The 229084-nt window shown below is 45.2% G+C and overlaps 5 protein-coding genes and 1 non-coding gene across 10 annotated transcripts; 1 reads left to right on the forward strand and 5 right to left on the reverse strand.

Moving 5' to 3' along the window:
• Positions 1-3079: 3079 nt before the first annotated feature.
• On the reverse strand, positions 3080-147625 carry PEX14 (peroxisomal biogenesis factor 14). 5 transcript variants are annotated; one of them, XM_059875304.1, is made up of 10 exons: positions 147568-147625; positions 142015-142161; positions 133341-133388; positions 96624-96708; positions 34376-34504; positions 15934-16019; positions 12743-12845; positions 11482-11579; positions 8065-8156; positions 3080-6418 (listed from the first exon to the last, which is right to left on the reverse strand). In XM_059875304.1, exons 1-10 carry the CDS (start codon positions 147601-147603, stop codon positions 5971-5973), a joined length of 1272 nt encoding a protein of 423 aa, XP_059731287.1. In that variant the 5' UTR covers positions 147604-147625; the 3' UTR covers positions 3080-5970. The 5 variants fall into 5 exon arrangements, with proteins under 5 accessions (XP_059731287.1, XP_005217008.1, XP_059731288.1 ...); NM_001080237.1 differs by lacking the exon at positions 142015-142161 and having other exon boundaries at positions 5241-5336; positions 6273-6418; positions 147568-147608; XM_005216951.5 differs by lacking the exon at positions 142015-142161.
• Positions 147626-149699: 2074 nt separating this feature from the next.
• DFFA (DNA fragmentation factor subunit alpha) lies at positions 149700-160100 on the forward strand. The gene is given in 6 exon segments (NM_001075342.1): positions 149700-149890; positions 151724-151882; positions 153833-153975; positions 157542-157731; positions 157942-158090; positions 158999-160100. Coding segments are annotated over 6 exon segments (990 nt in total). The 5' UTR covers positions 149700-149754; the 3' UTR covers positions 159212-160100.
• A 6608-nt stretch (positions 160101-166708) lies between these two features.
• On the reverse strand, positions 166709-168308 carry CORT (cortistatin). Its single transcript, NM_001204896.2, has 2 exons — positions 168069-168308; positions 166709-166995 (listed from the first exon to the last, which is right to left on the reverse strand). Exons 1-2 carry the CDS (start codon positions 168210-168212, stop codon positions 166777-166779), a joined length of 363 nt encoding a protein of 120 aa, NP_001191825.2. The 5' UTR covers positions 168213-168308; the 3' UTR covers positions 166709-166776.
• Positions 168309-173326: 5018 nt separating this feature from the next.
• On the reverse strand, positions 173327-187978 carry CENPS (centromere protein S). The gene is made up of 5 exons (NM_001038576.2): positions 187885-187978; positions 181494-181617; positions 180339-180372; positions 175436-175502; positions 173327-173754 (listed from the first exon to the last, which is right to left on the reverse strand). The coding sequence occupies exons 1-5, from the start codon at positions 187933-187935 to the stop codon at positions 173614-173616; spliced, it is 417 nt and encodes a 138-aa protein (NP_001033665.1). The 5' UTR covers positions 187936-187978; the 3' UTR covers positions 173327-173613.
• Positions 187979-197747: 9769 nt separating this feature from the next.
• PGD (phosphogluconate dehydrogenase) lies at positions 197748-212471 on the reverse strand. The gene is given in 13 exon segments (NM_001143738.1): positions 197748-198275; positions 198370-198492; positions 198637-198736; positions 199104-199237; positions 199494-199624; positions 202024-202213; positions 204021-204155; positions 206230-206299; positions 208293-208411; positions 209261-209326; positions 210852-211031; positions 211709-211784; positions 212376-212471. Coding segments are annotated over 13 exon segments (1452 nt in total). The 5' UTR covers positions 212384-212471; the 3' UTR covers positions 197748-198155.
• Positions 212472-217377: 4906 nt separating this feature from the next.
• On the reverse strand, positions 217378-217450 carry TRNAR-CCG (transfer RNA arginine (anticodon CCG)). The gene has a single exon. It is a non-coding gene; the product is annotated as a tRNA-Arg (tRNA).
• Between the last annotated feature and the right edge of the window lie 11634 nt (positions 217451-229084).

The following is a 229084-nucleotide window of genomic DNA, read 5'->3' on the forward strand; positions in this document are numbered from 1 at the left end:
GGGACCTGCCCGGGCTGGGAACAACGCGTACCCGGATCTGATCCGGATGCTGGCTCGGCTCCTGCCAGGAGCACAGGGGGGCAGAGCCGGAGGGGGCTGATGCCTGAGTCTGTAGCCACCAGCCCCAGGCCCGAGTTGCCAGCTCCGGTGGCACCATGGCTGGGGCTCCCTCAGAAGCATGGGTGGCACGAGCACTCCAGTCAGGCCCCGCCCAGAGCAGGCCTCCTCCTTAGCCCTGACACTTGTAGGTGGTGGCCTGCGTCTCAGTAAACCTCCTCTGTACCATCTTGCCAGCCCTGCCCCGAGTTCACCTCCTTCCAGGTGGCCAGGCGTTCAGGGCCTGGGGGAGGAGACGTGACGTGTGCTGGGCCTCCGGGCTCCTCAGCCTTCAAAGGTGGAGCCTCTCCCTCGATGTCACATCCTTGCAAGGAGGTCGCCCCTTTCCTGGGGAGCCTCAGCCAGGTGTCACCTCCCCACCCAGGACTGCAGGGGCTGCGGGCAAGGGGGACCGCAGGGGGCACAGGCGAGGGGGCTGCACCGCTCCCAGGGCCCCCCTTAACATGGTCACTTTTTCACTGTGAAAGCCTCTTCTCTAACCCAGCCCCAGCACAGAGGGCTCTTCCCTTTCTTCTCTCCTCCTGGAACCCAGCCCACAGGCTATTTACATAAATATGTTTGTAATAGACACGAAAATATATACTTTTTTCTGTCTTATTAAAATGTTCAAGTTGGAACTCGCCTATTGTTTGTGGATATCTCAATTCTGTTAAATAAAACAGTGACTAATTTATGGGCTAAAACACAAGTTCAACAAATTAAAACCATTACTGGAGCTTCACAGGCCCTGGTGGGCCGAGCAGCCCTCCCGTGGGGCCTGAGGGGAGGCAGGGAGCCAGGTTCCAACCTCAGGCCTCAGCTGGGTGGGTGGGTGCTGCGACCACAGGGCTCCATTTGGGCACTGCTGGGGGGGCAGGGCCCACAGAGGCTCCAACTCTGAGGGTGGGGGGAAGGTTAGGACTCGGGATAGACCCCAAAAACTGCCCCCTCTGCAGCTGCCCCCAGATCTCCTGGGGCCGGATGGACCTTGGGAGACCCAAACACGGGTAAAGAGGAGGCTCAGCCTAGCTGAAGGCAAGACTAGCTTTTAAGCTCCACTCAGGACAAGACAGGGCCCAGGGAAGGGTGGGCTGGGCCTCAGGGCACCCCTCAGAAGAGTCTCAGGGAGACAGGGACCTGGGACACAGGAGGAACCTGCACCCAGGTCAGCCCACAGCCCTGAGCCCCAGGCACCGCCCCTTGAGACCAGGTGACCCGCCCCCAGGAGGGAGGGGCCTGCAGTGGGGAGGCGTGGTTGGGGGGGCGGGGAGCCGTCGCCCCGCCCCAGGGTGCAGGGTGGGCCTGGGTCCCGCAGTACTCCCTATGGCTTGTTGGACTCAGTAGGAATTGCAGTAAAACATGTTTTCATTCTGGGGTTTAATTAGCTGTGGTGGTGTGATGCTCCTACACCCAAACGGGCAAATTCAAGAGTTTTGTAACCTCTTGGAAAGGGCCAGAACCAGCTGCACAGGCTCATGCTGAGCTCAGTGGCCTGCCCACCTCCCACAGACCTGGCCCTGGTTGGGTGCTACCAACGGCTGAGTCACCCATGGTGTCAGGCCTCGGCATTCACGGGCAACTGGGCCTCAGACCATCTGGACCCTGGGCCAAGACAGCCTGTTATCCCGTTCACCTTCATGAGAGGTGGCTTTGGCCCCTTGGGGAGCCTTGGTCCCGGCTAGGACACAGGGGTAATGAAGTGCTGTCGCCCCCAAGAAGGCCTCCAGGAAGCAGGTCCCCTCGGACCAGCTGGCTTCCTGGGGAATGAACAGTGGCTGGGCCTGTGCCACCCTAGCAGGAGGAGCCGCCCCACCTTAGGGGGTGGACAGGACGTGCCTCCCAGGGGTGCACTTCCCAGGGGCACACAGCCAGCACAGGCCCAGACCCAGCGGCTTCTCCTGTGAGCCCCTCACCCATGCCACTTGGGAGAAACACCGGGGCCTTAGAAAGTCCAAGGCTTTTTCCCCCTCAGAAGATCCCCGGCCCCTCAGCCCTGCCCAGAGAGCCTCCCTGACGCCTGGCTGCTGCACAGTGTCTACAGGGCACCCTGGAACTAATGACCTGGAAACAGCCTCCCGGACCTACTGGGCTAGGATGGGAGCACTGGGCACCTGAGTTTCCAAGATGAGTTTTAAACATGGCCTCATCATTATGAAGAAGGTCCTCCCAGACGTGTCAGGCCAGGGAAGGCTTCAGGCAGCCTCCTTATGAAATGATAAAATCTCACCTCCTCTGCTAGGACAGCAAGAGCTTTAAAATGCTTGACGAAAGTAAACTGGTCAGGTTTGTTCACCACTCAGGGAAAAAGCACCACATGGCTGGAGATTTAAACTCCACTTCTGGATTAGAGCGGAACCAGAGGGAGGGCGTGGCTTGGAGAGGGGCTGGGCCAGCTCTCGGGGAAGAAGGTGGTGGTCACACACCATCACCTCAAGCACCCTGGAGATGTCTGACCTTAGCAGGGGGTAACCAATCCTGAGATGGGACACACCTGTGCAGGATGAAGAAGCAGGGACCAGAGAGGTGTCTGGGGCAGGGAGGGGTCAGTCAGGACTGGGTCTACGCCCAGGTGAGCGCTTCACCTGAGGCTGGAGCCACCACCACCTTCAGGGTCTCCCTGGTGCCTTCCTGCCTGCTATCTGGAGACGCTGACCCTCTTCTTTGGGTGCCTTGGCAAAAACAATTGTAAACAGACAGGTGAAGAAACACTAAGGGTTAAGTACACTCCTGAGGATCAGGTGTCAGGCCAGTCTGCTGCCCTGGGTCTTGGTCTGCGGCAGGGGTGGGGTGGGGCAGGGCTGGGTCTGAGGCAGGGCTCACCAGAGGAGAGGCAGGTTCTAGGCCAAAGCCCGAGAAGCAGCACCTAAGTCCTGGCTGGGTCCTCAGGGAGACGCCTTCCAGAGAAGCCCTCCCCTCCCAACTGATGTGTGCCCCGTGGGCACACACGCTTTACTTTCAGGGAGACAAGCAAGCCACACAACACTGAAGAGCAACTTCCCGTTTTTATTAAAAAAGACAGACAAAGACAGATGGACTACAACCACACACCTGTGAAACGGAGTGGAGAGACCAAGAGGGATTTTGTCCCCTCCAGTCCTTCAATACGGGCTGGACTGTTTGAACAGCTGACATGAACCTCCACAGTACGAAAAAGAGAACATTTTACAAGCTCGGCATCCCTCTCCCCTCGCTCAGAACGCTTCCCTTCCCCACCAGGGTGTCCCAGGACACCGACGGCTCAGCCCTCGCAGGAGGAAGCCGACTGGCCAGGGCAGACAGGGCAGAAGCGGCTGCCTCGCCTGTTCTGGGGGCATCGCAAGGAGCAGGGGAGCAGGGGCTGCCCAAGGAAGGACCCTGCCCAAGGCAGAGCCCACAAACACCTGGGGCAGCTGTCGAGACCTCAGGGGCCAGAGGGCCGTCCTGCAGCCTCTGAGCACCAGGGTGAGTTCTCTCTTAAAAGACACTTTACAAAAATACTTTGTAATTGAGTTTAATAATCTTCTCCCTTCCAGAAAGGGCCTGACAGGCGCTGCCTGCTGCTCACTTCTGCCCCATTCCAAATATTTTTACCTTATTTGGATGAAATGCATTATTTTTCTAATGAAAGGCTTTTTTTTTCAAAGGGCTGTTTTCCCTCCGTCCAGCAGCTGCCTTTATTAGGCAGCACTCACGCCGTTTTGGGGAGGGGTTTTTTTTCTCCCTGAAATCACGCCAGATTCTCTGTCCTCAAAAGCTGAAATCGTCGCTCGAGACCCACAGGGCAAAGGTCCCCCAGGCCCAGGTTTCCGTCCCTCTCTCCCACAGTGAGTCTGGGGACCCGAGAGACCCCTGACCCCCCAGGTTGGGGAAGATGTGCTCCGTGATGCCCTGCGGCCCCCACGCCAGCAGCTCTGGCTGTGTCTCTGTCCCAGGCTGTCTGCCCTCTGACCCCCTGCCTGGTCCCACTGCAGGAGAGACCTCTGCGAAGTGATAGGCCATTAGAAATGTCACCAAGCAGAGGGGGAGCCCTCGAGATGGCTCACGCAGGACCCAGGCTTCCATTCTCCGAGGAGGTCATGGGGGAACCCTGTCTCTAGCCCCCGAGGCCGAGGGGTGCTTCCGACCCAGCGGGCAGCTCCTTCTGTGCTTGCCATCTCAGGTCTGCCTGCATGACTCCCAAAAACTGGGTCCTGTATCCAGATGAGGCAGGGAGCCCTGGGGATGGAGAACCCTGGCTTCTGTGGGGGTGGCAAGAGACAGAGGTAACTCAGAAGAGGGTCCCTGGGGAACATAAGCTGGAACACCATGTGAGGTGATAAGCATCAAAAACCAAACCTGGGAAACCAGGGAGTGGGCTGGATACTCAAGAGGGGCAGGGTGAGGGCCCCCCTGGAGAGTTAGGAAGGAGCTCGCTGCAGGAGCCGAAAAAGGGGCCTGGGTGAGAGTGGAAATGTTTTCTGAGACAAAACACCCGCCTGCCAAGTGTCTCACCCTCAGCCTGTGGCTTCCTCCCTCCCCAGAGCTGGGTGGGTGGGAGGTCGGCAGTGGGTCAGGAGGCCTCGGCCCCCTCCACTCCCCAGAGGGTACATACCCGCTGCAGCTCCACCTCCATGGTCCCTGCACTCTGTCTCCAAAGCCTGTGTCTACACGAGGCCCAGGGTGGGACCAGGCCTTCTGACCCCTGCACCAACGGCCACAGCCCCGGGCACTCCCCGGAAGGAGCATCTAGTGCTGTTTTCCTGGGTTTAGCTAAAGGCTGTGTGAAGGTTAAAGGGAGACAGGGAGGGTGAGAGGGAGTGGAGACGGGGGAGGAAGAGGGAACGAGACACTCTCTCCTGGGAGCACACGCATCCATTTAAGGAAGGCGAGCTCATCACACTCCACACCAGGTCTATATACAGTAACGTGAGGTCCCTTCTCCTCCTGGGGCGGAATGTCGCCCTGCAGCAGCCACTCCGGACCCAGGACGACACCCTCCAACTGTGGGTGAGCAGTGGCGACACCTGCCTGGTGGGGGAGACTCGATGAGGGAGGCAGGCCCACCACAGGGCTACCTGGGCCTGACCCCACGTCCCCTCCCTGGGACCCACCTGGTGCGGCCTTGACCGAGATCCACCCCCAGGCCTGGGGTGCCGTGAGCAGACAGGGAGCCACAGGCAGGAATTAAATAGTGGCAGCTCGTATTTATTACAATTATATACAGTCGGATCTTATATTCTGATACCAATACCTGATCACACAAAAGAACACGTTTGGGGGCGGGGCGGGGGACAGACAGGAGGGCCCCGGGCCTGGCTCCTGGTGGGGTAGGACACCTCCCCAGAGCGGTAGCGGAGCCACCATGCGGCAAGCCAGCGGTCAGGAGCAGTGCGCTGTCACGTGTGGCGGGCGACCGGGCTGGGGCTGCGACAAGTACACATGGGCAGCATTGTCCGGGCAGGGCCTGGATGGGGGACCGGGGGACCCTTGCTCGGAGGGGAGAGCAGGGCCATCGCTTTTGGAATCACGACAGTGTGGCCCCCGTGGCCACTGGTGAGAAGCAGTGAGGGGGCCGGGGCAGAGGGAGGGGCCGGCAGACGCCGGGTCCCCAGGCTCCCCCTCTGTGAGGGTCAGGAGTCAGGTAATAAAACTACCTCTTGTCATGCACGGTGTTAGGTTGGCTAAGACACTCAGCTGACGCCCCTGGACCGGACCTCTGTCTGGGAGGGGGCTGAGGGGCTTGAGCCCAGAGAGTTCGGAGCCCTCGACCTGAATGAGATCAAGGTCAGAGGCCTGTCTGTCCGGGGCGGGGTGGGTGGCCAGGCTCCGCCCTCAGTCGCCCGGGCCCCGCCTGCCTCAAGGCCCCACCCCACCCGCTGGGCCCCGCCCCACTCCGGGCCCCGCCCCCCAGGCCACCTAGTCCCGCTCGCTCTCGTTGCTGGCACCCTCCGGCCGCCGCAGCTTCTCCACCTGCTCGTTGATCTGCCCGTCCCCACCCCGGCGGTCCTCCCTCTGCACCCCCAGGCAGTCCTCCTCGTCCACGCGGCTCACATCCTCGTCCTCCTCATCTTCCTCGTCCTCCCTCTTCTCCTCCTCGCCCTGCACCTCCATCCTCACCTGGCCCTTGACGTCTACCACCCCCTCGCCCTCCTCCTGGGGGCCCAGCAGGTGGTACGTGGCTGTGGAGCCCTCGGGGCTGTGGCCTTCCTTCACGGGCGAGGACGATGTGGACTCGTTGCTGACGGGCGAGATGTCGCTGCTGCTATGGTGGTTCACCGCCGCGGGGCTGGAGGGCGAGGGCGACTTGACCGGGATCTGCCAGGAGGGGATCTTCGGGGCCGATGGGGAGGGTGGGAACTGCCTCCTGGTAGAGGAGGGAGAAGACGGCCGGGTTTGCCCTCAGCAGAGCCGCCCCTCCAGAACCCCAACGCTAGCGGATGGTGAGCAGGGCCAGGGCCAGCCCACAGGGGATAGGACGGGGCTCCGCCACACAGGCCTGGTGCCCTCCCTTCCCTTCCTCTGGAAACAGGCCTCTTGGTCCCTTGGAGGTTAGAGAAGCTGAGACAGAACCCAGAGGCACCAGAGCTGCCTGGAGAGTACCATTCCCACTCAGGGTGCCATCTGCGGTCCCTCTGCCCGGGGCCAGGCCCACCCTCCCTGGCAGCTGCAGGACAGTCAGCCCTGGGGAGCTTGCCACACCCCAGAGCCCATTCCCTCCGGTCCTCGCAGCAGTGTCCAGTGACCTCCACTCTCATTTGGTCTGAGCAAAGATGGGTGGAGCAGAGCCTGGCCTGGGCCACGGGGTCAGAGACATCAGACCTGGACTTTTCTAGAAAACTTCCAAGCTCAACACTTGACAGAAGAGCCAGCTCTCCCCTCCCACTCCCGTATCCCTGCCCTGAGCCATGGGCTGGCAGCCAACCTAGCCCAGACCTGGGAAGTCAGGTCCGCTTGGCAATGGTGAAATCAAGCTCAAGGACAGCTGGGACCAGACCACCCCGGCCTGAGCCCAGAGGACAAAGGCCTGCTGCCTCCTGGGCTGCATACCAGCTTTGGTCCTAGACAGTCCTTCCCCTCAGACCCTGCCACATGAAGCCCACCACCAGGGCCTCAGTGTTCACCACATCCCCAAGGGGCAGCCCACTAGCACCCCAAGCTCAGCCACACCTCTCCTAAGGCCATAATTTTGTCCCCACAGAGAGCCTGAATGTGGGTGACTTGGAGAACTGGGTCCTCTGGTTGTGATCACAAGACCCTACAGGCCCCCTATCCTGGACCTGGAGTGAAGTGTAGCCTTGTTCAGTCACCCACTAAGCCCTGGGACACTCTGCAGGTGGGGCGGCCAACTGTCCCGGGGGCCCAAGACACAGGACTTTCAACTTTAAAACCAGGTGGGCCTGGGCAAGCCTGGACAAGTTGGTCACCCTCCTCTTGGGGCTGCACTGGTACTGTCCCTGCAGAGGGACACAGCGAGACCACAGGAGCTGGGGGTGGGGGATGGGCACTGCGCAGCCCTCTGCCTTGAAATCAATCACTTCTGCCCTTCAAACTGAGCGGGAACAGAGAACCCTGGCCTGGCCCTCGGGGGATCCTTCTCTGGGACCCAGCTGTCACTGAGAGCTCCAGCCAGGCCTCAGGACAGAGAGAGTGGCCCTGCTCGGAAGGTGGGCATTCTCTCCTTTGCTCAAGGTCCTGCTCTGGCTCCAGCTGTCCCTAACCAGGTATGGACAGGGCTGAGAACTGTTTGTATCTCAAAACTCTTGTGGGCCCTTCAGGCGGTCACTCCTAAAGTAGGGAGGGAGGGACTTGCCAGGGAGGGTAGGTAGAATCGCCAGAGATTCCCAAACTCCATGATGCAGTTCAATCCAGGGTGGGAAACATGGGGCACCCCTGCCCCAGGAGATGCCCCACTACCACCCACGACGGCAATAGCTGGATGGGCCCCAAGAGCTCCCTCCCCCAGTCCCAGGTGGACAGCAGAACAGAAGCCCACGCCTTTGCAGCTCCTACCGATTCAAAAGAAGCCCCTTCAAGGAGTTAATTTCCGACTTGAGTTCATTGATGTTCTGGGACTCCAGGATCCAGTTGGTAGACGTGGTGGCCTGAAAGTCACAGCAAAGGGGATTGAGGATCAGTGTGGCACCTCCCTCCCACCCCTCCAAACTCAGACGCTGAGATGGCAGGAGGACCCAACCCCCTCGGGAAGGTTTGCTGCGTCCCATTCTGGGGTCTGCTTGCCTGGATCTCTGCTGAAATGACAACTCCCTTAAAACAAACATCCTTGCAACTCTATTTGGATAGCTGACGATCTTAAGGAAACATGACATGTATTCAGGTGTAACTGGTATCCTGGTTATGAAAAAATAAAACAACAAGAGAGCCCTCATCTTTTACAGATACAAACTGAAGTGTCTGCAATGTGAAATGATATGCTGTCTGGAATGTGCTTCAGAATAACCTCGGGCAGGACAGGCCCGAGGCAGCGGCTGCACCGTGTGGCCAGAGCATGTGGGTTCACTGAGTGGCCCGCTACTCCATGAGTGTCTAAAACGTTCCATTAAAACCAAACTAAGAAAATAAATTCCATCTCTACACCAACTACTCCTTCCACCTAAGTCCTCCCTATAGAGATCACACCTCCCACCCCGCCCACGCCCTCCACACCCACGGGAGCCGTGGGGTTGAGACAGGCAGCCACTTCCAACCACAGGCCTGGAACCTGGAGCTGCTGTGGAGCGTCAAGGGGACACCTGAGCACCTGCCTGGCCCATCCCCCGGCCCCCCACTCTTAATCAACCCTGAAGGCAGGCTTCACCTGCCTGCCCCGCCCCACGCGCTGTGACATCAGGCCCCACCGCCTGCAAAGCCAGGAACCCCGAGTCAGGCGGCTCACTGACATGCGTTCTTTGGGATGACCCCGAGACTCTGCAGAGAGAAAGACAGTGATCTGGAGGAGGGCCCACAGGGGAAATAGCCACAATGACCCTGGACAGATGCCAGCCTCCTCTGCACAACTTCTCCTTTGAATTTTGACACCACTTTCCATGTAAACTTCAGAGAACCACCACACCTTTCTTCAGCAAATTTTGTTGGGATAAATGGAGGAGAGGGAAGCCAAAACAGTGATCCCCCAAATGGGAGCTGCCTGTGGCCCAGCTGCCTGTGAGGTACTTACGGGCCAATTCCAGGTATGTGGGACTCCGGCCTCCAGGTCAGAGGCCACTTCCAGGTGCAAGACTCCTGCCCCTTGACACCACTGTTCCCACCTGACACAAAACCCCCGGGCCATAAGTTCAGGAGAAAGTAGGGAACCCCAGGCTGGCAGAACAGAGGGGTTCCACACATTCCTGTCAGCCTGCGGGGGCTCTGAGGTAGAGTGGGGGCTGCTGTGGGCACCACCCAGGCAAGCAGCCTAATGGTGGTTTAGTTGCCAAGTCATGTTCAACTCTTGAGACCCCACGGACTATAGCCTGCCAGGCTCCTCTGTCCATGGGATTCTCCAGGCAAGAATACTGGAGTGGGTTGCCATTTCCTTTTCCAGGGAATCTTCCCAATCCAGGGATCGAACCCGGGGCTCCTGCATTGCAGGTGGATTCTTTACCAACTGAGCCAACAGGGAAGCCCCAGCAAGCTGTCTGGCTGGGCACACCGGCAGGAAGAAGCCCCTGCAAGGGGGCAGCCTAGAGCGAGCACACACAGATGCCTGCTGCCCTCACACACATCCCCTCGGGGCCGTGCTCCAGACCACCAGACAGCACAGATCCAGAAGCCACTGTGCTGGCTTCTCAGAGGCCCTGAAAGCTATCACAGCCCATTAACAAGGGAGCAATTTCCACTCACCGGCCGACAAAGGACTCAAATTTCCAAACGCATCTGGTGCCAGATGCCAGGATTTAGAAATAAAATCTGACATCTGGGGCTTTTTAGCCAGTCTCTTTAAAAAAAAAAACAGTTGTAGAAAACTCCCAGCCTTCAGTTTTATGTAGGTTTTTTAATTACTTAACGCTCTTCTTTTTAATTTTTTACAGTGCTGCAGTAGGAGTTTGGAAGCCAGATATAAAAACTTACATTACAGCTGAGAAAACACAGGTCTGAGTCTCTGGTTTATGGGGTAACTGAAGTCACACACATATGGGTTTAGACCAGTGAGCCTGGCTTCAGTGGAGAGAATGAGAGGGGCTGGGGTGGGGGGGACATCAAGGAAACAAGCCCAAGAAACTCCCAGGGGCAGCTCTCAACCACCAACGCCATCCTGGGGCCCCCTCCCCTCTAAAAAGCAACATGTGGTCTTAATCTTAATGCTTAGCATCTGAAAACAGTTTTCCAATTTCCGGAATGGCTTCTGGCCACTGGCAGGCCGCCGCTCCCAAAGATAATGGAGGGGAGCAGGGCACGGGCTGGCAGCCCCTCCCGGGCTGCTTTATGGACTGCTGCCCATGGGGAGGGTGCGTGGTGGCTGGCAGTGGCCACTGGTAACCATGCCCATGTGCAGAGGCAGCACCTCCGTGGGTGAGGCACCCCACGAGGGGATTCCCAGGCACCCTCTTCGCAAGAGCACAGGGACCTCGAGCGGTATGCTCAGGTGGGGCTCTCCTGGAGGAAGCCACTTCTCTCTCCTTGGGGTGAGAATTGCATGGAAGCAGCCAGAAAGCTACATGGGAGGTGGGGATGGAGGAAGGGAGGGCAGCTGACGCCGTGGACCACTGTCTCCTGGACCAGGCTGAGTCAGGAAGACCGTGACACACACACACAGAGCCCAGACCAAAAGCTGCGATCCTGGGAGCTGACAGGAGTCAGGCACTGTTCCCAGCAGGTGTACACGATGAGGGAGGTAGGGTTACAGACTCATTCTACAGACAAGGGAACTGAGAATCAGAGATGGCAAGTGACTTGTCTGTGGTCACACAGCCAGCACGTGGCACAGAGCTTTAACCTGGGCAGTGTGATCCCAGGATCTGATATTGCCATGGGGGTTCCAGATATGGGAAGTTGAGGCAATGAACCCGCCTCGGTCATCCTAGGTGGGTCTGCATCTTTCAGGAGTTACTGGACCCCAAGACCAGGGTTTAGAGAACTTGGCAACAGCCACATTTTAGCCCAGGGCCTGGGCACCCTCTCCCACCCTGTTCCCTGAACTGTTCTTGGCAACGCTGGGGCCTGTGACCTAACTTGTAGGTGGAGACCATCCCGTGTCTACACCAGCTACCACCAGAACTGTAGTGTGTGCTGCCACGGTCAGGGGGGTGGGCCTCAGAGACAGAAAGGACAGCCCTCGTCACTGAATGCCGCATCGCCTGCCTGGTGACCGCCTCCTTTCTCCACAAGAGCAGTGTAACCAGAATCAGAAAAGAGCATCAGACATGCAATGAACTGGCACAAGGATGAGCAAGAAGAGCCTGGAGGGGCCGGAGGGTCAGGGACAAGTACCTTGGCTGTAGCCAGCTCATGGGCCAGCTCCTGGACTTTCTGCTGCTGCTGAATCAGCAGCTCCTGGACTGAGGCGAGGGTCATCTGTAACTGAGTCACTGGGAGGAGAGAGCAGGCGCATCTCTGTTAATGATACATGAAGATTCCCCCTTCTGTCCACACACCTATGAGCCGCTGCCTCTAATTTATCTGCAGACATCCCCCCGCCCTCCAGCAATCCATATAATTCATCTGCACTCTGGGTAATCTACCTGCACTGTATCTAACCTCTAGTATTTCTACTTTATCTTTCTATTGTGCAGTTGTCCATGGTCAACAGTATATCCATCCAAAACCTCTCCCCTCTAATTATATCTGCTTATGATTTGCTTGGCTCTTCCAACCTCAGGACTGCCTGCCTGCCTCATCTCCTGGGCCTCACTGTGTCCTTGTAAAACTCAAAGCAGAGTCTCCAATCCTGGGAGGCACACAGCTCAGGTCCACAGCATCCAGAAGTGGTGAAAAACTACCAATCTCGTTTCCATATGGCTCCTTCCTGCCCTCCCCACCCAACCTCAAGGCTGCTGGAGCTCCCTGTCCACTGTCAGCCTCGGGGAGACTTGCCAGCAGGGTCTAGGCCCAGGAAGGTTTCCGGGGGCTACACAGACACACCCCTTAGGGGCAGACTCTGGTCTGGGACAGGCAGCTCTCTCTGTGCCCAAGTTTTTAGATTCTGAGCCTCCATCTAGTAAACAAGCTTATATGGGAGGAAAAACCACTCCTGGAGCGACAGGTCCCAGCTAATCTGGGCCACCAGTGGGGCACTGGGTAATGAACGTGGGCCCCGTGGAGTCGATGACAGAGGAGGTGGCCGGGGTCCCCGGAGCCACAGTAATTACAGCCTCTCTTGACCCTGTGTGGGATTCTTAGAGAGAAGGGGGAAAATTGCTGAAAACCCCCCTGAAAACCTCATGGAAGCAGAAATTAAAAATGAACTTTACAGCCCTTAGAAAGGCTGTCATTTTATTCCCCTTATTAATATTCTGAGGTTGGGAGCCTTTCCGTAAAAACATAATTAATTGAGGCCGCGCCGACAGTAAACAAGCAATTTCAAATTAAACCGAAATGACGGCGGCTTCATTTGCAAATGTGAACAGATTCTCAGAGCAGATAAATGAAGTCACCACATAAAGTGGAGACGGAGGGGAGAGGGGAGGGGGCAGAGAAGGGGCTGCTCGGAGAAGGCTTTGAGGGGTGACTTGATGGAGTCATTAATCTTTACCTGTCTGGGCCACGCTGCCACTCAGCTCCGACAGACTTGCCTCCATCCGCTCCAGCTGCTTCCGGTCCTCCCGGCCGCCCATGATGAGGGGGAGCAGGTACTTCTGCAGGGAGTGGGGGTGCGTGAGGGATGGGTACATACCTGGGGTGACTCCCCAACCAGCTCTCCAATTCTACCCGCCAACCTCCTCTCCCTCACCCCTGGGCCTTGGAAACCCTAGGCCGACGCCATAAGTGAACAAGACATCCGAAAGTCAGAAAGGCTGCGAGTAGAACCAAGTGAAAACTCCTGAGTCAGGACCAAAAGGAGGGAATGGGGACACAAAAAAATCAATCTGACCGACTGCGATGGGGCACTTTTGCGTTCTTTCAGTTTTTTAAATGGTGCTATATATAGAGTTTCTGTGGCCAAGAATACTCAGAATTCTACTTTAGAAGTTGTATGATAAAACTGTAGAAGGTTATACAGGAAAGTGGTACCACTGGTGGCTTCCAGGGAGGAGCAGGAGGGAAGTTTGCGGTACATTTTTCTGAACCTTTCACATCCTGCACCAAGGGAACAAATTATCCATTCAGAAAGAAGGGAGTAAAACTTAGAAATTATTGAAGAAACAAGATCAAAACCCACAGTAGATCTGCAGGGTGGTCACATCCAGTCTTTTCTAAAAGTCTTGTATCCTGTGAACAGGTTTCCTTCAGGTAAGAGTTAAATGGAGCTGGATTCTCCCAAAATGGAGACCCTGGGCAGAGGGGGAGGAAGGGGCAGAAGTGGGAGAAACTGACCACGAGGGGAAAAGGAAGGGGGTGCTGCGGAGCAAACCAAACAAGGGGCCCAGGACGCAGGGGGCCCAGACGAGGTGAGGATGAGAGTCCTGGAACATTCAGGAAGAAGGCAGGTGGGGTGCAGCCGCTGACCGGTGGCCAGTTCGGAGGTGTGCAGGGTGGAGGTGGACGGCAAGCTGCCCACTGGGATTGCTGGATGAAAGAATCCAGGCTCCAAACTCCGCAATCTCAGGACTCAGTGCCTGCCCATCTCAGAGGCCTGAGACCAGTCGCCAGGCTTACTGGGTGGTACCAGGGGTGCCCGGTGTGGGTCTGGCAGAGGTGGTAACTGGCAAGTATGACCAAAGGAGACTGGTTCTCATTCCATTTGAGGCGCAGACAGGAAAAGACAGCAACTGCTCCATTAAGGCTTCTGTATGGGGGAGGGATAGGGGGTCTCTCACAGGGATTTGTGGGAGAGCTCATTTCAAGAGCAACTCCTGAGTGAAGACCACCATTTAGGACACGTAGGGAAGCACTTCCTATTTTGCAAAGTGTTTTCCGACCACTGTGTTAGTTTATTACCCACAACTTAGCTGAAACTCATCAAATGTAGCCTTATGTTCCAGGTTGGAAATTTCCTAAGTATAACGTCAAGAAATTCTATACATGTAACGGACTAAAACTCCATTTCGAAGATCAAAAATTCCAAGGAAAGGAACACATTCCCAGCCTGAATCTTCAGGTATTTATAAAATGAGAGCTTACGTTTCTTTTTTGCTTTTTAATTTAGCAGGTATTTTTAAAATTCTCTTGTCATGATCGTGACTGATCTTTTCTGTCTCTTCTTTCTTAGAGCAGAGACTAAAGATCAGAGCTTGGTGGAAACAACTGATGCTATCTCTGCTCAGCTCCAAGGGGAGCTACGCCTTCTCTTTCCACCAGATCACAGGCTGCCCGAGGGCAGCCACGTGACTAAGCGGGTCCTGCTCAGCAGAGCCAGGACAGGAATGGAGAGTTCTGTCTCAGCTGTTTCTCCTTCCTAGTGACTGTACGCACTTAAGGACTGAGTTGACAGGCTTTGAGCACACAGGGAGAGTAGATGCACCATGTCAGAGCAAGCAGTCCTGGGACCCACCACATCCTGCTTCCCGATTTCTAAGGTGGAAACTTCCAACTTCAAGAATAACTGTTACACTGAAAAGATCAACTTCACTTCAGTCAAAAATTAAGAGTCCCAGGAAGCAATGCGAAAACATGTTCCATGTGCTAAAAGTTACAACCTGAGGGAATCCCCTGGGGGTCCACTGATTAGGACTTTAAGCTTCCATAGAGGGGGCACAGGTTTGATCCCTGGGATACTAAGACCTCACAAGATGCGTGGAACAGCGAAACAAACAAAGGTATGGCATGAGTCTGGATATTCATTCAGAGTCTTTTTCTTTTTTTTTTTCAGACTTTTTATTTTATATTGGGAGTATAGCCAATAGTTCAGATTCTTTTCTTTTTAAATCTCCAAACGAGGGATGGAGTTGCAGGTGGCCTCAGAAAGAAAGAAATCTCTCTCTGCAGGACCGGCAGAGGTTAAGTCCTCCAGCCACCAGTTTACCTTCTGTCTCTATTTTACCTACCCCGGCTCTGCATCTTCTAAAAAACACTCGCTTGCTTCAAATCAAAGTCAGTACGTGGTCACTAGTGTCTGATCAGGATCTGGTGTCAAAGAAGTAAATGTTACTTCACGCCTGCAGCTCTGCTGGAAGCAGTGAACTCTGGAGTCCTGGGGGCTGACTATGAAGACCGTGAAAAACCCTAGATTTACATGGAAGCCAACAAAATATACAGGAGGAAAAAGTAGTAAATATGATCACACTGAGTTTCTCAAAGCTGGTGTTAAATACTCAGGTGAAATGAGAGGGTACAGAGCACCTGTGATGTGCTGGGAACACAGTCCTTTCCAGAGGAGCCCAGCTGCTGTGAGCATCACCACACCCTCTTGAGGCAGATCCTACTGTCCCGTTTTACAGGTGAGCCCGCCAAGCCTGCGGTCACACAGCTGCTAAGTGGCAGGGCCCAGATGTGACACTGGCAGCCAGGCTCCAGCCTCCGTGGTCTTAACTGCACATTGTTCTGTCTCTTGCGAGGGTCCAGCCTGCTCAGAGCATGCTGGGAAATGTCCTCAGTACTTGACACGGCTCCGCATCATGGGCCCCGTCACCCTGTGCAGCAGGCAGGGACTTGGAGGAGAGATTCTGTAGGTGAGGCTGGTCTGAAGGCCCTGAGCGCACCCACCTGGGTGGGGGCAGGACCAGGACTTGACCCGGACGCCCCTCCAGAAAGCACGTTCATCTGGGCACTCAGCCTCCATGTGCAGGCCCACTGCTGTCCCCATGCTCAGGGCAGCACCAAAGGGGTGCGGGGAGGGCGGCTTACCTTGTAGAGCTGGTGAAAGCCGAACGTGATCCCTGCCATGATGATGGCCAAGGCGCTGTAGTCTCTCCACCGGGAGCCCGCAGGGCCTGGGGTCAGGAGAAAAGCTGAGGTCAGGAGGAAAGGCCCTGGCGTCCCCTAGGGGCAGAGAGCACGTGGACTCAGCCTCCTTGTCTCAGTCAGGGTGTGTCTTGTGCTCACATCGGGGGTGAGCATCAGAACGGGGCTCGGCTGTCTCCCTCCTCCTCCTGGGCCTCTAGACTGTACTGTGCCTGCCGTGGGGTGCTGTCTCAAGGGACTGAGGTGGGGGTAGGGGGAGAACAGCAGAGGCAATCTAAAGACCTGGGCACAGGCTCCACGCTCGAGGAATAAAGGATCCAGTGAGGGTGCTGTAGCACCCGGGTTGTTCGCACGCACACGCCTCCTACATGAGCTGGGAGCCACCTGAGAGTCGGGGCCAGAGGCTGTGTCCCTGCCTGTTCAGCTTTATGAAGTTCCGACAGTGCACACGACGTGTGCTGAGGGCACGGTGGGCAGTGGTGGCGAGACCGCTGTCCTGTTCTGTTCTGGTCTCACTCAAGTGAGGCTGGGGAGAGGAGCAGCCCACACATGGCTGAATGAGCTGATGCCAGAGAGGGATCGAGAACACAGACAGGACAAGGTGAGGGGGGTGGCGGGGCCTCGGTGGAGGACAATGCTGAGACCTGTGGGGTCTTGGGGCACAGTGGTCCAGGCGGGGGACAAGGAAGTGCAAAGGCTGGGGTTGACCTGTGCTCAAGCAGATGGGGGAGCCCCTGGGCCTTCCCAAGGAGGGGGCACTGCTGGCCAAGAGAGACCAGAGAGGAGATGGGAGGAGTAGTGATGGGAAAGGTGGGAAAGGCCGGGCCCAGCAGAGAACGCATCCAAGGAACCCGGCCATCGCTTCATAAGCAGCGGGGTCGCTGATGGCTCTGAATCAGGGAGTAACGTGGTTGGCTCTGTGCTTTGGGACAAAGACATGGGGAGCACCATGGACAGCTATGGGGGGTGGGGGCTGTGGAGGTGAGAAAGCAGGAAGAGACCACCACCAGGGCCACCAAAGGCAAGCGGGACTGGCCCAAGATGGAAGGTCTTGGGGATCCGGACATGGGCAGCTGGTCTACACACAGGAGTGGTCCCTTCAGCACAAAGCCCCTCCAACCCCTGAGTATATCCTAGCTCCAAAGTGGGGAGGAGAGTTTTCTACTCCACAACCTCCCCATGAACTGCTTATGATGTGTTTTCAGGTCCATAATCTGATCTGACACCTGGGGACTCTGGGAGGCGCACAGGAAAGCATGAGCTCCATCTGGAGTGTCCATTGGAGCAGGCATGTCCAGGCTGCCCAGCGGCCGTCTCTCAAGGGACCAGTCACGGGGTGTTGGGGGGTGGCCAAGGGCCACTGTCTCCAGAACCGTTGGTGGTGCAGGACACCCCCAGTCTGTGGACTCAACCTCAGCACCAGGGAACGTGACTCAAGGTATGCACCCAAGGCACATGTGCATGACAAGGACCTGGGACTGGGAGGGGAGCCTGGGGGAGACAGGGGAGGAAGAGCCACCGCACTCCCGGGAACCCACATGTGGCCAGGCCCAGCTGAAGGCTTTGTCTGCTCCAGCCATCCCCTGCCTCCCTGGACCTGCAAGTACTGGCCACGTTCTGGCCCTTCACAACTGAAGGAGAGCAGGAGGCAGTGGTTCTGAAAGGCCCTGCTGGATGTGGACACGTGGGGAGGAGGGGCTGCTGGCACCCGGTCTGACTGGGGAACCCAGAAGCAAAGACCTCCATGGGGATGAGGGAGAAGCTCCCCGCTCCCTGAGCTGCTGAGAGGGGCTCCCAGGAGATGGAGACAGAGACAACAGTGATGGAGGAGGCTGGAAGAGGCTCTTCTTGCTCTACCCCCATCCCCCACCCGCCTGTGGATTCCACTTGAGTGGAATCAATGTGGCCCAACCCCAAAGTCTCCTGCACAGACTGTAATCAACTCCCCTCTCTGGTTTACAGTTTCTGAATAGGAAACACACGCACATGGTCTGGGCTTCCCAGGTGGCTCAGTGGTAAAGAGTCCGCCTGCCAATGCCGGAGAAGCAAGAGACTCAGGTTCGATCCCTGGCTCAGGAAGAACCCCTTTTGGAGGAAATGGCAACCCATTCCAGTATTCTTGCTGGAGAATTCCATGGACAGAGAAGCTTGGTGAACTATAGTCCATGGGGTCGCAAAGAGTCGGATATGGCTAAGCACTCACACACATACACACGCACGTGGTCTAACATCATGCAGCACACGTCAGTCTACTGCAAACAGGCTTCCTCCACCACCACAAACCTCTGTGCTCATAGTGTCATCTTTATCCAGCCAAGAATTCTTATACAAACATGAGGCAACACATACAGGCATTATTTTCTTTCCCCTTTCCCCGTCTCTCATTCTTCTTTTTGGCTAAAGCTGCATAATATTCCATTAAACAAACTCCCTACAGATGGACATTTAGATGATTTCTAGTCTCTTACTGTTTCACTCAAAGCTGCCATCAGTAAGCGTGTACACACAGCCTCTCACATCCATGTAAAAGGCCATCTGTAAATGTGAACTCCTGGCAGGCTGGGTCAGAGGTACATGTACCAGCAGTTGTGAGACAGCCTGCCAAACTGTGCTCGCTGGGGTTTGAACCAGTTCATTCACAGCCACCCCAACGTTTTGGGTTAATCACACACATAGATTTCTGCTAATACTAGAGCAAAAAAAAAAAACACTACTTCACTCTAGCTTTAATTTGCATTTATCTTATTACAAGTGAGGAGTGAGCATCTTCTCATCTGCATCTCCATTTTGGTAACTGTATGCTCCCTACTTTTCTACTCCATTTCTTTATTAATTTCCTTCATCAATTCATGGAACCTTCTTATACAACAAGGAAATGAGCCCTCTTTCTGTGACAGAAGTTGTCAAAATTTTTCCTAGTATATTTTTCTTTTGACTCTGCTTCTGGTCTGCTTTTGTGGCATGCAGTGTTTTCCTGTTTACATACACTACCCATCTACTCTTTTATGGACTGAGGGGTTTGGGTCACGGCGAGCCAGGACTCCCCCCTCCCCTCCAGGGTTGAGTAGTGACACTCAGGATCATGTCTACACACTGTCTCCAGAAGGGCGCCCTCCTGCTCTGACCAGCACAGAACATCCTCCTCTGATGTGGAGCGACTCAGATAAGCCACAACTGCTCGTGAAATGGAAAACTCTTGAGATCATCGAGGCAGACCTTTCACCGTGACCTTGAGAAGCTCCGAGTTCCATGCAGGCACCTATCTCTTCCCAGCCTGCTCTGTTCTGAGTGTCTTGGTTCCAAAATCCAGTGCAAGCTCGTTTTTAGGAGGAAATAGTGAAGATAAAGTAACTACGCCACTTTTCAAAAGAGTCACTGTTCCATGGGGCTTCAATCCACCCCCAGAACACCTATCAGTGCTGCCCAAACCCCAGAGAATGTATTCCAAGTGGGCACATGTCCAGAACGTTCTATCCCAAGTGATTTCTCAAATGCCCACTAACATCTTATAAGAACACAGCTGCACTGGGCTGAGCACTGGACCAGAACCCCAAGTCTGCAGCACCCTTCTTCTTTCCTGCAAACACCCAGGGCATGCCTCTCATTCTGGGTACTGGAGCCCAGGCTGAGCAGATGCTGGCGGGTCAGGGGTCTGAGAATGAGGACCCCTCTGACAGCTGCTCCCCATTCTGGAGAGTGCGACCTCCTGGAGCACAGGAGACACCTGTGGCTCCCTGTCGGCCGCACCTTCACCCCCGCGCTGCTCCTTGTTTCTGCCGTGCTCGCGTTAAGAACATTTTATTGCCCCCTGGTTTTCATTATTAATGAAAAGGGACCAGAATGATCTTTCCTAAAGTTCAGAGAGTCTATAAAGACAAGAAGCTGAAATGCCATTTTACTCGTTTTGGAGATGTGTGATACAATCCTGTCTTGTGGCAAAATGAAAAAAGAGGAAAACTAAGAAGGAGATAACTCTTCTTCCGCTGCCCATCTTTCAAAGGGTACAGACCAGGATAGGGAGAAGGCACGTAACGTGATGCCACACTGGCCCGCACCCCAAGCCACGACCACCGGCAGCCCTCGCGCTGCCTACCCTGGGGCCAATCGTTCCCAAGCCCAGTGTGAACCCCAGTGAGGGAGCCCAGGGCACCTGGGAGCTACATACAGCTTCTTGTCACTATGTTCCCAAATGTCCAGAAAATACAGTCAAGGGCAGAACACAGGGCCAGTTGCTTGTCTGCTCCAGCTCAGAAGTAAGGGAAGTGGAATGAACGAGCTCTTCCAACAGCTTTAGTGCCTCCAGGCTGACACGATGTCCAACTACACACAAGGCAGACCCCGGCCAAGCAGGCAAGAAGCTTCCACACCATCCACGAGATGGGTCTCCCAAAGGACCGCTTTCTCTTCTTTCCAAGTGCCGGCCATTTGACTGAAGGTGGAGAGCTTTGCCGCATTTAAAGAACCCAGGGACAATGGTATTTTTACTAGCATTCAGATTCTAACTGTATCCAGCATTCGCCCAATAGGCGAGACCTGCCAGCTTGCCCAGGAGGCCCAGGGCTTTACCAACACCTCACAGGCTGGCCTCCGCCAGGGATGAAGACAGTCGATGGTGGCAGCATTTTTCATCCTGCACAACTGAGCATTTCCGGGACCACCTTCATGTCTGAGGCTGCAACAAGGTCAGAGGTTGAGCTCTTTGAAACTCAATGCCTTCCGAATCTCTCGAGGACTCCATCAACTGGCCTGAACTCAGACAGTGTCCCTGGGGCCCACCTGCCCAGAGGCTCGGGTTGTGGGTGAATCCATAGCGTATGGCAGCTGGGTCAGGGGCAGGAGGGCTGCACCCTAAGGCTCCCTAACCCTTCACTGAATACCACCTAAGCCAACATTACTCAGCTCCTTTGGCTGTATCTCAATCTACCAAGAGATTGTCACCTGCAGGCGAGAACAGACATCATCAAATAAGAACACGTGTAGGGCAGGAATCACGCGCACAACACAGCAATGTTGAACTTGAAACCACTGAGCCAGAGACCCACGGACACCACAGAAATCCCACGATCCAGTAAAGAGGCATCAACAAAAGAGAGCTGAAAACTGTCATGAAACTATCTTGCTGAGACGATCTGTATCCAGGGTTGTGCTGGCTGACAACATAGAGATGCTATCTATCAAGTCCCTGGGGAGACTGGTGGCCTGAGCACAGGGCTGGGCAGTGGCAGGCACTGGGCAAGTCTAGCTGAGGTCCCCACCCCCAACCCGTGGCTCACCAAGGCTGGAGCCAGGACTACACAGTGGTGGATCTAGCTTCTTAAATCATCCCATCAGTTCTGCTCGCAAGGCACCCTGAAAATTAAATGATGAGACAGGCTCATCCACAGCGAGGTCCTGGAATAAAGCCAGTCCGCCAAATCAGTGCTTGTTACAGCAAAGGACTGGCAGGCTAAAGGCACAGGGAGACTGATGACCAGCTGAACGGCACCACAGGCTGAGCTGAGGATGGCTGGCAGTGGCCAGAAAGACAAACTGACCCAGAGCACAGCGACTAGAAACAGAGCAGCTCGGCTCCGACAGAAGCACCTGGACAGCCTGAAAGGCTGAGGGCACTACAGCAGCTCAACAGCAGTCACACCTGGACATCCAAGGCCTGTCTTCGCATGAATGTCCTGTGAAAGACGATCTTTCCCACTTCTCATGGGCTGCAACGCTATCAGCAGTGTCATCTTCAGGCAGGAAGGACACTGAGAGGCACATCCGCGACCTCACCCACAGATTTAAAAATACGAGCTCTAATTAAATGGTAAGAATTTAGTAGAGTCCAGAAACAGACTCACACTTGAACGGTAAACTGATTTTTGACAAAGAAGCCAAGGTAGTTCTATGGGAAAAGAATAATCTTCACAACAATTGTGCTGGGACAACTGGATATCCATAGGAGGGGTAAAAATGAACACTGACCCTTTCCTTACACCATACATAAAAGTTAACTCAAAACAGATCATGTACCTAAACCCAAAAGCAAAAACTATAGTGCTTCAGTAAGAAAACAGAAAAAAACAGAAGAAAATCTTCGCAACCTTGGGGTAGACAAACATATCTTAAATATAAAAAGCATGAACCATAAAGAAAAAGAAAAAGATAAAATGGATATCATAAAAATGATATTCCAAAAACTTTTGGGGACTTCCTTGGCATCAAGTGGTTCATACTCTGCATTTCTGCTGCAGGGGGCAGGGGTTCGATCCCTGGTCTGAGAACTAAGATCCAATATGCCACAAGGTGTGGCCAAAAATTAAAAAAAAAAAAAAGAAAGGAAAAGAAAAATTAACTTTTGCTTTTCAAAAGGCCCTGTCAAGAATATATCTCTGTAGTCTGGAAGAAAACATCTGCAAAACATATATCTGATCAAGGACCTGTAACTAAAATATACAAAGTGCTTTTACAACTCAATAATAAAAAAGACAAGGTGATTTTTTTTTTAAAAAGACTGGGCAGTAGATTGGAATAGACACTTCACAAAAGAGACATGAATGGCCATTAAGCACATGACAATATGCCTGACATCATCAGTCATTACAGAAACACAAAATTATAATGAGATTCTATTACCTAAATGTTAGAATGGCTAAACTTAAAAAACTGAGAATACCAAGTGTTGTCAAGGATGTGGAACTACTGAAATTCTCACACCTTGCTGATGGGAATGGAGAATGGCACAAACACTTTGGAAAATAGTTTTAACAATATCGTACAAAGTTAAGCATACACCCAGCATGTGACTAAGGCATTCCACCCCTAGGTATTTACTTAAAAGAAAGGAAATATCTGTGTACACACAGACTTCTTGCATGTGAATGTCATGGACGCATTATTCATATAGCCCTAAACAGGCAACAATCCAAACAGGCATCAACAGTCAATGGATAAACAAGTTGTGAAACAACCACACAGTGAAGTCAGGAGTCGGCAAACCCTGGCACGCTCGCCAAGTCCCACATCATCGTGCTTTTGTTCAGCTGTGAGTTCAGAACAGTTTTCATATTTTTAAAGGATGAGGGGGGAATGGTATACGTGACAGAAAGGTATAGCTCACAAAGCCTAAAATATTCATTACCTGGATCAAGCTCAAAAGTGTTATGTTACGACACAAAAGACTGTGCTGTACGAGCCCATTTACATGAAATTTTAGTGTTTAGTTACAGTTTCGCATGAAACTTAGTGTCAGTTACATGAGTTAATTGAGTTACGGTATGTACAACTCATCAAACTGTACACTTGAAACGGATTAATTATATTGTGTATAATTATACTTCAAAGAAGCTGATTGGAAAAAAAAATTAAGAATCCAGAAACATAAGACTGCCGTATGACCAAGCAATCATACTCCTAGATGGTCACCCAGGGGGAATGAGAATGGACGTCCACACACATCCTCAGCATCATGAGTCCTGTAGCCGAAACTGCAAACAGCCTAAAGGCCCACCAACTGGTGAGCTGATGGACAAAATGTGGTCCAGCTGTACAATGGAATACTGTTTATAAATGGGAAGGATGGAACCAGTGCTACACACTATCACATGAAGAATCTCAAAAACACGCCAGCTGAAAGAAGGCACATACAAGGGATCACGCTCTGTTTGACTCTGTTTACCTGGCATGTTCAGCAAAGGTAAACTGACGGCGGTGCAAAGCAGGTGAGCGGTCACCTGGGGCTGAAGTGACAGTAACAGTAAACGGGCACAAAGGAGCTTATCTGGGGGGTGAAAGTGCTCTGAAACTGATATATATCGCTTCGTAAAGTTCCTAAAAATCACTGAATTGGACACTTGAGATGGGAGTTTAGTAATATCTAACATATACCTCAACAGCTTAGAAAATTTTAAGTAAGGCTATAAACGGACCAATGAATACATAAACAACTGCATTTTGATAAAGGGACACATAACAGGGACAGGACAATGTTTTTAACCTCTGGTGGTGACACAACAGGATAACCATCAGGAAAACATGAACCTTGACCTTCACATTACACACACACAAAAATTAACTGAGAGTGAATCACAATCTCAACAGAAAAGCGAAAACAATGAAACTTCAAGAAGAATACACAGGAGAAAATCTTTCTAACCTTGGGGTAAGCAAAGGCTTCATAGCTAGGACACAAAAACCATGAATTGTTGGGGGGAAAAAAGATGTATGTCATCACATTTTACATTTCTTGTTTTTCAAAAGGCAATGTAAAGCAAAAGCAAAAGAAAAAGCTAGCCACAGACTGGGAGGAAATACTAACCATGCATATATCTGACAAAGAACTTGAATGCAGAATATACAGGAACTCTTCCAACCCAATAATAAGATAATTTAAAATGGATAAAGATTGGAACAGTCACTTGACAAAAAAAGATATGTAAATGGACAAGCATATAAAAAGATGCTCAATGCTGTTCGTCTTCACAGAAGTGTAAACTCAAACCACTATGAGTTTCCACTATACACACACGAGAGTTGCTAAAATTAAAAAGAGGGAAAATATCAGCTGTTAGTGAGGATATGCAATAACTACAGGCTCTTGTACACTGCAGATGGGAATGAAAAACAGTATAACCACTTTGAAACAGTTTGGCAATTTCTTATAAAGTGAAACTTACACTTAACCTGTGACCTAGTAATTCCACTCTCAGACATTTACACAAGAGAAACAAAAACATATGAAGACTTGTACACAAATGTTTAAAAGAGCTTTACTCCTAACAGCTCAACACTGAAAACAGTCCAAAGCCTGAAATCCATCAACGGTAAATGGACACACAAACCACAGAGCGTCCTTAACGCGGGACATGGCTCTGTGATAAAGGAGGGAATTTCTGATCTGTTCAACAATCTAGATGGATCTCAAATACATGATGCTGAGCGAAAGAAATCAGACATGAGAGAGGACATAAGATATGATTTTCTTCATACAAAACTAGGAAAGAGGAGTCTAATGGGCAGCAACAGAGAGCAGACCAGGGGTTCCCCCGGAGTCAGGACAGGATGGGCTGCCTGGGAACAGGTCACGGGGAATCGCCTGGGGTACCAGAAATGCTCCACAAAGTGGTCATGACAGCCACAGAAAAGTGAACACTTGTCAAAACTCAAACTGTACAACGAAAATGGGTGCATTATTTTACATAAAACATACCTCACTATGTGTGCTAAGTTGCTTCAGTTGTTACTGCATGGACCATAGCGTGTTAGGCTCCTCTGTCCATGGGATTCTCCCGGTAAAAATACTGGAGTTGCCATGCCCTCCTCTAGGGGATCTTCCTGATCCAGGGGTCAAACCCATCTCTTACGTCCTCTGCATTACTAGCACCACCTGGGAAGCCCCATATCTCAATTAAGTTGTCTTTTAAAGTCTGTTAAGAAATTAAAAAAAAAAAGAGCTGTTGTTCAGTCACTCAGTTGTGTCCAACTCTTTGCAACCCCACGGAATGCAGCATGCCAGACTTCCCTGTCCTTCACCATCTCCCAGAGCTTGCTCAAACTCATGTCCATTGAGTCAGTGATACCATCTGACCATCTAGTCCTCTATTGTCCCCTTCTCCTCCTGCCGTCAATCGTTCCCAGCATCATGGTCTTTTCCAATGAGTCAGTCCTTCGCATCAGGTGGACAAAGTATTGGAGCTTCAGCATCAGTCCTTCCAATGAATATTCACGGTTGATTTCCTTACAGATTGATCTCCTTGTAGACCAAGGGACTCTCAAGAGTCTCCTCCAACACCACAGCTCAAAAGCAACAATTCTTCGGTGATCAGCCTTCTTTATGGTCCAACTCTCACACTAATATAAGACTACTGGAAAAACCACAGCTTTGACTATACAGACCTTTTTCGGCAAAGTAATGTATCTGCTTTTTAATATATTGTCTAGGTTTGTCTTTGCTTTTCTTCCAAGGAGCAAGCATCTTCTAATTTCATGGCTGCATTTATTATCTGCAGTGATTTTGGAGTCCCCAAAAATAAAGACTCTCACTGCTTCCATTGTTTGCTCAACTATTTGCCAGGCAGTGACAGGACTGGATGACATGACCTTAGTTCTTTGAATGCTGAGTTTTAAGCCAGTTTTTTCACTCTCCTCTTTCACCTTTATCAAGAGGTTCTTTAGTTCCTCTTTGCCTTCTGCCATGAGGATGGTGTTATTTGCCTATCTGAAGTTACTGATATTTCTCCCAGCAATCTTGATTCCAGTTTGTGCTTCATCCAGCCCAGCATTTTGTATTATGTACTCTGCATATAAGTTAAATAAGCAGGGTGACAATATACAGCCTTGACATACTCCTTTCCCAATTTGGAACCAGTCCATTGTTCCATGTTTGGTTCTAACTGTTGCTTCTTGACCTGCATACACGTTTCTCAAGAGGCAGGTAAGGTGGTCTGGTATTCCCATCTCTTTCAGAATTTTCCACAGTTTGTTGTGATCCACACAGCCAAAGGCTTTAGTGTAGTCAATAAAGCAGAAGTAGATGTTTTTCTGGAATTCTCTTGCTTTTTCTATGATCCAGTGGATGTTGGCAATTTGATCTCTGGTTCCTCTGTCTTTTCCAAATTCAGCTTGTACATCTGGAAGTTCTCAGTTCATGTACTGTTGAAGCCAAGTTTGGGGGATTTTGAGCATTACTCTGGTAGCATGTGAGATGAGTGCAATTGTGCAGTAGTTTGAACATTCTTTGGCATTGCCCTTCTTTGGGACTGGAATGAAAACTGACCTTTTCCAGGCCTATGGCCACTGCTGAGTTTTCCAAATTTGCTGGCATATCGAGTGCAGCACTTTAACAGCATCATCTTTTAGGATTTGAAATAGCTCAGCTGGAATTTCATCACCTCCACTAGCTTTGTTTGTAGTAAAGCTTCCTAAGGCCCATGTGTTTTCACACTCCAGGATGTCTGACTCTAGGTGGGTAGCCACACCATCGTGGTTATACAAGTCAATAAGATTTTTTTTGTATAGTTCTGTGTATTCTTGCTAACTCTTCTTAATACCTTCTGCTTTTGTTAGGTCCACACTGCTTCAGTCCTTTATTGTGCCCATCTTTGCATGAAATGTTCCCTTGGTATCTCTAATTTTCTTGAAGAGATCTCTAGTCTTTCTCATTCGATTGTTTTCCTCTATTTCTTTGCATTGATCACTTAGGAAGGCTTTCTTATCTCTCCTTGCTATTCTTTGGAACTCTGCATTCAGATGGATATATCTTTCCTTTCCTCCCTTGTCTTTAGCTTCTCTTCTTTTCTCCGCTATTTGTAAGGCCTCCTCAGAGAACCATTTTGCCTTTCTTTTTCTTGGGGATGGTTTTGATCACTGCCTTCTGTACAATATTACAAACCTCTGTCCATAGTTTTTCAGGCACTCTATCAGATCTAATCCCTTGAATCTGTTTGTCACTTCCACTGTATAACGTAAGGGATTTGATTTAGGTCACACCTGAATGGCCTAATGGTTTTCCCTGCTGCTGCTAAGTTACTTCAGTCGTGTCCGACTCTGTGCGACCCCATAGACGGCAGCCCACCAGGCTCCCCCGTCCCTGGGATTCTCCAGACAAGAACACTGGAATGGGTTGCCATTTCCTTCTCCAATGCATGAAAGTGAATAGTGAAAGTGAAGTCACTTAGTCGTGTCTGACTCTTCGCAGCCCCATGGACTGCAGCCTACCAGGCTCCTCCGTCCATGGGATTTTCCAGGCAAGAGTACTGGAGTGGGTTGCCATTGCCTTCTCTGAATGGTTTTCCCTACTTTCTTCAATTTAAGTCTGAATTTTGCAATAAGGAGTTCATGATCTGAGCCACAGTCAGCTCCTGGTCTCTTTTTTCCTGATTGTATACAGTTTCTCCATCTTCAGCTGCAAAGAATATAATCAACCTGATTTCATATTGACTATCTGGTGATGTCCATGAGTAGAGCTGTCTCATGCTGTTGGAAGAGGGTGTTTGCTTTTTAAAAGAGAGAGCTAAAGGAAGTCAGCAGTGACTGAAACAATATCCAGCAGGGTGGGCTCTAAGTTCTCTCTCTGCTCAGTGAAGCAACTGACATCAAAGGAAGAAGCAAGAGGTGAGAGTTCTAAATCAACTTTTTAAATGTACCCTGTATTATTTGACACATATAAAAGAATAATACAACATTTAGATAAGTTATGAAACATGATACTAAGATTAACAATCCTAAACCCACCTACTTAACCAGTTAAAACTTTCCAAACACCACAGAAACTAGCCACGTCTTCCTCTCCACTCAGAAGTAACCATTATCCTGAACTTAGTATTGATTCCAACTCAACCTTTCTATGGGATATGAACACTGAGAACATGCCCATCAGGACAAGGACTGCATTTCTCAGCCTTCATGAAGAAAGGCATGGCTGCAAGGTTGACTTCCAGCCAATGGGGACCAGAGGGAAGGTATGTGGGTGACTTCCAGGAAGTGTCCTTAGAAGGTGACTTGCCTTCTTCCTTCCGTCTCCCCATTCTTGCTTGTTGGAGAGCAGAGGGGACAGCTGGCGCTGCAGCAGTCACAATGGAGTATAAGCTACATGACCGCCAGGTGTGAGCAGTGCTGGGGTCCCTGAGGACCACAAAGCCAGTGCAGCAGCCTCGACTGCCTATGTTTACTTAGAGAAAGAGGCTTTTGTTTTGTTTAAACCACTCTTATTCGTTGCAGAATCTTATACAACTAACACAGCCTGCACTGTTAGCACAGCCATGATCCTAGCTACTTCCAGCACCAAACACTCTGTCAGTGGTCTAAGAAATCTAAGGAGAGGACTTCTCCACTCCATAGTTTAAGGTAATGCTTATGGTTTTCAATAACCACACATAGTGTTTACTCAGCACCCACAAGGCACCACACCAAGCATAACACAAAGCAAAGAAAACAGACAGGTGCTGGCCCTTGAAGAGCTGCTATTCTCAACCAGTCACAGGGACAAAGGAAGAAAAACAGTTTCCTCAAAATTAGAGAAATGCTTCCTCTATCAGCAAATCAGTAACTTTTATGTAGTATAGAAGGTGAAATCTGTGTGCTAAACTTGACAGAGAAATGGAAGAGAGAGAAACAGATTCCTCCCCTTTTATTTCTTGGTGGGAACAGGGAGGCTGTCCATAGCGCTTCCATTTACAGTCTGTTCTAGATCCACTTCCACCGCCTCCCATCCCCACTTCTAGGTGCCTCCCAGGACCTGTCTCCTCCATAACGCCTGGCCTGAGACCAGCACCTGGGGGTTTCCTTTGTTCTTAAATCCCAAAAGCTCTTACCACTCACACCATACAAGATGGCGTGGGTTAGCAATGCCTGTCCTCTACTTCCACAGCTGTTGGGCCCGGAGGACGCAGGAGGCCTCAATGACTGGCTACCTGGGCAGCACACCTGATCCCCCACTTTAAGTTGAGGGTATCACCCGGCACTTTTCAATTTTCAAGCACATGTCCACCACCATTTATTCACTTAACAAGTGTTTCTAGAACACTTGCTAAATCAGAGCCTCGGGCCATAGATTAAAAACAAAAACAAAACCCTCTGAATGCAAGGAACTCACAGCTTAATCTGCAGTGAGGAAACGTTTCAGGGCCGTGTGGTGGCAAGCAGGAGACTGACGGAGGCCAGGGATGCCCCAGGCCCCGTCAGGATGGAGGCATTTGAAAGGGAGTTACACCTGCCCCATTCAGCACAACCCCAGGGTGTCTTCTCTAATTCCCCATGCAGCACCTGCTTGGATGGTACAAATAATTTTAATATCAGTCTAAGAATTATACGGTCAAAAGGTTAATATGGCCTCATGAATAATTAGACGATGGATTTCCAAGTACGAAGTCCATGTGATTTTGACTGTCCTCCGTCAGGGTGATGACCTGGCTGTCACCTTCTTCTCAAGTCGTCTCTTCTGATACTCCCATCCCATGGTGCAGCCACTCTGACCATCACACGGGTTCACGTCCATGTGGCTTCACTTTAGCTTGGACGCTCAGGTCCGTCCTGTCTAGTCAGGGCAGCCATCCATGCCCCAGGTCCAGTTAGGCCCCTCCCACTCTCTGAGTGCCCTTCACCTTGTCCGTCCCACCAGCCTCACCTGGGCCGACCTCACAGTACTGCTGTGTTCCCCTAACTGCCTTTCCTACTGGACACGAGGGCTGGAGGGAGTGACCAGCCAGGCCTCAATCATTCCATCCCTGGGGTCCCACACAACACCTGGCACACAGCAGGCATTTGGCAGTAAATGCTCGCTCAGGGACCCAGGACAATCAAGGCTAAGTTTCTGTTACTAAACAGGCCAGAGGGAAAACAGCCTGAGGAAGAACACACTTTCTCTCTCAGGAGTCCTAATGAAATGTCAAAGCCTTTCACCAACCTCAGACATTTACATCCTATTTTAAGAAGAGACAACTGAAGCTGTAGGGCAGTCTTTAAAAAAGCCTAAACTGTTTATCAAAGAGAGTAGGCGGGGCGGGGGGTGGGGTGGAGGATATTTAAGCCTAAGAAAAATTATTATCGTATAAAATTTACACTGATCCTGCCTGTATCTCAAAGCTATCTTGATTCTTGTCTCTTTGGGAGGAAAGAAGAAAAGTCTGCTTAGAATGAATGAATTAATCAAGCGTTTATCAGGACTTAACCTTTGGGACTCTGTTAGGCTCTGCACAGACACATACACTGACTCCTGCTTTGAAGTTGAACAAAAAGAAACCAAACCAAGAAGAGAGAATGTCAGAGTTCCCTTCGCATCCTGATCTGACTTCTGAGCTTATCCCGACTTCCTTTCAAGCCCTGACAACACCGGTTTATTCTCACACCAGGTGACACCAAGCTTCCCCTTAGTGTCAACCTCCCACCACTTCCACAAAGCCTTCTCCGACTTCTCGAGCCCACATTAATTTTTCTCTTTTCTGCATTCCTGTGGAGTTTCTTGTCTGTATAATTAATTTTGGCATTAAATCACAATGTCTTATATTATTATCTTTTTCTTAAGAGTTTATCTTATCTCTCTCAGAGAGCTTGTAAGAATCTTAAAGATCATGTTTTAAATCTCTCGTGACACTGTACTGAGCTTACAGTTGTTGCTGCTGTTTAGTCCCTCAGTCATGTCCGACTCTCTGCGACCCCAGATGCCTCTGTCCATGGGATTTCCCAGGCAAGAATACTGGAGTGAATTGCCATTTCCTTCTCCAGGGGATCTTCCCCACCTGGGATCGAACCTGTGTCTTCTGCACTGCAGGCAGATTCTTTACCGTTGAGCCAATGGGGAAGCGCTTCTTGTCTGTGATCTACTGTAAATCTTTCTACTTGTGCTCAGAACCAACTCCATATTCTTTTCCAACTTTCCCAGGAAACATATATTATTATTTCATTTTCCTTGTATATTCAAATTACCTCCCTCTCAAATAGTCTCCCAATGCCTTTTAAATACGCTCAAGAGTCTCACCATAGGTGCTTCATAAACACTGGCGACCTGAACTGGTCCCAGTCTGGTGGGTCTCCATGCTCTTTGCTGACACTGGCATTTGCTGTCACCTCAAAGTCAACCACAGATATCAAAAGAGGAACCGAGTGGGACACCTGCCACCAAGCGGGAGGGCGGGCAAGAGGTGATGATCTGTGAGCACTGGTCTCCCAGGGGTGGTCTTGGAAAAAACCACCCTCCCCCAGACGTGAGTGTTTTGGGGCTGAGCCCAGAAAATCCCATTTTCTAGGCTTGGGCTCAGAGATGGAATGTCCTTAAAAAGCCAAGAAATGGGAAGGAAAGGCTGCCCAAGTTCTAGATGTAAAATCGGCAGGAACACATGTGAATGGAGGCCGTAAATCCCTCCCAGGACTCAGACAATGCCTTGGTGATAAGCATGCAGATTGCACACCTAGTTCAGCAACTCCCCTGAGTTTGCTTGTAATTAAGGGGGTTAGAAAGGTAAAAAAAATATATAAACCCAATTAATCATTTAAATATTTAAAGTCAGATTTTTTTCCTCACTCCAGGATTAGTATATTTCATAATGCCAACAGCAGACAGCCCGGGTTTTTACTGGGGTTCATTTTAGAGCATGTTTAAACTAGTCAGATTGAGTGATGCTTCCAGCAACTAATCGCATGTCAAATAAAAGATATTTTATGTAATAAATTACCGCTACAAGTAATTCAAATGTCATTTATCAGTTTTATTATCAGTCAGGCAAAGTCTTGTTTCTCTATATTAATCAAAATCAAGGGTTTTTTTTTTTTTTTTGGAGTAGTTTTGACACCTCTTGGCAAAAGTACAGAAGTGGAGAGGGAGAGTCACCCCCCGAGCTGAGAGGAGCAGGGTAACGGTACAAGAAGAGTGAAGCTCGACACTGACAACTAAAAACTCCAGGTATTTAAAATTACCATTACCATTGTTTTTATACTAGTGTCAAAGCAGGAAGGAGTCTGTCTCTAAGAAGATGTATTTTATTTTTAGGGCTGGGAGACTCTTAAAAATATTCCTACCTAAATACCTAAACGGAGCAATGCTTTTTCTCAGAGAGATCTGGGCAGGAGAGTGATTGAAATGACTGAATGCCCTCGCCACCCCCATTCTTCTGCCCCTCTCAGAGAGGCGAGCGTTTTAATCCTTTGTGCCCACTGAAAGTAGGCAAATGTATGATGTTTTAGGCCAATGCTGTGACTCACAGAATAATCTGTTCTGAGCAAGAAGTTGCCAAGTAGCCAGGAGACCCGCTCGGCATTAAGTCATGAAGGGAACAGCTGGAACAGGACAGATGTGCATCTTAGAGAATTCTGCACCCCAGCTGCCACTACCCGTCCTCAACGAATCCCACCAAACCCTGGGCCCAGGGACACAACTGGAGAAAAAGTGCAGAGATTCAGCCTTTGATTTAAAAGAAACACGGAGTGTGTGTAGTGACCCAAGGCAAAACAATGGATCGACAAGAACGTTAGCCAGGAAGAATGGAGTCCCAGGCTGGCGAATGCACCCCACTGGCTCGGAGGCCCCGGGACAAGGCTCGGCACCTGCACTGGCTCTCTGGTCTGAGCAGGACCAGGCGACCAAGGATGAGACCAACTGGAGTTCCTGGCACCTCCTCACTGCCCAGCCTTATCCAGGGGTCAAAGGAAAGGCAACGTCTAAATGAGACTTGTAACACACAAAGTGGATTCTAACCCACTGCCTGGTCCCTGTGCTGTCTATACGGATGACTGCACCTCCCTGTCTATGGGAAAGACAGCAAAGTGGGGGCCAGAAGGTGGTTCCAGGTCATGTGGTGGGGGTCAAAATGAGTCTGGCATTTGAAATTGTGCATTTTTAAATTGGATATCTAACACTTTAAAAGCATGTGTTGAAAAAATTAAAACTTCTGAGATAGACAATTATTGAAGAGGCATTTTGAAAGACAGCAAATCCAAGGCTGAGGTCTTCACACAAAACTGAGCAATTTTCCATTGATTTGGAATCAATTTTAACCTTTTTAGATTTTTCATAAGTGACTTAAAGATGGGGTTCTGCCTCTGTTTTGGAAGCGTACATTTATTACTGGCTTAAAGAATCTTTATTCCTAAAAACATTTTTCATTTAACAACAACAAAAACCTCTTATGGGTCATGTTCTCATGTAACAATTAAAAGTTGCATTCAAAAAGGATGTTCACATTTAATTTGAAATTCTCTCACAGACTGCCATTATATAAATACATGTGGTATAGCCAGGACAAGGAAGGAAGGAAGGAAGAAGAGGGGTGGGGTAGGGAGGGCTAGCTTAAACCTATTAATATTAACTTTAAAAGATAAAACTAGGAGACATATTATTTCAGTGACCAAACAAGAATGTATCCATAAATTAGATGTTTATGTTCTTATTAGCAAAACAGTAACATGGGCTTCCCTAGTGGCTGAGATGGTAAAGAATCTGCCTGCAATAAAGGACACCTGGGTTCGATCCCTGTGTCCAAAAGACTCCCTGGAGAAGGGAATGGCAACCAATTCCAGTGTTTTTGCCTGGAAAATCCCATAGACAGAGGAGCCTGGTGAGCTATAGCCCATGGGGTCAAAAATGAGTCAGACACTATTGAGCAACTAACACTTCAACAAGCAAAATGCACTAATATAAGAAAATGAAAACAGAACCAATAAATACTTTTACAGATTCTTGCTCAAAACCAAAATACTTGAAACAAAAAAAGAAACTCATTTATTCTTGTCTCTCATGTCTTAAACCTTTGTCACATACTTAAAAGTTTGTCTAGAAGAGGACTTTAGAAAAACCCAAGAGCCATCTCCTACGCCCAGTCTCCCCTGGTTTGCTGAGTCTGAGAGACGTGAAGCACTACCCTTTGGCCAGAGTTCTGAATCCCAGTCAAGGTTAAAGCAGGAGCTTGAGCAGGTGACTTACTGTATGGCTGCGAAATGAGGTGAGGGGGCTGGACAGGAACCACCTGTGTGGCTGGGCCCAAGGACATAGGCTCATCGGCAGCCGTGCCTGACTGCTGGAAAGCCAAATCGATCTCTTCATCTGTCAGCCCTGGGGGAGAAGAGGACATAATTGCAGGTGAGTGCCTTTTGCCACTGTCCATGGCTGCAACAAAATCTTCATTTGAGAAAAGACCTTGGAGTCACAGGACGCCTAGCATCCTGTTAAGTTGCTTCCCCGATTTCGGATTCTCCGGAACCTCTTTCGGCTGCAATTTAACCTTAAGCGACAGAATATTAGCCTCAACACTGCTTCCAAATGTGGCTCATTCAATTTCCTTAATTTATCCTTGAGTTTATTGCTGCTTTTGAAGTCGCTCTGTACTGCAATTCTCCATTCTTCCCCCGAAAACAGATACCATCAACTGCAAATGTGGCTCATTTTAATCTGTAATGGTGTTAAAAAAAAGAGGGGAAAAAACTAACAATAATGCATGAAAACAGACAGGGAAACAAAAAACTAATTATTGGGTGAGACGACTAATTAGTCTAGATCGTTTCTGAAGACGGGAATAATTTGCTTTATTTTATGACAAATGCAGAAATAAAAAGAAAAATCAGGACTGACTGTGATTAGTATGAATGGGATATAGAATGTAAAGAAGAAAATAAAACAAGAAAACAGATCAAAACAAGGCCAGGCCCAAACTTTCAGATGATTATTACTCTAGCCTATCGCAGGCTGCCTATATTGCCTTTGGCTAGTTTTTCTTTTTCCTTAAAAAAAAAAAAAAATCCTCTCATACTCTAAACCACAGTGCACTTGGGACATGAGGAAATAGCAGGGCGCCATCTGCAGTGGCTATGACACGTGGAGAGGATTTGCCCATGGAAGGATAAAAGGCAACTGAAAAACCCATGAAGACCACCCGTCCAGTGGGCGCACAGCTGGGATATTTCAACAGGTCAGAGGCAGACGGGGGATGCTGGCTCTCAGGGAAGAGACGAAGGCCGCAACCAATTGATTGAGAGCTTCAGGATGGTCAAGAGTGGCACACAGGTGTGAGATTGTTCCACAGGGCAGTCGGGGAAGCGATCCTGCACAGAGAAGTACTCCAGGCGCTAACAGTGGGAGAAGCAGGTGGGAGGCCTCTGCTAGTCTGCAAAGCACTCTGGCTGTTCTGGGAATGCCGGCATCCAGCCCAGCCGCCACACAGAGCTTTTAAACTCGAGCTGAGAGTGTGGCCACATCTGCTCAGCAGCTCCCCATTAGAGGCCCTCAGCATGGTCTATCTGCCCCTGGGGGTAGATGAAGTACAAGGAGGTTCTAAGGATCAGCATCTTCCAAAGTGTGAGGCCCTGCACTCTGTGCCAAGGGGCTAATAGCCGGAGCATATTAATGCTCAAGCGCTGCCCAAGCTCAGCGCTGCCCTGCACCATGCTGGCAAGCGAGCTGGCTGCAGCTGCCCCTCAAACTCCTCACGCCCCCCACAAGTGGTCAAAGGAGAATACCTGGACGACTCTAAATGGCCCTGGGCCATCTCTCCTCTCTGCACTGAGCACTTGAGGTTCCTCCCCATTTAACACTGTGCCTCCTGTCCTCTTCACCCTGGCACACCAGCCAGTATGGGCAAGGCCACTCCTCCATGGCGTCTCAGTTCTGCTGGGTCCCCCAAGTAAGTGCAGCATCCTCTCAATAGGCTGACGTCAGGGGCAGAAGAGAGGCTGGCAGGGGGCAAAGGAACCATTCACTGGTGCTTACTGTTGTTCAGTCACTCAGTTGTGTCTGACTCTTCGCAACCTCATGGACTGTATGTAGCCTGCCAGGCTCCACAGGCTCCTCTGCCCATGGAATTTTCCAGGCAAGAATGCTGGAGTGGGTTGCCATTACCTTCTCCAAGGGCTCTTACAGACCTAGGGATCAAACCCGGGTCTCCTGTATTAAGGACAGATTCTTTACTGTTTGAGCCACCAGGGAAGGCCATGGCACCCTCAAATACAAGAGTTGAATTTGAGTACGTGGGGCCAGGCAGGGGATGTTCCTCCTCCCTAAGGCCCCAGCTTGTTGCAAAAGGTCTGTTTTTCTGTGCAGTGGCCTCCCAAGGACAGGGGCAGGAGAGACAGACAAGCTGGGCAAACATAAAGAACACGCTTCCCCAAACGAGCGCCTCCCGGGCTCCAGCCCGGGTGCTGACTGCCTGTCTGTCCTTCCAGCTAGGAGGGGAGCCCTATTCCAGGTTCCAGTAGGAAGGACATGGTTTCACCCCCATCATCAATGGTTTCACCCCCATTATCAGCCACGAGAGAGACAGGGCGCCTGCGGCATCAGCACAAGCGGCTGGTCACTGGCTCACGACGGGACTTTATAAACCTGGTGGTTCGCGAGCCCTGTCAGTCGCTGGCTGCAAATGAGGGTAATTCTCCCAAAAGGAGCATTTGGTTGCATTCTCATTTTCCCTTTCGGCTCTTTCAAATATAAACAAGTATGATAATGTTTAGCACTGGGGAAATATACGGCAAGTTACAGGCTGTGCTGTGCTGCTGGGAGCTGGGGCCGGTTAAAGGGACAGGACTCCCTGCCCGTGGTCCTGCCCTCAGGCCTGGAGCTCTGACGAAGCCTATTTTCCTAATAAAACGTGTTCCCTGCATTATTGCAGCCAAGCCCACAAGAGCGGCCACGGCTTAAAGGGCATCGGCACTTCCTTCCAAGCTCTGGTTTCACAGAGACCTTAACATGTGATGCGTCACATTTACATTGGCTGGAGTTCTGATATCCCCAGTTCTCCGGAGAAGCAGGATTTTGATTTAGTTACAGAAAATGAATTATTTTTATTCTTTTTTTTTTTAAAAAGAGAAGCATTTTGACAGTCTCAATGAACAATATAATTTCAGAGCTGGGCCATCACCCGAACCATCGACCTTATTTGACAGACTCAAAAAACAAAAACAAAAGAACTGAGGCTGAAGGAGGGTGAAAACTATGCCTCAAATCCTAGTAGTAAAAGCCTGGTGATGGCAGATGAAACCCCAGGCTCTCCGTCTCCAGCCTGGTGACTTCCCATGACGGCACAGAGTTACAGCACATCAAAAGGCAGACTCCAAAATGATGCCTGAAGCCTTCAGTTTTGTTAAAATATGAGGACTGATCTATCTTCCCCCACTCCCCTCACAGTACTCCGTCTATGTTGTTCAGTCACTAAGTTGTGCCCAACTCTTTGAGACCCCAGGGACTGCAGCATGCCAGGTTCCTCTGTCCTCCACTATCTCCCAGAGTTCACTCAAATTCATGTCCATTGAGTCGGTCATGCCATTCAACCATCTCATCCTCTGCCGCCCGCTTCTCCTCCTATTCTCAATCTTTCCCAGCATCAGGGTCAGGTAATAGCCAATGAATGCGGCTATACCAAAATGACACGGGAACTTAACGCCTGGATCTAACTTGCAAATGTCACCCGGACAATTTTTTGAACACCACCAAGTGACAAGGGTAGAGCGACCTCATCTCCTCATATTCTAATCAAATAAATCCAAGGTCTCTCACAGGCTGGTGCCTACGCTTCCCTTAGTGCCTTTCCTCTGGAGTGTCTCCCAGCTTAGGGAAGACTGACTCCACAGAACTCAAGTGATTCATCAGGGACTCACAGAGCTGGAGGTGAGGTGGAGTGTTACTCCTCTCCGAACACAGCACTTACCTACCCTGTCACCAGCTCCTGGTGCTGAAAGGACCCTGCCCTTACAAATGGATGGGGCATTGCCCAGGGGCCACACGGAAGACATCCAGGTTTCCACCCACCCTCACTGAGACAAACAGTGGAGAGATTCGATAGAGACCTTGCAGAATCCAAAAGGTTAAAAGGAATAATAAAGGAAACTGCCAATTGTAAATGAATTATATTTGGCTCTGAAAGCTGAGACACAGGCTATATTATAAAAGACATCTCTTTGCGTTGTTTACCATCACCCTGACTAATGCAGACCTTTTTTTTTTTTGTTTTAAATAATCTTATGCAAATTAGACAAACACACTTCCTTCCAGTTGATTGCTATCTGCAAGGAGTAATCTAACTGCAGAGGGACTGAGCAAGGGCTGAGCAGAGCAGACAGGAGAAAAGGGTGTCGTCGTCCTGTGGCAGGCAGACCTCCTCCCCCGCCACCCCACCTCAAGTCATCCTTTAGCTGCTGCCTTTGGAAGAATTCACCAATTTTAGGAAAGCCTAACATTTCCTTTCAGCTGGGGTGTCAATGACATGACCTAATATCGTTAGCACTTTGCATTTTGATGCTCTCTCAGGGTCTTCACCTCTGCTACCTAGCGATTTGAGGAGCTACCAGCTCCTCCCCCAGTCTGTGACACGACAATTAAGCTCTGTTATTGACGGAGAGCAAAACTAAGAAAGTCCTGCTCAGTTATCCCATCCCCTCGCTAGCTTTACTTAAGAGGAGGAGAAAGGAACATGAGGGGACTTGTCCAAGGTGAGCAGGCAGAGCGGGATGCCCGCCTCTTGTCATTTCACCTTTAAGACCCCAGCTGTCTGATCTGCAAAACTGCACTGAATTCAGAGGGAGCCTCTCCCCAGCTGCCTGATTTGCAAAACTGCACTGAATTCAGAGGGAGCCTCTCCCCAGCTTCTGATCTGCAAAACTGCGCTGAATTCAGAGGGAGCCTCTCTCAGATGTAGAGGAGGAGTGAAGAGGACTTCTAGTCCTCTCGGGTTCGGTTCTCTGGAATCTACCTCCCCGAACGGTTTCCTTTCCCTGGAGAAGCCCCGTGTAGACACTGCGCAGGGACTTCTCTTCCAACACTTTCTGCAGGGTGGGATTCTTTTAAAAGGACAGAACAAGCAAGCTACATTCTGCTGATTAATAAAGCTGCAGCAAGTGAAGTCAATGGCCTCAGGGCTGCCACACCTGCTTATTTTTATCCCTTAGAGGATAAACAAAATTGTTTAAAGGTTTCTATTAAAATGCAAACAAAACCAAACCAGACTTTGTCAGAATAAGGATCTGCTGGGCACTGCCTGGCTCCATACAGGGGAAGCAGAGAGACAAGAGGACAGCAGGCAGCACTGTTCTCTGTATCCTCAGGTCAAACAACCACCGGGACAGCAGGGGTAGGGAATAGCTGGGAAATAAGCAAGGTGATGAATGCCCGACAGCACTGTTCGGCCCAGCTCGAGTTTTATAATAAAAATGTGGAGTCTGACGGGGATCAGGGAACAGGGCCAGGGGTCCAATGGCCACGGGCAGCAGTTATGGGCTGGCCACTCGGCTGTCTTCTGCCCTCATCTCAGTCTATTTACAGGACTTAGGAGATTCATCTGGGATGCGGGGAAACTGAACAGGGTCACCTCTCTCAGAACACAACTAGTTATCTACCCAGGCACACTCTGGGAGGAGATGAGGCAGAGAAGACAGCTGGCTAAAAATACTCCCCAAATTAAAAGAAAAATCAACTCTCTCAGAAAAGGTTAGGGGAGGAGACAGGGGGGAAAAGTATTTTTTTTTTTTTAATTTTATTAACATTTTGTTGGAATGGTGGAGTACAATAAGGACTCTCAGAGCCTCTAAAAGTCGTTGGATGACCTGTAGACCCCTATTTCCCAGTGCCTTGTATAAAATTGAATTTTTTAAACATAAATTACACGTAATGACGACACTGTAAAAACTAACAGTAATGGAAAGCTGTGCTGTATTTCATTAGCCTGTATTATTCCGTGCCACCTGATCCAGCCGGGCCTTGTTTATGAGTTAGTGTGTTAGCAGATGCCGATGGAAGCATTTGCTTCGACCTTGCTCTTCTCATTGGGGCATGAAATTACGACGGCAGCACCTTGATATTACAGCCATAAATACAGTAAACTGCAAATTTAAGCCAACGGCTCCTATTGTCTCTGAACATAAAGCTGATCGGTATTTATTTAAAAGGAGAACAAAAAAAATATTATATATCACCTTGTTTATGGGGCCTCCCCCACCCACTTTCTTATTCCCTCCCCCCAGCCCCCCAACCTGTCTAATTCACTTGGTTAAAATATTAAGCAAATAAGCCAAATGCTTTCTCCTCCGCTGATTAAGTCTTTCCAAGCAGCAAAAAAACAGTTTTTAAGAAAACTAGTTTCAAACAGCATTACTCTGAATGGAAAGAGTTTTTATAAAAATTGATCTGATGGTGGGGCCAGTCTCCACTCTTTTCGTATTGATATGTAAATTCAAGAACAAGACACAACAGTGTCACCTCTCCTTAAATAAGCAAAGTTTCAACAACAGGAGGAAAAGTTGCTGAGGATGCCTTGAAATTCAATGTCCTCAGTATCCTTCTAAAAATCGTTAGGCAGAAATGCTATTTCCAAAAGCAGCAAAACAGTGCCTCCTGCCACCTATGGAAAGAAAGATATCTAACCAAGAATATAATTCTCATCTCAACACAGAGAGCCAGGGACCTCTCATTAAAACTTGCACCAATCCCCTCCTTTATCCCAGTGAACCATAAAGACAATATATCCTTTAAATACATTAAATGTGCAAGAAAAATAAACACAAAGACAAAAGGACACTGGATATCACCCAGCCACGTCTCCAAGTATAAATCACTGAGTAAAAAGCCAGTGCAAAAGCTACTGCGCCACTAGATCAGACTGAGGAGCCCGCCAGGCTTGGTCTACCATCAGTCTAAGCAGAGAAGACAGCTCTGCTTTCTTAATGTCCCTCAGAGAGGCTCTTTGTGCCGCTCAGAGAGGCAAAAGGGAAACATAAAAACTCAGCCAAGTTCAGAGGCTTCAAAGGACTAGTGGTGGAAACGGCAGAACCCCAGAAGGCAAGCTCCACAACCACTGCGAGTGAATCAGGCAAAGGGTCATTTTAGCAGTGGAACTAAACGCAAGTTCTGGGGAGCAGTTTTACTCCAGATCAGACAGGCTGGGGTCATAGGAGCCAGAGCCCAGCACCACTGATGACATGGCCAAATCAACCAAGATCAAAAGTTTCTGCACATTTACTTTTGTTACATTACTCTACAAGGTGGACGGATTCCCTTGGAGCCCTAAATTATTTCAGCCACACCAGTCGCTGAGCTTAAGCTCCTTCCGCATGAGGAGGAAACTTCCCTGTAAAATTTATTGAGCTTCTCTGGGGAGTAGTATAACTGGTGAACAAGACAGACGTGAGCTGCCCCTCTGTGTAACACAAATTGAGATCTCTCGTATGAAAGACTGGGAGGGTTTCCAATCAGCATCTATGATGTCTATTTTTAGATCCAGCCTCTAAAGGCTTTGCCTTTTTTTCCTCTTAATCCCTCTCTGCTAAATTAAAAACAAAAACAGGGGTTGCTTCTCATATATGATCATCAATTCCAAAGCCCGACAAACATTGCTGCTGGCTGTGCTGGACAGCAGCAGCTAACCCTGCAGGTTCCTGGCAACAGGCTGGGAAGCCAGCCCTTCCCACTGGGCAGTGAACAAGTCCTGGGGAGGAAGTACGTCTTAAGGACTGAGGAGTAGGAATATCAGGGATCACTGTTACTTGAACACCGAAGGCCAAGGAAGCTAGATGTATGTTTGTGCATAGATAGGAAGGCCAAGTTAATAAACACCTTTAACCATCCTTGACTCTTCCACTCCTTTTAAAAGAGGAAGTGAAGTTTGTTTAAAGAAAAAGAAAACTTCACCTTTGACGACCAAAGTAATTTAGATCTGGAAGAAAAGTTGAAGTTCATCTAACCTGTTCTTTTTCTTTTCCTTTCCTTCTGTTTTACAGGTGGAGAGAATAGAGCAGGGAGAGGGGGCACTGATTGCCAGCGATGGTGAGACCCAGGGCAGAACCAGAAGCCCAACACAGCACTCTTCTTACCGCCCTGGAGGGATGGAGCAAGTGCAGCCTGACCTGCCTGCTCCCCACTCTGCTACCTGACACAGTGCATTTTAAACAAGCAAACTCTTAGAACCAACCGTCTCAAAGACGAGGAAAAACAAAAAGGATAAATGGAACGTGGGGAAAACTAGATGAAGGGTGAATGGAACCTCTATGTTTTTAAAAAAAAAGAATAGAAGTATGCACACACACAAACACATCTGTTTAGTCATGTGTATAAGCATAAAATAAAGACTGATGAGAAACAGGTAACGTTGGTCCCCGGTGGAGAGGAGACTAGCTGGGCACATAGACTGAAGGCGGCCTTTTCACTGTGTATTGTTGTTCCATGTGAACATATTTCTGACTCAAAAGAATAAATTAATTTTTAAGAACAAAGAAAATATTTGGAGGGAAAAAGGAAACTTAATTGTGAACAAAATCACTTGGAATGATTATCCCCATTTTCTGGAAGAGAAAAGCCAAGGAAGAAGAAGGTGCAGAGATGTGCCGAGAAGATCAGATTAGAATGACATTTACAGCATCTAATTTCTTGCATAACCCATTGTGGCTGTAACATCAGCAGTCAAGTACAAGGTGGCTTTTTTTTTTTTTTAATTGTATTTTTTGAAAGGCAGGCATCTGTTCTATTTTGACACATCCTGGCTGCCCAAATGTTTCTTTCAGCTCTAAATATTTGCTTCACCAATGGAAATGTTTCCATTGCTGCAACAAAACAAACATTTGCTTTGGGATGGGAGGGATAGCCATACGCTGTTTCATATGTTACTCGAAACAGCCTGATTTGGGAAACAATTGTACTGTGGGGCGCAAACCAAGATGGAGATTTTTGTTCCTTAAAGAAAACCCTGTCACAAGAGTTCCATGCACCGAGGGTACACTCTGTCACTCAGCTGAATGCTACAAAAGTTCAATGTTCACCTGGGGTTTTCTTTTACATCTTGAATCATAAACATATGATCAGAAAGGTTTATTATTTGCCATTCAACTTGTTTCCTAGAGTTTTAAATTACCATGCAGCTATCAGATTTTTTTAAGTCCTCATATTAATCTGATATGAACACAAAACATGTTATGTTCTAATGGGTCAATACATTACTTTGTCACCACCTATGTGTAGCTCAAATGAATCTGGTATTGGTTACTACTGTTAACGTTATTCGTGTAGTTCTACACTACGTTATTAGTGTAGTTCATTATTAGAGAAAAATATTAAGTACTCAACCATAAGCACCTTAGCACACACACACACTCAACCATATCCATAAATATTTGAGTGCTTACTTTGCTAGGCAATGTGTGAGAGTGGTGACCTCACCTATCCTACCTGTGAAATGGCAGCTTTCCTCTTCCCCCCAATTTCTTATATTGGATGAGTATTTTGGCTGTCTCCTATCTATAATATACTACCTGTAATATTATAATATATAGACAGATGACATTTAATATACAGTTACATCTACCTATTGATAAAGATAACAGTTCAACTACAGAAAACATGGAAAATAAAGAAAAGCGTATCAGTCAATGTACCGCTAAAATTATTAAGACTGAGTTTTTTCAAATTAAAAATGACCTTTTTGCATGAGAATACCCAAAGCTGGCAAGCGTGCTATGGAACAGCAAACCGAGCAGTTCTTGGAAGACGACTCAGCATTCTATCTCAAGAGTATTTAAAAATATTCACAACCTTTGACAACTATTTTACTCCTAAGAAATAATAAAATAATGTAGTATTAGACTAATATACAAAGGTGGCTTGTTGCCATTTTTGAATAATAACCAAAAATTTAAACAACATAAATGCCCAAAGAGGAATGATTAGGCAAATTATCACACATTTGAGTAATGTAATACTATTCAAACGTTCACAGTCATATGAACAATTTGTGATGGCATGAGAAAATGCTTTCAATACATTAAGACATAAAAAAGCAGATGTTATATTCACAGCATCAGATGATTACATTTTTTAAAAGTATGAAAGGAAGCAGTGTTGCATCACTTTTAACTTAATCTGAATTCGACTTATCCTTGTTCTGAAGGAAGGAGGGAAGGAAAAATTACATTATCAATAGTATAGAGAGGCCCATCCTTTCTTTCAACGAGCGTTGAGTTGTCAAGTGAACACAAGACAGGAGGTCTGAATTTACTACCCATTCATCAGTTCATCCCATACCCGGGCGGCCTGAGCACCGTGCTGCAAGGTGTTCTCCCCATAAAACTGGGGGCCCCTATGCGAAGCCAATCATATCATCTGCAGTTAAACCCAAGATCTGTTTCACTGTGAAGAAAAATGAGGCTGTACTGGACCTATTGAAAGGTAAGACACTGGTCTCCTGCATCACATCTTTCTAAGGGATTTTGAACAATTATTTTGAAAATTAATATTTAATAGATATATTCTCATGTGTCTGTATGTATGTCTTCAGTTGCGCAGTCCTATCCGACTCTGCAACCCTATGCCCTGTAGCCTAGCAGGCTCCTCTGTCCATGAGATTTCCCAGGCAACAATACTGGAGTGGGTTGCTATTTCCTTCTCCAGGGGATCATCCTGATCCAGGGATCAAACCCATGTCCCCTTGTCTCCTGACACTGGCAGGCGGATTCTTTACCACTGCACCACCTGGGAAGCCCCAGCTATATCCCCATAGTCCAATTCTGTATTCTAAAGATGCAAAAGGCTATATGGGAAGTTAAGTCTCCTTCCCACTCCTGCCACCAGGCCAACTAGTTATCTCTCCCAGAGGCCACCACTACTGCTAGTTTCCTATACCCCTTTTATAGGTAGTCCATGAATATGAAATTGCTTTCATATATTCATATATTTTATACATAGGGAAATTCCCTGGTGGCTCAGATGGTAAAGAATCCGACGCAGGAGACGTGGGTTCAATCCCTGAATCGGGAAGATCCCCTGGAGAAGGGAATAGCAACCCACTCTAGTATTCTTGCCTAGAGAATTTCATGAACAGAGGAGCCTCGCAGGCTGCAGTCCATGGGGCTGCAAAGAGTTGTGGACATGACTGAGCGACTATCACTTTTCACTTTTTCTTATATTTCATATATTACACATGTATATGTTCTTGTTGTTCAGTCACTCAGTTGTGTCCAACTCTTTGCAACCTCACGGACTACAGCACATCAGGCTTCCTTGTCCTTCACCATCTCCTGGAGCTTGCTCAAACTCGTGTCCATTGAGTTGGTGATGCCATCCAACCATCTCTTCCTCTGTTGTCCCCTTCTCCTTCTGCCCTCAATCTTTCCCAGCATCAGGGTCTTTTCTAATGAGCCAGTTTTTCACATCAGGTGGCCAAAATATTGGAGTTTCAGCTTCAGCATCAGTCCTTCCAATGAATATTCAAGACTGATTTCCTTTAGGATTGACAGGTTTGATCTCCTTGTTGTCCAAGGGACTCTCAAGAGTCTTCTCCAACACCACAGTTCAAAAGCATCAACCTAAAGGGCTCAGCCTTCTTCTTCTTTTTTTTTTTTAGGGCTCAGCCTTCTTTATGGTCCAACTCTCACATCCATACATGACTACATGCATATGTATATATTAATATTTATATTCACACATAATTATTTCTAATACAAATAATAGAATGTTACAAATACTGCTTTATACCTTGCTATATTTCAGAGCACATTCCATACTGTCAGTATTTGTAGAGCCCTCCCACTCTATTTTAACAGCTATGAGGTATTTTGTCACACGGATGTACCATAACTTAACTTGGCCCTTAGTGAACTTTTACTGTTATGAAGTCCCAATATAAGGCCTTGTACATTTGCAAGTATGTCCCTGGAAGTAGCCATTCCGTTCTCCAGGGGATCTTCAGATACGTGCAGTTTTAATTTTGATAAACACTGACAAACTGCCCTTCGCAGAGGTTATTTCCACTTACATTCCCAGCAGTGTGCACGTGTCTGTTTCCCACAATTTTGCCTATATGATCTTACCAAGGCCTTTTATCTTTGTCATTCTGAAAGGAAAAAAGATGGTCTCACTGTAGCTTTAAGTAAACATTTCTTTGGGTTCTATAAACATACAGAAAAGCATGCAAATGTTAAGTGTACAGCTTAATGAATTTTCACCCAGTGAGACGTCCAGGTAACTACCACTCAGATCAGAGCCAGAACAGCTTCAGGGGTGTCCCCCCTGCTCCCCCGACAGCTGCCGCTTAACTTCTAATACCACTGGTCAAGATCACTTAGTTTTGAACTTTATATAAATGGAGTAACACAGAAAGCATCCTTTTACAAGGGATTTCTTCCACTCAATATTATGCTTGAGAGATTCATCCTCGCCATTGCCCTCAGCCCTGGTTCATTCTAACTGCTATGTACTACTCTTATATAGGGTAAGAATGAACCACAATTTATCTGTTTCCAGTTTTGAACAACAACAATCTAATTAGTACTGCTATTAAGATCCTTATGCATATATTTCAGAGGGGAACGGCTGGACCATATGGGGTATGCATATTATCAGCTTTAACAGATGCTGTCAACAGTTTCCTAAGTGACTTGCAACTGACACTTAGGCCAAAAGTACATCCCACACTGAAGTTCTTAGTTTTTATCTCATTCTGATTTTAATTTCCATTTCTCTATTGACAACCTCAATGAGGTTGAACATCTTTCTGTATATTTACTGTCTTTATTGGGAACAGTCTTTATATCTATGTATGTATAATTTTTATATAAAACTATATAAATATGGTATATTTATTTTTTTATTTATTAATTGGTTTGGGCTGCGCTGGGTCTTCATTGCTACGCATGGGCTTTCTCTAGCTGCTACCACTCGTTGTGGTATGCGGGCATCTCATTGTAGTGGCTTCTCTTGTGGAGCAGTGGCTCTAGAGCACAGAACCATTTAGTTGTGGTACACGGGTTTAGTTGCTCCGCAGCATGTGGGATCTTCCTGGACCGGAGATTAGACCTGAGTCCCCTGTACTGGCAGGCATATTCCTATCCACTGTACCACAGGGAAGTCTGTAAATATGGTATATTTACATATATGCAATATGAAAATTCTGTTCATTGTGTTGCTACAATCCTGACTGTTTTGTCTGTTTGTTCCATCAAGTATTGAGGGTAATCTTTTAAAACTTTCCACTATGATAAGATTTGTCTAGTTCTCCTTTTAATCTGTCCATTTTTGCTTTGTGCATATTGAGACTATGTTATTAGGGACAGATATACTTAGAATTGTTAAATCTTCCTGGTGGTGGACCATTCTGAAATTTCTTTCTCACATGACTTTTAAGTCTATCGTGTCTGATATTTTCTGAATGTTAAGCCTTAAGCCAACTTTTTTACTCTCCTCTTTCACTTTCATCAGGAGGCTCTTTAGTTCTTCTTCACTTTCTGCCATGAGGGTGGTGTCATCTGCATATCTGAGGTTATTGCTATTTCTCCTGGCAATCTTGATTCCAGCTTGTGCTTCTTCCAGCCCAGCATTTCTCATGATGCACTCTGCACATAAGTTAAATAAGCAGGGTGACAATATACAGCCTTGACGTACTCCTTTCCCAATTTGGAACCAGTCAGTTGTTCCATGTCCAGTTCTAACTGTTGCTTCCTGACCTGCATACAGGTTTGTCAAGAGGCAGGTCAGGTGGTCTGGTATTCCCATCGCTTTCAGAATTTTCCACAGTTTATTGTGATCCACACAAAGGCTTTGGCATATTCAATAAAGCAGAAATAGATGTTATCCTGAAACTCTCTTGCTTTTTTGATGATCCAGCGGATGTTGGCAATGTGATCTCTGGTTCCTCTGCCTTTTCTAAAACAAGCTTAAACATCTGGAAGTTCATGGTTCACGTATTGCTGAAGCCTGGCTTGGAGAATTTTGAGCATTACTTTACCAGAGTATGAGATGAGTACAACTGTGCGGTAGTTTAAGCATTCTTTGGCATTGCTTTTCTTTGGGATTGGAATGAAAACTGACCTTTTCCAGTCCTGTGGCCACTGCTGAGTTTTCCAAATCTGCTGACATATTGAGTGCAGCGCTTTCACAGCATCATCTTTTAGGATTTGAAATATTCAACTGGAATTCATCACCTCCACTAGCTTTGTTCGTAGTGATGCTTTCTAAGGCCCACGTGACTTCACATTCCAGGATATCTGGCTCTAGGTGAGTGTGAGTGATCACACCATCGTGATTATCTGGGTCGTGAAGATCTTTTTTGTACAGTTCTTCTGTGTATTCTTGCCACCTCTTCTTAATATCTTCTGCTTCTGTTAGGTCCATACCATTTCTGTCCTTTATTGAGCCCATCTTTGCATGAAATGTTCCCTTGGTATCTCTAATTTTCTTCAAGAAATCTCTAATCTTTCCCATTCTATTGTTTTCCTCTATTTCTTTGCACTGATCGCTGAGGAAGGCTTTCTTACCTTTCCTTGCTATTTTTTGGAACTCTGTATTCAAAGGGGTATATCTTTCCTTTTCTCCTTTGCTTTTCACTTCTCTTCTTTTCACAGCTATTTGTAAGGCCTCCTCAGACAGACATTTTACTTTTTTGCATTTTTTTCTTGGGGATGGTCTTCATTCCTGTCTCCTGTACAATGTCACAAACCTCTGTCCATAGTTCATCAGGCACTCTATCAGATCTAGTACCTTAAATCTATTTTTCACTTCCACTGTACAGTCATAAGGGATTTGATTTAGGTCATACCTGAATGGTCTAGTGGTTTTCCCCACTTTCTTTAATTTTAGTCTGAATTTGGCAAGGAGTTCAATCAGCCACTGTCAGCTCCCGGTCTTGTTTTTGCTGACTGTATAGAGCTTCTCCATCTTTGACTGCAAAGAATATAATCAATCTGATTTCAATGTTGACCATCTAGTGATGTCCATGTATAGAGTCTTCTCTTGTGTTGTTGGAATAGAGTGTTTGCTATGACCAGTGCATTCTCTTGGCAGAACTCTATTAGCCTTTGCCCTGCTTCATTCTGTACTCCAAGGCCAAATTTGCCTATTACACCAGGTGTTTCTTAACTTCCTACTTTTGCATTCCAGGCTCAACATTCAGAAAACTAAGATAATGGCATCCGGTCCCATCACCTCATGGCAAATAGATGGAGAAACAGTTGCTAAGTCGCTTCAGTCGTGTCTGACTCTGTTTGACCCCATAGATGGCAGAAACAGTGGCTGACTTTATTTTCTTGGGTTCCAAAATCACTGCAGATGGTGACTGCAGCCATGAAATTAAAAGACGCTTACTCCTTGGAAGGAAAGTTATGACCAACCTAGATGGCATATTCAAAAGCAGAGACATTACTTTGTCCACAAAGGTCTGTCTAGTCAAGGCTATGGTTTTTCCAATGGTCATGTATGGATGTGAGAGTGCCGAAGAATCGATGCTTTTGAACTGTGGTGTTGGAGAAGACTCTTGAGAGTCCTTTGGACTGCAAGGAGATCCAACCAGTCCATCCTAAAGGAGATCAGTCCTGGGTGTTCATTGGAAGGACTGATGTTGAAGCTGAAACTCCTTATTTTGGCCAACTGATGCGAAGAGCTGACTCATTTGAAAAGAACCTGATGCTGGGAGAGTGAGAGCAGGAGAAGGGAATGACAGAGGATGAGATAGTTGGATGGACATGGGTTTGGGTAGACTCCAGCAGTTGGTGATAGACAGGGAGGCCTGGTGTGCTGTGGTCCATGGGGTCGCAAAGAGTTGGACACGACTGAGCGACTGAACTGAACTGTATAATATTTTAATATCAAGTTTCCTGTGGCTAACATTTGAATGGTATCCTTCTCCATCATTTTATTTTTAATTCTTTCTTTTCATTAAAGGGGTGTTTGTTGGACGTAGCACCGAAGGGGGCTTAGCTTTTTTAAAATTCAATCTTGATCAACTTTGCTTTTAAGGCAGTATTAGTCTAATTACATTTAATGTAAGTACTGAAATTTTACGGTTTATATCTTTCATCTTACAATTTACTTCCCTTTTGACCCATTTAACAACCTCTTTTCTCTCTTCAAGCCAACTTTTAAAAATTTTGTTTTTCCCTCTATTAACTTTAGTTGAAGTAGGTTTTGATGGATTTCTCTAAAGTTACGCTCTTCCTTTTGTAGTTATTAAATAGCTTGGAAGTGGTGGGGCGGGGAGGGGGGTGCGCAGGAGATAACTTGGCTACTTTGCTTCAAACATTCACTCTCTAATTTTAGCACATATCGGTGGATGATGTTGTCTACAGTGGTAATTACTGTGGTGTTTGGTGGAGGACCCTCAGGTTTTAAGATGTTTGAGAACTAGTGCCCTAGACATCATGATACAACCTTGACTTGATAAAATTTTATGTAAATGAGAAATTGCCACTTCACCAAGAATCCTAACACTCAGAACATTTTTACTCCACCCTTTAACTTTTTGTGTTACTGTCATACACTTCAATTATACATGTATTTTATTTTTTATTTTTAACTATTTATTTTATTTATTTGGCTGCTCCAGAGGAAAAATGGCATGCAGGATCTATAGTTGCAGCATGTGGGATCTAGTTCCCTGACTGGGGGATTGACCCCAGGCCCCCTGCATTGGGAGTGCAGAGTCTTAGCCACTGCACCACCAGAGAAGTCCCTATACATGTATTTTAAACATTATTTCACACAGCCAATACTGATCTCTGTTTGCCCTTTTCTTTGCTCTTCCTTTCTTCCTGTGTCTGTGTCTTCGTGCAGGATCATTTTCTTTCTGCCTGAAAACTCCAGGAGTGTCTTTCAGTGCAGGTGTGCTGGCAATGAATTCTCTCAGTTTTGTTTATCTAGAAATGTATCCTTTGCTTTTAAAAAGTGTTCTATTGTCAAATAATTTCAGACTTAGAGAAAAGGTACAAGAATAGTAGTAGAAAGAACCCTCATATCTTTCACCCAGATTCTCCAAATGTTAAATTTATAACTCTGTGCTCTTATTCTCTATCTATCAACTTGTCTATATAATTATTTTCCCTGAACTGTTTGGGAGACTAAATTACACACATGATACCCTCCTTCCCCTAAATATTTCAGTATTCATTTCCTGGTTTGGGTAGGGACGAACTCATGCTCGTGCATAATTGTAGTATAACTATCAAAATCAAGAAGTTAGCACTGTCAAATTTATACCTGTAGCTCAGACCTCTCCTCATACTAATCCATGTGTCCACATGAATGTCTAAGAGCAATCTCAAGGTACGGATGTCTAACCCTGAGCTCCAAATCTTGCTTCACCAAACTGCTCCATTCCCAGTTAATGGTAACTCCATCCTTCTAGTCACAAGGCCAAAAACCTTGGTTGTTGTTGCTCAGTCACTAAGTCAGGTCCAACTCTTTGTGACCCCATGGACTGACTGCAGACGTTAGGCTTCTCTGTCCTTCATAATTTCCTGGAGTTTACTCAAATTCAAGTCCATTGAGTGGATAATGCTATCCAATCATCTCATCCTCTGCTGCCCCATTCTCCTGCCCGCAATGTTTCCCAGCTTCAGGGTCTTTTCCAATGATTCAGCTCTTCGCTTTAGGTGGCCAAAGTATTGGAGCTTCAGCATCAGTCCTTCTAAGGAATATTCAGAGTTGATTTCCTTTAGGATTGACTGGTTTGATCTCCTTGCTGTCCAATGGGCTCTGAAGAGTCTTCTCTAGAACTACAATCGAAAGCATCAGCTCCTCAGCGATCAGTCTTCTTTACGGTCCAACTTTCACATCCATAAAAGCCTTGGAGTTAACATTAATTTCTATTTCTCTTTCAGATTCCAGAGCTAACAAATCAGGATATTCTGCTGATTTACTTCCAAAAAACATCTAGAGATCTAAGGAATTCTCCTGGCTCAACCCAGGCTCTCCAACCCTCCATTCTTAACATGGGCAGCCAGGGCAATCCTGTTACAGCTTATGTCAGATTATATCACTCTTCTGCTTAAAATCCTCTGATGATTTTCCATTTTACTAAAAGTAGAACTGAAGTTCTCACATAGGTCAAGACTTCACTGTACAACCTCGCTTCCTGTTAGCACTGTGAGCTTACCTCTCACCATGACCCACTCACCTTGCCTACCCACTGGCCTCCTTTCCATTCCTAGAATTTCCCAGACATGCTCCTTCTTCAGGCTTCTACACAAGAGGTTCCCTTTTCCCAGAACTCTTTCTCCCCAGAACTCTGTATGGCTTGCTTCCTCATTTTCTTCAAGGTCACTCACATGTCATTTTAGTAGGGCCTTCCCAAGGCATTCCATTTAAAACTGCAACCTTCCACTTGTTGCTCTTACTCTACTCACATTTGATTTACCTTTTATTCTACTCACTGCTGTCTCCCTTCTTCCCCAACATTAGAACATAAGCTCAATGCAAATAAGAGATATGGGGTGATTTTATGAACTGCTATATTCCCAGTACCTAGAACAGTGCTCAGGGTCTACTGGTACCTGGCAGATGCAGAAAGGATAAACAAACAGAAGATATGCAATACACATGAAAGTAATGCTGTTCAGGTTTGGGGAGGGCCAGTTCAAACATGGAAAGAAAACAGAACCCCACCTTCTTGATCTCCTCTTTGCCCCTGAAGAATCTCTTTAGAACTTCCAAGGAGCCCCTTGACATGAATACACCCTGCACTAAGGCACACTATTTTTGTTTTTCAGCCCACCAGTTCCTGCACTCCCCAGTCTTCTGCCCCTGGGGCTCCAGCGATCGCAGTAGCTTTCTCCCAGGGCTTCTCAGATCTGGTCAGCTGTTCTGGATTCTGTCTTCCACTGCCAGAGCTTTCTCTGATCACCCTGGCCAGAAGCACTTTTCTATACCGATTCACAGGGAGGCCTGGCATGCTGCGATTCATGGGGTCGCAAAGAGTCGGACATGACTGAGTGACTGAACTGAACTGATACTCGCTCAGTCGTGTCTGACTTATTGTGACCCCATGGACTGCGGCACTCCAGGCTTCCCTGTCCATCACCCAACTCCCAGAGGTTGCTCAAACTCATGTCCATCAAGTCAGTGATGCCATCCAACCATCTCATCCTCTGTCATCTCCTTCTTCTCCTGGCTTCAACCTTGCCCAGAATCAGGGTCTTTTCCAATGAGTTAGTTCTTGGCATCAGTTGGCCAAAGTATTGGAGTTTCAGCTTCAGCATCAGTCCTTCCAATGAATATTCAGAGCTGATTTCCTTTAGGATTGACTGGTTTGATCTTCTTGTAGTCCAAGGGACTCTCAAGAGTCTTCTCCAACACCACAGTTCAAAAGCATCGATTCTTCAGCACTCACTTTCTTTATAGTCCAACTCTAACATCCATATGTGACTACTGAAAAAACCATAGCTTTGACCAGATGGATCTTTGTTGGCAAAGTAATGTCTCTGCTTTTTAATATGTTGTCTAAGTCTGTCATAGTTTTTCTTCCAAGGAGCAAGTGTCTTTTAATTTCATGGCTGCAGTCATCATATGCAGTGATTTTGGAGCCCCCCCAAAATAAAGTCTCTCACTGTTTCCATTGTTTCCTCATCTATTTGCCATGAAGTGATGGGACCAGATGCCATGATCTCAGCTTTCTAAATGTTGAGCTTTAAGCCAACTTTTCCACTCTCCTCTTTCACTTTCATCAGGAGGCTCTTTAGTTCTTCTTCACTTTCTGCTGTAAGGGTGATGTCATCTGCATTATCTGAGGTTATTGCTATTTCTCACAGCAATCTTGATTCCAGCTTGTGCTTCTTCCAGCCCAGCGTTTCTCATGATGTACTCTGCACATAAGTTAAATAAGCAGGGTGACAATATATAGCCTTGACGTATTCCTTTCCCAATTTGGAACCAGTCAGTTGTTCCATGTCCAGTTCTAATTGGTGCTTCTTAACCTGCATACAGATTTATCAGGAGGCAGGTAAGATGGTCTGGTATTCCCATCTCTTGAAGAATTTTGCACAATTTTTTGTGATCCACACAGTCAAAGGCTTTGGCATAGTCAATAAAGCAGAAGCAGATGTTTTTCTGTAACTCTCTTGATTTTTCAATGATCCAGCAGATGTTGGCAACTTGATCTCTGGTTCCTCTGCCTTTTCTAAATCCAGCTTGAACATCTGGAAGTTCATGGTTCACGTACAGTTGAAGCCTAGCTTGGAGAATTTTAAGCATTACTTTGCTAGTGTGTGAGATGAGTGCAATTGTGCAGTAGTTTGAACATTCTTTGGCATTGCTCTTTTTTGGGACTGGAATGCAAACTGACCTTTTCCAGTCCTGTGGCCACTGCTGAGTTTTCCAAATTTGCTGGCATACTGAGTGCAGCACTTTCACAGCATCATCTTTTAGGATATCAAATAGCTCAACTCGAAATCCATCACCTCCACTAGCATTGTTTGTAGTGATGGTTCCTAAGGGCCATTTGATTTCGCATTCCAGGATGTCTGGCTCTAGGTGAGTGATCATATCATCACGGTTATCTGGGTCATGAAGATCTTTTTTGTACAGTTCTCCTGTGTATTCTTGCCACCTCTTCTTAATATCTTCTGCTTCTGTTAGATCCATACCATTTCTGTCCTTTATTGAGCTCATCTTTGCATGAAATGTTCCCCTGGCATCTCTAATTTTCTTCAAGAGATCTCTAGTCTTTCCCATTCTATTGTTTTCCTCTATTTCTTTGCACTGATCACTGAGGAAGGTTTTCTTATCTCTCCTTGCTATTCTTTGGAACTCTGCATTCAGATGCTTATATCTTTCCTTTTCTCCTTTGCTTTTCGCTTCTCTTCTTTTCTCAGCTATTTTGTAAGGCCTCCTCAGACAGCCATTTTGCCTTTTTGCACTTCTTTTTTGGGGGGATGGTCTTGATCACTGCCTCCTGTACAGTATCACGAACCTTCAGCCACAGTTCTTCAGGCATTCTATCAGATCTAATCCCTTGAATCTATTTGTCATTTCCACTGTATAGTCGTAAGGGATTTGATTTAGGTCATACCTGAATGGTCTAGTGGTTTTCCCTACTTTCTTCAACTTAAGCCTGAATTTTGCAATAAGGAGTTCATGATCTGAGCCACAGTCAGCTCCTGGTCTTGTTTTTGCCGACTGTATAGAGCTTCTCCATCTTTGACTACAAAGAATATAATCAATCTGATTTCGGTGTTGACCATCTGGTGATGTCCATGTGTAGAGTCTTCTCTTGTATTGCTGGAAGAAAGTGTTTGCTATGACCAGTGCATTCTCTTGGCAGAACTCTATTAGCCTTTGCCCTGCTTCATTCTGTACTCCAAGGCCATATTCGGCTGTTACTCCAGGTATCTCTTGACTTCCTACTTTGCATTACAGTCTCTATGATGAAAAGGACACCTCTTTGGGGTGTTAGTTCTAGAAGGTTTTCATAGAACTGTTCAGCTTCAGCTTCTTCAGCATTACTGGTTGGGGCATAGATTTGGATTACTGTGATACTGAATGGTTTGCCTTGGAAATGAACAGAGATCATTCTGTCATTTTTGAGATTGCATCCAAGTACTGCATTTCAGACCATTTTGTTGACTATGAGGGATACTACATTTCTTCTAAGGGATTCTTGCCCACAGTAGTAGAAATAATGGTCATCTGAGTTAAATTCACCCCTTCCTATCCATTTTAGTTCACTGATTCCTAAAACGTCAATGTTCACTCTTGCCATCTTCTGTCTGACTATTTCCAATTTACCTTGAATCATGGTCCTAACATTCCAGGTTCCTATGCAATATTGTTCTTTACAGCATTGGACTTTACTTCCTTCACCAGTCACATCCACAACTGGGTGTTGTTTTTGCTTTAGCCCCATCTCTTCATTCTTTCTGGAGTTATTTCTCCACTCTTCTCCAGTAGGATATTGGGCACCTGCCAACCTGGGGAGTTCATATTTCAGTGTTCTATCTTTGCCTTTTCATATTGTTCATGGGGTTCTCAAGGCAAGAATACTTAGATTTATTAGTAATATTTAGATTACTAAATATTATATAGATAGTAATTTTTATCCATATAATATCTATTTTATCTATAATAGTGATTACCATCTATATATTTTTCTGGTTGTCAAAACATAGATAGCTTTGTCTTGTATGGCTTTCTAATGTTGTTGAACTTTATTGTCTCTGTCTTATTCATTGACGTTTCCCCAGAAACCTAAAACACTGATTGACTTGAAATGGGCATCACTGAATATCTGTTCTGTGTGTGAGTAAATGTGAATAAAGCTTATTAGTGTTTAACTGACTGCAGATTTTTAATAACTTTAAAGAGGTACTAGTAACAACTGGTGACAATCCATCTTCTCCTTTCTTTTAAAAGAGTTATTTATCATAAAACTCATTACCACTTTTACCATTAACATTTAACATTATTTTTGAAGTTCTATCCCATGCAATAAGGCAGGACATTAAAATGTCTAAGAACTAGAAAGAAGGTCACAAAATAATCAATTGTAGACAACATGATTATATATCTAGAAAAATCAATTTAACCATAAGAAAGTTTAATGGGATGGCTATGTATATATATATTTTTTATTCAGTAGCACTTCTATGCAGTAGTAATATATAATTAAAAAGTAAAATGAAAAGACATTGTTTCACAGTAGCAACAAGAAACATAAAATTACTATGAATAAATAATCTTAAGGCGAGTTAGATGTATATAAAAACCTTGCAAAGGGAAATAAAAGGGCATCAAAATAAATCAGAAAAGTTTGACACAATTCTAATAAAAATCCCAATTATTTTAAATTTTCTCAAAAGCTTTAAAAGCTTATTTTGTTTAAGCACAAAAGAATGCACAAATAATAATAAGGAATGTTTGGTAGTTCATTCTGTCTCCTCTAATAGATATTTAGACATATTTCTTTGTATTTTTTTAAACTGGTTCTTCTGGGAATTATAAGATGCATCTTTAACTCATCAGAGTACTCTGAATTAATACTACACCTGTTTACATATTAAGACCCTTGCATGCATGCACAGTCACTCAGTTGTGTCCAATTCTTTGCAAACCCATGGAATGTAGCCCACCAGGCTCTTCTGTCTATCGGATTTTCCAGGCAAGAATACTGGATTGGGTTGCCATTTCCTCCTCCAGGATTAAGAACCTTAACATTATGTGCCAAATTGTATGCATTAATACATTTTATTAAGAAACAACAATTTCATTCACATCCTTTTCTGTCTTAGTGCTATGGTTATGTGTGTGTATATAAGTCCAGCAATATCTTAGTTTTACATAATTTAAGAATAAAAATTAAAATAGCATTTTATATCTACCACAGTGCTTCATATTCCTCAAGCTGTTTATTCTTCAGGATCTAAATTTCTATCTCACATTATTTTCTCTTCAGTGTGAAGATCTTCTACTGATATTTATTACAATGCATGTCTGTTGGCAACAACTGTTCTCAACTTTAATCTAAAAACATATTTCTTCATGCTTGATTGATACTTTCACTGTGTATAGAATTCTAGGTTGACAGTTTTTTCTTTCAGCATTTTGAAGACGGCATTCCATTGTTTACTGGATACATGGCTTTGGACTGTAAGTCAGTCATCATTCTAATCACTATTCCCTTTTTCTTTTTTAGTATCTAGCAGATTCACTATGATATACCTTAAATGTAATTTTCTTTGTATTTATTCTCCTTGGGGTTGGCCATACTTTCCAGGTTGCTCTGAGTGTGGATATGCTTTAATGAAAATTGGAAAATTTTCAGTCAACATCCAATTTTTTTCCCTACCTCATTCTTTGCAACTTATGGGGCTGCAATTATCCATATGTTAAGCAAGTGGATGCTCTGTCACAGGTCACTGAGAAATGTCTTGTTTTCCAACCTTTTGTCCTCTATGTACTTTAGTTTGGATGATTTTCACCAGCCTGTCCTCAAGATCACTGATCCTTTCTTCTCCTGTGCCCAATCTGCTGTTAACCTCATTCAGTGACAGTTCAGTGACCGGCTTGATGTTCTTCAGGTCTAAGATTTCTGCTTCATTATATTTACAACTTCCATATTTCTACAGAAACTGCCCACCTTTTCATTTGTTCATCCATTTTTTTCATGTATGTTCTTTTAACATAATTTTTCATTGTTAAAAAGTTTTGTTTTTTTAAATTTTGGTCTGTGAGTCTACTTCTGCTGACTTTTTGCTCTGAAATAGTCACAGTTCCTGTTTCTTCATTGTTACATGTCTAGTAAGTTTTTATTTTACCCTGGACCTTGTGGATGACAGGCTGGAGAGGCTCTGAATTCTGTTTTCTCTTAAAGCACTGAGGTTTTTAGTTGGTAGTTAAATTAATAGCAGATCACCTTGATCTGCAGCAACTTCAGTTTTGTGCCTTCTTTTTTTTTGTGCTTAGCCTTAGGGGAAATGCCATAGTCCTACAGGGCAGTGTATGATTCTAAGAGGTGGTCCTTTTGGGATTTCAAAGGAAAGCCCAATGTGTTTACCAATACCCCACTAACTTGCTGAGACTCAAATTCTAAGCTGCTGGTGGTTTCCTGTGCCTTCAAACAATGTTTTAAAATATTCTGCCCAGAATTGACATTTGTTATTGGTGAGAATATTAGTCTGATACAAGCTATTCAATCAATACTAAAAATCTAAATCAGACTAATTTTGACAGAGAATGGTAAAATGAGCCTTGTTCTTGTACATATTAAAACTGATGATAAAGATACAGCAATTAAAACAATATGGCAGGGCTTCCCTGGTGGCTTGGTGGTAAAGGATCCACCTGCCAGTGCAGGAGACACAGGTTCCATCTCTGATCCAATAAGATCCCACATGCTGCAGAGCAACTAAGCCTGTGGACCACAACTATAGAGCCTGCATTCTAGAGCCCAAAAGCCGCATGCCCTAGAGCCTGTGCTCTGCAACAAGAGAAGCCTGCACACAGCAACTACAGAGTAGCCCCTGCACTACAGAAATAGCCCACACAGCAATGAAGACCCAGTATAGCCAAAAAGAAAATAAATAAAAATTTAAAAACAACATCATGACATATAATGTAAGAACATATAGGTCAAAAAAAAAAAAAGAAACACAGATATCTCCAAAAGGGACCTTGTTATATACTGTTAAATAAAAGAAGTGTAACAAAGAAAGGGGGAAAGGATTTATTTATTTTAGGAATAGTTTCAGTGAAAGTGATATTTGAAACAAGTTTCACTACATATCACTTTTTTAACTTCAAGATTAAAGAGTTAAATATAAAAACATAAATCATAAAAACTAAAATAAAATGTGGGTGAATATTTAACTTATTGCTGGTTTTGTTTCTGTGAGTAAAGTATTAAATACCTCTGGAAAGAGAACCTAGTTTCTTTCTCAAATGCATGAAGATAATAAAAAATACCTACCTCATAAGGTTCTGTGATTAAATAAGGCCACTTAGCTCATTGCTTGACACATAATCAGCCCCCAACAAATGTTACCTGTTGCTGTTGTTGTTATTGTAATTATTATTATTTCATAATTATAGGGAAGGAATCTCTTTCATAAAAATAATAGAGGAAATATCAGAAGATTGATAGATTTGATTATATGAAAATAATCACTTTTATATATTAAAAAACATAAAAGGCAAGGAACAATGGGGGAAATGTTTACAAACATGACAAGGAATTAATATTCTTAATATATAAAGGGCATTTAAAAATCAATAAGTAGAGCACTAATCGCCCAGTAGAAAATAAAGGATTGGATAAATATTTCTAAGGAGAAATATACTTATTTTAAAGGCTCAATTGTGTTATTAATCAAATAAATGCAAATTAAAACAATCTGAGAAAGTGGTCTTGTTGCTATTTTGTTGCTTTTTAGAGACTAAACACATTTTGTATGTTGAGACATGTACTCGCAGACCCTGATAAAGGAATTAGTACAACTATTTGGAAAACTTTGCTATGTACTCACAGTCTTAAAAAAAAGATCATACTCTCTGATTTAATACTTCATTTTAGGAATCTATTTTGAGGGAATATCAGACAGTACTATTTGCCATTTCTCCCTAATTCCTATATAAATAAAAAGGAAGAAAGAAAATAAATTAAGTACTCATCTCAAGAAGCTAGAAGAAGGTCATCAGGAAAATTGAAACAGAGTAGAGGAAAGGAATTCTGTAGTAGAGTGTTTTAAATTTTCCAAGTGGACAAATTTTTCTTGCAGGGCTTATCACTGTAAATTTTTGTTTTATTGCCCTATGATCACAGAAAGGGAGTTACATGATTTCTGCCTTTTGGACCTCAATGAAATTCTTCTTTGTGGCCGATTTACATAACTTTTTATAAGTGGATCATGAGTACTGAAAAACTGAATATTCAATTTTATTTACGATTTTATGTATTTATACATCAAATGTTTATTAATGGTGTCATCTAATTATTTCATATTCTTATTTTTTGCCTCCTGTTCAATTCTGAAATGTGCTACTATTTTCAATTACATGATTTTAAATCTTATCTTTCTAATAGCTTTTGCTTTTACTTAAAATATTTTAAGTGCATAAAGTTTCAAGATTATGTCTTCTAGGTGGAATGAACTTTGTAATGGTATAAATTAACCTTCATTCTTAATATTTTCTAACCTGGAATTTCTAACCTGTCTAATATGAATACTGCCAATTCTGATTCCTTTGGGGATGCCTTTGGGTCTATTATCTAGTAATGGAATTGCTAGGGCCCAGAACAAGCATATATTTAACTTTAATGGAAAATGTTTACATCTGCCCATCTCTTGTTTTCAACTTTCCTATGTTGTTTTGGTTTAGGTAAATCTCTTGTAAACAGTGTAAAACTGGCCTTTGTTTTTTCCTCCAGTTTTACTAAGTCTGGGATCTGTCTCTTAATAAGGGATTTAAAAAAAATCCTCTAAGTATTTATTGTGCTCACCACCTCTAGTTTTATAGTATTTTTTCCCCCTTTCTGACCTTTGCTGATCTGATCATTTTTACTTCCCTCTGAATGTGGCTTAGAAGTTCTAAATCCTATTTTTCCTCTAGTCAAATACTGATGAGCCCTAAACTAAGAGATAATATAGTTAACTTTAAAAAGCAGAGACATTACTTTGCCAACAAAGGTCTGTCTAGTCAAAGCTATGGTTTCTTCAGTAGTCATGTATGGATGTGAGAGTTGGACCATAAAGAAGGCTGAGCATTGAAGAATTGAGGCTTTTGAACTGTGGTGTTGGAGAAGACTCTTGAGAGCCCCTTGGACAACACAGAGAACAAACCAGTCAATTCTAAAGGAAATCAATCCTGAATATTCGTTGGAAGGACTGATGCTGATGCTGATGCTGAAGCTCCAATACTTTGTCCACCTGATGCGAAGAGCCGACTCATTAGAAAAGACCCTGATGCTGGGAAAGATCGAAGGCAGGAGGAGAAGGGGACGACAGAGGATGAGATAGCTGGATGGCATCACTGACTCGACAGACATGAGTTTGAGCAAGCTCCGGGAGATGGTGAAGGACAGGGAAATCTGGCATGCTGCAGTCAATGGGGATGCAAAGAGTTAGACACAAATGAGCAACTGAACAATAAATAGTTAACTTTAAGTGGACAGGTTGAAGCATTTGTACATATGAATACACTGTGTAACCACCACTCAGACTGAGATCCAGAACATTTCCCAGCACCCTGCAGAGCAGCCCTTTCCATCTATGCCTTCAACCATTATGACTTTATCATCAATATTAATTTGACCTGTTCTTGAACATCATATAAATATATGGATTCTTTTATACCTGGCTTCCTTAACAGAATTCTTTAAGATTCATCCAGGTAACTGTATTGAATGGTAATTCATCTTTTTCTTTCTATGTAATAGTCCACTGAGTGTCTATACCATGAATTATCTATTCTGCTGATGGACATTTCTGCCCTGGTTTTGGTTATTTTCAATGAAACTGTAATATACAGTCTTACATGTGTTTTTTTCATGGATATATGTAGTCATTGCCTTTGGGTCTATATCTAGTAATGGAATTGCGGACATGACTGAGCGACTTCACTTTCACTTTTCACTTTCATGCATTGGAGAAGGAAATGGCAACCCCAGTATTCTTGCCTGGAGAATCCCAGGGACAGGGGAGCCTGGTGAGGTGCTGTCTATGGGGTCGCACAGAGTCGGACACGACTGAAGCGACTTACCAGCAGCAGCAGCAGCAGCAGAACAAGCATATATTCAACTTTAATGGAAAGGTCCAAACTGGTTTTTCAAAGTGGCTGCACTCCCACCAGCAAAGTATGAGGGTCACTCTTGCTCCATATGCAACATGCCAACACTTGGTATTCTCAGTCTCTTTAATTTCAGCCATGTTGGTGGGTACATAATGGTGACTTGCAGTGGTTTTAAATTACATTACTCTGATGAGTAATGAGGTTGCTGCTGCTGCTAAGTCGCTTCAGTCGTGTCCAACTCTGTGTGACCCCATAGACAGCAGCCCATCAGGCGCCACCATCCCTGGGATTCTCCAGGCAAGAACACTGGAGTGGGTTGCCGTTTCCTTCTCCAATGCATGAAAGTGAAAAGTGAAAATGAAGTCGCTCAGTTGTGTCCGACTCTTAGCGACCTCATGGACTGCAGCCTACCAGGCTCCTCCGTCCATGGGATTTTCCAGGCAAGGGTACTGGAGTGGGGTGCCATTGCCTTCTCTGGAGTAATGAGGTTAGGCACCTTTTCGTATACTCATTAACCATTTAGAAATGTTGTTTATTAAAATACCACTTCAAGTCTTCTGTACGCTTAAAAAAATTATATCACTTAGCTTTTTCTTCCTGATTTGATTCTTTATATATTTTAGATATAAGACTTTCAGATACATATATTATGAATAGCTTCTTCCAGTATAAGGCTTGTTCTTTCACATTCTGTTACCTTTTCACGAACAGAAGATTTTAATTTTGATGTAGCCCGTTTTTCTTCCTTTTATGGTAGGGAGATTTATCATCTAGTTAAGAGAGCTTCACGTACTTCACGGTCATGAAGCTACTCTGCTGTGTTTTTACACAGAAGATTTATAGATTTACCTTTCTTGTTCATATATGTTGTGAGGTAAGGGTCAAAGGCGATTTTTTTTCCCCCTTAAGTATCTGATTATTCCAGTAACATTTTTCAGACTATGTCACATTCTGTTTATTTATTTATTCATCAACATATACTTATAGAGAGCCTACTAAGTCAGACTTGTGTTGGAGTATTAGTGAACAAGAAAGTATCATTCTTGTCCTCATGGAATTTATTGAGCAATTTAACAAGCTCAGTCTGTCAACTCTTAATTTCAGAAAATTTCTGATCTAAGGAAATAGCTGAGTAAAATCTCTTTATCTTATGTCCAGTATCGAGCCACCTGACTACACTAAATTAACTGAAAACACCATGTTCTGTTTCAACTTCTTCAAAGATTAATGGTGGTTTAGAGAAGGAGTACAGATAAAACTCACTCCCTTTGATATTTTTCTGATCATGAAGGAAATATTCAGAAATTGAAAGCAACTGTTTAACAGAGAAAAGCTGAAATCAGATGAGAAAAATTACATACGTTCTCACCATCCAGAAGCAATTATCTTGAACATAAAATGGAATCACACCTTAGCTGGAGACTCTAAATTTATACATACAGTGCAATTTTTTATAGTCAAAATAGCTCTGGAAATTTCCTTTTAAGGAGACTTCCAGTTGGACACAGCAGCTTGAACACAGTTCTGCTCCTGATTTTCACTCATCCTATATTAACATGCTAAAAAGGATTCATGCCCAGACACCTTCCAATCAGTTCTTAGCCTCTCTCTTAAGTAACAGACCAGCAAAGGAACACCTGGCATTTGAGGCAAACCTTGAAGTGACAGAGCTCCAAGAACATAATAAAAAAGAACTCAGAGGAAACAGAAATTCCTTAGGAAATAGAAAAAAAAATTCTCAGAGGGAAAAAAATGTCACATCCAAAAAACAAGAACAGAATACTAGGGGAAAAAAAGGAGCAATGTGAGAAAAAAACAAAAAAACACAAAAAAAATCCCTGTTTACTGTAAACTAATGATCTGAGCAGAAAACAACTTTCAAGAAAACTACTGGAAGATAAAAATTTTTAGAGGACCCACTATTGGAAAGGACTGTCCATGAAGTAGAGCAAAAAGAGACAAAACAATGAAAAACAGGAAAGATAAAGGTTTTTAAAAAATGTTTGCAGGTCAACCCAGGACAGCAACATCCAACTACCAAGAGTTTTACAAAAACAGAACACAACACAAAAGAGAGGAAATTCTTTTTAAAAAGTAATACAAAGCTGAAGGATATGAATTTTCTATTGAAAAGGCCCACCAAGTGCCCAACATTAAACAGAAAAAAAAAAAAAAAATTCCCTGACACACATCACTGTAAAATTTCACAATATGTAGAATAAAGATGAGAAGTTAAATTTTCAGAGGGAAATAAGAGTTCACATAGAAAGGCTCAGAAATCTGAATGGCATCTGATTTCTGAGCAGCAGCACTGAAAGATTAGAAGACAATAGGATGTACCCTCAAGATTCTGAAGAAACATTATTTCCAATCTAGAATTCTAAATCCAGCCACCTTAAAAATAAAACATATAGGCAAATTAATGACATTTTCAGAGATGCTAGATCTAAAAAAAGTTTACCCCACAATCACACCTTCTTAGGAAGCTTCTGAAGGATTTGTTCTACCAAACCAAAGAAGCAATCCAAGAAAGAACAACAAAAAGAAGCCAGGCAACAGGAAATCATTCACCCAGGGAAGAAAAAGGGACTACCCAGGACAGTGGTAGAAGGATGACAGCTACAAGGCACAGCTAGAAGCAAAGAGTTCAGACTGGAGCAGAAGGGCAAATGGCAGAAAGAAAAAAAAAAAAAAAAGCTCTTTGACATCTTTGATTGTGCTGAGGGGAATCTCACAGCTCTAGCAGAAAGTTTGAGGATTAATTAGCACATGATAAGGACATAGAACACTAAGCAATTGCCCCACCCGTTAAACAGTAAAAAAAAAAAAACAAAACACAACTCTTAATATTTCTTTAAGAAGACTGGGAAGAGGGGAATGGAAAGGAAGGAAGAGAAGGGGTGGGAGAGAAAGAAAGCGAGACAGAGAGGAAGGGAATACCTGTATATGTGTGGGCTAACATCACCCTCCAAAGCTGACATCATGTTTAAATTAACGGGGAGACATAAAAGCATTTCACTGAGAGCCAGGAACAGGAGAAGGATGTTCACAAAAGCATTACATTTATCACTTTTCTGGAGGTATATTAGCTGATGCCATTGGACAAGAAAAGAAGAGATAGAAATATTGGCAAAGAAGAGGTAACAATATTATTTCCAAATAGGACCTGGAAAACTAATATGAATTAACTGAAAAAAGAAAATAAAAAACCTATTATAGCAATGTAAGTATTCTTTTAAGTGTCTACCTTTAAATTAATACATAAAAATCACCTTCAAATTTAAAAACTTGATGAAAGACATAATGAAAGAAGAGACATTATCAAAGTAGCAACAAAAGACAAAATATCAAGACATAGATTTCAAAATAAATGGGCAAGATCTGTATGAAGATACCGAGGGATACTAAAGAAAACCTGAATAATTGGAAAAGATTATCTTATTCTTACGTAGGAGGTATCAGATTAATATAAAGATGTCATCTATCCTGAATTGATCTATAAACTTAATGTGATTCTAATTTTTAAAACACCAACATTCTTTTTCTTTTTTAACTGGGTAAGCTAATTTTGAAAATTATATAGAAAGTAATGAACAAGAATAGCCAGGAAAATTCTGAATACCTGAAAAGACGAGGAAAGATTAACAGATAATAAAACATAAGATAGCTCGACACTGGTACTCAAAGAGACAAACCAAACATCAACCTGGAGAGAGCAGAAAAAGAGGATTAATAACTAGAATACAGTTTAGTAAACAGAAAGAAGAAAGATGAACAATACAGATATATGGAACATGGATTAATACTCTAATGCAATTAAAACTGGAGTCCAAGAAAGAGAAGGGAAAAAGAACCAGACAGAAACAATATTTAAAGGCATAATGGTCAATAACTTTACAAAACAAACAGAAATCAAGCCACATATTCAAAGGCTCTATGAAACTCAAGCAAGATAACTGCAAAGAAAACCAACTAGGGGAAAATCATAGTTAAACTGCTTAAAAAAAATTAGAGAGGAAAAAATTTTAAAGCAGCCGAAGAAGAAAAAAGACATATTAACTTCAAAGGAACAACAGTAAGATGGATAAATGACAACATAAGTCTGAAAATAATGAAATAATATCTTTAAAGTGCTGGAAGAAAATAACTGCCAATCTAGAATTCTATGCCAGCAAGAATATATTTCAAAAGTGAAAAAATTAGAAAATCACCATTCAGCAAGCTTCATCATAATTGATACAAGGCAAGTGATATGAGGATTCAGCAACCTTCATAATAATTAAGAATCATTAATGGATCCTAAAAATAGTGAAAGTTGATGAAAAACAGGATATTTACATAGTTTCAAAGTATCTCTTCAAAAGACATTTATTAATTACAAAGGGAAGAATATAACTTTACAGTGCAGAAACCAAGATACCACCTCAACCCACAGATCAAAGTGAAGGCACCAACGGAGCAACAAACCAATGCCATGTGCCTCCTGAGAAAGATAACATCATTTCTACAGTATTCCTACAAAAAATGCATGAACTAAACCTAGTCAAGAGGAAACAGCAGACAAATCTAAATTGAGGTAAGTGTACAAAACTAGCCTATAGCCTACAAAAATGTCAAGGTCATAAAAGACAAAGAAAGCTGGTGGAGCACTGCTCCGAGTTAAAAGAGTCTAAAAAATGAAATTCACAATGATGGGCTAGATTGTGGACTAGGGGAAAAAAATTTTTTTTTTTTTTTTTTTTGCTATAAAGGACATTATGAGGACAATTGACTAAATCTGAATAAGGTCTATAGATTACATAATAGACTTTGATTAACTTATTTTCCTGACTTTGATGCAAGCACACGTGTAAAGACCATATATGGAGGGAGGAAGGGGGAAAGGGGGTGAGAGAAAGGAGGGAGGGAAAAGTGGGGAGAGAGAGTAAATGATGAAGCAAATGGTAACATTTCAGGAATATGGGGGAAAGGTATACGGGAGTTTTTTGTACTACTCTTACAAATTATTTTAAAATACTATTAAATATTAAAGGGATCATTTCAAAATATAAAAGCCCTAAAAGTGAAATGAAGTCATTTTCAAATAAACAAAATCAGAGAATTCATCAATAGCAGACCTGGACTAAAGGAAATGCTAAAGGAGTTTTTCAGACAGAAGGAAAATGCTCCTTGCTGGAAGTGTAGAAAATGCAGTTAGGCACAAGGAGCAAAGGAAAAAACAAATATAGAGAATATAAAACAATAATAATGTCTATACCATTTGAAATCTATTTGGTACTAAACTGTGTAAAATCCCACAGTTAACACAAAAGACAGGAAGAAGGTATAGGGAACTGAAAGATAGGAGGATGTTAGCATTGTTGGAAAGTGGTAAAGATCTTCACTTACATAAGACTTAGTTAAGTCCAAAAATGCCTCTTGTATGTTCAGCAGCGCTAACTGTAAGAGAAATGCAAATCAAGTACCACCTCACACTAGTCAGAATGGTCATCATTAAAAAGTCTACAGATAAATGCTGGAGAGGGTGCAGAGAAAAGGGAACCCTCCTAACACTGCTGGTGGGAATGTAAATGGGTGCACCCACGATGGAAAACAGTACGGAGGTTCCTCAAAAAACTAAAAACAGAGTTGCCATATGATCCAACAATCCCACTCCTGGGCATACATCTGAAGAAAACCATAATTTAAAAAGATACATGCACCCAAATGTCCACAGCAGCACTATTTACAGTAGCCAAGACATGGAAGCAACCTAAATGTCCACTGACAGATGAATGGACAAAGAAGATGTGGTATATATGCACGATGGAATATTACTCTGCCATTAAAAAGAATGAAATAATGCCATTTGCAGCAGCATAGATGGACCTAGGGACTGTCATACTGAATGAAATAAGTCAGAGAGAGGAGACATATTGTATAACATCCCTTATAAGTGGAATCTAAAGAGAAATGATACAAATGAACTTATTTACAAAACAGAAACAGACTCAAAGACTAGAGAACCAACTTATGGTTGCCAGGGAGAAAGATGGGGGAAGGGATACTTTGGGAGTTTGGGACCGACATAAACACACTGGTATACTTAAAATGGATAACCAACAAGGTCCTACTGTACTGCACATGGAACAGTGCTCCATGTTATGTGGCAGCCTGGATGGGAGGGGAGTTTGGGAGAGACTGGATACGTGGATATGTATGGCTGAGCCCCGTCACTGTTCACCTGAAAATATCACACTGTTAATCGGTTATACCCCAATACAAAATAAACATTTTTTTTTAATCATACAGGTGCTTATCCAGGTGCACAGGTCTATCGCTGTACTTATGGACGCAGCAGAAGTACTTTATTCTGTCACACAGAATATTACAAGATTCGTACTCAAGTGGCAAAACTTAACACAATTAACTCTTACATCAAAGGCAATCAAGTAAAACGGGCTTTTTGAAAACTGCAACTGCACAGCAACAGAAAACACAGTGAGAGGCCAGTCCTTCTCCCTCCCACTGCTTCTGCACTATCACTGCAAATGGCAACACAGTGAAAAAGGCAAATGATGTCTCGTTGCTGCTGTGAAAACTGCCTGATCTCACAGTCCGCTGAGACGGATTCGAGGAGCCACGAGGGCACCACAGACCACACTCTGAGAACTGCTAATCCAACCGAAGGACACAAATCGCTGCAAAGAAATCTTAAACTTCACTTAGTTACAGAACAATGTTGATCAGATCAGATCAGATCAGTCGCTCAGTCGTATCCGACTCTTTGTGACCCCATGAATCGCAGCACGCCAGGCCTCCCTGTCCATCACCAACTCCTGGAGTTCACTCAGACTCACATCTATCGAGTCAGTGATGCCATCCAGCTATCTCATCCTCTGTTGTCCCCTTCTCCTCTTGCCCCCAGTCCCTCCCAGCATCAGAGTCTTTTCCAATGAGTCAACTCTTTGCATGAGGTGGCCAAAGACAGCTTTAGCATCATTCCTTCCAAAGAAATCCCAGGGCTGATCTCCTTCAGAATGGACTAGTTGGCTCTCCTTGCAGTTCAAGGGACTCTCAAGAGTCTTCTCCAACACCACAGTTCAAAAGCATCAATTCTTCGGCGCTCAGCTTTCTTCACAGTCCAACTCTCACACCCATACATGACCACAGGAAAAACCATAGCCTTGACTAGATGAATCTTTGTTGGCAAAGTAATGTCTCTGCTTTTGAATATGCTATCTAGGTTGGTCATAACTTTCCTTCCAAGGAGTAAGCGTCTTTTAATTTCATGGCTGCAGTCACCATCTGCAGTGATTTTGGAGCCCAGAAAAATAAAGTCTGACACTGTTTCCACTGTTTCCCCATGAAGTGATGGGACCAGATGCCATGATCTTCGTTTTCTGAATGTTGAGCTTTAAGCCAACTTTTTCACTCTCCACTTTCACTTTCATCAAGAGGCTTTTGAGTTCCTCTTCACTTTCTGCCATAAGGGTGGTGTCATCTGTATATCTGAGGTTATTGATATTTCTCCCAGCAATCTTGATTCCAGTTTGTGTTTCTTCCAGTCCAGCGTTTCTCATGATGTACTCTGCATATAAGTTAAATAAACAGGGTGACAATATACAGCCTTGACGAACTCCTTTTCCTATTTGGAACCAGTCTGTTGTTCCATGTCCAGTTCTAACTGTCGCTTCCTGACCTGCATACAAATTTCTCAACAGGCAGATCATCTCTTTCAGAATTTTCCACAGTTTATTGTGATCCACACAGTCAAAGGCTTTGGCATAGTCAATAAAGCAGAAATAGATGTTTTTCTGGAACTCTCTTGTTTTTTCTATGATCCAGCAGATGTTGGCAATTTGATCTCTGGTTCCTCTGCCTTTTCTAAAACCAGCTTGAACATCAGAAAGTTCACGGTTCACGTATTGCTGAAGCCTGGCTTGGAGAATTTTGAGCATTACTTTACTAGCGTGTGAGATGAGTGCAATTGTGCGGTAGTTTGAGCATTCTTTGGCATTGCCTTTCTTTGGGATTGGAATGAAAACTGACCTTTTCCAGTCCTGTGGCCACTGCTGAGTTTTCCAAATTTGCTGGCATATTGAGTGCAGCACTTTCACAGCATCATCTTGTAGGATTTGGAATAGCTCAACTGGAATTCCATCACCTCCACTAGCTTTGTTCATAGCGATGCTTTCTAAGGCCTACTTGACTTCACATTCCAGGATGTCTGGCTCTAGGTGAGTGATCACACCATCGTGATTATCTGGGTCGTGAAGATCTTTTTTGTACAGTTCTTCTGTGTATTCTTGCCACCTCTTCTTAATATCTTCTGCTTCTGTTAGGTCCATACCATTTCTGTCCTTTATCGAGCTCATCTTTGCATGAAATGTTCCTCTGGTATCTCTGATTTTCTTGAAGAGATCCCTAGTCTTTCCCATTCTGTTGTTTTCCTCTATTTCTTTGCATTGATTGCTGAAGAAGGCTTTCTTATCTCCTCTTGCTATTCTTTGGAACTCTGCATTCAGATGTTTATATCTTTCCTTTTCTCCTTTGCTTTTCACTTCTCTTCTTTTCACAGCTATTTGTAGGGCCTCCCCAGACAGCCTTTTTGCTTTTTTGCATTTCTTTTCTATGGGAATGGTCTTGATCCCTGTCTCCTGTACAATGTCATGAACCTCATTCCATAGTTCATCAGGCACTCTATCTATCAGATCTAGGCCCTTAAATCTATTTCTCACTTCCACTGTATAATCACAAGGGATTTGATTTAGGTCATACCTGAATGGTCTAGTGGTTTTCCCTACTTTCTTCAATTTAAGTCTGAATTTGGCAATAAGGAGTTCATGGTCTGAGCCACAGTCAGCTCCTGGTCTTGTTTTTGCTGACTGTATAGAGCTTCTCCATCTTTGGCTGCAAAGATAGTCATATTCATTTGTCATTTTAAAACCATTTTATTCATATTATGTGACAAAAACGATAGGCACATCAAACTTATTAAGAACCCAGTGTCTCACTATAAGAAAAAAAAAATGGAAACATAAAATAAGGAATCTAAGTAAAATCCTGTAATGTTAAGTTTGAAGATCCCCTGGACGAGGAAATAGCAACCCACTCCAGTATTCTTGCCTGGAAAATTCCATGGAAGAGGAAGAGCCTGGCATGCTACAATCCATGGGGTCACAAAAGAGTTGCACACGACTAAGCACACACACATACACTGTGAATAAACAAAACCACATGTGTGTGCGTGCACATGTGTGTAGAGTTCTGTGCATGCTCTGAAGAAGACAAAGCAGCAGCAACTGCTCAGGAACAGGGGTAACTAGGGTCCAGATCTAGGCTTCTAAGTATCATTCCCACTAAAAGAAACCTTTGGGAAATGTCTGATTCTGGGCTTGGGGCACAGACAAAATAAGGTACACCTGATACCTTTGTGTCAAAAAGCAAGAGTCCCAAAAGCCACTGCATATTGGTGCCCACTGACCAAACTTGTAACAATGTAAGCATTAAAAAAAAGTATGGGGCTTCCCTGGTGGCTCAGTGAATAAGAATCCACCTGCCAAGGCAGGAGACATGGGTCTGATCCCTGATCCAGGAAGACTCCACGTGCCACAGAGCAACTAAGCCCGTGTGCCGCAACTACTGAGCCCATGTGCCACAACCACTGAAGCCTGCGCACCCTAGAGCCCGTGCTCCACAGCAAGGGAAGCCACCACAATGAGCAGCCCACGCACTGCAACTAGAGAGTAGTCCCCACTCCCTGCAACCAGAGAAAAGCCTGCACAGCAATGAAGACCCAGCACAGCCAAAATAAAAAATAATGTTTTTTTAAGTATGACATTGAGGGTCTTTTCGTGTGCCTACTGGCCATCTGCACTTCCTCAGGGAGATATAAATCAAAATCGCAATGAAATATCACCTCACACCTCTCAGAATGACCATCATCAAAAAGAACAACAAACGGTGGCGGGGATGTGCGGAAAACTCTCATGCACTGTTGGTGGGAATGTTCACTGGTGCAGCCACTATGGAAAACAGCATGGAAGTTTCTCAAAAACTAAAAATAGAACTACCACATGATCCAGCAATTCCACTTTTGGGTGTATATCTGAAAAAAACAAAAATACGAATTTGAAAAGAAACATGGACTCCAAAGTTCCAAGCAGCAATTTCCAACACATGAAGCAACCTGTGTGTCCATCAATGATGACTGGATAAAGATGATGTGGTGTGTATATACATGTAATACTACACAGTCATAAAAAAGGAGGATATTTTGTAATGATGTGGATGAACTTGGAGGGCATTATGCTAAGTGAAATAAGTCAGACAGATAAAGTCAAATGTGTAATATCACTTATATGTAGAATCTAGAAAAAAAAAGTACAACAAACCAGTGAGTGTAACACTGGAGCAGACTTACAGATAACAAACCTGGAGAAGGAACCAGTGGTTACTGGGGTGTGGGGAGGGGCAAGGAATGATAAAGGGGTCGGGGAGTGGGAAGTACAAACTGCTGGGTGGTAAGACAGGCTACAAGGATATACTGTACCACAGGGGAATAAAGCCAATAGTTTGTAATAGCTGTAAATGGACTGTAACTCTTAAAAAACAGATGTATGATAATAACAGATTATAATCCCCTGAAATAACGAGTATATAGTGACACTCAAAAGTAAGGAAGAGCAAGGCAGAAGCGAGGTGAGAAAGCTCTCCTTTAAAGATACTAGATAATAAATGCCTAAGCAATCATAAAAATAGAAAAATCACAATTTTAAAAAAATACCAGAGAAGTAGCTAATTCAAGCAAGGCTCACCAGCAGATGTTAAAACCACTGAACAAAAGGGTGCTGAGTAACAAGACAACAGGATCTCAAAGAAGCACTTCTCAGACTCCTTACTCATTCCAAAGGTGCAGAGTGCACCTCACCTTTACAGTGGAGAGACCTGGTAGTCACCTCAGCAACAATTAAGAAGAACCTGACTTTTCTAACCTTCTCATGTGATGCAATAGTACAGACATTACTTATCAAGTTTTCTCATCAAAAAAGTTTACTCTTCATCTTATCAGTGAAACAATTCCAATACAGCATTCTACAAAAGAACAACTGATCTGAACTCTGCAAAAAAGTCAGTGATAGTAAGACAAGAAGAATTAAGAGGACAGTTCTAGATAAAGAGACATAGCAATGAGATGCTCTGCAGGAGCCCAGATTGTCCCCTGATGACAGAGTACTACAAAAATTTGGGGACTGGGGAAATTTAAATATAGAATATATTTATCAGACAACTTATGGACCTAGTGTTAATTTTCTCAGGTGGGATAGTGTGGTGTGATTACATGGGAGAACATCCTATCTAAGAGACATGCTGAAGTAACTACAGTTGAAGTGTCATGATATCTGCAACAGTCCAAAAAAGTGTGTGTTTGTCTGTGTGTGTGTGTGTAAGATAGGAAGAGACAGAGAAAGCCAACGTGGCAAAATGTTAACAACTGAGAAACTGGGTAACAGGTATCTGGCTGCTTGTTGCACCATTCAATTATTGGGGTGAATTTTAAACTATTCAAGATAAAAAGATGGAGGGGAAAAAAAGACCAGGATGGTAGACTATAAACAGAACAGACTTTATCCTGTAAGAAAGAAAGGAAGAACTAACCAAAGTTCCCATGCAGGGAAGAGATGGGCTAAACGGAGGGCTCGGGCTTCTGACCTGGTGGCAACGCACAGAGGGGACCAGACGGGTGAAACTGGGAACACGTGAGCCCTGCCCGCAGCACACCACTGCTCCGTTATCATAGAACCTGTGTGCTGAGGTCACAGAGCCGGGCGTCAGTACACTCGTCCTTGAGATGCAGAGGTCTCCACTTCTGTAGAATAGTTTCTTTGATGTCCTAGAGTGTTCAGGTTTTATGTGCACTTTCAGGCAAAACTGAGCCCTTTTCTACCCACACTTCACACTGTTTGTAGGAAGGGCTGCAACAGTGCAAGCAATTACAGCAGCTCCAGTGATAAACCAGCGCCTACCCCCCACCCCACCCCCAACCACGGGGCTTTGTTTCACTAGAGAAGCAATGACTCCCATGATCTACTCATTAAGCTAAACTGGCCAGGTGACTTTGGAAGCCAAGCCCACTGTCTTTCAGATTTTCTCCCTGAAAAAAAATAAATAATGTTGAGTTTCTCCTCTGATACCAAGCCTCTATGAGCATGTCAAACAATTTTGAGCAAAGAATAAACTAAGGCCAAAACAGGTGAAAAAAAATGAAGTCCCTTGGAGAATATGAGCTTTGAAAAATCTAGGGACCATTATGATTATTTCTCTTATACTCCTATGCCCTTCATTTCTAAATTAATGCTCTGAAGAAAAGGAGGTAATGAGATCATATCCATTTTACTTCTTGAACACTCATAATCAATTAAAACTGTTCTGGAAGGCCCAGCCAAAATAAAGTCATGTAACACTGGAAATGAGAAATATTACTATTTTCACATGATCCACTACTGAGAAGACTTAAGAGATCTGATAAGAACAAGTAAGGCTATTAAAAGGAACACAGTAAAATGATTTTTAAAAACACAGATACCAATAGTTCTCCCAAATATTAGCAAAGATCTGTTAGAAAATATAATGATAAAGGTCCTATATCAACAATAATAAAAATACTCAGAATTAAAGGAAATGCACAGGAACCGTGCAACAACTTCGTAAAACGTCATTTGTGAAAAACATGCTTTAAAGATACATCACATGAACGTGGAGGGAAAGACTAACACATTGCAAAGATGCCAGTTTCTTTCCAAAGTCACTGCTGAATTATAATCAAAACTGCAAAAGGATTTTATTTTTAATTGGCCATCGGTACAGGCAGAGTGGGATCAAGAAGAGGAGGAGATGTGATAAAGTGATTCTAAAATGAGTTTAAAAGTATACCAGGGCCAGAAGAGCCAAGAATATTCTAAAAAAGAACAACAAAGAAACAGTACAACTTATACCAATAGATAAAATGTGTCACAAGTCTCTAGTAACAAAGACACTGCAGTATTAGCAAAACAAACAGAAAGTATATCAAAGAAGGAGAACAGGATGTCCTTGATCACACATCAGTGTATTTAAGAATTTAATACATAACAAAGGTGACAGGTGTGATGGGTGTGGGAAGAAATCAACTGTTCAACAAACGCTGCAACAATCAGATTGGTCACTAGGGAAAAAATACCACAAAAGAAAACTAAAACTATAAAAGGAAAAAATTGGTGAGTATTTCTATGCTCTTGAGGTCAGGGAGTTTCACTGCTTAACTGAAAGAAGAAATCCTAAAAGCCAGCTGGCTGGACACCATGGAGCTGAAACTTGTGCTCAGAGCACTGACTGCAGATGCTGAGGCTGAAGCTGAGGTAGCCTCTTTAGAGGGCAGTCAGCAAAGCAAGGGAAAATGAAGACAAGCCCATTTTCTGAACCCACGGTTCCAACTCAAAGGGTTTTACCCTAAAGAAGTAATCCCTGAAAGCAGGAAAATACCCACCTCTCAAGGATATTAGAGAAGAGCTGCTATAATGGTGAAAATGAAAATAACTCAGGCATCCATCAAGGGGACATATATGATTATGCTCAGTTGTGTCTGACTCTTTGTGACCCCATGGACTATAGCCCGCCAGGCTCCTCTGTCCATGGGATTCTCTGGGCAAGAATACTGGGTTGCCATGCCCTTTTCCAAGGGATCTTCCCAACCCAGGGATCAAACCCATGTCTCTTATGTCTCCTGCATTGGCAAACAGGTTCTTTACCACTAGCGCCACCTGGGAAGCACTATCCATCAAGGGGATGGGTATAAATCATGGTATATGATCTAAGCAGAACACGGGACAGTGGTCAAAACTGATGACAGAGATCTATATTTATGGACATGAAGTTATGTCTAACACACAGCAGCAAGTAGAAAAAACAAAACCCAGGGTGTTTTCCTAAATGACTTAACAGTTCCAAGAGAAGCCAAAAGGCAGGGAGCTCAAAACATCAGCTTCCAAAGCCTTCCCTCTGGCTCAGGTCACAGTCTCCCTTGAGGTGCCTCAGTCTCTCAGTCTATAAAATGGGGATAAAAAAACACCAGGGCTACTATCATCCCCTCTACTGTCCCCAGGGTACTCTGGGGAGTAATTAGCTGGTATTTGTGATGTGTGTTGCTGCACTTGAGTTATTACAGAAAATTTTCCATCAGGCTCACCCAAGTTCTTAAGCGAAACTAAAGAAGATTTGATGAAATGCCCCAAAGACAAGTAAGCCTGGTAATAATAAGGCAGGAGAAACTGCCCATTGGGAAGTGAGGCAGAGTCAGGGTTTCATCAGCGCTCCCCGGGGATGAGGTCAGCACACACCGATGCCTCTGGGCCTCCAAGGGAACGATTATCACACTGTAACCAGCGTCCCTGGGGCTCCTTATTAGTATAATAGAAACCCTGTCTGCTCTCATAGAGACCACAGAGACTGGGAGCCTAAAAAGACCACATGAGTCTCAGCACACCACCCCTCACCCCAGTCACCAAAGAGCACATGGCCTAATGAGGGGTGCGGGGACAGATGGGCAGGGACCCCTCTGCCGCGCATCAGCCTGTCCTGTGGAATTCCGATCGCAGCTGCCGAGCTATGGGAATATCTACGGAGAGACGGAGCAGCCTGCAGAGGGGCAGGGCATGCATAATGCCCCAAACTCTGCCAGGGCACAGAAAGACAGAGGTTATGCCACTCTGGGGGGGCAGACAGGACACACTGTCCCTCTCTGTCATTCTGAATCCTAACACTGCCTCCTGGCACAGAAAGGACCCCGCCAATGGCAGTGAACACTGGCAGGGGAGCCCTGTCTGGAGAAGGCTGCCCCTGGCCATTGCTTGTGCCCAGCGTTCTGTGGAACGTCCACCCTTCGTGAGCACCAGACGGAGGAGCTGGAATGCTTTGTCCTGCAGAGTCTGTGCTGTACGCATTCTTCAAAATTCCCCTTTCTTCCTTCCCCTAATTCCTGTCTCTCTCTTTCTCCATCTGTCTCATCCTGTCTCTCAGATCTATTCCGGTGAGTCCCAGAGGGCCAGAGTGAAGCAAGTTCTAAAGTTCTGATGCAACGCCCGGCCACAGGTGAGGCCCCGGCTCTTCTGAAAACGTAATGAACGGGCAACAGCAGCTTGTGTGCTTCTTGACAGCACACAGGTGCTGATAAATATCGATCTCCAGGGCATTCCTGGTAAACACGGCCTGAGCGTTGCACCAGCATGGGCACCAGTGAGCACATGCATGCACATGCACGCAGACACACACACACACACACACAAACACTTGTGCACACACACACTCACACCTTCTCAGCTCTGCTCTCACACATCAAAAACAAATTATTTAACTATTCTCTTCCCTGAGGATTAGAGCTCTAATTTCAAACACACAGCTCCCTGGCTTGTCTCACACATGCAGCATTCTGATAGGTTAAATGCTGCCATTTAATTACCATAATGAGAGGTGCTTTTTTTGGGTTTCCTTAAAGGTTGATTTTTTCCCTCTCTTGTTTTACCCTGAAAATCATTTTTAACATGTTTTCATCCATAATTTTCCACATCCTTCTCCCCACTATGTACACAGGGAAGAAGGAAGGAGAAAGACTCTTTAGGTCCATGGCTTAAAGAGTTTCTCAGAGGTGAATGGATAACAATACCAAAGGTTCAAACCATTTATTTAAATTTTTTTTAATTTAACATTTATTTAAAGTTTTTAATGACAAAAAGAAAAGGCAGAAGGAAGAGGTAAAAGCCAGCAAAGTGAACTAATAAAGTGAGAGTCTCAGACAGAAATGGTCAGTGAGAGATGAGGTGTGGCTGGTGTAAGTTACTGGGGGAGGGAGGGTCAGTCCTGCAGGTGGTTTTAGTGGGAGGCAGGAGGGGTGAGATCCAGAGATGTCCGGATATGCTTCAAGGCAGCCTCAAATCAAGCCCTATGCTGGGAAGATCCCCTGGAGAAGGGAATGGCTACCCACTCCAGTCCTCTTGCCTGGAGAATCCCAGTGGACAGAGGAGCCTGGCGGGCTACAGTCCATGGGGTCGCAAGAGTCAGAAGTGATTGAGCACACACGCAGATCAAGCAAGGAGGCTGTTTTCCATGGAAAGGCTAGACAAGTGAACAAGATGCCTACAGAAAAGAAATCTGCTTTCAGATATACTGAGAAGTTTACAACTATATGATCTTCCAAACTGCAGATCAGAATTCAGGCCAACACGAGTTGACTTCACAGCCTGACACACAGGACTGGATGGAGCTGCGTGGCTGGTGCCTGAGGAAGGCAGACACCCTGGGAAGGCAGACACCTCCAGCCACAGTGGCCGAGAGTCCTTCAGAGGAGAGGGGCCAGCACCAGGGGAGGGGCCAGAGGAAGGGAAACACTCTTCTCCAGCCCTCTTACAAGTGACCGGAAACTAGCATATCTCCCAGGAAGACAACTGGGCTAACCGGTTACCACGTGCTACCCGGGTCTTTTTCACCCTCACTCCTGTTGGAACCTCTGACCGTTAGGCTCTCTGCCTTAGCCCCACACCTTTTACCCCTCTGACTCATTGATTTGCAGGAGTTGCAGGAGTCAAGGTACCGAGAAGGTCATCTGCTACCAGAGAACCAAGGTACCTGCAGGGTCAGGTCATTGTAACCGCCATGTCTTATAGTGTGTGGGGAGGCCCTGAGGCCACATTAACCAAAGCCACCTATCACAAACAAAAAGATCAGTGGGAATACACACAAACATGACCTAAACGGACAAACTCAGAGAGGAACAGTTAAGGAGCAGGTGCCGGGGGGAGAGAGGAGCTTTCTGGAGAATGAGTTTTCAGTGACAGGTGGGAGCGCGGCCCGCAATGACCATGGTCCGATTCAGTGGGACCCGGTTCTTGGCAGGAGAGGCAGGTTTTACCAGGAACACAGACAGGCCTCTCACTGAGAAGCCATTTCCAGATAAAACAACACTTGCTTCACAAATGCCAACTTCTTTTTCTTTAGAGAGCCTCAGATTTCAGCAACACCACTTCACAATGTCTATGTGGAGAAAGTTGAGGCTATCAGTCACCCAGTGGAAGCAACTTCGAAAGCCAGGGGCTTAACACTGGACAGCCTGACGAGGGCAGTGACACAGCCTGACTGGGGTCTCCAACTGCAAAACCCCTGACCACATCACAGGGGTCTGTCGGTTTCCTTCCTCTTTCCTTCCCACTATCTCCAACTCTGGATCCGGAACTCTTCTCACTCCATCTGCTCTTCGCCAGGCCAGTTCACAGGCCAAAAACTCTGGACAGTGAGCACAGATGCCTCCCTCTCCTTCACTCCTTGAATCCTGCCCACTCTACTTCCTTACCCTCCCTAATCCAGCACCTTCTCTACTCTCGTGACTGCCCTTCTCCCCTGAATTCTTGCAGTGAGCTCCTAAGTGCCCACCGAACCCGAAGAGCGAGCTTCGGAAACACAAATAGGATCCATTACTATGCCACATAAAAGTCTTCAACGGCTTCCCCATCGTCTACAGACTAAAATCCAAACCCTTGTGTTCACACACAGAAGTTCTGACCCTGGCTACCTCCCTAACTTACCAGCCTACTTCCTGATTCTCTGAATCATTTCTTACTTTGGAGACTGTGTTCCCATCCCATCCTGGCATGTATTAAAGTCACCACCACTCCCCAAACCCTAAAGACAACTAATCCTCTAGAAGGACTCCTGTAAGGGTAACCTCCTCATTTTTTAACCCATCCGCACTAGTCCTCCTCGCCCACCACGGAACCAATGACTCCCTCCTCTGGGCCTCTATACGTATACCTATTATAGCACCTGTAACACTTTATCATCCATCCTGCACTTGTTCGCATACTGTGGAATCACACTAGGCTAACGTTAAACCTTATTTTTCTAATTTCAGTGCTTAGCACAAAAGAAAGACACAAAGAAAATGTACATTTAATAAATGGTCAGTGGATGCATGATTTTTCCACTGTGTCATATTGCATTTGTATGTAACACTGTCTGGGAACCAACAATTTTTTGTTTACCTATGTAGATATATATATAATATATATAATAATAATAATATATATAATAGATATATGAAAAGGAGAGATAAAACTTGAAGCAAACGATTCTAAAAAGCAGATTAAAAACTGTTTCATTTAAAAATGCATTATAACTTCCTGATTGTGCTTCTGTTAGACTAACAATGAAACTGTTTCACATCCCCAATCCCACACTGGTTGGAGAGGGAGTACAGCTACAGGGAATTAAAGGAAAACTGGTTTAAACTTTCATGATAAATATTTACAAGTAAACAGCTGAAAACTAACTGTACCTGTGTACTCTTGGTTCACCATGAGATCCTTTTAAACAAATACCTACCATTCCCTCAAAACAGAATAATTACGATAAGGCCGTGTAAGCGCTCAGCCTACAAGATATATATTAACTGTCCTGGTACAAGCTGTAATAATCTCAAGGCCAAACCTGTGCAAGGCTTCCTATGGTGCCAGACTCCAGCGTTCTGCACACTGACATTAGAGCTGAGGGAGGCACATGCTGCTCCGCAAAGGTTCGACTCCTCAGAGTGGATCTTAAAGGTGAGGCAGGCGGCTCAGGAGAAAGCCGATTTAATTTGTTTAACATCGTAAAAAGGGACATTTCCACATGGGCAGCAAGGACATGAATATCATGTGTGTATGGCAGAATTATAAACGCATTTTTGGCGAAATTCAATAAAGCTGATTCTACTGCATAAGGTCAGCAATTTACTATAAAAAATGATATGATTGCAATTTTTAATATAACCCATGTATTTGCGGCAAGATGCTCTGGAAGATTGTGCAATGTAACCATTCGACCTCTCCGCCGGTGCAGAGACAGCCCTGTTTACCCTTTCTTGTCCTGATAAAAGCCTCAGTACAGAACAACAAAGTCAACGGCACTCACTAGCAGAGCCGTCCTCCCCAGGTCTGAGCCTTCCTCTTCTCGAACACTACCACAGACTCTCTGGGTTGAACCCTTGTGGAAGACAGCAAGACAATCTCCAGAACTAAAGAGGACGAAAATTAAATTCATCTTCTATTCCTGATAATAGAAATGTATATGAAATGGCATGGATAAAATAAATAATCTCATTTCTAATAATACGATTCTTCAGGGAGAGCTCCCTGGTCCACGTGAGCGGACGATGCACTGAAACTCAATGATTCAGTGAAGACAGAGGCACGTTTCTCAAATGTGGTGGACTCCTGTTAGTCTCCATGCTCACATGCACATTTTTTGGAAGAAATAACCCAGGTTACCATGAAGATGAAATGAGCAAATGCATGTGAGAATGCTCTTAAATTATAAAGTAGAACACACAGGCTGGGGATGATCGCATGGTCTGTATCTGTCGTCTCAGGCTTGCTCATAAATCACAGTTTCTGCGTTTCTAGGCAGTTGCCGCAGTCTCATCACCAAGTTCTCTGAGGGCATGGACCACTTGTGCCCCAACTACACTTAGCATGGCGCTCAGCAGACACGAGACTAGGAATGCATGGTGAGCAGAGCTGAGCTTGGTGACTGGTGATATGAAAGATTCCAGATTAGGGGATATGGAACTCCAAAAGAACCTTTTCCGCCCCCCACCCCCACCCCCAACAGCATCTCCAGATGGAAGCTGGAAAGAGCTCACTCTTCTCACTCACAGCTACAGTCTGACCATAGTTTCCAGGTCAAGTCAATCTCCTTTCCTACCTCGGAGTCTCTGAGCTGGCTGTCCTTCTGCTCTCGCTCTTCACATTCTAGTTCCAGTGATCCTCCCAAAGCAAGCCTTCCCCTACTCTGTCAAAACTCTTTTACTCTTAGTCACAGCACCTTGCTTACTTCTAAGAGGTTTTGCACATTTCAGATTTCTGGAGAAGTCTGTCTCTATCCCAGATTGCTGTTTTATTTACCAGTATATATTCAGTCCCCAGGACCAGCACAGTAAGAGAAATATGCACTCAATAAATACTTGGATGAATGAACAAATGAATGATGAAAATCTTTCAAAGTCAGGTATTAAGGGCTTCCAGAGAATAATTTTCTGTTATTTCTATTTTGGTACTTAGTCTCCTCTTTGTAGGACTGCATAAAGGACAGCCTTTTGATTGAAAAAAAAAAAAAGTAAGTAAATACCAGAAATGGACTCAAAAGAGAGGTCATCATGAAGCTCCGTATTTATTCTCTTCCAATTACATTCTGTACAAATTAGCTCCGTTTGTAAAGTTAAACTGATTTTTTAAACTGCCTCTTCTTCAAACTCAACCTGTGTTCTTTTGGCCAAGACCCCAAATTTTGCAATTAGAATAATTTAATTGACAATTCTGTTTGTGACTCAGAAAGCAGGAGAGGGTATGGCTTTGTTCTTCAGCTTCACAGGTTCACCACTGTCGGTGGTAAAATATTTTTCTTGTTGGTTAACAGTATAGATCTAGCTTGAAGCCAAAAATGGAGTGGAAGAGAGCCCCATTCCTATGCACTGTAGGTTTCATTGAAAAGATGACATTTCTGTGGTTGTGATATTTAATTTATCACAGAGGGGCATGATTTTTTTCCCCTGAAATGCCATGATAAGGTAAACTTCAACTTTATGAATGAAAGCTTTTGCAATCATGTAACAAACTGAAAATCTACACAAGACTTAAAGACCACCCTATCACTAAAGACAATCTACTCAACAATCTAATTACAGAAAGATTACTTTAAAGGGCTGTAAAACTAAAAAGAATAATTAACAGTAAGAGACTAGTGCATTCCCAAGTCGTCTTCTGTCTGATGAAAGGGGTGAGATCTGGGAAGAATAGCTCCTATCAGAATGTTTTAGAAACCAAACATAGGTCTGTTTAAAGTGGAAGGGAAAAATCAGTACAGTCATTCAGTTCTTAGCACAAGTTAAATATAAGCTGGCGTGTGTGTATGTGTGTGAGTATGTGCATATGCACGTATGTGAGAGAGTACACCCCATCATTCTGTTCATTGAGGACCTTTAGTGAGTTCCTCTACCCCAAAGATGGAGAAAACATAAAGCTGCTGACTAACCAACTCAGCAAACCTACAATGAAAAGTACATTTAAAACCATGCTAACTTATGTTCCACAAACCAGACACACACACACACACACACACACACACACAAACACACACATATACACACAGAGCAGCAGCAGATAAATTTATTTTTAGAAGGCAGAGACTCAAAAATGTTAATTTAACAATGGATTAGTTAATGAATGAATACTATCCAAAGTTAATTAAGAATCTTCCTAATTATAGTCTAATCAACATAAAATATTTTTCAGGAGACAGCCTTAAGTTCTACCTTATGTTAAATTTCAGAAGTCTCCACTTCCAACATTTTCCAACAGACCCACAGATCCCACAGTTCCTCTGGTGAAAATTCCCTCACCTACCCTTAGTAGACAAACCTCCTTTAAAATCATCTCAGAAAAGCTAGCAATGTGATACAGAACACATCAGCATTTATCTCTGGGACAAACTGGAGGTATATCACTACTGCTTTTCTTAACAACTAAAGGCCCAGGTTTTCTCAAAAACAGTTAACTAAAAACGTATCCTGCCCTCAAACATACACCCAGTCTGCTCTGTGTTGAATGAAATACTTTAGATTTACAAATAAACCACTGCCACCTGCTTCCAGACTGGAAAGGCAAACTCTCTTTTGCCTGACTCTTTTTTATTAACATGGTTTGAAACAAACTGAATGTTTCCCTCATTTTGTAGGCTGTTATGGAAATGGCTTGAAAAATAGTTATTAAACCAAGTTATTAAACGAAGTTATTAAACCTTCAGTAAGAAAGAGGCAAACCACTTTCTTACCCGAGAAGGGAATGGCAAACCACTTCAGCATTCTTGCCTTGAGAACCCCATGAACTGTATGAAAAAGCAAAAAGATATGGTCACAAAGAGTCGGACATGACTGAGTGACTGAATAACAAAAAAGAGAGAGGCTTGTGACGTCAGTGTGTTTGTACCCTGATTGGGGGCAACTATGTTGCTGCATTTGTGAATCTCCTTTCTTTTATAGATTCCTCGAATAGCACTCAGCATCCAGCCCTTCTTTCTAGTGGGCCTTCTGGTGTCAGAGAGGCTGGCACACCCACAGCAACACTTACCTCAGCGGCTAGAGCTGTGGCTGGGGATTAGGTGCACTCACAGGTGATTCAGAAAGCGGAAATGAGGCCAAAGACCTGTATCCGCTACTTCTGAGTGCTGCAAAAATCAGCAGATCATCAAGTGAACACTGGAAACACCATAGTTTCCTACTACATTCCAATCTCTAGCCTCCAGCTTCATTTGTGAGGGTCAAGTTCCTATTCCAATGTCCTGTTTTTGTGGATGTAGGGACATCCTGCGGTGGCGGCAGCCCCGATGTCCTGATCTCTGAACACAGCTAAAAGGGTGTGCTCCTTTAAAAAAAAAAAAAAGTATCTATTTGGCTGCATCGAGTCTTAGTTTTGGCATGTGGGATCTTTCGTTGCATTGCTCAGGCTTCTTCAGTTTCGGCTTGCAGGCTTAGTGTCCCAGCGGCATATGGGATCTTAGTTCCCTAACCAGGGATCAAACTCCCCTGCACTGGAAGGTGGATTCTTAACCACTGGAACAGCAGGTATGACTCAAAAGTTCCAGTGGTAGCCTCCTGGGCCCTTACTTGCCTGGCTGAGCAGAGGGAGCAGCCTTCCCAGAGAGTCCTTCAATGTCCTGGAAGTCATTCCTGGAGGCCTGGCTTTGTGTCCACTCCTTTGGCCCTTTCAACAAATGAGGAAATGCCCAACTTTTTACATTCAATCACTCTCTGACCAGAATTCCGAAAGGTTCCTGTTGCCTGAATTTTTCTGATACCAACAAGTTTATCTTTTTAACATAGAAAGTGAAAGTTGCTCAGTCATGTCAGACTCTTGGCGACCCCATGGACTATTCAGTCCGTGGAATTCTCTAGGCCAGAATACTGGAGTGGGTAGCCTTTCCCTTCTGCAAGGGATCTTCCCAACTCAGAGATCGAACCCAGGTCTCCCACATGCCAGTGTAGCCCTTTATTTATTCATAAAATGTTATGTTTTTAATATAACAGTACAGCAAAATGATTATAGCCTATTAAGAATATACCTTCTAAGAGGACGTGTACTGCTGATCGCTGTCATCATTAATTAAGCCATGATTTTAGTGCCAGGCACTCTGCTAAGCACTTCTCACACTATTTTCATCTCATTCCTACAAGAACCTTTTGCAGTAAACGCTATCATTAACCCCATTTTACAGATAAGGAAACCACAGCAGAGCGAGGTTAAGAATTTTACCCAGGGCTACACAGTCAGAAAGTGGTGAAGCTGGGATTGGAACCCAAGCAGTCTAGGCCCTATTGACTCCCCAGCTGAAGCATCTCAAACCTGACAGATTATTTAGTCACTCCAAAAGAATGCTTCCAAAGTCATGTGGTATTGCTACTGGAGACAAGCTACAAATAAAACACCTGCAGGTTCCTTCCCTCCAGGCTCAAAACCCTAATACACTCACCCACCACTGGTGACAACAGAAGATGGTAGAAGCACTTTTGAAAACAGTTTGGAAGTTTCCTAGAGAGTTAAACATGTAACCATCATATGATACATACAGTCTATCCCTCAGTTCTGCCTGAGAGAAAAGGAATTACACGTCTCTACAAAGATTTATACAGAAATGTTAAGAGCAGCTTTAATAGCTAAAAACTGGAAACAATTCCAATGTCCATCAACAGGTGAATGGATAAACAAACTGGTATAACCAAAGCAAGGGAATACTATTCAGCAAGAAAAAGGGATGAATCACTCATACATGTAACAACATGGGTGAATCTCTATCATGCTGAGTAAAAACAGCCAGGCCCAAAACGGGATGCATACTACATGACTCCATTTATATAAAACTGTAGAAAACGCGGACTTCCCTGGTCATACACTGGATAAGAATTCTCCTGTCAGCACAGGGGACACGAGTGCAACCCCTGGTCCAGGAAGATACCACCTGCTGCGGAGCAACTAAGCCCGTGTGCCACAACTACTGAGCCAGGGTGCCTAGAGCCCGTGCTCTGCAACAAGAGAAGCCACTGCAATGAAAAGCCCTCACATCGCAATGAAGGGTAGCCCCCGCTTGTTGCAACTAGAGAAAGCCCTCGCATAACAATGAAGACCCAGTGCAGTGCAGCCAAAAATTTTCGTAAAATTCCAGAAAATGCACTAATCTGTAGAGAAAGAAAGCAGATCAGTGCTTACTGGGGAATCAGCACATGCTGGGGCAGGGAGGAAGGAATTATGAAGGAGGACGAGGAAATATCTGGGGGGTGATCGGTATGTTATCTTTTTTTGGCTGCATGGGGTCTTAGTTGTGGCACACAGGATCTCTGATGTTTGCTGCAGCACATGGGTCCTTGTAGTTGCAGCATGTGGGATCTAGTTCCCTAACCAGGGATTCAACCTGGGCCCAGAGTCTTAGCCAATGGACTGCCAGGGCAGTCCCAATGTGTTCATTATTTGATTGCAGCAATGGTTTCACAGGTATACACACATAGGCCAAATTTTATAGTTGTACAAATTAAGTATGTATATCGTTTCCTGTATGTCAGTCATATCTCAGTAAAGCTGCTTAACATAATACAGCAACCCTGAGGGTCAACTTTGGTCCTGTCTCCTTCACCTCACACATCTCATCTACTACTGAGCCTGGCTTACTCCCTTTTTCTACATTGTCTGTAGTTCTGTCCTTCCTTTCCAGAAAATAGATGGTATGGTTCAAAGAACTCTAGGCATAAGACTTGGTTCTAGTTCTATTTCTGCCATTAATCTGCACTACTTAATCTTTCTGAGCCTCAGTTTCCTCTCCTGTGAAATGGGAGATTAATTGCATTCATTCATTCAACAAATATCTATTAACCTGCTTATAACCACATGTAAGATTATAGTGAAGAAAAGAACCCATCTATGTGCTTTGTAAACCACAAAGTTCTGCACATAAATATGTCATTTCTTTTTCCATTTCTACTGCTATTCCTTCCAAGTCCAGATTCTCTGCACCTAACAAAGGACTTGGCAGGACCTTCTCCACAGCTGGTCTATCGACAGGCCAATTCAGTCTACACACCGAGCCTAGAGTAATATCCTCAAGTACAGTCTCATAGAGTATTTCAGCTGGTTCAAAAGTGCTCTCAACTGTTAAATTTATCACATTGAGCCCTAACACTGGCTCCTCACTCACTGTCCACCTCACCAACCTCATTTCTCTTCTTTTTGAGGACCCAATGGGCCAATCCAGCTAACTGCACATGGGTCTCCGTGTGAGCCTCCCTCACCAACAATGCCCTTCCCTGTTCTCTGACCATCTACACCCACTGCCTCCCTCAGTGCCTAGGTCAAAACTTAGTTCTGCTGACCTAAGTAACTTTGAAAAGAATGCTTTCGCTGGATTCTGTAAGACTTAAAGACAAAAAGAACTGCATATAAATACTCTTTATATGAACACTAGAGTATTGGTAAAACATTTAGGAGAAGGTGATGGCACCCCACTCCAGTACTCTTGCCTGGAAAATCCCATGGATGGAGGAGCCTGGTAGGCTACAATCCATGGGGCCGCTAAGAGTTGGACACGACTGAGCGACTTCACTTTAACTTTTCACTTTCATGCAGTGGAGAAGGCAATGGCAACCCACTCCAGTGTTCTTGCCTGGAGAATCTCAGGGACAGAGGAGCCTGGTGAACTTCTCTCTATGGGGTCGCACAGAGTCGGACATAACTGACGAGACTTAGCAGCAGCAGCAGCAGCAATTCTGAAGCCATTTTCCAGGTATGCTGCTGCTCCTAAGTCACTTCAGTTGTGTCCAACTCTGTGCGACCCCACGGACAGCAGCCCACCAGGCTCCCCCATCCCTGGGATGAACCCCCAGGCAAGAACACTGGAATGGGTTGCCATTTCCTTCTCCAATTTCCACGTACGCAGGGCTGAACAAATAAATAAACTGAGGACTTATGAAGAACAGACCTCCTTTTGAAACTTTCCCAGGTAAATGTCTTCTAACTATCACCCAATCACTTAACCTATTGTTCACTGGCCTGTGACCGAGGCTACTATGTAGCTGCTGAGAATGTCAGGAGGAGAAGACGCGGTCACCATCCTTGAGGTGCTTACAGCCCTACTGAGCCTTCTACTCCATGTCTCCCTCGTCAGGGTCTGCTCACTTCTGCGGTACTGCTATGTTTCACGGATAGACGTTGGTACAGTTGATAAGCACTCGGCAGCCATTCCCACCTCCTAATGAGCTTCTCGTCCATAAAACAAGTATTTCATTTTTCTTTCATGAAACCCTAATGTAATAATACTCTGCATACACCAGGCCCTGAATACAGGCTGATTACCTAAGCTACAGCCCAGGACCCACATCACATCCCACAATAACAACAAAAAAAAGCTAAGCCATACAGTGGACTCTTGAACAACACAGGTCTGAAGTGTGCAAGTCTACTTACATGTTTATTTTTCTCAATAAATACTACAGTACTACATGACCCGAGGTGGGCTGGATCCATGGATGCCGAACCCTGATACAGAGGGTAGACTATGGGACTTGAGCCTCCATGGATGTTGTTAGTCCCTGTTGTTGACTGGGCCCTGGAACCAATCCCTGCTTGGATACTGAGGGATGACAGGCAGCCCCCCATATCCACACTTTCCACATCCACAGGTTCAACCAACCACGGATCAAAAGCATTTGAGGAAAAAAACTCCAGAAAACTCCAAAGTGCCAAACTTGAATTTGCCGAACACAGGCAACTATTTACACATCATTTACATTGTACTGGGTATTATAAGTAAATTGAGAGATGATTTAAATGGGAGGATACGTAGGATATATGCAAATATGATATCCTTTGGTGGAGGTTCTGGAATCAATCCCCGGGAAATACTGACAGACTGTACTTGATTTGAAAATAGATACTCACTTTCAAGTTTCTGAAGCTTTCCGTTTATTTGAATGTTTATTTTGAATCAAAAATTCAATTTATGAGCCCACATCCCTTCAAAAAATGAGATTAAAAAAAAAGATTCTTTTAGAAAGAAAAGTATTTTTCATGTAACCATTGACCAGAATGTCCCCTCAGAATACAAATCTGTGCCCAGTGTTCATAATAATTTGTTTGTGTTTTTTCTCTTATTAATTTCTTTCTACCTATGGTCTGCTGCTGCTGCTGCTGCTAAGTCACTTCAGTCATGTCCAACTCTGTACGACCCCATAGACGGCAGCCTACCAGGCCCCGCCGTCCCTGGGATTCTCCAGGCAAGAACACTGGAGTGGGTTGCCATTTCCTCCTCCAATGCATGAAAGTGAAAAGTGAAAGTGAAGTCGCTCAGTCATGTCCGACTCTTAGCCACCCCATGGACTGCAGCCTACCAGGCTCCTCCGTCCATGGGATTTTCCAGGCAAGAGTACTGGAGTGGGGTGCCATTGCCTTCTCCCTACCTATGGTCATGTTTATATTAAAAAACAGTTCTCTTTTCTTTGGGGGTGGGGTGACATGGTCTCCTGAAATCTTAAGAAAAATATACCATAGCCTAGGTACCATATAGAAAATGTTTAGCAGTGTCCAACAATATACAGGCAGGAATATTCCCTGATGCATTGTTTGAAACAAGAGACAGGAATCAGCCTAAATGTCCCCTAATTTGGGACTGACTCAAAAAAATGATGATAAGAGGAATACAATGGAGTACTATGCAGCCACTGACAAGAATGAGGCAAACCTGTGTGTTAAAGTGGAATGCAAGCCAAGATACAATGGCAAGCATAAGGTAAAGTGTGAAACATGCTACCACTGTATTTAAAAGGTGTTTATGTTATTAAATATTCATGTGCTTTTGTATGGATAGAACTTTGGAATGATACAGGAAGTTCCCTACATACAAACCTTTGTGAACTTTCAAAGACACGAACCTGTGTGCCAGCCCCTGGATGCCAGCTGCTGCTCTGTAAGACTGTACTTTTCAGTGTGCTGCACTGTAAAGATTAAAAATGCTTGCTTTTTCTTGTGCTTGTTTTTTATGTACATATTATTTGTGTGAAAAGTATTATAAACCTATTAAAGTATGATACAATACAGCTGATTGTGTTAGTTGGGCATCTAGGCTAACTTTGTTGGACTTAAGAACAACCTGGACTCAGGAAAGTACCCTCGGAACGGAACTCACTCACATGTAGGGGACCGACAGCACACAGAAACCGTGAATAGCAGCACTCTCTCGGAAAGAGGATGGGTGCGGGGTCAGGAGCAAGAGATGGCAGGACGACCTATTCTTCGCTAGCTATCCTTCACTGTTTGAATTCTTAAAACCATGCACATATCTTGCTTTAAAAATTTTTCTTTTATCTTTAAAACAGTACTGTATGTACATGGCGGTGTCACATTGTTTCTCCTCACAGTGTTGCTGCAGGCACACAAGTCAAGAAAGAAGGAGTCATTCTTCATTTTCAGAGAATTCTTAAAACCACTCACTAAATCTAAAAGAGCTGTCTCCCCTCCCCTTCAAGCTCCCCTGTGCAGCCGTCCTCTGACTGCAGGGAGAGGAGTAGAAACACACTTGACTCAGCTGTCCGGGGAGAACAAGTGCTACTGGCTCCCCCTCTGAACGGGGAGGCCACAGTGACCAGCCAGCCGAGCTGCTGCAGCTCTCATCCTGAATGCTGAAAAAAATCTGCGGAGTTCCAGACAAGTGTGGATAACAAGGGGAGCAGGAAAATGGATGGGGGGAACACCAGTCAGGATGATGGATAAGCTGGTCCCGAACAGCGGGTGATGGGCATGCAGATGCAGGACTGGCAGGGAAGGAAGACTTCCGCTCACAACAGATGGATGGCGATGCTCAATCATCCCCGGGACACAGGCGGCCGCCACACGCAGCCCGGCCTACTCTGGCTCTGGCAGTACCTCGCTCGCCCGCAGGGCAGCACGGGCTCCCCCAGAGGCTCTCTGTACTGAACCCCCATCGGGGCAAGGCAGGGCAGGGCCGGGCCGGGGCAATGAGAGCAGGCAGTGCTTGAATAAGATGCCGCTCGAGGGCAAGCTGAACCAACTCGCGGGGACTGACTACTAATGGACTTCTTCCCTTGGCTTCCCCAAAACACCCTTTTTGGTCTCTCTCAGTAGCCCTCACTCCAGAGTAAGGCTTGCTCAGCAAGGGTGACCTGTTTGCCCAGGCTTTGAGGGGCAGGCTAGGATGTGGGATTCCAGTGTTAAAACTGGGACAGTCCTGGGCAAACCAGAACCCGTGGTCATCCTACTTACGGGCCACTGTCCTCCCTTTTTTCTCTCCCCCTTCACTGTCAGTAAGAATCTAGATGGACCCAAGCTCTAAGCTCCCAACTGAGCAGAACCCCATGCAGAGGTCCCTGTGTCCTCCAGTCACCCATGACTAGCAGAGAGCTCGGACTCAGTAAGAAAACTCATCCAACCCCAGTCTTCTCTCAGAACGGGACCATCTGTGATAGGCAAGGTTCAATTATTCCAGCAAATGCAGAAATGAGTCTACATCTTGATGCTGCAATCCGTCTGTTTAGCAAAGAATCAGAAGGGCTGGACAGCCCCTCACAGAGCTGATACTGTTCTTTCCAGCTCAGCCGCAGGAGTTTCTGAGGACGAGGAGATAGGCCCTGATCAAGCATGGGGTGGAAGCTGGCAAGCTCTTCATCCCTACCCCTTCCACGCTATCCGCTGGACCCAAGCTCTAGAAAAAAAAAACTGTGTTATAAAAATACTCTGGCTTTACTAAGACACATTAAAGAATTAATTATAAAGTAAAGCCGAAGGAGAAAATTAATTTTAGAAACACATGAGGTTACAATTTTTTTTTTTCCTGGAGATGGGGGAGGAAACAGTTATTTTCGTTTTCATCCTGGGGGCACAAGCTGGGAGCTGTCCAGTCGATAACCTGGCCATCAGAACAAGGTTTGTAATTAAAAGGTCAGTGACCTGGAAAGCCAGGGCCCCACTCCCAGAGCTACTCAGTAATGACGGAGCTATTAAATTAAGACTGTTATGAAATCAATGCTAAAAAAGCTTTCATGGTAACGAGATTCCATTCAAGGACATGCAAACTACCTCATGAAATGGACGTAAATGATAAAAAAGAAAAGTCATAAAACAGAGTTAAATTGAAATCTGTGTAAGAATTCACTCCCCCTTAAAATATTCCAGTGAGAGAAGCCCTTCACCTCTACTCCACTACCAAGGTTGAGACCAGCAGGGTTCTTCCTCAAGTTCATTTCCAGCAAGGAGGCAGTTTTGCTACTGGGGGTTCCGCTTCCAGGAACAGAAGAGAGATAAGATCTTGTTTCACCTTTTAGAATGAGGAAGCACGGTAGTAGTGTGTTTTATTTGATTCGTTCTCCTTCACCCTCCCCCCAGCCCTCTTACTAGATGAAGGAGAATATAGTCCTTAATTTATACACTTGAGAAGGACAATGGTAAGCCAAAGGGTCAGTCAGCGCCACCCAGGTCCCACCATGCAAAATCACATTGGAAAGCAGACGACGCTCATCTCTTTTCTAGAACTCTGTCTTGCAACAGATATATGAGAGAAAGCTAACAGAGAAGTCTACCTCCCCCTATCTCATCTACCCCTTTACCCGCCACGAACAGGCTCCTCTCTCTTACCCAACTTATACTCAGCATGCCAAACGTGTTTGGAAGCAGACCCTCCTACATTTTGTAGTTGGACAGGGTGTCAGATCAACATAAGCTTATTGACGACAGCATCCAAGCCCCTAACTTTCTGGACTGATCCAACTGCTGTTTTTAAGTTACTCTAACCTCCTGGACTGTAGCCTGCTTCAAGCCCCAGATACGATGCCTGCCTGGCAAGAACTGCTTCTATATATAGACCCGTTCCTTCTATGAGGGCTTAAACCCCGCACACAGTCCAATTATCTTCATGTGTGGCTGACTCCGCAATTGATGTCATCTGCAGAATCAAGTGGTTGGACGGAAAACAAAAACATTTATTCTAATACTCTGAAGGTGAACAGCTGCTTTTCTCTTGCATCCAAAGAAATTCCCGATAAAAGAAAGAAATGTTGTAAATTACACAAACTGGCAGCACAAGCTTCAAAGAAAATGATAAATGATTCTAATAACTTCATGTTTCTCATTAATGACTCCATGTTCAGACTCTGAAGCATCCAAAAGAGATCTCAAAGAAACAAAAAACAAACAAACAAAACCACAAAAGACCCTTGCAAACCCTATGCCATCAGCTCCCCCGGCCTCCCCAGCCCTGAAATCAGAGGGCACAGGTTAACCTGTCAGTTACAGAGGTGGGACCAGGGCCCTACTCAGGGCTGCAGCTTCACAATAAAACAAACTCAGCTGATGTTTTTAGAGTAACCCTCATTTTCCACTGAAGTGACATGCACTACAGGGACCTCGATTTCTATATTAAATATTAAATAATATTAAAAGAAAAACAAAATTGGATTTGCCTTTTCGGGAAAGAGATGTTTATTAAAAAAAGAGAAAGTCAAGATTATAATTCAAGACAGGGCTCCACTGCAATTCCCTGAAGTGACATTTGCTAGGAAAGCCAAGACTACAGTAGCTGTGAGCTCCCCAAACCCAGCGCTCCAACCCTGCACTGCAGCGAGTCCTGTGGGAGACAGGACTGGAGGAAGCCAGGACCTTGGTCCCTCCCCTCCAGACGCACTCCCGGCCCCCAAGACCAGAGAGCCAACCCCCTTTCCTTCTCAACTACTGTTAGGGACAGGGCACACGCTCACTCCTTTATAAGATCCCCTCCTCCCTCACCCCATCAGAGATGGTACCAAGCTCTGTGAACGTGATCTGTGTACACCTGACCCTGAGAACGGGAAATGTGAAAAGTGAAGTTTAAATCCACAGAGGGCTCTTCTTCCCCAGATGCCCATCAAACCTTGGAATTCTCTGCCCAGAAAAGGTCCTGCCAGAACTTACTCTATTGGGATTCAACTTGGAAATAGATAATTACTGACTGAAGCAGCATTTTAGACGATAATGGAGGTGGGTGATTAAGTCCTCGGACTCCAGTTTAAGTGCGGGGTAAACTCTCTTTGGAAGAAAGGTAGGATGCCTCTCTGGTTTCCTGCGGCCTAACATTCTAAAAACTCTAAACCACAGTCAGGATCGAGAAGGAATTCCGCCCACAACAAATACTCATCTCCTCCAGGTCTTCTTTCACATGTCAACCTCCCTGAGGGACACCTGCTAATCACCCCGGTGAGAAGCACAATCCATTCCCACACGGCACCAGCTCCTTCCAGCCCACCACCCAGGCACTCCTCTCCATGGAACTTGCCATCTGATAAACCACGTTTTGTCTCTTCTTTTGCTGTCTGCCTTCCCCTGGTAGAACTCAAGCTCTGAGAGGGCAGGGGTTTTGTCTGTTCTATTCTCAGCACAGGGCAAACACTCTGAGCTAAATTAATTAAATGATGGTCGTTGGTTTTTAAAGGAGCAACAAATGATAGTTGTACAGGACAGTTTTCTACAGTAATTATTAGCCGACCAAGTCAAAAGAAGTATTATTTGGCCCAGACTTTCTCTCTCTCTCTCTTTTCTCTCCCTCTCCCAGTCAGGGATTTATTAAAATTAAACAGATTAGATGGAGCTCCTGATACTCAAACTGCTCAGCAAAGCCTGCAGTGGGGAAGTGCCGAGCAAACACCAGAGACATTTGTCTCTAAATTGCTCTAAATACCTTCTGCAAATGAAATTCTAGCCCAGCTGCGTTTGAGAGAAAATGAGGAATAACTGGTCATTGTCAGTGGAGGAGAAGATCAGGCAGTTATAATATTGCACAATATACTGGGCAAAGGATCTCTTGGCAACTATGGATTTTGTCTCAGGTTACCCCGGGTAATCAGCACAGCTTTTAGGCTCAGCTTTCCCCAGCTTCAATGCTTTGATGAGAGAGCTGAAACCCCTGAGCTTTTATGATTAATTACTCCCCATAGGTACACATATTTCAAGGAAAAACTCTTTTACAGCATGATGGCTGTGGAGTGGAAGGGCCAACCAGTGCACTTCAAATTTTAATAATCTCCTACTGTTGGGGGTGGGGGGAACCAGGATGCCACCAGGAAGTGCCCCTCATCAGCTCAATCACAGACAGGGATCGGCCCTGAGGCTGCCTCTAAACAGCTGCCTGTGAATGAAACACTTGGGCTGATCACGCCCTAACCCTGCGAGCGCAGCCCTGGGCGCCGGTTTTACATGGTCCGAAGCATCACTTCAGTGGGATACCATGGAGCAGACCTAGGAAACACCACCAAGTCATGCCCTCTTCCGTTTCAGCCACTAATGATTTAAGCTAAAAACCCAGAATTTTGAGACCAACATTCCAGTTCCTTAAAGAGTCTTGTTTGGGCTGAGAAGGGGCAGGGAGAGCAGAGATAACTCACTTCCCCTCACATAGTGTTTAAGGGCCTTTAAACAACTTCCTAGCTTTCCAAAAAATTAGACATGCAAAGAATGAAAAGAATGCAAAGTATCTAATTTCTTTGATAGGGTTTTTTTAAAATATATATTTCACAAAAAAAGAAACATATCTTAAATTTCAATAAAACCAAAAGAGATTCTGCTTCAGACAATATTGAATTTGTCAAGATCCATTTAATCCCTGCTTACTGAAATACCATAAAACTAGTAATTTACCACTTCAATCTGTAAATCAGACTGACCCCAGGCTTGACCTTAACCTGACCTTGTTTAGTCATCTCATTTCCTTCGTCCTTCATTCATCTCTTTCTTCCTCATTCTTTACTGAGGCAGCTGACTTCATAACCTAAGGCCAGTCTTTCTGCAGCCACGGCCATGATCAGAAGAACAGAACACAGGGCAGGAGTCCTCCCCAGTCTTCTCCCTGGGCCTCTTCTGCTGCTGAACACAGCTGATGCCAGGCTGCCCTGGGCCAACTTGTTGGCCTTACATCTAGAGCTCAATTACCTGAATCTTCACATCTCTGCTCTACTGTAAGAAAAGAAGCATGCATTCCCACTGGGGGCCTCCCTCACCCCCACTCCCACACCAGTGTGGCAGTTGCAGGAGATCTTCATCAGTACAGCAGCTGCTGTCCGCCCGTCCCAGCCCCTCTCTGTAGGCCACTGGGCATGGCCACGGGGAACCTGTACCTTTCTTCTTAAGGAACGCTCTCCTGGTTGCAAGTGGGCTCTGGCGGACCCGAGAATTCTGTAGAAACTTCACTGCTGTGGCAATCTGGTAGGGGAGATAAAACAAAGAAGAGGAGGAAACGTCAACAGTCTACATTTCAAAATTAAGAATCCTACACGTTTACCCCAGGCGCATAGAAATAAGCGCAATACTGGGGTCAAACTAACCGGTTATTTCTCACATGTAAAATCTGCTTAAATAAAAGACTCGGTTGGTTCCCTACCATGACTGGGTTCCTATATCTGGTTCTATCAAATCTAATCCCCTCAGCCCAGCTTTTAAGACCCCCAATAATCATTTCCTGTTCTCCCTGTTCGAGCTGATTCTTCACACTCCTCAGCAGGGAGCCCTCTCTGGCCACACTTACCCATGTCGCTCCATTTGTGTCCATGCTACGCCCTTTTTTCTAGAAGGCCTTCCCTTCCAGCCTCTACCAGTGTAAACACTGCACACGCAGCAGCAGCCCAGGCTTGCTATAGGCTGTTCTAACTCTTCGAAGTCTTCCCTGAATAAGCAAGCCATCTCTGATCTCCTCATTCTCTTCAAATCTTTGGTGCAGCTGGTGAGTGCCATATAGCTGAAGACACGAGTCTACTGTCTTCTAATGTTCAGGCTGCCTCCCCAGCCACACTGTTAGCATCTGAAGGGAAGAGACCAGGCTGCCTCTACAGAACCAGCCAAAGCAGTGAGCATCCACTGGCTGGGAAGACTTAGGTAAGTCACAGCCACTCACACTTGTCTCTCTTATGCAATGGAGCCAAATTCTAAAGAGCCTTCAAAGCACAAAGTTTAGGGTTTCATGGCTAAAAGCTGACAGACTAAAACATTATCTACCTACCTCTGGAAATAATATTATTTAAAGAAATCTACGCATCTACAAATGAGCCAAGCAGGGGGTGGAAGGAAAACTATGGATGGTATTAACCTTCAAATTACTTAATGCACACAAAGCGTGTGCCTGCACACCACCTGTCTGCTCTCCACCCCTGACACTAGTCTGATGGGTGGGAAATGCCAACCTGCCCCCATAGGAAAGGGGCCACTGTAAATGACTGGCATTATTGATCTCATCAGAACCAAAAGAATCACTTAGTTTCCAGGTACAGGTAAAGTCAACAGACCCTGAAGTTTGCTCATAAGTTGTTAAAAGAAAAAATTTCTAAGGGGCCAAATGTAAGGAAGTTTTCTAAGATTTTTCAAACTAAGGCAGCAATTGAACAGAGATTCAAACAGAAAGTACTGTGACTACAAATGGAATACAAGCTACAAATATCTTCTTCATATTTTATATGAACTTCATCATGGGACCAGATACACCTCTTTGGTAACAAAAGATACGAGGATAAATCAGAAAGGAAAAAAAAAATTCAGGGCAAACCCCTGATGTATTTCCCCTGTGATCCCTCCACAGGAGGCTTGCATCAGACACTCTCCCCCAAGGACGAAGTCAGGTATCCCCAACTCCCAAATTTGGACCTGTCAGCGATAAGACACAGGAGCATTCCTTAAGGATAGTTAGAATCTGTCCAACACTGTGAACACTTTAACTACCATCATGAACTGCAGTGATAACCAATCGGTCCTGGATGAAAGAGAAATCGATGCTTAGGATTCTAGAACCCCAAAACTACATACTCACTCCCAAGCCCCTCAGGTTGCATCCAAATAGAGAAAAATCTGACAAACATCATTAAAATGGCTGCATTCTTATGAAGAGATGGGACAGGGGAAGAAAGAAGAGAGAAAAGGGAAACAGAATGGAGTGAAGGAGGGAGACGAGGAGAAGGAGGGGGTGATGGATGAGCAGAGGAGATGGACAGAAAAGAAGGCAAAAAGCAAAGGAAAGCAGCTAAGAGCCAGGAGGAAGTGGCGAAGGAGAAAAACAGGAAGAGAGGCTGGCCTTGGACTAGGTGGACAGTTGCACCATCCCAGGCCCCATGGGCTCAAGGCCCATCTGCCCAGATCAGGTGTCTTAGGGTTAATTGCTCTTCACCTGGAGAAAAAAAACACACCTTCAACATACAAGACAAGAACACCATTTGTATATGTTGTAGGCTCCACACACCCTGGGATGGATCCCAGGTATCAGAGGAACTGTGGGCAGGCAGGTCTTAAGCCAGAGATGCCAATGGCACAGCTCCTGATGTTCACCGGTAGAAGCATAAACCTTTCCTTCATCCTTCCAAAATTTTCCATGACAGAGAAAGATAACAGAATCCCACCACTAAAACGCACAGGTTTCACCTTGCTTTTTTAATACAGTCCTTGGTATATGCATTTCTGGTCAGAGAGCAAAGTTCTGATGGGTTTAATGGTGCACTCAATGCAGTGCTTGGCGCATTCCATCAATTTTTTTTTTAAAAATTGCATCTCTTATTTCTTTAAATACATTAATCAGCCTGGTGTAGGCAAAACGGATCCATCGGACAATGCAATAAACATGAATTATCATCTATCCAACACGCATAATGGCTTAAAAATACATAATAGCAGGTGTAGTTTAAATGATTAGTTATTACACCTGTGGTGGGTCTGATTCAATTGGGGAAAATCATCTTTAATAGGTTAAAAGGTTTAGATCACCATGCTTTCCTTAAAGTGGCTGCAGAGAGGGAATGATGGAGTGCTCTGTCATTAGTAATTCATTTAAGAAAAACGTGGGGGATACAGCAAAGAACAGCATAAACGGGAGAATCCAATTTAAACATCAGGTAAAGTAGAAAACACCTTTTAAAAAAGCAAGATAAATGAATTTGGAAGGGAGGTGAAATTGACATATTTATTTTAACGGGAATTTGACAAAGTCCCGGCACACTTCAAACTTGCAAAAAATATGAACAATTTCTTTTAAAGTTCCCATTCACTAATTTCGAGCCATATAAAATAATACTGCCAAACACCTACATAAAGTATATCTGGGGCTTGTTTATGTCCCTCTTGATCTTTGTAGGAAAATGCAGGCGACAGGCAAATCACATATTTAACAGCACCGGTATCACTACACCAGATGCAAAATATAAAGCATCCGAACTAACAGCTTCAACATAATGGGCTTTAGAAGAAAGATACCCAGATAAGCAGCTCCATCCATGTAAGCTGGACATACAGGAATGCCTCTCCTTTCACTAGCTATTTCTCCAGCTACTCTTCACTCTTCTCCTCTCTCCTCATAAGGACCTGGCACTTCAACAAGGTGGGGAAGAGCCCGTCCAACACAGAATTTTACAAGCCCTATGATTCACATATAGATGGTAGAAGATTTCTCCAAACCTTCCCCCATAATGCAAAGGTTTGAACACGCCTAGATAACGGACGCTGTCCTCAGTTTGCATCTTTCATTCGACTATTGGTGGACACTTTTCATTAACTTCACAGAGCAGTTCAAGGGCTCTTCCCTTGGCGGAGGTCGGACAGACACAACACCCTTTTGTCGGATGAAATGACGGGGTGCCTGCAGCCTGTCCTGTATTATCGTCTGATTTTCTAATTAGGAGATGAATGTGACTATTCATGGGTTATATTTGTGCCCAACTAAATTACATAAATTCAGGCCAAACCTTCCGCCTCAATGTCACAGATGTAAAACGGAGGCGGGAACGTTACTGCGCCCGGTGTAGGAGTGCAGCAAGCCAGGGAGAATCCCGGTGAAAAGCTCCGATGGCGTCATGGAAATCACTTGCTGCTGAGTCCCTCAGAGACACGGAACTGGCCCTCCTTTCCCCTTCTCTTGCACCCCGAGCATTCTTAATGAGCGCAAGGCAAATTACCAGTAGCTGGTCTCATAAAAATAAAGATGACAAACTCAGAAGGAAACAGAAGCAAAGTTTCTCATCACCCCATTCCTGTGACCCAATGCTCTGTGTCCCACCCTCCCTCTCTCAAAAAGCAAAACAAAACCATCCTGTCACCATCGACTCTGCAATTTTAGGAAAGTTTGATGATTTTACTCTGTTCATCACATAAAGCTAGAGATAAAACCCAGGTGCAAAGAGGAGGAGCAAATTCTTGCCTTGGCAGTGGGTCCACTGGAGTGACTGCCAGCAGCCCAGGGAAAAAGAGGGAACTTCAGATTGAAAAACACCTTTGGATCCAAGATGATTGGCCAATTGAGAGAGATTTGTGTGTGAGAGACCAGGATTTGTAACTGTATAAATCAATGGAATACAGTATACTCAGGGGCTATCTACAATGAACTATGTGCTGTTAAATGCGCTGTGTAGGGTAAGTAATCCCTGGTGAGAAGCAGCGAGGTTCCTGACAGTCCTCACTGAAGCGATGCTTCCTAGATGCTTTCCACTCTCCTACAAAAGATCTGCACACTATCATCTTCAGAAAGCACGCAGTATTTTCTGCACATGGAGGAAGGGAGAACAGAGCTTGCCTAACAATGAACCTGGGGTTGGAGGGAGCCTGAGCACTCTGCACCTGACATGTGAACCTGATGCGCTGTCTCCAGTGACACTTACTTGGAATGTCACCAACTTCTGCACTCCTGTGTGCAACACGCACATCTATCTCCTAAAAATGTGAGCATTCATTAGCCATTTTAAAATATTAAAAATAGTCTAAAATTAATGACAGTAACAACCAAAGCCAAGTCCTTTTTCACCCAGAGAGATCACAACTAGAGGGCAAGAGAAAATGATCGACAGGCGGACTTAAAACCCCATTCCAACACTGCAGCGCTACACATGCACGGCTCAGAAGATTAAATTGCCTGCGAAAGGTTCCTATGCGCGTACTCTAAAGTAGATAGATACCCCGAATCCTGTTAACAAGCGTTAGACCAAAGCCAACTCAAGGTTTTACAAGAAGTGACTGGGAAAGCCGGGCAGTGCCTAGAATGAGAGAACCCTCTTCAAATGGAAACACTGCATTTTAGTAAGAAATCAGTACTCTGTCAGGAGTTCCTTGACAAATATGGTCATCGGTGGCACAAGGAAATAGTTGCAAAGCAGCTGTTAATCAGAGGAACACATCGTAGAACGCTGATGCTAGCACTTGTGAAAAAATGCAACGGGCTAATTATGAAGCCATATATCTCACTAAAGAGGCCGTGTTCCTTGAGATTCCAGGCAGAGCGCTCTCAAATCCAGGGTCCTAGGACAACATAATTCTGGTTTTCTGCATCCAGAAGCCTCTCTGACCTACAGCTAAGGGTCCTGAGCAGGCTCACTGCTCTCACTTCTCCGCACTCTCTTTTCCAGCAGGGAACAGGCTGGGGAGTTGGGGAGGCAACCAGCCCGGAAACAGGGGTATCCCCCAACCACATTCCAAGATGCTACACAAATACAGCTCCTAAACCAGAGTAAGAGAAAAATCTAGGAGCATGCAAAAAAGACACGTTGGAATCACCCTTCTAATGTGGCAGGAGAGCACGTGTGTGAGAGCAGCAGTCAAAAAGAGCCGCCCCCATCCTCCAAAACTAGAGGAGGAAAAAGGAGCAACAGCAGCAATAAAACGGAATATAAAGACTGCCGCGTTTGAAATCGCCAAGGGAGAGAGGGAGCCTGGCGAAGAGCTGCTCTTAGGGTGTGAAATGCAACTCAGGGAGGCCGAGGGTCTAGCGGGCAGGTAAGAGAGGAAAGTTAATATGCAGAGGAAGGCTCGGTCAGCCAAAATTCAATACGATCCTATGATCCTCCGCAAGGACAAGGAGGCACGAGGCTCCCCGAAACCAGAAGAGTGTGAGTGGGGGGAGGGGCGCCACGACCGCGCGGAGCGGAGCCGCTGGAATGGCAAGAGGGGAATAACCTTGAGCTGGTCGTGGCCGAGGCCACCGCAGCGCGGAGCCAAAGTGCCCCCTAGCCGGGGCCGGCGGGCACGCAGGCCGAAGGAGGCGGCCGCCCCGCTGCCTCGTGCGAGCCCCGACCAAGTGTTTTCACTCCGGGAAAATGAAATGTTTTGCAAGATGAAACAGAATGAAAATTGAGGTTTTAGGTAATTACTAGTTGGCATTTACATATCACGGGCTGGTTCAACACCTATTCATTTTCCTCTTTTATTTTCAATTTTTTAAAATTGCTCATTAAAAAATGAACAGATGACAGTGACAGGGAAATTTCCCCCCTCTTTCTCCTTCTCTGAGGGTTACAAAATCGAGAGGTACTTTTCCCCCGTTTATCTACAATTAACACACACATGCAAAGGTACCTTTCGTTTACATGGGGGGTGGGGGGGAGAGGAGAGGGGAAAGTCAACAAAAAGCCAGGAAGTTCAAAAATAAAGACACCGAGCTGTACTTGAGCCAGCCTCCAGCACCTGGGTGAGCAGTGCGCCTGCAAGCGCCCCGGCTCTCAAGGAGTTAAAGGAAAGAGCCTCTCTTTCAACTTGGAATTTCCTGCTTTTTGTCATTGTGTCCTTCCCATTGTTGACTTGGGTTACAACCCTATACTAATTAAGTCGTGGGCCCTAATTTCCTTTGTTTTACTTTACTCTGTTCTTTTGTTTTTCACATTAAAGAAATAAAAGATCTCTAGTAGGAGTGCACGTGAGTTGACATGATAGAACACAATATGTGTGGAGGCCTATTGTGTAAATCTGCATTTAGGGAATTCCACAGCACGCATTACTGACCTTAGTCTGACTTTAAAAACACTGATATATGCAGCCTTTATGAAAGGTGGCAACGTCATATGCACAATAACTACCCTTCGAATGAAATATCTGTGTTTAAATTTTTTTTCTTGGCCCTAGTTAAAAATATTGCATGAACTGCTTGTCAGAATGTTGGTGGTTTTGTTATTTTATTAAATTAGTTCTTTCACAAATGTATGTGGAAGGCAACAGGCACTATTTAGTATCAGGTGGAATTGGTGCTAGACAGGGAGGCCTGGCGTGCTGCAATTCATGGGGTCGCAAAGAGTCGGACACGACTGAGCAACTGAACTGAATTGAACTGAGAGTGATTTTAGGCAAGGGTGACTTGGAAAGTACTCTGGGTGCCAACTTGCAGCGCAAAGGGAGCTGGGGCTCCAGCAGCAGAGCCGACACACAGAGCTGCCAGTGTGGAGGGTGACTGGAACCACGCCACAGAAAGCGAGGTAGTACACACGCTCGCTGTGAGGAAAATAAAAACCCCTGTTTTCTGGGATGACGAGATCAAAGTTCCTTCTTAGGAAAGGCTGAGAAGGAAAAGGGTTCTCTCCTTGGGGAGAAAGAAAAGCAAATTTAAATGCCTGTCCCCACGCATCCCCACCTGAATTTAGAGAGCAGCCCCTCTAATTTTTGATGCAACCAACAAAGCAGTTACCCAAAGAGGAGAGAAAAAAAGGATGACATTTGCCTTTTCCTTGGCTTTGAAATCCAACTGGCAGCAAATTGTTTGAAGTCTTGTTTAGAGAGGAAACCGTAATAGTCTCCATACTGAAAAGAGGAGGAAAATGCCATTATACACGGATCACGGTAGCAGTGACCTCAGCAGAGAAGGCAAAACGAGCTGGCTCCGAGTCGGAGCGTTGGCCGGCGTGCCAGAACAGTGAAAAAGGCTTGTGTGTGCCAGCGACGGGTGGCAAGCTTTGGGTGCTCAGTCCCAGGAGATACTGAGAAAAGGCAAAGAGTTCAATTTCCTCACATGTTGTCTTTCAGCAGCTCTTGACTGCTCCTTCTTCCGGTTTCCCTTGCTGTTTTTTCCATATTCTTCTAATTCCCCTGTACTGTTAAAGAGGAAGCAGAGAGCACCCAGCCTTCATGTTGTAAAATTAATGAAGGTGTCAAGCTGTTGAGTTGAATCACTCCAAAGGAATGTAATGACTCAGTGTCCAAGATGCTCCTGAAGAGGACTGTGAGCTCACTCGGTGGCAGTGGCTGGTGACTCCAACACTAAAAATATGTGGCTCCCAGTGCTTTGGCACCTTCCTAACGACACTGCTGCCTCTATTTTCTAGTACCTTTCTCCCCACCACAAGTTGTATCTGATGCTTTCCAAAGGTTACTTCTAAACGCCAGCACCTTCGTGTGCTCAGCAGATAGAACCTCAGTTCCCACTTCTTTTGAAGTCGGGCCAGATGGACCCTGGTGTGAAGCTCTCTCTAGTCATGCGCTACTGAGAAGTGGGATGATCAGGAAGGGGGCAAAGAGAGGTTGCATCATGGACAGTGACACCTTTGGGCATCGAGCCATCACTGGGGGTGAGACGCTGACTAGGTGACCACCAGGTGGTGCAGGGCAAGGTCCCTGCATGATCGCTAAGCACCTTCTGCTCTGAGAGCAACAAGATGGGCCCCTGGATTCCAAGAAAGATGAGCTCTGGATCAGGAAATGCTGTCGCGCATCACCCTCCACACAGCACAAAACTGAAACTTTGAGGAGTCGCTAAATGGCACTCCTACCAGACATCCTACAAGGAAACTGAAGAAAGACAATTTTTCATTTTTTAACATGTTAAAAATGTTAAACATGTTTAAATGTTAAAAAATAGATTTGAGGACTTCCCTGGTGGTCCAGTGGTTAAGAATTCTGCCTGCTGATGCAGGGGATATAGGTTTGATCTCTGGTCCAGGAAGATCCCACATGCCAAAGGACAACTAAGCCCATGAGCCACAAGTACTGACACCAAATGCCACAACTCCTGAAGCCTGCAGGCTCTGGAGCCTGTGCGCCACAACAAGAGATGCTACCACAATGAGAAGCCCACACACCTCAACGAGGACTCAGCTCAACCAAAAACAAATAAAGATCTGAAAATCAAAAAAGAAGCAGTCACAGCTTAGAAGCAGTTCGAATCCGAAAAGACAGCAAGACCTGGAAATGACACGTGGGTAGCCTTAAAATTGTCTTTAGATACCCTGATAAGCAGAAAAAAGTGAACAATTAAGGCTCAGTGGTAAAGAATCAGCTCACCAATGCAAGAGACAGGGGTTTAATCCCTAGGTCAGGAAGAACCTCTGAAGAAGGAAATGGCCACCCACTCCAGTATCCTTGCGTGGAGAATTCCAAGAACAGAGGAGCCTGGTGGGCTACAGTCCATGAGATTGCAAAGAGTTGGATATGACTAAGTGACTGAACAACAACAATCCCAAACTCCCAGTCCATCCTTCCCCACATCTTGGCAATCACAAGTCTGTAAGAACAGTTTTACATTTCTAAATGGCTAAGGAAAACAAAAATCAAAAGAAGTCACGTGAAAATCACATGAACTTCGAATTTCAGTGTCGATGAATAAAATGGTACTGGAACACAGCCATGCTCATTCAGGGGCTTCTCAGGTGGTGCATCGATAACAAATCCACCTGCCAATGCAGGAGACGTGGGTTCGAAGCCTGGGTCAAGAAGATCCTCTGAAGAAAGAAATGGCAACATACTCCAGTACTTTGCCTGGGAAATCCTATGGATAGAGAAGATTGTGGAGGGCTACAGTCCATGGAGTCAGACATGACTGAGCATGCACACACACTAAGACCACCAAATCTTGATTCTTCCTGCTATTACTTTAGATTCTTTTGTGATCTAAGAGAAAAACTAGAAGAGTTCCAAAAGTATGATGCATAAGAGAGAAAGCTGGCACTCAAAAATCTTCAAATTTACAGTAAGATGACAAAAACGGTCAAGTGGAATTAGCTCCTCTCAGGGGAAAGCTGCCCTCTTCACAAGCACAGCGGCCCCTGGAAGGCCCAGGGACAGCCACCCTCCAAGATGGTACAGTCTGGGAACCAGCTCCGGCAGCAAGGGGGGGTGACGGGAGACGTGCCTCACAGCCGTGTGAAATAAGTTGACAGCCAGTTCAACTGTCTAAGAAGGGGTATCTAACATAGGCCACGTGGCTCCAGATGACTTCAGGAGTAACTTGTCCACACAATGAGGGTAGCACAGAGAGCAAGACAAGCCACGCCCCTGACGTGGATGAGTGAGTCACCGTATTTCACATAGCTTTCAGAGGCACTGAGATAAAGACCACAGGACTGATTCTTGTACCCATGGTCAGATTTGTACCCTCAGACTGTCTTTAGCACCAAGATGCAAATCTGGAAGAGAATCTGAATCAAGAGACTTCCCTGGTTGCCCAGTGATTAAGACTCCACCTTCCAATGCAGGGGTTAGGGATTCCATCCCTGGTTAGGGAACTAAGATCCCATGTACTGAATGGTGTGGTCAAAAATGGAAAGTAAATAAATACTTTTTAAAAAGAGAGAGAGACAGAGAGGTACCAGTCTAGTTGCCTCCTCTGACAAAACCAATTTAGAAATTTTTAGCTCAGCAAAGAAATCCGTAGCACACAGAAGGAATTAAATGGTAATCACTGTGGCTCTGAACTGTTCAGTAACCTTTCACTAAACACCATAAACAACCACAGCTTGCAACAAACAAACACACCTTCAAAAAAATCAACGATTCTGCAGAGGCCTATTATTAATAGACAGACACCAGAGCCATCTCGGCCATGAGGGTCTCCTACCTCTAATGGGAAGATAAAAAGGAAAGTCTTCCTGTCCTACCTCTGATGCTCTTAGCAATCTCAGTCATCTAAAATGCCATGTATTTTACTTACAATTAATGCAAGATTTAACCAGTTCTCACCATCAAGAGATCAGTTCTCTTGAGCACCCTCCTTCTCCTCTAGATCAATGGCAACTCATTTCTAAGTCCTTCCCACTCTGTCTGGGGAACAGAGAGGAAGGATTAAGAATCACCATCTTGCTGTGCAATCTTCTTGATTCTCCGCACCTAACTCGTGCTAGGGTGAGAGACTAAAATCACAAAAATCCCTACATCTCCTCAATTTGGCCAGAGTCCTGAGACGTCGCTCATCGTTTTCTGTTCACTGTCCTTTCTCTCTCTTCTTGCCTGTTTAAACACATGGACACAGAGTTATTAACTTTTACAGGAAAACCAAATAAAATAATGTCAAAGCAAAAACGCGGTGATGTCAGGCTGCAGCTAGCACCATTCATTTGTGGGAATCTGATTAGCGCTCGAGTGGCAGCGCTACCTGGAAAAGTGCTCACAATCAAATAAAAAAATGATACCAAAACATTAACCTGATGGCTAAAAACTCCACATTTAAACAGTTAAAGTAATAAAGGAGCTTTTATTGAGTATTTTTTATATTTCATTATGCCCCAAATTGACGAGGACTCCCGGATACATTTTCTAGAGTTTTGGTTCCTTAAATCAAATGCTCTCTTGGACTTTTTTTTTTTTTTAAACTGAAAGGAAACAGCATTTCTTGTAAATCTGAATGAAAGGATTAAAGCTTCTCCTACAGTATCAATATCAGCGGTGAGTGCAAACACAGCCAAACACTGCAACAAACAGAAGCCTTTTTTGATTTATGTACTTTAATTCTCAACCTGCCCACAGCCAGCAAAGTATTTTCCTATACAAACCCTCTATTTCCCCATTCATACCCATTCTGCTCAAAGATGGCTGGGAACAGAAGGTGGCAGAGAGGCAGGCCAGAAAGTGGGCTGGAAACCTGCGCCCGGAGTCCAGTCCTGATGTGCACGCGTCCTCGAACCAGGCCCCTCACACCCTGCTCTGTGCCTCGGATTCCTTCATTTCTATAAAAGGGCTTGAATAGATGGCCTTCTGGACCCTCTAAGCCACATCATTTTATAATTTCCAAGTTGATCCCATCAGGCAGCCTACCTAGGCCAGGGACATGGGTGAGGGTCAGGGACCAGACCCAGAGCTATTCTGGAGCTATTCCGGAGCTCAGCTCTCCAATCTCATCCAGCCAGAAATAGGAGAAAGCCAACAAAGATGGGGAAGGGAGAAGACATTGTTGCTGCCAAAAAAAGAAATAAATTCCATATACATTACACATAGCAAAGCTCTATTCACACTACTTACTGTCTATTTCATACAGAAGCTTAGTTACCTGGTGTCCAAATCACAGAAGATTAAAAACTGCAAATGAGAAAGGAGAATCAAGCCAGACAGCCAAGAAATACTCGCAGAACAAAGACAAGATAGTGAAAAAAGCCTAGCAACAAATGTCAGGAGAGACTTGTCTATAAAAAGCAAACAGAAAACTCAAAAAGTTATCAGTCCGGGGTCATTTGGCATAGGCGGAGTCATTCAGAGGAGGAGCGAATACACAACAGATCTGTATTTCAACAGGTTTGGAAAACAGCTACACTTAAAATACAATATAAACATTTACATCTAAAATGATGATACTGAGTCATCAGGATTAAATTATAGTCTTAGATACTCTACCTTATAAAGCGAGAGAAAGCGTATAACCCATTTTAATTCCAGTTAAAAGTTTTACATGTTTTGTTTTCATATGGCTCTCAATGGGCATCTAAACAGTGTGGCTGCCCAGAATGACTTATTCCAAGAGGGTGGCAGAGAGGGTAGTTTTCCTGAACTGAACAAAAACAGTTTTTATTCAAGTAAGAGTAAGAAATAGGAAGCCAAAGATTAAATAAGCTGAAGCTCCAACACTCTGGCAACCTGATGCAAAGATCTGACTCATTGGAAAAGACCCCGATGCTGGGAAAGATAGAGGCAGGAGGAGAAGGGGACGACAGAGGATGAGATGGCTGGATGGCACCATCGACTCAATGGACATGAGCTCGAGCAAGCTCTAGGAGATGGTGAAGGACAGGGCAGCCTGGAGCGCTGCAGTCCGTGGGGTTGCAAAGAGTCAGACACAACTCAGCAACTGAACAAGTTACTAACCTTCACTGAGTCTACACAGAACAACAGGCACTTAAAAAACCAAGAACAACAAGCAAAGATGTTGTTTTTGCAGTTACAATCTTGGACAAGGACAGCCATCTGGTCCCATACATGACCTAGGACTTCCGTCTTCAACAACCTTGACACATGACTAGCAAGCCTCCATTAGAATGCTTATAACGAACAGAGAACTCACTCTCTTAAAAGACTGTCAATTCCTTTTCAGGAGTCCTTCTTGAAACGGAGCTGAAATCTACTTTCCTGAACCTTCTATCCACTGACCCTAGTTTTCTGCTGGAGAATAATACTAACTGATCTACTTTTTGAGACAATGCTGGATGAGGAAGGAGGAGAGGCCTATGTCTCTTGGCTATCTTTTATATAAAAGCATTTCCCTTACTCTGCTTATTAACTAAATGTGAACACCCGTTTCACTACATAACAGGTTCACGAATTCTGCTCTTAAGCCCGGTAAGAGCAGCCTTGCCCTTTCTGGGAGAGCCAAGGCTACACCTGTAATGTCAGAATGCATTAACAGTAATAAAGGCCACAGTAATGCAAGAGACGACTTCATACAGACGTCATTCCAGGATGGCTAAATTCAATCAAATATGGCAGTGCTTCCTACAATGCTATGCTCGCCAGGGCCAGTGTGTATGACGTGGGCCCACTTACTGGAAGCTGCTGGAAACAGAAAGTGAGCACTCTGCTTCGAGACTGTAATGGACGGAGTTTTTTACTAGCCCATAAGTGGTTTGGCATCCTTCTTTCCCAGGAATTACCTAGGAATTCATTTAACATCTACAGACTTCAAATGAAACTTCAGAAGGCTAAACGTACATGAAGCAAAGGGGGCAAGGGCACCGTGTTCTCTCACCCTCATCTTAAAGATACATGATCCTCATGGGGGGGAAACGGAAACTCCGAGGAGGTGGTAATCAAGAATTAAAGCCAAAGGCGACCTGGCCTTACTTCTAACTTGGTCACGAACTTCTTCAGTAACTTTCAGAGAGTTACATACCTTTCCTGTTTCTCCTTCCTCATCTGTAAAATGGAACTGTAACTGCTTAGGGACTCACCAAAAGTGTTAGAAGGAATAATTAGTTAGCATTTATGTAAGACTTTTGATCTTCAAAGTAAGATTATTAGACTATTAAGTGGAGTAGATGTGGTTTGAAAAAAATCTTTTAAAAACATAAAGTATGCAAGCAAATTCAGAGAGGCAAAACAGGCTAACATCATCTCCCAAAGGCCAGATGCCTCCACCTCCATAGGCAGCCGCTTTCTGCCTTAATCTGTATTTGCATGTAGAGACAAAGGTATAAGAACCTTTTACTGGCAAAACTGGAGAAGGTAGAATGAAGAGAGAAAGGAAAAAGGAGAAGGTCAGAGGACAGGCAGTGAGGAAAATGTAAAAGGAAGGAGAGATAAGAAGAGAGAAAAATAAGGGGCAAGAAGGGAACAGAAAGCAGCAAGAAATAAAGAAAGGCAAATCCTTAAAAAGGAGCAAAAACAGGAAGAGAGGAAGAAACAGAGAGTGAAACAGAAAAGAAAACTTCATTAGCGAACAAATAAAAAGTGTTTCCTGTTTTCAAAGAAAAAAACGTTAAATTTTTTTGACTAAAAAAAAAATCAGAGGACAAAGAGCAGAGGATAGAAAAACAGAACATAAAGCTTTAAGGAGTATGTCTGGAAACCAGAAAGCTGGAAGGGAAATCATTAGCAAGTCCACAGTGCGTCTACAGTGATACTGCGTGGATCAATTCATTTAACGCTGCCCTGTACATTTACAGAAAAGTACCTCTGATATAATAAAGGCTCATAAACACACAGAAATTGGGTTATACCCGTTTCGAATTCCTGCCAAACAATGGTTCAGAAAAATGAAGCTCTATTTTAATTAGCTGGACTCACGAGTGATTTGATAACAGCAGATGCTGTCTGCATGCTTTCAGCTTGATGGGCTCCACATACATGAACTTAAGAGTGGTTCTGATGCAATTAGGTATTTCTTTCTGTTCCAATGTGCCAGGCCCTAGGACGCAAGCCTATGTGTAGCCCCTCCATGTTGCTATATTTATCTACACATTACTATTACAAATCATGAAGACTACATACGACAAGCAGAAAAGCAGTTTTCAAAGTCACTGGTAGGTAGACAAGAATATTCTCATGATGAATTTTTTCTTTCCACTGGAGAAAGAAAAGTTGGATAGTTGAGAAAAAGCCACACAGGGCAGCATCAGTATAGAAATATTTAAAGCCAGAGCTGAAACACAACAGGCTTCGTAGCTCAAATTTTGCGATTCCAGTCCAGTGCTACGACAAAGGATTAGCGCACTTAATGCACAGGCTGACCTGGGACTAAGTGGCCTTCAAAATGTTCTTTGTAATCAAGCATCCTATTATAACCCAGCTTGCTGCTCGCTGAGACCGGCAGTGGTGTGCAGAACCGCAACCCTGCAAGCCCAGGTATTTTTACCAGGTGCTTTCAAGCTGGGCACCTGTCTGCCCCTCACTCCCTTTTAAGCACTCTCTCTCCCAAAGAGCATTCTGTTTGCTTTTCCCACAGCACTCACTGCCCTCTCTGCCAGGACTGCTCAGAGAACCACCACCCACAGACACAGGGCTGCTGAAGGACCTGCGTATAAAACAAGAGCTGCTTCCAGCCCCGGACTCGCCTGATAGGAGGACCCAATCTGTTAATTATCTGTCAGTTTGTCACGGCTGGACTGAGAAGGCGAGGACCGTGAGAGGGGGTGTTGGGGGGGGGGGGGGCGTGGCGGGGAGGCGCTCTGCTGGGTGGTGCAGTACTCATCCTGAAATTCTGAATCAGGTGTCCAATATCCCCTGTTGAATGATGGGCAGTACAGAGGGTGAAAAAGACAAGAGGCCAGGGTTTTGAATCACTCAATTCGGACAGAAGAGGGGGCCATGAAGCCCACCACCACCACCCCAAGCGCACGGGGAGAAACACACCCCCTCACTCTCTCTCTGAAAGGACAGAACGGACACAATGACCTTCACACCAGCTCCCGTCCGCTGGCGCTAACAAGCTGCACACTGTAAATCAAGGATGGAATCCCAGTGCCAGGAAAGCGAAGGAGAGACTCTTCTTCTGGGAGGGCCCACGGATGCTGCCTGCCTCTGAATCAGCGTTTCAGGCCGATGTGTGGAAGGCAGGAAGCTCCGTGCCGGCAACTGAAGGGAAAAATATGTATTTATTATATATAGTAGGCCTTCTTCAAAAGTTATTTATTTCACAAAACCACTCTGCTAAATAGAGGTTTCAATCTAATTGGAACTGCAATTTGCATATTGTAAATGCACCAAGTGACAGTCTTTGAGACTTCTGTTCTACTCCACAGTTTATGGGTTCACAAGCAGTAGATTTCCCAACATACACACATGCAAGAATGGAAGAAAAGACTATAGAGGAGTATCTTTTAAATATATGTATCGTACGAAGTGGTTTTTTTCAGCCCCTTGCAAACCCCTGAGGAGGGGCAGAGGGCTCAAGCTGTGAAATGGGGAGGATGCTTGCAATACCCTCCAAGGAGACAAAGCCAATAGGGCGAAAGGAGGCTGGTGGCAGCTGCAGGTTTGCTTCCGACCAAGTGTTTGGGCACACAGGTCTATAGCGAGCCCCCACTCACCACGAGTCCCTTCTTTCCTTCCTAGGGGAGGCAAAGAGGGGACCCCCTACTCAGCTTAACTCTCTCCACTCCCACCTACATCCCAAGTGCATGTCTGTCTGTGTCCTCAGTCACGTCCATCACGACCGACTCTTTGCAACCACCATGGACTGTAGCCCACCAGGCTCCTCTGTCCGTGGGATTCTCCAGGCAAGAATACTGTAGTGGGTTGCCATTTCTTCCTCCAAGGGATCTTCCCGACCCAGGGAGTGAGCCTGCGTCCTGTATTGCACGCACATTCTTTACCACTGAGTCACCTGGAAAGCTTCCGTTCACATCCCAAATGAGCCATGGTTAATTAACAGAGATGCAAATAGTCACAGACTGAAATAAAGGTTTTCGACAACAAGTAAAAAAAGACCTTATAAATCAAATAGGAAAAGAAAAAAGAAAAGGCAGAGACAGAAAGCACCCAAAGCAAATGATCAAAATACCTACAACTGAGGAAATGAGAAACAGAAGGGACCGGTCAGGACTGCCCATAAAGGTCTACCATTTTCTGTTTGCACCTCTGGGTTCATTATCAAAAGCTGATTTATGACAGGAGGAGATACCGTTCTGGGGAAGAGAAATGGGTGCAAAGATTCTGGAGTCCTATACACGCCCAAGACTTATCTCCCTAGACTGCATCCAAATTAACCTTCTGCTCCTTGTTCCCCTCACTCACTTCAAGAAGAAATAACTTTTTCAAAGACGGCATCCCTACAGCCCAAAGATATCCCCTGCTTCCTTCAAAACAAAGCACCTTCTAGTTTATGGCAACTCCTTTCTGCCTTCCATGCTCTGATAATACCAGCCTCTCTGTCACAGGGTGTAACCTTCATTTAAAAAAAAAAAAAAAATCAGAGCTCCAGCTTCCCATTTAAAAAAAAAAAAGATAGGAAGAATAAATACGAATTTGAAGGGGAATTCTGCCAAAACCCGAACCTCCCAAATCTGGTTCAGCCACATTCTTGCCCACAGCCTGTACTTCTCGGTGCCTCCCTACATTTTTCAAAATGCAGCTGCACAGACCTCTTAAAATTCAGATTTCTAGCACCTATAATTACAGGGCGCTCGAGCCAGGCTCCTTTAATTAATGAACCTGACTCCTCTCTCTTCAAAAGGAAATCTGCATCAGGGATATATCACAGGGGTGACCTGACCTCTGATCGGCACTCTCTGCTCTCTCTGCGTGATGGCCACCAGCACCCTGCACCCCAATGGGAGCGTGAAGTTGCCCCCACCAACCCCTGCATCCCGCCTCCCTGGACGATCCCAGTCTGGCACAAGCCTATTCTGCAGTTAAGGCCATAAAACATCTCATTGAATGTAAGGGAAGAGAAGGAAGCTTTCCTGGGTGTGACCAACAAAATCCAAAGAGAATGAGATTTTCCTAGCTAGAGTGCACCCCTGGTTTCACCCTCTTCCCTCTGCTGGGATGAAGAGCCTGGGGTGCAGGCAGCTGCCATTGTTCAAGGCTGGACAAGCAACAGAGGGAACAGCCTGGGCTTGGAAAACTCCAGAAAAGAACACAACACAACAGGCCTGGAACTGACATGCATCCCAAAGCTGAAATAAGACTGGGTAAGAAAAGCCACGCCTCTTTAAAGCTAAACAGGTGGAAAAGGGGTGTGATGTTGAGGATACTGTGCACAAGGTCTGTAGAAGAATCTGAACACATTCCAAGGACAATGTACCGACCTCAAGTTCCCAGGCGGTCCTCACGGACCCTTGACACTACTCCTCTCTAAGTCAATACCTGACGAGTAGTGTTTAAAGAACTGGCTCTCCTTCTGGCTGCTCTGGGCTGCACAGCCCCACACTGTTTGTACCTGCTGCATGTGCCAGGACAGTCTAGAGCCGCTCTCCTGATAGTGGCTAAAAGCTGGCTCATAACCATGTTTGCTGGAAAGCAGGCTGCCCTTGGCTGCAACAAAGACAGGAAATGGTAGCAAACAAAGCCACAGATACCAGAACAGACCAGGCCTCAGTCAAATCAAGGCAACCCCACGTAAAGCTGCAGCTAGGAGATTTGCGATCCAGATTTGAGAAGATGCCAATGCATTTGGCAATAATAAAAACAGGTTTGGTTCAGTCTCCACCATCTGATAATCGTTTCTCAGGGGTCCCTTGAGCCCCCAACAAACCCAGTGGGGCAACATTTGCTTTACTGACCAAACAAACATCTCTCTCCTAAAAGTGGTGCCAGTGGTGCAGTGGTAAAGATCGGCCTGCCAAGGCAGGAGAAGCAAGAGACTTGGGTTCGATCCCTGGGTCAGGAAAATCCCCTGAAGGAGGAAATGGCAACCTACTCCAGTATTCTTGCATGGAAAATTCCATGGACAGAGAAGCCTGGCAGGCTACAGTCCATGGGGTCACAAAAAGTTGGACACAACTGAGTGTGCACACACTTAACGCAACTCCTACTGGTAGAGTAAAAGTTCTTGGACTACGTACCTGCTGGATCATCGAAAAAGCAAGAGAATTCCAGAAAAACATCTATTTCTGCTTTATTGACTATACCAAAGCCTTTGACTGTGTGGATCACAATAAACTGTGGAAAATTCTGAAAGAGATGGGAATAGCAGACCACCTGACCTGCCTCTTGAGAAACCTGTATATAGGTCAGGAAGCAACAGTTAGAATTGGACATGGAACAACAGACTGGTTCCAAATAGGAAAAGGAGTACGTCAAGGCTGTACATTGTCACCCTGCTTATTTAACTTCTATGCAGAGTACATCATGAGAAACGCTGGGCTGAAGGAAGCACAAGCTGGAATCAAGATTGCCGGGAGAAATATCAATAACCTCAGATATGCAGATGACACCACCCTTATGGCAGAAAGTGAAGAGGAACTAAAGAGCTTCTTGATGAAAGTGAAAGAGGAGAGTGAAAAAGTTGGCTTAAAGCTCAACATTCAGAAAACGAAGATCATGGCATCTGGTCCCATCACTTCATGGGAAATAGATGGGGAAACAGTGGAAACAGTGTCAGACTTTATTTTTTTGGGCTCCAAAATCACTGCAGATGGTGATTGCAGCCATGAAATTAAAAGACGCTTCCTCCTTGGAAGGAAAGTTATGACCAACCTAGATGGCATATTCAAAAGCAGAAACATTACTTTGCCAACAAAGGTCCGTCTAGTCAAGGCTATGGTTCCAGTGGTCATGTGTGGATGTGAGAGTTGGACTGTGAAGAAGGCTGAGCGCCGAAGAATTCATGCTTTTGAATTGTGATGTTGGAGAAGACTCTTGAGAGTCCCTTGGACTGCTAGGAGATCCAACCAGTCCATTCTAAAAGAGATCAGTCCTGGGTGTTCTTTGGAAGGAATGATGCTGAAGCTGAAACTCCAGTACTTTGGCCACCTCATGCAAAGAGTTGACTCATTGGAAAAGACTCTGATGCTGAGAGCGATTGGGGGCAGGAGAAGGGGATGACAGAGGATGAGATGGCTGGATGGCATCACCGACTCGATGGACGTGAGTTTGAGTGAACTCCAGGAGTTGGTGATGGACAGGGAGGCCTGGCGTGCTGCGATTCACGGGGTTGCAAAGAGTTGGACACGACTGAGCGACTGAACTGAACTGAACATAGGGTCTGAGGTTTTCCCAGTTTCTTACACATGATCTGGGCTATAAAATGAAGCTAAGAAACCACTGGAGAACAGCACTGGGGCTGATCAATGAAGCCTAGTCACACTGTCCTAGCTGCTTCATTCTTGCCAGAGCACGTTACAGTGTAGGTGTCAAAAATGAAATTCAACCATTTCTGCATTCTGCCAGAAAAGGGGGCTCTAATGTTCCAGTGACTTTCTGCCATTGCAAATACGATTTTGTAAGCAAGGGGGGAAAAACAGTTAACATCAGTCCATCCCATGGTTAAACCCTCAGATTAAAGCGAGGCATGACCCCTGCCCAAGGAGTCTGACTCCATGGCACCTGTCTTGCTTCCTGGCATGGCAACCTGCCACCGTGATGCCCGGCACCCACAGGCTAACACACTCCATCATCTCTGCTTTCCCACTAGGTCTGTCTCCAATCACTTCGCAGCCTGGATCCAGGGCCCTCAGTGCTGGAGAGGAGCTCCAGGCTGAGAGCATGTCTGGCTGTGAGGAGCCAACCACTTCCGTGTATCCGAATCACAAGCAGCCAGAGCCTGCTGGTGAAGGATTTTTTTAATTTAGTTTGGTTTTCCAACCAAGACCTTCTCAAAGTTCACTATTCTTTGAAGTGGAAGCATTTAATTTTCTAATAAACAATTAGAAGTACAGGACTAGAGAGAACGCCGAATCGAGGACGAAGGTCAGAATATACAAGAATAAGGGGCTGGCAGGTAGCAGAGTTCAGGAATGTCCAGGGATTCTTGGCACGGGGGCTCACACCAGGCAGCCAGGCACTCTCTTTCCAGGGTGTCTCAAGGGGAAATCACCCATCGATCCTAGGACACACTCGCTCCAGGACCAATCCCTTACCTCAGAACAGCCTCTGCCTCAAATTCCTGCTTGCGCTTTAATGTTTAAATTATTAAATGCATTAATGTATTTACATTATTCAAGTCTTATGTGCATTTTTCTAAGATAATTTATGTATAAGAGTTTGAATGTCCATGACTGTTAATGTCTACAACCCTTCCTGTTCATTATTGATTCTGGAAGAAAAAAAAAAGTCAGAGTTTTAATGCCTTATTTTTAATGTATTAAGAGTCTGAATAAGTGCATTCTCTTTTTTCTTTTGTAATTTCATAATTTAAGTAGTGCATTTATTAAACTGACACAGTATGAATTGTGGTGAAGCCTGGCACAGCTCCACGCTACGGGAGCAGCCGGCTGGAAGACGCGCCTGCGCCTCACCACCGCCTCACTCACCATCATCTTCCCACCTCCACCCAGCCAGCACGGGCAGCCGGGAAGCTGCAGGTGCAGGGCACATTTAGGATGGGCAAGGAGACTTGCCGTCCTCCTTCTTGCCCAGGGCCTCACTCCTCGTTAAGTGGGTTTCCAGAATGCTGTGGAGCTGCCTCTTAGTTTCTTTTAAACGTGGAACTTTTCTGCTCATGGAAGTCCTCCTCTGGGGTACTCCAGGTGGTATTCAAACACAGCACACAATTTTCAAAAACAAAATCAAAATGCCCAGCTTACCATGGTGGAAACAGCCAACAAAACAGCTACTTTTAAAGAGGCAAGAGAGGGGAGGCGTGGGTTTCAAAATGCAAAACATCTCAAACAAACAAACAACCCTCCACTTGGGCAGAAAAACACCTTTCTTTTGAAATCCAGTCTCCCCAGCGTAACAGCCCTCTTTCGACAACAGACAATAGAGCGACAGTGACACCCAATGGCCTATGAGTTCAATCCCAACTGAGTGCTCCCCAGGGTATGGGTCTCGAGCCTGGAGCTCCTGAGCCGACAAAGAAGCTCAAGGAAACATCAGCTACTCATCAGGAAGCTGAGGCGCTAACGGAGAAATTTCTTGCTGCTGCACGGAACACACGTAGATGGTATGAGCACATGTCAATACAGTCTCTTTCTGGTGGGTGACATGAGCACGTGTGCACACGTGTATGGACACACAGATGCACAATACGTGGATGCAGCAACACTGTACAAATCAACCTGGAATGGGAGAAAGGACGGCAGACGTACCTCACTGCTGTCTTAGAATCTGACTCTGCCATTTCGAATGTCATTCGAACACAAACACACACATACATGCATACAACAAAAATTACATGTACACATTATACAGGTTTTTACTATATTTTCTTTTTTCTTTTTTTTTTTTCTGTTTCTTTTCTTTTTTCTTCTTCTCTTTTTTGGCTACTCATTACCATTCTTTAACTGTTACAATTTATATCAGCATATAATGTTAAATAATTACAGGGAGCGAAGCTCACTCTAGTGAGGATATAAATGCGCTGTGGGAATCTACAGATTTAAACAAATAACATTCACAGCAGGGGGTGAGCGGATGAATTAGCATTAATATCCTGCCTGGGAGATCCCAGTGCACTGGTACTGCTTAAATACAGATCTTTTCTGTAACAGTCAATATGACAGCTCCCGGCAATACGGCCCCTTTCCTTTTCCCAGTCAATATAGCAGCCAGTGAAAATAGAAACGTCCCTATAGCAATCAATATAGCAGCCAGCTAAAATAAACCCTTCCCTTTTAAGGGCTATATAATAGTCAGCTAAATGGAAGAATTGGCACCCCTGCTGGATAGCTCAGCAGAGAAGCCAAGGAATGAGCAGGCCACGAGCACTAAATGATCCTTCTGCTCCTCTCAAAAGGGCTCTGCCCGGGAAGGGAGAAGACATCCATAGGTAGGGAATCCAGAGGGAGCCTGCAAGAGACACTTGGCAGGCTGCTCCCGGTCCAAGGAGTAAATGCCCAGGTCATAAGCGGGCCACAGGGCACCCCTCACTGATGTTTAATTCAAGTGGCCAGGAACTCTAGAATCCTTGTCAAAACTGTCAGCTGGAAGGAGGGCATGTGTCTCTCCAGTGGGGAGTAACTTGATTTGAACCCCCTTGTGCCCCCGCCCTAGCCCCAGAAGGGAAGAGTATTGAGTTAACAGCCTGTGGTTTTCTGTTTTCCAGCAGCATGAAAAGCGGTTGTGTCAGAAACAGACATTGAGCCAAGTGGGTTAAAACACAGCATTCTATGTTGAGTGCTGCCCAGCAGACAGACAGAACTCATGCTTGAAGCTCACAGCCGTCAATCCATTAAATACTGTAACAATACCGTATCTTCCCCCATTCACAGCATGGAAAATACTCTCCTTCCTTGGAGATATGTAGGAAAGGAGTTTTCTCACAACAGAATTCAGAGGATGGCTCACTTTGAAGGCCAAAACAGACCAAAGGCATTAAAAAAAAAAGAAGAAGAAAAAAGAAAAACAAGGAACATTTAAGAGAGATTCCTATGCATTTGAAGTTGTTGTTCTTTTTCATTATAATTAGCTACTTTTAAAATTGGGCTTCCCTGATAGCTCAGTTGGTAAAGAATCCACTCACAATGAGAATTAAACTTTTAAAATTAGTTCGGCAGGACTTATGAGTTTGATAAATGTGGAATATAACCACTGACACCAGTGCAGGATCCCCACAAACATTCCTGAAGTAAATGCTGGGATTCAGTTATGCTCCAAAGCAGATGAACATCAGGGACCCATCCCTCTTCATTAAAATTCTACAATCTGTCTGCCCTCCTTTGGGTAGATCCATGGAGGGTCCCTGTTTCCCTGGCCAGGTGTTGAACACCCAGTGATGCTCCTGCCATCCATCAGGTGACTCAATTGAGTGCCACAATGTCAGAAACTGCCAGGAGAAAGAGCCAACAAGTCCTGGTTGGAGAGTGCAAGTCCTTAAAAATTTAAATCCTGACACCCCACCTCAGCTGTGAGAATGAGCAGGTGCTCTCTACTTCAGGAATTCCAGGTAAATACCATATCCGGAGAGAAACGGTTAATAAGATCAAGGCCCCTCTCCCTGCAATCAACATCCTGATGTAGGAACCCTATCGGCTGTCCTAGGAAAGCCTGGAGATCTCAGTCACACTGTGAGCCTGGTACCCATTCAAGGGAGGAAATGGCTCTGTGGGGGAGACCCACAAGTTTGCAAAAGGCAGTATCACAAAAAGTGAGCTACTGTTATGATCTGACGTGGCACTTAGCTTCTAGAGCTGAAGCCAGTGAGTGCTTTATAAACTTCAATGTATGTTTCCATTTCTAAACCACACACATAAACTGGGGGGGTGGAGACTCTAAATCCAACAGCAGTAAACCTGAAGAGAAGTCATGATGTTAACAGAGACCACTTCAACTACAAAGGCGGTGGAGCCGGGGGCGGGGGGATGGTTCCAGAGAGAAAGAGGGAGAGAGAGAGAGAAATGAAAGGGAAAATAATCATGAAAGGGAAGCAGAAAAGAGAGACATGAAAGAAAAGATCAGAGATAACAGGAGAAGTAACAAAATAGAAAAGGAAGACAAAAACCTGACTTTGGCATTTAAAGGTTTCAGGGCATTTTATGAAATGACAGTTGCAATAAAACAAATAGAATGGTGAGTCATCTGGTTTCCAACTTCTGAGTCAAAAGGAGCTGTTTCTAGACAAACTACAAAGCAGCCCTGCTGCCTGCACACTTAACGATGCCTATCACTGCTTCAGAGCAGGATGTGGGGAGTGCACACGGGGAGGTGGGCGGTGGGAGTGAGCACTGTCTCTGCTGGTCCCGGTGTCACTGCGAATAAAGACTGTCAAGATTTAAACCATAATAATGGAAAGGCTATAAAGGTCTCAGCTATAATGTTTCCTCTGATGATCCCTTTCATAAAATGCCCGCTTTATGTCGCCTGCGTGGTGGTGGTACACTAAACATCTGTGTATGTGCACTGGTGGCCACGATGCACGCCTCGAGTCCCGGTAGGCAGCAACAGTGCACCCCAGCCCCATGGCTCATCACCACCACCTACGTAAGTGAGGACACACCCACACACACTCCACAAACGTGTGTACAGTGCCTACTTCTGCTGGGAGCTGAGGGGTACGGATATATGCCCACCCCAGATAGGCAGGGTTCAGCAAGGGGGCTAGGTGCCAAACCTCCAGGAAACAAACAAACAAAAACTGTCTTCTGCTTGGAAATACAGCCATGCATCACAGGAGTTCCTCTGCTACTTCAGCACCAAGCAGCCTGACACAAGAGCTTGGCAGCCTAACAGTAAGACGCAACTTTCCCTGTCCTGTCCCAGAGCCAAGTGGATAAGCTGGAATACAAACCAGATAAATGCTCAAAGAGGGCTAAACTGGGTACCCACAAAGACGTGCCTTCACTTGGACTCAGCAGACGAAACTGTACAGAAAACCACTGGTTTCGAGATAATCTTTTATCTGCAGCTTACCACCTAACCATCCTAGACATCAGGGAAACACACAGAAAACAGAAATGGAGTCTCTCCACAGTGATACTTTATAGATGTGACAAAGGGGCAGGAACTAAGAAAGAACAACATGGATGTGAAAACCACACACAGGGATGAGATGAGGTTGAAATGTGTAAACTGGGGAGACTGTGCGATGAAATTAGGGAAGCCAAGGTAAGAAATCAGGAGAGGACCCATCCAAGTCGAGCCTGACTTGGGACAGATGCAGAACGAGAACTCAAGAGTGCTAGGTGGGCAGCCAGTGCCAACCACAAACCATCCCTGGGCTGCTCTCCCTGTTGATCTATAATTGGTGAGTCTGTGATGGAGCTACCAATTATCGTTAGGCCCCCTGTATTTAGTTCACAGACAAAGGGAAGCAGGAGAGACCAGTTAGTAATGAGTAAGTAATGGCCACTAAAATACATTGTATTTTACTGAGCTGCTTCGGCAGGAAAAGCCATTCAGAAAATAAAAAGTGAAAGAATAAAATAAGCTGGAGAAACTCAATTTTCTTCTCCCTTCCTCCCAAAGCCACACTTAGGATAAAATGAGGTTTGTGCAGGTTAATCCTTATGAGGTAAGAAAAAAATGATTAAATACATTAAAAAAATCAATTGTACATTAAACCAAATCCAGGAACTGCGAAAACAAACACTGCAGCGTGCCTCCAGCCGGTATTAGCTCTGCCAGTCTGGCCAGCCGGGGATACCCCACCTGCCTGAGCCCGCCGAATAATGGAAGCTGAGCGGAAAGGCAGAGGAGAAATACAGCTGGGAGGGGCCGGGCGGGGGGGACCACAGACCTGGATTTCACTGGAATAGAGTTATTTCTAGACATGAGAAAGGAAAAAAATAAAGTGTCTTATAGATGAGGCTCTGGAGACCAGGCTGAATTCCTCAAAAATCCAACAGAAATAACAATAATGACAATAACAATCATTTGATAAACAGAAATTATAAACCACTCCACTGTTGAATGATCTGCCACTATTTCTAGTTACTTCTGCTCATTAGCAGATTCTATTAACTGCCATTTTTCAGAGAGACAACAGAGAGTGAGCTGGAGAGGTGAGGTTAGGAGGCCCGCTGTGTCTCTGAGGAAAGGCACTCATAGCCGGCAAGGAAGCTCCCATCGGTCCCCAGCGTGCCAGGGTCCTCAGATTCCTCGGATGAAAGTCTGCAAGAAGGAAGAGCCCGGAAGCGGGGGTCACGGGCTCCTCCCACAGCGGAGTCAGGACTGAGATTCTTAGCTAATCCTAAATAAACCTCACAGGGCTGAACCGGCGCAGCCAATTTGCTTTTCCGTGTGCACTGCAACCATCCGGTTCTGCCTGCAACCTAACCTTCCCCTTCCATCACTTGCTTCAGCCACACAACTGGAAGAAGATCTGAGAGCTGGGGCTTCTGCATGGGGGAGTCAGTCTCTTATTTCAACAAGGCACAAGTTGGCCATATGGATGGTGGGCCCCAAAGTCTAAAAGGATTGACAAATCCGAAGTTTCCTCTTTAATGTGTTTATGCAATGAGTCATTGAGAATGGAAGAAAAACCTCTGTCAGCCCGGCTTCGGGTGGGGGTGGGGGGGGGTTGGGGGAAGTGAAGAGACGTGCTGACAGGCAGAACAGATAATCAGCCACATGAGAGCAGTGTTCCCAACAGAATAAAGACCCGTGTTCACGGGGGAAACTTTCAAAACACCCAAACAGTACTGGAATGGGTTATCAATGGCAACAAGTAAGATGTGACAAAAAGATTTCACTCTCTTGAAGACATCTCTAATCTCTTATCTTTGCTGCCTTAACTGACAGTGAAGGACTTGTCACTGTTGATGGAGACCCAGATAAAGGATTTACCTGAGGGGCAGGGAAAGCCAGAGAGGAAGATCCCGAAGTCTGTAGTGTCCTGACTTCTGTGGCAGGGAAAGCAAAGCACTCAGTTGTGGACCCTCCCCTCTGCCAGCAGGAGAGGGAACAACAAGCAGCTGCTGCCCCCTAGGAGCTACCAGGGACACAGCACCTTGCTCGACAGACAGAAGATGAAAAGATCCTATTATCTCGCCTCCATCCCGTAACCCGTCATTAGTGAGGTACATGGGTGCAGACGCCTCCTCCAAGCACAAGGAGGCCCACATCACCTGTGATAAATTAATAGCTGCCTTTTCAACAGCTAAGATGTGCACAAAAGACTCCAACCAGCGACAGTGCATGAAGGCAGCGGCTTCAGAGAAGCAGACTCACCAGGCAGCACCTGAACAAGCCAAAGCCTAAAAAAAAAATAAAGTCTAAAAAAGCCTAAAGCCAAAGTCTCCCACACCTCTGGGCTCCGTGAGGTGGGCACGCCGCCCGCCTGCTCCCTAGCCTGCTCAAGATCTTGGGGTTTACACCCCAGTCCTGTTGCTGACTAGCTATGGGAACCTGGGCTTGTTTTCCTCGCTGTACCCCGAGGAAGAGGGATCTTCACCAGCTTGTTAGGATGAAACAAGATAATGAAAACAAAGAAACCAGCAACAGAGGCCAGCATATCACAGAGCAGAAGTCCTTCCGGCCTCGGTGATCAGAGCTAGTAATAGGTTAGTTAATCAAAAAATCGGTTAAAGCAGGGAATCATTAAAAATGGAGTCTATCTACATACCTTCAACATTTCACATGAACTTAAAACCTATAAACAAACGTACAGTCATTTGCTAATCTTTTGATGTGAAGCCAAGAGCTTTTCTTTGAGTGTGGGCCCACAGACTGAAGTTCCCAGACGTCTTTCTTGCATAAACTTCACCCGTAACACACCCTTCACAATTTCTAAAGCAAAGCAAGCCTTTAAAAGACATTAGCAAAGCAAACTTAAGTACAGAATGCTTCGAGATTTTTAGTATCTTCCCCACTCACACCTAAAAGGACAACAACCTTTTTAGCAATTTTCATTTAACAAAACATTTGGCTTAGTTTTCACAGAATCCTCTTTTTACATCTATATTTACAAAACACACCATATTTGTTGATCCCTCTGTTCACATTATACTTCACCTGTTTACAGGATATTTAATAAAATGGCCTAATTTGCTAACAAATCAACAGGCATACAGATTGAAGACAAGCTGACTCTCTCCTGGTCTGCAGAAGGGGTGTGGGTGTGGGTGTGACCAGGCAGCGACGGGCCAGAGGGCCCAGGCCTGGTGCGTAGCTTCCCAGCGCTGTGACCGCTAGCGGGTGTCTAATGCAAGCTTGACACTTTTCTTAAAATACGTATTTACTGGTGCCACCACTTCATTTCACAAGAGATTTGAAATGAGTCAAAGGTACACACAAAAGGATACAGCAAATAGAAAGTATGAGGAAAGGGGGAAAAAGACGTCTAGTAAACCCATTTTCAGCAAACTGGAAAAGCTAAACCATGTCTATGTATGACCAGGGCTTCCAGGTGGCCCAGTGGTAAAGAATCCATCTACAAGTGCGGGAAAGGCAGGTTCGACCCCTGGGCCGGGAAGATCCTATGGAGGAGGAAATGGCAACCCACTACAGTATTCTTGTCTAGAAAATCCCATGGACAGGAAGCCTAGAGGGCTACAGTCCACGGGGTCACAAAGAGTCGGACATGACTTAGTGACTGGGCACTCACACGTGTACAGTCATTAACCTGTGTGCTGGATTCTATCAGCAGCTCCTCCCCGCCAAGCTGGAAAAGGCAGCCCTGCCCCTGGAGATGCTCTGCTGTGGCCCGACTGGACCAGAGCAGACATAGAGAAAGCCCTCTTGGTGCCACCCCACAGACTCTGTGAACACAAGCAGGAGAGCGGTGCCACCAAGGTCACCAAGGCAAGAGGTCACAAAGGTGGCAGCACGTCTTCTTCCCGTCCACAGGGGCCAGGAGTCGGCTCTTGGCTGACTCGGCGTCAAGGAGCGCCCCTCGCAGATTTACCTCGAGCATCACTCAGTGTCGGCCCATCTCTAGACTGTGCAGACAAACTCATAATGGCAGGGAGAAGATTTGTGGAGCAACAGGCATAAATCTTGGTTATAACTACAAACCATAAAAGAAAGGAGAGCTGGGAGGGAAGGAGGGAGGGCCGCGAGCACGTCCTTCTCCCGAGCACCACTTTATCTTCCCGCGGCTTCTCAGCGCAGAGTGGGGTTGGTTAACTACAAGAGTGGATTCTTCAAACCCAAATTGGTCTGCATGGTTTGACAAGGGGCTAGAGTATTTTAAATTGAAATTATCCTGGAGACAGCAGGGCACACGGCTACCCGAAGCATGACATCTGGTGCTTCACAAACTGGAGGTTTGTTGGGGATTTGCTGAATTTGTCATACAGGATAACCCTCTTTAGGTCACACTGTACAAGCAGCTTTTGCCTGAAGATTCTTTCACATAAGATAATGACTGATTTTAAGGGACTTCCCTGGTGGTCCAGTGGTTAAGAATCTGCCTGCCAATACAGTGGACACGGGTTCTATACCTGGTTTGGGAAATAAGATCTCACATGCCGGCCGCAGGGCAACTAAGCCCATGAGCCAGAGTTACTGAGTCCAAGCCCTACAGCCCTTAAGCCACAACTAGAGAAGCCCGTGCATCACAACAAAGAGTAGCCACCGCTCGCTGCAACTAGAGAAAGCCTGTGGGCAGCAATGAAGACCCGGTGCAGCCAAAAATAATTAAATAAGATACTGACTTATTTTAAACAAAAAAACATTTTCAGGAGGTCACTCTGCCCAAATAAGAGCTCTAGACACCCCATGCCCAGTGACGCCTGGGTAGGAACTTCTGAGACCATGTTTCCAAGAGGAAAGGGAGGTTTCCCTGATGGCTCAGATGGTGAAGAATCCGCCTGCCATGCAGGAGACCTGGGTTCGATACCTGGGTTGGGAAGATCCCCTGGAGAAGGGAAGAGCTACACAATCCAGTATTCTGGCCTGGAGAATTCCATGGACAGAAGAGCCTGATGGGCTACAGTACATGGGGTCACAAAGAGTCGGACAAGACCGAGCGGCTTTCCCTTTTTCAAAGAATGAGGCCGGTGACAAGATTAAAAACCCAATTCCCCGATCACTATGGCTCTGAAAAAAGGCACTTGTGCACTCAGCTTGCCAGTTCCCACATCTCCGGAAGGAGGACACTGCTCAGTTATCCAAAAGTTGGGCCTCTGATTACCGGAACTACAGCAAATATAAAGTATTACCACGAAAGCAGGAACCCAAAATATAAACAAAGCTGAACACCAACTTCAAATTCCATTTCTCTAATTATTACTCCTAAGAGTTTCGATTCATCTAATAATTATTTGCAAAAGGATACCTTAAAACAGGAAAAAAAAAAAAAAAAAACCACACCTCTTCATTTACCTGGAGGAGGGAAAAACTTAAAGGGCACCGCCTGGTCTATTCAATAAACCTCCTCCGTCTGTAATAGGAAGGACGGAGCAGGAAGAGGCAGTAATTTCAAAATCAGTAAGTAGCCTAGAGATTAGAGAGAAGCCACCAGAGACAGAATGAGGCTTTTCTCAGGTTCAACCATTTCAGCATTTAGTTCTCATCAGTTTCCTCCCCCTATCCACAGAACAGGCAGGAATCTCAGGCTACCTCCTGACAAGGGGTGTCAGCGTTAAAGAGCAACGTTTTGGGGGATTGGGGAAGGAGGAAAGCCAACATCTCCTCCAATCTGCAGTGCCCAGACCTCTGGCCCCACATCTGGAGTCAGGACACACGACACGCTGGGGGTGTACCACAAGCCCCACCCTCTGGGTGTTTACATTTAATTTAGGTTCCAGGTTTCCTTCAGCAGCTGTGAGGGGCACCTTGTGCCTGTGGTACAGTAAGCACCAAAACCAGCAGATGGCTCACTTTTTACAAATAAATAAATAGAGCAGATTTAGGGTTATCCCTACAACATCATCAGAGAAGGCAATGGCAACCTTCTCCAGTACTCTTGCCTGGAGAATCCCACGGACGGGGGAGCCTGGTGGGCTGCCATCTATGGGGTTGCACAGAGTCCGACACGAATGAAACGACTTAGCAGCAACAGCAGCAGCTACATCACCATCCCCAGTCACCTGCCTCCAAGTAGACCCTGAGTGGGAAACAGATGGAAATCACAGCTCAGTTGAGCAAACCTAACTCTGTTACACTCACAGAAATGAACCATTACAGACTCTTTAAATAATAATGCTTGATACTTTAGATTTGCCATATTTATTTATTTTTCCTGGAAAAATGACAATTTCCTAAAATCTAAGTAGCTAGTGTCACTACTCCATGCTTATAAAATACTTTCATGAATACAATGTTAAAATCAATTTTATTCTGCCAAGTGCTTCGAGCTTTATAAAATAAATATATGTGTACCATATGTTCTATACATACACACACACATACACACATTACTTCACATGAGTATACACAAAGAAATGCACTGGGCATGTGAATATCATCTTTCAGAAATGTTTTGGTGGGGGAAAAACATGAGAATCACCTACCCACCGTGAGCCCACTAACAAGTTTACCTAAGTATTTGAACCACAAAAGATACAAATGCGGAGGAGACTGTGCCAGAGGTACGTGTGAGAGGTTTCCAGGAGACAGGCGACCGGCCACAGCTCTTCTCCTAAAGAGGAGCTCCCTGAATTCATCGAGATTTTTTAGATTTTACTTTTTGGCCACATCACACGGCATGTGGGACCTTAGTTCCCCAACAAGGGATCAAATCCTTTCCCCCTTCACCCCCACCCCCCGCAGTAGAAGCACAGAGTCTTAACTACTGTACCACCAGGGAAGTCCCTTAAAAGCCTTTTGATTGCCAGCCTCTGGTTAACTGACTTAAAAACCAAAGAGAAAATCTTAGGTGTCTAGGTATGAGGTAAAAGAGCTCCCCAAGAAGGGTGGAGATCAAACAAATGAACCACCCACCCAACCCCTTCACCCCAGGCAAGGCTCTTTCTTAGCCTCCAGGAGAAATTTGCGGAGACACGATACTTAATGTACTTCAGATATGTGGAGCCTAAAAAATTAAAATTAAAAAACAGAACTCAGAGGAAGGTGAGGGGAATGGGTGAAAACAATCAACAGGAGCAAAATTCCAGTTATAGAATAATTAAGTCATGGGGATGTAAGGTTAAAAAAAAGGGGGGGGAGAATTCAGCATACCAAAAAGCATTAATCCTAGGGAAGGTGATACAAGAAGTCAATGGCACCCCACTCCAGTACTCTTGCCTGGAAAATCCCATGGACGGAGGAGCCTGGTAGGCTGCCGTCTATGGTGTCGCACAGAGTCGGACACGACTGAAGCGACTTAGCAGCAGCAACAGGGAAGGTAATAAAGTAGAATTACCATCATCATTTATAAAGGAACATTAGGTGTTGTGTGAGGTTATTTTGGTAGAGGGATGCAGAAAAAGGACAGAAACAAAAACAAAACCTATACCTACAGGTCAGAGGAAGAGAAGATGGCAGAAGACTCACCCATTAGAAATAAGTTGGTTTCAAAGAGCAAAATGCTGAAATTCTAGTTTAGCCCAGATCCATAAGCATTATATAAAGTACATAAGCAACTGTACTGAACGCTGAGGAACTTGTACTGAAAAGAGTGAGCAGACCGTAAATGAAACCATATTGACAGCTGCTTCAAATACCCTCAACTTGTATGACTGGAAGGACTCTAAGGAGACTACTTAACCCCTGTTTCTGTATCAAAGCAAGGAAGGAACTCTATGCAGACAATCGTCCGGCCATTCTTAAAGGTTTATCAACCAGGCAGGAGCACTTGATCCTCGCAGAGCAGTGTGGGGACCAGCCCAGAGCCTCTGCGACGGCTTGAGCATGTGCCCACATAGGTGATGAGAAAACCCAGGTCTGCAGGAAATTTACAGGTTTTGAGCACGTCTGGGAGAAGCTAGAGGTCAGTACTCTGGAGCTTGTCCTGGAAGGCAAAGCTCAGTGAACAAAGTGTAAAGAAAAAGTAATCAGCCATTTTAACTCTGGCAAAGAGTTCTGTCATTAACAATCAGAGAATTTCAACGGGGAGTTCACAGAATTTATCAAGGGGAGTCTGTTTACCAATCACCACCCCAAGGACATCATGACATTATAGAGCAATTACCCCACTAATATGGCCAGAGTTGCTGGGTTGGTTCTTCAGTGAGGGAGGAGGTCTGCAGGCGCAAGAGAAGGTAACGTGCAGTGTCACTATGCGGCCAGAGAGGGGATCGCTGTACACACGTGTGTGCCAATTAGAGACCACAAGACCCCTATCAGGCCTTCCCAGGAGGTGCAGTGTAAAGAATCCGCTTGCCAATGCAGGAAACGCAGGCGACTCGGGTTCAATCCCTGGGTCAGGAAGATCCCACGAAGGAGGAAATGTCAACCCACTCCAGTATTCTTGCCTAGGAAATCCCATGCACAGAGGAGCCTGGCGGGCTACAGTCCATAGGATCTCAAAAGAGTCAGACATGAATGAGCCTACTTATCAACTCAAAATCACAAGCCAGCTCTTACGGTCCAGAGAGGACAGCAATGAAAACCAGGTCCTCCTTTCCTAGAAACAGAGCAAAGCAATAGCGCAGACACCTGAACACGCCCACCTAACAACGTCACCGGTACTATGCTGACTCCTCAGTACAGCCTCTCTTTTAATAAAGGGGAAAATTACCCAAAGTGCTCATCTAGTTCTGAAGACAAAGAACAAGATTATTTGCCTCCAGCATCCCAAGCTTAGCCTTATTAGTATAGAGAACAGGCAGCTTCCATTTAGGAATTTTGTGGAAAATACGCACTCCACTTGGTTAAAAACAAAACCAAAAATAACTGAGCACGGTGTTCCCTTCAACACTGGACTATCCTATTCCTCCAGCCCTGGCCTCGAGTTTCACAAAAACCACCCCTAAGGACCCCACCCCCACCCCACCCCACCAGAGAACTCTTCCTTCTCTGAATAATGAAGGCTCTCTTATACTCCCAGCCAGGCAATTCTGCACCAAATTATATACAATTTTGTACTGTTTGCTAAAATTATATACAACCTTGTGCCATTTGCTAATTGTCTTGCATGTAACAAATAAATGCATTTTCTTCCCCAAATAAGATATATAAATTACTTAGGAAGAAGGCTTAGCTTTATTCTTCAATTGTCTGTTCCTCCTGAGCACCCAGGAGACAGCTAACACATATAGCCTGAGGAACCTCCCTGCGGGGTAGGGGTGAGGGTGTAGATAGGCCCTTGGGCTGAGTGCTAGGGGGCTTTCTGTGTGTGGGTGCCCCATCACCTCTCTGGCACCCTGTGACTCTCTCTAGCCTGCTGCCAGTTCGCAGCAGCTCATCCTGTCCCCCTGACCAGCCACAAAAGCCGCTGCTGGCCCTCGGCAGCTTCTCTGCCTGGCACCCTCCTGCCGCCTCTCCCAAGAGGCAGAAGTAGCTCACACAAGAGCATACAACTCGGCTGGTGCCCTCATTTAATCAGGCTGCTGCAAATGGTTGGCCAAAAGCAATAAGGGCATGACTGAGAAACTGTGGGAGTTTAATATAAAAAAATTAATAAAAAAAGAGGGGAAGGAGGAAGGGTCTACCTTTTAATAGGGCCCTAATTACCCAACTCATAGGATCAACCCAAATGAGATGGGAGTTTATTTCGGGGTTTTTTTTTAATTATTGTTTTTTTATATATATATAAATTGCTGCTATGTGTTTTCTTTCCTCTGAGCAATTATGCAGCAAGTATGTAAAGAGGGGAAAAAATATTAATTAAATATAAGGTAATTGTGGAGTTGGCCTGGAGAGAATGAGTCTGAACTCTGGACGATCGCTGGCTACTAGGGTTTGAAGACTGCTCAGGGCCTCCCAGAAAAGAAAGAAATAAAAACACAAGCAACCAACATGCAATGCCGAATGCAGCAGGAAACGAACAGTGGACAGAAACATTAGCAGAGCGAAGGGGCCACGGGGATCCAAGCACCCAGTAGTCAGCGATGCCACCAACTGCTCAGGGCTCCGTGCTAGAAAGAACGCCCAAAAGATGGTCCAGCTGCTCTTCTGGTGATCAGTAGTTAAATGAGTAGATAAAAATGTGAAAAGAGACTGAGGAATAAAGGACTGAAGAGGACTAGAGTGTTCAATTTGAACTTTAGTCCAAAGTCAACCACAACTTCAGTCTGAGGGGCACTGAGGCAGGCCCCATGGGAAACAAGCTCCCAACATAAGGGATTGGCCAAGCAAAGCCTCCTCTGGCTTTCACACCACCAAGACCACAAGGAAGAGCCCACGCAATACCAAAAGAGAGAAATGAAGCCACTAAGGGAGTGGTGGGAAGTAACCCATACTTGGGAAGAGCAGGTGACATGCAGGGCAACAGTGACTCTCTCCACCAGTCCCCGCAGGGCTGGCATCACCCGAGCCTTCCTCCAGCTCAGCCAGATCCAACTCACCTCCTGCCTTGGAAAGTCTTAGCACAGGCCGGAATTCAGACTTGTTCATACCAGCTAAGGGCCTCACGTCACCTCCTCCCACTACCTCCAGAAGGAGAGGGAAGGAAAACGGGTAAAACTACAGGCCCTGCTGAAACAAAAGCTTGGTGGTATATCCCTAAGCTTGCTATCACTATTCAATAAAAGAAAAAGCTCTGCAAAGTTAAACGTAAAGCTGGCCCCTCTGTAAAACTCATCTGGAGAACAAGTCTTTTTTTTTTTTTGGCTGTGACACACAGCCTGTGGAATCTTAGTTCCCCAATCAGGGACTGAACCCAGGCTCCAGCAATGAGAGTGCAGAGTCTTAACCACTGGACTGCCAGGGAATTTCCAGTACAGAACAGGGCTTAATATTCAGCCAAGAGGATTTGCAGTAGGCCTTGAAATGCAAAACAGAAAATGGGGCAGGCACTCAGGCTAAGACCACCAAGGCAAATGCACTGTGTAAAGAAAATTAGCTTCAGCACTTAGTAGGCCTCTTCCCTATCAATTGTGTAAGCAGAGAATGTTGGTAGTGAGCATCACAAACCTAATTACAGGCCAGGCAGAAACAGAACTCTCTCTCTTATCTGTTCTCCAAAGGCCACTTGAAGTGTCCTCACTCTGAGGAACAGAATGGCTATTTCAGACAATCAAGCAGCTCAGCTCCTTGGTCAGGTCCAGCAACCTTGCTTCAGCTCAGCCACCATAGGTTTCTGGCATCCCACTGATTAACAATAAATAAAACGGTGCATCACCAGACCAAGGATGGGTGCTCCTCATTCCAGAAAAGACCATGCTTTACTAAGAGGGAATCTCGCTAACCTCTGCATGCCTGAAAAGCAGTCAGAAGTGAGATGTCGCTGACGGGCTCGGTCTCTACAGAACACCTACACTCCTATATTCAGGGGCACTACTGACGCATGACTATAGGATCATCAGGCTTCTTTAAACTCAGTGTTTTAATTAATAGAGAATCATACTACGTATTTTAATTAACAGAGACTCATACTATATATCGTGGCTTCTTACCAGCGGCTCTCGAGGCACCACATTTTCACTTCCTGGAGCAGAGCTTGGCTGCAAAGAAAAATAAAAACAAAAGTAAGATTGCAGTGCCACCCAATGGACATCAAAAAACCAAAGGCGTGCCATTCCGGAGCGACACACACAAACAACTACTTCTGGCACTTCTCACCCGTTTTCCATACTGCAGAGAGGTCTGTGGTAGGTTCCTCATAAGAAGTAGCCCAAGAAGCCCAAATTTGCTAGAGAACATGGAGAGAGGGCTTCCGGGTTCAGGTTCACAGTCACAACACCTCAAGAAGGCTGAATTTGGCTTCAGAGGGCCCAAGCAGCTGAGTAGCAGCGGCTGGGGACCATCATGAAACCCACAGCAATAGCAAAGTCCACAAAAGGTGTTGAGTGAGAGCTAAACTTTCCTTTTGCCATCTCTGCCCACCGCCCCCCTCCACACTGACCAGCAAGCCAAGCAAAAGTGAATAACCAGATCCAGCCACAAGGGGGCCCCAGTTGCCTACACTCAGCATCTATCTGTAGCCAAGGAAGCAGTAAACTGTGAACACTGGTTCCTATTACCACCTGTCGTTCAGGATACCAATCCCCAGCAGAAAAGAAAGTTGGGTTTTTGAAAATAAGCTCATGACAAGCTGACAGATAAACAGACCAACCCGCAAGCAGCATGTGGCCCACTCGCCTGGTCCTAGTCTGTGTCTTTCTCTGGATCTCTCCCCTCACCCTCAAATTTACCTTCAACCCTTAGCTGACACAGCCACAGTTCAGAGAAAGGGAGACAAGAGACAGAGACAGACACCCTAGGAGGAAATCTACAAATCTCCAAAGGAAGAAAACAAGCAGCTTGAGAGAGTCATGATTAGTTTATTGTTACTGATGTTCAAACCAATTCCCAATTATCCACAGATAATATCCAGACAAATGAGCTAATCTGTGGAGCCAGCCTCCAAACTCCTCCCAGCTGGTTCAGATGGCAAGTGCGAAGCCTTCTGGGAAAAAGAATGGAAGTGGAGAGAGGAAAGAGTCCAGTCCACAGAGGGTCCCCAAAGATTCCTCATGCCCAGCTGCTCCCACACAGGGAGGCAAGAACTCTGCTGGAAGGACCCTATCACTTCATCCAAAGTCCTTCTCAAGAGCCCCTTCTTCTCTAGGACAAGGTCAGCCAGCATAAAATTAGAAAGTATGGAAAGTAACTGGAAACCTGAACGTGCCTTCCCTCCCTCCCTCCTAAAGCTCCAGGCATCCATAAGCTGATGCATTTAGGGCTCCAGCCCACACCTCTCTTGAGTTCTACAACTTCCTGCCTTCTCCTGGACTTAACAAATCCCATAGCAGATTCATAATCCTCTCCTTCCACCATATATGACCTCTTCTGCTTTCCCTGTCTGAGTGAAAGTCAACCTTCCACCAAAATACACAAACTAGAATCCAAAAGACCACCCTGGGCAGCGCCTCCCCTCACCTGCCAGAGCAAACACCATATCAAGTCTTCCCATATGCCTTCCTAAACATCCATGGAATCAGGCCATCCACTTTGCTCCATTTCTTCTAACGTCACTTAGGTCTAAGCTTCCAAAAACCCCTGCCTGGACCACTGCCATAGCCTTCTCATCAGCTCACTCACATCCATGCTGGCTCTCTCTTCTAATTCAGTTTCCACCCTGCAAGCAGACAATCTCTTCAAAACAATAATCTGATCTCATCCACCCACCCGCCCCAGTAAACAACAATGACTCTAATACAGGAAAACCTTCTTAGTTTGGCCATGCGTCTCCTCTAACATACCAGGTCTGGCACCACATTCCCCAGCTCTGCCGACAACGCACACACTCGCCTTTTCTTCCTCAGTCAAGGGGCCTTTGCACCAGCTGTTCCTTCCCTTCTCTCTGATGGCTTGACTTATCCTTCAGATGCCAGCTAAGTCACTCTTGGGAAAGTGTGACTTCTCTGACAGGAGAATATCTGTATATTCAAATCTCCTTAATATACACTCACACCGTGTACCTCTCCTTCAAGGACTAAGCCGAAGTGCAATTTTAAGTGCGTGATATCCAACTGATGTCTGTGTCCTCACCGGATTATATACTCCAAGTGGGCAGAAACTGTGTCTGCTTATCACTGTATCCCTGGGTCAGTATCAGGCACAGGTTATGTGCTTGTTTGCTTAGTCGTGTCCAACTCTCCTTTGTGACCCTTTCGACTATAGCCCACCAGGCTCCTCTGCCCATCGAATTCTCCAGGCAAGAATATTGGAGTGGGTTGCCATTTCCTCCTCCAGGGGATCTTCCCAACCCGGGGATCAAACTCGCTTCTCCTGTGTCTCCTATATTGCAGGTAAATTCTTCACCTGCTGAGCCACAGACCTTCCACAGATATTTGCTGAATGAATGAGCGGGCAACAAAGAGCAGAATGGATTGGGTTTGAATAGATTATATAAAGTTCATTGCCTTCTTGAGGGCTTCCTTCAGTCCATCTGGTAAGTATTAAGTGCAAACATATACTTAGCTCCTTCTTCATTTCATTCTCACAATAAATGTATGGAAGTATTGCTGATGAGGAAACTGAGGCAAGGGAGGTTAAATAACCTGCCTATGATGACTCAGCTAAAAGGACGGGTACCAAAAGGACTGGAGCTCTTCTACTTAATCAAAATAATCGAGTTTTGCTTAGACCACATTTTATTAAGCAACAACCTTAATGCTATCCCATAAATAATAATGTAAGTTATTTGACTATATGGAACTAACACAAACAGCTCTATTATTCAGGAAGCCTCATTCTGATTTAAACTAAAACTTTCTTCCTGAGATACAACTAATCACTGTCAATCATAACCTCCAAGGAACTTCCCTTTAAATTAGTTCATCTCCTGAACAGCTAATATTTGCTAGAGGAAAAACTTTAAACAATACACAGCACCAAAGAAGTCTGTTTCATCATATATCCTTTTGTACCTTTTTATGTGAGCCATGTAAATATACTCTGCTTTAAAAAATTTAAAAAGGAAGCTCCCTTCTCATCCCAACAGCCTCTTCTTCCTTGGGGACCCACCACTGATGCTGGCTCCTTACAGAGTCTTTCTGGGATATTCAAAGTGTGTAAGAATCACAGCCCCACCAAGGAGCTTAAATAGCAACACTCTGTGAATTCCTCAAATTTTGGCTTCACAGAGCCTTCTAGGGTCTCAGCACACCAAAGCCCGACCTCCAAGACCATTCTCGGGGGCTGCTGAGAAAGGAGCAAGCATTTCCCCACATCATATTCCAATTCACTGCTCTGTGTGAGGTCAGTCAGACCTTACAGTGACCTCACAGATGACTTCTTAACCAATCTGAGAACTGCCTAATATGATTATTTTCCAGGTGATTCTCTATGCTGAAATACCTGTGTTCTTTAGAAAACTATTGCTTGATAACCAGGACAGGCATCATTCATCCTTATTACTCTGCATGTTGACGTCCTTATGATACCATCTGAAATTCTTCATTATATAATTTATTAATGTCTGTCCCTGCTAGTTTTCAGTTCCTTGAAGGCACGCACTTTACCACCTTGGTGAAGGCTGATCTTCACCACTTAGAATGTAACTGGTATCAATACTCAATTCATATGTACTTAATTAATTTTTTAGTTAAAAGAGTAAAACAAAGGAACCACTTATACATAAGCCAAAATGAAGCAGGCAAAGGACAATGGCAGTGTCTTTCCCTGGAGCATTTCACCACCAAAATACAAACCTGGCCAGTCTCAAAGCAATGTCATGACCCAATGGATCTCAACTCTGGGGTGGAATCACCCCCAGACAGGCATTTAGAAGTGTGTGGAGGTGTTTCTGGCTGTCACAGTGACCAGAGAGCCCCACAGGCATTTAGAAGGCAGGGGTCTGGGGACTGAATGTCCTACGGTGGACACAATGAAGGACTGCTCCACTCCAAACACCAGTCGGAGCCCTGGAAGAATCCTAACAAGTCACTTTCTTATGACGAGGAGGAGGACAGACTCCCATCTTTAACACGCAGCTCAGACGTGGTTTTGAAAGAGGGGTAAGGTCTGAGCAGCCAAACTGCCTGTCAGAAGCTGAACCAAGTCCACAAGATCCATGAGTCTCACCAGTCCAGCTTTATTCAAGAATTTAGCTCAATTAAAAAATACAAATATCAAACCATGTTGTACACCTGAAATTAATACAATCCTGTATGTCAAGTAAAAAACCTCAATAAATTTTAAAAAGAGAACTTTCCTGGGGGTTCAGTGGCTAAGACACCGTGCTCCCAGTTCAGAGGGCTCAGGTTCGATCCCTGGTCAGAGAACCAGACCCCACATCCCACAACTGAGAGTTTGCACACCACAACTAAAGATCCCACGTGCAACCACCAAGACCCAACACAGCCAAATAAATTAAATAAAAGATTTTCTTTTAAAAAATAATTTAAACATGATCACAGTAAGGACAGAAATGTGAGGTATAAGAAGAGAGTAGGACTTCTAGAGATGAATAAACATATTTGAAATAGAAATTTCACTGAATGGTAATGACAGCAGATTAGCTACTACAGGAAAAAAAAGTAAGTGCGCTTGAAAACACTGCAGCAGAAATTGATTAAAACGAAGGATGGTGGGGACCCCAAAGAGAAAAATATTTGAATAATGACTGAAAAATTTCTAAGTTTGATGAAAACTAGAAACTCACAGATCCAGAAGCTCAGCAAACCCCAAGCAGAAGAAACACATAAGTATACTAAAGTACACCATAACCAAATTCTAAAAATATATGAAAAGGGAAAAATATTATAAGCAGCCAGAAAAAAAAGAGAAACATTACCTACACATATTAATCAAGATTAAAAATGACTTCAGACTTCTGATCAATAACTGTGCAGGACAAAAAAAAACACAATGGGATAGTATCTTTGGCTCTTCCTCAGCACTGCCCACTTTACAGAGGTGACAGCCATCAGGGCCACATTCAGACCCCTCGTGAAGCTCACCAAAAAGAGGACCAAGAAGTTGAACCCACACCAGTCAGACTGCTAAGTCAAAATTAAGTGGAACGATGGAAACCCAGAGGCACTGACAACAGGGTGCTCAAGAAACTCATGGGCCAGATACGAGTGCCCAACGCTGGTTACGCGAGCAACAAGAGCACGGTCGTACTGCCCAGTGGCTTCCGGAAGTTCCTGGTCCACAACTTCAGGGAGCCTGAAGTGTGCTGACGTGCAACAGCCTTCCTGTGCTTAGGTTACTCACGTCTCCTCCAAGAACTCAAAGCCAGTGTGGAGAGAGCAATCCTGCCGGCCCTCAGAGTCACCAATCCTATGCCAGGCTGCCCGGCAGAGAAATGAACAGACAGCTTGTGTGCACACTGCGTTTGTGTTAATAAAACCACAAAAACTTGGCCATCTGGCATTTCAAAAAAAATAATATCTTTAAAATGCCCACAGAGGACAGGACACGACCACCACTGTCAACCTGGAATTCCATATCCAATTAAATTCTTTCAAAAATGAATACAAATTAAAGACTTTTTCAAAAGGAAAAAGAGGCAGTAGTCGTCAACAGTATACTTGTACCACAAGAAACATTAAAAGAAATTCTTTAAGCAGAAGAAAAACAATACTGGATGGAAACTTAATCTACATGAAAGAGGAACGTTAGAAATGGTCAACATGTTAGCAAATTTTTATTTTTAAAAGATAATTTAAATGTACCGTGAGGTTTGTGTCATATGTAGTAGTAAAATCTATGACACATAGTATAATGGATAAAAGGGAAAACTGAAGCATATTTCTGTTAGGTTCTTACACTATATGTGAATTATTTATAGTATATCATTTGAAAATAGGCTGTGGTAACTTAAAGTAACGTAAACCTTAGAGCAATCACTAATTAGTAAAAAAAAAAAAAAAAAAAAACTTGGTAGGGTACAGCTAAATCAACAGTAGAGATAAAATGAAATCCAAAAAATAATTCAATCCAAGAGAAGACAAAAAAAGAGAAAACAAAAAACAGATGAAAAAAAAAATTGCAAGATGGTAGACTTAAACCCGAAGGCTTCCCTTGTGGCTCAGAAGGTAAAGCATCTGCCTACAGTGCGGGAGACCTGGGTTCAAACCCTGTGTCGGGAAGATGCCCTGGAGAAGGAAATGGCAACCCACTCCAGTATTCTTGCCTGGAAAATCCCATGGACAGAGGAGCCCAGTAGGCTACAGTCCATGGGGTCGCAAAAAGTCGGACACGACTGAGCGACCTCACTTCAGACTTAAACCCACCCACATTCATATTTACCTTGAGTACAAATGAAACACTCCTGTTAAAAGGCAGAGACTGTCAGACTGAGTGGTGAGAAAACCCAAGACTGAGCTATAGACTGCCCATAAGAAACCCATTTTAAACAAAACGACACACACAGCTCAAAAGCCAAAGGATGGAAAATGATAGACCATGCAAACACTAATCATAACAAAGCTGTACTGGCAATATTAATCTCAGACAGCTTCAAACTAACAGATATTACCAATGATAAACAAGGACACTTTCAAAATAAGGGAGTTAATCAAGAAGACAAAATAATTACAGAAAAATATGCTGAACTGACAGCATATTAAAAAGCAGAGACATAACTTTGCCGACAAGAGTCTATATAGTCAAAGCTATGGTTTTTCCAGTAATCGTGTATGGATGTGAGAGTTGAACCATAAAGAAAGCTGAGCACTGAAGAACTGATGCTTTTGAACTGTGGTGTTGGAGATGACTCTTGAGAGGCCCTTGGACTGCAAGGAGATCCAACCAGTCAATCCTAAAGGAAATCAGTTCTGAATATTCATTGGAAGGACTGCAAGCTGAAGCTCCAATACTGTGACCACCTGATGTGAAGAACTGACCCACTGGCAAAGACCCTGATAATGGGAAAGATTGAAGGCAGGAGGAGAAGGGGATGACAGAGGATGAGATGGTTGGATGGCGTCACAAACATGATGTACATGAGTCTGAGCGAGCTCCGGGAGTTGGTGATTGAGAGGGAAGCCTGGTGATTGAGAGGGAAGGGGTCACAAAGAGTCGGATACGACTGAGTGACTGAACTGAACTGAATGAAAATGAAAACATATTTAAATTTGTGGAATGCAACTAAAGCTGTGCTTAGAAGGAAGTTTACAGTTTCAGTTAGTGACTTTAGAAAAGAAGCTAGAGAAAGAACAAGTGAAACCCAAAGTAAACAGAAAGAAAATTTAAAACTTAAAAACAACAGAGGAAAATAAATAAAATAAAAACCGATTTTCTGAGGAATACTAAGACTGATAAATCTGTAGCCAGATTGATCAATTTAAAAAAAAGACACTATTTTCCAATAGTAGGAATGAAAAGGGGGAAATCTCTGCATATTTTATAGACATCTAAAAGATACAGGAGGGCCACAACTACTGATCTTGTGTGACTACAGCCCGAGCTCCACAAGAGAAGCCACCACCACAAGCAGCCCCAAAACCACAACAAAGAATAGCCCCCACTCGCCGCAACCAGAGAAAGCCCGCACAGGGCAACGAAGACCCAGAGCAGCCAAAAATAAAATAAATAATTGACTTCTTTTTAAATAAAAGATAATGGAGGGACTTCCCTGGCAGTCCAGTGGTTAAGATCTCACCTTCCAATGCAAGGAATACAGGTTGGATTCCTGGTCAGGAAGCTAAGATCTCGTGCCCAAAAAACCAAACATAACACGGAAATAACACTATAACAAATTCAATAAAGACTACAGAAATGGTCCACAATGGGGAAAAAGAAGAAGCCTTGAGGGGAAAAAAAAAGGAATATTATGAAGCACCTTAAACATATTTGACAACTGAAATGATAGCAAATTCCTTGAGAAACATTATGTCAAAGCTGACCCTAGGGGAAAAACAGAATGCACAAGTCTTCACCACTGGACTGCCATGCAAGTGCCCAGTAATAGCAGTCTTACACAAACTACTTCAGAAAGTAGAAAAGAAAGGTGAGGGAGTTCCCTGGTTGCCTAGTGGTTAGGATTCTGGGCTTCAACTGCTGTGGCCCAGGTTCAATCCCTTGTCTAGAAACTGAGGTCCTGCAAGGTGCATGGCACAGCCAAAAAAAAAAAAAAGATAAAAATTCCCAACTCATTCTGATAGGCCAGTATTACCTTGACAGTTAGATACAGATTTCTCTCTCTCTCTCTCTTACTCACACACACACAAACTATAAATCAGTATCAGTTAGCCCTCCATATTTATGGATTCAACCAACCATAAACTGTAGTATATTATGTACTGTACTGTGTATTTATTGAAAAAGAAATCCAAGTGGACCAATGCAGTTCAAACTCATGAGTCATCTATACTTCATTTGCATTAGGAGAAACTTCATTTGCATATAGGTAATGGATAAATGGAACAGAAGACAGTTTAGAAATTGATCTATTATATACTATTTTTCAATTTTTTTTTACAAAGATGGTAAGATCAACAAATGATGCTGGAACAACTGATATTCATATGGGGAAAAACATTAACCTCAGCCTTTACCAGTATGCACACGAAAAGAGATGCTTAATGTTATTCGTCATCACAGAAATGCAAAGAAAAACCACAATGAAATACCACTACACAGTCATGCAAGCTACACACTCAAACGGCTAAAATTAAAACAGACAGACAATACCAAGTGGTGGTATGGGTGTGGGGCCATCAGAACGTTCACACATTGTTGGTGGAATGAAGAACAGTACAACTTTGCCGAAGCTCCAATCCTTTGGCCATCTGATGTGAAGAGCCAACTCACTGGAAAAGACCCTGATGCTGGGAAAGACTGAAGGCAGGAGAAGGGAAGCAGCAGAGAATGAGATGGTTAGATAGTGTCACCAACTCAATGGGCATGAATCTCAGCAAACTGGGCAATCCCGGAAGTCAGGGAAGACCGGTATCAGGCAGTCTATGGGGTCACAAAGTGTCACACCTGACTTAGTGACTAAACAACAACAAGGACAACTTTACAAAACAAGAACGCAATCTATTACAGAGCTCAACATACACTTATCATGTGACCCTGCAATTACACTTGGGAAGTATTTACCAAGAAAAATGAAAACATGTTTCCACAAACACACATGAGTATTTATAGTAGCCCAAAACTAGAACCAACCATGTGGGGAAGAGTCTCTGAGGTGACTCCCACGATCCCCATCTCCTGGCATTCATGCCCTTGTGTTGTCCCTTTGAAAGTGGGCAGGAACTGCGACAGGTTTCTGGCCAATATAGTATGGTAATTGTAATTGTACAGAACACATGTAATTACACATATGTGGTTACATTACGTAAGACTGTAATATCCATTCACCTCTGAAGAAACAAGTGGCCGCCTGGGGAAGACCCATGTGGCAGAAGCTGAGGGCAGCCTCTAGCTGACAGCTGCTGACAAAACGGGGTCCTCACGCTGCAGTCCACAAGGAGCCAAATGCTGCCAACAACCACATGAGCTCGGAAGCAAATCCTTCCCCAGTCAAGACTCAGATTCGATCACAGCCCTGACAGACAGCTTGACTGCTGCCTTGGGAGACACAGCTAAATGGTGTCCTGACTCCTGACCCATAGACACTGTGAGACAATACATGTGTGCTGCATGAAGCTGCTAAATTTGTAATAACATTGTTAGACGACAGGCAATTAATATACACCAAATGTTCAAGTGGTACACAGATCAACTGTGCTGTTGATTTACCTATACAATGGAATACTACACACTAGCAAAAAGTAATGAATTACTGATACATGGTGGTGGTGGTGGTTCAGCTGCTCAGTCACATACAACTCTTACAACCCCACGGACTATAAAGCCCACCAGGACCCTCTGTCCATGGGATTTCCCAGGGAAGAATACCAGAGTGGGTTGCCACTTCCTTCTCCAAGGGATCTTCTTCCTGACCCAGGGATCAAAACCACATCTCCTGAGGGAAGAGGGTTCAGGATGGGGAACACAGGTATACCTGTGGCGGATTCATTTTGATATTTGGCAAAACTAATACAATATTGTAAAGTTTAAAAATAAAAAAAAATAAAAAAATAAAAAAACACACATCTGCATTGCAGGCAGACTCTTTACTGCTAAGCCATATGTACAACAATATAAAATTTCACAAACACTATTCTGAGCAAAAGAAGTGAGACACAAAAGATTATATACATTATGAATACATTCACGTGTAATTCTAGGAGAGACAAATATAATCTATTAGTGGTAAAAAAGCAGCTCAGATTCCCAGAGGCCAAAGGCTAGGATTTTCTGGGGAAGCAGAGTAAGGGAATGTTTGGGAATACTGGAATTGTTTTGATCTTGACTGTGGTGGTGGTTAAACAGGTATATATATATTTGTCAAAACTGACCACAACACATTTATTTGAATTCCACAGTAAAGCTTTTGGCCACAAAGACTCAGTCACTCAAAAAGCTATTAACATATGGACATTAAGTCAGGATAGGGGCAATGTTTTGGGGACTGGACAGTAACAGGAGGGATGCTGAAGAGGTTTCTGAGGTCCCGGTTATGTTTGATTGCTTGATCTGAGTACTGGTTACACAGGATTGTGTTCACTCTGTGAACATTCACCAAGCTGTACACATAACTAGTGGACTTCCTGGGTGTATATTAAACACCAATAAAAAGTGTTTTTTTTTTTTAAATTTTAAAGGCTAGGGAATCATGCTAAATTATACTAAAGAGGCAAATCAATGCACTCCCTATTTCTTGACTGGATCCTGAATTTGTTTTTTATTGGAAACATTTGAATGTGGTCTGTATTAATAAATAATATTTTATCAATATCAAACTTCCTTTGTGATAGTGGTATTATGGTTATGTAGAAGAATAACCTTACTCTTATGAGAGACAAGGTGAAGTATTCTTGAATGAAATACCATGTCTGTAACTATCAAATTCTTACCAAAGAAAAGAAAAATATAAAGAGACTGAAATAGAGCAAATTCAGCAAAAGGTAAACAATGCATCTCGTTCACTTTTATGAGAGATTCAGAGGAATTCTCTGTATTATTCTTTCAACTTTTCTATAGGTTGAAAACTTCTCAAAATAAGAGTGAGGGACAAAATATCTTGTTTGAACTTGCTATTCAAAAGTTCAATAATCTTCCAGAACTGTATGCAGAGACCTGGAGAAGGAAATTAACATTCACAACATGAGCACTCAAAATGTACCACATACTCTTAAAATCTGTAACTTCAGTCAACCCTCAAAGCAACCTTCTAGGTTAATTATTATCACTCCTATTTTACAGAGAAGAAAACTGAGGCACAGACAGGTCGAGTGGTTAAGTCCAAGAGTGAGTGAGTGAGTGCTGGAGTTCAAACCAAAATCAATCAGGAAAACAAGCCTTTCTCTCCATAACATCTTTGCTGTACTCTTCTCCCTTCCCTGCTTCTGTGTTTTTTCAGTCCATAATCAACTATATCCAGTGAACATGAACAGACTGGAAACCTATATTCCGTAATATTCTCAGTTCTCAACAATCATTAAACCATTGGATTGAACCATGCCTCTGCTCTTCACTAGAGACAGAAAAGCTGGTGGGAAAGTACAGAAATAGGGATAACATTTCCTGTTCCTATGGCCCATAACATGTACAGACTAAAAGGGACTTTGATAAGAGATTAGCCTTGCAAAACAGAGTAATGTGGAGTAAACACGACTAGAGTATGAAGCAATAAATGCAATTCCAACAGACTGTTTTGAAGATAGAATAAAATGATTATACCCTTATGAAAAAGCAAGTATACCAGTGAAATCTAAGTTACAAAGGACAGCAAGGATAATCACCAGTTAGGGTATTCCTTTAAATTTTAAGGCGATTACTTAAGAGCAAATAAAACTTTAGTGAACTTCTGGTCAACATATGAAAACTCACACTCCCAAAAATATTACAACAGGGACTGAGGAAAGGCTTAGATGACTTGTGCATGAAACTCCAGAGTTTACTACATGGAATACTAACAGATAACACACTATGTTAGGCACTGTTCTAAAACAAGTTAATTCATTTAATCCTCAGACCAGTGCTATGAGATAGGCACTAGTATTATTCCTATTTTACAGATGGGGAAACTAAGGCCAAAGAAGCAACTTATCCAAGACCAACACAGTTGGTAAGTAGTGGGGCTAGGATTCTAGACCAGTGGGGATGGCTTCAGAGTCCATACTTTTAACCACTGCTCTATACTGCCTTTCAAAGAAAGTGCTGGTTATCTACCCTCAATCTTTCAAAACAAGAGACTGATGCCACAAAGCTAACAAACTATCTACAAGAGACAGAATACTGGCTCAGTCCCACAGGTGTGATGTGTTCTTCTCACACCCAAACCAGGTTTGGGGGAATATACAAACAGTTCTTTCAGTTCCACTGTGTTTTACTGGAGAAATGGGGAAACCACTGATCAGGACTAGAAAATGAAATGCGAAGCAACTGTTCACTTAAAATGCATGCATTTGCAGCTTACTGTCAGACAGTGACAGAATCTGGTGTGAAACATTTAAGTTTTGCCCCAGTCTGCCAGCATGTTCTGATGCAATCCCATCTCTACCAGCTTTGGAAAGGAGGGCAAAGGAGAAGCAGAGTTGAAAACCAAACAGAGGCCAGCCAAAATCCCCTTCAGGACCTTCGATCCTGTCCACGTGCACAGAGAAGACAATTTCTAGAACCAAAGGACTCCCTGGGTGCTAAAAAGCCTCCCAGTGGCAAAAATTCTAGAAACCTTCACAGTTACAGGAAAATTACACGTTCTGGCATCCTTTAATCCCAGCCTATAGGCATTCCTAATATATAAGAGTTCAAAGAAGCCCAGATTCCGAGGAACCTCGGTATGTTAGCAAGCTAAGTGGGTTAAGGCAAGAATGAAGAGTCCCACACCCTCCAACTCAGGACACTCCCCACACTCCAGAATTTTCGACAGTGAGAAGACCAAAGCAGCCCTCTTTATTTCTCATGTTTTACAATGCAGACATCTCTCTGAATCATTCGCTTCGCTATCGGAAGCTGGTCTGGGGAACACGCTACTTCTCTAAGTGCAATTCCTGTAATGGACTTATCATAAAGAATGAAAGAGTAATAAGAAACACTAAGTGGTATTCTTCTGCCAAGGAAGGAAGTGAAATACCAGTAGGCGGCTGAAAAGTCCACAGGTGTTTCAAGGAGGTGAGAAATGAAGATGAGTCCAGGTTGACACCATTTTCTTCCTCCTCTGTCCAATCCTAACTAAACTTACACGTGCAGGACTAACTAGTGGAGTCACACACAAATCCAGGCTTAATCAGGCTCGTTACAGACCCTGCAAAATGGCGCTTAATAGCCTGTACTTCATAAGGGTTGTAATGAGCATTAAACGAGATAATAAGCGTAATTTGTCCTCGGCATGATGGCACACACTCAGTAATTGTAAAGCACCGCTTACCCCCAGTCCACCCCACCTTTGGACTACAAACGCCTTCAGAAGCCTTATCATCCACTGCTTCCTAACAGGAGTGAGCACTTTCAAGGTCCCCGAACTGGAGTGGGATTCGGCTGCACCTATGACTGAAAGGCTGGAGTCTGGCTGAGAAAACCAAACTGGGCAGCAAGGACAGATTACCAGCCATTAGCTCGGTGGCGTCTGTTGTTTACAATGAGTCCCCTTCCTACCAACGCACTGAGAGTCCAAGTATATTTCCCACCCTCCAACTTAGCAGGGGAAGCGCAAAGGTGACTGAAAACGAAGAGGCTGGCAGCAGGGTGGCCCGGGAGGCTGAGGCTGCGGGGAAGTGGGAACCCTGCGGGAGTCAGGCCCCTCCCGGGACGGAACGGCCGGGAACGATCCAGCCTCTCACCCCTCTCAAGCAGGAGCCCTCGCAGCTCAAGGCTGGGGGATTTCTTAAGGGTCCCGCCACCGCTCCTGCCAAGCACAAGTGGGACCTCAGGGGCCGGCAGGCGAGAAGGGGGGGGCCGCGGGCGCCTCCGAGCCCCGGCTCGGGAATGTGATCAAAGAGGGGTCACCGTGGGAGGGGCCGGGCGGCGAGGACCTGGAGAGGGGCGGGACCCCGGAGGTGGCTAGAGGTCGCGGGCGCCTGTTTCCGAGGCTCAGGATCCCCACCGGGCTCCCAGCCACCCGCCAAGCCACCCCCCCCAACTCCAGCGGGGGTCCCCGCCACCACTACTGGGCAACCCCACTCCCCTTACCTGGCTCGGCTGCTCAGCCTGCTCCGAGGACGCCATCTTTTTGAGGCCTGACTAATCTATCGCCGTGGGGCGAGGCTTCTCCCAAGCGCCCTCGCTCTCGCTCTCTGCCCAGACTAAAGTAGCCGGAACTGAGCTGTCGATGGGGGTTGGGGCAGGTCACTGTGGGAGAAGAGGGGAACTCCCACCACAAGGTCAACATGCGCTATTTCCATTTGGTCTCTCCTTTTACAGCAAAACCGAAGTCTATCCTTTGCTTTCTTATATGTGTATTATACTTACTGAATTAAATCTCTGCCCATGGGCACATATGCTGCTGCTAAGTCGCTTCAGTCGTGTCCGACTCTGCGACTCCATAGACAGCAGCCCATGTAGGGACACGCTAAGTAGTTAATTAATCAATGTGAAGAGACTTGGAAATTAATTAATCAATTGATGATTGGTTCAGTACCATTTGTTGAGTGCTTACTATTGGCTGCTTGGTGGTGTGAGAAATAAGATAAAAGACAACTCCTGCTCTCAAGTCCAGGCCAAATACACACACACACACACACTCACACGCACAAACACACACACACTCACATAATTAAAACATCTTGGAGACAGGAGTCCGATAACTGTCTGCAGGTCTTTTAGAAGAACTCAGAAGGCGAGTGCTTTTGGGAGAGGTAAGGCTTCTATGAACCTTTATTACTTTATAGTGGTTGAGTTGTTAGATTTTAAGCCAATTGTGACATTACATGCACGAAAGAGCTGTATACATTAGAAATATCAGTCAGTTCATATCGCAGTTGTGTTTGATCAGTGATGGCGTATTCAAAAGCATTGCCTCAGTTAACAATTCTTCCTACCAAACACTGTTTTAAATGTATTTTTCTTATGAGATAATATCTGATTTCCTTTAATAAAATATTAAAGGGATTGACCCTGGATTAATACAGGCTGATAATTATTCCTTCAGTTCAGTTCAATCGCTGGGTCGTGTCCGATTCTTTGCGACCCCATGGACTGCAGCAGGCCAGGAATAACAGGAATAACAAATTATTCCTTGTTTATATAAAATGCCCCCCTTTTAAGCCAGGAAACTTTTTGATATTTTTTGTATTATTTCAATCTTAAGTGTTGGTTTTTCAGGAGTGAAAAACACAGACTTTTCCCTAAGTAGCAGTATTAGAACAAGGACAAATATGTTGTCAAGCAGCATCTGGACAATCTCAACAGTGATGAGATTTCCCCTTTTCTCTCTGATTTGAGATTATAATGTTTAACCTAACATTTAAGCATTTCATTCCGAGGTTCCAACCCAATCTACAGATCTGAAGCAGAGAATCGAATGCGTGGAAATGTGGGAGTATTTTGTGCTTCTCTGTTATGTCTTCAGCAAGACTGAAAACTACAGTCATCAATTTTTAAAACTGATTTCCTTCGAATCAGCATGAAGTTTGGGACATTTTATAGATCTTTTCAGGTTGGAAAGGAAAAACAAACAGTACAAAGTAAAATGACACTGCTTTAAGTATTAATATCATGCATTTATATATGCAAAAGAGGCTTCCCAGTCGGCTTAGTTCAGTTCATTCGCTCAGTCCTGTCCTACTCTTTGAGACCCCGGTGGCTCAGCGGTAAAGAATCTGCAATGCAGGAGACCCCAGTTCGATCTCTGGGTGGGGAAGATCCCCTGGGAAAGGAAATGGCAACCCACTCCAGTATTCGTGCCTGGGAAATCCCATGGACAGAGAAGCCTGGCGGGCTACAGTCCAGGGGTTCCCAAAAGAGTGGGACACGACTTAGCAACTAAACAACATACATGGAAGAAAGAGTTCAAGGAAATAATTCAAGGAAATATACACGCGTGTCCATCATACTGCAAAATTACCCCCTACTGACCTCATTTTGAACGGGCAAATGCAACTCCTTAATATAAGGTAGGAAAACAAAAACACCTCCTGGACTGAATTGCGCGACCTAAGTTGGCTTTGAACCCACAGACTACAGCTCCCGGCATGCCCCCGTGAGCCGCAGGTGATTAGGAGCAGCTAGAACTCCATCTCCCGGCGTGCCTTGGTCCGACGCGTGATTTGCCACGAAGAGAACTACATTTCCCGGCATGCCGTGGGGGGTGGAATTGGGGAGGACTCCGGCGTCCCCTCCTCCCTGACTTCTAGTCGGTCTGGTCCCACCCTGAAGAGGATGGAGGTCCCCGGCGGCCCTGCAGCTCCGGAACCCGGCGAGATCCGGGCTCTAAAGCAGTGTTTGCTGCGCCGCAACAAAAGCCGGGAACAGCACGGCGTGGCGGCCTCTTGCCTCAAGGAGCTGAGGAACAAAGGTAGGCACGGGACCGGGGCGAGGGCTTGGAGGGCTGGAGCCCGGGCTGAAGGGAGCCAAGGGCAGGGTGAGGATGGCCAGCGGGGCTAACCGAGATCAAGAAAGACGACTTGGGGCTTCTTGTAACTCAGGTGGAGGAGCCTTGGGACAGATATGACTCACGTGGGTATAGCGACTTATCAGTTTCACAGCGTTTGTGCCAAGCGTTTTAACTTAATTTACTTTATGTGAGATTCATATGGTGGAAAGGCAGACGGGAAGCAATATGCAAATGAATTAAAACAGACTCTACTTCGGTGTCTTGCTTCCGGTGACTCAGATTGTGGATCGAACCCAGCCTGGTGTAGTCCTGCCACTCGGGCTCCCTAAGGTGGTACTGGGGCCCCCAGGTGAGCCTACAGCGAGATGGGGGCGGGTTTCCACCGTCAGCTCTAGCAGGTACCTGTGCGGTAAAGAGGGAGCCGCTACCCACCGTCCCAGAGGTCCAGACAAGAAACAGCTGCTGTGAGTGACCTAGCTTTCAAAAGTTCTGAGCCTCATACTGTTGTTACTAGTTGCCTGACCTTGCAGGTAACCATCTGTTGATCCCCAATTTTCTCATCGGCAAAGTGGCTGTATTTCCAGCCCTGCTTCACTGAATTGTTGGGACTCTCCAAGGAGATGATATATTCAAATGACTTACAAGTTATTAGCCTGTAGCAATAAACTGTTTACCGAAAAAACTTCTTGAGGTTAAACGTGTGAGTCATCCCTAGGCAGGTAGTGAAGGTGTATGTATGTCTGCCTGTTCAGAGCTTCTCCCAGAGTCACTCAGCCTAGCCGGTATCCGATAGAAGTCTTTCAGAGACACAGAAACAACCAAAGCACTCTAAATGCTTCAGTGACATAGCTTTTGCCATATAAGTGTTTACATAATTTTTCTTGGAGTGAGGGTTCTTAAGTTTTAGTGCCCCTTTAGTGCAGTGGCTGGATGCACTTGGCGCAGAGGCCCATATAAGTGCTTGTGTTTCTGGAGCTCGGCCTCTGCAGGGTTTGGAGCTCGGCCTGTGAAAGGTTTGCTGGGTGCAAGACGATATTGCCTGATGATATTTGTAGTCTCTCGGCTACTTTTCTGCGTGCTCTAGTCCCATTAGCATTTTAGGCATTGCCATCATTAGGCAAGTACAGACCTGCCCTGGACAAAACCTCTTGCCCATTGATCACACAGATGAAAAGTTCCTGTTACAATCTTCTGTCTTCTGCCTCCTTTATTCTTTCCTATAGGTTAGTAAGACTGTGAAATACTGCAAGAACGTAAAGTATTTTTTTCTTTCTTTTTTAAAATTTTCTTTTTCTCTGGACACATGGGAGAATTTGAGTCATTTAGACCACTGAGAAAATGAAAGAAAGGCGCTTATTCTCAAAGAATCAAATCAGACTTTTGTTGGTTGTTCATCCAAGGAAAGAGTCGAGTGCATCCTAATGAGGATATTGAGTAGCTGGAGAAAAAACGTTTTCAAGAGCCAGACTATATGGGTTTAAATGCCAGTTACTTACTGTGTGACCTTGAGCAAGTTACTTAACCTCTCTGAGTGTTGGGTTTGACATCTGTAAAAATGGGAGTAACAATAGTATCTACCACAGGATTGTTATGAAATTAAGTACTGTATATGAAAAGCACTTAGTATAGTACCAGGCACATGGTAAATGTTATATTAGTATTAGTGGTCATCATTATAGTTATTATTAGCTACCAGGGATTTTTCTAGGCTCTGGGGGCATACATATTGAGTACAAAACAGATATAATTTCCCTATGGATATTTGTCAATTGCCAAACATTTTATTCCTCTCAGCTTGTGACATTCTGGCCATTGATAAGTCCCTGGCACCAGTAACCCTGGTCCTGGCAGAGGATGGCACCATAGTGGATGATGATGATTACTTCCTATGTCTTCCTGCCAATACTAAGTTTGTGGTATTGGCTGGGAATGAGAAGTGGACACACAATTCAGGTAAGAAATGCTGGCCGTATATACAGTATACCCTCCATCGTGATGTACTTTACTACACGCGGCACCTGGTTGCTGTTTGGCTGGCTGTTTCAGCATTTATGCAGCAAGCATTACTGAGCACCTTCTGTATGCCAGAGTGACGCTGAGTCAGGGGATGAAGATGAATGAGATGGAGTCAGGTCTCAAGTAACTCACGGACCCACAGCAACTAAAACACAGCAGGGCAGAGAGATCTGGGCCACAGATAGGGTCAAACTACCTGGTCTGAATCCCAGCTCTGCCGTTTAATAGTCACGTGACCCTGAGCAAATTATCTAACTTCTCAGCCCCTTATTGAGACAGTAGTTATAGTACCTGTCTCCTCGGGTTGTTGTAAGGATGCGAGAACATAGTACATATCAAGCCAGGGCTTCTCAACAATGCTGTTGACATGTTGGGCCAGGAAATTCTTTGTTGTGGGGGTGCTGTCCTGTGCATTGTAGGATACCTAGCAGCATTGCTGGCCTTTACCCACTAGGTACCAGTAGCGTCTCCTCACCTTAATTGTGACAACCCAAAATGCCTCTAGATATTGTCACATGTCTACAGGTGTGTGGTGAGCAGAATCACTCCCAGGAAAGAGCCACTGATAGAAAGCATTTACATCTTATCTGGCATGCTGCTGCTAAGTCGCTTCAGTCATGTCCGACTCTGTGTGACCCCACAGACGGCAGCCCGCCAGGCTCTCCCATCCCTGGGATTCTCCAGGCAAGAACACTGGAGTGGGTTGCCATTTCCTTCTCCAATGCATAAAAGTGGAAAGTGAAAGTGAAGTCGCTCGGTCATGTCCGACTCCTAGCAACCCCATGGACTGCAGCCCACCAGGCTCCTCCGTCCATGGGATTTTCCAGGCAAGAGTACTGGAGTGGGGCTTATCTGGCATACAGTCAGATAAATCAATACTCCCTGTCACTATCATTACCGTCATCCTCACCGGCAATACAGAGGGAACTAATATGGATGAGCAAGGATCAGAGAGCTAAAGAAGTGTCTTGAGGAGAGTGCCCAGGCCACCAAAGTGTGGAAATCACCCTTCAGCAATGACTTTCCCAACCACCTTTTTACTCGGGCCCTAGAGACAGCAAATAGTGGCTGCAGCTCCTCCAGTCAAGAATGAGACCTGAACTTTCCTGGTGATCCAGTGACTAAGACTCCAAGCTTCTAATGCAGGGGGCCTGGATTAGATCCCTGGTCAGAAAACTAGATCCCCAATGCTGCAACTAAGACCCTGTGCTGCCAAACAATTTAATTAAAAAAAAAAAAAAAGAATGAGACTCATCCCGACAGTTAGGGAGTTTGGGATGAACATGTTCACACTGCTGTATTTAAAATGGATAGCCAACAAGGACCTACTGTACAGCACAGGGAACTCTGCTCAGTGTTATGTGGCAGCCTGGATCGGGAGTTGGGGGAGGACAAATACATGTACGGCTGAGTCCTTTTGCTGTCCACCTGAAACTATCACAACATTGTTAATCAGCTATACTCCAATGCAAAATAAAAAGTTTAAAAAGAGAGAGACAGACCCATCCCCAAGCACAGAGAGATGCTGATGAGGAAAAACATTTTTGGATACGGAAATAGACAAAAAACTAACTTAAAGGGAAGCACGGTGGCACCCTGGGTATGCATGACCGTACACTGGATTTAAGTGGCTTTCCATAAAAGAATACAGAGCAGTTTCACACAGAAATAAATGGAAGATAGAACAAGTGGGAAAGTTAAGGCCCTAGATGGGGATTGGTTTTCCCATGAATCCCTGAGAAAAGGTGCTTCCTTCAGCATCGAAATTATTCTAAATGGTCGGTCGGAAGGACGTGCTGACATCCTGGAGGTCTGAGTTGGGGGAGGAAGTGAAAAGAGCACTGCAGGTTAATCTGACTCTTAACTGGCATTTTCTTCCTGTATCAGATGGAGGTACTGCTTGGATTACCCAAGAGTCCTTCGACAGAGATGAAACAGACAGCGGGGCAGGGCTGAAGTGGAAAAACGTGGCCAGGCAGCTGAAGGAAGACCTATCCAGCATCATACTGCTGTCCGAGGAGGAGCTCCAGGTGAGCCTCCTCCGCAGCCACACTCATCTGGCCTCTGCTGCCCTCCGCGGCCTACTTTCCACGCATCTTGCCACCATAATTTCATTATTCCTTCATTTTTAAGTAGTTCTCAGATGACAGCCAAGGTTCTTCATTTTTCTAATTCTCTTGCTGGAGTAGAAATTTTTTACTCCTCACTCTGCATCAGAATCACCAGTGGAGCTTTTTTTAAAAAATACAGATGCCACAGCCCCACGTAGACTATTTAGGCCCAAGGGGTGGGACAAGGAGGTACTGCTAAAGAATGTGAGTTAAATCTCAGCTCCATCACAAAGACTGTAGCCAGTCACTTACCCTCTCTGCTTATGTTTCCTCTCCAGTAAAATTGGGGTAAAAATAGTATGTGGTAATTCAGAAAAATACTTATTGAGCCCCTCCCTTGTGTGTGGCATAGTTCTTTGCACAGGGTTACAGGGCTTCCCCGGTTGTGGCAGTGGAAAAGAACCCGCCTACCAATGCAGGAGACCTGGATTCAATCCCCGGGTCAGGAAGACGCCCTGGAAGAGGGCATGGCAAGCCACTCCAGGATTCTTGCCTGGAGAATCCGCATGGACAGAGGAGCCTGGTGGGCTACAGTCCATGGGATCTCAAAAGAGTCAGACACAACTGAAGCAGCTTACCACCCACAGTGGTGAACAAGCCAGACACAGTCCCTGCTCTGATGAAACTCAAATTCTGGTGGAAGGAGGCAGACGAAACCAGCAGTGTGCCCAGATGGTGGGGGCTACTCTAGATTGGGAGATCAAGGAAGTCTCCTTGAAGGAGATGACCTTTTGGTTATTTTTTAATCTTCATATATTTATTTTAAATAAATAATACTAATACATTCACATGGTTCAAAATCCAAGAGACATAGCCAAGAATAAAACAAACCAAATGTCTATCAGCTGATGAATAAATAAAATGTTGTCTATCCAAATAATGAATATTTTATTCAGCCATAGGAAGGAATGAAGTATTAATACATTAGGCTTCCTTGGTGCCTCAGACAGTAAAGAATCTGCCTGCAGTACAGGAGACTCATATTTGATCCCTGGGTCAGGAGGATCCCCTGGAGGAGGGAATGGCAATTCTCTTACCTGGAGAATCCCATGGACAGAGGAGCCTGGCGAGCTACCGTCCATGGGGTTGCAAAGTGTTGGACAGGACTTAGCACCTAACAATGACAATAACGTGGAGAAACTTTGAAAACATTGGGCTAAATGAAAGAAGCCAGACATGAAAGGCCACAGATGTCATGATAGCATTTTTATGAAATAGCCAAACTATGCAAGTCTGTAGAGGTAGACGGTAGATTAGTGGTTGCCTGGGGGTTGGGTTTCTGGAGACTGTGAGTAGGAAGGAGAGTAACTACTGATGGGTACAGTTTTTTCTGGGCTGGTGACTGTGTTCTAAGACTGTGGCTGTGATTGCACAATCACAAAAAAAGCACACTCATTTTACTAAACTCCACTTACTTATATGCTTCAATCAGTGAATTGTGTGCTGTGTGAACTATATCTCAATAAAGCTGTTTGGAAAAAACAGATATACAGAAAAAGTCTGACTTCTGTCCCCAGCCACCCAGCTTTCCTTCCTGGAGACAGCCAGTCTGCCAGTTTCCCATTCCAGAGATAGTTTATATATGCTCTCGCTCAGTCGTGACCAACTCTTTGCAACCCCAGGCTCCTCTGTCCATGGAATTTATCAGGCAAGAATACTAGAGTGGATTGCCATTTCCTACCCCAGGGGATCTTCCCAACCCAGAGATTGAACCCAAGTTTCCTACATTGGCAAGTGGATTCTTTACCACTGAGCCACCTGGGAAGCCCATTTTATATACAATTACATATACATGTCCTCCTCTTCCACTTTCATCACACTTTGCACTTTCTGTTTCAAAGAAGTTTGGAAAGTTTTCCAGATCACTTTACAAAAGATACCTTGTTCTTTTTCATTGCTGCATAGTATTCCATTTCATGCCTACATTTTTCTATTTATTTATTTTGCTGAGCCAGGTCTTAATAGTGACATGCAGGATCTTTAGTCGAGGCATGTGAACTCTTGGTTACAACATTTGGGGCCTAGTTTCCTGACCAGGGATTGAACCCAAGCCCCCTGTGTTGGGAAAGCAGACTCTTAGCCACTGGACCATCTGGGAAGTCCCACCATAACTCATTTAATGAGTCTCCCCAGTGGGGGACATGCATGTTGTTATCAGTCTCGCTATTCAGTCTGTGCTGCAAAAAAACTTAGACCAGTGTCATTTTGCACACGTGCTTGTCCATAGAATAAATTCATAGAAGTTTAGTTGAGAAACATTGGCAGGTCCCAAGAGGGGACACAGAAAGAAACTGAAGAACAAGAGGTACCTGCCATGGAAAGGTTGGGGCCAGGCAAAGGAAAGGCAGGAATTTTTTTCTTCTTTGGTTTTTTCTTCTTTAAGAAACAGAAAGGGGTCATGAGATCCCTTCCCATCCCAACAGACTAGCAAATTATGATACCCTTAGGATAAAGGGCATAACAGTCCTCACCAGAACAGGGATGCTGGAATACAAGTGAACCCAGCCCTGGCAGCTAGACTCTGCACGGGGAAGCTTAGGACAGGAGCTTGCAGAGGCTAGCCACATGGCAGGTAGGAGAAAAATGGCAGGTAAAGGAACCATGGGGAGCGAGAATGGAAGGGAGAGAAGGGAAGAGCACAGGAGCCTAAGGATTAGCACTGACACTGATCCTTGCAAAGTTATTAACTGCTCTTGCCTCGTTTTCCTCATCTATGAAATGGTGGTAATACTAGTACTTCACTCACAAAGTTTGTGCCTCTTAAATGTTGGACCTTATGAATGTGTATTAATATTACTTGTTCAAAAATGGATGCAATATCAAAGTTAAGGGTAACTTATAAAGTGGCTCCTCAAAGAAGCCTTTCACAAACTCCTGCAGCCCTCCTTGTCACTTTCTGTCCTAAGCGTTTTACGTCTGTTTTCTCGGTGGTGCATAGTGAGTGCAGCAGGTGGGATCTTAGTGCCCCAACCAGGGATCGAATCTGAGCCCCCTGCAGTAGGAGTGCAGAGTCTTAACCTCTAGACTACCAGGGACATCCTGTTTTGTTTTTAATAAGGTACTAAAGGCAACATTTTCCTAATTCTTTCACCAGAGGGAAACTGAAAAAGTTATGTGCCTCTCTCCTGACTCTCGGGCTTCCCAAGGTGGCACTAGTGGTAAAGAACTTGCCTGCCAGTGCAGGAGACTTAAGAGACGCAAGTTCAGTCCCTCAGTCAGGAAGATCCCCTGCAAGAGGATTCTTGCCTGGAGAATTCCATGGACAGAGGAGCCTGGAGGACTACAGTCCATGAGGTCGCCAAGAGCCAGACATGACTGAAGAGACTTAGTGCAGCACAGCACATCACTCCTAACTCTCAGGCAGCCATATTGGGTAACTTTGGGAACTAGATGAAATGAGTCTTTGAAATTGATGCATTTGAGAGACATAACATCATGTTCGGAAAGTACTTTCAGATGTCTTAAAGCCCGTATTTGTTTGTCAGATGCTCATTGATGTCCCGTGTTCGGAGCTGGCTCAGGAACTCAGCCAAAGTCATGTGGCAGTCCAGGGGCTCCAGAACACCCTCCAGCAGGTGCTTGACCAGAGAGAGGAAGCCCGTCAGTCCAGGCAGCTCCTGGAACTTTACCTTCGGGCTTTGGAGAAGGAAGGTGGCATCTTGTCGAAGCAGCAAGGTAGGCATTATGCTGAGATCTCGGTAGGAGCCTTTCCTTGAGAGCGAGCCAGATGCTTCCCGTGTGCTCAAGAAGAGTGATGGCACAGCTGTGGGTATTCTAAGATGGCAGGCTGCCATCTGCCCGCCTGATTGCTCTGGCTGGTTGTTGGGGTGGCTGTGTGTGCGCGTGGCATGCTGATGTGTCCTCTATCTCACATCTGCTTTGCAGAGTCCAGAGCTGACCTTGGGGACGAGAGCGATGCTGTTGACACAGGCATTAGAGAGAGCTTCTCCGAAGTTACGCCTGCAAGCCAGATCCTCTTGGCGCTGAAGGAGAAACCTGCCCCAGAGCTGAGTTTGTCTAGTCAGGATCTGGAGGTGGGCGAGCACCAGGGACCCTGACCTTTGCAGGGAGACACTTGTATCAGGGTTTTTTCACCTCTGCAGACCCTGAATCATAGCTTCCAGTTTGCCTAATATTACATGCAAAGCTTCCCTTGTAGCTCAGTTGGTAAAGAATCCGCCTACAATGCAGGAGACCTGGGTTTGATTCCTGGGTTGGGAAGAACCCCTGGAGAAGGAAATCGCAACCCACTCCAGTATTCTTGCCTGGAGAACCACATGGACTATAGCCTGTCAGGCTTCCCTATCCATGGGGTCCCAAGAGTTGGACACGGCTTAGCAACTAAACCACCACATGCAAAGCGTTTGCAAATGTCTCACATAATCTAAATCTTAAACAAAATGGATACACTCTCTTAGATCATCCAATCTTATTCTCTAGTCCAGAGTAGGTAATGAAATGTCTGATTCCGACAGGGAGGAGTTACAGGACTCAGGCTTCTGAGATGCATCTGCCAGTGGTTGAAAAAGATCCACAGGCCCAGAGGTACATGAAATATTCCTTCGAAGGACCTGTGCAACGGGGTCATCTTGTACTGACTTTCAGACCAGGGAACTAGAAGGGAATCCATCAGAGTGGGTGCTCCTCCTTGTCCCTGTCCCCAGCACTACCTCAGTGTAGCTAGAAGGGAAAGAGGCTGTACTGAATTGAACTTGGCTAAATTTCCTGTGAGCAGAGGACTTTATGCTCCAAGTAAACTGCTCTCTAGAGGTCCTTTCCTGTTGTTGTACGGTGAGCAGACGCCTGTGACGGCTTAATAGGAAGGAAACCTGGCATCTCAGCATAAAGCTAGAGACTGACACTGCCGACTCTCACCTCCCCTAAAGAAAATCGCGAGAGCAGCAGAGGGGCTGGTTTTCAATGATTCTTCTTCTTACCACAGTTGGTTGCCAAGGAGGACCCTAAAGCACTGGCTGTTGCTTTGAACTGGGACCTAAAGAAGACGGAAGCCGTTCAACAGGCCTGTAATCAGGAACTTAGGCTACGCCTCCAGCAGGTGCAGAGCTTGCGTTCTCTGAGGAGCATTTCAGCAAGGACGAGTTCACTGCCTGGAGACATGGAGAACCCCAAACGAACCAGACGAGACCCCATGTAGCTGGTGGCCAGCAACATGCCAAAGAAAACCTTGGGTTTCGTGTCAGTGTCAGTAAATGCCTTTAGCCTAATCATTATAGCTACTTACATACTCCTCTGCCCCCTGCCTTTCAGAATGTTCTGGAACAGACTAGAAGATGGGCTTTGGGTCTTCTTCAGAAAAGCCATTCCAGCTTTCTTTACATATTGAACCATAAGGTTCCACCAGGTCCTCTAATTGCAAGTTCATATGTTCTCTGTGTAATAGTAGTTGTGAAGGGCATGGAAAAGAAACTGTCATGTTTCAGACCAACTATCCTTTTTTTTTCTTTTCCTTCTGCATCAGACAAATGGTATATCTCTTTCATGATATAATCTATGCAACCATCATAGTAATGAACCTACTATTCTTTTCCTTTTTTTTTTTTGACGTGGACCATTTTGAAAGTCTTTATTGAATTTGTTCCAACACTGCTCGTGTTTTATGTTTTGGTGTTTTGGCACCGAAGCATGTTGGATCTTAGCTCCCTGACCAGTGATCAAACCCGAACCCCGGGCATTGGAAGGTGGATTCTTAACCACTGGACCGTCACGGAAGCCCAGACGCACAATTCTTATTCTAAAGATAGAACTGCAGAATTTTAAACACAAGTAATGGTAGAGAAGGTGATGCATCAATGTTGATTATGGCCACAAACTTGTTTCTCAAGTTAATGAATTTCTTTTGTATGTTTAAAGGCACATATTAAATTTGCAGACCATAGGGACATACAGAGAGTCTAATTCACCATTTCTAATATCTAATTCAGTATTGTGAAATTATATCCATTACCACTGTGAAACTTTTCAGTTTTCTAATATGTTTTATCAGCAGGGGGTATAAAAAGGTCATTAAATCGATCTCTGTGAGATACGACTCCAGGTCTCTCTGGGTGCAGAACAGAGACTTCTGGTTTATATTCCTCTTGTTTCTGTACTAACTTGTTATTCAAGTTTTGTAATCTACAATGCAATTTCTCTTGCAGGGAAAAAGATAATTAGTTATTGACTTATTTGACTTACTTTTTAAGCATACTTAGAGGAAAATGGAATAGTATTAAGAATACATTGGCTAATTATTAAATAAAGAAAAGTAACAATAAGTCCTAAGGTGAGGCAGACATGCAAAAAACAGAACAAAAAGCTATTTGCTTCTCCTATGACCCTCCTCAAGGAGGGATCAGGTCTACTCAGCATACTCCTACTAATGCCTTATGCCATTGGTTCTCACTTGCCCCAATATTTTCTTTTTTAATAGTATATTTTATAATGCTTTTTTAATTATTCTTAAATGAAAGCCAGAGCTGATAACCTACCTACATGTATACCTTCAGCAACACAATACCTCCAAATGGAAACAAAGGAAAATAATTTTCAATAAGATGGTCTGTATCCATCTCAGTATGCCCTTTTCTGTAGATGACCATCAAAAGGCACAAGGAAGCTCTCAGGTGCTTATCCTTACAATTGAATTACCTTGAGTTTGTTAGAAGCAGCCATGCATGGTACATGGTGATTGGTGACTCAAATTCCACAAGCAGCATCGCCCTTCGTAATGGGAGTTCCCAAAACAGTGACGTTCTGGGCAGTATACCACATCTGTCCTTGATTTATAAGGTGGCTGCATTCTTGACAAAGCCAGGGAATGTTAAAACTGGAAAAAATAGTCTGTATACAAAACAGAATTAGGTTTGGGGCTGATTTGGAATGGGTTTTCATTCCTGTGAACAGCCAGCATGACATAAAAGTCATGTGGTGGGGGTGGGAGGGAAGACACGTGGGATGTGGGATGATAATTCACTATGTTGAACTGTCCTGTGCTTTGCAGGAAGACTAGCAGCCTACCTCCCACCCCACCATTCAGTGTCAGTAGCAGCCTCCAGGTACTGAGACAGTTGACAAGAGCCCCCAGGTTCTCAAAATGCTCCTGGAGGGGCAGTAATGCCAGTTGAAGATTTTTATGACAGTTTGCAGTCAGCTCTGTGCCAGCACCTACTACACTGGAGCCTCAAAACTGAGTGAGCTAAAGAGGGTGTGGCGTGCCAGCTCTCGTTTTGTACATGAGCAAAGTCGTGCTCAAGAAGGATCAGTGACTTGCCTCATGTCATAAGGCTATTTGGAGGGCCAGGGTTCAAAGGCAGGTCTTTTGGCTTTATTTTGGTTTGAGGTTTTGGTTTTTTGGCTATACCACCCAGCTTGTGGGATCTTAGTTCCCCAGCCAGGGATTGAATCTGGGCCCTTGGCAGTGAAAGCACAGAGTCCTAACTACTGAACCACCAGGAATTCCTAGGTCTTCTGGTTGCAATCCTGGTGTTCTTTCCACTTACTTGTATTTTCTTTTAAGTCTACATACTCTTCTACTCTACATCCAGATCACTGGTTTTGTTAATTTGTAGTTCAGTCACTCAGTCGTGTCTGACTCTTTGTGACCCCATGGCTTCCCCGTCCTTCCCTATTATTTTGTTTTGTTAATACCAGAATAATAAGTTGAATTCAGCTCCAAATGAAAAAAGACCTAATATGTTTGCAACATGATTGCTAAAAGATTTCTAAATGTAGTCCTTGTGTTGGTAGTGTAAAAGAAATAAATTAGCCTTGTGAACATTATAGTTAGCACAGTAGCAAAGGAAGCCTGGGTTCCAGAAATAATAGAACAGCATCTCTATTTAACTATTGTGTCAGCAATTATCTCTGTTCACCAATTATATCAGCGTCTCCATCTTTGCCCTACTGAATGAAAAATGTTTTCTCCAATTATTTTCACCAGATACACAGTAGAGCTTTAGTTGATGGGCCGGGTGTTGGTATTGGTCTTCTGTATTAGAAACAAACCTACTGAGCATCTCAGCTGCATAGGAGAATAGAAAAAGTACTTTGGCCTTTGGAACGAGACAGACCCACGTGGAGTCTAACCTTATGGGACAGTAGTTTCCAAAAATGAAAGGTTAGCCTAAGGCCCAAGGTGGAATGGGTTAAATTAAATGAAGGAAGTTGGAGGATATCACCGACTCAATGGACATGAGTTTGAGCAAGCTCTGGGAGATGGTGAAGGACAGGGAAGCCTGGCGTGCTGCAGTCCATGGGGTCGCAAAGAGTCAGACATGACTGAGGGACTGAGCAACAAGTAGGAGGAAGAGCACAGTACCAGCACAGCGATATAGAAGGAATGGTTCCCTTTCATCTCCCCAGGGCCAGAGAGAGGCGGGTGCGAACAGAGACCTTTGCAAACCCTAGACCAAATGTAGAGTCAAAAGTTATTTTGCCCTAAGTACCCCTTACCTCCCCTGCACCACTGTGCCTCCAGGCCTTCTAGAATAGAACGGAGCAGCAGAGCAATAGTCTAAAAATAGGAGAGAGAGAGGGAGCAGGGCACAGCCGATGTTAGGAAGAAAGACTGTCAAAGAAAGCAGCTGGGACTAATGAACTCTACATTAGCCATATTCCATTCTTTCGACTCAAGTCAAATGTCGGTCCCCATTAGGCAATTGGCTTTGACAAGAGCCGTGCTAATTACCACTTACCAACCTTTAATTTCTGGGTAAAAGCAAAAGGAAAAAAAACTAATGGATTTTTCATTTTCCATAAAGAAAAGAATAAAAAAAAAATAGTAGTCTGTTAAAAAATACATTAATTACAAGAATTATTAATGTGCCTTTACTCACCAGATTTTTAAATTTCCTAATTAACTTTTATTATCTTTTTTTTTTTTTGCCTTCAGCATTTCTTTTCCTATTTTGTTGTATTTTGCCTTAAGTTATTTTGGCTGCGTCTTATATTACTTGAGGTTTTTAAGGACCTTGGAAATTATCTACTCCAAATACTCACTGCCTGAATCTGCTACACAGCTGACAGGTGAGGTCCTCTGCCCTGTCAGGAAGCCCCCAGTAAAGGGAACAGATCCCCTCCTCCCCAGGAAATGCACTGAATTTTCAGATTGCACATCCTTAATGTTGGCTGTTTGGTCAAACTAAGTCAGACAGCACTTCCACAATTATCAATACAAGGAAGTAACCAACAGGTTACTGCAGAGCTATGAGATTTTCTTCAGTATTCTCTAACACCATGTTACAGGAACTATCAGCATGAAAATTCTAGCTTTTCTCCAGCTTACAGTTATTTTTTAAAATAGTTTATTCATTATTTATCTGGCTGTGCCAGGTCTTAGTTGTGGCACACAGGATCTTTTAGCCGTGGCACGCAAACTCTTAGCTGCAGCATGAGGGATCTAGTTCCCTGACCAGGGATCAAACCCAGGCCCCCTGCATTGAGAGCGTGGAGTCTTAGCCAGTTGACCAGCAGGGAAGCCCCAACTTACAATTATTTTAGTAAGAACAGAACATGTATCTTTTATCACTTAACTATTTAATTATAGACAAAAAGGATAAATTAGTGTTAATTTTTATTAAAGTTATGAGAAGCTAGAAAAAGCGTTGCCCAGTGTCTTTGCCTCATTCATTCTAGTCTAGAAATAGAAACTTCCTTCTTTTTAACAGCTGAATGACATATCCTTTTCTGATTTCTTCAAGATCAAATCCCTGTCTCTATTGAAGAAGCTGCTGTTATTAAGATGTGGGTAATCCCTTCAGCAGGCACTGTCAGGTCAAGGAGTATGTATCCCCCATGAGCTCACAGGCCTGAGTTTCCACTGAAATGGTTTGCTGTCAGCCCTGACATTCGAATACTATGAAAGGACTTCGGTTGAATGCTTATGTCACATCAGTTCCTCCTTAGCAGTTAAGGATCTACTCTGGTGACAAATACTGGAAACAAATGTCCTAGATCTGCACATTTGACTATACTGAACTACACAAATGCAAATGAATGAAAGTCGCTCAGTCGTGTCCGACTCTGCGATGCCATGGACTATACGGTCCATGGAATTCTCCAGGCCAGAATACTGAAGTGGGTAACCTTTCCCTTCTGGAGGGGATCTTCCCAACCCAGGGATCGAACCCAGGGCTCCCGTATTGCAGGCAGATTCTTTACCAGCTGAGCCACAAGGGAAGCCCAAAAATACTGGAGTGGGTAGGCTATCCCTTCTCCAGTGGATCTTTCCAACCCAGGAATTAAACCAGGTAGGACTAGAGTCGACCAAAAACCTGATGGTAGGAAATTACCCTAGTTTACTAATGATGAGCATGTTAATCTAGTCTAACATGCAGTTGATGCCAGTTTACATTTTTCTAAGGCCCCTGAACTAAGGTGGGCTTAAACTTGATGGATTTCCTGGAGGTGCCATTAATGTAGCCTCAATTCCTTCAGATATTACTTAGTTAAAAGTTAAAATCTCTGGACTTTGCCAGTGCTCCAGTGGTTAAGAACCCTCCTGCCAGTACAGGGGACACAGGTTCGACCCCTGGTCTGGGAAGACCCCACATGCCATGGGGCAGCTAAGCCCATGCACCACAACTCCTGTGCCCACCCACCCTAGAGCCTGGGCACCAGTGCTGTCTTGGTGACACCACTGCAATGAGAAGCCTGACACCACAATGAAGAGTAGCTCTCACTCGCCACAACTAAAGTAAGCTCACACACAGCAACAAGGACCCAGTGCAGCCAAAGATAACGTTTATTTTTTCAAAAAGTTAAAATCCCCAATCCTAAGGAATGTATACGTATGGCTCTAAGCAAAACTGAAAGACAGTAAGCATTCTCTTCTTCTAGAAGAACCTTAAATCCTGAAGGTCAGCTGGCCTTTCAGGCAGGCATCTTCCACCAGTGCGCTGACCCACTTACAGGTCCCTGAAAACTGCTGTGTTTGAAAATGAGGATGCTATTAAGACTCTTCCATCACATTATACTTCACTCAGCTAGTAATTACGAATATGAGCTCAGCTCTGTGGAAGACAGAAAGGAACGGTCAGCAGTCATACTTTGTGAGTCTGTTCCCCTGGTGTCCAGAGAAGAAAACATCCTTGCAATGCCTTCCAGCCAGCCTTTGCCAGTCTTCCTGATACTAATCCTGACCATCAGAAGCTTTCCTTAACTCCTGGTAGGAATCTCTAAGCTTTAAAGTTTAACATCCAAAAAAACCACGTGCTGGAAGTTTTCTTTAGCATCTAGGATTCAAGAGCCGTAAACAAGGTGTGTAATCAAGGAAAGATTCCGGGGCTAATGGGGAGGATTAAAATTTGATTAGGGTTTGAACCTGAGCATGTGTTTACTCCTACCTCCATCTGAGCAGACCCAGATCCTGGTCCATGTGAGGCTCGACAGTTGCTCTGTGTTATATCACAGAAAGAGAAATGAGAAAGGAATCTCCCCCTCCTTTCACCATCATCCACTTACTTCTGTGGGAAATTATTGAGGAATGGGAAAATAAAACATTTATATACATAATAGATTTCAATACATATGCCTCTGTCTCAGACCAAGTCCAGACCCTGCAACTCTGTAGGTCCCAGAGTTTGTTTGTTTTTCTGTTTTCTTTGACCTTGAGGTCTGGCTTGTAGGATCTTGCTTCCCCGACCAAGGATTGAACCCAGACCCTCGGCAGTGAAAGGGCAGAGTCCTAACCATTGGACCACCAGGGAATTTCCTGGAGGTCGTTGTATTAGAAGTTAAGGCAATCAAGCTACAGGCTGGGAAGTAGCACCGCTCACTCTATTTGGTTTGAAATAAACCTGAAGCTCTCATCCATAACAATTGTAACAGCAATATTAACCTACTGATTATAATTAGTATGGGTATTTTACAACAGCAGGTTCAAATGGAACTTTTATAGGCATGTCATCATGGTGTTGTCTGTTTAATTATAGCATGATATTTGTTTTTAAATTACTTTTAGCCAAAATAGGAGGAATAATCATTTTGCTCTTTGAGAACAGTGTTTAAAAATTGCTTTTAATATGAGGGAAATATTTTTTACATTAGACAGTTTATATCAAAGTAAACTGAAATGTTATTCTGAACACTTAAATATGTAGCTTTTACCTATTATAAATCAAAGCAAGGAAGACGAGGACAGAACAACTTCTAAGCACAATGAATGTGGAAGGAAAGCCCCACAGCTGCATTGACAATAATGGCAAAAACCACAAAAATCTTTATCAAAAACTCTCTTCTTTGATCAGACCTGAGGTTGCCAAGGGGATGGGGGAGGGAGGGAGATGGACTGGGAGTTCGGGGTTGGTAGATGGAACCATTACATTTAGAATAAATAAACAAGGTTCTCCTCCATAGTACAGGGAATTATATCTAGTTTCCTGGGATAAGTCATAATGGAAAAGAATATTTTTAAAATGTATATACGTATATATACGTATGTATATATACATGAGTCACTTTGCTATACAGCAGAGATTGGCACAACATTGTAAGTCAACTCTACTTCAGTAAAAAAATAAAAATAAAATACTCTCTTTGGGTTCCAAATTACTAAAGACATCTAGTAGTTGGCATTTTTAAAGTTTACATAAAAACTACTTTTCAAATTACATGATAAAGAGAAGACAACCGCACAAAGAAGAAATATCACAGCTGCTTATTAATACATTTTATTCAGATCCATGGTTACACTTCTTTGCATGAGTAGTTATGGGTGGAGTTTTACTTGCAGGAGGAGAAGGTCTTCCAGAAGAAATTCTTGCAGGGCGTTTTATCTTGGCGCGTGGACTGATGGAGGGGTGCGCCTTCCTGCCGTTTGGACACCTCCCTGGCTTCCCCTCCTACAAAGGGCACTGCCCTGGCCTGGGAGGCCCACTCGTACCACCACGCAAGGAAAGTCAACAGGCTGTTTGTCTTTATTTCTGCCACTTCCTGCATGTGCTTTTAAAAAGAAGCAGAGGACAAAGGAAAGACAAATAAATCATCTGATTCAGCCAGCATTAAGATATATAATTCTTTCCTTTAAAAAAAAATGATGCTCCAGAACAACAAGCCATATTTCCATTTAAAGGATGAGAAAGTTAAGGGACACGACTGAAATGACTTAGCATGCATGCAGAGTTAAGAGAACACCTCAAGAGAATTGCTCTAATCAGAGAAAAGAAAAACTCGAATATATTCAAGGAAAAAAATCTATTTGTTTTGCCCCTAATCTTTTTAATTATAAGAGGTTGGGAGATGTCTCCTTTTCCCTGACAAGTGACTGGCAGATAAGAAGCCCCCCAAGTTAGATGAGGCTTCTTTCGCTTGATTTCCCATGTCTCCATCTCTGGTCTTACTCCTGGCTGTCCACAAATTGCTTTTTAAGACAGATCAGATTGAGACATTATATTCTGGCCTTTCAGACTCCTTAGAAAGCTTTAAGGAGTAATCTGATGATGAATGGCTTTTCTGGAACTCAGCTGCTAATTTCAGAGAAAAATCCATTTTTAATGGTCAACTTTATGTACTCTTTCTTGGAAGTTTTTCAAAATGAAAAAAAAAGAGAAGTAAATCACCTCATAAAGTTACAACTTCTCACAATGGAAAATGTAATGATGTCAATTAATCTAAGCCAGTGAGAACCTGCGCTGTATGTATAAATTAAGATTCTACAAGTAAGTGTGACTAACACCGCAGTGGCAGCAGCAGTAGACCAACTGCACTGCAATAGACCAGTGTGATGGCTTTGTGTTTCAAAGACTGGCAGATGGAGATCGCTAGCCTGAAGAAGCTCCCTTTAGTGTCAGCGTTTTCTAACAAGTTTCCTAATGACTGAAGATGGTGAGTCAATGGTCCATGTGGACATCACAGCACAGGGCAGCTGAGGGGCACACGGCAAAGCCCAGCCCTGCAGTCTGTCCTGTACACACACTCAGCCACAGAGAAGAGGGGGATCCACAGGGTGGCCAGATTTGCCAAGGGAAGGGACAGCTCACAAGAGGGTGAGCACGCAGCCGAGTCAGACTACTCACCCCGCTCTCGTGGCCGGCGAGGCCGCCCTCTGGGGAGAGGGCAGTGGTGGCCCCAGAGGGCAGCAGCAGCAGCGGCAGCAGCAAGCAGAGGGGCAGCATCTTGCAGGCTGGCTGGTACTTCTCTCCAGCTCTGGAGCTGCTCATCCTGCTTGGCAGCCCCTGAAACCAGTGCTTTGTGGACTTGAGTCTCTTCTCTGCAGACTGAGGGGGATATTTTCAGCTCAACCTGCAGCTGTGTGTGTGTTTGTTTTTTTTTTTTGTATATATGCCTATCTAAAGCCTGTACCCCCTCTCCCCTCACATTCAAGTGGTGACGCATGAGCCTGAGCAATCAGTGCCCACAAAAGTGCTTCAGGACTGGATTTAACCCCTTCATTAAAACCTCGGCGCTCTCCTGTGTCGAGTGGATTTGCTCCTACTTGGGGATGCGTGTGCACTTGGCTAGAAATTCCACCTCCTCGCAATTATGCCAAAGCAATCAGGAAGTCTTGAGAACAAAACCAAGTGATTTAACATAATACAAAATTAGCCTTGAATAAGGAGCTTATGGTGATGAAAACAATCAGTCCTAAAGGAAATCAACCTGAATATTCATTGGTGGACTAAAGCTGAAGCTCCAAAACTGGCCACCTGATGAGAAGAGCCAACTCACTGGAAAAGACCTTGATGCTGGGAAAGTTTGTGGGCAGGAGAAGGGGGTGACAGGGGATGAGACAGTTGGATGGCATCACTGACTCAATGAGTTTGAGTAAACTCCAGGAGATAGTGGAAGACAGGGAAGCCTGGTGTGCTGCAGTCCATGGGGTCGCACAGAGTCAGACATGACTGAGCAACTGAACAACAAGGAACACCACCTGCTTCCCAAGTGGTGCTAGTGGTGAAGAATCAGCCTGCTACAGCAAGAAACTCGGGTTCGATCCCTGGGTCAGCAAGATCCCCTGGAGAAGGGAATGGCAACCCACTCCAGTCTTCTTACCTGGAGAATTCCATTGACAGAGGAGCCTGGCGGGCTATAGTCCATGAGGTCGCAAGAGACAAACGCGACTGAGCGACTAACACTTTCAACAGCAAAGGAACTTAAAATCTGCAATTTTGCCCACACCAAAGAATGACTGAATCAGCTCAACAAGGAGACGGTGAGGACTCCGGGAGCCACTCAGAGCATCCACTGGTCTCAGCAGACCACCTCAGGCCACCAAGTGCTCGTTCCACAGCACCACCTCCCCGCCAGCAGGCCACGGTCCTCTGGCCCAGGCTTTCCCAAACTGTGATGTGGACCCAAATCACCTTTTGTTGTCGTTCAGTTGCTAAGTCGTGTCCAAGTCTTTGCCACCCCATGGACTGAGCACTTCAGGCTTCCCTGTCCTTCACTGTCTCCTGCAGTTTGCTCAAATTCATGTCCAGTGAGTCGGTGATGCCATCCAACCATCTCATCCTCTGTTGCCCTCTTCTCCTGCCCTCAATCCTTCCCAGCATTGGGGTCTTTTCCAATGAGTCAGCTCTTTGCATCAGTCACCTTATTAAGGTGGAAATGCAGATAGATTCTTCTCTTCTTGGCCACACCTCGAGGCATGTGGAACTTCCCCGACCCATGCCCGCTCCCCCCGCTCCCTCACCTTGCCCCGCCCTGCCTGCAGTGGAAGCACGGAATCTCAGCCGCTAGACCCCCAGGGGAGCCCAGTGAATGCCCTACACTTGACCAGCTCCCAGGGTCTCCTCTCCTGATTACAGCTCCACTGCTGAGAATCCACAACATCAAGCTGTCTCTGCCACCCCTGGTTCCTCCTTGCAGGTCCCAGGTTCAGAATCACACAGACAAATGTACAGACCTTCTCCACCTGAGACAGCTAGGAAAATCAGAAACATCCATCGCAAACCTAAGATGACATCAGAGGCCAGGTTCTAAAGGGAAGTAAAGCGACCAAAGAACTGACGGCACGTTCCAGAAGTGAACGTTGACGCTTTCAGTTTTCCAAAGTGCTGGTTCACACCCCTCCACAAGGGAAATCTCAACTTTAAGTTTCGTTGCATTGCACATTTGTTAAGATGCTAGGTAAAATTGGCACAGCCAAATGACCCACTGTGGGCCATAAAGTGCATCTTGCTTTAGTCCTTTTTTGGTACCAAAAATTTTTTTTTTTTTTTGCCTAATTCCCACAAATATTTTAAAACGTTTAGATATTCTTAGGGCTTCCCTGATGGCTCAGTTGGTAAAGAATCCACCTGCAATGCAGGAGACCCCAGTTCGATTCCTGGGTTGGGAAGGTGCCCTGGAGAAGGGAAGGGCTACCCACTTCAGTATTCTTGCCTGGAGAATGGGGTCCATGGAGTCGCAAAGAGTCAGAGAGGACTGAGCGAGTTTCACTTCCACTTCAGTTTCATGTCTTTTAAATTTGAAACCAGTTCAACATTTTAAAAATTTAGGAAATAATGGAGGCAGAACCAGCTTGTCATCTACCATCTTGACTGAGCCACGAAACGTGAAGGAGGTGCATATAGTCCTTTCCTACTTTTTTCCTCTGAGTGTATTTTTATATATTTTGTATATACTGTATATTCCACGGGGTCGCAAAAAGTCAGACAAGACTGAGCGACTTTCACTCCAGATATTCTTACAGATGAGATAATCATGGTAGCTCACCCAACTTCAAGATTTTGTTCCATGAACTCATTGAACACTGAACACCTAGCGTGTACTACATAGAAGGACAAAGACCATCCACCCCGAAAGGGCTGTTCCAGCCTCACTAAGGGGCAGGAGACATGCTCTGCAAATGAGAGAAAAGTAAAATTTCAGTGTGACATGTGCCAAGGAAGGTTATAAGCTGCAGGCCGGGGAAGGCTTTGTGTGATCTTGTTACTGGCTGCTTTCAAGGAGGTGGCAATATATCTTAGTACCTCAAGGTGAGGGCTCTAGACTAAAATCCTGGTTTGCCATTTAATTAACCTCTCTAGGGTCTCAGGTTCCTCATCTATAAAACAGGGATAAAAACAGTACCTACTGCCTACATCCTAGAATTGTGAGAATCAAATAAGATCATGATAAGCACCTAACACAAGTGGAAAACACAACAGGGCTCACGTTAGGAACTGTCACTAAGACGATACCCTGGGACTCTGCTGGTGGTCCGTTGGCTGGTCCAGGAAGATCCCAGATGCCACAGAGCAATGAAGCCCAGGCACCCGAGAGCCCATGCTCTGCAACAAGAGGTCACTGCAATGAGAAGCCCACACACCACAAGAGAAGGCCTGCACACAGCAGCAAAGCAGCAGCACGGCCAAAAATAATTTTTTTTTTTAAAGAGGATACTCCAAGTCCTTAGTCCTTATTCCCCACAGTATAAAGAAAAGCTCCCCACCACAACACAATGGAGATCCCTGGTGAGAGCCATGAAACCCAAGCAAGGGCTCCTCCTCCTGTGTGCCCCCGCCGCTCATCTCAGGCTCCAGGGACCCAGTATTCAATGGAGCACCTGTTGTGTGTGTGTGTGTGTGTCTGTGTGTGTGGCCCTACACAAGGCACCAAGTGATCACCATTTCAAAGCCCACCCATAGGGAGTTGACAATCTAATGTTTTATGCAAAAAAGTGTTTCTGAAAAGATGTACTATGGGAACTTGGATTAAAAGGGACTCAGTACTGGATTATTTTGAAAAAGGGAGACTGTTTCTTCTAAAAGGCAGAACTAGGACCTAGATACAAGGTGAAAGACTGTTCGCTACACACAGAAGAAACTTGCAACAATTAGTGTCCACTAACAGAAAGGGCCCTATGCACCTGAGGAGTTCAGGAGAGCCTAGGGGACCTTAGTCATCAGTGCTATAGAAGGGCTTCCTACTTGGTGAGAAGACTGGACTCCATGACCTCTAAGGGTTCTTTACAGATTCCACAATTCAGTAAAGGCAGTAAGCGGGCCCTGATTACACTTTCCCAGACGACTAGGTGTCGAGGTACCAGCTGTACATGACAAGTGTCGACCAGCATATTCCAGCTGTTGCTGTGTACAGAAGGGGATGCTTTGGAACATCCCTGGTTTGTTAATTTAGTAATAAAAAAGTAACGCAGGATCTTTTATTTCACCTTTTTTTGAGGAGTTGGTGTAACAAGGAAGACAAACATTATAAATGTAAATTGCCCCGACTATGTTACCAGGCCACATGTATTTCAAAGACATGTGCTGCTTCATATGGCCAGTCAGCTGGTTATACAGTTAATTAGTCTAAAGTTCAGACGAGCTCCCAGGACTCTAAGGAAGCAAGCCTGTGAGAAAGAGCCCTACAACTCCTTTCTGCTAACGGTCAGCAAAGATGGAACGGGAGAGGATGACTGACATCGCATGGACATGCCAGAGTAAACTAAACCCTGAGCAGAACATGCAGTGGGCAAGGGGCAGTTCCTGAGGACTCGGGGTTACACCCTGCTGCTCCTTACAAAGTCTGACCACCCCTGTGTTATAATCCCTGAAGAATGTGTGGTGGGACCACTTGTCTAAAATACAAACAAGTCAGAGACTTCCCTGTGGTCCAGTGGCTTAAGAGTCCACATTCCTAATGCAGGGGGTTTGGGTTCGATCCCTGGTCAGGGAACTAGATCCCAATCAACTAAGAGTTCGCTTGCCGCAACTAAACTTTCTTTGTGCCACAACTAAGACTGGTGCAGCCAAATAAGTAAATCAGTATTTTAAAATAAAAATACTGTGAAAATGTGTGAAGAAATACTACACGGAGCACCTAGAATAGGAGCTGGCACACAGAATGGGCTCTGTAAATGCCAGTCCCTTTTCTTTGCCACTATTGTCCCACTGGGTTAAAAGACACGCTCGCCCTGGGCCTCTGAGAAACCCCAAGGAGAAGACAGAAGACGTGGGATTCCTGGAACCATCATCTCTCACAACCTGAAACAGAAGACGCACGCTGAACTGTTTTGGAGGAGTAGTCAGACTTTCTTCTCAAGCAAAAGTTCCATCCAGTGTGGCCAACCACACTTACAACATAGCCACAGAAAAGTCACATGAACTGTGACTGAAAAACAACACTGGAGGACTTCCCTGTTGGCTCAGGGGTTAGGATTCAGCACTTTCCCTGCCGAGAACCCAGGTTCAATCCCTGGTTGGGGAACTGAGATCCCAGAAGCTTCATGGTGCAGCCAAAAAGGGACTAAATGCATATAGCTTTAGTCATCTTTCAGTGATTGTCAGCCTGAAAAATGATATAAAAGAATGAACATATGATTTTTTTGCTTGAAAAAGTCAACCATATGTATTTGCTAACATAATTTTATTAATACGATACAATTTCCAACATATACCATTCAAACACATGCCCTTTTCATGCACTTCAATAAGACATGGAACTATTTTGCTTAAGAGTTTCCACTTCTCTTTTAAACCAGCTTTTGTAGTCAATGACTTGGAGAGTACAATACAAAAAGCACCCAAGCCTTTTGTATTTTAATCTCCACTTATCGTTTCAGAACCCTCTATTGGCAATATGTGCTTTTAGCCACTCTGCCTGCTGAAGGCCACTTTCTCCAAACAGCAACAGGGTTTAATTCTCACTTTCTTCTACACCAGCCTCTGCTGACTCCACTGAATTTCTGTTTTCATCCTCCAACTTCTTCTTCTTCTTTGCTTTTTTTTCCAGGTTAAGCTGAGCGATGTCTTCATTTTTCTCTGTGATGTATTTTAGCTACAAAAAAAATTTTTTTAATTACATTTTTACCTGATTGTAAAGCCATTAATAAGTCTAGTCGGGGAGAAAAAAATCTATGCCATTTCCCAACCACTCTCACCCAGGGTTAAATTCCTCAGAGTTAAACACAGCTTCCAATTTTTTTTTCCTGGAAGGAATCAATGACAAAAGTCAGCTCACTGCTTACTCACATAGGAGTTCCTTGAATAATCAGAAGAATTAAAACTTGTAGTTTACGAAAGGCATGCCAATCACAAACATACTCTACAAAGCACAGATAAAGTCAAAAGCCCTAAATTTTACCCAATTAAAATTACTGAGCAATTCCTGTGTACCAGATCCTAGAGATCTGGTAATTACAAGGGTAATAAGACAAGGTCCTTGCCCTCAGGGAAGATTCAGTCAAATGCACAAGTTTAGCTGCAACTCTTCAGTAACAGGCTTCTGTCAGATGACCAAAATTTAACAGTCCAAAATTAAAACAACATTCTGAGGTAAATACATACGCAATAAGCAGGAAACTTCCCAATTAACAGTCTAAGATGATTTGCATCGACAATTCCTTGCAAAAGATAGAAACTGCTTACTGAAGCTGACCAAGTTACAGTTCTGAGAGAGAATGTCAGAGGAGAGAAAAATGTCTTTTCCACTGATACGCAGCACCACCAGGCACCGGAGCTATTAGGAATCGTATCATCCTTGACCTTGACTTAAACTTTAGAGAAACAATATTAGAAGAGCAGAGACAGAAAAAAGTCCAGTGGAAACAGTACTGGATCCAGGGTTTGAAGGTTAAGGGTCAGCTGTTAACCAGAAAACTTCATATTTAACTTTGGGAAATTACTTAACTCTAGTAGTCTGGCCTATAAAATGGGGCTAATTAGCCATTTTATGAAAAACCCTCATAGGGTGGTTGTGAGCTTTAAATGATGTGTGTAAAATATGACCTACAGAAGTCCTGTGTGAAATGTCAAGTGCTACACAAGTTCATTCATTCAACTACTACTCATGAGCCCCTACTGTGGGTCAGGCCCTTTTTTAGGCATGGCAGATGGAGTCGAGAAGAAAGACATAAAAATCCCTGCCCTTGTGGAGCTCACATCCTGGAGAGGAACGTAAAAGTATTTTGACTGCTAAGATCAGACTAAGTCAGGAAACCTCACAGGCGTCCTGGATCTGCCATCAGCCACAGCCACTAGCCTGGGACGATCACAGCATCACCTGTAAGGTGAGGGCACGGCTGGGATGACGTCTAGACGTCTCTGAAAAGACAGAAAATGTGCTCAACTGCCTGCACACCCCAGATGTACTGATACTCCTTCCACACCTGGCTCACCAAAACTGTGGGCTCCATAAAAGCACCCCCTAGATACTCTAGCCTGTGACCTGCCTCTGACACCATGGTGTAGCTGAAACATGGGACCAAAGTTTTGAGATATTACAGAAAAGGCAAATTATGAAATCCAGAGAGCACTGATTAGAAAATTTCAAATTGGCTTAGCAAGATCCATCATCGTGAAAGAAAGACTGTAAATTACAGGCAGGTCTGAGTGGTTGAAGCGTGTCTCATTTTTAACGCAAGGTGCCCTGGGGGAATCACTTCGTGGATGCCGGTGATTAATTGGGAATAATGTATTCTGATGGGAAAGGGGAGTGAGGAAAGAAATCCATCTCTCACCAGTGAATGACTCCTCCTGGCTAAGAGCTTCACGTCTTCAGTGTTAATTGTGCTTCTTTTCGCATGTCTGTAGAAAGCGCAGAAACAATTCGCCAGAATGTTTCATATTATTTAAAGTTTTGATGAAACACAAAAGTTCATGGCCAGACTTCACACCAGCAGGATCTCTAAGTAGCCCATCTTTTCAGGTGAGGGCCATTAAGTGACAGTGACACAGAAATGAGTGAAGTGATGAGCCAAGATACCAATTAAATGAAGAGACAGAGCAAGCAGAAGCCAGTCTGTCCACCTCCACTGGAGGGCCGAGGGTATCTGGAGAATGTGAGCATGGAGAGAAGTAAAAGGCATTCAAGCCTTCCCAAATGCTCACAGTGGGCACAGCGACCAGCATGCAAAAAGAAGCGGGTCTGTGAGGCACCTTCAGTGAAAAGAGAAAATAGCACAGAGCTCACAATACAAAGATCATTGCTGCTTAAATGAACGCTAAATAGAAGAAATAGAATTTCCACAAAACACAGCTTCGCTTATACCAAGGTCCTAATGCTCTTCCCCAAAGGCTACATTACAGGGAAAAGCTTGTGCACGTGTCCCTCCCCAGCTAGGAGACAATGTGTCCCCAGCAACAGCCCAGCTAGGACAAAGAACACCCTTTCAACTAGACTCTGTTTCTTGCTCACAACACGGACCAAGTGCTTGTTCCAGTTCTCTTATCTCTGCTTTAAAAGGTAATCTGAGACAATGAGCTCTATTCAATAATTTATCACTCTAATAACACCCTTTCTTGCCATTTCTAACTTCCTCCAAAATTAAGTAGGAACTCTGTAAGTCGGAATAAGGGGGAATCTTTGTGTTCTTAACTATCAGAGTGACCAGCACATGGCAAGTCCTCACTAAATATCTGTTGATTTACAGATAAAACTCACAGAAATTATATTCTGTAATTTGGCCAGATTAGTCCTTCACATCCTGCCAAATGTGAAAAGATCACATGCCATCTCATCATGACGGACAGTATCTGACTATCCTGGGATAATATCCACGTCAGAAGATAACTTCTCATTAGCCGCCTGGAAGGACTAGCACAGAGAAAAGTGGGCGGGGCCGGCGGGGGGGTGGAGTCAGACAGAAAGTGACAGACAAGAGACCACAAAGCCGGTCCAGAGGTGCCCTGCGTGGAGGATGTCAGGAGCCACAGACACACTAGCCCTCGTCTATATCGCACGACAAGCTGCCCTGTTGGTGTTACCCCTTCCTAAAGGGCCGGACAAAGAGTAAGGAGGAAGCAGCACTGAACTGTTCAGTGTAAGATCAGCATATATGATCACAAGAAACATTCAGGAAACAGCAGAGCCAACCCTCTCCACCACTTGACTGGTCATCTGGTTTCTCTGCACCATGTTTTAATGATACCACTGTCCCAGATGGAGGAGCAGGTACATCCTATGCCAGCAACTGCACACCACAGACTCTCCTAAATCAAACCTCTGGCTCCAGAAAATTACTCTAGAGAACATAACAAAGCAATTTTTCATACAACACTTTTAGCAACACAGGTTTTAAAGACTATTCCCAAAATGCCCCTAAATATTCATTGGAAGGACTGATGCTGAAGCTCCAATACTCTGGCCACCTGATGTGAAGAACCGACTCATTGGAAAACACTCTGATGCTGGGAACTGAGGGCAAGAGGAGAAGGGGGCAGCAGAGGATGACATGGTTGGATGGCATCACCAACTCAATGGACAAGAGTTTGAGCAAACTCCGGGAGATAGTGAAGGATAGGGAAGCCTGGCGTGCTGCAGTCCATGGGGTGGCAGAGGCTGACACGACTTAGCGACTGAATAACAACAAAAATGCCCCTAGAATTCATTTACCGTAGAATACCTATCTTCCTCAAAATGTTTCATCTTTACCATGTTAACATTAGGTGACTTAGACATTAAATGAAGGAAAGTCACAACTTAAGTGGAGAGATTATTTTCCAAAGTTTATAGGTGAACTGAGTTTATAGTATTTACAATTTAAGTGTATTTTTTTCATAGAAACATTGTTACAAATACTAGTTAGGTTCTCAGCCTCCAAAGACTATCTAATAGGTAGCCAACCTGAAATAGCAGTATATATTTCAGATTTCTCAAACTGGGGTAACATAGGAGCAGGAATTATGTAACAGGGAAAACTCAAAACCACAGGATAAAGCTGACCCTCTGGGACTATCAACTTTATTCAGTAGTGGTGGTTTAGTCACTAAGTTGTGTCCAACTCTTGCAAACCCACAGACTGTAGCCCACCAGGCTCCTCTGTCCATGGAATTCTCCAGGCAAGAATACTGGAGTGGGTTGCCATTTTCTTCTCCAGGGGGATCTTCAAGACCCAGGGATCAAACCCGGGTCTCCTGCACTGCAGGCAGATTCTTTACTGACTGAGCTACCAGGGAAGCTTTTTAAATTTTATTCAGTGATACACATTTTTCCCCCCACACCATGGCATGCAGATCCCCAACCAGGGATTGAACCTGGGGCCCCCTGCATTGGAAGTTTAGAGTCTAAACCACTGGACCGCCAGGGAGTCTTATTCAGTGATAAACTTTAAAACAGGATTTTTTTTTTTTTAATGGAATATTTTGACAATGTAAAATTAAGACAACAGATAAGTCTTCAAAGAAAATCTGCACTTGAATTAGCTCAGAGTTCTTTGGAGGAAGTTTAAGGAGTGCTGGTATACACCCCTGAGCACTGCAGAAGAGGAAACATCTCTGAGTAAAGCCTCTGACAGTCTTGCTCAGAGAGCATCAGCTGACGGCCTCTCCCCAGACTCCTTTACCCAAAAGATGAGTCCTTCCTTGTGCAGCTGACAGTCCATGTGGTGCCCACACATCTCGGCCCCGTGTGTGCGTGCTAAGTCACTTCAGTCATGTGCTACCCTTTGTGACCCCATGGACTATAGCCTGCCAGGTTCCTCTGTCCATGGGATTCTCTAGGCAAGAATACTGGTGTGGGGTGCCATGCCGTCCTTGAAGGGATTTTCCCTACTTAGGTATCGAACTTGGGTCTCTTACGTCTCCTGCATTGGCAGGAGGGTTCTTTACCACTGTGCCACCTGGGATGCCTACCTCTCTGCCCCAGGGCCCAGGAAAAAGAAGTAGGCTTCTCAACTATAAAAAACACACAATACCTGAAAACTTAACGTGTGACAATGCTAAATAGCTCTAATTTCATTTTTATTTCTAGTATTTAAAATTGTCATTGTCTTTTCCTACAACTAACACAGAAATGAGGAGGAAGCGCACAGCTGGGGACTCGCTCCTGGCGTCTAGTGGGTAGAGGCGAGGGACATCACTAAGCACCTTACAATGCACTGGACAGAATTCGGAGATCATCCAGTCCAAAATGTCAACAGTGCTGAGGTGGAAAACTCTGATCTATACTGACAAACTCTATGTTCAAATCAAGTAACCATTTGTCTACTAATTTACATTTTTGTGTCTTCCTTTGTAACATAAAAGACTCACATTTTTTAAAAAAAAGAAGAGGGATTTCCTTGGTCCATTGGTTAAGACACCATGCTTCCAATGCAGGGGATGTGGGTTTAATCCTTGGTCAGGGAACTAAGATCCCACAAGCCCCACAGCATGGTTAAAAAAAGAAGAAGAAGAAGAAAAGAAATGGCAAGGGGTTTCCTTGGTGGTCTAGTGATTAAGAATCTGCCTGCTAATTCAGGGAACATGGGTTTGATCCCTGGTCCAGGAAGATCCCACATGCCCTGGAGCAACTAAGCCTGTCCATCACCACTATAGAGCCTGTGTGCCTAGGGCCTGTGCTTTGCAACAAGAGAAGCCACCTCAACAAGACCTTGTATGGAAACTTGAGAAAGCCCAGGCGCAGCAGTGAAGACCAAGTGCAGCCAAAAATAAAATAATAAATCTTAAAAAAAAAAAAGATGGCAAGTAAAGGCAGTAAATGTATTTCACAGGAGACCTGGGGTGGGGGTGGGCGCAGGGCACAAGTAAGGGGCAACCACCTGAATTAACGATGATAAGACGCAGGAGCCGTCAGTATCCCATATATTATCCTGATCCCTTTTGGCCAAGTTGAAGATGCTAAGCGGTTTTTAGGGACTCATATACGCAGGAATAGGCAAGATTTAGAGCCTGCCCTCTGAGAACCTACTGCTTTAATTCATTCAGAATATTCATCGAAGAAACAAAGAGCTATAGGAGAAAGGTGAAAAGTATGGGGTGTGGGAGAGGCTGGCACCAAATCAGAAGTGGGAGCAAATTAGAAAGCTTTAGCCCTTTCAGGCCTTCGTCATTCAAATTGCTTCATAAAAGCAATTCGCTGCAATTGTTTTCAATTACCTGTGGAACTAATTGAAGAGAGGAGCATAAATCACCTGTAAAAGCTAACGCTTTACCAGCTGAAAGCCAGTCACACATACTTTTCAAGGAGCATGTGTCTCACTTGTCTCCAGCAGGCAAATGCAGGGCTGATGGGGCCATGGGCTGTATTATCCCGACACCCGTGCGCTACCCCACAAAGCACGAAGCAGCCCAGCCCGGCGCCCAGCCTCACCCCCCAGCACATCACCTGCAGAAACAGTCTTAAAAGCAAGTGCACCATGCACAGAATACTGGAGACATGACTCACACCTTTTTAACCTGGAACTGAATAACTTCACTTCCCTTAACGACAAATACGAGGAAAACTTCAAAAAATGCCCAATCAAGTCTGAATGGATATGATTAAAGCAGATGTTCCATTCTTACAGAATCATGATTAGAGACTGAGTCTCCACAAAACATGGGGCGGGGAGGGGTTCAAGCTTCCCTGAAATTCACCACCAGATGGGGAGCATCAAAGCATGGAAACAAGCCCAGCATCCGACAATCAAGCTCTCTACCCACCTTGCAAACATTTCAAGGTCTTTGGCAAAATTTTCTGAAAGAGAAAAAGAGATGTGCTTTAATTAGCCTATCTCAACCTTAATTCAGAAGCAGAAAAGTGAAATCTCAATGTCTACAGTAAGTGTAGTGACTACTACAAATCCTTTTGAAAGTGAGAGGAGGCCCTTCGGGTGGCTCCATTGCTGGATTCATTACGACCTCTGTGTCCTCCCTGCCACCTCCACCCTTCGTTACAAACCTCTGGTAATTGTGGCTACACCTCTCCTCCCTAGAAACTATCCCTTAATCTTAAATTGTGCTAGGAGTTAGGGCTTGTGAAGACATTCATCTCCCCTGAAGTCAAGCAAATACCAGCTGTCAAACTGTGGGTGGAAAAAAAAAAAAAAAAAAAACTGTGGGTGATATAAAAAAGTTATAAAGCAATGAAACAAAAAAATTAATGTCCAAGGACTTCCCCTGGTGGTCCAGTGGTTAAGAATCGGCCTTCCGGTGCAGGGGACACCGTTCCTATACCTGGTCAGGGACCTAAGATCCCACATGAAAGAAAGTGAAAGTGTTAGTTGCTTAGTCGTGTCCTACTCTTTGTGACCCCATGGACTGTAGCCCACCAGGCTCCTCTGTCCATGGAGAATTCCAGGCAAGAATACTGGAGTGGGTGGCCATTTCCTTCTCCAGGGGATCTTCTCAACCCAGGGATTGAACCTGCATCTCCTGCATTGCAGGCAGATTCTTTACCATCTGAGCCACCAGGAAAGCCTCCAAGATTCCACATGCCGCCAGGCAACTAAGCCAGAACGCCACAACGAAGACCCAGAACAGTCAAAATTAAATAAATAAATAGGGCAGCCTGTCCTAGCCCTTGTTTAAAAAAAAAGTAATATTCTGGGTGGTTTAAAGCAATAAAATAAAGGTGCTGATGCCCTCCTATTAGTGTAACAGAAAGAAAAAAAATACAAATCTTGTAATAGAAAAAAATATAGCTCTTCCCATAAACTGAATCTTACAGCCAATAGAAGAAACGTTTCACGGATGGTGTCCAGTGATAATGTTCTTTGTCTGTTGGTGAGATACGCCACGGCACCCACCTGCATTTCTCCCAAGCAAAATCAACCTCCAGGCTTTCCACACCCCCACAGGAAGACCAGGGCTGCGTACCACACTGTCCAAAGGTCACCTCTGAGATCGCTGCAATGGTTTGCTTGCTGAACTGCATGTCTTTGTCCGACGCAACTTCCTCGCAAAGACAACCAACCGTGTAGTGAACCGCTGCCTTTAGCCTCTGAAGTAAAATCAAAACACTTCATGGGTAAGACTGCAAATAAGAGCTCTTCACATCTTAAAAAATGAAGACCAAGAAGAGGGTCTGCTCAGCCTAAATTCCTTCGGCACCTTCCATAATGGCTGAGTGACTTTTCCAGTGTCCTAATAAATCAATGGGGCCTCTGGAATGTGACTTGTGGAAACATCACTTCCTAGTTAATGGTGATGATTTAGGTGAAGTAAAGATAAGGAACAACGATGGCAGGTCAGCGGGGAGAGAAGGCAGACTGGTATCTGGGAGGCGCCTGTGTAACTTTACTCAGTTATTCCACATTTATGCGCCAAGTGCCTACTGGGTGAAGGCATGTGCTAACACGTTAGTATGAATGTGTGCTACCTGAATGTTACTGACCTGAGATATTTCAATATTCACTTACATAACAAATTCCTGGCCACAGGTGTTAGTTTCTGCAAAAAAATCCCCCGGTCAATAATGTGCCAGGTATCTGGGGAACACAGTGGAAAAAAAGAGATTTTTGCCCCTAGATGGAAGTTAACCAAGCAAATACAAAAGGACTGGTCCCTGTGCTTCAAGTCCTTGCCAGTCCCAGTCCTGCACAAGACAAAGGATGAATATCAGGACGACACTGGGGAAGGCTCCCGAGGGCACACTAGATCAGCCTCTGATTTGCTGCTTTGCTAGCCCACCTCAACAGGACCCTCACTGCTCCTTAGCAACACCTTCCAGTGCTGGAAAACACTTCTTCCCCATGGAGGAGTAAAGAAACAAGCCACGCCAAGGTCTCATGTCAACAAGCTTGCTGAGCCCTGTGTGTGCCCCTGCTGGGGACGGAGCTGAACTGCATGTGGTGACAACTGAACCCCAGACAGCGTGGGCTCTACCAGCAAGTGCTCATGGCAGAGGCAAGACAAGGAGGGACTGCAAGAACATGAGTCCAGGGCCCCGAGGGGAGGCCAGACAGATAAGAAAGGGACATGCCTTCCTTAGTTTCAGATGTCACAAGAGCAGGTAAGTGGAAAGCGTCAGTGGAAGGAGACAAAGAGACCACCACCCTGGGAGGGATAAAGACCCTCCAAAATCATCTTTTTTTTTTTAGGTATGTGTAGACGTGTGGTTGAGGAAGGCTTTCTTATCTCTCCTTGCTATTCTTTGGAAGTCTGCATTCAGATGCTTATATCTTTCCTTTTCTCCTTTGCTTTTCGCTTCTCTTCTTTTCACAGCTATTTGTAAGGCCTCCTCAGACAGCCATTTTGCTTTTTTGCATTCGTTTTCCATGGGGATGGTCTTGATCCCTGTGTCCTGTACAATATCATGAACCTCCATCCATAGTTCATCAGGCACTCTGTCTATCAGATCTAGTCCCTTAAATCTATTTCTCACTTCCGCTGTATAATCATAAGGGATTTGATTTAGGTCATACCTGAATGGTCTAGTGGTTTTCCCTACTTTCTTCAATTTAAGTCTGAATTTGGCAATAAGGAGTTCATGATCTGAGCCACGGTCAGCTCCCGGTCTTATTTTTGCTGACTGTATAGAGCTTCTCCATCTTTGGCTGCAAAGAATACAATCAATCTGATTTCGGTGTTGACCATCTGGTGATGTCCATGTGTAGAGTCTTCTCTTGTGTTGTTGGAAGAGGGTGTTTGCTGTGACCAGTGCGTTCTCTTGGCAAAACTCTATTAGCCCTTGCCCTGCTTCATTCTGTACTCCAAGGCCAAATTTGCCTGTTACTCCAGGTGTTTCCTGACTTCCTACTTTTGCATTCCAGTCCCCTATAATGAAAAGGACATCTTTTTTGGGTGTTAGTTCTAAAAGGTCTTGTAAAAAATAAATAAATAAATAAAAATAAAAGGTCTTGTAGGTCTTCATGGAATCGTTCAGCTTTTCAGCGTTACTGGTTGGGGCATAGGCTTGGATTACCGTGATACTGAATGGTTTGCCTTGGAAATGAACAGAGATCATTCTGTTGTTTTTGAGATTGCATCCAAGTACTGCATTTCAGACTCTTTTGTTGACCATGATGGCTACTCCATTTCTTCTAAGGGATTCCTGCCCACAGTAGTAGATATAATGGTCATCTGAGTTAAATTCACCCATTCCAGGCAATTTTAGTTCTCTGGTGCCTAGAATGTCGACGTTCACTCTTGCCATCTCCTGTTTGACCACTTCCAATTTGCCTTGATTCATGGACCTGACATTCCAGGTTCCTATGCAATATTGCTCTTTACAGCATCGGACCTTGCTTCTATCACCAGTCACATCCACAAATGGGTATTGGTTTTGCTTTGGCTCCATCCCTTCATTCTTTCTGGAGTTATTTCTCCACTGATCTCCAGTAGCATATTGGGCACCTACTGACCTGGGGACTTCCTCTTTTAGTATCCTATCATTTTGCCTTTTCATACTGTTCATGGGGTTCTCAAGGCAAGAATACTGAAGTGGTTTGCCATTCCCTTCTCCAGTGGACCACATTCTGTCAGACCTCTCCACCATGACCTGTCCGTCTTGGGTGGCCCCACACGGCATGGCTTAGTTTTATTTAGTTAGACAAGGCTATGGTCCATGTGATCAGATTGGCTAGTTTTCTGTGATTATGGTTTCAATGTGGCTGCCCTCTAATGCCCTCTCGCAACACCTACCGTCTTACTTGGATTTCTCTTACCTTGGACGTGGGTTAGCCTTCCTCAGCAATCAATGCAAAGAAATAGAGGAAAACAACAGAATGGGAAAGACTAGAGATCTCTTCAAGAAAATTACAGATACCAACGGAACACTTCATGCAAAGACGAGCTTAATAAAGGAGAGAAATGGTATGGACCTGACAGAAGCAGAAGATATTAAGAAGAGGTGGCAAGAATACACAGAAAAACTGTGGCAAGAATACACAGAAGAACTATACAAAAAAGATCTTCACGACCCAGATAATCATGATCACTCACCTAGAGCCAGACATCCTGGAATGTGAAGTCAAGTGGGCCTTAGAAAGCATCACTACGAACAAAGCTAGTGGAGGTGATGGAATTCCAGCTGAGCTATTTCAAATCCTGAAAGATGATGCTGTGAAAGTGCTGCACTCAATATGCCAGCCAATTTGGAAAACTCAGCAGTGGCCACAGGACTGGAAAAGGTCAGTTTTCATTCCAATCCCAAAGAAAAGCAATGCCAAAGAATGCTCAAACTACCGCACAACTGCACTCATCTCACACGCTAGTAAAGTAATGCTCAAAATTCTCCAAGCCAGGCTTCAACAATACCGTGAACTTCCAGATGTTCAAGCTGGTTTTTGAAAAGGCAGAGGAACCAGAGATCAAATTGCCAACATCCGCTGGATTATCGAAAAAGCAAGAGAGTTCCAGAAAAACATCTATTTCTGCTTTATTAACTATGCCAAAGCCTCTGACTGTGTGGATCACAATAAACTGTGGAAAATTCTGAAAGAGATGGGAATACTGACCACCTGACCTGCCTCTTGAGAAACCTGTATGCACGTCAGGAAGCAACAGTTAGAGCTGGATATGGAACAGACTGGTTCCAAATAGGAAAAGGAGTACATCAAGGCTGTATATTGTCACCCTGCTTACTTAACGTATATGCAGAGTATATCATGAGAAACACTGGGCTGGAAGAAGCACAAGCTGGAATCAAGATTGCCGGGAGAAATATCAATAACCTCAGATATGCAGATGACACCACTCTTATGGCAGAAAGTGAAGAGGAACTAAAAAAAGCCTCTTGATGAAAGTGAAAGAGAAGAGTGAAAAAGTTGGCTTAAAGCTCAACATTCAGATCATGGCATCTGGTCCCATCACTTCATGGCAAATGGATGGGGAAACAGTGGAAACAGTGTCAGACTTTATTTTTCTGGGCTCCAAAACCACTGCAGATGGTGACTGCAGCCATGAAATTAAAAGACGCTTACTCCTTGGAAGGAAAGTTATGACCAACCTAGATACCATATTCAAAAGCAGAGACATTACTTTGCCAACAAAGTTCCGTCTAGTCAGGGCTATGGTTTTTCCAGTGGTCATGTATGGATGTGAGAGTTGGACTGTGAAGAAAGCTGAGTGCCGAAGAATTGATGCTTTTGAACTGTGGTGTTGGAGAAGACTCTTGAGAGTCCCTTGGACTGCAAGGAGATCCAATCAGTCCATTCTAAAGGAGATCAGTCCTGGGTGTTCATTGGAAGGACTGATGCTGAAGCTGAAACTCCAATACTTTGGCCACCTCATGCGAAGAGTTGACTCACTGGAAAAGACCCTGATGCTGGGAGGGATTGGGGGCAGGAGGAGAAGGGGACGACAGAGGATGAGATGGCCGGATGGCATCACCGACTCGATGCACATGAGTTTGAGTGAACTCTGGGAGTTGGTGACGGACAAGGAGGCCTGGCGTGCTGCAATTCATAGGGTCGAAAAGAGTCGGACACAACTGAGCGACTTAACTGACCTGAACTGAGAGGTGTGGTTAGGGATAGGGGTACAGGACAGGGATCCTTATCATTGCTCCAGAAAGTTCCTCTATCCCTCCATCCTTCCCCCTCCTCCACTTCCTGGAACAGGTTAAGGGCCTTCTTCAATAGAGGCTAAGTCATGCCTGTGTGTGCTCAGTTGCCAAGTCATGTCCGACTCTGCAATCATGGACTTTAGCCCACCAGGCTCTTCTATCCACAGGATTCTCCAGGCAAGAATACTGGAGTGGGATGCCATTTCCTCCTCCAGGGGATCTTCCCCACCCAGGGATGGAACCCAGGACTCCTGCAGGTCTCTTGCCTTGCAGGTGGATGTTTTACCAATGAGCCACCGGCTTGGGTCAGAGGGTAAGTCACTAGACTCTAATTTCCTCAAGGGCAGGGCCCTTCAGTACTGTTCATGGCTGTCCACCTAGAACTAAGAACCAAGAACACCTGGCTGAGTGAACAGTGGGATCCTCCATCAGGTCACCACTGCACAGAGGATGAGGTTCAAATTTCTCAGTCCATCTTTGCTGCCTGACTCACTTTTTCAGTAAGCATTTATTGTCTGTTGAGAGCTAGGCTCTGTACTAGGGGCTGAGAACACAAAACTGAAAAAGAACAGTCCCTGCTCTCAAAGAGTTTATCTCCCACATCTTTGCCATGAATGGACTCTTTGAAACCATCAATGTCATGAAACCCAAAGGAGGTGAAGAACCGTTCCTAGAGAGACCAAAGCCAGGACTAGACACAATGCATGATCCCGGACTGGATCCTGGGTGAAGGAAAAAAGACCATGAAAGAATATCTTTGGGACAATTGAATATGGATTCATATTAGATAATAGGATTTTATCAATTATCAAGCTTCCTGAATGTGATCAGAGATTATGACCTTGTTCTTGGAAGAAGCATGTTAAAGCATTAAAATTTAAAGGTGAAGCATCAAGTGTATTTAATTCTCAAATAATTTCGAGAAAAGAAGGCAGCAAATACAGCAAAATGTTAACTGGTTATTCGAGGTGAGGGGCACATGTGTGATGAATGCGCTAATTTTGCAACCTTTTCTGAAGGCTCGAACTTCAAAACAAAGGGAGGCGGTGGGTAAACAGCTTCTGAAATTTAGGAAGCGCCCCTTTCCTGAGCTCATTCTCAATTCTCCTCGGTTAATGCTCTGAGATTCTTGGTTTTTCTCACGACTCTCCCACACGGTATTTATTCGCGGTGCTGACTGAAGGACTGAATACCAGCAACTACGCCGAGAGCTGGTTATTATCACCCTGATTTTTCCATCTAGGAAAATGAGTTCGGGGAGAGTCAACACAACACTCTGTGCGGAGTCGAGATTCGAACCCATATCCGATGGGTTCCGGAGCCGGACGGCCGCGTTTACACCAGGTTCCGAGGCCGTCTCCTCCCCCGCAGGATGGACGCACCGATTAGAGGAGCCAACGTTTTTAGAGCTCTTGACGCGTGCCTCAGAACAACCCTGTCCGAGGAGACTGAGCCTGTCACAAAACCAGAGGGGCCTCCGCCGCCGGACTCTCGGTGCACGGCAGGTATTTTCCCCGAATCTTCCCTCTCACTCAGCCACCCCAAGCTCCGACCAGCCAAACCAAGGAAACCGTCTCCCAGCACCCCCCGCGGCAGCTGGGTCAGCTCATGCGCAGGCGCCAGAGGCCGGAGGTGGCCGAGCTCGACCTCCGACCCGGGGCCTCGGTACGAAGACGAGGCTGGGCTGAGGCGGCGCCTTTTTCCATGCAGAATCTCGACGCCGTCCTTCCCCAGCCCCACCAGGACCCCATTCTCCTGTACCTGTAGGTAAGAGAAGCGTTGCTGCTCCTCGGACCACTCCTCCTCCTCCATCATCACCACGGGCGGATCCTGGCAGGCGCGCCAGGACGGAAAGACGCGGCCGCCTGGGCGACCTGGTCGGATTTTCCCGCCGCGGCGCCGGGCAACGGGCCGCGCTGGGGGCCAAAGCGCGAAGCTGCCGGCTGCCTCGCGCGCCCCCTGGCGGCGATTCTGGGAAGGGGGCCTCACAGCGCGCCTGCGCCCGCCCGGCCCCAGCCAAGCTCCCCGGGGACCTCAGGCCCAACTCTGCGCCCTGCACAGTGGTCAACACCAGGTCTCAGGAACAATGTGTGTGTAGGGACAAGGGTTCGCAACTCGGTTGTAAATTCCATGCGGCTGCAACCTCGATATGCCTTGCAAAATTTAGTGTGAGTTTTTTTTATAATTCTATAGTGTCCCAAAGTCAGATCACTGATAAATGTTTGATTTCTATCCCCTTCAGCGAAAAAGTTTCTCAGCCCATTGCCGTTGCCAAAGGAATATAGGTTTGACCCAAGTGTTAGCTGATTTTCCTTTATGTTAAGAATTAAGGGGCTTACCAGAATTCCCTGGCCGTCCAATGGCTAAGATTCCTCACTTCCACTGCAGGGCGTGGGGATTTAATCCCTGGTGTGGGATCTAAGAACCCACATGCCAGACGGCCACGAATTTAAGAAAAAAAAAAGGGAAATAAGGGACTTCTCTGGTGGTCCATCCAGTGGAGTTCAATCCCGGGTGAGGGAGCTAAGATCCCACATACCTTGTGGCAAAAAAAAAAGAGAAAACAGAAGCACTGTTGTTTACCAACTGAGCTATCAGGGAAGCCCTGTAACAAATTCAGTGAAGACTTAAAAAAAAAAAAAAAAGAAGTGAAAAATAGTGAAACCTAACAGTTAGATCTGCACTGTTTCCAAACTTTCTTCAGTTATTTTCCTCCTTCCCAGCTTCACTCTTTGGAGCTTCACTCATTTTTGGATGACGTGAGGAAGGAACTTCTCTACTGAACTGAATAATAGTGTCAAGTACTGGAAGAATATTTCCTTAACTTATGCTATTCATGCTACAAAGTGTACAGACACCATGCACATTCAAGTTCAATCTGCATTATTAACATCCACCTCCCCCCACTTCCATAAGCAGTCAACAAGGAATTAAACCCTGATTTGCAGGTTTCCTTGATGTAAATACTCCCACTATTGCCAGATTTCAAGCAACCAATATGAAGAAGCTGAACTCAGCATTTGTTACGAACTAGACTTGTTTGACTCATTGGAAAAGACCCTGGTGCTGGGAAAGATTGAAGGCAGGAGGAGAAGGGGACAACAGAGGATGAGTTGATAGGATGGTGTCACCAACTCGATGGACATGAGTTTGAGCAAGCTCCGGGAGTTGGTGATGGTCAGGGAAGCCTGGTGTGCTGCAGTCCACGGTGTCACAAAGAGTCAGACACAACTGAGTGACTGAGTTGAACTGAGACCTGTCTGGGAGTTGGGCCATAAAGAAGGCTGAGCACCGAAGAATTGATGCTTTTGAACTGTGGTGCTGCAGAATACTCTTGAGTCCCTTGGACTGCAAGGAGATCAAACCAGTCAATCTTAAAGGAAATCAATCCTGAATATTCATTGAAGGATGGATGGCGAAGCTGAAGCCCCAATACTTTGGCCACCTGATGAGAAGAACCGACTCATTGGAAAAGACCCTGATGCTGGGAAAGATCAAAGGCAGTAGAAGAAGGGGATGACAAAGAATGAAATGGTTGGGTGGCATCACCAACTCAATGAACATGAGTTTGAGCAGGCTCTGGGAGATGGTGAAGGACAGGAAAGCCTGGCATGCTGCAGTGCAGTCCATGAGGTCATGAAGAGTCAGACATGACTGAGTGATTAAACAACAGGCTTGTTTGCCCCACAAGCAGCAGGCCTGACACTGAAGTTTGCAGCCAAGAAAGAGTTTGCTGATGAGGTCATCACGAAAGGAGAGCAAATCACAGATCCAACTCCGAGGGCCAAAGGCTTGAGATAGTTATGGGATAAAGAAGCAGGGGGGATGTCCCTAGTGCTCCAGTGGTTAAAACAGTTCAGACTCTGCCTTCCAATGCAGGGGGATGCAGGTTCGATTCCTGGCAGGGGAACTAAAGGCCCATGTGCCTCAAATTAAAAGCAGCAAAGTGGTCTTGCTGCTGCTGCTCTTAAGTTGCTTCAGTCGTGTCCGACTCTGTGAGACCCCAGAGACGGCAGCCCACCAGGCTCCCCCGTCCCTGGGACTCTCTAGGCAAGAACACTGGAGTGGGTTGCCATTTCCTTCTCCAATGTATGAAAGTGAAAAGTGAAAGTGAAGGCACTCAGTCGTGTCCGACTCTTCGAGATCCCATGGACTGCAGCCTACCAGGCTCCTCTGTCCATGGGATTTTCCAGGCAAGAGTACTGGAGTGGGTTGCCATTGCCTTCTCTGAAAGTGGTCTTAGGCACGAGGAAAGATGATTGGAGACAGAGGAAAGGTGAGGCAGTCTGTGTCCTGCATCAGCCCACCTTTAGACTCAGTGGTCTGAACTGGGCAGGAGCCAACTCCAAAGTTTTGGAAAACAATGTAAAAGCTCCGTTACTATAGTGACCCATACATCAGAAGCATTATCTGTAGGGCTGGTTTCAAAGTCTAGTGATACATTACCTTGCCTAAGTGAAGCTCAGAGGGTATGCACCTAGAGAATGGGCTTACTCAGTAAAGAAGCTGCAAGCAGGAAGGTTTCTGACACGCTGTTCCCTCATCTGCTGTTCTGGAGGACACACGCTGAGCTTCTGTTAACCCTTTGGACGTGATTTCACACAGGGAAGAGATGCTGCACACCCGCCATTCAGACACAGTAGATGGAGATAACCAAGAACAGATGATAGAAAAATGTGCAACACAGTAGCATAATTAAGGACTGATGACTTTTAAGTTTTTACTACCTTTGTTTTTAATACAATTTTTTAAGTCTGAATTTGTGTAACTTAATTTTTTTTTAATGTCTATAAAAATCTGTTTGTTGGACTTCCCCGGTGATCCAGTGGTAAAGAATCTGCCTGCCAACGCAGACCTGGCTTCAAGACCTGATCTGGGAAGAGTCCACACACCATGGGGCAGCTGAGCCCGTGCATGAGTACTGAGCCCATGAGCCACAACTACTAAGCCTGCATGCCCCAGAGCCCGGCCACAAGAGACGCCAGCTGCAACCATAAGAAAGCCCTTGTGCAGCAACAAAGACCCAGCTCAGCCAAAAACAAACTTTTAAAAATCTGCTTATTTGTTTTATCTTTTGACCTAACCACATGGCCTGTAGGATCTTAGTTCCCCAACCAGGGATCAACCCCCCACCCTCTACACACACGTCAGAGTCTTAACCACTAGACCTTCAGGAAAGTCGCACTGTAACTTAATTCTTAGTAATGACTGTGTATGTCTCTAGTTTTCTCTTCTCTTGAGAATCAGGCATTCACCTCTCGCTGGAGGAACTGGCTCTAGCGCACTTCTGGCCTAGCACATAGTATGCACTTACTAATCCCAAGTAGAAAGAATGTACTATGTTGAAATCAGTTTTTAAAGACCTGAGTGCCCAGCCTGCTTAACAGGTCCAGTGAGAGCCCAGGGCCCAGCTCGTGGTGGGGGCTCACTGAATGTTTGTTGAGGATCTGACTCACAGCGGCATCTCAGTGAGTCCTGAAAAAGCAGAAGTTCCTTAATAATAGACCAGCTCCCCAGGTCATCAGCAATGCAGGGCCCCCCAATTTTTTTTTAAAGACATTTGACCCAGACATACAGGTATCCCCTGCCTTTGAAAGTTTGCAGTAAGCCTCTTCGTTTTTTAAAATATTTATTTATGTATGTATCTATTAATATTTGGCTGCGCTGGAGCTTAATTGCAGCATGCAAGACCTTTAGTTGCAGCAGGCGCACTCTCAGTTGCAGCGTGGGGGATCTGATTCCTGATCAGGGGTCAAACCGCAGCCCCCTGCATTGAGAGCATGGAGTCTTAGTGACCAGACCACCAAGGAAGTCCCTCGGCCACTTTGTTGTTGTTTTTTTTTTTATATGAAGTTCTCCATTACTGTGGTTATGGCTTTTTTTCTGGTAAAAGTGAAAATTCTCTTTCGGTTTGCAAAAACAGGTGCTAAGGTATGTGTTCAGTTGCTCAGTCGCGTCCGACTCTGTGACCCCGTGGACTGTAGGCTCCTCTGTCCATGAAATTTTCCAGGCAAGAATACTGTAGTGGGTTGCCGTTTCCTCCTCCACTGGATCTTCCCAACCCGGGGATCAAACCTGCATCTCTTGGCAGGCAGATTCCTTACCACTGCGCCACCAAGTGGCAGAACTTGAACTTTCAGGACGGGGGGCCTAAAGCCTTACTGCAGTCATCAGGGGGAAGTAGTAGTTTCAGACCTTCTCACACTTCTTTTACAGTTTAGTGCTGTATTTATTTTTAACTCATGTTGAGAGCCCCTAGAGGCCTCATCACATCCCAATCCTTTCCTCTTTTCCAGCACCTTCCCACTGCAGATTAAAATCAACTGGCTTTCTTGACAAATGTAAAACTACTAAGGAGAAGAAGGGTGCAGAGTTTGTTTATTTGTGCTTCATTGGAAGAATATACAAGCAGCCTCCCTCTTACTATCTCTATGGAGGAGTCAGGGATAGAGGAGAAAGAGAGAGACTGTAGATGAAGAATCATACAGGGTTTCCTTTTGACTCCTCAGCCCACAGCTACCCCTCATCTCAACTGAATCCTAAGCAGGGGAGGGGTGCTGAGGAGGCAGAAGTTCAACATACAAAGTCATTAGGGGTTGATTAGGGCTTCCCAGGAGGCTTTAGTGGTAAAGAACTTGCCTGCCAATACAGGAGACATGGGTTCAATCCTTGGGTCAGGAGGATCCCATGGAGAAGGAAATGGCAACCCACTGCAGTATTCTTGCCTGGGAAATCCCATGGACAGAGGAGCCTGGTGAGCAACAGTCCATAGGGTTGCAGAGTCCAACACGACTGAAGAGTCGGATACGACTGAAGCACACAGAATCTGAGGTGCGCTGAATCTGCAGGTGCAGAACCACAGATTTGGAGGGTATAATGAGTATAAGTTACACACAGATTTTCAAGGGGGGGGTGGGGGTGGGGAGAACCCCACCCCCCTCTTGTTTAAGGGTCAGCTGTTTGGTAGGAACTGTTTTTACTGGATGAAAAGCTGCCATGTAAACTGGCCATTGTGTGCTCAGTCACTCAGTTGTGTCCAACTCTTTGCGACCCCTTGAACTGTAGCCCTCCAGGCTCCTAGGGGACCTTCCAAGCAGGAATACTGGAGTGGGTTGCCATTTCCTTCTCCAAACTGGCCACTATGTGGCAGCATTGCGCCACACCAGGAAACAAGGCCTACTGGTGATCACCAGGGATTAACACTCACTGAGCACTAACTTTTGGAGAAGGCAATGGCACCCCACTCCAGTACTCTTGCCTGGAAAATCCCGTGGATGGAGGAGCCTGGTGGGCTGCAGTCCATGGGGTTGCGAAGAGTCGGACACGACTGAGTGCCTTCACTTTCACTTTCACTTTTCACTTTCATGCACTGGAGAAGGAAATGGCAACCCACTCCAGTGTTCTTGCCTGGAGAATCCCAGGGATGGCGGAGCCTGGTGGGCTGCCGTCTATGGGGTCGCACAGAATCAGACACGGCTGAAGTGACTTAGCAGCAGCAGAGCGCTAACTTGCTCATGAATGTGCTCCAGGTGCCCTGCCCTCCGAGGCAGGTACTATTACGCCCCATTTTATATTTGAAGAAGGTCCCACGGGTGAAAGAACTTTGCCTAAGGTTAAAACTGGCAGGAAGTGGTAGAGCCCAGATTTGAAGCAGCCTGGCTTCTGAGCCCACGGACTTATCCTCTGCTCTGGTCCCACTGCCCTCACCATAAACAGGCAAGCACAGTGCAGGCTTCCTGAGCCCTTTCCAGCTGCATTAAATAGGGGACCATAAATGTTGAATCGTTTATTTTTCCCTAAATTTGCACTGTAAAATGTCAATTCAAAACTCTATCTCCATCAGCTGTTACATATATTCTAGGAGCTCCTGGCCTTTTGGCTAAGATCAAGTGTAGTATGGGGGCTTCCCAGGTGGCACAGTGTTAAAGATACCACCTGCCAGTGCAGCACACAGATACACAGTTTTGATCCTGGGTCGGGAAGATCCCCCGGAGGAAGAAATGGCAACCCGCTCCAGTATTTTGCCTGGAGTATTCCATGGACAGAGGAGGCTCTCGGGCTACAGTCCATGAGGTCAGAGAGTCAGACACATCTGAGTGACTGAGCACAAGAACTCATGGGGTCAGGAGTTTCAGATTCTCTCACCACCAAACAAATGGTTACAGCAATGTGTAACTATACCTATTGAGCACACTGAACGGTAGGATAATCTGGTGATTATGTGTGTGGATTCTGGCTCAGACTTCGGTTCTGCAGGAGCTCTGTGACCTTGGACAAGTTACTTCACATCCTCAAGCTTTGTCTGTAAACTGGGAATAGTGATAGTACCTCTTTCAGAGGCTGTTGTATTAAACAAGTAAACTTAAAACAGTGCCTGGCACACCCTCTGTTAGCTATTATTATATTCTCATGTGTGCCATTGATTACTATATGAGACCCTCAGGAAAATCCCCAAATAAGGCCAGAGTTCCCAACCTTCCCATGTCACAAATTGTCCTTTTCAAAGGAAGCATATGTGGCAGATTATATTTGGAAAAAAAAAAAAAGGAAAAATCTCCTGACCCACATGCTCCCCTAGAGCTTTCCACTCCCCACCATCAAGAGGTAAAGCCATACTCCTTCCCTTGAACTTATGACTCGCTTGTAACTGATATGGCTGAAATAATGCTCTGCTACGTCCATTGTTGTGTAGTCACTCAGTCGTGTCTGACTCTGTTCAACCCCATGGACTGCAGCACGCCAGGCTTTCCTGTCCTACACTATTCTCCCAGAGCTTGCTCATCTCATCCTCCATCATCCCCTTCTCCTCTTGCCTTCAATCTTTCCCAGCATCAGGGTCTTTTCCAATGAGTCCGTTCTTCACATCAGCTGCCCAAAGTATTGGAGCTTCAGCTTCAGCATCAGTCCCTCCAATGAATATTCAGGACTGATTTCCTTTAGGATTGACTAGATTGATCTCCTTGCAGTCCAAGGGACTCTCAAGAGTCTTCTCTACCACCACAGTTCTTCGTTGCTCAGCTTTCTTTATAGTCCAACTCTCATAACCATACGTGACTACTTATGGCTTTGACTAGATGGACCTTTGTCAGCAAAGCAGTGTCTCTGCTTTTTAATATGATTTCTAGGTTTGTCATAGCTTTTCTTCCAAGGAGCAAACGTCTTTTAATTTCATGGCTGCAGTCACCATCTGCAGTGATTTTCGAGCCCAAGAAAATAAAGTCTGTCACTGTTTCCATTGTTTCCCCATCTATCTGCCAATATGGCTAGCGTTAAAGGCAAGGTGGTGTTTGTTTTGTTAGCTGCAACACTGAGCCACCGAGTAAGATGTTTGCCTCAGCAAGGCCAACTGAGGCCACATGGTGAGGCCACCATGTAACTTTCCAGCTGATAGCCGGGGCTGAGGTCCCAGCCAACATTGGCCACCTGATGAATGAAGAAGACAGACACCTCCACATGGTCCCAGCCATGGAACCACCCCCAGCTTTCAAGTCTTCCTAGCTGAGGCCCCCAGATATTGTGGAACAGAGATAAGCCATCACCCTGGTAGCCTTCCAAATTTCTGACCCTCAGAATTAGGATAAAAAAAATGGTAGTTATGTTACACCACGGAGTTTGGGGTGGTTTGTTACACACTGGGCAGAAACTGGCACAGCATATCCATTACTAGACAGTGAATGTGTCTATGCCAACATACATACTAAGCATGGCATATACATCCTGACGGTCTCTCTACCCCTCCTGAAAAGATGGCTTCCATCTGCCTCGAAGATGACAGCTGCAAATCCCTTGACTAAAGCCTCTGCTGAGAGACCATGTCTGCTCCCTTGTCGGATCCATGTCTTTTTTTCCTTCAATTGAAGTGTAATTGCTTTACAATATTGTGTTAAGTTTCTGCTATACAACATCGATCAGGTCTACGTGTGTATATATATCCTGACCCTCTTGAGCCTCCCTCCCTCCCCTATATGTCTTCCTAATTAACTCCTTTCTGTCCCAAATAAAGCAGAAAGAAGTTGTGGCTGACATCATAAGAGACCTACAGTTTTTGGTGTTGTTTTTTTTTTGCCAAGGGAGGCCCTTTGCCAGAACGGCCACCAGATTGTCCCTGAAGCAGTTGTGCTGGACAGGACCCACCTGGCTGGGAGCAGAACCCGTCTGTGTCCACCTCCATCCACTTTTAGAATTGTTCAACTACCTCACCTTCACCAGGAGGTAGGTAATAAAGAGTAAATCATAAATAGGATTCACTATGTGGCAAACACTAATCCTCAAAAGAGCTCTGTGAACAGGTGCTATTATCATCTTTTTACAGATGAGGCAGCACATAGGTACCGAGATTAAGGATCAGAGTAACCATGAGTTAGTGGTGATTCTAAGGTATGGGCCCAGGCTCTAACCATTGGGCTGGGCTGCCTTTACTAGAGCTAACGTAGGGAGTTTTTTATCAATGTATTTTTCTAATATGTCATGGTATGCAAAATTCCTAAGGCATGAAATAATATATAGTAAAAAAAAAAAAAAAAAAAGACACCCAGGCAAAGGACTCATATTAACAATAAAAATATCTCCCGTTTATCTTGCCCTTCTTGTGCCATAATGGGAACCTGGGAGCTTGTTAGAAATGCAGAATATGTACACAGGTATACCTGTGGCTGATTCATGTTCATGTGATGGCAAAAACTATCACAATATCGTGAAGTAATTATTCTCTAAAAATAATTTTTAAAAAGAAATGCAGAATATGGGTTCCCCGCCCCAGACCTACTGACTCAGAGCCTACTTCCTCCCACCCCCAACCGCTGCCAAGCTCCACCCCCTGGCAGGGTGGTGGCTGTTAGTGATGTATTCAGTGAAGATCTGCTTAAACACCTGAGCACACAGAGGAGCCCTGCCAAGAACTGTTTCAGGGCTGGTTTGTAAAGTGAATTCACCAGTAAGTGCTAGAAGTAACATTTGGTTTCTTCAGAAATACCACTGCCTCCAAGGACAGGCACACCCTCAAGTGGTAATTATTACCATTACCAATAATTACCAATAAGAATAATTACCATTTATGTAGATGCTTATGTGTCAAGTGTTGTTCAGTTTTTACCAGGTGTATCTTCAAAGTAGCCTTAAGGAGGCCAGAATTCTCCAGGCCAGAATACTGGAGGGGGTAGCCGTTCCCTTCTCCAGGGGATCGTCCCAACCCAGGGATCGAACCCAGGTCTCCCAAACTGCAGGTGGATTCTTTACCAGCTGGGCCACAAGGGAAGCGTCTTAGGGAGGCTGGTATGATTATTATCCCCATTTTACAAATGAAAAAGTGAGGCCAGAGATCTTAAATAATTTATTTGTCTTAAGTCATACAGCTAGTAGGTCATAAGCTAGTTCACTCACTTCTTGACTATTTCCTCACCCTTCCCTCCAGAGTTAATCATTACCTAACTTTGGTGTTTCTGGTATTGGTTTTTTGTTTATTTTTTTTAAGAAAATAAAGAAGAAAATATTTAACAAGACTAAATAAAGGAAATAAACTAATTCAAATGTAATGAAATCGGGTGCACATCTTTCTGCCAGTGAGGCTGTAGCTCAGTGTGGATGAGGTAAGACTACTTAAAGAATCTGGAGAAAAAGCATAAATATGATTTTTTGTTTTTCTTTTATTAAGTAAAAGGAAAGGGAGTTCAGGTGTGTGATACAAAGGTTCCAGTTTGATCAAATTCTACAAAACCGTTCCCCACCTTGATGAGAGCCGCTGCCTCCCTCAGCCACAGGACACGCGGGGAACGCTGCCTCGGGGAGCTGGCTCACACTGTCTCGCACACACTCCACTCCTGCTCCGTCCCAAGAGGTGAGGGCAGAGGGCGTGCTGGTTCTCTCCGAACTACTTGACACATAGAGATTCGGGCCAACTCTTCAGAGGAGTCTCTTACGACACATGATATTTTAAAAGATCTGAGCAGAAAGTAGGGCAGAGGGCCATGTAAGCAGTGCTGTGTGGCAAATGGAATGTCCCGGTCTGCGGAGCTGTGGCTTGGAAAAGAAGCCCATCAGGCGTTGTACGACGACGAGGACACACTGCCCCCGTGGCCCGTCCAGTTGGTGTGGATGAACTGGCCCGGCTTGGCCAAGAGTTCGTAGGTATGCGCCCCAAAGTAGTCGCGCTGAGCCTGGGGAATAAGGGACAGGCTGGTTAGGACAGAGGCAGGCACGGGACTCCGGGCACCACCCAGGTGGATGTTCACCACCCACCCTAAAGCTTACCTGGATGAGGTTGGCTGGCAGCATCTCGTGTCTGTACCCATCGTAGAAAGAGAGAGCAGTGGTGAAGCAGGGCATGGGAATGCCTGCCTGGACACCAGTACTGATGGCCCGCCGCCAGGAGTCCTGAGCCAGAAAAGCAAAGCCAGAGACTAGTGACTAGCTCTCAGAAAAGACAACAGACTTTCAGGTGTGCGTGCAAGAGCAGATGCCCCTCAGAGCAAAACCCAGAGACGGAATTCCCGTACCACCCAGCTCTGGGCTACACACCTGGCAGTTTTCCACAGCTGACTTAAAGAAATCATCCAGCAATAGATTCTGAAGTCCTGGGTTTCGATCAAACGCATCTTTTATCTTTCCCAGGAATACACTGAAATAACCATGAGAGAGAAAGTCGATGAATCTCAGGTAGCAGGCTGATAGCCTGGTAGAAAGGAGGGGAAGTAACAGAAACCCCAGCGAGCTACCAAGGCACCTGTCCTCCCGACCCCACCCCCAAAGCTTGCTGTACGGACCAGGAACACCGAAGCCCAGGTCACGAGAGGCCTGGGAAGAGGGCACGACTGTGCGCACGGAAGCACTTTAGACGGGGCAGTGTGAACACTCAAGTAACTGACACACAGGAAGGTGAGGTGACACTTAAAGCTGCCTGGTGGCCAGCGAGAGGACTCCGTGCGCAGCTCCAGGAAAGCCCTCCTGAGAGCGCCTGAGCCCCTGGTTCCCCCACCAGCACTCACCTCCTGATGATGCAGCCCCCCCTCCACATCAGGGCGATGCCGCCATAGTTGAGGGTCCAGCCAAATTCAGTGGCTGCCTGTCTTAGCAGCATGAAGCCCTGAGCGTAAGAGATGATCTTGGAAGCATAGAGGGCCTGAAGATGGACACCAAGACTCATCAGAACTGCAGTCAGCACACGGATGCCCTATCTTCCCTGCCGCTCCCCATTCCCCCCAGCAGCACAGATCCTACTTCCTCATCCCCACCCCCAGCAGTGCAAGGTCTACGGTTTAGGACAGGCTGCAGATCCGATCAAAGGGCACGGCTGGACTGTGCCCCCTCCATGTGGCCTCAGGATGCTCTCCGGAAGCAGCCCCCTCCCCCACCCACTCCTGACAGGGCCCGCACACCTTTCGAATGTCCTCCAGGAATGATTTCTTATCTCCTTCAAACGGGACATTCTGAGGCCCCTTCAGCTTTTTGCTGGCTTGGATCCTCTCATCCTTCAGAGATGATAAGCATCTCGCGAAGACGGCTTCTCCTGTGTGGGGGGAGGGGGTAGATAATGTGTCACCAATGTGCACACACAGAACCCGAGGAGGAGCGCTCGAGCCGGAGTGGGTGAGGGGAGCAGGAGGGGAGCACGACTTCAGTTTTACAAAGAGCTGAAAGTCTCAACCTTAGGCCACCAGAGTTAAAACAAACTTTCATAAGAAGCTCGAAACAGTTAATCTGAAAATTAAAAGTCCAAGTCAGTCTTCCACATAAACGCGGGTATTCAACCACAAAGACCACCATGAAATTCAAAGGGGGTGCTTTAAGGGGAAAAATGAAGCAGCAAAATCACTATTATTAAGAATGAACTCGGTGTTGGTCCAACAGTAAAATTTCTGTTTCAGCTGGGAGGACTTTAATTTTTAAATGCTCACCAACAACTCAATTTGTTTTCTTTTAAGCACTAATACCCACAACTTTGAAACAACCAGTACATTCAGAAGTAACACAGACTTCACCCTTCATAAAATTACATTTTCTAATTCTTACAGTTTAATTTTCAGTATATCCATGATCATCGTTGCAGTTTAACAGTTTTATTTCATTTGAGTAAAAAAATTTCAATATAGTACTTTATCTTTTTGGTGAGGCAGGTAGCATAGAGGATCTTTGTTCCCTGACTGGGGATCGAACCCACGGTGCCTGCAGTGGAACTGCAGAGTATTAACCACTGGACCTCCAGGGAAGTCCCTCAGTATAGTATTTGAATATTAAGACCATTTGGTATCTTAAAAATCATCACTTATAAATAGTCACCCAATTGACAATTTGCAAAATTAGAATAATTGACCATTTTTCCCAACAGACAAAATGAAGTAAAACCTTTAGGAACTAACAGGGGACTCAGTCTTGAGGAAAGGATTCTGGCCACAGCCTTGAGAGTGGGTGTCTCCCTGGCCCTGTCCGCCTCTCTGGGCTCCTGCACACACACGATGACTTAGCAGTCCTGGGTAAAGGCTTCGAAAGACAAAGGCACAAGAAGGCAAGCGCGGTGTAACCGCAGGGTTGCTTAAAGATTAGACAGAAGACTCGCTTCCCCATTAGTTCAGCAAGCAAGAATGGCACCTGGCCAGGAGGAAGCCTGCCTGCCGTCCACTAGGAAGGGACAAAGTCTCTGAAACATCTGAGTAGGACTCTCTTGAGGGCTCTAATACTCATATATTTGAGTCAATGTTACACGAACTGCTCCCAGTTACTGGTCCTGTGGCCCGCCCCCGGATGGTATTCAGATTAGCTAAACAGCAGTCCACTTCCTTCTCTGTAGAGCTGGACTAACTGCTTCCCTCCTCACCAGGCCTGCAACCACCCTGTTCAATGTGAACAGTGAAGCGTAATTAACCACGAAACCAAAGTGGGAGATTAGGAGGGAAGGGCAACCCGTGTCTGGAAGAGCCAACAGTGCTGGGGAACCACTCTGCCAGGAGCAATGAACAGCCTGTCAGTAAACAGGCCAGAGCCTGCCCTCATTCTTCTTTTCAGTCTTGCCAGGTGTATCTATTTTATTCTTTTTTATCTGTTTTTTTGTCACATAGAAAGGCATGAGGGATCTTAGTTCCCCAACCAGGGATTGAACCTGTGCCCCCTGCAGTGGAAGTCCCTATTTTATTCTTAAAGAACCATCATGCTGTTCTGTTAATCCTCTTAGTATTTTTATCTCTGCTGATTATTTCCATCTCTCTACATCTTTTTGAGTTTGATGTTTAGCTCATTAAGATAAAAAAACAAGGGTGAGAAGGATATAAGACAACTTCAGGACAGCAGTACTCTTCTAAGAACTTAGGAAAGAAATATTAAAGGACTAGAAACACATAAGTAATATTTTACTAGATAACTGAGAAAAAAACTTAGCAAAATAGTGTTGAGTACCTAAGCTTTTATTATTGTGTGAACTGTCGTATGAAAAATTCCATTACAGTTACCTTTCCTATTAAAAAGACCTTAAGTCACTGACTATAATTAAATCACTAATGTTAAAATGATCCAGGGAATTCCCCGGCAGTCCAGTGATTAGGACTCAGTGCTTTCACTGCAGGGCCCCAGCTTCTGTCCCTGGTCAGGGAACTAAGATCCACAAGCTGAGCAGTGTAGCCAAAAAAAAAACTCCTCAAAGTCAAACTGCACAAGACAGATAGTGATTCTGGAATTCATCTTAAAGCTCACATGACTGGCAGAAGGATTACAAAGAAGAGATTCAAAGGCAGCTTCAGCCTCTCTCACACTGTAACCTTATGCAAATGCAGAAAGAGCAGACCGCACTTGGAAAGCCAACTAGTGTTGAACAGGCGCTCTGGAAGGCCTGCTCTCAGGGGCAGGGCTACACTAACACTCCAGAAGGATGCCAGGATCAAAACCGAGACAGGGGTTCAGTCAAAAGCTGAGCGTTACCGATGAGGGTGACGGGCACGCCGTACTCCAGGGCGGAGATGGCGGTCCACTTCCCGGTGCCCTTCTGCCCCGCGCTGTCCCGGATCTTTGGCAGCAGGTGTTTGCCATCAGCATCTTGGAACTTAAGAATATTGGCTGTGATTTCAATCAGGAATGAGTCCAGCTCTGTCTTATTCCATTCCTCAAAGGCCTGTGTGCAAGGCATGAAAGAAAGCAATGTGAGAGAAACCAGGGTTATGCAGGAGACACTCCCCTAATGGACTCATCCTTCTCCCCTGTCAATACTGACGGCTGCTCACAACCTGCTCAACACCTGAAGCTAACTGGCTCCTCTCCAGGACACCCCAACACTTCTCCCACCAGCTAAGTTTTATGCTAAGAGTCAGCTGCATCTGATTGCAGCCTGTTGATGCTGGTCTTCTGATCACCAGACTGTGCTTCCCTGAGCCGGGTGTACCCTCACCTCGCATGGGTCTCCCTACAGTCACCTTTCTCCAGCAGTCAATCTGGAGAGCAGCCTCTTACATCCCTTTACTTTTCTTTACAATAATGATCATGAACTAGCTTTTTATAATCAGTCATTATTGTCTGTCCTCTCAAGATCCATGAGGGCAGGACTTTGTTTTTTCCACTAATACATCCCCAACATAGAAGAGTGCCTGGCATATAATCCAGGGACTCATATTATGTAAACCAATTAAATATGAACACACACAAAAAAGTAATGTTTCTATGAAAACTAAGTCATTGTTTTTGAAAGAACAATAAAGAAAAGTCAGTAAAACAAGGTAAATGAGGATGACACATTTAAAAATTAGGAGGAAAAGTAAAAATAAAAATAAAAAAAATAAAATAAAAATTAGGAGGAAAAGTAGAGAATCTGGAAGGACTCTGCACTGTGTACCTTGCAAGTAAGCATCTGTCAATCATGTTCCACTGGAAATAACTGGAAGGACGAGCTCCAGATGAGAAGGCTGACAGATGCCGATCAGCACGGCCACACTTAAAAGGACCGCTCATACAATGACGGGTGGGTGAACTTTTGAACATACCTTCCTGTATTTTCTTTTTGGGGGACTGCACTGAAAGGCGTGTAGGGTCTTAGTTCTCCAACCAGGGATGGAACCCATGGCCTGTGAAGTGGAAGCTCAGAATAGGGGACTTCATTGGCAGGCCAGCAGTTAAGACTTCCACTGGTCAGGGAACTAAGATCCCACCTGTTATATGGCCAAAAAATAAATGTTTGCCTATTTAATGATGCTGAAGTATCTAAAGAGTACTAACATCTGCAGTTTACTTTGAAGTATATATTTCAAATATATATAAAATAAATATATTTATTTATATAACATAAAACTAATAGAGGGATGGACAGATAATAAAGCAAGTACTTAATACAGTAAAATGTCAATGGTACAGTCTAGGTTGTGTGTGTAAGTGATCACTCAAGTTCTTTCAGTTGTGTTGTATGTTTGAACACTTTCATAATAAAATGTTGGCGGAAATGCTTGTTTCCATCTCTAACTTTTTGATTAACTGTCAGCCAGTCCCACCTTGATCAGAAAAACGGGCTTCTGTTGCTCCTCCCATGAGGGACCCTGCAGTTGAGTGACACTGGCCTAAAACACTGTCCCTGGCTGAGTGTCCGCCTGTCACATCTTGTGATCCTGTTACTGAGAGCAGCCCTGGGATGAGGCTGAGTCCAGCCAGGCCACCAGGATGACCAAGGGAAAAAGAGTGAGCAAGACTTACTGCCACCCACCTTGGGGCTTCCCAGGTGGCGCTGGTGGTAAAAAAACCCACCTGCCAATGCAGGAGACATGGATTAGACCCCTGGGTCGGGAAGATCCCCTGGAGAAGCCAGTGGCAACCCACTCAAGTATTCTTGCCTGGAGAATCCCCATGGACAGGAGCCTGGTGGGCTTCAGTCCATGGGATCGCAGAGTCAGACACGACCGAGCACGCAGCACTCCTGCCCCGCCCCTGCCCAGGCTCACCTTGGCCATCTCCGCGTGCCCCATGCACAGGACGTCCCTCATCAGGTGGTAGGCCTCACAGATGAGCTGCATGTCCCCGTACTCTATGCCGTTGTGCACCATCTTCACAAAGTGTCCCGCACCCTCGTCCCCCACCTGTGAGAACCACAAGCCAGGAGGCCTTCAGGGGGCCACAAAGCACACCGGAGGAGCCCATGTCCCATCCTTTGGCCAGGCTCCCTCCCCAGACAAAAAAAAATGAAGAAGTATCTATAGTATTTTCAACCACAAGGGGAAAAGAAGCTGGCCAATTAAACCACTTGTACTTTAAACAATACAGAAATGTTCTGTAGTTGTAATGGCCACTGAGGGGTAAGGAGACCTCAGATACAAGGTCTGGCCCTCAACCATGTAAGCCCAGAAATGTGTTCTCGCCAGGGTGCCAGAGTGGACAAGGTACTGATGTATAATAAAGCCAGCAAGGTTATAAAACCACAATACCAGTCTGTGAATTTATGATGAGAAATTTAACTTTGTGTGGTGACCAGTGTTAGTCCAAGTGACACCCTCCTCTGTCCCTGTGGATAAGCCACAGGGGAAGTCAGAGTACCTGAAAACTGGCTGGAGGGCAGCGAGTCTGGACAGGGAGGGTGAAGGGGCATCAGACTGCACGTCAGGTGCTGCCATCTCCAGGACGGGACGTGCCTGCCCGTGGATGGTGCTGGTGGCCCAAGCAGTGTCCCCGCAGCTGCATAGCCGGGAGGAATGCTGTCCCAGGTCACCCTTACACAGAGGCTTCCGCCCACCTTTCCACTGCTGACCTACCCCCTCCTGGTTTTGACACTTTCTTCGGCCGTGAAATTATATGGCTAATAACACCTTGCTTCACCCCTTCCTTCCTGTAACTTCAGTACTGAACTAAGGGGGGCCCGCTTTTAGTGTCTAGACCAGTTTTTTCAATAACCTAAGGGGAAGGCTTGGGGCTATGGAAAATCAATGAGAGTTGATCAAGATACACAGGCAAGTACTGTTATTTTCTCCATGGTTACGTCCTAAATGTATCTAAAAAAAAGTTACTGCCACTGTGCCTTCATTTTTACTATAGCAATTTATTCAAGGAACAAACTCCCTTCCCAGTCCTCCATACTTGTGAGGAACTTACTCAGTCCTCTGAGTCACAGCACCAGCCCCTCTTGACACAAGGGTTTCTGACTGACCTCAGTGACCACGGGTTAAAGTGTGAGGGCAGCTTGGTCACCAGGCCCTGTCAGGCCCAGGCATGGGGAGGGCCCCTCCTTCCCTGTGTCCTTGAGTCCTTGTTTCATCCCTGCCTTTTATCTCATGTAAAACAAAACATCAATAAAAATGGCACGTAGAATAAAATTCCAGGGGATTAGGAGCTAAAGCAATCTTGGAGGTCACCCAGCCCAACCCCCATATTTGACAAATGAGAACACTGAAGCCCATGGAAGACAGTGACTGAAGACCATGGAAGACAGTGACTGAAGCCCAGGGGACACAGTGACTGAAGCCCAGGGGACACAGTGACCATCTAATGTCACAGTTCTAGTTAGTGGGGAGCCAGCATGACAACTCAGGTGTCCCCAGCCCAGTGCTCTGTTCATTGATGGGATGGACTGAGGCTGTAACAAGAGACAATGTATTTTATTCATAACACAAAATATAGGAAGGGGAAGTATTAGCCTTGGCCTCTGTCACATTCAGTGAGGGCAAAAAGCTGCAGCTTTTCTGTGCTAATCTAGCACAGAGTACCAATCCCAGGAGCAAACTCCACATTTGATTCTGACATTCTTTTTTTTCCAGCTGTGCAGCTTGTGGGATCTTAGTTCCCTAACCAGGGACTGAACCCAGGCCATGGCAATGAGATTGTGAAGTCCTAACCACTGGACCACCAGGAAACTCCCTTGGCATTCTTTCTTTAGCCATGAAGTAATATGACTAAAAAATCTTAGTTCACCTTTTCTTTCCTGATACTTTTTTAAGGAATCCATATTTTAGATGAATTGAGAAGGGCTGCTTTTAATATCAACCTCCAGTTATGAATATTAAGATACAAGGAATGTACAAGAGACACGTTTTAGACACCAGCTATGCTAGTGTCTTAAGAGACTGAGGCACTCATGTGACAAAGCAAACCACCGGGCCTGCAGCGATCCTCTGCACCCTGTGCCCGCGGTGCCAACCGGCTCGAGCGGGGCCCAGAACCTACCCAGTCACAGCAGGGTTCTCCTGTCCCCACTTTGGCGGCGATGCCTTGGAAGATGGCCTTGATGTGGGGCCTGTGGGAGGGAAGCGCGTGGTTCAGCTGCCAAGAACAGAAGGGCTGAGGGCTCCTTAAGTTCTCAAGGACGGCCCCTCCCACCCAATTTTTCCTTTCTAATGGAAGGTGGGAGTGCCCTCGAAAAAGTCATGAATAAACTAAGTCCTCAAGGTAAGCCAGTCAGAGGCTGCGGACTATCTGATTTGAGATAGGAGACAAAAAGCCTGGGCAGAAGGGTCAGCAAGGCCCCAGGAGAAACTTCTGTGCATCTCAGAAAACACAGCGATCCCCACCGTTCCCACAGAGCCTTCTACTGTCTGGAATGATGTTATCACTGATGGCAGGATCCTGGACAGACAGAACCGGAAGCACTTCCAAGAGCTGTATTCCTTACCGTTCGGAGAAAAAGCAGCTGCTCTGCATTCCTTGCATGCCTCCTGTACCTCCTGACACCTTTTCCTTCTGTTCTCACTGCTAACCAATACAGGCTACTTCACAAAAGGGATTCGGTGAAGACATGAAACCTGATGGGGCTGCACAGGATGAGGGGCTGAGGCAGCTCCACTTTAACCCTTTAGAGCTTCCCTGAACTTGACTCACTTTTTCAGGTAAAAGTACCATTTCTGCTCCTGACGGGCCAGTCAGGAAAATGTATCCACGGGAACTGGAGCACTCATGAATGTATGTATAGCACTTTCGTGTGTACCGTCTGCAGTTCTAACAGCCTTCACTGGGCAGTACCCAAGGTAACTCTTTTTAAGCTTATAAGAAGCAGGAAGGCCTCTGCCTCTAGATTTTAACACATTCAAGAGAATCATTAGGGAAAGACTGAAGGCAGGAGGAGAAGGGGGTGACAGAGGATGAGATGGTTAGATGGCATCACTGACTCGATGGACGTGAGTGAACAAGCTCTGGGAGTTGGTGATGGACAAGGAAGCCTGGTGTGCTGCAGTCCACGGGGTCCCAAAGAGTGGGACATGACTGAGCGAATGAATTAACTAACTAATCATTAGGGGAGTAATTAAAAGAATAATCTTCCCCAATAAACCCCTCATCTCTGGGGACTGGATTTGATCACTCCTTTTTTAATAAATTCTTCTTTTTTTTAAACTTTTTTTGTCTAAGCCTCAAAGCATGTGGGATCCTAGCTCCCCAATCAGGGACTAAACCCATGCACCCTACAATAGAAGCTCAGAGTCTTAACCGTAAGACTGCCAGGGAAGTCCCTGATCACGCCTTACTTTATTGCCTAATGTAAGTCTACAATATTTGGAAACCAAACTCATTCAAAAAAGTACATTGCCTGTCCATGTCTCCCTCACAGGGATCCTTCCTTTTCTATTTCTTTCTCTTCTGCTCTATCTATTGTCCTCTATCTGGCTTTCTCTTTTCCTGCAGCCTCAGCAGTGGTGTTTCCCTCAGTCTAAGTTACATACAACTAATTACTTGCATCTTTTCATTTTAATCCTCTACCCGGCTTATCACCCCAACCCCTGTGTCTCATACAGCCCACCTGTTACATCATCACCAGAGCACCTCCCTTCCGGCCGACTACCCGTCCTCTTACACACAGCACGGTGGGCAATGTAAAATTTGTTTCTTCTTCAGTTAAGTAAAAATTCTCTACCTGGTTTCCAGGGAACGGAAGAGGCCTCATCTCACTGCCATTATTCACAGTGATTAACTATACATATCTGAGCTGAAGAGGCAAACCTTACTCCTAAGTCCAGACAGTGCATTATCTGAGCTGCCTTCTTAAAGCCTCTGAACCCTTGAAGCCTACTTAGAACTTCCATTATCGGTACTGGAGGAAATAACAGAGAGAAAAAGGAAAAGAGAAACAGGTACACACATTACATCAAAGCAACAAAACATAAAAGACTATGTCCAGCATCTCCCATCGCCATCACTCAGACTGCACAGAGGACAGTGGGTGGCAGGGCTGGCCTCCACCCACCGATCTCTAGGTCCAGGCTCCCTGTGCCCATGCAGGTGGTGCCTGCGGTACTCACCAGGCCTCCTTGTTCCCTCCCGGCATAAGCGACGGGCCATATCGGGCCCCGTCCTCTCCACCGCTAACTCCGCTCCCCACAAACAAGATGCCCTTCTCCTTGAGGTCTCGACACCGTCTCTACAGGAAAGAAAAAGAATTTCATCATGTTTCCTAAAATCAGTTTCTCCCACCATATGAGACAGGTATGGACATTCCACATTTGACTTCAGTGACCCAAGAATCCAAGAATAACCTGGCCATTCAAGATATTTAATTCCCTCAGTTTGGGAACTTAAAAAAAAAAAAATCCATGGACGTTTAAGATAGCTACCCAAAGGGAGGGCTTCCCTCGTAGCTCAGTTGGTAAAGAATCTGCCTGCAATGCAGGAGACCCAGGTTCGATTCCTGGGTCGGGAAGATCCCCGAAGAAGTAACTGGCAACCAACTCCAGTATTCTTGCCTAGAGAATCCCCATGGACAGAGGAGCCTGGTAGGCTACAGTCCATGGAGTTGCAAGAGTCAGACACAACTTAGCAACTAAACCAAACCAACCCAAAGGGAAATAATAAAGCCAAACATACATTCTCACCTTACAGACCTTGTACAATAAGACTCAACGAAGAGGTGGTTTAATACAAGCATGACTTATGGCCACTCGGCACTTAGATTGTACCGGGACTTTCCCAGCACATGAACCCATTAGAGCAGTGGCCCTCACCCACACTGCCCAAAGATGTATCACGGATTGGTGAAGAGAAAGGGACATGAGCATAAACGCCCAGCTTGCTGAGTCTAAGCAGCAGTCATCCTTCTGAGTTCCATGTGTGACCAGTGAGAACCTCATCCATCAGGCACGTCTTGATGGCCAGTCCCCAAAGAATCAGCACCACAGAAGGATGTCCACTCTTCCGTCACATGCGCAGCACTGCTGCTTTTTTTCTAAAATGTTCCCAGAACCTGGAAGAATGTGGACTGAGAAACACTCACCATGGTATCCCTGTATTCAGAATTTCCTCCATCAATGATGATATCACCAATGTCTAGCAAAGGTACCTGTTAACCAGACACCAGCATTAAGGCAAAGAAATGAAAGACAAAAATGAATATACCTTGACCAGCTAAAACAAACAAGAATTTATCCCAAATAAACCTGAAAGCCTGAAAGTGTGTGTGTCTGTGTGTAAAAAGTTTAATCTTCAACAATCCTCTCTGAGGCTAGAGTTGAAAGTCAAAGTGTCAATCACTCAGTCATGTCTGACTCTTTTTCAAACCCTTGGACTGTAGCCCACCAGGCTCCTCCGTGCATCGAATTCTCCAGGCAAGAATACTGGAGCAGTTTGCCATTTCCTTTTCTGGGGGATCTTCCCAACCTAGAGAGAGAACCTGGGTCTTGCACACTGCTGGCAGATTCTTTGCCGTCTGGCCACTAGGCCAGGGAAACCCTATTTAAGCTTAGGGCTAGCAAGCAAACCCAGTCAGAACTCACCACAACTGAAATAATTCTTTTTAACTAAGATTTTTACAACAAACAAATCCTACTTGGAAAATTTTCTATGTCCAATGGGTACCACGTATCTAGGATTTATATTCCTAGATTGGATTAGTTTTAAAAGATCTATAAAATCTCCGCCTGGAACAGAAAGTGGGTCCAGTAAATATCTAATGGTTTGGTATATGAATAAATTATTTGATCACCACCATTTGAAGATGGCAGGAAAAGACCAGGCATTGAACAAGAATATCTTCCTATGGCTCACCAACTAAGCTGGCTTTATCATTCAATCTCCCCCTACAAGGGAGATTCATTATTCAACCTCCCCGCACAAGGCTCCAGTTTACATTACTTAATACTGTCCTGTGCTGAAGAGTGGACTTCCATGGTGGCTCAGATGGTAAAGAATCTACCTCCAATGCAGGAGACCCATGTTCGATCCCTAGGTCAGGAAGATTCCCTGGAGAAGGGAATTGCTACCCACTTCAGTATTCTTGCCTGGAGAATTCCATGGACAGAGGAGCCTGGTGGGTTACAGTCCAGGGGTTCCCTAAGAGTCAGACTCTCTCATACACACACAGTGAAGAGTACTCTGCAATTTTCCAGTTCATTCCGTCCAAACTAGTCCTGGGCAGCCTGACATCTTACTACACAAAAAATCTGGTGTGTCATTTATCACAACGTTCTTCTTTTCTAGGTCATTTTTCAACAGAGGCATAGTGGAGTCTTAACCACTGGACCTCTAGGGAAGTCCCAGAACTGGAAGCTTTTTTTGAACATCAAAGATAGACTTCACTGAGATTACTGATATTTCTATTCTGGTTGATAATGAATTCTTACTGACATGTCTCTTGGTGGCCTCAGAATTCTATATACAAAGAATTATCACCACCCAAGGATATACTGTTACTTAATTAGTGCCAATCAAGTTAACCACCACTGAGTCATTAAAGCAGCAGTTTTGTCAGGAGTGAGCAGACTGCATCTAGAAACTGAAAAGGGACAAAAGGTCTTAACCAAAAAGCAGTGAAACAGCTAAAGGAAGTCCTGTCAGATGAGTGGCAGCTGGGAGAGAGCTGGCCTCACCAGTTTCTCAATGAAATCATCAACGGCCTGACCGGCCTTCACAAGGAGGATGATCCGCCGTGGCTTCTTCAGCTTGGACGCCATTTCCTCCAAGGAGTGAGCACCAAGCACCTTGGTGCCCTTCGCCTCGTTGGCCAAGAAGTCATCAACTTTGGAGACTGTCCTATTAAAAGCACAGACCTAGAAGGACAAAGGGCCTGATTAGGAGACCTAGGACACAGAAGACCTTCAGACTGAGGATCAAGGAACAACGGGTTTCTATACAGCCCAAGGTTTTGGGAAGGGAGGACCCTGATTCTAACTTTTCTCCACCCAAGTGCTGATGGATCACCGTAAAGTTAATTATAGGATAAAAAAGCAAAGGACTGAATATAAGCAAAGGTCAACTGGCCATAACATATTGGGCCAGAGCCTGTCACTATTTGTTTAGGACTTAAATCTGGGAACTGGCTAGTTCCAGATGTTACCTTTTGTCACTGATAATTCTTGTATGTAAGCCAGTTTAGTACTCACACCCGAACTTTCCTCCAGATCCCATTAGGCAATAAAGTTGAGATCTACACTTTCGGAGGGATTTCTCCGCCTCAGAAGAGGGGCGGGTTTACTCAAGGCCACCTTGCAGAATGGGTGGGTCTGTTCAGCAGGACTCCTTCCTGAGAGGACTGTAAAGTGGGCCTCCCACCCCCACATGTAAAGCGGGGCTTCTCTGTCTTGCAAAAATGTTAAGCAGCAACAGAGCAAACAGAAAGAGAACCACATTCCAGGTTACAAGGGATCTTCCAAATCAGAACAGTCCCCAGCACTCAGGCTAAGGCACCGAGGACCCCTAAGGGAAGAGTGTGCCCCTCCCCACTTACCACAAAGCCATGGTCATTCATGTTCAAAATTAAGTTCTGGCCCATGACAGCCAGTCCAATCAGGGCAATGTCAGCTCTGAAAGAGGGGAAGAGGAACAAAGGAAACTTGTCAGTTGTACTTAATTCATCACAACTCATGAGTTTTCTAGCTTTTGATACAATTAACAACTCATCTTAACTTTCCTCTAGCCCACTCCTCCCTTTTGCACTTTAGACCCTGGGGTTGCAGCCTTCAGGCCACCCCCCATCGACCACTTCGCGGGTCTCCAAGTTCTCCTGGACCAACGACACATGCACAAGGAGGGGGTTCCCGGCACAGGCTCTTCTGTGCTACGGCCGAGCTGGTGATGACGCGTCCGAGGCCTTCCGTCTCTGCAGCCGGGCCGTCCAGGGGCCCGAGCTGCCCTCGGCCACGCCTGTCCCCTCCTCTCTCTCCTTTACTAGGAACGGGATCCGCCCGCGTCACCGCGAGGGGCAGAGGGGCTGGGTCCCAGGAAAGGCGAGGCCGCGGGGGTGGCATGGGGTCCGGGGCTTCTCTGGAGGTCCCGGGCTCCGGGCGCCACGAGGCCGGGCTCTGGAGACCCCCGGGGCGAGGCGGCGTCAGGGGCGGCTCCGGTGTCCGCGCCGGCCCCCGGAAAGTTCCCTGGCCACCCGCAGGGTCACTCACTGGGCCATGGCGGCGACGGCGGCGGCGGCAGAGCGGGCTGAAGCAAGCAGACCCGAAGTGCAGGGAGCGTACGGCGAGGATGATCCGGGCCGAGTCCTGATCCCGCTCGCCCCCTGAGGCTCTGGCCGCGGCTTTCCAGCGCTGGCCAATCGGAAGGGCGGGGCGGAGTCTTGATGACACGCCATTGGTCCGGCCTGGCGCCTGTTAGACCACCTGAGGAAAGTAGGCCCGCCCATTCCTAGGGCTGGTTCAGGAGAGCGCCGAGCACATCGATGACATCTCCTGCTCGCCCGCGGGGGCGTGGCGCGGGCGGTGGGCGCGGGTCCCGGGCGAAGGACACGTAGGGCCTGAGTTCTGCTCCGAGCCTCGGTCCGGAAGAGTGGTGGCTCACGTCGGGCCGCGCTTTCCAGTGAAGCGGGCACTTGGACGCCTGTTGTTCAAGTGTCCATCACTCCCTCCCTTCGCCGCGGGTACCCTGGGGATTATGCGTGGAATTGCTCCACCCTGGACAGGGCCCGAGGTGCATTCCTTCCTTTTTAAATTGTTATTTATTTGGCTGCGCCTGGCTCTTAGTTGCTGCTTAAGGGATTTTTAGTTCTAGTTGCATCATGAGAACTCTCAGTTGTGGCATGGGGGATCTTAGTTGCCCCACCAGGCATCAAACCCGGACCCTGCAGTCTTAGCCACTGGAGCACCAGGGAAGTCCCCGGAGGTGTATTCTTGTCTGTAGACACTGTGATGAGTGCCAAGAAACGTTGCTCCTCACCACGACCCTGTGGGGGGTCCAGCCCCGGCTGATCCAGGGTATTCGAAGCGGGGACAGTGTCGGCGACCCATTTATTTAAATATTTTATCAAAGATATAAAGAGTAATAGGATGAGGATAGCTCAGTGAGGAAATTCAGTGGAGAAAAGAGGCTGAATAAACTTCCAAAGCAGGGAATTTACGTCACCTACGAAGGCCGCAGGCGTCCTCCCGTTCTCCCAAAGGAGAGGAGACGTTAAGGCCTCCCCGGTCGGATCTTAGAAGCCCAGGCAAAATTAGTAGGCTTGACGAGCTTCCCTGCCTCAGAGGAAAAATTCAGCTAGAAGGTGAAAGAAAGAACGACATGGGGAGACCAAGTTTCGGTGAACAAGGCCCGCACTTTATTTTCCAAAATAGTTTTTTATGCCTTAAGTTGTGCATAGAGGATAATGGGGGAAGGGGTGGAATCATGCAGGGACAGCAGTTACTGGTCCTAATCGAAGCCAGGCTTTCAAACTTACCATATGCAAAAGTTCAGGTGAATTACATCATCTTCTGGCCAGGAGGCCTGTTAACATTTTAAGAAACTTATCTTTCTCTAAAGGTGATTATTCCAAAGTCAGGCACCAGCCTCCAGAAAAGCATTGGACAAAGCTGCATTCCTATAGGGCAAAGGTGAGGTGGGCTCAATCAAGAAAAGAATTAACTCAAGGGTCCAAGGTTACAAACATTGAGGCTACTACTTACATTTCTATACACCCATTATATCAATCAATACACTGCCAAGGACACAGTAGGTAAGGGGTATGGAGACTTAGCAGCAAACACTGGCTCAATAAGTGAAAAACCCTTCACCAGTACAATTTCTAATCAATCTTTTAACTACTCAAAGGAATCTGTGTTTAGACAGTTTAGAACATCTCCTGCCTCTCACAGTTGGGAGGCTCTGAACAATCACATGTGGCCGGAAAAACCTATTCAGGCAGGCTAGAGGATTTCCAAAGGAGTTTGTAGGTTGAAACACTGTCACACCCAGGAATTATTAACTGGAGCTGTAAGCTAACTCTTTTTTCAGAGAGAGGTAGTGGGGGACAGCCCCCCGTAACGTCAGAGGTGTAGGTGAAAGCATAAAGTAGGCAGACTCTGGTTTTGGGGGTAGATGCTCGAGAATTTCCAGGGAGACTCCTGAGGCTTGATCCCGCCTTTGCGTATGCCAAGCCTCCTTCCTCATGACCTTTGCCACGGGCGGAGCTCGCTCCCCGCAGGAGACGTGTTGCCTCTTTTTACAGGTGAAGAAACAGGCTCAGAGAGCAGGTGGGGGTGTACTTGCCGGGCTGTGATGGGGCCTGGCTTGGAGGTCGAGAAGCCACGTAAGGGTGAACGGGCCGTTCAGGGCATTAAATGCCATCTCCCACGTGCGCTGTCCCTGGTGCACGAGGCGTCTTCATTCTCGGCCCTGAACCCTGCCGCCTCCTGTGCAGGTGCCGGTGAACGAAGCTTAGCTCCTCGGGTATCTTTTACAGTTTTGTTCTGTTTTCTGTGGACGCTTGGCATCACCTAACAGTGCTTTGCACACAGTAAGTGCTCAGCAGCTGCTTAACTACTAGAATCACACAGCCAGTAAACGGCTAGATAGTGACCCAGTTGTGACCCATTCAAGGCTATTTCCGGCACCAATTGCACAGGTTAATTTGTAACATAGGTTTTAACAGATACTGTTACAACTTCCACCTTAGCACAGGTCCCACTATAGCCCTTTTTTGCCTGTTGAAAGTCCTGTGTCAGTTAAATCACACAATGTTTCTGTTAATGCAATGTTTCTGTTAATTCTGTTAATGCAATAGTGGAATCTTACTCTGAAATTTAAAAATGGTATCACAGCCCACTTTATCTTGTATGTCCCTATCCTATATGAGGGTTCCTCCCCTAGAGACAGTCTTCGTATCAGTTTTTTTTCCCTTGAGTTGCTTCCATATTTGCCTGTTTTGCACTGGCCAGGCCTTATTACAGTAATACTTCTTAGTGTACAGTTTTTCTTTTTACTCTCCTGTTGCCTGGCAGGCACAACGTTCATGGACTGTGGTTGACTCACTGCATAGATATCTAGGTGGGGCCAAGCTTAGCACAGAACTTCCTCCTGAGGGCAAGAGCAGTCCCTGCCCATGGGTCCCTTCTTGCTTCTATGGGTGCAGAATATAGCTGTAAGCAAGCCTCATACTTATTTTAAAGCTATAACAAGGTGCCCAGCTGCCCTCAGTGCTACTCTGAATGGGAAGGAAGTGACTAGGGAGATATGAACTGATAAGCCAGGCAAACCAGAGCATGCAAGCTGACTGCCACAGTGAGCCCTGCACTGAGACCTGAGCCTTAATCCCACTTCTACCCAAACGGGGGATTTGGTAGCTTTAGATGAACCAGCTGGTCAGAATCTTGAAGCTCTTTCAGCCCAGTGTCCGCAAACTCCAGTGGTGTTTATTGGTTCATCAAATCTTTGTTGCGGCGTTCAGGCTTCTCTCTAGTTGCAGTGCTGCAGGCTTAGCTGCCCCACGGCGTGTGGCATCTTAATTCCCAACCAGGCATTGAACCTGCATCCCCCGCATTGGAAGGAAGATTCTTAACCACTTGATCACCACAGAAGTCCCACAGGGAGCTTGTTCAAAGTGAATTCTGAGGCCACAGGTCTGGGATAGGCCAGGAAATGTGTATTTTGTCAAGACCCCCTGGAGATTCTGAGTGCTGGAGGAAAGAATTCTCAGAGTGATCAGGACCTCTGGAAGTCCTTGAGACCCTTTCCAGGGAAGTGGGGACAAAGCTATTTCCTGGTATTATTTGCCCTCTTCATTCTCTTTCTCTCAGAAGTGTACTGTGGAGTTTCCCTAGGGGCTGCATCATGTGTAACACAGACCAGATTAAATGTAGAAACAGATATGAGAATCCATCTGTCTTAAGCTGTATGAAGCAGGGCGCTCATTAGATTTAAAAAACTGTCAAACAATACCACTCATCTCAGCAGGAGACAGGGGTGTGATCCCTGAGTTGGGAAGATCCCCTGGCGAAGAGAATGGCAACCCACTCCAGTTTTTCTGTCTGGGAAATCCCATGGACAGAGGAGCCTGGTGGGCTACAGTCCATGGGGGTCACAAAAGAGTCAGACACAGCAGAGCACACACACACCGCTCATCTCACTACATTTCCTTTTGTTTTGGAAAATAGTTATTCCAAGGTTTTTTTTTTAATGGTAAATATTAATAGACACAACTTACATAAACAAGACCTTGTTGTGTCTTCAAGAATTTTTAAGAGTGTAAAGTTGTCCTGACATCAACAAGTGTGAGAACCACTGATCTAGCCCAACTCATATTTTAGGGAAGGAGGAAATTGGGGCTCCGAGAGCCGAGACTTGCTGAGTCACACAGTGAGACATTAGAACTACCTGGTGGGATGGACTGGATGCTCTCCAAGACCTGCTCAGTAAACCTGGAATCAGGAGACAGCCTCAGTGGTTGGGGGCCTGTTGTCCCAGAAGTCAGATCAGATGGCTTCTCGAATGATCCAAAATGTCTTTCTTGGAGGCTGCAAGCTGGAGAAGGAAAAGCAATAGGTTTTGGTGACAGTGACCTTGGCTGGCTCCAGTTCCAGTTCTTTCTGTGCAACTGGGCAAGTTATCAAATCTCAGAGTTTCCTCATGTGTGAAACAGGATTGACAGGATCTCACAGGGAAGCTCTAGGGTTAAATGAAGCCCACTGGACTTGCGTCTGGTACTTAGAACTCATCTTAGTTTCTCCCTTTGTTATGAAAGTCTCAGAAAGGAGAGACATAAACCTCAGTGGAAAATAGGACTGAATTTAAAAAGTGCTCTCAGCTTTCTTGTGAAAGCTTCTGGGGAGGGGTAGAAAAACACTTTCGCAGCTTCTTGCCATGCTCTCATAGATCAAACCCATCTGGTGAGAAAGTGGTCTGTTACTTGAATTGTTTGCTGTAGAAAATATTCCTACTTGACAATGACACGCCCATGCATTTCACAACATCTGTTTTTCCAATCCAAACACATCATCCCAGGCATCTCCTCCTTTTCCCCATGATCATTACCTCAGTTCTGCACCCTTTAGGATGCACCAGCATCCCTCCCCCTTTTAATTTCACTTATTGGGTGCACCGGGTCTCAGTTGCAGCACATGGGATCGTCTGCCTTCACTGCGGCATACAGGATCTTTAGTTGGGGCATGCAAACTCTTAGTTGTGGCATGTGGGATCTATTTCCCTGCCCAGGGATTGAACCTGGGCTCCCTGCATTCGGAGTGCAGAGTCTTAGCCACTGGACCACCAGGGAAGTCCCAGTACATCCTGTTAAAAGTGCTTTTTTCTCCCCAGAGGATCCCAATTGTCTGGAACATACGCTTAGTCTGAGCTTGGTCCGCAGGGCTGACCAATGTGATCGACTTAGTTGCTTAGTCAAGACCGATTCTCTGCAACCCCATGGACTGTAGGCCACCAGCCTCCTCTGCATCAAATTCTCCAGGCAAGAATACTAGAGTGGGTAGCCATGCCCTCCTCCAGAAGACCTTCCTGACCCATGTCTCCTGTACTGCAGGCAGATTCTTTACCATCTGAACCACCAGGGAAGCCCTTCACACTAACCAGGGAGGTGAACACAGCCCTTTCTCTGCTAGATCTCCAGCCCAGGTAATAAATTTTACTTTCAAATTCCAGCAAGGACTGCCATCTTCCCCCCTACCCCCGACCCCCGCCCCGACACACAACAGTGTGAGACAACCACTCACTTCTGTCCTCTTCTCTTAGGCTGTGTTCCAGACACTGAGTTACTTTCTGGTTCCAGAGAAGGGCCTGACTTGCTGCTTGGCCTGCTCTTGTCCTTGCTACCTCCCGCCACCTTGCAGTCTTGGCTCACGGGTTCCTCTCTTTTCCCAGGACGACTTAGACACCATGTGCCTGTGGGAGCAGTGCTTGCCGCAGCCTGCCTTCATTCCATCTCCATCACTTACAGTTCATCCAAGAGGATAGGGACCATGTCTGTCTCATTCCGAAGTGTGTTTCTATCACCGTCCTGTGCCCTGCACATAACAGACGGTCACTAACGGTTGCCCCTGAATGACAGTTTTATAGAAGGGGCACCACTCAAGCCAGCCGGGCTGGGACAGTCCTTTTTCACACCTGTTTTCTTACGTAGTTTTCACAGAAATCACTTTCATTTCTCACAATTGTTCTGGCTTGAATGACATATTGGCAACCTACTGTAAAATGATATTATCACTTCTTCATAGTACTGTACTTCAAAAAAAAAGATTTATTGAAGTATAATTTATATGCAAGCCAATTCATCCATTATAAAAATGTACAGTTGGATGATTTTTAGTTAATTTACACTGTTGTGTAACTATCACCACAATCCTTTTGAGAACACTTCCATCACCCCCAGAAGTTCCAACACCCCAAAAATGCCTTTGTAGTCCATCTCTGCTCCCTCCCCAGCCCCAGAAACATGTGATCTATTTAATGTCTGTCTGCTGCTGCTGCTGCTAAGTCACTTCAGTCGTGTCCGACTCTGTGCGACCCCATAGACAGCAGCCCACCAGGCTCCCCCGTCCCTGAGATTCTCCAGGCAAGAACACTGGAGTGGGTTGCCATTTTCTTCTCCAATGCATGAAAGTGAAAAGTGAAAGTGAAGTCACTCAGTCGTGTCCGACCCTCAGCGACCCCATGGACTGCAGCCTTCCAGGCTCCCCCGTCCATGGGATTTTCCAGGCAAGAGTACTGGAGTGGGGTGCCATTGCCTTCTCCAGTGTCTGTATGGTTTTGCTTATTCTTAGAAATATGGAATAATATGTAATTTTTGTGATTGGCTTCTCTCACTTAGCATAATGTTTTTGAGGCTTATCCATGTTAATTGTATTTACAGAGTAGTACATCCCTTTTTATTGCTGAGCCATATTCCATTGTGCATAATTTGTTTATCCCTTTATCTGTTGGCTATTTGGATTTTTCTAGTTGGGGCAATAAAGAATAAATAATTCTGTTTGGAATATTCATGCACAAATCATTGCGTGGCCATATGTTTTCACTTTGGTAGATGCTTGGGAGTGAAATTGCTGGGTTATATGCTAAGTGTATGTTTGACTTTTTAAGAAGTGCAAAACTATTTTTGAAGTGGCACTACCATTTCCCACAGAATATGAAGCTTCTAATTTCTCCACATCCTTGCCAACACTTGATATTGTCTTTGTGACTACAGCCATCCTAGTGGGTGTCAAGTAGTATCTCCTTGTGGTTTTAATTTGCATTTCCCTAATGACTAATAAGGTTGAAGACATTTTCAAGTGCTTATTAACTATTCACGTATCTTCTTTAGTGAGTTAAAAAAAAAAAACCCCATTCAGACCCTTCCCTTGTTCGATTTGGGGACTTGCCTGGTGGTTCAGTGACTAAGACTTGGTATTCCCAATGCAGGAGGCCCAGGTTCGATTCCTGGTCAGGGAGCTAGAGCCCAAAAGCTGCAACTAAAGATCCTTCTTGCCACAACTAAGATCCCGAGCAGACAAATAAACAAGTATTTTTGAAAAAGAAGTACAATTTTCCCACTAACGCATTTCTCCTGTTCTGCTTTCTCCAGAACATTATGTCGCCATGTCGTCTTCGTTCTCTGGGTTATGACACTTTCTGGTCTTTTCTTGTTTTTTGTTTTTGTGACCTTAACAGTTTTTAATTCTAGGTCATTTGCCATTTCCATATAAATTTTAGTCAGTTTGTTGATTTCTACCCGAAATGCCCCTAGGATTTTACAGAGAGGGTACTGAAGCTATAGATTATTTGGAAGAGTTGCCATCTCCTTGATTTAGATCTTCTTTGCTTCAGCAGTGTTTTGGAGTCTGAGTGTAGAGTCTTTGCTTCCTTCATTAGATGTATTCCAAATACAATTTTTGCTCTTACTGTGGATGAAATTTTTCTAATCTCATTTTCAGATTGTTTATACAAAGAAACACAACTAATATTTGTACATTGATCTTCTTTCTGGAGACTTTGTCATCTGCAAGCATCTCATCTTTTAATAAACACAATTTTACTTCTTTCATATCTGAACACCTTTTCTTTTCTTTGTCTGTTGTAGTGGCTACAGTCTCAAGGACTATGTTGAAGTGGTGAAAGGAAACATACTTGCCTTGTTCCCCATCTTAGAGGGAAAGCAGTTTTTCACTGTTAAGTATGTTAGTTTAGGTTTTTCACAGTTGCCTTTCATAAGGCTGAGGGATTTCTCTAGTCCTAATTTGTTGAGAATTTTGTGACTTTTCAGCTGTCTATTTCTCTTTTCTGTTAAGATTTACCTCATGTATTTTAACTCTAAGTTCTGTAAGATTTTGCTTCTGAAGCTAGATCCATATATATTTATAATGGTTATAACTTCCTGAAGTTTTGACCCCCCTTATCAACATGAAATATTCTTTGTTTCTAATATTTCTTGCCTTAAAGTCAGTTGTTTGTTTTTGGCTGTGCTGGGTCTTCATTGCTGTGAGGGCTGTTCTTTAGCGGTGCTGTATGGGTTTCTCTTTGCAGTGGCTTCTCTTGTTGCCACTCCTGGGCTCTAGAGCACAGGCTCAGTAGATGTGGAGGACAGCTTTAGTTGCTCCATGGCATGTGGTATCTTCCTGGACCAGGTATCGAAACCACGTCTCCTGCATTGGCAGGTGGATTAATGACCACGGAGCCACCACGGAAGTCTTAAAAGTCAGTTTTGTCAGGTGTTAACATAGCCTTTAAAGCTCTGCTGTGATTACTGCTTATGTGGTAAATTTTCCAAGCTATTTGTGTCTTTGAATCTAAAGGGTCTCTTGTAGACAACATATGGTTGGATCTTGATGTACTCTGTATATAAGTTAAATAAGCAGGGTGACAATACACAGCCTTGATGTACTCCTTTCCCAATTTTGAACCAGCTCATTGTTTCATGTCCAGTTCTTTTTTTTTTTTTTTCCACGTCCAGTTCTAACTGTTGCTTCATGACCTGCATACAGGTCTCTCAGGAGGCAAGTAAAGTGGTCTGGTATTCCCATCTCTTTAAGAAAGTCAAAGGCTTTAGCTAGTCAATGAAGCAGAAGTAGATATTTTTCTGGCATTCTCTTGCTTTTTCTATGATCCAGTGGATGTTGGCAATTTGATCTCTGGTTTCCTCTGCCTTTTAAAAATCCAGCTTGTACATCTGGAAGCTCTTGGTTCACATACTGTGAAGCCTCGCTTGAAGGAGTTTGAGCATTACCTTGCTAACATATGAAATGAGTGCAATTGTGTGGTAGTTTGAATATTCTTTGGCATTGCCCTTTGGTATTGGAATGAAGACTGATTGGAATGAAAAGTGGTTGTTTAGGGATTACAATATGCATCTTTAATTTATTATAATGTACTTCAACTTAATATTGAAAGTTTCACATAAATGTAGAATGTTTGCTACAACATAGCTCCATTTTCTCCCTCTCCTGTTTTCTATTACTGTCATGTATTTTTTATCAATATATATTGTAAATCCAATAATACATGTTATAATTACTAGTTCAAATAATCTGATATATTTTTCAATTCAGAGAAAAAATATTAAGAGAAAAAATATAAAGAGAAAAAAATTAAAATATAAATATCTTATATTTAGTTTATGTATTTTTTATTCCAGAGATCTCCATCCTCTTCCACAGACTGCATTTGACACCTCACCCTTGTAGCAAATGAGAGAGACCCAGAATCAGAAAATGCAGAGAAGCTTCATAAAAGGCAAACAGAATGGAACCTCCCCAAACTCCTGCCATCATCTAGGAGTTAACAGTCCCTTGACCACAGGGCACCACTTTCCGTGTGTCCTGCTTTCTTCCTCATATCAGAGTAAGATAATGTCTATGAAAGTGCCATCACTTTATGGCAAACAGAAGTGGGAAATGTGGAAGCACTGACAGATTTTATTTTCTTGTCCTCCAAAATCATGGTGGACAGTGACTGTAGCCATGAAATTAAAAGACGCTTGCTCCTTAGAAGGAAAGCTATGACAAACCTAGACAGCATATTAAAAAGCAGAGATATCACTTTGCTGACAAAGATCCATGTAGTCAAAGCTGTGGTTTTTCCAGTAGTCATGTACAGATGTGAGAGTTAGACCATAAAGAAGGCTGCGCGCCAAAGAATTGATGCTTTTGAACTGTGGTGTTGGAGAAGACTCTTGAGAGTCCCTTGGACTGTAAGGAGATCAAACCAGTCAATCCTAAGGGAAATCAATCTTGAATGTTCACTGGAAGGATTGATGCTGAAGCTGAAGCTCCAATAATTTGGCCACCTGATGCAAAGAGTCAACTCATTGGAAAAAGACCCTGATAGTGGCAAAGATTGAAGGCAAAGGGAAAAGGGGGCGGCAGAGGATGAGATGGTTAGATAGCATCACTGACTCAATAGACATGAGTTTGAGCAAACTCTAGGAAACAGTGAAGCACATGGGAGTCTGGGGTGCTGCAGTCCATGGGGCTGCAGAGAGTTGGAACCAACTGAGCAACTGAAACACAACATGAAAATTCCTTGAGAATTTCCAATGCTCTATCATTTCAAGATACCACTATTAATACTGTCTAATTTGAAATAAGAAACTCAGCTCAGGGAAGCTGACTTTCTCAGCTAATTTGTAGCAGAACTGAACTTTAACCCAAGTCTGCTAGAGCTGAGCCCAGCACTCTTCCTAATCAGATAGGCAACCCATACTTAAGCAAATTCACAGAGACATACTGTCACAGAGAACCTGGGTGTATCTGTATGTTAGAGACATGTAGTTGACTTAAAGTGGAAAGGTAAGTTGAACTTTCAGTCACTATTTTGGGGGAACAAACAGCACTTGTAATAAATTTACAAGGCAGAACTTAACACACTTGTAAGTGCTTTCTTCAAGATGGCCTTCATGCCTCTCAGAACTTTCAACTTTTTTTGCAACTATTTCCTTTTTCTGTGAGGCTCTGTTACAAAGAAAACCTACTATCAGATTTTGCTGCAGGAAAAAAATTGATTGCTCTAGTCTGAGACTTAGCAAGGGAGAAATTTTGCTGAGTCAATGTGACTAAACATCTGGACACACCCAAGCTACTGCTGTGAAGCATCATTTTAGGCAAATGTGTTAAACATCGAATTAAACTGCCAAACCGTTTTTCTTCTATTATTAATGGTATATGCTACACAGCCTCTCATGTCTTTGTTAAAGTGCTAACAACCAGTAAAAAAAAAAAAAATACTGCTTCCCAATATGGTTGGAAAACTACTGCAGACTGGTTTAAAGAGAGCAGGGCTGGGAGAAAGCCAAGTCTCCCCTAAGATGAAGAGGATAGATCCAGGATGACTGGGTCATGGCTCCAGGCTGACCTTTAGTTTTTAGAAAACCCTCAAGTTCTTGGCTTATAATGCTAAAGTTAACTCACTTTTCATCTTATCAGTTTTTTTTTTTTTTGCCTTGCCCTAACTCCCCAAATCCCAAATCAAAGTCTAAGCAGAAATTCTACAGAAACCACCCTTTCCTGCAAACCTCCCCAGGGTCGAATCCTTTGCTTAACTTACTTACATAAGAGGGTGTGTCAGTCACATACTAGTTGGGGTGGATTTGATTATACGGTCTCTCACTTGCTGTATAATCCCCACAGCTGATCTCAAATGGCTTGCTTACACAGTAGGTAGAAAGAAAGTGTGATTTTTGAAAAAACCCAGAGACTGTATTTTCCTGGGCTTGAAAATCACTGCAGACGGTGACTGCAGCCATGAAATTAAAAGACGCTTGCTCCTTGGAAGAAAAGCTATGACAAACCTAGACAGCATATTAAAAAGCAGAGACACACAGCCACTGTGGAGAACACTGTGGAGATTCCTTAAAAAACTGGAAATAGAACTGCCTTATGACCCAGCAATCCCACTGCTGGGCACACACACCGAGGAAACCAGAATTGAAAGAGACATGTGTACCCCAGTGTTCATCGCAGCACTGTTTTTAATAGCCAGGACATGGAAGCAACCTAGATGTCCATCAGCAGATGAATGGATAAGAAAGCTGTGGTACATATACACAACGGAGTATTACTCAGCCATTAAAAAGAATACATTTGAATCAGTTCTAATGAGGTGGATGAAACTGGAGCCTATTATACAGAGTGAAGTAAGCCAGAAAGAAAAACACCAATACAGTATTCAGTTAAGTTGCTCAGTCGTGTCCGACTCTTTGTGACTCCATGAATCACAGCATGCCAGGCCTCCCTGTCCATCACCAACTCCCGGAGTTCAGTCAGACTCACGTCCATCAAGTCAGTGATGCCATCCAGCCATCTCATCCTCTGTCATCCCCTCCTCCTCCTGCCCCCAATCCCTCCCAGCATCAGAGTCTTTTCCAATGAGTCAACTCTTTGCATGAGGTGGCCAAAGTACTAGAGTTTCAGCTTTAGCATCATTCCTTCCAAAGAAATCCCAGGGCTGATCTCCTTCAGAATGGACTGGTTGGATCTCCTTGCAGTCCAAGGGACTCTGAAGAGTCTTCTCCAACACCACAATTCAAAAGCATCAATTCTTTGGCGCTCAGCTTTCTTCACAGTCCAATTCTCACATCCATACATGACCACTGGAAAAACCATAGCCTTGACTAGACGGACCTTTGTTGGCAAAGTAATGTCTCTGCTTTTGAATATGCTATCTAGGTTGGTCATAACTTTCCTTCCAAGGAATAAGTGTCTTTTAATTTCATGGCTGCAGTCACCATCTGCAGTGATTTTGGACCCCAAAAAATAAAGTCTGACACTGTTTCTACTGTCTCACCATCTATTTCCCATGAAGTGATGGGACCAGATGCCATGATCTTAGTTTTCTGAATGTTGAGCTTTAAGCCAACTTTTTCACTCTCCTCTTTCACCTTCATCAAGAGGCTTTTTAGTTCCTCTTCACTTTCTGCCATAAGGGTGGTGTCATCTGCATATCTGAAGTTATTGATATTTCTCCCAGCAATCTTGATTCCAGCTTGTGCTTCTTCCAGCCCAGCGTTTCTCATGATGTACTTTGCATATAAGTTAAATAAGCAGGGTGACAATGTACAGCCTTGACATACTCCTTTTCCTATTTGGAACCAGTCTGTTGTTCCATGTCCAGTTTTAATTGTTGCTTCCTGACCTGCATACAAATTTCTCAAGAGGCAGGTCAGGTGGTGTGGTATTCCCATCTCTTTCAGAATTTTCCAGCTTATTGTGATCCACACAGTCAAAGGCTTTGGCATATTCAATGAAGCAGAAATAGATGTTTTTCTGAAACTCTCTTGCTTTTTCGATGATCCAGCAGATGTTGGCAATTTGGTCTTTGGTTCTTCTGCCTTTTCTAACACCAGCTTGAACACCTGGAAGTTCACGGTTCATGTATTGCTGAAGCCTGGCCTGGAGAATTTTGAGCATTACTTTACTAGTGTGTGAGATGAGTGCAATTGTGCGGTAGTTTGAGCATTCTTTGGCATTGCCTTTGGGATTGGAATGAAAACTGACCTTTTCCAGTCCTGTGGCCACTGCTGAGTTTTCCACATTTGCTGGCATGTTGAGTGCAGCACTTTCACAGCATCATCTTTCAGGATTTGAAATAGCTCAACTGGAATTCCATCACCTCCACTAGCTTTGTTCATAGTGATGCTTTCTAAGGCCCACTTGACTTCATATTCCAGGATGTCTGGCTCTAGGTCAGTGATTTATATATGGACTTTAGAAAGATGGTAACAATAACCCTGTATGCTAGACAGCAAAAGAGACACGGATGTATAGAACAGTCTTTTGGACTCTGTGGGAGAGGGAGAGGGTGGGATGATTAGGGAGAATGGCATTGAAACATGTATAATATATATGAATTGAATCGCCAGTCCAGGGTCGATGCATCATACTGGATGCTTGGGGCTGGTGCACTGGGATGACCCAGAGGGATGGGGAACATGTGTACACCCGTGGCGGATTCATGTTGATGTATGGCAAAACCAATACAATATTGTAAAGTAATTAACCTCCAATTAAAATAAATATATATTTAAAAAATGCAGAGACATTACTTTGCCAACAAAGGTCCGTCTAGTAAAAACTATGGTTTTTCCATTAGCCATGTATGGATGTGAGAGCTGGACCATAAAGAAAACTGAGCACTGAAGAATTGATGCTTCTTAACTGTGTTGTTGGAGAAGACTCGAGAGTCCCTTGGACTGCTAGAAGATTCAATCAGTCAATCCTAAAGGAAATCAGTCCTGAATATTCATTGGAAGGACTGATGCTGAAGCTGAAGCTGCAATACTTTGGCCACCTGATGTGAAGAACTGACTCACTGGAAAAGACCCTGATGCTGGGAAAGATTGAAGGCAGGAAGAGAAGGGAATAACAGGATGAGATGGTTGGATGGCATCACTGATTCAATGGACATGAGTTTGAGCAAGCTCCGGGTGTTGGTAATGGACAGAGAAGCCTGTCGTGCTGCAGTCCGTAGGGTTGCAAAGAGTCGGACACGACTGAGTTACTGTACTGAACTGATATATTCTAAAAGCAATAATGTAAGCATGTGATGTGCTCTGAAAAGCTGAAGATTTAGGACTGTGCAGAGACCAGAAGTTTCTAAAATTGAAAGTAGAATGCCAAGAAAAATCAGATGTGGGAGTGATGCGTTAAATGAACACTCACAGTTCCACAGACCCTCCTGATGCTCGGTGCCGTCAGCTTTGTGAGCACAGTGCCGGCCACAAGACCCACTATGAGGCCAAGTGCAGGGGACAACCGCTTTATAAACGAACGTAGTTTAAGCAAAAAGTCTGGTGGAGTTCAGAAGACATGGCCTACAGTTGACCAATGAGTCCAAGGGACAACCCACTCCAGCTCTGTCACTTAGCTGTCTGTCTGGGGGCTGCCCACAACTTGGCATCACCTCCTAGCACTTAAGATAAACCGTGCTGCTCCCCACAGGACCTGGGTCTGACCTCCCCTCTTGTCTCGGCTCCAACCCCACCAGCCACATCCAGGGGTTCACACCACCCATCATGTTTCCCTTCCAGTTCATTCGTCCCCATCAGCAGACACACATGCTGGGCCATCACCTTGCTTTAGAATAAAAATAAAAACGTCTTCGTAACCCGATGTCTCCCCCGCTCCCCTCCCCACCATACTCCTCACTCAGCCTTCCCTCCTCCCACTTTCCCTGGCACCTACTCCAGCTAGACTCTCTTTGGCACCGTCTCAGAATACGGTCTGCTCGCCAAAGACCTCACCCGAGCAGAGGCACCACTGAGTTCTCCTCCCATGTGAAGTGACTCTGTTACTGGATCATTCCTGCTTCCATCAGCCCCATACAGGAGAGAAATGAAACTGCCTGAGTTTGGAAGGAGCCCCTGGCATGGCCAAGCCAGCCATTTTCTCTCTCTAGGAATCTTGGCTGCCATCAGGGAACTTCTCAGCTGACGTGGAAGCTTATGAGACATGCAGGGTCTCAGGCCCCACTCTAGGCCTCCTCAATCCAAATCTGCATTTAGTACGACCCACAGGAGTCCAGTACACATTAAAGCTCAAGACACACTGCTGCCCACCCTCTAATTCTGACATTCAGGATTAGGGAATCCATTAACCCCCGGACCTAAGCCGCATTCTCCAATCGCAGCTTTAATGGTAATGAAGGTGAAATTTTGATCGCCCTTCTGCCTTCTCAGTTGGCTCTGAAACTGGGAAGCAGTGATGGCATTCCACTGGTGCCTCAAACTTCTTAGAACCTCCTCCTTGTTGCCCAAACCTGTGGTCACTGCTCAGTTTGTATCAGCTGCACCACAGCTGTCACTTCCTCCATCTTCACACACTTCCTTAACTTGGTTGCCAAATACCATGCCCTCTTTGTGACCACTTCTCCTGGGCTTTGCTGTCGTCCCCTCTCCTGACTGCCCCGGGCCGCAGAGCCCTGATTCTCACCAGCTTCTCGCTCCCCAGATCTCCTCACCTCTTGCCTTTATTGATTTACTTATTTTTGGCCTTGGCAGATCTCAGTTGCAGCTTGTGGGTTCTTTATTGCGGTGCTGGGCTTAGTTGCCTCGTGGCATGTAGGATCTTAGCTCCCCAACCAGGAATTGAATCCTTGTCCCTTGCATTGCAAGGCAGTCTTAACCACGGGACTGCCAGGGAAGTCCATCTTGCCTTTACTGTCACCTTCATGTGACAGCTCCTAAATGTGTCTCCAGCCCAACCTGGCTCCCTGAATCCAGCGAGTACATTCAGCTGCCTCAGGGAGCACACTTGCAGGCGGGAGCACTGATGTCTCAGAGTGAACAGGCCACAGCCAAGTCATCCACGCAGTACCGCCCTCCACTGTTCTCCTCTAGCCTCCTTCACCCCAGGGAAATGCAAGCCTGTCCTGTTTGCTCAGGCATGCGTCCTGGGGGTTACCTTCTTTCTTTCTCTATATGCAGTCACTCAGCAAACTCCAAGTTCTAACAGGTAACATGTCCTGAATCTGACCCTTTCTCCCCAGATTTGCTGCTCTCAGTCCAAGCCTCCATCCCCCATCCCCACCCCTCAACACTAGGGTAACAACTTCCCACACAGGCTGCTGTCCAGAGTGGCCTTTTTAAGAACATAAATAAAGGACTTCCCTGGTGGTCCAGTGGCTAAGACTCCCTACTCCCAGTGCAGAGGGGCCGGGTTCGATCCTTGGCCTGGGTACTAGATTCCACATGCCATAAGAAAGAACCCGCCCGCATGCTGCAACGAAGATGGAGAATCCCAACCAGAGCAGCCAAATAAATATTTAAAAGATTTAAACAAACAAAACACACAAATAAGATCATGGAATGTATCTTCTCAAAATCCTCCCTTGGTTCCTATTTACTCTAATGAAATTAGTTAACTAAGCCCCTGAAACCACCCAGGCCCAACTACTTCCTGTCTCCACCCGGGCCACCTCCCTATTCTAGAAC

The sequence above is a fragment of the Bos taurus genome, chromosome 16 (genome assembly GCF_002263795.3).
Source record: "Bos taurus isolate L1 Dominette 01449 registration number 42190680 breed Hereford chromosome 16, ARS-UCD2.0, whole genome shotgun sequence".
Lineage (NCBI taxonomy): Eukaryota > Metazoa > Chordata > Mammalia > Artiodactyla > Bovidae > Bos > Bos taurus.

Excerpts from the sequence above, each read along its gene's own strand:
- CORT (NM_001204896.2), bottom strand. The coding sequence starts at position 168,212 with ATGAGCAGCTCCAGAGCTGGAGAGAAGTACCAGCCAGCCTGCAAGATG. Across the intron at positions 166,996-168,068 it reads TCGCCGGCCACGAGAGCGGG|CACATGCAGGAAGTGGCAGA; the intron begins GTGAGTAGTCTG and ends TCTTTTTAAAAG.
- PEX14 (XM_059875304.1), bottom strand. The coding sequence starts at position 147,603 with ATGGCGTCCTCGGAGCAGGCTGAGCAGCCGAGCCAG. Across the intron at positions 142,162-147,567 it reads AGGCTGAGCAGCCGAGCCAG|TCTTTCCCAGCATCAGGGTC; the intron begins GTAAGGGGAGTG and ends TCCTGCCTTCAG. Across the intron at positions 133,389-142,014 it reads CACACCCATACCACCACTTG|CCAAGCTCTGCTCCAGGAAG; the intron begins GTATTGTCTGTC and ends TTTTCTTTGCAG.
- CENPS (NM_001038576.2), bottom strand. The coding sequence starts at position 187,935 with ATGGAGGAGGAGGAGTGGTCCGAGGAGCAGCAACGCTTCTCTTACCTA. Across the intron at positions 181,618-187,884 it reads AACGCTTCTCTTACCTACAG|AGGCTAAAGGCAGCGGTTCA; the intron begins GTACAGGAGAAT and ends ATTTTACTTCAG. Across the intron at positions 180,373-181,493 it reads GGTGACCTTTGGACAGTGTG|AAAATTTTGCCAAAGACCTT; the intron begins GTACGCAGCCCT and ends TTTCTCTTTCAG.